General features: G+C 42.9%; 2 protein-coding genes across 2 annotated transcripts; one reads left to right on the top strand and one right to left on the bottom strand.

Annotated features, from left to right (window-relative positions):
- Window positions 1–45079: 45079 nt before the first annotated feature.
- Window positions 45080–54273, top strand: DYNLRB2 (dynein light chain roadblock-type 2). Its single transcript, XM_068528142.1, has 4 exons — window positions 45080–45190; window positions 47457–47532; window positions 53034–53201; window positions 54032–54273. The coding sequence occupies exons 1-4, from the start codon at window positions 45188–45190 to the stop codon at window positions 54073–54075; spliced, it is 291 nt and encodes a 96-aa protein (XP_068384243.1). The 5' UTR covers window positions 45080–45187; the 3' UTR covers window positions 54076–54273.
- Window positions 54274–97170: 42897 nt separating this feature from the next.
- CDYL2 (chromodomain Y like 2) lies at window positions 97171–277746 on the bottom strand. The gene is made up of 7 exons (XM_068528808.1): window positions 277489–277746; window positions 154042–154630; window positions 120557–120774; window positions 111869–112041; window positions 105586–105796; window positions 103630–103773; window positions 97171–101039 (listed from the first exon to the last, which is right to left on the bottom strand). Exons 1-7 carry the CDS (start codon window positions 277510–277512, stop codon window positions 100881–100883), a joined length of 1518 nt encoding a protein of 505 aa, XP_068384909.1. The 5' UTR covers window positions 277513–277746; the 3' UTR covers window positions 97171–100880.
- Window positions 277747–288358: the final 10612 nt, after the last annotated feature.

Below are 288358 nucleotides of genomic sequence, written 5' to 3'. Positions count from 1 at the left end.
TAAAAGAACACAACGTTTTAGAAAACAAACTTATGGTTACCAGGGGGGAAAGCGGGGGGGGTGGGGAGGAATAAACTGGGAGATTGGGATTGACATATACACACTACTATATATACAATAGATAACTAATAAGTACCTACTGTATAGCACACAGAACTCTTCTCAATACCCTGTAATGACCTATATAGCAAAAGAATCTAAAAAAGAGTGGATATATGTATACGTATATGTATAACTGAACAGCAGAAACTAACTTTGCTGTACAGCAGAAACTAACTCGACGCTGCAAATCAACTGTACTCCAATAAAAATTTTTTTTAAAAGAACACAGTGTTTTCAAACAGAGGCTAACAAACTTTTTTCTGCAAAACGAATAGTCAGATAGTACATATTTTCAGCTTTGAGGTCAGATAGTCCCTGGAGTAACTATTCAACTCTGCCTTTGTACTGTGAAATGGTCATGGACAATACAGAAACAAATGGGCGTGGCTGTGTTCCAATAAAACTTTATTTACAAAAATAGGCAGAGGGCCAGATTTGTCAAGTGGGCCAGAGTTTGCTGACTCCTGCTTTAGAAGAAGAACCTTTAAGCAGCTAACAGTAGTCAACCTTGGTTTTGGTTTCTCTAATTCAAGCTACCTATCAAGCCCACGAATTGGAAAACAGCCCCAGGACAAGGGTGCAAACGTACATCAGCAATGATGGTCTGAGTTGAGGGGTCTAAGAAGAAAGTTCGAAAGCAAAAACTTGCAAGAAGAAGGTGTTCCCTCCCATTAAAAGTTAATATTTTAAATGATTTTCCCTTAAATAAATAGGTAACCTTCTGAGCCAGCTAATCCTTAAGAAATTAGAATCTTTACACCAAACTGAACTGAGTGAGCATCTGCGTTCCCACAGCCGTGTCCCCTCACCCTGAACCTCTTTAAAGATCCATTGATTGCTGCCAAGCCTCCATTGGTGGGATTAATTAATTTATGAACTTGTCATTACAACTCATCGATTAAAACGTCCCTTCTTAAAGATTTAATTACGCCCAAAGATAAAATATCTGCTAATTATTGTCCTTTATCTAATTGAAGTTTTGTATTACAAATAAAGTTCAAAGGTTTAAGACAGTTGCCCTTTCAAACAGTTGGGCAAAGATGAGAATTTAATTAGAGGCGAGACACCATTTTCTCTGATTTATTCCAATGGGAGAAAGACATCAGGCTGGACAAGATGTCTGGTCAGGGTGGAAAGACCTGGAAAATCCATCAACCTCCTTGGCCACATAATGGTTTTTAGCAAACAGCTCCAGTCACGTGAGTTGTCGAAACAGTTTGGGTCGCCAGCACCAAAAGAGTTATCCATTGTGTCACGAACAGGAATTCTGCCAACCAAAATTCTACTGTTGTATTTAATTTTTCTTAAAAATACTGATGCGTGGGCTTCCCTGGTGGCGCAGTGGTTGGGAATCCGCCTGCCAATGCAGGGGACACGGGTTCGAGCCCTGGTCTGGGAAGATCCCACATGCCGCGGAGCAACTGGGCCCGTGAGCCACAACTACTGAGCCTGCGCGTCTGGAGCCTGTGCTCCGCAACAAGAGAGGCCGCGACAGTGAGAGGCCTGCGCGCCGCGATGAAGAGTGGCCCCCGCTCGCGGCAACTAGAGAAAGCCCTCGCACAGAAACGAAGACCCAACACAGCCAAAAATAAATAAATAAATAAATAAATTTAAAAAAAAAAAAAAATACTGATGCGTGAAGAAGTCTCCACAGAAGAATTATTTTTTTCTCCTCAGATATTCTGAATAGGAAATCAAAGTTGTTCACTCATCAAACCACTGAGAGGCGGAGAAGCCTGTTGAAAGGTACAAGCAAGCCTGAAGCTTTAGGGTTCTGTCTGGGGTAGTGCGGAGGTGGGGGGGAAGAGAATGAAGAGAAGTGGGTAGATACGGAGCATATTCAGGAGAGAGACAGAGCTGGATGGGATGAAGGGACGTGAATTGCTACCCCATGAAATCTCTCCCGAAAAAAAAGAAGAGAAGACTGGGATAGGGGATACGACACGTGCATCATCTTCAAATTGACACAGGTCTGTCAGGTGGCAGAGACCAGGCACATTCTGTGTTACTATAATGTGCAGACATTATTGTATTGCAGCTAACTTTTATTGAGCTCTTACTATGCATTCCACATGCCTCATCTCACTTAATATTCCTAACAACCATCTGAGGCACCTCCTATTTTTATCATACCTGTTTTACACATGAGGAAACTGAAGGTCAAAGAGGTTTGCCCAAGGCCACAGAGCTGGTGGGTAGAGGAGCCAGCACACCGCATTCAGTCTGTCTGGCTCCAGATCCCTATGTTCTAAAGCAGATTCTGGATCATTTCATGGAAAAAAATATTTTCTGATGGGTATTTAATAAGCTCATTGCTGGCTTTCTGACATAGCGGATTCCCAGTCGCTGTCAAATAGAGGCTGGACTACCCAAGAGGTGAGGTGGCTATAAATGGCACCAAAAAAAACAAAAAAAGAGGTTGAAGTCTTCCAAAACTGCAACCAAGTTCTCTTCCCACCCTGAGAGTCCATGATTCTAGAAGCATTCCTCCTCTCTTCCCAGCAAACTTTAGGGGTTCGCTATTAGAGGTGAAGCTCAGGAAATATAACCCCCCAGAAGAAAATAGTAGAAAGACCATCATGTCAATTGTTAGGCAATGAGGTTGAATACACTCATACTGAGAAATGCTATTCAGCCATCAACAGTAACGTTTTAGATACAGGAAAATGTGTCTTCAATATTAAGGAGGAAAACTACAATACAAGGTAGAATACTCTCTCTCTATATATGTATATATATATGTATATATGTATGTGGTATATATTTATATACTCACACATGTATATGAGAGGAGATTAAGAAAGAGGGAAGAAAGAAAGGAGGAGGAAGAGGAAGAATCCATCAAGTTTATGATAGTGATTTCTCTCTACATACATAATAGAATATCTGGGAGGTTTTTTGCTTGTCTTTATTTTCTTTATTTTTACTATTTAAATTTTCTAATTTTCTGAAATCACCATGAATTTATTTACTAAAAAGAAAAAAGACACAGGTTTCAAGCTAGGCGATCTCTTACTCCAAGAACACAGAGCAAGCTGGATCTGGAGCCTGTTTCACATAGTTTAGTCACTTAGCCAACACGTCTTGCCCCACTTTCGGTTTGTCTCACTCTTTGTACTTCACCCACCAGGCTAGAGACACATTTGCCTCACTGGTGACCGGTGCCCAGGACCCTCACAGGCTGCTGACCTGACAGTTGTGCCTGCTCCTGCCCCTCGCCTTGTTCTGCCAGAGTCAGCCCCGTGCTGCCCATGTGATGCCTTCAACTGCCACCTCACTGAGGACGGTTACTCAGACACACTACTCTGGGGCCTTCTGTCCCAGAAGCTTCCCCATCCAAGGGTGGGGGGCACTGGTCCAGTCCCCACCGTCCAAAGATGGTAGGAGTCTGGGCTCACACGCCCCCTCCTCCTCAGGTCCAGTCCTTCTGCACATCAGATGTTTTTCCTCAGATCTTCAAGAGCCCTGCCATCTCGGAGCCCACGCCCCGAGCAGCCTGAGAATACCTTCAGCCTTTCTGCTCTACCCAACCCAAACTTTTTGCAGTTACCATCCTTACAGCCAGCCCAAAGCCCCGCCTCCTCTTTGTTTCGGTCGTTGACTTGGTTTTGTTTGCTTCTTTTTGCCTGTTTGCTTTGGTTATGTGTCTGAACTCTGAACACAATCCCACCCCACCTGAAAGAGGTAGGAAGGATTTCCTTGTTTACCTCCCACGGGATGTTTGAGAGGAAAAACGTAACTCAGCCATGGATGGAGCGAGGCCAACGAGTGCACGACACTGAGTATTAGGACAGCATCGTGGGGACAAGCAGGGAGGAGGCCCCCTCTCCAGGCGGCACAGAGCCTCCATGCAGGCTGACTCTGTGCTTGCTCAAGGTGCCTGGGCTGAGGGTCAGGGTGGGGACGTGGTTCGTGCTCTCCCCCAACTGTACAGTGACTCCCTGGGCTGCTCTGCTGGGGCACCAAACCTCAGAGGCTCCCATAATGTTCTGACCAGAGAGAACCCCTGGACCCAGTTCTGAAAGACTGTGGAGCATAAGAGGAGGCCAGTCTGCTGGCACCTGCTCACAAAGCTCTCCTTCCCTCATCCCAACATGGCGCTGCCTTGGCTGCATCTCCACGCCAGCCAGGCAGAAGCCTCGAGAGCGGGGACAGGACCCCTCCCTCACCACCAGTCAACAGCTAAAGACAACCTGGGAGAACGGTGGCTGTAAGGTCCTTCACCCTACCCTGCAGGATGTCCTTCTAGAACCTTTTTGACCTCAAACAAAGATCAGTGCCCACACGATCTTCTCCCTCATCAGCCCACGACTTCTGGAAGCACGGCAGATGTGCCCAGCTGATTGACCTCTCAAAACTGCCACGTGTGTTGATTCTATTTTTTTAACCTACTGAGAAAACAACTTGATATTTGTTATGAGTTTAAGAAACAACCTTATTAATGACATCAAGCTATTGAGCAGCATTCACTGACTGTCGATTTACATTATGTAACGGAATGTGAAGCTCGATTTCCTTGTGTCACGTGTATAACGATTAAATTATCAGCAGATGGAAAGTCGTTCTGCACTATAACAAGGTCCTATAAGGTGCTAATTAACTTGGCACCTTTCTAAGAAAAGAACTTCTGTCACATTTTGATAAGGAACGTTGCTGCCTGAGGATACTGGTTGGTCCTCAGTAGCACATTTAGGACTTATTTTGGAGATTTTTTTCCTCTTTCCTTGTCAGTTTCTGAGAGGAATGATGATATCATCAAGGTACTGATTCTCCCATTTGGGTCCAAAATCCATACTGCAGCAAACGCCATCAATTCCAAACCAGAAGGAATCACCTTCTATCAATGATGCAGTGATTACTGACGTTGGTGAGAGCGTCAAAAATTGTAGCCCAGCATGTGTGTCTACAAGTCTCCAGAAACTTCTGGCTCCCTGTAATCTTTGCTGGGTGGGAGCTCAGGAATACTGGATGGTCACTCCATAAACTTCCCTTCTTTCCTTTTCGTGATTTTAGAATTTGCCAGATCCTTCTGATCTGCAGACAGGGGTGAAGGCCAAGGTCACAAAGTGATCAGGCTTTGCAAGGCATTGTTTTCTCAATCTGCATGGCTCCGTAGTGAACCTCAACTTCTATACATTTGTCCCCCTACTCCAATCAAAATGATTGGCATAACATTTTAAAGTATTTTTTAGTTTTTTAGTGTGATAATTGCGTTGCAGTTTTATAAGCTGCCTTTATCATTTCAAAATATACACATTGATATATTCATAGATGAAATGACAAGATATCCTGGATTTGTCCCAAAATAATCCAAAGGTGAGGAGGAAGTAGAAGATACAGATGAAACAAAATTTTCCATAAATTGGTAATTGTTAAAAGCTGGGCGCCGGGTACATGAGACTGCACTATACTATTCTCTCTTATTATCTCTGTTCTGTATGTTTGAAATCTTTCATAGTGAAAGTTACAATAAATTCCTCAATATTAAAAAAAAAGAGAATCAGGAACTGTGATGCTTTGGATTAAGATTAAGGGAATAAATTTAGGTTGATTTCTTTTATACTTAGGTTTGTTCCAAGGTATCTTCCAAGGTATCTCAGGAAAGAACATTACGCATGTAAGACTCAACACTGGGCAATCTTATTTGAACAGAATAATCTAAGAGTTTATCTCAACACATGATTGACCAAAGAGGTTCTGAAATATTCACACATGATACCTACTGATTGTGGATGTCATGTATGCAGAAAAACTGGCAATAAGACAGCCAGGAAAGGTTGGAGTGCTGAATAGAAGTGGACGGTGAGTGCAGGCTGGTGTGGGAAAAAAAGTGTCACTACAGAGGGAAGCACAGTTTCAAACAAGGCTAACAATAGATGGACTCAGGGGAATAATTTGGCTTTGGATCATCTCGCATTTCAGTTTGCAAAGACAAGGGAGGGAGAGAGAGGAATATCACAACTTTCCAATGAGGTAAGTGGATATTAATGTTCTAGTTTTGTAGATGGAGAAACTTGGTTCAGAAAGGCGAAATCCTTTCCCGGATCCATGAAGTTAGCAAGAAATAGAGCAGGTATCCAAATTCAAGTTGGGTTTGCTCCACAGACCACACTCTTTCTACATCCCAACTCCCAGAGCTGCCAATTACAAAGATAAGAGGGAGAAATAAAGAGTCTTTCCAGGCATTTCCAAATACAGGCACAGAAATCACTGTTCATAAAATCCGCTTAAAGTAAGTACAACTCTTACATATCATAAATAAAAGTGAAGCTAGGTGTGAATTGCTGTGTTTAAAACTGTTCTTACGTTCAAATATGATTGAAGGATTTCAGCAGGAAAAAACAGTTGGCTACCTTATGCACTAAGGTTTCACAGGCGGAAGAATCCCTCTGCTGGACGATGGAGGTTATAAAATTCAGCAGTCAGTGAAATAAACTCCTTCGATGTTCATTGCTGGTTTAACCTAAAGAAGGAGTAAGAACTGGAAGACCAGCAAACACTGCATGGTCTCTTGGATCAAGAGTGTTTCTTTTTGTAGATGACAAGGCTGCGATATTCTGCCTCCCAAGCGAAACAGGTATGTGAGAAGAGATGTTTCTAGAAGCCATTGATTGAGCAACAGAAGTGTAACACATCTTCCTCTAGAAAACCAAGGAGTCCAGTATTGAATAAAGCATATGGGAAACAGGCCAACCAAGAGAATATATGAAGATATATACCGCTGACCCTTGAACAATGTGGGGTTAGGGGCGCCGACCCTCTGTGCTTTTGAAAATACGCGTATAACTTACACATGGCCCTCCATGTACACGGTTCCTCCGTACACGCAGTTCTGCATCTGCAGATTAAACCAGTCAGGATCATGTGGTGTGGTGGCACGAATCTACTGAAAACTATCTGTGTATAAGTGCACCCACACAGTTCAAACTCATGTTGTTCAAGGATCAACTGTACTATATCCTCCTTTTCAAGAGAAGCACATTGAAGGTTCTGATAAATCTTTCACTTTAGAGACCTATTGAATTTACAGTATTTCACCTAATAACACGAAATATCCAAACATGTTTCATTACAGATCCATTTTTTCTTAATACTTATCAGCATCCCATGAAACTACAATTCCTAGAGACATCTTTCATAAGGGGGAGAGGTATATTGGTGCAACTCCTGGAGAGTTATATACAGAATCTATTCTACAGCCAAAAGATCAGGTATTAAAGCCCCATAGCCTCAGACGCTACATCCAAGGAGGCCTCTAACCCAAAGTTAAGTTGTAATTCAAGTTAATTTCATAGAGAGACATTAAGTAGTGTCTAGGCCAGGAGATAAACTTAGGCATGTATTCAGAAGAGGCCTTGATTCTGCTGTAGCATCCAGAAGCAACTATTTGGAGGAGTAAAATTTGAAGCGGGCATTAAAGGATGGGTAAATCTAGACAGTAGAGAAGAGGAAACAGGACTCGTTTCAAGCAAGGAGAATGATGTGCTCAAAACGCTTTTGGCTTTAATATCACTGTGCAAGCCACGTAGAGGATTCATTTTCATCAACAGCTGTATTAAATTTAGTATGTGGTTTTTGTAAATTGGCAGAGCTCAGGTGAAAAATAATTCCTTTACTCATAGCAATTATACAAAAATACCTTATTTTTCAGCCATTCTAAATAAACAAGAGCATCAAATGAATGTGACTGATTTCCCCTAATGTTTCTGGGTGTGTCCTAATATATTAAATGGAATTTCTTATTAACGGTAATATTTGTCACTTCTTCTGTATCTACCACAATTATAACTTCATCCCAGAAGCCTGTTAAGTGAGTCTTATGAGCTAGTATTTTCCCAACTCATTATTGCTTTGTGGATTTTACTCAGAAGGCCATGCTCTTGTGGGTACTGTTTCCAAATTAATTTTGGCCACTCTGTAGCAGTATTTTTTCCAAGTGAAGAGCCTGGACCAAGGACAATGCCCACTGTATTATTTTGTAGAGATACTTTCCTTAGAAATTTTCTCCCCAAGCCTTTGTTTATATGATCTACCTGCCTGGAAAATCTTATCCACCTCAGCCACCATCCTCATTTCACCTGACAAATTCCTATTCATCCATTACGACTCAGCTAAGGCATTATATACTCCAGAAGACCTTTGTACTTGCAGACAATAGAAATCTACCTTGAATTAACTTAGGGGAAAAAAAGTTGGGGGAGCAACTCATTGGATCATATAACAAGAAGTACAGGACTAATGTCCAGCTTCAGGCATGGTTGGATCTAGGAGCTTGAATGCTATTATTAGGGCTTTGTCTTTCCCTCCTTCTCTTGGATCTGCTTTCCTCTGTTCTTTGGTTTCATTCTTAGGCAGATGCTCCAGCAGTTCAAGACAGCGGCATCACTGTAATAGGAGAGCAGCAGTCTAAAATTTAAAGGTGTATTTTCTGATTTCCATAAAAATCTTTGCAGCCAAATTTCAATTACTTTCGATTGATTAGGGAAGTGTCTCTGCAGCTGTTTTAATGTACGTTCCATTCACAGTCAAACCTTCTCCAAATGATTGGAAAGATGACCAGTGGCTACCCCAAATTTATACCCCTTCAGATTAGCAACCCTAACAAAATGAGTCTCTGCCAATGGCTGTGTCATAAAGTTCCTAGGGAGACATTTATTTGTCTGGGTCACATGCCAGGGGTTGCTGAGTCAGTCCCACTCAGAACACGTAGGATTTATTCTTCCCTAGAAAGAGGTCTGTTGCCTGCAGAGAGGGAGAAGGGGTGCTGGAGAGAAAAAAACAACAGTTGTCTTTGACTCCTGTCCTGAGCCTTCCAGCCTGGGCAGAGAGCCTCCTTCCCCAGCTCTCACAGAATCCTGGGCAAACCTCTATAGGCGCAATTAACGCAAAACATTACAGTCACCTGTGTACATCCAGCACCAAACGACTGCACCGCACACAATCATAGAACAAACGCATGAATAAAGGAAAAAAACAGCTCCTGAGGCTCCAAGCGGAGGTATCAGTAACTTCAGTAAATCAGGGTGATTGCCCTGCTGTAAAAGGCATGTGAATTTGAGAAAGAGATGGAGAGAGGGTGCTGTGTGCTCAATGTCTGAGAGTGAGAATGAAGGAGAATCTTGCTGGCGCAAATATTCTCTTCATGGCCACCTACATGCAAATAACTCCACAGCATGGCAGCCATGTGCCTTACCTTTTCCAAATCACGTTTTAAATATGCTTTCCTATTGTCCCTGAAACTGCACTTAGACATATCAGACCATGTGTACAAATGCGAAGTTTAGAAAATACCATCCCCATGGCTCTAATCCCCTCACCTTTGCCAAGAGAGAAGGTGCTCTTACCTCACTCTCCACACACCTTCCTTGGTGACCTCTTGTCACTTCCTTTTATGGACACACAAATCATCAGAGGTAGGGGAGAAGACCTTAAATTTCCTTCGCTATAACTGTTCCATTTTACAGGTAATGAATCTGACTCAGAGAGTTCAGTTTGGCGATAGTTACACAGTTGCTTTCCTTTCAAAGGCTCTTCTTGAGCATCCCTGTAAGTCACCATAGCTACTATTATAGTGACTTAACCATCACCATATCAAAGATTATCCACAAAAAAGGGGAGCTGTGCAGAAATGTGACAAAGGAGCACACATTTAACTGATACATCCTGAGTCTAAGAAAGCCCTTGATGCCATGTGTTCTGGGTTTTGTTTATCTGTTCATTTTAAATGTATATGGCATAATAATAATATTTAACTAGAAGGTAAATGTCATAAAAAGGCAGGACTTTTTGCCTATTTTTTTTCACTGATATGCCCCGAGCCTAGAACAGTACTTGCCACACAGTAGGTGCTCAACATACTGTTGAATAAGTACTTATTGAGCACTGCTTTAAGTACCTTACGTGAATTAATGTATTTAAAGACAAATACCATATGTTATCACTTTTACGTGGAATCTAAAATATGACACAAATGAACTTTTATGAAACAGAAACAGACTCACAGACATAAGGAAGAGACTTGTGTATGCCAAGGAGCAGGGGTTGGAGGAGTGATGGAGTGGGAGTTTGGGGTTAGCAGTTGCAAACTATTATTTATAGAATGGATAAACAACAAGGTCCTACTGTATAACACAGGGAATTATATTCAATATCCTATGATAAACCGTAATGGAAAAGAATATTTTTTTAAAAAGTTGATGACTTCAACAACCATTTTATTTGCTCACAGTTTTGTTGGCCAGGAATTCAGAAAGAGCTCAGCCAGGTAGTTTGTCTCTGATCCATGTGGCTTTAGGAGTGGCAATTGGGGCTGGTGGGATCTACATCCAAGATGGCTTCTTTATCCCATGTCTGGTGCCTTAGAAGGAGTGACTAGAAAGCTGAGCACAGCTGGAGCCCTCTCTCTCCACAGGGTTCGCCTGTCCACCTGAAGGTTAAGCATTCCGGAACGAGTATTTTAAGAGACAAGAAATGGAACTACCTTAGCCTGCGCCTGGAAACTAGCACTGGAAACTGTCCCTTCCACCATATTCTTTCAGTCCATTGGTTTAAGCAGCCGCAGAGCCCGTTCTCTCAAGAGAACCCTACTTCTCACTGGGAAGTGTGTTAAAGAATCTGTGGCCATTTTTCATCCACTGATACGGAAGTCCAACCTAGTTTGGAGATAGTGCCCACTAACTTCACACAATTTTATTGACACGTAATGTTCAGACTCATAGCGCTGGAAGAACGCTCTTCAACAATGAAGTCCTGAGATCGTCCACACATTAGAAGACTGTTGTGCTGTTGTGACAAGACTTCACTGTGACAGAACCTAAATAAGCGTTTCCTAATCTTAACACAAATCTTTGCAACCAAATTTTAATTATTTTGGTTGGGAGGAGGGGGTCTCTCCAGTCATTTTAATATGCATTTTATGTTTCCAGATGCTCTATCCTAGTTTTAGGAGGAAGTGTTTCTCATTATCATGAAATTTACATGCTCATACATTCCACTGAAAGACTTATTCTTTCTAGGTGATAATAAACAATCTGGTAGTTTGGAGGAAGAATGTCACAGAAATAATTATGAAAAGATACTACGGAAATCTCCAGGAGAAGACAGGCAGGGTGGTTAAGTAGAAAGAATAAAAAATTCAGCTCTACTCCTAATTCATCCCGCATCTTCAGAAGATTGCTCAACCTCTGGGAACCTAAGTTTAACTGTATGTAAAATAAAAGACTTTTGTGGATAAGAGTCCTCAACTGTGGTTCAAAACGCCTTATCTTGCTTCAAGCCCTAATTCTATTAATAACTGGTTCTGTAAGCAAAACAAAAGGTACTTCATCTCTTTAGATTTGATGATAATGCTGATGACTGAACCTGCCAAAGAGAGCTCACCAAATAGTCTGTGTGGTCCTATATTTCCCAAACGCTCCTGCAGTTAGGAGAGGGCCACGTGATTAGTTCTGACAGTAGTAGAATATGAGAAGCAACAGTATCACCTTTAAGCCAAGGCAGATGAGAACCCAGCCCCACCTAAATTCAAAGCCCAAATATTTAATTTCTTCCCAATATGGCTTCCTTCATTTTTTATCTATACAATAAGGCCCTATCAAGGTCTAAAATATTTTGTTGACTATAATAGCTCTTGTGAACAAACTCTGGGATTCTGAAATTGGTGTTCAATGCTCCAGAGGTTACACTGACAATAGGAATACAAGTAATTGAATTTATATTGATTAAAAAGAAATCACACCTAATTTTTTCCTGTTGCATCCATGTTCATTGAGTTTGGGATTTTTCTTTGCTGTTTTTTTGATTGTTTGATTGATTGCCATTAAGTAGACTCAGGTCCTATAGATTCCAAGTCAATGAGTTTGGGGTGAAGGAATCAGATGCAAATGATTCAGATTTGTTACATCTTTGATCAAAGTTCACTGTTCTTTACAGACACAATTCCTACAGATTCAAACCTAAAATTCATCTGAATAATGTGGGAGCACCCCAAGTCTTGGTCCCTACTAAAATACGCAGGTTTTGTTTACCAGTACTGGTTTGTTAACGGTCAACTTGTTCAAATTTTAGACGGTTTAGTAAGCGTATGGGTCACCCTCCTGAAAAATTCTAAGTTTTGCCTACTCTACCTTAAAAGGAGAGAGCTCCAGTGGGGTTTGGAACTCATAAACATCAGGACATAAATGAGAATAGGAAGGAAGAAAGTGGAATTAATTAAAGTTCTACACATGGAATATTCAGAATGTCCTAAAGGCAGGTGTTTACCTGCAATAAAAACAACCACAGGAAAAAACAACAGCAATAACAACAGCAAGAACTCTTCCTCTAATTATTAAAATCTAGAATTTGAAAAACGCATGAAGAGAACATCATCAGAGGGCCTGTAAGCAACATTCTATAAGGGATTGAATGGTAATCACAGAAACTTAATCAATCTCATTCTGGATCTGGTAGGAAACAAAATGACACAGACCTTTGATACCATCATTTCTTTGAGCATTTTGCAACATTGTTTTTATTAGAACACAAGGGCCAAGGTTGTTCAATCCTTCTGCTATTTTGGATTGAAGACATAGAGGGAATATTCATGCTATTTTTTCTTCTCTAACACACATCATATTTGCCAAATTATGTAAAAGAAAATGTACACTGATATGTAGTGTATGTATTTTGAAATCATTTTAGTAGATAGAGTAATACATGTACATTTTGATTAAAAAAAAAAAAAAAGGACTCTTCCTCTAAAAAAACTGAATAAACAAAGAGGGCAGCTAGGGTGAGTGTGGATGTGGACAGCACTCCACGTGTTAGGAGTTCCAAAGCAGACAGTCCAGATTCTTGCCTGTTGTACCAAAAGAGAAACCTGACAGTCAGGCAGCCCCTCCACACCCAGAGTTCCCTATTACTTCATTCTCACATATGGATAAATGGGAACCACCATGCCTGCTGCTTGCCAGAAAAAGATCAAGATAAACAACGAGAAATGTGGTAACAGAGGAAACTGAGATAGTATCCCAAAAAAACAAAAAAACTAAACGTTATCTTCAAAAACCTTGGGAAAGTATTTATAACCATTAAACAAGAATAGGATGGTACATAAAAGGAATAACTGAAGAACATAAAAAGACAAAGTAGAGGAAACTCCTCAGAACACAGAAGAAAGTGATAAGTAGGAAAAATCTGGTAGGGAAGCATCTACTTATATCTATGCTTATGAATAAAGAGGCAAATAAGTCTCTAGAAGAAACATACCAGATAGTGAGCTGTTTGCTCCTGGGGAGAGGGACTGAATGAACTAAGGGTAATTCATATCTTATGTTATACGTTTCTGAACTATTTTATAAGCATTTACTAATTTTTAATTAAAAATATAATCCTTGATTTAATTTCACTCTTATCAAACAATTTTTAAGAGACCATTGCCACACAGACTTCCCAACAGAGTATATAGTACGGTGACCCTCTGAGGAGATACTCCTACTTCTGTTTATCAGCTGTCTTTTTGAGGATTTCATTAGACTGAATTAATGCTTTAGAGCAGACTTTCTCAACATGAGGTTTTCCCCATGCATTTACTAAATCAGAATTTCTACAGATGAGGCCCTGAGACTGCATTACAACAAGGCTCTCAGGTGATTCTGTGCACACCCAAGTTATGAGAACCGCCATTTTAGAGTCCAGTTTTGTCTGGGACAACAGATGATATTGAGCCGCCCAGGCACGGTCCTCCTCAGGAAGCCATCAGCCTCCCTCACTGACATTTCCTGGGGCCGCCACACAGCTCTTGAGATTTCCAGATGAAATTAATGGTTGCTTGACGGTGTCTCCAAATAGAGATTCATGGACCTTGAATTCTAGAAGAACTGAGGGATTGAGCAATGTTCAAACACACACATACTTTGGATTTTCCAGATAAAAAAATACAGTAAAAACTTAATTACAACATTTTGGGACAGTTCTGGCCTGAGGTAGCCCATGGTCTTAAGCTTGTGGCTGGATGGCTAAACCCCAGACCTCCCTTTCCAAGATCAGCAACATCACCTGACATTCTAATAGAAACAAAACAGGCTCCCAAAGCCAACCTAGCTAGGATCCACGCTCTTCAGATGCTGAGCTTTTGTTTACTCTTGAATAAATTCAATAAAGTGCAGTAACCATTATAATAAATGTAGATGTCACTAATTACAACACTAGATTTTAAGTGCAACGCTAGTGTCTCAAGTGGCCTTTAAAACTGAGTAAAATCACAGCCAATTCAAATTTAATTAAAACTATCAGTTTAATTTAGTTTGCTTTTACAATAAAAACTACACTAACCCATTAACTGCATTCCAAATCTCCCATTACGCAGAGCAACCAGCAGCTTGTGGGCCTCTGCGGCAGTGAATGGTGCAATGCATTCATTTACCTTGTTATCCAGTAAAATTTCAGTTGTTCTAGATCTAATAAACGAGCAGTTTTTGTCTTTGAAAATGAGGCTCTTGGACTTGTTCAGGTAATTCGCCATGTACTTAGAATAGGCTTTTGTCCAGCTTGTTGTGCTTTTGAAAATCCATCCCCTAGGAACCGTTATAGATCATGGTCTTCGTTCTTCAGCTGAACTCACAGTTGCCAAGGAGGAGTCTTTGGAAACTGAATGAAAGGACACTGGGAATCTGGGCATGATCTAACCCTAGTTCTGCTTCTATTGAGCTGAGTGGCCTTGGATAAACCTCATCTCTTCTCAAAGCCTCGGTTTACTCTTGTGTAGCCCTGCGGAGGTTGGAGCAGATCAGTGCTTCCAAAAATTCTACTTTCATGATCTTAGTCATATTTAGGTATTACCTGTCAGCACCTACAGTTCATATACACTGAGGACAATAGGTTTCTAAGGCACCAACTGTCTCAGCCTAGACAGTAATATTTATGAACTCATGTAGTTTAATGTACCAGTTATATATTTTTTTCTAATAGAATTAAAGCAAATATTCAACAACTAAAGTTACACTAAATGTTTAGCCAACATCACCATGCACACCCACCCTGGGTTATGCATCCCATTCGGAGAATATTAACCTCCCTGACCTCTGAGACCCCTTCCTGCTCCAGGGATTTGCAAGTCTATGAAAAAGAATGCTGTAATTTGACTCAGGTGAGCAAATGTACACACACTAAAAGAAACTGCCTACAGGGCTTGTCTGCTTCAGAGCAGAGAGGGTAGTGTCTGTTGAGAGAGAAGTGCTGATCAGAAACGAAATTCAGACGGTTATACATTTTATTTTAGAGGGAAAGAAAGGCATCCAGTAGATTAGAGAGAGATAAACCTTGTAGGAAGGAAGAACTAAGGCATGAAGAGAAAATACACAGACCTGTGAAAGGGTGGGCAACCTTTTACCCACACTACACACGACAGAGAAACCTGGACACAGAAGGAACCTGACCACAGCTGTTTGGGCCTGGATGGAGATTTTACTAGGTACACTCCACACTGGGTCATCCTGGCTCAAGGATGCTTCTTGGGGTGATAAAATTATGAGCAAACTCTATGCAAATGAGGTAAGGGATAACTAGAGAAGAGTACGTACATGAGCTTTTGATAGTTGGGCCCATCTCATGGAGAGATCAGGAAAGGAATTAGGAGGCCATTATGCTGCTAAGGATGAGGTCATTACGGGAAGAACTTGAGATTTTTATTAAAGGATTGACTTAAGACTGAGTTTTATAGACGAATTCAGAGAATTAGGCCATAGCTTCTCCTGGTAACACTGATTAAGTCAGTGTGATGATAATCGGGTAGCTAGAGATCCATTTTGAGTCACCTGCATCCATTATCAGTCACAGGGAGGGAACCGCTCATGGCCATGGCGGCCAGTATGAGTGGGTACAGAGCAGAGCAGCTGGTTGCTGAGATGCTCTTCCTGTCTTAACAACATCCTGGAGGTGACAGAGCCAGGACGGAGAGTCAACAGTAACCTGTATAACGTGACAGACTGAATATATAAATGGCCAATGGCCAGACCATCTATGACAATAGAACTCTGAGCCACAACTTCTGCAGCAGCCAGCCTGGGAAGCCAAAGCACAGACCCGGTAGCAATCAATCCAGAACAAGCAGGACTTGGTCAGTAATGCCAGCTTCTCTCATTTTTGCCTTCTCTTCCAACTCAGGACCAACTGGAGAAAGCCAAATATGCTCCCAAGACAAGCAGCTTCTAGCTGGCCTGCCTTCAGCTTCCCAGGGCCAACAGCCTCCAGTCAGAACACACTGAAGCCTTCCCTCTTCTCACTGGGAAATTTGCCCTCTCCCCTGCCTGCCCCTCCATCTCTGCCAAACACCAGTGATGGTGGCTGACTCTCCTGCGATAACAAAGCCCTTCATAAAAGGCTTCTGGGGCATCCCTGGTGGCGCAGTGGTTGAGAATCTGCCTGCCAATGCAGGGGACACGGGTTCGAGCCCTGGTCTGGGAAGATCCCACATGCCGCGGAGCAGCTGGGCCCGTGAGCCACAATTACTGAGCCTGCGCGTCTGGAGCCTGTGCTCCGCAACAAGAGAGGCCGCGATAGTGAGAGGCCCGCGCACCGCGATGAAGAGTGGCCCCCGCTTGCCACAACTAGAGAAAGCCCTCGCACAGAAACGAAGACCCAACACAGCCATAAATAAATAAATAAATAAATAAATAAATAAATAAATAAATAAATAAATAAATAAAAATTAAAACAAACAAAAAAACAAGTTCCATTTAAAAAAAAAAAAAAAGGCTTCTGTTTGTTCTCATTGAGGTAGCCATTGTTTATTTCCACTCCCATCTGAAATTGCCTAAGATTTTGACTGGGGCTCACATCCACCCCAAAGTCTGCCAGCTTAACTAGGAGACAGATTATGTGCCTTTGAGCTGTGCCGATTGATCCACATGTGAGTCTCACGTTGCCCTTTCGCTCGTGACATAGAACACATCAGACACTTGTGCCCATGCACACACTACTGGAATGGGCTTGAATCATTTATGTATTCGACTGAACTATTTATGTCCTCATTTCAAGTGCGCTAAAGGCTTCCACCGGAGTCTACTCTGGTGTGCATTAAGCCTGTGTGGGGCAATTGCTTCAACCTATATGAGACCCAAGGCAGAAACCAAGTGGAGACAGGCGCTCACCAAAAAAGATTTAATGAGGACATTGCTGCTGTTGTCTGATGCTACCCAGAAACTGAATGACTGCGCTTATGCTGGACTCAATATATAAACCATTTTCTGATAAGTTTTGAGGCTAAGCCCAAAGGCCAGCAAACTATAAGTGGAGATTTGGCCCACTGGCTGTTTTGCAAATACAGTTTTATTGACACACAGCCACACCCATTCATTTCCTTATTATCTATGTCTGCTTTTACCCTACAATGGCAGAGAGAGTAGCTGTGACAAAGATGATATGGCCCACACCCAGATCCATCCTTTTCTGTCCTGTTCTGTACCTGGGAGCCCCGGCAGAATGTGTTTCCCAGGCTTCCTCACCTGCTAGCAACCAGTTGGGTTTGACCAATGGGAAATACCTGCAGGGAACCAGAGAGTGAGAGGAGAGAGGCCAGAGCCTCTTCTCTGCTTCCCCACGTCTATGATGGTATCTGTGTCTCTCCAGGATCACAGATCCTGCCAGATGGCACTTCCTCCGTACTGCCAGCCCTCACTGGGTTCCCCTAACGCTATGAACACCTGAGGGGTTGACGCAGCTTCTTCTTATCGCTAGTCTCTAGGGACCTCATTCACAATCCCTTGTCCATTTTTGTAACCCTGCCCATATTTCAGTCCTTTTGACTCATCTGGGAGCAGCCCTGCTTATATCTTGTTCAATAAAGGCCCTCCATTTGAACCATTTGAAACTCCATTCGAACCATCTGTTTCTTACCGGGACCTGGACCAATACAGCACTTGTCTCTCTTTCAATAACCCACTTAGTTAATCAACTGGCCTAACCCACTCACTCAGGACATAAGGTCGAAACATATTCATCCAATGCATGCATGAACACATGGCACTGTATCAGAGGACAGGCATTTCAAAGCTGGCGTTTACATTCATAAAAACGTCTTTTAATCAGCCTTGCCCAGTCCCATTCTCATAGCATAGTTTAAGGATAAGAAACTCTTTCCATGAGCAGTCAGAGTTTATGTAAGGCTGTCCATCCACATGAGCAGATGAACATCATTGTAAGCCTCCTCGTGAGACTGCAATGTTCCCAAACATTATTGCTACACGGTCAACACTAATGAGTCAGGAGCTCACTGCTCACCAATAAGCAGGACTGGCCTTTTTGTTCTCTTCTGAGTCAATGTCTTTATTGTTTCACTCCTTTGGTAGAGACTGTTTTAATAAGTCCCATTTCTGAGCAAATTCTCTCAGCTCATCTTCAAAATTCTGAAATTCCACTTGGTTTCCCACTGGGCTGTGTTTGTTTATAAGGTCACAAAAGGTTTCTTTAAGCTAAATCAAGCTGGGTAGCATTTCTGTGCCTGCAGTTTTCTATAAGCAATATCTGTAGCAAGACAGAGGGGGCTTTAAATCATTTGTAAGAGATTGAGCTCCTTGTCCAGGCCGACCCTAAGGACATTTCTTGCCTGTTTTATTTTAATTTTTTTTATATTGAATGACATAATGGATGTGAAAGTTCTTTGTGAACCAGAAAGACCTTTCTAATGTAGGGGATTAGAACAATGATCTCAGAGTTTGGGAACATCCTGTCTCCTTGGGTTTATTTTATTCCTCATTTTTCAGGGGTCATCAGATTCTAAAGGAGACCAGAACGTTTTTCCAAGATCTCCTTTTACATTTTGGGTAGAATAGAAGCTAATTTATAATACATTCATTCACTCATTTATTTACAAAATACTTATTGGATACCGTCTATGTGTCAAGCATAAGGCTGGGGTGCTTAGTTAGTGTAAATAACACAATTCCTGTCCTCTAGCAGTTTAACATTTATTTGGTTCTCACTCTGTGCCAGGCACAGCACTAAATACTTCATACACGTTATCTCAATTAGTCTTTACAACTATACTAAGTGAATTACATTATCTTCATTGTACAGATAAGATGTAATAACAAAAACAGTGGTGTCAATGATCAACATTTATTGAGTGCTTACTATGTGTCAGGTAGTGACCTAAATGCTTTACAAGCATCTCAGTTTATCCTCAAAAACATCCGTAAGAGCATTATACTGACCCTATTTCTGAACTAACAACTAACATCTATTGACCATTTAATATTGGTAATATGACCCTAAGCACTTTATATGCATTATCTCATTTAATTTTTTCAAGAACATCCTGAAGGAGACACTACTATTATCCAAGTGCTTAAGGAATACTCCCTAGTTCATATGGCTGGAATTAGTAGAAATGACATTCTAACTCAGGTCTTTATAAAGCCCATGACCTTAATGATGACACTAGACTACCTCTTGAGAAGACATTTTATTTCCAGAATAACTGACTCTCCAAGAAAAAACAACCAAAAGGATGTCAAAGTCCACATCGCAGCCAACATTGAAGAAGGATGGTTGGGAAATAAATCTGAAAGCATATACCTTCTCTATTCACCTTAGTCTTTTTTGTTATTTGGTGTCTTCCGCTTTTCAAACTTTCAAATACAGACTGCAATTTATCTTAAGTTACCATAGGATTTGCAATGTTAGTAAACATGGTCTCTAACAGATCACTGGAAAAGAAACACAAAGGTTTAAAACCTTGAATTCTCCTTAACTCACTGCTAGTACCAATGCTCTCTAGGTAAATCTTTATTTTGTAATATTTCAAATTCACTCAAGACTACCTCCTGAATATTCCTAGAGAGAGGGGTAAGAAATATGGAATTTTTGTCTATTATAATGATATCCTGAAAACTACTCTTCAAGACGCACGTGTGTGCATACACTCACACACACGAGCTTTCTTTGTAACATCTAGCAAAATCCCTTGCACTAGGCAAGAACTCGTTCTACACAGAATTGGAATGGAATGGAATCAGATGGGATGGGATGGGACAGGATAGAATGGACCAGAATAACATAGAATAAAAAGTCCCAAGTTCAAAAGGAATGGGACCACATAGACTAAAATGTCTAGTAATTAAATATAACAGCATAGAATGGAGTGGAGGAGAATGGAAGAGAGGAGAACGGAATAGAACAGATGCCTGACATCCGACAACTGACTGTTTCAGTATTATCCTTTCTTTATTCTTGTGGCCTTCAGGAGGAAGGGCTTGTGTGAATGGCTGGTTCCTGAGAGCCATAGCAGCTCATGCTGGGCTTTGTAGATCAAAATAGGGCCACTCAACAGAGGAGAGTCTGCTCCACCCTGGAGACCCTCAGTTCAGAGCATCCAACATGAGGAATCTTCTTTTACTTCCAGGTAGGAGAGGAGCTGGGAAATCCTAAACTGCACATGGTCCCCTTTTAAGCTCTGCCTTCCTTGGAGCTGGAGAGCTCCATGCTCAGGGCCATTGCTGATGCTGGACGTGAAATATATCCAGGACAAAGTGCTTTTGAAGTAAAATCACAGACAGAATTCTGGCTTTGGGTAGTCTGCCTACAGCCTTCAGAAACACTATGTTGAAGGACTTGGATATTGCTAAGAGATTATGCAAATTTATCTGACTCTTAGTTGTCTAATATCTTCAGAGAAGGCACAGGAACTTCCAGAGAGCGCTACTCTAACAGCTCCCCTGGGTCAGCCTTGGAACCAGGACTCTTATCCTCCTGAGAGCAACTCGACCCTGTATCATCATCACAACACCCCTGGGGACTGTATCCTTAAACAGTAGGCTGTGAGCCTGGAAATCAAGAAGGAAGACTGAGCTCAAGAAAGCTGATCTATTTAAAGGTGCTGGTGGGAATGGGGAAGTCTCTGGTGAATTAAGAAAGTCAAAGAGTCTCCATGACAGGACCATAGTCATCTCACCAGCCTCCCTCATACATATATGTGCATACGGGTTCTGTTTCTCTGGAGAAGCCTGACTAATACACCATTGCTTTGCCCTTTCCCCCGTTAATTAATTATATAATGTATGAATGTTTCCCGTATTAATTTGTGTCTATGGATAGATATGGATATAGATATATAGATGGGGGGTATTATAAGGAATTGGCTCATGCAGTTATGAAGGACAAGTCCCAAGACCTGCAGTCAGCAAGCTGGAGACCCAAGAGAGCTGATGGTGTAGGCTCCAGTCCAAAGGTCAGTAGGCTCAAGACCCAGGAAAAATGTTTTAGTTCGAGTTCAGAGGCAGGAAAAAAAATTGATGTCTCATCCTGAAGGCAGTCAGGCAGGAGGAAATGCTCCCCTCCTCAGGAGACGGTCAACCTTTTGTTCTATTCAGGCCTTCAACAGATTGGATGAGGCCCACCCACATGAGGGAGGGCAATCTGCTTTACACGGTCTACCTATTTAAATGTTAAACTCAGGCAAAAACACCCTCACAGAAACATCCAAAATAATGTTTGACCAAATATCTAAGCACCCCGTGGCCCAGTCAAGTTGACACATAAAACAAACTGTCACAAGTGGGCTCATTCATGCAGAAGAATGCCATGTAGCCATTTTTTGATGCAATAGATGTAAATATTCTGACATAGGAGAGTGTCCACGGTATGGTATTAAATTTTAAAACAGCAAATTGCAGAACAGCATGTACACTATGGTCCCACATGCATAAAAGAGAAAGAAAGTAAGCTATACAAAGGTGCATATACATAGGCATTTTTTTTAAAAGTTTGTACAAACACAGAAAAAGTTTTGGAAAGATGCACAGCAGATACAATGGTTTCCTCCCTGGCCCCTTCCCATCCCTCCCCAGGAAGTAGCGGGAGTATGTCAGTTTGACAGAGAAATTTGCTCTGTTTTGTTTTTTATAATGATCACTGAAATATGCTAATTGCCTACTAAATGCTCAGAACCATGCTAGTGTGTTACACGCACACAATGTCAATTAATACTCATAACAACCCTGTAAATATGCTCCCTCTAGTTTACTGGAGCTGGAACTAAGGCCTAGGGAGGGTAAATGACTATCCTGAGTTCACAAGACTTGAATGCTGCTGGGTCACAATTCAACCACAGGTCTGACTGAGCCAAGACTGACTTCTGCCCATGATGTACTTGCTCCACAAAGAGATGACTTTCACATTATATATCTAGATAGATAGATAGATAGATAAAGATAGAGATATATAGATACAGATATGGATGCATAAAAAATTAAAAATTTACACATATATTAAAATACATATATAGAGAGAGAATATTTTTAATGCATCTATATAACTCCTACATTTTTTAAAAGAATAGACTCTATTACTTACTCCAAAACAAAAGAAATGGATAAGAACAGGGAGAGGAGAAAAGAGAAACAAATTCGGTGGGAAAAAAATTTTTTTTACAAAAATGTTTTATTTTGTGTTTCCCCAAAAGCAGGGCCTGAGACAAGGATTTGGATGCATGTGCCTACGTGGGAGGTGATCCAGGGAAATAGGAAAAGCCAACATAAGGAAGTACATTGGGGTCACTGCTGCAAGACAACATGTTTGATTCTGCCAGGATCTCTGAGAAGCAGATAAAATGCCTCTCAGAACTGCCCACCTGCAGGAGGAGAAGCTGGGTCATTTTCCACTGGCTTCTGACCCCTTTATAGGAGGGTTATCCTCTGGGGTGTTAACTCCCCCCAGGAAGAGAGAGCAGGAGGTGGGATTCTGCCATTTGAGGTGTGTTTTAGCCTGAAATAGAGGTAGACCAGGGGGTGTGACACAGGACACCAAAGGAATCTGTTACAAGCACAACATGAAAATTATCTGAAAGGGGGTTCATTAGATCATTTTTGTTTTTCAAGCAGTCTTTTTCTTAACAAATTTATTTATTTATTTATTTTTGGCTGCATTGCTTCTTCGTTGGCTGCGTGCGGGCTTTCTCTAGTTGTGGTGAGTGGGCATTCTCTAGTTGTGGTGAGCGGGGGCTACTCTTCATTGTGGTGCACAGGCTTCTCATTGCAGTGGCTTCTCTTGTTGTGGAGCACGGGCTCTAGGTGCACGGGCTTCAGTAGTTGTAGCTCACGGGCTCTAGAGCACAGGCTCAGTAGTTGCGGCGCCCGGGCTTAGTTACTCTGCGGCATGTGGGATCTTCCCAGACCAGGGCTCGAACCCATGTCCCCTGCATTGGCAGGCGGATTCTTAACTGCTGCGCCACCAGGGAAGCCCCAAACAGTCTTTTTCTAAGAAAAAATATGGAAAGTAGCAGAGACTATTCATTTCAGCCAATCCTAACCAGTAATCGGCTGGCATAGAATTTTGAATGGTCATGGCTAGGAAAGACGGGGCAACCAGCTAGCAGACAAAAGCGCAGGGGAAAGGCAATCCACAAAAGAGTGTGGCTTCCTTGTGAGAGGCCTTTCAGACACTTGTGATGAACCTCACAGGCTCCACTGCTCTGAAGTGATGCTCAGAGAAAGGAATAAACGGCACGGAGAGTTTCACATCAAATTGCATCTGAACTTTCAACTACGTTCCTCCTAACAGCTGCTTTGGGTAAGGATCCTGGCAAGTGCTTTTAGATTTTTATTCATGTGCAGACAGGAGAGGAGGTGAGGAAACAATTCTGAGATGAAGAACTCCAAATTATGAGAAGAATGCCAACTGTCAATAATCAAAATAATTCTTCTCTGCATAATCAACACCAAGTCGGCACAGCTGCTGACGAAGAAACAATAAACACCAAGTAAAAATATAAATTTCTCTTTTTTTTTCATGCTACCTTACAAGGAAAATCTGTACTGGAGCAAGGCTTTGTGAAATAGTTCCTGAAGCATGCAATCAACATTTTCTTGAAATTACAGCTGGCATCTTGCATCTAGCAAACTTCTTTCTTTCCATGTTGTTATTTATCTATACCTTGTAGAGACGGTTTAACACTCAATTGCTAGGACCATCTGCTTGACAATTGACTGTGTACTGCCTGATGGCACACCTCACATTGGAATGTTGAGATTATATATGTATAGGTATATCTATGTTGTATGTGATGAGGATCACGTGACACTTGGGCAGTGCTACAGAGCCGTTAGGCAGGACTCAGTCTTGCTATGCGTTTCATTGTATGGCATCAATTGTTTTGTGGAAGGGGACAATCTCAGCTTTCTTGAATTAAACATCAGGGAATCCAGAGTCATTAGGGTGTAAAGTGTTGGCTCTGGAGACAGACAGCTTGGGTTTGAATTAGACTCCACCATTTACTATCATGTGACCTTGAGAATGTCAGTTGACCTCTTGAGGCCACAATGTTCTCATCTGCCAAATGGGAATAAGAATACTCTAGATGTTTGTGGCAGGAGTGAAGTATAATAATTCATGTAACATGCTCTGTACAAAGCATGGCCCATACTAAGGGCATGGTCAATGTTTGCTGTTAGAACTGCTCTGGAGTTGAGGAATATTTCAGCCCTCTATCCTGAACTTCCTTCCAGAAAACGGCAATGGCCTACACTTCCTTTGCCCTAGAAGGATTTCTAATTTCCCCCTAGTTTTTGTATAATTTGGGCATTCATTTGGTCATTAATGGTCCAAATAGCTGTTAGAGCCTGGGTCCTTTGGGGCTTATGGGCAGAGACACAAGAGGTCAGGAGTGCCCCAGGGAAATGCACCGGCTGGGTGATTTATGCCCTCTTTTCTGAACACGTTCCCTCCATCTCCCTGACATTTGATGTAGGTGACTAAAGTGTTGTGTGGAGCAGGGCTGAAACTTGGAGTTGATGGAGAAATATTCCCTGGGAAAGTGGGGCTCTTGAACTCTATCAGCCTCTCCCCCATCACCCCAAAAGAGGTCGGAGCAATCCTTATAAATTGTAAAGCTGATCTCAGTGCTCCCCTTCTCAAAAATGTGTTCATGGCATCCCACTGCCCTCAGATAAAGTGTGATGTCCTAAATATGGACCAGCGTCCACGATATGCACGACTCTGTGAGGGGCACACAGTCCTCCAAGAGGCGGAGTCAGGCAAGAGCGGAGAAAGGTGTGAGCCGCAAAATGAACTGAAAATCTCCTTCCTGGTAGAAGAATTCTGCACAATCCTGAGAGGGGCAGGCCACCCAGAAAGTTAAAAAAAAAAAAAAAAAAAGCCACATCAGGTCAAAATCATGACCCCTCTGTCTCTGCGTGTGTCCCACTGGCATCAATAGGGAACTGGGAAGACTACTTGCTCTTCCTATCAATAATATCTTGTATGTCAAGGACAGAGCATTCCCCAAACACCCCTTGGGGGATATTTAAAATCATGGGCTCTGACACTGGACAGTTCTGGTACGGATCCCAGCTCTGTGACTTACTGGTTCTATGACTTTAGGCAAGTTTATTTCTCTCCCTGAGCCTCCGTTTCCTCACCTGTATAATAGAGATACAAATAGTATCTGCCTACCTCATAGGGTTTGGGAGAATTTAAGAAGCTAATGCAGATAAAGTAGTACTTACCTCAGAGCATCAATAAAGATTAATATTATTTACTAGTGATCATTCATAAATTTATTAGCACATGCATAAAATGATAAAATCATATTACCTAGCCAGAACTCAGATCAAGGCCTCAAGCATATCAAAAAGGAATGAGAGGAGAGAGGTGGATGAGGGATAACCAAGTTCACGGATTGATGCTTAAATACTTTATTCTTAGGCAAGCACCTCAGCCTCTCAATCACAGCCTATTTGTTCTCATAGTACATGTTATTCTAACAGGCTTAATTATCTGGCTTCCAGTTCCAGAACAAATTAGAGGCAGCTAAATTGATGGGAGCAGAGAACTGTTACAAACAGACCTACCGTCATCCCTAAGACATGTTAAGATGCTGTATTCCCGCCCACCAGCCCTCTATTTCTCATGGGTTTACACCTCCATTCCCTTCAAAATTCCTCATAAAATATGATTTCAATTCTCTTTGTCACCTTAGCTCTCTCCTTTAAACCTACTCCATTTTTTAATATCCTCTTAAATCAAAATTATACGCAATGTTGCATGTGTGGCTTGGCCAAAAATTATTGGAGCCCAGGTTTTATGAAGAGGTCACAAACTCAACCACTTCCAGAGACACTGAGGTACAGTAAATGAGCAAAGAAATCAAGTAAAGACAATAAGAAATGGTGTCACTTATGGTGAGTAAAATGAAGAGGAAATACCCAAAGGCATCCTTGCATCTGATAAAAGAATATCCAATAGTCTGACCCAGATGATTTGTGTAAGCCAGTTGGGACATGGCATTTGGGCCCAATAAGACTGAAGGAAAGAATGAATATTTCAAGTCTGGGGAGAAGTGTCTTCATCCCTCCTTTTGGACACAAACAAGGAAGTGTGACCCGCCATTTTGCTCCTGGATGGCATTTTACAACTGTGAGAGGAGCGCCAGCCCAAGAAAGTTGGAACTGGAAGACAGAAAGAACCCACATCCTGGATGACATCATGAACTGCTAAATCAACCAATCCTAGGCACACCCTAACTCTTAAGTAAAAGAATAAATGTTCTCATTGTTTAAGGTAGTTTGTGTTGGGGATTTTCAACTTGCCCTCAACAGCATCCTAGAAAATACAGAAATCAAGTTTTAACATTTAAGCATTGTGATAACCAAATAAGACTTAGCTGGTAGTGGTACAGAACCTTCGAACACTTGGAATGTGAGATGTGCTCTAAGTGTAAAACACAGTATTAAAGACTTAGTATTAAAAATATATAAAATATCTCATTAATATACTTTTTATATCGATTGCACCTTGAAAAAATGTTTTGGAGGGTATGTTGGGTTAAATGAAATATATTCATAAAGTTAATTTCATCTGTTTCTTACCTTTTTTTTAAATGTGGCTACTAGAAAATTTGACATTACATATGCATTCATGTTGTGTTTCTACTGAACAGCACTGGTCTAGTTATTGTGCCTAAATATATTAGGTCACATGAAACTACTTACTCATATTTCACTTACTGTCAACAAACATCTCTGCACTTTTCTTACCCCTTCTTGGGCTAAGTCATTTTTCTCCATTCTGTTTTCTGTACAGTTATTTTCTCAGCCTAACTGAAGAATTTACATCGATCCTAATTATAGCTTATCCTAAGTCCACTGCAATAGCCCAGTGGTTCACCAGAGGGCTTGCTGGAAATTTGCGGGGGCAGTTTGGGTTGTCACATGATGGGGAGGGGCACTACAGTTATTTAGCGGACAGGGGCTTGTACGTCTCATAGAGGATAAGAGAACTGTCTCACTTCTCCCATGCCATTCCTACAGATGAAAAAATATGCTTATACAAATCTGGACAGAATCAAATTCCGTTTCAGTTATAAATACAGTGGGGTTTTTTGCATGGGTTTCATGTAAGTTAATTTTCCAGGAAAGTAACTACTGTGTAAATCAAGGGAGAGATAGGCTTTGTTTTGTTCAGAACTTTATAATTTACTCACCATTTTAGAAAATCACGTCTTTTATAACAATGCCACTACTGGTATCTGAGTCACCAGCATAGTTCAACTGCACTTGAGCTGCTACAGTAAGGCAATTCTATGCACGTGTGCTAATATACTTATTTCACCCTGATTTCAAAATGTCCAATAGAAAAAAAAAGTATCAACACTATTCAGTTGAAGAGTGTCTTACATCTGTTAAATCCAAACGAATTCATTATATCAGAGGCAAGCATCTGAGTCCAGTCAGTTCTGACACAACACAATATATGCATTCCTAAAAAGTCACCTCACTACACAAATTTGCATGATAAAAACCACAGGGCTTGGGGGCTTCCCTGGTGGCGCAGTGGTTGAGAATCTGCCTGCCAATGCAGGGAACACGGGTTCGAGCCCTGGTCTGGGAAGATCCCACATGCCGCGGAGCAACTAGGCCCGTGAGCCACAACTACTGAGCCTGCGCGTCTGGAGCCTGTGCTCCGCAACAAGAGGCCGCGACAGTGAGAGGCCCACGAACCGCGATGAAGAGTGGCCCCCACTCGCCGCAACTAGAGAAAGCCCTCGCACAGAAACGAAGACCCAACACAGCCAAAAATAAATAAATAAAGTGTAAAATTTAAAAAAACAAAAAAAAACAAAAAAAACCCCACAGGGCCTACGGGGAAAGTGGAATGAGGACCACAACGGTCAGATACTTCAATAGCAACACATTAAAAAAAAGAACCTAATAAATATGGCAGCAGTTTTACACGTGTTAAACAGTCAAGGGATACATAAGTACTACCATAGAAGTGGCATGTCACCTTGGAAGAGACCTGAGGTTTGCTCGTATGAGTATGGGCAGTGGAAGAGCTGCAGCTTGTGTTACTGTGGAGGAGGGAGGGTTGTCTGGAGGGGAAGGTGAACTGTTAACATCAGATGTGGGTCGATGTGGCTTCCAACTCGAGGTGAACTGAGGTGCTGCTTGATGTCTGGGTCGTGTGCATACTCGAGTTTTGTGCTATGGGATGAACTCACTAGGGTGCGGTTTTCTGTGTTCCCCCTGCGTTTCTCATGGATGAAACCGCGCATAAGCAAACAGAAGTGTTCAAATCGCCCCCTCATATCGCAGTCACACTGGAACAAATTCACGTTTTCAAAACAAGTATGATGGCAGAGCTGATTGTAGTACATTTTGTCTCCTAGTATGGTTTTATTCTAAAATTACTTCCCTTTTATCTCTCTTGATATTACATTCATGGCATTACAGTGATGTTTGGGAATTACATATGTAGGTAGCTTCTGTCATCTATGACATTCCTTTCACAGTAACAAAAGTGGCATTACAAAATATTTTCTATAAAGAAGGCATTGGGCCTGAGAGGATTGAGAACTGAGAACCTTGGTTCTAACCTACTGGGAGGTTGTTAAAGATCTGTTGGTCTATGCATTTGTTATTCCTCTTTAGTGGGTGTCATCCATAGATCTGTAAGTGTGTCTCCCACTGTGTCATTCAAATTATTGAAATATTTTTTTCCAGGAAACATTCTTTCCCAGGACAGAACTAAAGAAAGAGTTCAGGTCATGCCACTAAAAATCACCAACACTTCCATCAACCAGCACTCTGGACATTCATTCAGTGCCCAAACCATTTAACTTTTCATATCTGTCCATGTTGTTCAGAGGCTACCAAAAGAAACCCTGCCCAGGGCTACCCTGGTGTTGAGCCAGCCCACACTGTCTGCCACATTCACAGAATCCTGCAGTCTAAAATCTCACCCACATCTATTCTGGTTTTTCTTTTTATAAATGGAGACCTTTGCAAAAGAAAAGGAAAGTGATTCTTGGGCTGGAGCGATAGTTCGCAAATTCAATCACCGGAGTAGCCTCTTAAAATACATATTCCCAAGTCCTACTCGAGATCTGGAGGTAGGTCCTGGATATTGGTATTAAGAATGATTTTTACAGGAGTTTCTCTTGTGGAGCAGACATCTTTAGAAGCAAGCATCTCAGTCATCATCTATTTCTTCAGGTAAATAAATAGGGAATGCCAATAAGTGCAAGGACTATGCTAGAGGCTGGGTTTCAGAGCCAGGGTTTTCTAACTCGTAAGAGATACACAGTATAATACAAACTAATGACTGTCTCAGAAGAAGCAAGTGTTATGAGAAAGCAGTTTCTCAAACTTTTTCCATCATCTCCACTCTAAAGTCAAGATTATTTTTTTCGTTTGTTTTTTTGGCTGCGACTTGCAGCATGCGGGAACTTAGCTCCCCAACCAGGGATGGAACCCGAGCCCCCTACAGTGGAGGCGTGGAGTCCTAACCACTGGGCCGCCAGGGAAGTCCCAAGTCAAGTATTTTTAGATAGCTTTTTCCTAATCTCCTCCCACCATGAAATTTTATATACATTTTTTATGTATTGTATGCATATCTGTTTCATACATTAAAAGAATAAAGAATGAATTTTTGCCCCCTTGGGGACGATATCAGACCCACTGAGAAGGCATGTGATCGAGGTATTTAAAAAGGATGGTGGGAGAGCAGAGAAAGGGCTGACTCACTGCCTGGAGCCATCAGGGAGGGCAGAGGAGGAAGTGACATTTGAACCAGGTTTTGTAGGATGAGTAAGAATTGCAGTCTGGGAAAAGGGAGGGAAGTGGTTCTAGAAGGAACAGCTCCCAGGCATGGTTGCTAAATGTTTGCATAGCACTGTGTGCTCTGAGGTCTACACATCTACAGAAAGACTGGGGAATTTTAAAATACAAATTTTAGTACAACTTTAGATACAAACTGACTCTTAAGAGGTATCAAATCCTGGAACCCTTTTGGGGGTGAGGGGTACATAGGGAGCACAATTAAAGGTAGGTATTTGGTTCCTTTAATTTCAGCCTACGTCTCAGGTGGAAAGACTCCTGAGTAATAAATAATAGAGCACACTTTGGGCATATTTCATTCACCATACGCCCAGACACATTTCGAATACCATTCAAAGCGAGTCGTGAAAGCTCTGATTAATATACAACACAGAGCTCTCTCTATACACTCTCAAGGGTAAAAATACTGCTGAAAAGCCACTTCTTTTAAAAGCTGAGCATCTAACACCACCTTGTGAATGATAATAAATGGCAGGCTAAGCCAGAAGGTAGACCGGCCCTCTGTCTAGGGTCTGCAAGTATTATATACACAGAAATACATACCCGTTCTTTGTCCAAGAGGACAGGATCGTCTTCCGGTGAGATAAGATTTCCTATGAGACTCCTGGTATTTCCCAATTCCAGCTTCATCAGAAATAGCAACCCCAACTCTCATGGGTTGTTTTCCCTTTCTTTTTGTTTTCCTTCATATTTCCCGTTCAGGCTGCACTAGGAAATGTATATCTATTTGCTATTAAAATTATGTGGCAGTTATTTTCCCTAAGGTCAGAAGTTTAGGATTTTTCAACATCCCCAAGTCTCTCCCTGGCTTCACGGAGTTTGTCATCCCCTGAGAGAGACAGGCATTGAGCACAAAACTACAGGACTAATTTCAAATGTGATCGTGACAAGGAAGAATTAAATAGTACTAGACAAATGCAACAAACATAACTTAGAACCCACAATTGCATCTGCAAATCAGGATGCTTCATGCTGTGCAGGACACCAGAGCAGAGACAAATTTATTGATATATTATGGGTAAGGAAAGAGAAGAGAAAGCCAATCCTCATGAAAGAAATATGACTATGTTTGCCCTCTCTAATTATTATAATTAGAACTCCATCCATTTGAATGAATACTGTCCAGCATTAGATTTATTTCTTAATGGTCACCATGGGCCCAAAAAGAATTATGCAAGGATATTACAGCATTGTTTGCAGAAGAAAAAGTAATGATCCAAGTGCCCATAGAAAGGGGATTAGTTACATGCATAGAGTCCTTCTGTGCAGTATTCAAAAGACTGCACTAGGGCTATACATACTAATATGAAACTACATCCAAAACACATTGTTGGGTTTATAAATAAAATGTAGCATTCTACATTTACATGTAGAGTGTGCTTCCATTTGTGTGACATTTAAGGAGAGGAATACAGGTTCAAGTAAACTTGCATGGATGCAGGATACCTCTGGAAGAACACAGAAAACATGATGACAGTGGTTGCCTCTGTCATCAGTGGAAGGGGGAACTGGGTATATGAAGTCAGGAGTGGTAATGAGACATATTTTTCGTTACATTTACTTTTACTATTATTGGAAACTTGCCACATCCGGTTAGAGAAAAATTATCTCAAACATCATATATGGAGAAAAGAAGTGTTAACCAACAATGGGAACCATTCATTTTGTAATCTGCCTCCCATCCCAAGTCTGTTCACTTGACAGGATTCTCTAATGTTTAGAAATAAGGTAAGTGGAATTAGATGGGTGGGGAGCAAGGTTCAAATACTATTGGGAGGAAGACGGGAAGTAAAGAAAGGGGTGCAAAGGCTCACGTGAGCAGCAGACAAAGCTTCATGGGCTGTTGATCACAAAGGTTGGAGGACGCACCTCTGGCGGGAAACTTGATTTTAGGTGTTACATAGACACTTTGTTGGATAAAATTGATTCACATAATGAAAAAATCATTCCCTTTTCAAATCTTTTCTTATTCCTCAGATATAAATAAAAGAGGAAGTCTCAGTTTGGTACAAGTATGTCTTTATGACCTCTGGATACTCCCCGGGAGTTAAAATTTGATAACAGTGTTTTGACTTAACTATTTCTTTTCACTCTTATCCTTAGAAAAAGTAACACTGGCTTCCCACTCGTGGTCGTGACACAAAGCTTCCTTCTACAATAAATGTTATTTGATTTCAGTTTTTAAAAACAAACCATTTTCAGTGAAAATATTAAGTAACACGAGAGGTACAGGGAGATGTCAAAAACTGTGCATGTGATACATGAATGACTGTCATTTGGGAAGCGTGACTTGAAAGAAAAATTATCCTCAGCCTAGAGCAGGGAAGTCGTACAGTTGTGTGGTCGTGACTATTGTTGATTTTTAATTTCCATCCCATCGAACAAGCACTGAATAAAAATGAGGGAGGTTTTTCAGGAAGCTGCAGTTTCGTTCTCTTTGCCGATGGTATTTAACAAGACTATCTTTAGTTTCCTAGAGCCGATTCTTTGGACGACTAAGAACACTTAGAGCCAAGAGTGCAGGCACAAACTCTGAAGGCCTAATTAAAAGTATGATTCTCGCCCCAGTGCGTGACACTAGCCCTTTTGTTGGCCTCCCATGAGAGAAGAAGCACCTCCACTGAAATCACATTTTCCAACTTTCCCTGTGCAGTGCCACCACTTTTTCATTAGCTAATCCCAATTAGAACACATTTTTACTAAAGCCGTAAATCTCTGCCACTCTCCATAAGCATAAATTATATAGTAAATAACCATATTCTGTGTCTGTCCAGAAAAATAAAAACCTTTTTTCTTTCCTCCAGTCCACGGGACTCAGAGCTGCTAAGTCAACGCTGAGACCTTCTGATTCGGCTTTTTGACCCCCACTTCTCTTCTATCACTAGCCTTAAAAGCAACACTTCTTCTAGGAAGAAAATGACCACCACTGACCTCTAAAATTAACCACAGTCAAATTATATTTTTTCTTCCTCCTTGTGAGCAATTTAAGGGAGTGGGAAAAGCTGGATCACTGTGTTAAAATCCACCTCTGCCATTTACTGGCTGAATGACCTGGGACACGCACGCTGGCTCAACTGAGGAGACAGACCTCGTAGGATTTCGTTCCAAAATAAATTAAGAAACTTAATACACAAGGTTTAGCACAGTGCCTGGCACAGAGTACCTGCTCATTCATATTAGTTGTACATATTGTGTAAATAAAAGCGGTGATTTTTGTTGTTCCTTTTGTCATCACAGCGATTGCATAACCCAACATTTCATAGGTTAAACTAATTTAAAGAAACATACCTTATCCCGTGATTGATTTTCAAGCTCATTTATTACTCATTTCTCTATGGTTTAGTTTAATTAAATTGAGCAGCATATCAAATATTGATTTTAATAAAATCTTGATTAAGATTCGAGCGATTATCAAACACAATTTTTCATACCATTCCTGCATTTCAATGGAACCAACCTGAAAACTAATTTACTTTTAAAATAAAGAAGTGATTTCTTTTATATATATATATATCCACCTCAGGCCATTTTCAGAAATAAAGGGAAAATGGCCTCCCAGTCTTTTTATTAGCAAAGATAAGCAGCAATGTCTGACCAGGGCTGTAAAAAACTGAATCCAGGTAGTCATCTCATCTCCAATTTGTAGTGAAAGGGGAAAAACAAAATAGAATCGATTCCTCTGATAAATGTTAATTTAGCACCTACTGTGTACAAGGCACTGTCCTACACTGTCCAACACAAGTAGAGGTCAGAAGAGCTAATCCTGCAACCGGTTTTAACGTGTGTGGAAGAATTCAGCCACATGCGAAAGCCCATAGTTTTATGAAATAATAACCAGAGAAGTACATGTATTCCAACCCTTGAAATTACTCAGTTGTGGAATTTATGTGTATAGACTCACTCTTAAGAGACTATGATGTAAATGTGATGGTATAAATTATCAGTAGGATCATATTAGCAATTAACCATGGATATAAGACATTCAATAAGTTAAGTTTTGGTTTGCTACTTACGGGCTTAAACATTTTCTGGCCAATAGCTATTGCAGCAGCGCCACCTAGAGGATTCTGAAAAGCACCACAGGGTCACTTCCCCCAACTCAGCCGTTCTTCCTATTTAGGCAGAAAGATAAGTAACTACTGAATTCCAGCTCTTATGTCATTTAAAGCAATTCTATCCACACCATTGGGCACCTTCTTAAATCTTGAGGTTTCTGTAGAATAACTAAATAAAATTTAGTATGCTCAAAATCACAACACATTTGGGCAGAGTGGGATCCCAATTTTCCCCCTGTAGGGGGAAGGGGAATTGGGTGTGTCCTGGGACATTATGACATGAGTCACAGCTGTCCCCTCCCCCAGACACACACCCCTTTTTACTCTGTCTTGATCCCAGACAGGTAAGCACCTAAGCAGACTGGCTATTTGGTAACACGTCAAAGTCTTATTCCAACGTTTAGAAGAGCTGAGAAGAAATTAAGTTCTATTGTTAAAATTGTTTGCACCAGTAGATCCACTTACTAATTCCCTTCCACCGTCCAAAGCTAAATCGGTGTTCTGGGGTGGGGTTGAAAGGGAAATGACAGAACAGTTCCCATTTTTTATAGTCCTCATTCTCTCCTCCATTATTTTTTGGTAATTTTTCTCAACCAGGAAACTGCTTTGGAGGTATATTAAAAGGATTAACATTTAGATAATAAGTCAGCTCTCCATAAGAACTAGCACTCTCTTTATGTTATTTGGTTTCAGAATTTCAGCAGACTCTTCTGACTCAACTGACTGTGACCTCAGAGGGGAATGGCAAAAATGCACTGTCCGTATAGCAGGTGGAGCTCTCACCTTCACTGCCACTGGAGGGCGCTGTCTGCCTCAGTGAGGGGACAGATTCACAACTTGCCAGGCAAGGCAAAACGTACTCCTAGAGATCTGAGTTAACCTGCACCATCTTGCCTGCATATATGAAGTCAGTGTTCCTACATAAACACACTAGTAGACAGTGGGGAGCCAGTGGCTCATTCATGGCGATTCTCTAAATTTCAAGTTAAGCACTTCGACCCAGTTTTTCAAAGTAATACTAGGTTTTGCCCAGAGACCTCTTTTCCCCATTCTGTATGCTAAAGCCACAGCTAAAGTCATACCAAACTATAATAATCTTAGTTCTTTGAAACATCTTCGTTTCCTTGCCCACTCTTTTCCCTCTACTCTACCTCCACATCTGTTCACCTAACAAGTGTCTGATTTTCCTTTATGACTCAGCTTAGATACCCCTAATTCCAGGAACCCTTCCAGGACCCCCCGACACCAGGTCAACATGACCTCTTATGCGCCCCAGTTGCAACCTGTTCTTCTCCCACAAAGAACCCTGATGTACAGTTGTGTAATTACTTGTTTATGAAGTACATCCCCGCTAGGCAGTAGGTGCTGTGAAAGCAGGGGATATTCCTATTTTATTTACTGCATTCCTATGCATTCCCTGCAATTACCATGGTTCTGGTTCAACTACTCCAGCGATATTTTTGAAGGAACAATTGCCCCATGTAAGTATGATTTATCTCAAGAAGGACTCTGAAGCTTCATACATTGTCTCCATCGTTTTGCCTTCCAAACATGTGCCTCAGTCCCCACCATTGTGCTTCCTCGCTTACCTTGTCCTCTTAATCCCTACAGTGGTCAGAAGAAAGGCCCGAGATTCCACAAGGTAAGCTGCTTCTTGCTAGTCAAGGCTTACGGCAATTCCACTTGGCAAGCTCATCACCATCTCCAGACTGATTCTAGGATCCGCAGACTACCCATCTCAATTCCTGAGTCAGCTGCAAGAGAAGTGGTCAACCAAAATATTTACAGGAGGGCTCTTTCTGAGATGTCTGGTGGGCTCTTAGGAAGCAGCAGTCAACTGGGAGGGAGATGAGAACCCTCCCTCTTTCCAAGCAGATAACAAAGTCTTCTCTCTTGTATGCAGTTGGCATAACAGCATAAAAGGAAGACAAGGAAGACAACTTTGTTTCTGGCTGGACCACTTATTGTGTCCATGGAAGGACTATGATATTTTGGAACTAGGTAACCTGAAGAGTATAAAACAGGCACTCAAATACAGACTCAGAGCCATCCTGGGAAGTTCCAGACCGCTATGAAATGAGATTTACCACTCTGGACCCTTATCTGTCAATAGGCTTCTTTGCCTCAGAGACTATCTCTGCAAGCTTGCCAAGCTCAAGGAGTCGTTGTGAGGGCAACTGAGAAAGGGAATATCAAAGTGCTTGGAAAACTATGCCCAGCTAATGAAAAATGAGAGGCGAGAAATTATTAAGTGTTAATAGAAGGGCCACAGACTTCTCCATCACCCAATACCCATTATCCTTCGTTTTTAAAGGTCTGGAGAGAATATTTCACTGCTTACATCCTCGCACAGGTTTAATTAAAAAATAAAACTTACAGCAAAATTAGCCTAACATATCCTATATGACAATCAGTCGATTCAGAGAGTAAGAACAAGGTAGATATCATTTAGGGTGCAACAAAGGGGAAACACCATATATAGTTGTGCTGTTTTGTTTCCATATTTATAATTGTCTGGGTGGAAATATACATGCAGAGCATGATGAGGAAACATTTTTCAGTCAATTACCTTAGACAAAGCTTATAGTCTTTATTTATTCATTAAAAAAACGTTTTTTTAATTACTGGACACTGTTAAAACACAGGATAAGAATTTCCCAAAATGGACAAAAGTTATGGATAAATACAAGGAAAACCACACAAAATCAAACCACAATGGATGAGTGATCCAGTTTCTCCACACCCTCACCAGCATTTGGTGTTGTCACTATTTTTTATTTCAGTCATTCCAATAGGTGTGTAATGCTATCTCATTGTGGCTTTAATTTGCACTTCCCTAATGGCTGATGATGTTGAATATCTTCTTATGTGCTTAGTTGCTATCTGTATATCCTTTTTAGTGGAATGTCTCTTGCCCTTTTTCTAACTGGATCATTTGGGGTTTTTCACTGCTCAGTTTTGAGAGTTGTTTAATTATTTTAGATATTAGTCCTTCATCAGACACATGCTGGGCAAATATTTGCTCCCAGTCTGTAGCTTGTCTTTCATTCTCTTAACAGTGTCTTCAAAGAGCCAAGTTTTTCACTTTGATGAAGTCTAATGTATCAATTTTTCCTTTTATGGATTCTTTGTCTATCCCTAGAGTACAAAGATATTCTATTATTATTTTTCCTTAAAGTCTGTTAGTTTTACATTACATTTAAGTCTGTGATCCATCTTGAGTGCATCTGTATATAAGGTGTGAGACTTAAGTCAAGGATTTTTTTGTTTTGGTTTGGTTTGGTTTGTTTCCTTTGTTTACAGATGTTCAATTTCTCCAGCACTGTTTATTAAAAAATCTATCCTTCCTCCACTGAATGCTTCTGCACCTTTGTCAAAAATCAGTTGGATATATTTGTGTGGGATTATTTCAAGGTTCTCTATTCTGTTGCATTGATCTGTGTTTATCCCTCCACCAATACCACACAGTCTTGATTACTGTAGCTACCTAATGTATTTGAAATTGAGTATAGTGATTCCTCCAACTTTATTCTTTTTCAAAATTGTTTTAGCTATTTTATTTGCTTTTCAATACAAATATTAGAATAATCTTCTGTATATCTACAAAAAAAATCTTGCTGGGATTTTGGCAGGAACTGTGTTAATCCTATACATCGATTTGGAGAGAACTGACAACTCCCCATTTATTTTGACCTTCATTTTCTTCAATTGGCAGTTTATAGTTTTCAGCATACAGGTCCTGTGCAAGTTTTGCTAGATTTACACCTGAAAATTTCATTTCTAGAAGTTGTTTTCATAAATTCCTTGGCATTTTCTACACATTCAACCATGTTATCTCCAAATAGGGACAGTTTTATTTCTTCATTTCCAATCTGTTTGCCTTTTATTTCCTTTTGTTGCTTTACTGCCTGGCTAACAGGCCCAGCACTGTGTTAAAGAAGAGTAGTGAGAGAGGACATCCTTTCCTTATTCCCAATTTTAGGAGAAAAGCATTTGTCTTTCAACATTAAGAACATTATCTGTAGCCTTTTTGTAGATGATCTTTATAATGTTATAGAAGTTCCCCTTTATTCCTAGTTTGTGGAGTGGTTTTTCTAAAAATAATGAATGGGTACTGAATTCTGTCAAATTCTTTTTTTGCATCAACTGATTAATCATGTGATTATTTTTTTCTTCTTTAGCCTGTTAATAAAGTGGACTACAATGATGGATTTTTGAACCAACTTTGCATCCCTGGAATAAACTCCAGTTGGTAATGGTATATAATTCTTTTTAATTTCTAATTATATTAGCTAATATCTTGTTAAGGGTTTTGCATATACATTCATGAAAGATATTGGTCCATAGTTTTCTTTCCTTCCTTTTTTTTTTTTTTTTTTTTTTTGTACTGCCTTTATTTGGCTTTGGTATCAGGGTAATGCTAACTTCATAAAATGAACTGGGAAGATTTCCCCCTTCTATTTCCTGAAAGAGACTGTGTATAAACCATATTAATTAGTCTTCAAACATTTGGCAGATTTATTTGGTGAATCTCCAGCGGAGATTTCTTTTTGGGAATTTCCAAATTATAACTTCAATGTCTTAAATAGGTACAGGGGTATTCAAATTATCTATTTCAAACTGGGTGAGATTTTTTGGTGGGTGATTTTAAGGAATTTGTCCATTTCATCTAAGTTGTCAACTGTATGTATGCAAAGTTGTTAATACTGTTCCCTAACTTTTTTATCTCTGCAAAGTATGTAGCTTCATTCTTGATACTGCTAATCTGTGTTTTCTCCCATTTTTATCTTTGTCCATCTTGCTAGATGTTTGTCAATTTTATTCATCTTTTCAAAGAACCAACTCTGATTTTTCTCTATTGTTTTCCTAAAATTTTTTTTTTTATTTCTGCTCTTATTTTTATGATTTACACTCTTCTGCCTCCTTTGGGTTTATTTTGCTCTTCTTTTTCTAGGTTCTTGATATGAGAGCTCACATTATTAAGATGTTTTGTCTTTTCTAATGTAATAATTTAGTGCTATAAATTTCCCCCTCATCACCGCTTTAGTTGTGTCCCACAATTCTGATATGTTGTATTTTCATTTTCATTCAGTTCACTGTATTTATTTACTTAAGATCCCCTCTGTGACTCGTGCATTATTTAGAAAAGTGTTGTTTATTTCCCAAGTGTTTGGAGATTTTACTATTATCTTTCTGTTACTGATTTCTAGACTGACTCCACTGCCACAGGAGAACATACTCTGCTTGATTTTAGTTCTTTTAAATTTGTTGAGGTTTGTCTTATGGCCCAGGATGTGCTCTGCGTTGGTATATGCTCTGTGGGCACATGAAAAGAATATATATTCTGCTGATGTTGGTTAGAGTGTTCTATAAACGCCAACTAGATTCTGTTGGTTGGTGATGTCAAGTTCTTTATCCCTGGTGAGCTTTCTGTGATTCTTCTATCAATTGTTGAGAAAGGGGTGTTGAAGTCTTCTACTATCATTGAAGATATGTCTACTTATCCTTTTAATTCTGTTACTTTCCGCTTTACATAGTTTGCAGGTCTGTTGTTTGATGCATACCTTTTTAGATTTGCTATAACTTCTTTGTGGATTGACCATTTTATCGTTATATAATTTTCCTTTCTATATCTGGTAATTTTCTTTGCTGTGAAGTCTACTTAATCTGATATAAATATAACCACTCTTGCTTTATTTGGATTAATGTTTACATGATATATCTTTTTCCATCCTTTTATTTCCTACATACCTATGTTATACTTGAAGTCAGTTACACATAGCATATAGTTAGGTCATGATTTTAATCCACTCTGATGATCTCTGCCTTTTATTGGTTTATTTCAACTGTTTATATTTAATGGAATTATTCATATGCTATCATGGGGTGGCAGTCTAGGGTCTCCACATGAACTTCACTGAAACTGCAGGGGCAGTTATCCAGATGGATGAAAAGTACCAACTACCTACTCAGCCTTCTCTGACAATACCCTAGTGGTGATTGGGGGGATTACAGCAAGGTGAGAGTGGAAGTCTACACTCTCCACTTGGCCTTTACTAGTGTTTGGCTGGAATAGAGTGGTTATTTTCTAAGTGTTTCTATCTTGTTGGCTGGCCCTTTCCTGGTCCTTTGGCTCCAGAGTAGGCTTGTCTCGGTGCTTTTTAAAATTTCTGTGCCTATTGGCATTTCTGGGTGACCAGCTTCTTCAGTTCCTAGTCTAGAACAGATGAGGCAAAAAAGAAACCCAGGTAACTTACAATTATGTCATTCCTTCGGTCACAAGGTCCCTAGGCAATCTGACTGATTTACTCCATCTGTCAAAGTCTTCTTGTGTTTGTATATAGAATTTCCAGGATTTTCAGTTATATTCCATGGGAAGAAAAGGGAAATGTACATCTATTCCATCTTGCCAAAAGTAGAAATCACTGGTCATTTTTTGAAGAATTCTGATAATCTCTCCATTAACTGGTGTGTAATCGTTGATATATCAGAATTTAAGTCTACAATGATATCATTTGTTTTCTGACTGTTCCATTTTTGTTTTCCATTCCACTGTTTGCCCTTTTCTCTTTTAGATTATTTGAACAATTTTTAGTAATTCATCTATTATGCTATTTTACTATATCTGTTTGTATACTTTTTTTATTGGTTGCTCGAGGGATTATACACCTCACTTCAGAGTCTACTTAGAATCAATACTTGAACACTTCAAGTAGAATGTAAGAACACATCCCTTTAGCCTCCCCACTTTATGTTGTGGTTATTTTACACATTACATTTACGTACTTTGAACAATGTTTTGTTTTCAACCATTAAACATATTTTGAAGACTCAAGAGAGGAAAAACAGTCTATTACAGAGATCAGAAAGTTTTTTCAGTAAAGGTTCAGATAGTAAATATTTTAGGCTTTTCAGGCCATACAACGTGGGGGTAATGATTGGGAATGGCCATGTGGAAGCTTCTGGAAGTGTCCTATTTACTGGCCTGGTTGGGGGTTACACGGGAGTTCACTTTGTGGTAACTCACTGACTGTACGTTTTCTTTTATGCACCTGGCCTTTGTTAGTAACTCACCAACTAACTTTTGTTTTGTGTACCTGTTTTGTGTGTTATACCTACCAATGAAAGTAATTCTGAAACTAAGTAGATCAGAGAGCTTGACAAATATATACATGAATATATCAGAGAACTTGGGACTGAATTATCAGGAAAAAGAAGGACTGAATTATCAGGAATAAAGAGCATGGCTTCCTTATTGCTCCCTTCAGTCCTTTCTTCTTTGAACAAAATTAATAGACCAGGAAATAAAACAGTGTTCCCTCAACCCCAGGACACTGAGAATATCTACTGAGTGCAATGCACAGAGATGGGAACTGCTTGCTGGAGCTAGAAGTTTAAAAATGGGAATTGTGGAAAAATGAGATGAGAGGTAGATGGATTACATTAGATGAACATTCTAACTGACGAACTGGAGAAGGGGAATAAGAAAACATAGGGAAAGATGTTCTTCAGTGAGAAAGTCAATAATATAAATTCAGGATTTTTTCGTAGGGAGTGCATGAAGGAAAAGGAGGTTGAAGAGAAGGTAGTCAAGAAAGAAGAGAAGAAAGAAACGGGAAGGAAGTAAGGAGGAAAAGACTAGAAAAAGAGAAAGATGAGAAGGAGGGAGAGAAGGAAGAAAAAGAATGGAGAGAATAAGGAAGGACATACAATAGAAAGAAATGACACAAGAAAGAAATGTGGTTAAATGATCCATATTGGGCACCGGACACAAAGCAAGCATTTTGACACCTCAAATCAACTCTGTAATGTAGATACTGTCTTTCCTATTTTATAAACGAGGAAAGAGAAGCCCTGAGAACTTATTTTAGTCACACAAACACACCTAGAAACATCAGCCCTAGCTGCATGTAACTCCAAATTCTGTGCTCTAGGAAACCATTTAATTCCAACGAAGATTCCCTCATGGGAAGTAAATGCTTACGTTACACTTGAGTCCTGGAAAGAATTACTCTAGAGGATGCCGTTGTCCTAATAAGAAGTAGAAAATGGTTGATCTTCTGAAACCCTAAATCTGCAGTTCTGTAATTCTATGGTACTGGGTCAGTTGTGTGTAATACTGACATCACTGACATGTTCTGATTCTGCCTCAGTATTAAGAGACATTTTCAAAGAATCTAGTGTTACACTTTTTTAAGCAAAACCAGTGGAGCACTAGAAGTTCTGTTTAAGTTGACAAATGATGCCTTATCTTATGAGAAAATGGGCACAAAATATATTCCATGGCTCAGTATTAGTATTTGCCAACTAGCAGGAATGCCACTTTCTATATGGGGTGGTAGAGAAAACCCCAAGAGAAAACTCTAGCTCGTGAAGTTACCTGGATTTCTTCAGATTAAGCAGAGAACAGAAACAAATTATCAAAGAGATAGACCCCAGAAGAAAATCATCTCACTTTGACAAAATTATATGTGAAGAATAGTAGACTTTATCTTCACATGTACCACAAGTTTGGGGATCACTTCAGAGTACTTGCAAAAAGTATTCTTCATTAATTCTTTCTCTTTATTTCAAAGTTACTTAGCACTTACTGTGGGTCAAATGAAGTGGTGAGGGGATGGATGGGAGAAGAGAAAAAGGGAAAGAGGGGTTCCCATGTACTGAGGATGGGGTAGGGAACATGACAGACGCTGCCAAGATACTTTATACAGCACAGCTCCGGATATTCATTATAGCCCCCAAAAAAGTATAAAAGCTAAACCAAGCTACCTCCAAGGAATAATTAGAAGTGAAAATTGATAAAGAGAAAATGGCTCATATTCTCCTCATTGATTTCCTGTGCACAGTGAGTCAAACTTGACTGTTGGTTGGAAGTCAGCTTGGGTACTTCTTATTACTTTTTCTGCAGTTGGATACTCCTGTCAGTGCCTTTCATGCTGGAGTCTTTCTTTGCTCTAATCACAGCTGTCAGCTATTGAATGAGTTTGACACCCTGACTCCAGAAACGAGGGGATTCACACCCCATGCATATGCAGTCAGTTCCTTCATTAGAGCTGACTGACATCACAGATAACACGGTGCACTGCCACTAATTTTTAGAAGCAAAACAAATGGCTGCACAATCAAGTAGGAATCTCCTGGATCTGATACACCCAGAGAGCCCAAGAATCTGTATTTATACAATTCAGCCAGTATTGCTGTAAATGCCTACACTTTTAGCACTGACAAGCGGTATAAGCAATCACTGCAGAGCTAGATCTCACACACACACACACACACACACACACACACCAGACTCCTCCCCCAGAATCTTAGTTGCCCATTCCTAATCATCTCGGTTGGAGTTCCAAACGTTGAGTGACAACGGGCATGAGTTAGCTATTGTGACTTGGCTTTTAGAGAAGCATAAGTTTCTGAAAGAAAAAAGAGGGGGGGAAATGACAGTGACCAGAATCACCTCCTCCACCAAAAAAAAAAAAAAAATTGCAGCAGAACTAGAGTTTCTGACAGTGTTTCTGCACATAACATCATAAAATGATAAGACTCCAAGTTGAAATGGATCATCTAGTCCCAAACCACCAGGTTCGAAATTCTTCTAGAGCATTCCTGACAAGGACCTATTCAGATTCTAGCTGACGTTCCTAGCAATAAGCATGCCTTGTTTGGTGTGAGGCCGCTTACTGGAAATAGAAGCGCAAACTGAATCAGTATTATAGGGAATCGCTATAGCATCGCCCCTACGGAGATGCATGCCCCCCTCACCACTTGCATTTAGTACTTAGAGTTTAGTCATCAAAGCCCTCTTCAAACCCCAGGACTTCAGGACGACCCCAACCACAAAATTTTCCTACTGTCCCGCACACGCAGTTGGTTTCTTTTTCCCAGGCTACAAAGATATATCCAATGCCCTTCAAAAGATCAAGGGACGTCTAACCATCCCTAAATGATCTTTAACTTGTCTCCTCCATCAGTTCCTTAAACACCCAGTGGACCGCTCTTCTGTGGCGATTTGTAGAACCTCCAGCACTACCACCTGCAATTTTTCAGCAACTCAGAAGGGTGGGCAAATAACTTTATAAAAAATAAATAAATAAAGCTCCTAATGGATTAAACAAAATCGCTGGGAAGCAGCAAGCCTCCAACTGAGTGAAGAGCAGCTTGGGGGTGCTACAACACATGGGAACCTAAGACGTAAGATGGCGCTTCACCTACGGTTTGGGAGGTGGGGACATGTAAACTGCTGGATATATATATGATTGTACTACTCCCTACTGCGATATAGTTCTTCTTTAATTAAAAAAACAACTGCCCCTGGTGGGCGGGGGGAACAAACCTATCAGCCCTGCACAAGGCAGCGCCACAGGAAATACTCCGAGGGTCACTGGGCAGCTGAGGCTATACCCAATATCACCCCGGAGTCACACGGACCCACCCCGCTTTATCTGCTCCACAGCACGTATCACACTAGGACAGTATTGCTTCGTTTGTCGCATTTCGTCTGTCTCCCCCGCTAGAATGTACCACAGGCCCAGAGGGCGGGACGTGGTAGGTGGTCAATAAATCGTTCTTGAACGGGGAAGTGGCGGTTACACGAACGCGTACCTCAAGGAATGAATGAGTGAAAGGACGAACGAATGACCCGGAGCCTGGCCTAAGCCCCTCAGCTCTCCTCACGCCCAGCGGCCCGCGAGCCGGGCGCGCCCCAGGTGAGCGCTCGGAGCCACGGTCCCCAGCCTCCGCCTACGGCGGCCGGGAGGCGTCAAGCCACTTCGGGGCGGAAGAGCCCGCCCGGCGGGGCCCGACCCGCGCGCACGCAGGCGCGGCCACCCACGCTTCCGGGAGGTCACTTCCTCCCCTGTCTCGTAGCAACGGCTGGCAGCGTTGCTGACATCCCGGGCAGCGGTGGCACCGGACTGAGCTCAGAGTCTCGCCGCCCGCGCAATGGTAAATCCGGGGTCTCTGTCCGCGACCCGCCGCTCCAAGGGCGGCGACCGGCAGGGGACCTTCGCTGTCCGGCTCCCGGGGCCGACCCAGGCCCGGCCGGGCCCGGAGCCGGGGCGAAGGCTGGGGGCTCCAGAAGCTTCTTGGAGGAGCGACACGGAGACCCTGGAGGGACCAGAGGGCGACCGTGGAGGGAGGGAAGATGTCTAGATGGGGGAAGCTATCTTGGGGCAAACATATCTTGGGGGGGGGGGTGACTTCTGAGGGGTGATACTTGTGGAGGGAGGATATCGAGAAAGAGAAGAGAGATACGGAGGGGATGAAAGATCCTGAGGGGAATGAGAAATCTCCTCGACAGCGAGGAAAGTTTGAAAAGGGGAGCGGCGCGAGGGAGAGGAGAAAAATCACCCTGAGAGGGAAGAAAGAGAGCGGACAAGGAGCACAAGGAAATGGAGAGAGGGGAGAAGGAGGAGTTATTGAGAGAGAAGAAAGGAAAATAAAGAGGCAGCAGGAATGGGAGGGGGAGGAGAAGAAAAGGAAAATGGAGACAGGAAAGTTTGAAAAAGAACAAAGTGAAAGCAAAGAGTTTCTTTTTAAGAAAGGAATGAAAAGAGAATTGGCGATGGGAATTAAGAGACTGTTAAGGGGGGCTCAAAAATCACCAAAGGAGAAAACACCTGGGAAAAGAGAGGGAAAGGCCGGGAAGATCAGAGAGAGGCGTTTGGGAGAGAAGTAAAACAGAAAAAGATAAAACGAGGGCAGCGGTTGTAAGGAGCTGTGGACGTTGTCTTATAGATGGCAAAAAAATGTAGTAAGTCATTGATCCCTGTACAGCTATTATGCTTTAAGTTCAGTGTTTCCCAACGTGAGATGCAAACATTAGTTGCTACTTAAGATGGCTCAGAAAACCAAAAACCACAGAGTGAATCACATCAGAGAAAGTTATTCCTCTTTCTTTTTTTTTTTTTTTTTCCCCCCCAGCCTTTAGACTATATCCAGGAGAGAGTTTTTGGCACTGTTAGGTCGTTAATACCACTATCCTTAGGTAGTTTTGATTTTTCACCTGAAGGGCAGACCTCAGGCTCAGAGCTCTCATTGGGGTAAAATTTAATAATATGTTCTCTCTTTGTTTGGTTTGTTTTTACGGTTATTTCTGCCTATGACAAATGATACCAGATTTACATTTGTGGTAGTGATATATAATTTCCTTTTAAAATGCATTTATTTAAGCTTTTAGCAGTGAAATAATTTTAAGAATGTGCTGGGTAAATAATATAGATGGTATTCATAATGTCAAAAATTATAAATCTAGTACATGAATGCCTGAAATTTAGAAAACACCTGCTATAGTGGTGGAAAGAGGAAATAAGTGCTCCCACCCACATTAGGGGCAAAAGAAAACTGTCTTTTGACTAAAGCAACATAACGTTCACCTTTACAATGCTGGAAAGAAAAATATATCATAAATCCTCATCAAGAGACTCTGCAGAATACTGTTTGAATTCAGAATATCCAGTGATTACTCAGTTATGGAAAATATGCAGGCTGGAAAAAATTATTATTGATTTTAGCATTTGTAGAAGGAAAGAAACTGGTACAATATATATAGTCTATGCATGTGATTCAGAAAGCTGAGTTTATAACCCAGTAGTGGGATTCCAACATAATCATTCATGGTTGAACGTTCAGCTTGCACTGAGATCCAGGCTGTGGTTACCAACAGAATCCTGGAATCCTGGAATACACTGTTTTTACAGAATATTTTGAATTTAACCATCTGAACTCCCAATTAGGTGGCATTTAGGACTGAGAATATGATTTCTCATCAAGTGATGCTTTTAGACAAAAGGAGGCAGTGATATAGCTCTATAAATATTTTTTAAATCTATAATGTAGAAAAGGGATTTTTCACTTGAATACAGAAAGATCAATGAATGAAAGATGACCAGGAGCAGATTTCTGTTCAACAACATAGGATTCTTTTCCAGTAAATAGAGGCAGATAAAAATGGAGTGAGCTCTTGTGAGGCAAGAAGCTTTCTGTCTCAACAAGAGTTCAAGCCAAGATATTTGTCAGGGTTGTACGTAGAGGGTCTTACATAGGCTTGCATATGGGACCTGACAATTTCAAAGCTCTCTTCCAAAAATCTGAGCTTCTAAATCTTAGTTTAAGGAGATTGGAGAATAGGGGTCTTTCAAAACATTACTCTAGTTAGGACTGGGGTCACCACAAAGACTCTTTGGTTAATTTTCTTCCTGATCTCTTCCAGGCAGAGGTGGAGGAAACCCTAAAGAGGATCCAGAGCCATAAAGGGGTTATAGGAACGATGGTTGTAAATGCAGAAGGTAAACACCTCACAGGCTGCCTTCTTGACAGGCAGAAGCCGACCAAGAGCCTGTTCGTTGTGTGAAGCCTTAGGCAAACATCTTGGAATTTTAAATCAAAAGTATATCTTGTATATTTTAGCTAGAGCATTTACTCATCAAACATCTATTGAGTATCTATTAATTATATGCCAAGAACTCTGCTAAGAGGTAGGGAGATAAATATTAATAAGACATGCATAAAAACACCTATATATTCCTAAGAAATGCTGCACATTGTCTAATTTTTAAAGCTTTGGTAACTCTCTTCTAACATTTCAGGAGTATCAATAAAACTATTATATTGAAGATAGAAAGAATACCGTTGTTGGCAGTTTGCTTTCGTTTTAACATTGTAAAGCCTACAGAGTTTCAATCTTCATTTTTAAAAGAAATTGTTCCTTCACCGTAGTTAATGAAATCTTTGAGAATTAATTTTAATGTAATTTATAGTATAGTCTTTGTGGTTATAGTTTAAGAAGGGCCAATACGTTTCCACCTATGAAATCTGTAGACTTATACCAGAGACTTGCCTATTAACAACCCCCAAAGCCTTTTCTCTGGCACACTGTTCCACGCTCAGCTATGGTGGCAGCCTCTTAAAGGCTTCTGCTGGCTTCATTGCTGATTCAGGCATTTGCAAGGGCAAGAGGTGCCACAAACCCCAGAGCACTAGTTGAAATAAGAGTAGCTACTTCACATAGTCCATGGTACAACCATGGATTTGGTACATTGCCAGCTCAGTGCCTGGCAACAGACTCTCATAGCTAATCGTTATTCTGGAGCAAATCCATCAATAAATATTTAGTGAGCAACTACCCACTGAAAGTCTGTTTAAACTCTAAACTTCAATCCCTTATCATTAAAAATGCAAAATAACCTACTTTACTGGTGACTGTGACAATTAAGTGTCAAGTGCCTGGCACAATACCTAACACTTAACAGAATTGTAATTAAATAGTTCTGTGAATGTGGGAATTTTTAATTTATTTGTACAGATAAAACATTTGATGTGTTTTATAAAATAATAAAATAAAATTTTAATAAACTCAGTGTCAAATGAATATAATAAATTCACCCAGCTTGAGTGATCAGGAGGGAGAGGATTTAACATCAGCCTACAGGACAGTCAAGAGCTATGCCTCATATTTCCAGGAAGCGGTCCAGCCCAAGTCCATGGTTCTGGTTGAACTGATTTTAGTTTCAGGCATTTGCATAAACTCTGCCACACCCCCCTAAGATGGGTTATTTGTGTGACTTCACAGAGATGCTTTATTTGTTTTCTTTGGCTGCCATAACAAAGCACCACACACTTAGTGGCTTAAAAAAGATTAGACGTGTATTTTCTCTCAGTTCTGGAAGGCCAGAAATTGAAATCAAAGTGTCAGTGGGTCCAGGCTCTCTTCAGAGGCTCCACAGGAGGATCCTTCCTTGCCTCTGCCCAGCTTCTGGTGATTTCCAGGGATCCTTGCTGTTGACTGGTCTGTAGGTGCATCACTCCAGTCTCTGCCTCCATCATCGTGTACGTTCTCCTCTCTGTGCTCTGTTTTCTCTTCTTATAAGGACCCGTCGTTGGATTAGGTCCCACACTGATCCAGTATGACCTCATTTTAACTAATTACATCTTCAAAGACTCTATTTCCAAATAATGTCACATTCTGAGGTTTAGGGTGGGCTTGAATTTTGGAGGGGACACTATTCAACCCAGTCCAGATGCATTCACCTGTGACACCCTGGACAATGTATCTAATGTGTTACTTTGGAAGACTTAGTCTAAAGCACATAATCCTGGCAATATGCATCAAATGTCTAAAAAATATCCATACCTTATGATCGGTAATTCCACTCCTAGAAATTTGTTCAAGAAGTGATGAAGGAAAGATTTAGGTGCAAAGGATATTACGGAGGCATCATACATAATAGCAATAAATAAACAGACAAGTACATAAATCCCAACAGTAGGGAAATTTTTAAATTTATTATGTAATATTTACTCAGTGAACCTATTTAAATAAATAGAGTAACCTATTACTCTATTTAAAATGTTGAAGAATATTTAGAGTCATGAAAAACTACTCACAATATTAGATGAAAAAAAGCAGGAAACGAAGCAGTAGCCAGCATCTTCTAATCCTAAATACGGCCAGGCAGACATACACACTGAAATATGGAAGAAAAGGCAGGGATATGTTACGGTGATTATCTCTGAGTGGTAGAATTAAAAATGACTTTTATTTTCCTGAGGTCTCTCAATTAACACTTTTCTCATCCAAAGGCAACAAAATACTAGTTTTAATACCCATTAACTTCTAATTAACCTCTACTAGGATAAGGTTGTGTTAGGATTCAGGGCACTTTTCTGAAAGCCAAATTAACCTTTTTCCCAAAAATATAAATGAGGGGCTTATTTTTATGGTCAGATTATTAACAACCAGAGTATATGACAAGGATGTTTACTAATAGCATATGGTATGAGTTGTGCGACCAGAATGAAATGAAATACTCCATCTCAACAGGCTACTCAATTTTAGACGAAAGTGCCATTTATCACAGTGCAGCTTTGCAGCTTTCAGACGTCCCATGAAATTTAACACCGAAAATATTTAACTAAGCTGGTGTTTATGTGTTCTTGTTCTGTACCAATGGTTTTGGTCCACTAATTCTAGGCAAATCATTTTAACAAATTTTTAGGTTTTAATTGTGGCTAGGTAGGCCTTCTACCACGTTTATCCATTTAGATCTCATCCTCTGCCATGTTAAATAGTGTCCTTTGGTTTCACTATTATTGAAACATAGACTTCTTATTCATGACAGTAAAGTGGACTTACCAATTTAGCCCAATGCTGAGGAGTATAGGTTTTTGTTAGATTCTTTGTTAACATTGGTTTCCCATTTACAAAACAATTCATTGTTTACAATATTGCAGTGCCGATCACAGAACTAGATACTGGTGAACATGTATATTTGTTTCCCAGACAGTCATATCTGTCATATATTCTTATGTATATAAGCCTGATTTCTGCAGACTCTTAATTTTAAATATTCTTGACATTTCTAACAATCCATCATTTGAGTTTCATTAGGTTTTATCAGCCATCCAGCCAATTCCTTTTATTTTTGAAATACAATCTATCAACCAAATGTACAGTTGAAGAATGCCAGCTTACTGGGACCATGAAGAGTCATATTTTAAAGTAGTGTCATAAGTTCAGGAATATAGAATATATACTCTTTGTTCTAGAAGTTACATTTTAAGAATTTATCCTACACATATATACAAATGTAAAATGGCATGCACACAGACATATTCTGTAGCCTTGTTTATAAAAATCAAAAATTGGGAACAGCCCAAATGCCTGTCAGGAAGATATATTAGTTACATGTATTACAAAGCATCCATTCAACAGTCACATTACACAGACATTAACATGAATGACCTAGCCTTACGTGGACTGAATGGAACAACTTCCCGAGTGTATTAAAAGAAAAAAGTTAAGGTACAGAATAGAAAATGATACAGTTAAAGAATACAAACACAAACATACTGGAATAGACTTAGAATATCTCTGCAAGGACACCAAAGAAACTGAGAACAGTGGTTACCTCTCAGAAGGGGAAGTGGGTGAATTTTATACCATGTGCTAAAGTTACTTCCTAATAAATTATTTTTTAATTACCTCACATAGTCTCAAGTAAGAACTCAATAAATATTTGTTGATTGATTTTTTTTTCCCAAGGGTCTACAGTGGATATGAAAAACTCCAAGAGTTTCCACGGTGTGCACTTATTATTCAGAAAGGCTAGCTCTTTTATTTATTGACTTGGATCATGAATAGACTGACTAAGTAGGCCTGAGTATCTGATTCATAATCCTGTCATCTACAGTTTAAATAATTTATTCTGGTTGTATTTCTTTTTTGACACTGAGCAATGCAGACTTTGTAGGTAGTCGCTCTTCATGATGCAAAATAAAACTGGTCAAAAAGTGCCCTTGAAAGGTTGAGTGCTTGCTATACTTCAGTTTCCTGCTTGTTAAAGACACATGCCTTGTGATGGTTCATCAGTTGTGAAAGACAGAACTGACTTCTGGAGAAAAAGTGGCCAAGAAACAATAATACAGAAATTAACACGTTTTCTATAAAACCTTACTTAAATAGGTTTTCCTGTAAATACTGTTGTTGCCTTCTTTGGCAAGACTTACTCTGGAGAGAATGGTTTTCTTAAAAAGAAATTAGTCTGTTCCAAAGTCAGAGTTGAGGCTCTCAAAGAGTTTCATGAAAAACAGGTAAAATCCCAAGTTAGAAGCGCTCATCTTGTTTACCAGTTTCTGGAGCTACATTCTCTGAGGGAAAAACCAAGAGAGCCACGTCGGCCTTTTTTATTGATTGGCCTTAATTCAGGTTCCTGAGGAACTTGACAGTGATCCCAAATTCACCTTCATAGGTCTCCCTAAATGCAAGGCACATTTGCAAATCAAATCCCTGGAATTCCCTGGTTGATCTGGTAGTTTTCAAAATAATATGAAGGCCGGTTCTGATTAGACATAGTGTATGTAAAATACCTAGCACAGCACCTGTTCCATAATAAGCGCTGAGTGACCTGAATGGAGCTGGATTGATATGAACTGAATTGAATTTTACTTGCATGTTCGTCTGGCTAGATTTTTCCAGTTAAATTAATAGCTTCTGTTTTAAACCCATATAATGAAACAATAGAGCACACAAGTAGCCAAATTTAATCATGCTTAAACCAAGAGTGAGTGCAAACCAGGGAATGCCCAGCCGAACTGCAGAGTCTTGGTTGCTGTATTTTCTAGCATAAAAATTAAGGTTTGCAAAATACCGTATGAGGAAGTTTCGAAGAAATTTTGAAAATCCCTTTGATATACCCTCTAGCATGTGCAGTGACATCCCCTTTCTATTTCTGGCCTCAGGGGAGAAACTAGCACCATGTCACAGACCAAGCATTTCACAGTGGACTCACCGCAGACAGGACGCTTAGGGGAATGCATTTCGTATAGTAATATGTTAACTTAGTACTGAAATAATCAATTAACAACTTCCAGAAGACTTGTGTACAAAAATGTTCATCACCATTAGCTACAAAAACAAAAACACACTACCTAACAATCCAACAGTAGGGAGTTGATTATATTATGATATATCAAAAAAAATAGTAAAGTCTACAGCCATTAAAAATAACGTTGATGGCATCATCAACAAGGACAGCTTGTATGCTATAATTTAAATGAAGAAAAAAGCAACAGTCAAATATGTAATTATAGTTTGATGCAACTAAATTTTAAAATCCACGTAATGGCAAAACGATTGGAAGGAAATAAAATTGTTACCTTTGAGTGATATGAGCCATCACTTTTTCTTCCTTTTTACAATGACAGTATTTTTCCAGTATTTCTACGATGCACATATTACGTTTAAAATCAAAACAAAAAATGTTTAACCCCAAATTAAATCTCGTACCAGGCATTCCCATCCGAACGACCTTGGACAACTCGACAACAGTTCAATATGCAGGTCTCCTTCATCAGCTGACCGTGAAAGCCAAGAGCACAGTTCGTGACATTGATCCTCAGAACGACCTAACTTTTCTTAGGATCAGATCAAAGAAACATGAAATCATGGTAGCTCCAGGTAATTTGGCATTTCTTTTCATTATTTAAGGCATCTTTCTACTTCACTGGATAAAAGCTTTGTCTCAAAGAATGGGGAGTGTGGATTTCAACATGCAATATGACACATAATGCTCTTCAATTACAAAATGAAGAAGTCTGAATGTGAAAATTCCGTGAAATTAGTAAAGACATTGAAATTTGCCCATTTGTTTTTGTTGTTAGTAATCAAAACATTTAGGAGGTGTAGGTTTCCTGTTATGTGAACTTAGCACACAGACTTTCTGAAGAGTGGGAGAAATGTCTCCTGTCCAGGGGATAACGAAGAGGGCAGATCAAAGGTCTGTAGGGTCTTAGACCTTCCCTGGAGTAGAGCACATTCACTGGGGCTATCAAAAGACAGCAGCCACAGAAATACTTCTTTCCTTGAAGGAGGTACATTCACAGTTTTAGTGGATGTCAGTGTAAAACAGGACTCATGTTCCTAAATCTAGTCTAGAACAAACTTCGCTGTAGTACAACTGTAAAATCAGAGTTACCCCCAAACTAAATGAAGCTTTCCCTACACCTGTGTTCTCACCCAAGCTGCACATTAGAATCACTTGGAGAGCTTAAAAAAAAATTACTGATACCTGGGACTCTATCCCAGACCAATAAATACAGAATCTCTGGGGCTTGGCCCCAGGTAATGGTATTTTCTGAAAGCTCAACAGGTGATTCTGATGTGCTGGGAGCCCACTGGTCTACACAAGGTCCAAGTGATGTGTTGAAGAGAAAAGCAGATTAGCTGAAGTATTCATTTATTAAATTTAATTTTTAGGGTGGATTAACTTTGTCCATATCTCTCCACAGATAAGGAATATCTTCTGATTGTCATTCAAAATCCAAGTGAATAGACCTGCAATGGACAAGTTCTGTGCTGGGACGCCAGGCTGAAAACATTTCACTCTTTAAAGATTCCTAAAATTATAATCCAATCTAAATGATCTTTTGGACATTCCTTTCTATTTTTACATTTAAACTCCTCTACGTGTCTCATTTAGTCCGTTTTTAATGTATTGTAAATTTGTGATTTAGCTATATAATAAATAAATTCTGGTATGTATGCCTCATTCTTTTTACGATACACAAAACCAAAGAATTCTAGTGAGAAGACAGCCTTCCTTGAGACAGTTCTTTTCGTCTAGAAGTAATGGCCACCAAGAATTAGAATAGAAGTGTGATTCTGCCCATTTCGCTGACATGCCAGGGAGTTTCAGTGGAGCAGAGTGGGGCTAGGAGGGAAGCAGGGCGTCCCAGCCCTCAAGGAGCTACAGGTGCTTTCCCAGCTTAAACGAGGGCCGTAAGAAGTCAAGAGCGCAGTTCTCAGTTGGGTCAGCACTGCCCCCTGCGAAACTCCTCAGGCCTGTCCTTCCATCACACCAGCCTGAGGGGACCAGGAGCGGGTCCTGAGCAAGGATGCACACGTCAAAAGCTGCCTAGAGAACTCCGGAGGGTTTATCTTACTAGATATTTCAAACATTCTCAACATAATGAAAATGATAGAACAAATATAACAGATTTCCACGACCCATATAGAATAGATGTTAATCTTTTGCCATGTTTGCCATATATCCTCTTTTTATTTTCTAATTAAGCATTTTATTTTGAGATAACTGAGGATTCACGTGAAACTGTAAGAAATAACATAGATCCTGTGTACCCTCTACCCAGTTTCCCCCGTGGCAACATCTTTCGAAACTATAGTACAATATCACAACCAGGAAATGGACACTGATTCAGCCTAGATACAGAGCATTTCCATCACCACCCGAGGTCCTCGTGGTACCCTTTTGTAGCAACCCCCCAACCCCTGGCACCCACTAATCTGTCCTCCACTTCTGTAATTTTGTCATATCAAAATGGTTGTTATATAAACGGAATCATACAGTACGTAGCCTTTTGAGATTGACTTTTTTTACTCAGCATAATGCTGTTGAGATTCATCCAAAAAATAAACATTATGGATACAGCTGCAGCCCCTCTCCTCCTTTGTGCCTTGGTCCTCTCCTTTTCCGGAGGATCCTTGTCAGGATGCACAAGTCACCCTGCATGGGGGTCCACAGACGCTTCCTCCTAAGTTCCCACAACTGCACAACAAGCCAAGAGTGAGGAATGGTGCAGGACAAGTTTAGTTCTGCCACTGCCATGGCACCAGGTTGCATCCTGGGAGGCTACAATAGCCCAACCCAAGCAGACGGTGGTCTGGGCAGAAAAGAAGGGCCAAGGCAAATCCCTCAGGTGAAAGGGGTTTACTCTCCACGTGGTGATGGTAGAGGAGACGGGCCAAGGCTGAAAGGGACCATGGTGGCCGAAGCCAAACAGTCAATCCTATCCACGCAACAGATGTCTGCACCCCATTGCAGATCTCAGTGCCCCTGGAAAGTGGGACCCACACGAATATACTCTGAAAATGCTCTCCAGGTATTTGCAGTGCGGCTCCAGGCTGAGATCCACTGCGGTTACTCAACAGTGGGTCTTACTGGGGTGGTGAGGAGAGTAGCCCAAGACACACATAAATACAAGTTTCATCCGGGAACAGCCCTGGGGTTCCCCCACATCATCAAGCCAGCTGAGCCCTAGATTTACAAGGAGGATGCTGTCTCTGTCTCCGGAGAGAACAGAACAAATGAGGAAATGAGCTTAAATTACAGCAGAAGTGAGTTCTTCTAAAACAGTGGGATGAATAAACATCAAAGAGATTGCAGGATGGAGAGCCTATACTATAGCACGTGTTAGACTTTTGAGCATTTTCCCCACACTTTTTGTTTTAAAAAACTTCAAAGTGGCAGAAGAGGAGAGAATGAACAACACCCACATAAGCTTCACCCACATTCACCAACTCAATATTTTACAACATTTGCTTCATGTCTCTCCCTCCCTCCCGTATATATATATATATATATATATATATATATATATATATATATATATATATATATATATATATATAAAACACCCATAACCCCAATTTCCTACTTAAGAAATTTATTATTGATACAATAATAGCATCTAATATAGTCATGTTCGAATTTCCTCAGTGGTCCCAATAATGTCCTTTATAGCTATTTTTTTTAATCCAGGAGTCTATCAAGGGTAACATATTGCGTTTGGTTGTCACGTCTCGAGCTGTTCAGCTGTTGTTAGAACCCCTGTGTTCTATCCTCCCCCTCTAGGTGGTATCGAATTTGTGTTTGTTCTCCCTGGAGTCCCCAGGGTCATCTGCTCCGCAGCCTCCTTGAGCCCCTCCTGATTGGACCCAGGTGCAGCCTGTAATTATAGAGGAAATTCAGCCCAAGAGCAGGACTTGGTCACAGGTGAGTGCTTCCCCTTCCTTATGTCATGACTCAGAGACCAGACGTACCACCATGGACCCAACCTCATCCTTCAGCCAGTGAGGTCTGGGTACCAGAATACCCACTCGCCCAGGCACAGCTTCTATGTGTGCTGACAATTTCCAAAATAAACAACATCTTGTTAGAAGCCAAGCAGCAAGGAAATGCACTATTGAGGGAGAGGATCACTGATATCACCTATCTGACTCCTTGGTTTTACAGGTGAGGATTTCACCTGAGCCTGGCGTCCAGTGTTTTTCAGGAATCAAGTATGTCAGTTTGTACTGAACTGGTCAAGCCTCTGGAATTGGTGCTCATGATCTTATCAAGGGGCTCATGCTCTTGTGAGGCACCCCCCCCATACCCTCCAGAAAAAAACTGTTTTGAGGAGGTAGAGATTAGCTCATTGTTTTAAATTGTACCAGAGGTAACATTTGATTCCAATCCCTAAATCTGTCATCTCCCCATTGTTCCCCAGCCTACCCAGAGCTCATCAGCAGACGCATGGCTGAGTGGTAAAGCCACTTCCTTCCTCCTGGCCCAGCCAGAAATTTCAAGCCCCATTTGAGATGTAGCAGTGGGAAACCTCTGGCAGGTGCAGATGCCACTGCTTTAAGTGCCAGGGCTCTGTGTGGGCTCTTTTGTGCAAGGAGACCCTTCCATCCCACTTGGCAGGGAACTCTGCTGTGGTCCTGCCTGCACTTTTGCATCCAGAGGAAACAGTAACCCCTTGCTAGAGGCCGAGACTGTGGTATAGAACTTGCCAAAGCCAATGACAATGGAGGAGGATATAATCTTGGGGAATCTGAATCACCCCTCTCTGCCTTCCAGCACAGAGGCATTCACATTCCCCTTGGATTCCTAACAGCACAGTAAATTAACTCTTATTTAAAAAAACTAAAAAATGCCTGGATCTATAGACTAAAGATCCACACTCATACAAAACCATTGATAAAGTTTTCATTTCCTATGAGAAGTACAAGCCTGGACTCACTGGTGCCTCCCTTTAGTCCAAATTGCTATAAATTTTACCTGAACAATAGGAGAGCTATTTGCAGACTCTCTGGGGGAACATATCCCAACCATCAATATTAATGAGAATGAACCTGGAAAGACCAGCTTAATAAAATAACTGAAATGCATTTACACATCATTAGCATTATGAGCTCCCAAATCTTCATCACTGAACAGCAGGACCATCTGAGAAGGGGATGAGCGGCAGCCTGCCCAAAGCTCCAGCAGGTGCCTGCCTCTCAAAGCCACTTTCACTGGTTACATTCTGGCTTTTGAGCTAGATCACCTCTTCCAAAGCAAAACTCACCATAGACTAAGATTTGAATTCTCCTCCCCCCCACCCTCTCTTGGTCTTTGAAAAATTACAATTATCCCCAATACGTCTTTGACATGGGGGAAATACCCTCACTCTTCTGAATTTAGAAAATACGTAATATATGCCCTTGAATAGGAAAAGATAGCCAGAGATAGTCACTCAGTCAAGCAATATTTAGTCTTACGTTCCCCATTGGAAGAAAAAGTAGATCATGTTTGGGGCCATAACAGAGCTTTCAGAGTGGTGAAAACATCTCCAATGAGGAGTCTTGACAAAAAATAAAGTGGTATTTCAAATCCTAGGAAATCCTAGGTCTAGACTCCCCCCCCCCTTAATATGAAACCATCTCTAGTAACGGAAGCTCAGGCATCCCCAGGGAAGTTCGGGATATTTTTAGGATCTGGAAGATTTCAGGTCAGTAACACTTTCCTGTATATTTCTTAGGCAAGATGTGAAGCAGAGGGTTGGGTGGGCCATACGCTCAGCCACACCTTGAACACAGAGAAAAAAAGACTCAACCTTCTTACTTCCTCCTGGGTTCTGACTCTGGGAAACCTCCTCTCCTTCTTCCCTTCACCATACATGACCTCAGGACTCCCTCTCTTGATGCCCTCAACCTTGAACATTCCTGCTGCGTCCAGAAATGGTTTTCAAATTCTCTTTCTTTGGTCAACTTTACACCATGAGATGTAAAGACGGTGCCGTTGAAAGATCACGAGATCTACAGTCTGACTCTACTTATTTGTTAGCAGGATCCCCAACTTCTCTGACCCTCAGTTTACTCACCTACAAACGTGAAGAACGCCCGCCCACAGTGGCCTTGCCCCCTGAGCTATACGGTACAGCATAGGTGCCAATTATTATGATTAACTATAGCAATAGCGGCCAAATAAACCAAGTTTACCAGAATATAAGTCACTGTAACACATCTCACTGTGGCCTCTTCTACTCTTTAACCATACGTAAAAATGGATTTAAAGAGTTATAATCCTGCTGGCTTCACACTTTTGTCTAATTCCTTTAGTTATCATTTAATAAGCATTGCCACGGGGCAGCGGGGAGGGATAAATTGGGAGACTGGGATTGACATATACACACTAATATATATAAAATAAATAACTAACAAGGACCTACTGTATAGCACAGGGAACCCTTCTCAGTACTCTGTAATGACCTATATGGAAAAAGAACCTAAAAAAGAGTGGGTATATGTATATGTATAACTGATTCACTTTGCTGTACAGCAGAAATTAATGCAACATTGTAAATCAACTATGCTCTAGAATTTTTTTTTAAATAGAGTGAAGGGACAGAGGCCCATTTTAAAAAAAAAAAAAGCACTGCCACGTTCCTATCTAGGGTTTATATTGATTTTTCTTAATATCTGCATGCAACTCTATCAAGCTTGTCGGTGGTGACCTGACCAGACGAGGCCAATGAGAGATGCTTCCTTGGTATTTAGATTTGAAAGAGAGTCAGAGAGGAAGTTTCCACGTGGCTGGACCTGTGCACAAAGGCAGGGGCGCTGGGGAGGCCATATTTTTCCCAGAGGGGTAGCAGAGAGAGCCTCTTGGAAGGAAGAAATGTAGCAGTTGTGCATCATAACGAGAGTGAGAGTACAGTACAGTGTTCATGCCATGGGTTCCCGGCAACCTTCGAGGTCCTCAACTGTATTTTTACCCTTGGGTTTATGAAACTCCTCTAATGTCTTCAACACAGTGTTCCTCTTTGTGTACACTACCAGAGTGAGTTTTATCTGTTGCCTGAAACCAAAAAGTCCTTAGCTAACATTTTGGGGCTATATTTGGGTCGCCCCCGGCTGCTTTAATCAGACATGGTCAAGGAGCCCAGTAACCCCCCGAAAGTGCGTATTAATCAGAGGCCCTGAACAGATGTTTTGTGGTCTCTCACTCCCCTGCTTCAAAACGTGCCCCATGGCTTTAGCAATACAGGGGGAGAGGCCACTGCTGGACACGCCAGGAGGCAGAGCTCTGGGTGGGAGTGTGGCACTGACATGCCCCTCTAACTGGGCAGCAGGCACTCTAGTTCATTCCCACCTGGAAAGTGGCCTCTGCCTCTGTCACTGGCTGGAAAGAGAACAGGCCACCCGGACTCTAGGCAGATACATTTCCAAAGCACCTCTCTGGGTGGCCTGGAGTATCTGAAGTGGCCGAGAGTCATAAGAGAGACAAAAGGAATAAAGAAGTAAGGTACAGATTCACCTGACAACCTACCATCCCCTTGCTCCCAGAAGGCAGCGTGGTGCTGAAGGAAGGATGCTGTTTTGTAGCCAGACTGTCTGGTAGCCAGCCCTGCCATCAATAATTAATAATTAATAATAATAGTAATAATAAAACTACTATTTATGTTATTCCTTTTAGAAGAAGAGAAAGAAAAAGAAGAAGAGGAAGAAAAGAAACGAAAAGAACATCAGCAGCTGCTGACCTTTGTTGATTACTTACCATGTGACAGGCACTTTGGATTTTCACCACAGCCGCAATTTACAGACAGGAACACCACATCTTAGAGGAGTTTCACAGCTTGCCTAAGTTCAAGCAAGTGTTAAGTGTCAGAGGAGGCACCGAAACCCCAATTCTTGACTGGGGCACACATGTTGCCTACGTTGCTGACTCAGCAGATACATGACAAGGAAATTAACATCTCTGAACCTTAGAATCCTTACCATAACTTCTACGTGGCGGGTTGTTGGGAGACAAGAAGAAATTATATAAAGCCCCTGACACTTAGCAGATGTTCAACAAAGGGGAGTTGCTATTATCATCATCACATCATCAGTACTACCTAGAGAACCAGTAAGTGCTGGGAGATGACCATCACAGCAATTATGTTATTGTTATAAATATGATCAGTGTCACAGTGCTGACATTTAACAATATTCCATGGGGTTCATCAGATCAATTACTCCTAATTCTTTCACCAAACCCCTCAAATCCCCAACAATCAGCCATCCATCTGGTCTATAGGATGTCAGACTACCATCCCATTCATGCAATGTCATCATATCAGGAATTGCTCATAGGACCAATCTCCCCATCAAGAATGCAACTACTGTTTTGTATGTTCCTCAAGCCTATGTTTTATCCCCCTCCCATTGTGTCTAAACAGAAACCTGCTTTGTACTATGCTTAATCCCCCTCCCATTCCGTCCACATTTCTAACCTGTTTGAACCATTCCTTCCTTCCCCCTCCCCACCCTGCCTACACATATAACCAGCTTATCTATTTAGTCTGGATTGATGGATCAATTCAATCCATCAGACTGATTTTCTGGTCTGTACCAACTGGCTGCATTGACTCAACAATCCAGTCAAGAGAAGTTATGCATTTGGCAGTCTGTTAGGCTTAAGGACACAAACTACCTTATTCTTACCCCTACCCAAGTGCCTGGCAGAAAATCTGGCACAGGGTAGGTACTCAGTCTGTGGGGTAGTCAACATCTCTATTCCCACCCAGGCCCTATTTTAGAAACACTGTTCCCTGGATCATGCGACTCGTTGCAAAGGGGTCCATCAAGTTAATGAGCGCCTTTGAAGTGGACATAGTTAGTAGCTGCATCCTCCAAGAACACTCAAGATGGGATTCTGACCAATTAGAAGCTTTAAGACTTCTCCATTCAGATTGCAGGATGAATTAAAGCAGCTCACTGACTGTCATGGGCCTCCTTCTGCATCTGTTCCTGCACAACTTTCTGCTTCCTGAACAGCTCCAGGGAAATACCTGCCCCCGCCGACCCCCGTCAATGCCAGGAAAGCAGAAGGCCCAGCTTCCGAGAATAGGTCCCAGGATTCACAGCTGCACCCTTTGTGGAGCATGGATGGGAGGCCTGTGTCAGCAGGTCCCACCCTTTGGGGACTGGGCTGGCGCTAGCCTCATCAGATTACAATGCCCCAAATGGTGCTGTCAGCCAGATCCTTTATCCAACATGAACTTTAAGTTGTTCACAAACTCTGAGCCTTTCGGTTGGGTATTTGATCCTATCTCAGGGACGCAGGGGGGAAAGTGAATGTCTAGTGTCTCCAGGAAAGGAAAAAAAAAAAAAAAAAATGCACAACACCATCAGTAATGTCAGGAGGAGCGGAAAGAGGATGTTATCTGAACATGTTTACCTGCTCTTGCCAAGCCCAGCGATTTCTGGGAGATGCAAGCAGAGATGAACAGCCATTTATGAAATTTCAAATTAATAAAAATACTGGCTCCATCTGAGAATTGAAAGAAGGTGTGCTTCTTAATCAGGGAACCATTAACCAGGTCGTGCTCCGTTCTGCAAGCACGTAACCAGTAATGACTCTGCCCAGGAGCAGACACAGGTGACATCATCCCTGCCCCCAAGGAGCTCCTAGCATAGAACGGAGATAGGTGTGCAAAGAATACATTTTCAACACAGTGAGATAATAGCGACCAAAGAAGTATGCGTGAGGGCCGGTGCCAATGTCATGCAGATAAAGGACTGATAAAGGCTTGGTGTTTAAGAAAAGCGGCATTCAAGCAAACACACCTGAGCTGGATATTAAAGGCGGAAGAGGGGTTTACAAAGTTAAGGGGAAGGAAAGAGCAATCTGGGCGTAACGAAGTGTAAAGTGAGGCATAATCTAGGCCAGTGGTCTTTAAACCTTGCTTTAGGAATAGACCTTTGTTCACGCACAGCGGCAAGTAAAGCTGTTTGCTCTCCACGAGGCAGGGTGGGCCCTTCTTCCGTTCTGTCCTCCCCTGCTCCTTGCCCCAACACCTACACACAACGATCATTCAGGGGCCCCACCCCAGACCTGCTGAATCAGCACCTGCATTTAGGAAGATTCCCAGGGACCCTCGTTCCCACTCAAGTTGGAGAAATGCTCCTCCAGGACGAGGAAATCTATGTTTCCCCCAACAAGTGCCCCCCGGAGAGGGGTTAGGACTAGGAGTTTAGGAACACTGTCGGTCTACCCTTTTTCTCTTCCTGAAATCTTCCTCCACAGCCAAGCCCAGGCCACCCAAAGCCACAGTTCAGAGTAAGAGCTAGGGAGAGAAGTAAAAGGACGTCATACGGCAGTCAACTTATGCCCCAATCCCGACTAAAAATAAAACGACGAAGGAGACAACCTGGAAAATCCAGCCAAAGCTGATTCTCCAGCCAGGTTTCACATCCCAAGCATTGGGGGATCCCTGGGGGCACCTCAGCCGCCAATGAGTCAGGCCAGCCAGTTTCCACATGGCATCTCCATGACCTTCACCTTCGCTGGCTCCAACCCTCCTTGGCGCTCCTACCAGAGCTCTGGGCTCCGAACATCACGGATAACCTCTAGGTACCACCCCCTGACCTGCCACCACTGTCTCCTCCTGTGTCAGACACAACTGCCACTCGTGAGGAAGGAAATGCCTCACCCCCCTTTCTGCTTGGGCTCCTTGTGAAGCCCACCTTTCAGTTTTTACATACAGGGACTTTTCCTGAGTCCAGACCCCAATCTATAATCAGATGATTCTTCCACTCAGAGAAGTGAGACTACAAAGCCCCCGTGCAAACAGGTTTCTGATGGCGCCAGCCTACAGTTGGCCGGACATGCCTGGATCCCAGGGTGGGCTCCAGCAGGCTCCTGCACTATTTTTTCACCACCACATACAGTCATGGAGCCCAGGCCGTGTCCAGGTTCTTTATGATGTTACCCCATTGACCTCAAAATAACCTCACCTGGTAGACTTTATTCATCCCCATTTTCCTGACAAGGAAAATGAGGTTCCCATGAGGGCGGTATCCTGCCCAGAGTCACACTGCTCGACCCAAAGCCCCTTGAAGTCTGAAACCAAGTCTTATTTATCATTGCCCCCCAAACTCGTGCATTGTTCAGAGTCTGCATTTAGTCTACACTCCATGTAGAAAGCCTGGATACAGAATAAATGAATTGTGCGTGGGGTATAATCCACATCACCGGTTTGGCGGCGGGCAAATAGGGGCACACACTTTAAAGAAATAAGGGCAACTTGACCACTGGAGCCTCCACCTCCCAGGTCCATAGGACATCTGAGGTCTCTCTCAGACCTATTCCTTCCCAGAACTTCCCAGAATATTGATTCCCGATTTGGGGTTGCCATTACTATTTCTCCTGCCATCAGCACTGAAAAACAGGCTGTTCTGCTCTCCAGATTAGGATACTCAGCTCCAACACAGCCATAAACACTACGCTTATGTGTTTGAAAACACACACATGTGGAAAGGTTTTGAAAAATACACACCAGAACATTAATAACAGTGATTTCTGAGTGAGTGGGAGTATGCCTGATTTTATTTTCTCCTTTTTACCCTTCCTTATTTTTATTTTTCACCTTTCTACAATTTAAACTTTTACTGAAGTGTGATATGCAAACAAAAAGCACACACAACATAAGTATGTAGCTCGATGAATCTTCACAAACTAAACACACCCGTGTAACCAGCATCCAAATCAAGAAACAAAGCACGTCTGCCTCCCAAGAGGTACCCTTTGAGCTTCCCTCTGGTCTCTGATGCCCACCCCAAGGGTCACTAAGAGCCTGGCTTTTGTCACCAGAGATTATTACTTTTTTCTCTTTGTGTACTTTGGATAAGTGGAATTTTTTGTGTCTAGCTTCTTTCAACTGTCAGTACACTGGGGACAGTCATCCATATTGTGAGTGGGGGGTAGGCTTCGCTCATTCTCATCTCCATTTCTTGCTTTCTTAAGCACAGAAAATGTGACTTATGCATCTTTTCCTTGGGGGCAGGAGGGAGTCTACATAGAAGGAAGTATGGAGTCTCTCCTTGCAGAAAGCAGGTCCACGAAAACAGGGCTGATTTCATTCAGAGAGATGGCAGAAAGAAATGAGAAAGATTGATGCTACCAGCCACTGGTTCCCAGACGCCCACAGGTCCCCCATCCTGGTGCAGCGGAAAGAACATACACCTTGAAAGCTTAGGTTCAAATCCTGATTTGGCCACTCACCTCTCCAGGGAATGATGTTTGATAGTAAGCCTCAGTAAAATGGGGATCTCAGTAAAATTGTGTCCTGGAGCAGACATGCTGGCTCTCACCCACATCCCCTGAGTTCACTTTACCATTTCTGTGTGCTCTTCTGCCGGCCTCCGGGGGGGTGGTTTGCGTCCACCTGCCCTTGGGTGGAGCCACTTTGTGAGCACACGGAGAGAAGCATCAGAGCCTGGCGTTTGCAAACCCTGAGCCTTGGGGCCCTCAGCCAGTGGGTGCTGGGGGCAGGGTGTGGAATCCAGCTCCTCTGCACCCAGGAGAGGCACAGCGTAGCGTCCAGAGGCCCTGGCAGGAGCAGACTGCAGCTCCCCTCCACAGGTCTTGGTCTGAAGTTGCACCTTTGCTGGGCTCCTTCCTCTCCCCTGCCCTGTTCCCCATGTCCCTTGCTGGTTTCCCCAGGGAGCTCTTCCTGAACTAGTCACATGCACAGGAATCCTCGGGCAGGGCCAATTCTAAGAAACCCACCCTAAGACAAAGGTCGTGGATAATTGTGGTAAAATCTACCCAGCACCCGGCAGGTACTTGAACCTGTTAAATCTCTTTCCCATGTCCAAGGCAGGACAGCCCTCCTGTGTGGCCACACGCCTCGAATCATAAAATCCCCAGGGTTAGAAGGAACCGTAAACGTCCTGGCCTCCTGGAGTCCTGAATTACCTTGAATCACTCCCATCTCTCCCTGAAGAGTATTACAGTAGCTTCTGAATGAAATAACCAGGGACAGCAGAGCCAGCCCGGCCATCACTCCTGCTTTATTGCGCTACAATCAGCACGGCCATCTCGTGTGGAGAGGAAGCTGTGCAGGGCGGATATTAAAGCCACGGGCCGCGCTCAGCTTCCCCAGATCAGAGGCCAGATTCCCCGCCAGCTGCTCCGAGCCACGTCTGCACCCCTCGACCCCTGGCTGGCGGGGAGGAGAGCTCTCTCCTGGGGCGATGGGGGCCCCCCTGCATGTTAGCACCCACCCTTCCTGAGAAGAGGGTCTTCCTGCAACATAAGCTAAAAGAGCAAAAAGATATTAAAGAGATGGAGGTGGGGGGGGGGGAACATAGCATGCGTGCAATTATCCTCTCTTTTGAAAAGAAAGTTCATTGTTTTTGAATAATCCGTGGCATTGATCTGTATTGTAAGAGCAGGCTTTGACCTCTTCCCCTCAACAGAAAGGGATCATGGGGGCCTCATACCGACAAGGAGCACTTGCTTAATATTAATAGTTGCCATTTATGTGCCAGGCACTACTTTCAATGTTTAACAGTCTTTGAAGGAGGTCTGTCCATCTTTGATTTACAGGTGAGGAAATGAAGACTCCGAGAAGGTAAATGGCTGATCCCGACCCACGTGGCTGGTGGTGATGAGCTGAGACCCACGCCCAGCCCCGTCTGCCTCTGAGCTGGATTCTCAAGCAGAGCTACTGCCGGGGATTTGGGTTCAAACTATGGTTTAGTTTCCTAGAGCTGCCGTAACAAAGTATCGTAAACTGGGTGGCGAAGACAACGGAAAGTATTCTCTCCCAGCTCTGGAGGCTAAAATCCTTCCTGGCCTCTTCCCAGCTTCCGCCGGTGGCCGGCAATCTTTGGAAGTCTTCAGTTTGCAGCTGCATCACTCCAATCTCTGCCTCTGTCATCACGTGGCCTTCCTCCCTGTGTGTCTCTGTCCCTGTTTGTCTCCTCATTTTCTTAAAAGGGCACCAGTCATACGAGAGGAGAGGCCCACCCTACGCCAGTATGACCTCGTCCTAACTAATTACATCTGCAGTGACCCTATTAACCAGTAAGGTCACATTCTTAGGTACTGTGGGAAGTTAGTACTTCAGTGTATCTTTTGGGGGGACACAATGCAATCTATAACGGAGGACAAGCACCCAGAAACTCAGTTTCGAAACAAGGTTCAGAGAGAATGAGGAGAGACCTGGCCTCCTCCCCGACAGAGGGATCCCCAAATGGACACTTAATGCCTTTGGTCTTGAGTCTCTATCTCCATCTTTGTCCACCTGCTACGAAGGGGATGGGCCCAGAGGAAGAAGCCAGCTCACCACTGCACTGTAGTAGGAATAAGAAAGAACCTGGGGGGAGGGAGGGTCAATCTTTTAAATGTGGCACCCTCCAAACTGCAGTGTTCTGGGGAAAAACCTCGACACACCTGTTCTGGTTAAGACTTTACTCTTATAAAACACATCTCATTAAACTGAGACAGGGTTCTTAGTTGCAAGCATGGCAACAAACTTGAGATGACTTTAGCTGAAAGGGAATCTATTTTAAAGAGAGGGTCTAGCTCACACAGTAGCTGGGAAGAAGGCAGGACCTGGCTGTAACAACAGCCATAAACAAGAGAATCTGAGAGCCAGAACCACAGTCAGACTCCGAACCAGCACAGTGAGGACGCTGGTGCCACTGACCACGGCCCCGCTGCCATGGGCCCATTGCCATAGCTGCCCACAGGCCTTGGATATTACTGCTGAGGCCACCACAACTACCAGCAAAGATTCTCCACTGATTTTGATTCTCCCTGATTTTGGGGGCCACTAGCTCCAGATTTAAAATCATTGGTTGCCACAATGAGGTATCACCTCACACCAGTCAGAATGGCCATCATCAAAAAATCTACAAACAATAAATGCTGGAGAGGGCGTGGAGAAAAGGGAAACCCTTTGCACTGTTGGTGGGAATGTAAATTGATACAGCCACTATGGAGAACAGTATGGAGGTTCCTTAAAAAACTAAAAATAGAACAACCATATGACCCAGCAATCCCACTACTGGGTATATACCCTAAGAAAACCATAATTCAGAAAGATACATGTACTGCAACGTTCATTGCCGCACTATTTACAATAGCCAGGACAGCAAACGAAATGTCCGTTCACAGATGAATGGATAAAGAAGATGTGGCACATATATACAATGGAATATTACTCAGCCATAAAAAGGAATGAAACAGAGTTATCTGTAATGAAGTGGATGGACCTAGAGTCTGTCATACAGAGTGAAGTAAGTCAGAAAGAGAAAAGCAAATACTATATGCTAACGCACATATATGGAATCTAAAAAAACGGTACTGATGAACCTAGTGGCAGGGCAGGAATAAAGACACAGACATAGAGAACAGACTTGAGGACACAGGCGGGGAAGGGGAAGCTGGGACAAAGTGAGAGAGTAGCACTGACATAGATACACTACCAAAAGTAAAATAGCTAGCTAGTGGGAAGCAGCTGCATCGCACAGGGAGATCAGCTCGGTGCTTTGTGACCACCTAGAGGGGTGGGATAGGGAGGGTGGGAGGGAGATGCAACAGGGAGGGGATATGGGGATATATGTATGCATATAGCTGATTCACTTTGCTGTACAGCAGAAACTAACACAACATTGTAAAGCAATTATACTCCAATAAAGATGGTAAAAATTAATAAATAAAATAAAATCATTGGTTGAGCCTCACACATCAGGGATCTAGCTGCAAGGGAGTCTGGGAGATCATGTATTTAGCTTTTTTTAGCTTTAATAGAGAGAGGTGGCCTCCTACACTAAGCCATACACTAAGAAATTTCTCAAATGTGGGAAGGAGGTTCGAATGTTGGGCAAATAGTGAAAAATAGCTCTCAGGGAAGATTAAACCTGCTTATCCAAGAGCAAAGGTAAGATGGGGATGTCAGAAAGTAAATTAGGGATTGCCATGGGTTACAGATGTGGGGAGTAAGAAGAGGGCAGGGTTTCTTTTCTGAAGTGAAGAAAATGCTCTGAAATTAGTGATGATAGTCGTACAACCAAACTGTATGCTTTAAGACGGTGACTTTTATGTTATGTGAACTATATCTTGATGAAAAAAAGAAGTCTCAGAGAGGGATCCAGGCTCCTCATATTTGCAGGAGAAAGAGGACTCCGGGTCACAGCAGTGTAATAGGCTGGACATTGGGGCACGTATATATGGGGCAGAGGAGCATCCCCTCAACTTTCCCATGATGAGAACACAACTTGATAGATGTGCGTTGGTCTGGGGGAATGGAGCAGAGTGAGCCAAATGGGTCAGTGGTCCCAAACATCCCATTTTCTCTTGGAAAATATTCCACTTCACTGCTAATTGGGTCACAATGAAGATACACGTTCCTGCTATTTCTGCTCAGCAAGTCCACTGGTGATGGCCTTCTAGTTGAGATGAAAACTTTTAAAAAATAAACTCATTGGGGGGAAGGTGATAGAGAACTAGGATAGGGATTATATCATACATGCCCTAGACCCTGCGCCAGGCACCGCCTACTGAATCCCGTCCCCAGTTCTGTGAAGGGAAATTATTATCTCCCTTTTGCAGATGAGAAAAATGAGCCACAGGGAAACCAGATGACTGGTCTCTAGGTTGTCTGACTTCAGAGCCCTGCTACCTTCACCACCACAGCTTCCTTGAGTGTATTTAGACAGGATGTAATGTTCCATGAGAATAACTGAGGTTGGGGGGTGGGGAAAGCAAGAGGAGAAGGAGCAGAGCAGTAGCTACAGGAGGTAATAAATGACTTTTAAGAACAGGGATGTTTAACTTTCAATTTTTAACTTTTTGGGATGTGCCTCTCCAAAGCCTTAGCCAAGTCTGTGGTAGAAGCACAGGTCTTAACTAAATGAGGACTAAATGAGGACCTTTATTGGCAAGGGCTGGTTGATTGGTTGATTAAAGAAAATGTTTCTCATTTGGATAAGATTTAGAGATGGAACTTTCTAACAGAAGCCAGAAGTCTGATCTAAAATGGAACTTGAGGTTGTAAAACCACCTTGGAATTCACAGGCATTGCAACTGATCATAACTCAATCTTAGGGGGCAGGGAGACCCCCTTTGTTGTGAAGATCCCACATTTCTTACCCCCAACATTAGACTTGGAGCCCTTTCTGGGCAGGATCAAGATCTGGTTCACTTTAGAACAAATAATCCTAAAATGTATATGGAACCATAAAAGACCCAGAATTGCCAAAGCAATCCTGAGGAAAAAAAAAACAAAGCAGGAGGCATAACTCTCCCAGACTTCAGACAATACTACAAAGCTACAGTAATCAAAACAGCATGGTATCGGCACAAAAACAGACATATGGATCAATGGAACAGAACAGAGAGCCCAGAAATAAACCCACACACCTACAGTCAATTAATCTTCCGCAAAGGAGGCAAAAATATAAAATGAGAAAAAGACAGTGTCTTCAGCAAATGGTGTTGGGAAAGCTGGACAGCTGCATGTAAATCAGTGAAGTTAGAGCACGCCCTCACACCATACACAAAAATAAACTCAAAATGGCTTAAAGACTTAAATATAAGACATGACACCATAAAACTCCTAGGAGAGAATATAGGCAAAACATTCTCTGACATCAATTGTACCAATGTTTTCTTAGGTCAATACCCCTAGGTAATAGAAATAAAATCAAAAATAAACAAACGGGACCTAATCGAGGTAACAAGCTTTTCTACAGCAAAGGAAACCATAAACAAAACGGAATGACAACCTATGGACTGCGAGAAAATATTTGCAAATGATGCAACCAACAAGGGCTTAATTTCCAAAATATACAAATGGCTCATACAACAAAAAACCAAACAACCCAATCAAAAAATGGGTAGAAGACCTAAATAGATATTTCTCCAAAGAAGACATACAGATGGCCAACAGGCACTTGAAACGGTGCTCAACATCACTAATTATTAGAGAACTGCAAATCAAAACTACAACGAGGTACCACCTCACACCAGTCAGAATGGCCATCACTTACAAATCTACAAATAACAAATACTGGAGAGGGTGTGGAGAAAAGGGAACCCTCCTACATTGTTGGTGGGAATATAAATTGATGCAGCCACTATGGAAAACAATATGAAGGTTCCACAAAAAAACTAAAAATAGAGTTGCCATATATGATCCAGCAATCCCACTCCTGGGCATATATCCAGACAAAACTATAAATCAAAAAGATACATGTACCCCTATGTTCATAGCAGCGCTATTTACAATAGCCAAGACATGGAAGCAATCTAAATGTCCATCAACAGAGGAATGGATAAAGAAGATGTGGTACATATATACAATAGAGTATTACTCAGGCATAAAAAAAGAATGAAATAATGCCATTTGCAGCAACATGGATGGACCTAGAGATTATCATACTAAGTGAAGTTAAGGCAGAAAGAGAAAGATAAATACCATATAATATCAGTTATATGTGGAATCTAAAATATGACACAGATGAACTTATCTACAAAACAGAAACAGACTCACAGACATAGAGAACAGACTTGTGGTTGCCAAGGGGGAGGCGGAATGGGGGAGGAATGGATTGGGAGTTTGGGATTAGCAGATGCAAACTATTCTATAGAGAATGGATAAACAATAAGGTCCTACTGTATAGCACAGGGAACTATATTCAATATCCTGTGATAACCTGTAATGGAAAAGAATATGAAACAGAATTTATATATATGTATGCATGTGTATATATATATATGGATAACTGAATCACTTTGCTGAACAGCAGAAATTAACACAACATTGTAAATCAACTACACTTCAATAAAATAATTTTTTTAAAAAGAGACCTGGTTCACCTTTGTGGTACCATTGACTAGCACATGGCAGGGACTCAGTAAATGTTTGTTCAATGAATAAATTCAGGAATAAGTCCTCAAATCACTAGATCACTAAATAAGTCAGAAATTGTATTTGCCTAAATAAGTCAGAAATTGTATTTGCCTACAAGTAAGAACCTAATTGCAGTATTAAAATGGATAAGAAGTCTGAAGGTGAGCAGTTGAAGTCTATGTCACAATGTCACAAATGTGCTTCTACCGTTCTGTCCTTTCATCTTTATCACTCACCTTCATGGTGTCAAGATGGCTGCTGTACCTCCAGACATCATACCCACATCTAGAGGAAGAAGAGGGAAGAGACCAGTGGTTTTCTCTGAGCCAGGTTCTAGTTGAGAAGGGAAGCCTCTCCCAGGAACTTCTGCCTAGATTTCAGTCATCAGAACTGTGTACAAGAGGTGCTGGGAATTTAAGTAGAGCAGAAGAGAGTTAAATAAATAGATGATTAAAGCAAGACACAGTAACTGTGGGAGGGAGGGTTTCCCTCGTCATTCTTTGCAACCAAACTGGGGATCTATTTGGAATTCAAGCATTGCTCATATCATTCTGAGAGTGATGACTGCTGTGAGAGAGCATGGTAGAGGGAGGCCTGCCAATGAGAAAACCGAGGCTTGGGGAGATTAAGCTGTCTGAAGTTACACAGCTGGAGCTCAAAACCAACCTGAGGGGACTTCAAAGCTCAGTGTCCTTCTGTTTCCTCCCTGGGCCAGGCCGGTGGGATTCTCCGGGCCCAGGGAGAGGGTGGCCTGGAAGGGAGGCATGAGCGGCCCCTCATCCTCTTGTCCTCCAGGACTGGTCCTGGGAGATGTGTGTGGGAGCTTTCTCAGAGGCCAGGCCAAGCCAGGCCTCACTGGCAAAGCACACTGTCTGCCGGCAAAGTCTTGCATCAAACAATTTAAAGGGCTCTCAGCTCTGCAGCCCTGTTCCTACCTCGCAGCCAGGGATGGAGGGATGACGCTGGGGCCATGGGGGCTCTGACACACCACCGGGAGCTGACACCACTGAATGCTGCAGCACGTTAGATGGGGAAGCAGGGGTGAGGGTGGGGAGCAGCCCCGTGCTCTCAGGGAGCAGGGGTCTGGACTGGGCTGGACCCTGATTTGTGGGGGACCCACACGGCCTTCCCCTCACCCTGGGACATCCCTGCCATGGTGGCTCGGGTCATACACCAGGCCCCTCTACCAGCCTTGCCCAAAGTTCATGAAACCGCATTAGGAGAAACCATGAGGTGCTCAGAGGGTAGGGGATGGTCCCTCCTGTGACTCATTTACCAGGATCCAGACTCAGCAGGAGAGGGGGGCAGACGGAGAACCCAAAAGCGTCCCAGAGCAGCGCTGTCCAACCTTGCCTTGGCCATGACCAGACACATCACAGCCTGGTAGATCCAAATACAAAACGGAACAAATCTGCACAAAGCAATCCTTACCTTTACTACCTGCAATACCCTGTCTGTGCTGTACTTTATTCTATCCTGTTTTCTTTTCCTTTTTAGTTTTTTGCAAATGCTGGTTGTGACCCACAAAAATGACGTCACGAACCCATGAGGGAGAAGCCTGCAATTAGCATTTCAGTGACTTACTACGTGGGCACTGTGCAATTGAACTGGGTTTGAACTGGCTGGCCTCAGAATCCAGCCAAGTGACTTAGCGTCTGACATCCGGCCACTTTTCTTAATCGCTAATACCAGGATCCCAGTTCCTGGCCTCCGTTCCGGACCAGGGCATGGCCTCCTGACTGGTCTCCCTAAAATGCACCCTGGAACCCCCTCCTTGCACACTCCGTGCACAGCCTGTGGTGTATTTGTAAGCATGAGCATGCCAGCCCTTGCTCAATGCCTTCACGCTTTCCCTTTGATCTCTGGATGAAGACGAAGCTTCTGCCTTGGCTGACAAGCCGGTGACGTCTGAGTGGTTTGACCTACCTGTCCCACCCCTCCCCACCTAGAGCACAGCCCGCACCTCAAGCCCCCTTCCCCTGCCCCCTCCTCCTCCACCCCTTCTCACAGCTCCAGACACACCCATTCTCCTGAGTGTCCTGTCAGCCTCCTCACCGTGCTCCCTCTCACCACAGGGACTTTGCACGTCCTTTTTCCCCATCTCTTTACCTGCTTCATTCCTACCATGTGTCCTTCAGTTCTCAGTTCAAAGTCACTTCCTCTGAGAAGCCTTCCCTGACTTCCTGAGTGAAGTCAAACCCCCCAGGTAACCCCTCTGGACTGCACTCCTCACCTCCATAGCACCTGTCACGGCTGCAGTTCTACATTATTTAGACAGTTACTGGGTTAATCCATTAGACTCCCAGACCAGGACTTCTCAGTCCCCCTGGGCATTAGAATCAACTAGAGACATTTCTAAAACTGCAGAAGACTGACTCCCTGCAACTGGACCATCACCCCATCCCCCACCCCCCGCCCCCGCTTCCAATTCAGTTACTGGGGGGGGGGGGGGCGTGGCTTCCCAGCAGGGAGGAGAACCACTAGGCTGGTCTCTCAGCCTCACGATGGCAGGAATGAGGTCAGCTTTCCACCCCGCCATGTGCCCTAGTGCCTAGCTCTGCTTTAGAGTGTGTGGAAGGGGAGATGGGGAAAGAGGAGGGAAGAGGGGAAAGACGGAAGAAGGGGGAGGTGAAGGAGGGAAGGAGGTAAGAGAAGGGAGGACAAGCAGCCTCCTTAAGGAGGATGCAACTTGCAACACAAAGAAGCTACGGCTTTGCTTGTCTCAGTTCCAGCCCCTGGAAGATGCTAAGGGCCTGGAGAAACCGAGCAGCCTGGCAGCGTGAGAACCTTTGCTCTCCTCGGGGTCCCAGCTTACTGGGGTGCGTCTGCTGACCCTGCAGCCTCCCCCAAGGCAGAGAAGGTGCCCTCACAGCCGGGGTGGGGTAGGGAATAGTTCTGAACAGCTGTAGGAGAGGACAGGATTTCACCTCCATTCCCCCTCCGACCTCACACAATGGGGCGCAGCTGCACTGACTCTTGTCCAAGCTTCTTCCTGTCTGTGTGACAGCACCCCAAGCCCGTGGGGCTGTAAGGGCAGGAGGACCGCCGGTTAGGGACAGAGCCCGTCCCTCAGCTACGGGGTCCTGGGAATAGAGCACTCAACAAAATGACAGCCCTTGGCCGCCCACAGCTTGCACCATAGCAGGGAAGAAATATGTCAAATACGTAAATTATAATAACCAATGAACTAAAGCATCACGGCTATGCAAAATGCTGCCGGCGGGGGCGGCGGGGAGGGTGGCGATGGGGAGGAATAAGGAGCAATGGCTTTGGAGCCACTCAGACCTGGGTCTGGGATACACCTTCCACCTGTGGAATCTTGGACAGGTGGCCCCACTTCTCAGCCTCAGTTTTCCTAACTGTAAAATGGAGATAATAAGATGCCCTCATCAGGCTGTTTGTGGGGCAGAAATGGGATAATCTGTCTAAAGTGCTTAGCACTCTGTCTGTCCTGGAGTGAGCACCCGTCAGAGATGGGTGTTATCTCTGTTCCCAAGCGCAGATGTCCAAATTAAGGCTCAGAGGACAGGAGAAGTCGGGCACTGGGGAGACGTGGTCAGCTCTGTGTTTGAGGAACATTATTCTCCATCTGTGAAAGTTCATCACCTTCTGCTGTTCCTGACACTTTTTTCCCAGGTAGTCTTATCCTGTCCCATGGTTAGAATTCTATCTATAAGCTGATGACTCCCACATTATATCACCAACCCCTGGCCTCTGCCCTCAAGGCCAGACTCATCCATCCAACTGCCTACTTAGTCCACTCGACTGTCTAGTGGGCATCTCAAAATAAACACGGCCAAGGAAACCTCTTGATCGGCACCCTCACACTCAAGTCTGCTCTCTTCCCATCTCAGAAAGGGGCCTCGATTCCTCCCTTCCCCTCGCAGCCCACAGCCCACCCAACAGCAAGTCCTATTGTTCCTGCCTCTAAGACAAATCCCCAGTCCACTCACTTCTCTTCACTACCACCGGCACCATCCAGGGCTCCATCATGGCTCACTCCTGGGGTCAGCAGGATAATGGCCCCCAAAGATGTCCACGTCCTAGTCCCTGGGATCTGTGGATGTGTGGCCTGACACAGCAAAAGGGACTTTGCAGATGTGATTAAGTTAAGGATCTTGGGATGGTGAGATGATCTGGGGTCATTCAGGTGGGTCCGATGTAATCAGGAGGGTCAGAGGCAGAGAAGATGTGACGGGAACAGAGGTCAGAGAGAGAGAGAGAGAGAGAGAGATTGCAAAATGTCATGGTGCCAGCTTTCAAGGTGCAGAAGGAGCCACAAGCCAACAAAGGCAGGTGCCTCTAGAAGCTAGAAAAGAAAGGCAAGGACCAGATTCTCCCGTAAAGGCTCCAGAGGAGCCAGCCCTGCCCACACCTTGATTTAACCCAGGGAGACTCATTTCAGACTTCTGACCTACAGCAGTAGGACAATAAACTTTTGCTGTTTCAGGCCACTAAGTTTGGGTTAAGTTTGTTACAGCAGCAAGAAGAACCTAATCCACCTCTGCACTGCCCTCACCTAACTGGTCGCTCTCTTCCTTCTGTTCCCTGCAGCCCATTCTTGCCACGGCAGACAACATGGGCTTTTAAAAAACATACATCAGATCACAACATCTGGTACATGATACCCTCTGATGGCTTCCACTGTATTATATATATATATATATATATATATATATATATATATATATATATATATAATTTTTTTTTTTTTAAATTTTTGGCTGCGTTGGGTCTTCATTGCTGCGCGGCGAGCAGGGGCTACTCTTCGTTGCGGTGCACGGGCTTCTCACTGTGGCGGCTTCTCTTGTTGCGGAGCACGGGCTCTAGGCGCGTGGGCTTCAGTAGTTGTGGTGCACGGGCTCAGTAGTTGTGGCTCGCGGGCTTAGTTGCTCCGCGGCATGTGGGATCTTCCCGGACCAGGGATCACACCCATGTCCCGTGCATTGGCAGGCGGATTCTTCACCACGGCGCCACCAGGGAAGTCTGCTTCCATTGTATTTAGAATAGAATTTCACCTCTTTATCGTGGCCGAAGAAGTCCTTCGATTCCTGGCCCCTGCCAGTCTCTCTGACCCCCTCCTCCCTCCCAGGACCCCACAGCCCCCCACGTTTTCTCCAGGCTCTAGTCGTGCAGGACACCTTTCTGCTCCACGAGTAACTCTAGCTTGTTGCCACCTCAAGGCATTTGCTCTGCTGTTTCTCTTCCCAGAACACTTCCGTCACTTGTCATCAAGGGTCTGGCCTGAGGTCTCCTCTGATGACACCCTCCTGTTGAAGAAGCCCTTCTTGTCTTAACAAACGTTGGCCATGTTCCCCCATTTTACTTCCTTCCTGGCATTTATCAGTAGCTAAAACGATCTTGTTCATTTATTTATTTTTTTGCCTACAACTGTGCGTTTGCAGGGGAGGAGGGGTTTTTTGTCTCCCCTCTACATCCCCCAAATTATCAGCTCCATGGGAGCTATTTGTTTGTCTAATTGTTTCTTGCTGCTCTGGCACTATAATGATTACTGGGGTTAGCAGTACTCAAAACTTGTCTGTTTTAATGTCTGAGTGAATGATTGACTGAACGAGTGAATGAATGAGTGGATGAATGAACAGTGCAGCAGCTGGTACAGAGTCAGTGCTCAGTAAAGGTTGTTTATTTAATATTATCCTCATCATGACGATCACCATGAGAAAGCTTGTTGTTAAGAACAGAGCCCTGCACATGTGTGGTATCCTCATTACTTCATTAGCTCCCCTCTAGGGGGATAACCAGCTGGGATGGCTTTGGGGCTCAGCACGCCCCCAAGAGTCAAACTGGAAGACACAGGGGCCCGTGATGGGTGCAGGAAGTCTGGGCTGGCAGAGACCCAGTCTGGTGGCCAGATGGGAGGGCAGAAACTTCCTTGGGGGAGATATTTGTGTTATTACAAGTGCTAAACTCAGAGAGGCAACAAATGCCCGCTCTCAGTGCACAGACACACACACACACACACACACACACACACACACCACCTCGGCCCCAACGGGGCCCTGCCAGGCAGATCTAGCAAATGAGGAACCTCTGGGGAATGGATTTGCAGGCGTCTCCCTGGGCACCGTCTGGAGCGGCCCTCACATCATTAATACCCCCTGCAGCTGAGCACATGCCTTTTATTGGGATGAGTATAAATAAACAGCAACAGGAGCCTTGAAAGAAATGACCCCCAAAGGAAACCTGATCCTCAGGCAATCAGAACACTTCTGTTCAGCTAATTGCCGGCTGAAACAGTGATCTGGGTACCAGTGCTCAAAAGGCGCCAGCGCTGGCCACCCCAGGCTGATGGCCGTCTCCCATACGGCCTGGCGCTGGGAGATGGCACTCCAGCAGGTGTCCCGGAGGGTGTGGACCCCCCCAGGGACAGTCAGCAAAGCCTGGAGACATGTTTTGTTATTCCAACTGGCATTTAGTGGGTAGAGGCCAAGGATGCTGCTGAACATCCTGCAAGGCACAGAACGGCCTCCACCCCAGAGACCTGTCAGCTCAGAAGGTCAAGAGCGCGGAGGCTAAGAAACTCTCGTACAGGGCGGGGAGAAGCCTACAAGGGCAGAAGTTTCTAATGAGTTCCAAACACCCACTGCAGGCCAAACACTTTGTCAAACACAGACCGCAGTCACTGAATCCTCAAAACATTATTGTGAGGTTTAATCGCCATCCTCATTTTACAGTTAGGGAAACTGAAACTTAAAGTGGTTTTTAAAAGGGGGCAGCTTGCCCAAGATCACCATGCCAGTCAACACAGAGCCGGATCTCAAAGCTGAACTGATGCCACAAAGCCTGACCTTTCCCCTCCAAGCGGGACCATCACTCACTGTTATAAAGCCCCACCCTATGCTGGTCACTCTGACATAAGCGTCTTCTGGACGCTATGGGAAATGGGAAATGGTGGGAAAAGTGGGGCCTTTGGCTTCCTGTGGACCTGAATTCAATGCCCTGCTCTGCCATTTTTATCTGCCACACAACAGGTTATGGGCATGCTAGTGAAACTCTCTAGGCCTCAGCCTCCTCATCTGTAAAATGGGCTGATAATGTGACCCATCAGAGGGTTTCCATGATATTTCACTTTGAACAGTGCCCAGAGCATCGAGGACCTCAACAAACAGTAGCTATAAGTGTGATTGCTACTAATGAGTTTGAAATTCAGAGCCACAGAGGTGCTGACTTTCATTAGGGAAGTGGGGCCATGTGGGGTGAGTAGGAGGAACTGAAGGTGGAGGGTGAGAAGGGGAGGGGGGTTGGGGGGTAGCGGGGAGTCGTTCCTACGGCTGCCAGAACTCTTGCCTCTAACTCCCCTCTGCACTCTTTCCTTTGGGGAAAGCCTTGTATTTTGTTTACGGGTGAAGGTAACAAAAGGTAATGATTCTCTGTCTCATCAAATACCCAAATCTATAAAGTTCCAAACAGGACAAACCAGGTCTAGAGAAGCAGGCTGATGTGAGGATGGGGGAACTTCCCTACAGCTTGCTAGGCCACCTGGCTTCGAACCTCTCCCACCTTGGCCTTCTCTCCAATGGAAGGGAAGAGAACTAACACTTCACAACCTGTTCTGTGCAAGTGCTTTTGACACAGCTCTTCCAATTTTTCCAGAAGTGCCTATGAAGTCCTGGCATTCCCATTTCACAGTTGGGGAAACTGAGGCCCAGGGAGGTTTATTAATTTTCCCAAATTGCACAGCTGGGAAATGGAGATCTGAGCCCTGACTCCAATGCTGGTGTCTTTAAACACTTCACCTCAAGCCCAGGGCGCTTATGCAAGATGGCGGCAAGACTGATGAGTCCACTAGGAGCTTCTCTCTGGCTCCTATCCCACTGGTATATGTTGGCCACAGTGAGCATATTCCCCAAGCCCCAGACCAGCCCCCTGGTCTGAAGAGATTAGTGTACTCAGAGGGCACAGGGGACTGAGAATCAAGACCTTCTAGAACAGCACCAAGAGAACTTTTTGCAACGATACAAATGTTCTATATCTTTGTATCCAATATGGTCGCCACCAGCCACAGGTGATGGTACATCTGAAATGTGACTAGCATAACTGAGGAACTCAATTTTCCATTTTATTTTATTTTAAATAATTGAATGTTAAAATTTAAATAGTCACAAATGGCCAGTGGCTTCCATATTGGACAGTGCAGAGAAAATGCAGGACTCTCAGTCTCTGAGCTTTGTGCCAACCATGTGCTTCTGAGAGCTCCCTTCCACAGGTGTTTCAGGTTTAAGATCCACTAGCCCTCAACTGCTCTGGGCACCTGGATGAGAAAGCCTCTTGGATGAGCTGACCTCATAAAGAATTGTCTCATTCATGTTTCCAGTCTACAGACACGTGCTGAGACCCTACTATTTGTCAAGCCCGAACTGGGTATGGGTACCATCCCAACCCAGGAGGAGCTCTAGGGCTACTAGGAGTAGTTAAAGAATAACAATAATCATGACATAATGATAATGATGATGATGAGGGTAGTGATGACGACGATGGTGATGATGACAATGGTGATGATTGTGATGGCGATGATTGTGATGGTGATGATGGTGATGGTGAATGAAGGTGATGATGATGGTGATAATGGTGATGGTGATGATGATGGTGAATGATGGTGATGGTGATGATGGTGATAATGGTGATGGTGATGATGGTGATGATGATGGTGAATGATGGTGATGGTGATGGTGATGATGGTGATAATGGTGATGGTGATGATGATGGTGAATGATGGTGATGGTGATGATGGTGATAATGGTGATGGTGATGATGGTGATAATGGTGATGGTGATGATGGAGATGATGATGGTGAATGATGGTGATGGTGATGGTGATGGTGAATGATGATGCTGTTGATGACAAAGGCAATATATATGTGGTAAGAACATGGACTTGGAGTCACTCTCTGGATTCAAATCCACATTCCACCATTTACTAGCTATGAGACCATGGGCAAGTCATTTGGCCTCTTTAACCCTCAGATCTCTCTTTTGAAAAATAAGGTTAATAAAAGCATGTCTCCCTAAGGTGGTTGAGAGCATTAAATAAAATATATAATGTGCATAGCATAGCCTGACACATAGGGAGGACCAATTAAATGTTAGCTATTATTATTATTATTATGTATTATTATTATTATACACTACCACTGATTCAGGGCACACTATTTCCCAAATTGTTTTACACAATCTCAATTAGTCTTCACACTGACTCTATACTCTCCTTCCCATTTGACAGATAAGAAAACTGAGGCTCAGATAAATTTAAAGGATTTGCCCAGGTTCTTAGAGCAAGTGGCAGTGCTGTGATTTGAGCCCCGGTCTACATGTCTTCAAAACTTTTTAAGCTGCTTAATTGCCCAGGATGCTACAAATCAGAAACGTTAGGGGCTCTCAACATGGCACTTGCAGAAAGAGAGAAAGAGCTGTGTGGCGTGGATAAGTCCCTTCACTTCTCAGATCCTCAGGTGCCTTGGCCGTGAAACACTGTACAGATGTTACAGAGTCACATGGGTGAGTAAATAAGACAGCCCGTGTAAAAAGCGTTTCATGGAGCTTTCGCACACGGAACACTCATTATCAGCTCACTTCATCAACTAGCAGTAAATCACTGAGCGTAAGCCTGGCACACAGGCTATGAATGCTGCCCCCTGACCTTTTCTCCGTGTCCCCCAGCCCCTTTAACGACACAGCACTAACCTCCAAACTGTTTTATCTCAGTGGGACAAAGGCAAGTGTTATTTCCCCACATGGCTTTCGACTGCCTGGCAAGGCACAGCGCGGAGGGAAGCAGCTCCAGGAAGCAGTTCTCTGCAGGGCCGCGCCTCTGCCGCAGACCCTCCCCGGGGCTGGGGGCGACCCGCCACCCCTGATTATCACCCTGGGGAATCGAAGTGCAGAGGCTCTGTGAGAAACCCTGAAATTACTAACAATCAGCTGGGGTCAGAACCGCCGGGGAAGGGAGAGGGTATTTATAAACCGGGCGTCAGTGACTGAGCCCTCGGGAACCCGAGAGGGGAGCAAGCTCCCCACCCCGCAGGGAAACCAAAGAGGAAAAACACCAACACGCTCCGCGCCTGGGCCCCAGTCAAAAGCCACAGAGGGTGCATCCAAGTCCCCTTCTAAATTTAGTACATTCAGCCAAACCAGTTCTCCGGCTCACCCAGCATCTCTCCCCTTGGCTGGACCAGGACGTTCTTCCAAGAGCCAACCACACAGATGGGAGCCCAGATCCCAACCCACTTGGTCTCCGTTTTTGTTCCCATCGCACTGACAGCCAGGACCCGTGGGGCCTTTCTCACACCTGAGACAGCGAGTTCAGATGTTCTTGCTGGCTGCTGACGCCAACCAGCTGCAGATCCTCCGACAAGCATCTCAAGCTTCCTATGTCTCAGATGTTCATCTACAGCATGAGTGAACCTAACCCAGTGGCATATGGTGGGCACCCAACCCGTGTGGCTGGACCGAGATGGAAACTGGAACCTGAAAGTCCCTGTTCTGAGTCTCTCTTCCCTTCTCTTTGACAAAGTTCAATACATTTACTTAAATATTACCTGTGTGTTCCAGGCTCTGTTTTTAGGCCAGGGATAAAAACAGGGGTCATGGTAATTGTAATCAAAATGTATTTCTCTATCCTTGACCCTCATCTACCATTGAGTGGCATCTAGCCCATCTTTAAAGGCCTCCTGTTATTCTAGTACCACTACCTCCACTGATAATTGTAATAATAATAATAGTAACAACAATAACCATAGCAACTAGCAGCTACTGAGGACTTACTGGGTACAGACATTGGGTAATTTTATATAATTTAATTCAATTATTTATAGCACATATATCTATCTATCTCAGAAACAAGGTTCATTTGACCCAACAATTAAAATTATAAAACAGCAATACCGGGGACCTCCTCGGCGGTCCAGTGGTTAGGACTCCATGCTTTCACTACCAAGGGCCCGGGTTCGATCCCTGGTCGGGGGACTAAGATCCCACAGCCACGAGACGTGGCGAAAAAAAATAAAAATAAATTTTAAAACCAGCAATATCAATAACAATGCATGCTCTTCTTATTCTCTCATGTAATCCTCACGTTGGCCCTATGACACGCGACCTCACCTCCCTGATTGAGTCCACAGGGGTGTCGTACATAAACTCAAGAACACGCCCCTCTTGGGTACCCCATGGAATCTGTCTGCTATGTATCCCCCCTGGCCAGCTCGGGCTCCACCTCTCTATGGGAGGGTCACTGTTGTCCCCAAAGTGCCATCACCCTGCACTATGCCCTCTAGCATGACGTCATTCTGTGCTCCAACAGCCACCCCCAACTGGGAAAGTACCTGTCTCCATTTGTGCTACATCCTGTTTCCCTGGTTACGAAACCCCGCAGCTGTGGGCGCTCAATGCCTCACCACGTTTTGATGGGTAGCAGGCCTCTGATTCTGTGCTCAGGCTTTATGGTAGCTGCCTTGCCCTCGGGAGTTCAGCAGGGAAGTGCATCCCTCACACAGCCCTGGTTCTTGGTCTGGAGTCAATCTTCCCTCAGAACGTTTCTTCCCAGAGGCCTTGGGCAAATAACCCCATGAGGCCACTCCACCATCCTCTAGACTGACCCGGATATCACCGCCTCCCAGGTGAACAAAAGCGTTTGTGCTGCCCAGCTGGGACTTCCACTCAGAAGATGGAGCTGCTGAACGGCCATGTCTTTCGGTTACCGTCTTAGTCCTAGGCTGGTTTCACAGTGACTCATCCGTGGTCTCCCTCTGCTCTTGTAAGAAACCCTGTGCACTGTTGAGACAACTGGTTAGCAGTACGAGTGCTTCTCTGCTCACGGTAAGTGCTCTGTGATGCAGGCTAAATCCCCTTCCTGCGTCCATGCACTCATCTCACCAGGAAGGTAAAGGATTCTTGTGAGGTCAAACTCATGACTTCACCTCTTCAATTCCACATCCCAACCCCATGGGCTAACTGTAAGGAAGAAGAGGTTCTGAGTTGTCGACCAGAAATTCCAAAGCAAGATGTGCTTGAACTCTGTGCGTGTTTGGAATGAAGAAGCATCCCCCGATGTGGAATGACCATTGTCAACTGTAAGAACAGCCTGGCCCACAAGGCACTGTCAAGATGGCAGCTGGCTTATGAAATGTTCTTGAAAGAAACAGCCCCGGCCACTTGGCTCCCAGCCTGCGCGTCAGCAGCCCCAGCTGCTGCTTGCTACTCACCACGAAATTGCACGTGTTTGAAAAGTTGATGACATCTGGAGTTTCGGTCTTAATCAGCCTGCTTTTGGCACTACCTTTCCTGGCATGGAGCTCATTCTGGGCATTTTTCAAACTTGTATTTAGAGAGTTCCATAGAAAAACCCCTAAACTGAATCCTGCTAAAGCCACAGCTTGAAATTCCTTGACTTGCACATTTGTCTCATGGTTTGATGTGTATCAACACCGAGAAAGATTGACCAGAGACCGTAAAGGTACAGCACCAAGCTATAAGTAGATAGATTTCCCTCCATCTCCAGCCTTCAGGCCCAGCTCTGCCATGTCCCAGATGTGAAGCTGGCAAATCACTTCTCTGGGTTTCTCTAACTTTGCCTAAAAAAATGGGGGAAATGATGTATGTAAAGCACTCAAAAATTAATTACATATTTTTAAAACAGAAGAACACTTTTAAAAAGCGTAACTATAGTGTCATTACCCCACCAAAAAAATTACCAATAACTCCTCAGTATTATTCACACACACACACAGAGTTTTTTTGTTCAAATCACGATCTGACATAACCTTCACATGGCATTTGGTATGTATGTCTCTCCTAAATTCCCTCCTTCCATTGATATTTTCTCCTTTAAAATTCATCTGGTAAAGGAACCAAATGCTGAAATACTTTGTTCTGTACTTTTCCACATTCTGGATTTGATTAACTGCATTGATGGAGTTTTAACTTATTTCTCTCCCATATATTACCTGGACATTGCAAGTTCAATTTAGAGGCAGGTGGTATTGTGTCTTGCCATGAGGAGGAAAATAATGTCCAGTTGTCTCCCTTTTGGTGAAATTAACAGGAACGGTGATCATTACCTACATTTAATAACTCATGAGGGGTTGCGACTCAATCACTTTTTTTTTTTAATTTTATGTTTGGCTGCATTGGGTCTTCGTTGCTGCGCGCAGGCTTTCTCTAGTTGCAGGGAGCGGAGGCTACTCTTCGTTGTGGTGCGCAGGCTTCTCATTGCGGTGGCTTCTCTTGTTGCACAGCATGGGCCCTAGAACATGTGGGCTTCAGTAGTTGTGGCATGTGGGCTCAGTAGTTGTGGCTCACGGGATCTAGAACGCAGACTCAGTAGTTGTGGCGTATGGGCTTAGTTGCTCTGGGGCATGTGGGATCTTCCCGGACCAGGGCTCGAACCCGTGTCCCCTGCATTGGCAGGTGGATTCTTAACCACTGTGTCACCAGGGAAGTCCCTCAATCACTTTTAAGAGCACAAAAGGGGCCTAAGACCAAGAAGAATGAGGGCCATCGGTACAGAGTAAAGGTCACAGAGCTTAAAACAAGACCACCCCACGTTCCAAACCCAGCAGTTTCCATTTACTAGCTTGGACTAGTTATGGACTTGGAAAAGTTACTTAACCTCTTTGAGACTCAATTTCATTATCTGTAAAAAGAAGATCATAATATTACCCAACCAACTGGCTTGCTGTAAGGATTAAACAATGCATATAAAAGGCAATGTATGAGAGCTGGAGAAACCATACTCCCCTACTTCAGACTACACTACAAAGCTACAGTAATCAAAACAGTGCGGTACTGGCACAAAAACAGACACATGGATCAATGGAACAGGATAGAGAGCACAGAAATAAACCCATGCACTTATGATCAATTAATCTATAACACAGGAGGCAAGAATATACAATGGAGAATAGACAGTCTCTTCAATAAGTGGTGCAGGGAAAACTGGACAGCTACATGTAAAAGAATGAAATCGGAACATTCTCTAATACCATATGCCAAAATAAACTCAAAATGGATTAAAAATCTAAATGTAAGACCACATACCATAAAGCTTCTGGAGAAGAACATAGGCGAACATTCTTTGGCATAAATCACAGTGATATTTTTTTGCATCTATCTCCTAAAGTAAATAAAAGCAAAAATAAACAAATGGGATCTAATTAAACTTAAAAGCTTTTGCACAGCAAAGGAAGCCATCAACAAAACAAAAAGACAACCTACTGGATGGGAGAAACTATTTGCAAAAGATGTGACTGATAAGAGATTAATATCCAACATACATATAAACAGCTCATACAACTCAACATCAAAAAAACAACAAACAACCCAATTAAAAACGGGCAGAAGAACTAAATAGACATTTTTCCAAAGAGGAAATGCAGATGGCTCTTGTTGGTGGTGGCATGGATGGATATTATTGAAGATGTGGGGAAGCCTAATCGCTCTCGGTTTCTTAATTGGGAACACTAAAGGTAGAAAGTGGGATATCAGGATGGATTGATTAATGGGAGTACAACTATCCAAGTTGAGCTCCCTGGTAAAACATGAGTAGAAAACACCGCAGGACTGCCTACCTACCTTCTACCCCCAAGTGAATCTATTCCTTCTCCTCCCCTCATTTGACACAGAGAAGCCAGTGAATGGCAGCCCTCTTCCCAAGGGGGAACACCCAACCCCAGGGGAGAGATGCTTATTTTTGTCTCCAGGACTTAGTCTCTCATTGAAAAACAAGGTCCAGTAGATGTTGGGTTCTCACTGATCAGGGGAGCACCCTCCTCGCCCATACAGATATCTGAACAAGGGGTGGAAGGAGGTGGGAGCTGTCACCCCAGCACCTTGGAGATGCCGATGGGATTTCCTACAGGACAAGCAGAAGTGGGAATATGGGAAGGGAGAGAGGGCTTACCCCTGCAGTAATGAAAATTTGAAAGTGCCTTCTGCGGCTAAAATCCCCCCAAAATGATAATACCAGATGCTGACAAGTATATGGAGCCACTGGAACTCTCGCTCACTACTGGTGGGAATGCAAAATGGTACAGCCACTTTGGAAGACAGCCTGAGAGTTTCTTACAAAGCTAAACATAGTCTTAGCATACTATTCAGCAATTGCACTCCTACGTTTACTCAAATAAGTTGAAAACTTATATTCATACAAAAACCTGCACGTGAATATTTATAGCAGCTTTACTCATAACTGCCAAAACTTGGAAGCAACCAAGATGTCCTCCAATAGGTGAACGGATACACACACTATGGGACATCCAGACAGCAGACATATAATTCAGCAATAAAAAGAAATCAGATGTCAAGTCACAAAGAAAACATGGAGGAAACTTAAGTGAAATAAGCCCATTTGAAAAAGCTACATACTGTATGAGTGCAACTACATGACAGGAAAAGGCCAAACGATTGCTGTGTAACAACATACCACAAACTTAGCAGCTTAGAACAACACAAATTTATCATCTCACAGTTTCCATGGGTCGGGAGTTGGGGCACAGTGTAGCTGAGTTCCTTGCTCAAGGTCTCGAGGCTGAAATCAAGGTGTCCCTTGGGGCTTGGCTCTCAGCTGAGGCTCGGGTCCCCTTCCAATCTCACTCAGGGTTTTGGCAGAATTCACTGCCTTGTGTTTGTAGACTGAGGTCCCTGTATTCTTGCTACAAGCCACGGACTGGTGGCTGATCTCAGCTCCTAGAAGCCTCCTGCCATTCCCTACCATGTGATTCTCTCCCTTTGGTCTCTCAAGTCTGAATCTCTGAATACTCCATCTCTGACCTCTAGTCTCATAAAGGTTCAACTGATTAGGGCAGGCCCACCTGCACTCAATAACAGGGGATTATATGGAGGTTGGCAATCTTGAAGAAATCTCAGCCTTCTGCCTACCATAGCCCCAAATCATTAAGCAGCTTTCTTAAACTAAACAGACTTGGTCTCCATCTGCAAAAAACACCAAGAAAGACCAAAGATAAGAAAATTATGTTATTTTTACACCCCCAGGATCAAAGCAGAAACACCTCTGTTTAGAAAAGAGAAAGAGCTGCAAAAAAATTGTTTTCTTTTTTAAAAAAATAAAACAGCCATTTTCCCCTTCCTCCTGTAAGTCAGGAAATATCCACCAGGAAGAGTTAAGTTTCTTTCACTCAAATTTAATTGAGTACCCAATGTTTGTAGGCACTATAGAAAGTAAAGGTAAATTTTCCTGCCCTCAAGGAGCAAACTGAACTGAGAATCCCATTCACTCATGTGTTCATTATTTTATTTCTTTATTTTCATTCAACAGACATCATGTGGGCTCTCTCTCCGTGCAAGGCACAAAAGCGCTGGAGATTTAAAACTGGTTTTTGCCTGCAAGCAAACTCACAGGGTAAAAGCAACATCTTGAGTTGCAATATCATTTAATATTATTTTCAACTGCTTTAACGACAGTATCCGTTCTGACAGTTTGAATACAGTATACAGAAATCAGATTGTGGGTAGCATGGTGCAGCTGAAAGAAAAGAAGCCTTGGAATCTAAACCCAAATGATCAAGTTGACATCACCAGTAAGGGAACAAATGGGCATGATGGGATGCACTCTGAAAGACATAACATCGCTTCTGTGATCGTCCTGCCCAAAATGCAGAGCCTGAATTTAATAATGGGGAAAGATGAGACAAACCCGAATCGAGGGGCATCCTACAAAATATAACTAGCCTGTTATATTCTCTTCCAGCTGTCAAGGTCTAGAAAATCTTAGTTCCAGATTAAAGGAGAGTAAATAAATGTGATGCGTGATCTCGGATTGGATTCTGGACCAGAAAAAGGACACTCATGGGACAATAGGTAAAGTCTAAATAATTAGATCATAATATTGTTATTAATGTTAATTTCCTGATTTTTATAATTGTGCCATGTTTATGCAAGATGTTATCATTTGGGGGATCTGGGTGAAGGGTATGTGCAATTTGGGGGGTATAATTTTTGCACCTTTTTTATAAGTCAAGTTATTTCAGAATGAAAAGACAAACAGAAAGACACATTGGAATTCCTACTCACTGCTTACTACTGTGTGTCCTTGAGCAAGTCACTTCACCTCTCTGAGCCCCAGTTTTCTCTCCTATTAGATCAAGGCATGCAAAGAGACCGGACATAAAAATACTTTATAAGTAAGGAACTAATCTGAAATGAGTGTACATTATTCAGTTGTATGTCTGCATACGTTATTTCTCAATTCTTAAAACAAACAAACAAAACCTGGAAGAGGTATCTGAAGCCAAGAGGAACCGAGTCATCACATTACATCACACCATGATGGCGGAAGAATTTGAACCCAGCTCTATTTGATTCCACACGTCAGCCTCTTCCTACTCCCCCTAGGGCTGTTGCTATGATGATAATAGTACAAGCAACGCAAGACACCAGGAGGAGCAGAAGGGGGAGAAGAAGACTCCGCAATCAAACAGGAAATGTGGCCCAGAGGAGATAGAATCTTAAAGACACAACCGCAAGACTTCTAAAAAAAATTGTCAACCACAGCTCTGTTCTGCCAGAAATTGGCCCACAACGTCTGAATTTTCTCCTCTTTGTCAGTCACTGCTCGTTACCATCCAAATGTCTGTGAGAGCAGCCCGTAAGCCCCTCTTTGGAAGTGAAAGTGTAAGGAAGTGTGGCAGCACAGGTGGCATCTTGGGACACCGAGTGTGGCATGAAGCTAGAACCGATCGGGTCCTCTGTCACCTCGAGACAGCTCATTTGCCATCTGTCCTGGCAAAGCCCAGGGCTCTGTGTTTGACCACAGCTGGAAAATCACAAGGACAAGCTTTCCCCACCCTCGCCCACAGGGCACATCCCCGAGTGCTCTATTAGCGTGTTTGAGTGTGTTCCGTACATGATGGCTACACCTGCGGACCCCAACCGTCCTACAGCCACAAATCATTTTTAAGGCCCCTAATCCAGGAGGTTATTAAGTTACAGCCCACAAGTCACCATCTGGCTGGGGGGTTTCCCATGTGGGTGGGGTCTCCTGGCACTTCTCGAATTTCCACAGCTTGGATGTCAGTCCCTGATGACAGACTTGCAGAGACTCTCCCTGCCTCCCAGTTCACGTCCTCCCCTCCTCCCCTACACTCCAGCCACGTTTCCACTGCTTTAAGGGGAAAGGGGAGGAGGTGGGTATCGGGCAATCAGCATGTATAGGACACCTACTACATGCCAGCCCCCCGCTACGGGAACTATCTGCATTTGGTTCACATGAGCGTCGCAATAACCTGTAATAGGAGTTATTGTGCCCATTGTACAGATTAGGAAATCAAGAGTGTGCCATTCATTAAAGTCAAATCAGAGATTTAAATGCAAGGTTGTCTGACCTTATAAAAATCGTATACGTCATGCTCTTTCCATTAACATCCTTGCCTTTGATCTCTCCAGTTGCTTCTCGGCAAAATCTCCCCACATTTCTTAGAAACTGACAGTCCCGGAGGAGGAATTCTCATTGATCTATGCACACACTGGTGCTTACTGCCTGCCCGGTGCCCTGGACAGTCTATCAGGTGCACAGGTTTCCCCTCCCACCCTCCGTCCTGAACCCCCACAGTGGCTCTTGCCCTTGTTGCCCATTCTGTCGCTGGGCGCTGGTGCTCAGCCAGCCACTCCAGATTGGTGCCCTGATCAGGCTTGTTGGCTCCTGGACGCTGACTTCTCGACTTGGCTCAGTGCCCAAAGGGCTCTCGCCCTCACCCCAGCTTAGGAAGTCTCCCGGCCCATCCCTGGTCCAACGCCACCGCCATCTGCATTTCCAGGAAGGGGTTTGGAGGATGGAGAAGTACAGACCTCACTGGAAACCTCAGAAGCCAAGAGTTTTTGATGCGGCTGCATTAGGCAATCCCCAAGGAAAAGGGCACGAGGCCTCACACACGCTCGCAGTTAATCCTCAGGACAATCTTGAGAGAGGCAGTGTGAGCCCCACATGCAGAAGGACACAGAGGCCAGAGAGGAAAAGGGTGTGCCAGGGTGTCACAGCCCAGGGACTTCTCTGGGGAAAAGGCTCCATTTGGCCATCAGCAGAGACAGGGTCTCGGCTGGGAGAGCACAGGTACATTACCTGCGCTGAGTCCCCGACTTTCGCCCCTGGCCTTCACCAGCATAAGTACTGATACGGCTACTCTTGATTCCATAACAATGCTGTGCCAACAACGGTCCTAAAGATATGTGTGTGTGTGTGTGTGTGTGTGTGTTTGTATATGTATGTAGGTAGGTAGGTGTCCATCTATGTACCTAATCTCATATTTTAAATAAATCTAATATATACATCTAATCTCATGCATATATGTAAAGGTCATTTCATCACTAAAGAGTGACTATGCACATAGTGAAGACATGGAAACAACCTAAATGTCCGCCAACAGAGGAATGGATAAAGAAGATGTGGCACATGTATACAATGGAATATTACTCAGCCATAAAAACGAATGAAATAATGCCATTTGCAGCAACATGGATGCAACTAGAGATTATCATACTAAGTGAAGTAAGTCAGACAGAGAAAGACAAATACCATATGATGTCACTTGTATGTGGAATCTAAAATATGACACAAATGAACCTATCTATGAAACAGAAACAGAATCACGGACATAGAGAAGAGACTGGTGGTTGCCAAGGGGGAAGGGGTTGGGGGAGGGATAGAGTGGGAGGTTGGGTGAGCAGATGTGAGCATTTATTCAATATATAGAATGGATAAACAATAAGGTCCTACTGTATAGCACAGAGAACTATATTGAATATTCTAGGATAAACCATATGGAAAAGAATATTTTAAAAAAAGAATGTATATACTTGTATAACTAAATCACTTTGCTGTACAGCAGAAATTAACACAACATTGTAAATCAACTATACTTCAATTTAAAAAAAAGAGTGATGATGTGCCAACAGCTGTTCTAAACATTTTGTATATAGATAAAATCTCATTTACATATGTACATGATCTCATTTACATATCTTTCCTATATGTGTATAAATCTTACCTATATAAAACCTCACATACATATACACATATGTAAATAACATTAAACCATTAAATAGTAACTATCTGTCAACTGTTCCAAAAATTACGTATAATGATACTTATATATAATCTCATTTGTGTAAATCTTGCATATATATGAAAATCTCATTTAATCATTAAAAAGGCTGTATGCCAACTCTTTTAAATATTATATATAATCTAATTTTATATATTACTGTCTTTTACATATTTAAGTAAGTCTCATATATATAAAATCTCATATATACATCAGTCATGTGTGTGTGTGTGTGCGCACACACGCGCGTGTAAATCTCATTTAATCATTTAAAAACTCCTTAGGAGGCAGGCACAGTTGTAATCCCCAAAGGCTGAGGGAGCTCAAACACCCCGTGCATGTGATACCAGGACTCAGCTGAGCTCCTGGCACCTCCACTCAGACCTGCTCCCCCAAGCCCTGGAGCGGTCCCTGCCTCAATTCGGGGGCAATTCCAGCTTTCCAGCTGCTCAGGCCCCAAATCCCAGGATCACCCTTGACTCAGTTCTCTCTCTCTCAGTCTGTCTTCAAAATACACTCAGCACTTCACTCCTTCTCACTACCTCAACTGCCCCACCCCTGAGTCAAGCCTTCGTCGAAGGCAGATGGACAATTACAAGAGTCTCCTCTGGGTCCCCTTGCCCTCAGCCCCCTTTTGCCCATCGTCACAGAGCGAATCTGTTAAAGCACAAGTCAGTCCCAGCCACGCCTTCGCACACCCTCCCACCTCCCTTTCATCTGAAGTCAAAGGAGAATGAGGCTTTAGCGATTTATATGTGCCCCCTAAAACTTAGGGGACACAGTAGATTGGCATCTGACTCATGCCTGAGAAATTCAGCGAATAAGAGGCCAACTAGTTGACTAGTTAGTACACCAGTGAGGCAGTAGCTCTTGTTTGGAAGTTAGCTTGCACGCCCTGATCTGTGTGGACAGAGGTTGCATGAATGCTCCCCTGAGCCACATGGGGTCCAGGAGTGGCAAAGGGCTGGCATGGGGATCACCTTACCCTAAAGGGACAAACAGACCTCAACTGACGAAGCTGGCAGTGGACCACCGGACTCCTAGGGACTGAAGAGGGAGGGATGGGCTGATGATATAGAGTTTACTTGGCAGTTATAAGAGACTGGCCACCATCAACTGAAGAGGTCACCAAGAAACCCATACGGGTGCCCTGGGAGTCTATGAGGCCCAGAGAAGGAAAGCCCCCATGTGACAACAGCACCATTTGGTCCTTATAAAATCTTTCCAGCTCTCCCTAATCCAACCAGAAAAAGAAATGAGAGTCAGCAAAAATGAGTGAAGTCTTAAATGAAGTTGGAAGCATTGATGCTTAAATGGAACATGGCCATCTTTGACTACTGAATTGATACTGTGTTTGTGACTTTATATTATTTATCGGAAAGGTCCTACAGCCTACCTGTGCTGTCATCTAGGGTGAGGTCAGGACTATTCCGTTAAGTCGACTTAAAGGGACAGTGAGAGACAAAATAAAGTTGCTTTTGGGATTATACTCCATTACTGCTTATTCAATATATTGGTGACTCATTTAATTGTTGATGTGTCTAACCAGATGGGAGCCTCAGCCCACTTCCTCTCACGATTGGGCAAGGGCTTCTTTCAGTATCATATCACATCAGTGTTAGCCTGTGAAGAGACAGTTAAAGGAAGAAGGGTTTGTCTTATAGATGCTACACTCTGAAACATCTGAAAGGCCTCGTCCAGTCTCCTAGAAGGACCAGAGGCAGTCAGGAGCAAAGGACTTCCCAGGTTTGGCCCTGACTACTCGGGATGGAGTCAGGACCTCAGAGAAAGGGCAAACAGGCACACAAGACGACAGTGATGACACCAAGGACAAGAGAAAGGAAAAGGAAAGGGGACCGGCACAGGGAGGATCCTGGGCTCCAGCCAAGGCTGGCGGGCCCACACCGACAGAAAGGAAAAGGAAAGGGGACCGGCACAGGGAAGATCCTGGGCCCCAGGCAAGGCAGGCGGGCCCACACCGACAGAAAGGGGACCCGAGGGAAGATTAACAATTAACGCTGCGCAGTCTTCTAGACTCTGCAGGTGTTCACGATTGTGGAAGGTGTCCTCTCCGGTACTGCGCTGTGGACACTTTGAGAATCACGGCAGGATTACATGCCTTTCTCACATTCTTGGACCCCAAGCTTCTGTACGACGGGGACTGTCTGAGTCATCTGTGCCTTTCGGCATCTGTGCAGCCCGAGGCAGAGCAGGGGGCTCAATACTGCTGCCGGATGGACGGACAGGTAGATGTGACCTTGTGCAAATCCCTTTCCCAGAATGCCCTGCTGCCACGAGCCCCCGAAAGACTCCTTCTTCCTCTTTCCTGCAGCCTCCACGTCGTCTCTGGAGTCAGGCGTCCTCAGCAGTGTGCCTTTCCTAAGAGCCACATTGTGATGACCGAGGCAGCGAGAAAGGACTCTGCATAATTCCTTAGTGACAAATACGGTCGTTAGCCACGTGCGGCCACTGGGATTGTACAAAACCAAGCTCTGTGGAGGTTGATCTCGAGTGAGGAGCGGTCCCTATGCAAAGAAACATTCCAGGTATACCAGGGAAGGGGTGAATGCTCCTTCAACCTTCTGACAAACAATACCTGTGCCCTCCCAATCAACCACCAGCCTGAATAACTCGAAGCCTCAAGGCCGATGTGGGTGAGGGAGTCTCTGCTCCCCAGGAACCCAGACACAACTTAGAAGCCTCAGATGTCGCAACCCCCTGGAGGCCCCAGAAACCTCTCTGTTCAGAAACCACAGAACCTGTTTGTGAACCTTATGTGCAGGCTGCCAAAGGGAGAACACAAGCAAACGCAGACGAAGTTTTAACCTTTTTATTCAAAGCAGCTTCTCACAATGTATAAATACTGCATATTAGCACACATGAAAAATACAACTTCTAAGGCACCCAGAAATGTGTTCATACACGTTACAGGACCATTCACAAAGAGAGTGTACAATTTGCTCTAGACAGTCAGCATTTGATAAATCCGAAGATTAGTATCCCTCCGTACTGCACCCAGTCTCAGGGAGTATTTACAGCATGGTGAGAAAGGGGCAGCTGTACCTGCTTTATAAGTCTATGAATTACTCATACTTACAGATATTCAGAACTAAAGACTCTCCCATGATAACCTGGTGAAAGAAAATGAGTAGCCTAATTTGCAAAGGTCTCCTTGGATTTTGGTGTGTCTGCTAGATCCATGATCAAATCCGAACACTCCCAGGGTAGGCTGGATACGTTTTTGGTAGCCTGTTTCATGATCGGAGGTTTGGTAATAAGCCTTACCACTAGAATCCCACTTCTTCAGTATCAATCATTTCTCAACCGGTTAAGGGATGAATGATTTCATCATGGATGAAGATGGGGCATCACCTAGTGTGAGAAGTGAAGAAAATTCTTCTCGGGCTAAACAGGAAGTGGAATGGGTTGATGGAGAACCAAAAGGAGGTGGAAATTTAGCAACTGCAGGATCTCACTGCTCAGTGTAGACACAGCTGAAGAACTCACGCAGGAGGTTTCTATTCAGATGGAGCAGTCCACACTGCTCAGATAACCTGAAGAATGCCAGCCCTCCACTCTTTGTGGTACCGATATGGATAAAGGCTGGGACTACACAGCAGAAACACCAACCTGAGACAGTGCATTTCAATCCGAGAAGCTCATCTTTCAGAGCCTTCTCAAGGTGACGACAAATCCTTCTGTAGGGCCAGCCAGGGGGAGCATGAGGTCGGTGGATGGGAGCAGTTTCTCTGTGCCATAAAGCATGTACATCTCTGCCTAGATGTGCCCACAATCTATGAAACTCGTACTTTGCTGGAATAATGGAATTCTTTGGTCCTTGGTTTTATGAAAGGCAATACTTTCACAATCCTGTCAGCATGGACATCAGCAAATGACTTCAAGCTGGGACGAACGGCACAGGGACACATTAAATCCTAGATGGAAAACTCCACACCCTCCAAACTTCCCAGAGTCGCCTTAATGAGCACCAACGTGAGGCCAGGTGTTGGGCCAATGAGGCATGGTCAACCCACAGAGATGTCAGAGCCGAAGCTTAAAACTAGACGTCAGTTTCTCTGATTGACACACACGCTGCAAATATTTGAAGCAAATCTCCATCCTAATGGGAGATAAGTTGACTTTATGAACACTTATTTGAGATGAACCAAATAACTTGACTTTAGCTATTCTATGGCCCTGGTCTCAAGATCACCTTTAAAGCCTTGGTAAGGAGAACCAGTAGGTAAGCAGGGCCAACTGGAAAGAATCATAATTAAAAAAAAAAAAAAATTTAAGTTCCAAATGTTAGTTGGTTTTATCAGATCCCAGACACAGTGGATGCACTGCCAGGGAGCTCCATGACTTACACGCCATTCAAACAGCCCCGGGTAGACTGGCTCAGCTGATGTGTATGTTGTGCATCTAGTCCGCCTGTGCCCTGTTAAACTCAAGTTCAGTATGGCTTAACGCACCTAGTTCACTGATAAGACACTCAGAACACGTGGGAATGCGGATTATGTAACTGAAAGCGACTTCAGATTGTCTACACAGTAAGACTCACATGTAAACTTTGTTAACATCTCTCAAGGAGTGCTGACCACAGCCAGACTGGATGTTTCCAGGTCACCTGCAAGGAACCTGGAGTCAACCACCAAGGTCAGGAGCAGAAAATGCCATTGGTTCAAAACAAATGATGAACCAGCAGCCCTCCATGTGACCACATCTACACCACGTGAATAGTACGAAGGTGGCTCCAGAACACCTGTCCGTGGTCCCTTCGTATGGCCAGAGACAATCACCAAGGTGTCTATCTGGCCCCTGCCGCCATCAACTCAACCAAACTCTCCAGATTAGCCATGGCGTACAGACTGCAGAGTCCATCCACATGGCTTACGCTACTTGGAAGAAACAACCCGTATTACCTTTTTTTTTTTTTTTTTGCAACAAGCTTAAGGCTCTGTTCACAAACTCCATCAACTGGCACACAGTGAGAATTTATGGGGAGATCTTCAACTACATATGTAGTTGCAAAGGTTGGAAAATTTACTGATCCTAATGGTAAGGCTTATTCACAAATTCAATACATTTTCAAATTATACTTCAAACTCAATTACTTTGAGAAAAAGAAAATTAACCGGCTCTCTAACAATTTAACAGCACTAGATTCTAATGGAAAACAAAAAACAAAAAACCATTGGCACCAAACCAGAATGCTATTTTTTTGAAAGAACAAGTGATATTAATGGAAAAGATTGCCTAAAACGCATATCCTAACTTACCACAGAAATATAAAAGTTTATATTCTGAAAATATATATTGTATTAAAGTCTGTAAGCATTTCAACCAAAATTTGCAGAAATAACTAAGCAACACTTATCTACAACAAAAATATACATGCAAGACAACCCCCAAATGGTTTCCGTTAAATATCTACAAAGGCAAAGTGTAGATTTTTAAAGATTATACAAAACCATTTACAGAGAATAAAATAAAATACTTAAGAAATCTCATTTAGAGTCTTAAATACTGTGTATATTAGTGAGGATGTCTAAATTAATATATACAACAGATCTAAGTATCTGAATACAGAAACACAGAAGAGAAGCAATTCTGCATTTTAAATATTCACTTAGGAAGATCTGAAGATGTTTCTATTTGTTTCTCTTTGTTAAAAAAATTTCCACAGAAACTAGATTGGAAAATAACATGAACGTGACTAAATTTCAAATTAAAAAAAGTTTACAAAATGTTTTAAACCAACAATTAATAATGGGAAATGCAATTCAGCATCCAGTCAAGGCTATTTTTTAAATGTGGATATCTGGAGATACAGTTGCATTGATCAAAGTCTACTGTGATTACCACTTTTCCATCCTCATACTAAACTTCATATGGGAAAAACATATTTTCATGCTTCAGAGAGAACATTTCCTAGTTTACCTTATACCAAACCAGAATAACATTTAAAATCAATTCTCTACTACTTTCTCAGAGTTATCCAATTTCATTCCAAGAGGGTCACTTTTGATGGTTTTCCCCCACAGACATTATTTCAAAGCAGGAAGGGACATATGGGTATATCTACCTTAGGCTGAGGCTTCCAAATGGTGAGGAGTTCTGACCATCTTAGCAAAGTTCTCCAAAAAGTCCTCCTGGAACAAGGCTGTTAACGTAAATGTTCCGCTGCAAGATGCTGGATGCTAATCACCAGGGGTTGGAGGAGAGGAGAGTTCTAACGCATGGCTAACAGGATGGCAAAGAGTGGATTGTCCAGAAGGCTCCTTGACTAAAGAAGTACCCTCATCTTCCCACCACAGCTCTTCTTCCAACCCCAAAGGTAATTCTGGGATGGGGCTACCAAGACCAAGCATGATTCCTCCAAGAACCTGCCCAGGCTCTGGGATGTGACCGCCTGGGTGGGGAGGGGGCAAAGCAGAGTAGAGAGAGGGGAGAAAGGATCCTACGGGTGGAGAGAAGGTCCTGGGGTAGAAGACAAAAAGTGGACCCTGTCTCAAGAAAGCTATGAGGTTAAACCCTGACACAACAACAGGTCTGGCAAATTCCAACCCAGGTTGATCAGCTGGAAGTTTCCTGGATCTCATCTATATATTATCAAAACAACTAACCAGAAAGTGAAAAATTCAGTGGTTTGGTCTACCCTATAGTGAACAGATGTAACTGAGTTTTGCCCAATTTGTGGAACATCCTTCTAGAACTGACTGTATGGAAACAACCGAAACACAGACTGTCTTGTAAAACACCTCCTGTTATACGCGGAACCTACAGGTTAACACCAGGCATTCCACCTTAGTGATGGTTTCACATTCCTACCTCATCATCAGAGATCCTTGAGGTGTTTAGAAGTTTAGATTTGATGATCCAAAGCTATGTTTTAGTTCAAAGCTAAAACACTTCTGGTTTTTTCAGCAGGGAACAAAGATGGGCATTGAGCAAAAGGAATTTCCAAGCATCTTCTTCCATTCCAACGAGAATCCTAACACTGCTTCTAGAGACGTTGAACGTGGCTGTCCCTAGAAGGTAAAAAGAAAACGAGGTGCTCTTTCTTCAGATGACTTAGTGATGGCTGAGAAGTTATCTGTCAAGGGTGAGGTTGTCTAGGGCCTTTGGCAGCGCACACACTGGCTTTCTCAAAGGAAAAGACAAACCCAAATTGAGATGTGACAACAGGTATTTGGACAAGAGCAGGTGTCTCCCTGTAGAAACTCCCCATCGTCTAGGTCTGCAGTTCCTACAGGAACCCCCATGGAGCAAGGGGAGGGTACACAGGACTTTAGCCCCATCTTCCTCTGGCTGGATTCAGCCAGGGTGGCGGTCCCCCGGCCGAAGCGAGAAGAAAGTGAGACATGTCCTCTTCCCTGACCCTCGGGAAGTCATGGGGAAACTCAGAAGGAGAGAGGCTTTCAACAGGGGGAACCAAGACCCTCTGAAGGGTGGAGAATCCAGGTAAACTCAGGTTCACTGTTTAAAGGCCTATGTCTCTAGTTCTGCTACAGACACTCCACCTGTTCTCCGAAACACAAAGCTCAGGGCCATGAGTCCTCTCCATCTGCCCAGTCCGGTGCATCCAGCTGCCTTCAGAGGAGGGAAGAGGACCAGAAAGGAGAGAGAACTGTAACAATGACCCTCCCCCCCTTCAGCCGGCCTCCCCTCCCCCAGCTGTGCCTAACTCTCACTGCGCCACTCCACTTTCTCCGAGGAAGGGTCAAGAGGGGCTGGTGACTAACAGAGGCAGTAGGAGACGGGTGCGCAGAGGTCCTTGAGGACACCTGGCGGGGGGATTGTGATGGACATGGAAAAATCCCGCCCCTCTGGGAACCTAACTTTCTCTGGTGCTCGACCCTCATACAGAACCTGGTCCTGTCGCTTCTCTGCTTGAACTCTGATGTTTACCTTCTCCTCTCCAACCAAAACCAAAACCCAAAACCAAAACCCAAAACCAAAACCCCTCCTTCGCCACAGCTGATCCAGGGACTTTGGGCTGATGGTCTGAATACAAATGCTGGAGCCCCCCTGCGGCCCACGCGCCCTGGGACAGGAGGCCTCATCCCTGGTTACTGCTCCCTGATGGGAGCAAACAACCTGAAAAAGGATGGAGTGCCTGGGCTTCTGGAGGCGAAAAGATTCAGACCCTCTACTGACAGCTCAGAGTGGGGACTCTTCCCCACCTCCCTGGAAGGCCCAAACCAGACATCACCACCCACATGGAGGAAAGGGACTCTGAAATCCAAGTGGAGTCCTTTGCCCCAGTGAAAAAAGTCTCCCTCAACAATATGGAGCCCCCAGGACCATTCAGGCTGGAAGCCCCTTTATCTCCTTAAAGGGAGCAGAGTGAAGAGAAAACTCTTCCATGATTTCTCCTAAGAGCAAGTATTCAATTGTCATAGAACTGTTTTACACGCAGGAAATCTGGGGCAGAGCTATTCCTTTTATTCACAGAAATCCCATTTTCATCTCTCTGAATTTTATTTCTACATGGTTCATTGCTAGAATGCACCAAACGGCATGAACCTTGTATGGGATTTGGTCCAGGGCAGTATGAAAATAATATCTGTGTGAACAACAGATACCATAATATATAAACAAAAATAAATAAATTAAATAAGTTGGGTTAAAAAAAAAAAACATTTTCCTAGTAGTTATGTGTTTGCAAAACTAGCTTTACATATAATACACATAAATTATCAGAATTTCCACTTACACTGTTTTAAAAATATATATTTAACAAAATGCTTCTGAATGTACAATATCTGGGTTTGTAAATTACTCAATTGGGTTTTAAGACCAAGCCCTAAAAGTCATGCAGATTTGCATCAGAGAGGAGACTGAGGCTGGATCTACACAATTGTTCTGCTCATGGGTCTAGAAATTCCCTAAGATTGGTCGTCCCCTGTCACTGGATCTGTACTTAACCAGACAGAGCCATGGCAGCCAAGTCTCCAAATCAGAGGCACTGTGTAGACACAGCCTGAGTCAGAAGGATGGAGAAATGGGTCTTCCCCTTCCTGGACCAGGATGGTGCATTTCAGCAAGTGGGGACAGGACAAGGGCACCTGGCAGAGGACTGGGAAGATATAGCCCTCGATAGCTCTCCAGCCAGTTGGGGTGGGGACATGGGGGAGGCCAAGTATGCTGCGTTTCCCATCGTTACACAAAACCAAACCAATAAGGAGCAACCAAAGGACACGAGGAAATGGACACGACCCTAGGTATAGAGAGACACCCTGACGGACTCCTTGGCCGGGAATACACTGTGCTCTGATTTCTGAAACACAGGGCAGAGCTGGAAGTCAGCTGCCCTTGAGCACTGGGCCCTCACACTTCGTAAATTTTGTCCTGCAGGTAGCTGAACAGGGAATCCAGGCCTTTGGAGGAACCCCAGAGCTGTTTGAGCATGAGGCATTCTTTCTCGTTCACATCTTCAAGCACCGACTTCAGGAAGCTCCGGACGAGGCATTTCGACTCCTCCAGCACCTGGAGGGAAACACACAAGCCTCATTAGCCAGGCGCCAGGAACTCTGCTCCAGAGGGATGTACTTAACCTCCTCATGTCCAAAGCCAGAGGAGGTTGCCTCCTCTGGTCCGGGGCTTCCCAGGCCTCTGCCCTTGGCAACGGCCAGGAATGGATTGCAGGCATGCTGAGATGTCGAGCCCTCAGACCTTGGGATGGCTGAGTGGGACCCGCATTAACCCCAACTGCAGGAGTGACACTGACATATACTCAGGGTCACTTTCTATGGATTCATGAAAAAGTTTGGGAAATACTGCTTTCACCTCCCCATGCTACCTAACTCAAGAATGGCTGGGATCACAGAGTAAGATAATGAAATGAACTAATGGTTGTCAAAGTATCCATGGGACCTACCCTGACAGCAATGCCCCTTGTTCAGGCTTAGTAGTAAGAGTAGTAGTAATAAAAGTAGCAATCATTGTAATAGTAATAACAATTGCAGTAATTGTAGTAATGAGCAATAATAGTGATAACAATAGTAATGCTATAGTATTACAGCGATAACAGTAATGTTAGTGGTAGTAATAATGGTAACAACACCACAGTATTATAGCAACAATAACAGTAATGCCGGTGGTAGTAATAATACTATAGTATTATAGTAGTGATAATGACTGATATTAGTAATATAGTAGCAATCACGGTAATAATAGTAGTAATAATCATAATCATGAGTAAGAACAATGGTAGCAAGCATAGTGATAAGAATAGCAATGCCACTACAACCACTGTTAGCCGATCGGCTCTACGATAGGCACTTCGCCTGCTTTCTTTTATTTCTTCCTCAAGTTAACTGCACAACTAGGTAGTTGTCTCCGCATTACAGATGAAAGATGTGAGCTCAGGAAAGTGAAGGCGCCCCGAACCGCCTGATGGGCGTGCCCTGCCAACGCCTGGCTGATTCTGCGGGCTCCACGCTGCCTCAGTCTGGCAAAGGCATAGCCGGAAGCCGGACGTCCGAGCATCCTTCCGCTGGCCTCCGCCATCCTCTGTGGACCTGGAGGCTTTGGTCCTCAGTCTCACAAAGCACTTTCCAACAGAAAAAAGCAAGACAAGAGCTCCCTTGCTCAAGCAGGCTGGAAAGGGGCAGTGATCTTATCCCTCAGCTTGGGCTGGAGGCGAATGGGTGGTGAGAAAGGGCTGACAGACCAAGGGTGCCTCTTTCCTTCCAAGAATTTCTCCCAAGAACACCATCTCCTGGGGCCGTGGGGTAGATTCCCATCTCAGGTGAATCAACCCAAAGCCCCTGAATTCATACCTGTGGGTAGGAGAGGTTTCCTTGCAGTATTTCTTCAAAAGCCGGTTTCATCTGAGCACCTCCACTGCCCAGAGACCAAACTCCTCAGTGGAGCCTTGGGGCCTTTCTCCTCCCTGCCTTTTCAGTCTAATCATCCCTCAACTAGCCCCTGCACCTGCTCACACCACCAGGAGCCGCTGCCTAAACTCCACGCAGGGTTTTGGACTTGTGTGGCCTCACTCACACCGTTTGCTCCGCTGAGAACTTCCACCCACCTCTCTGTGCAGCTGCCCCTATGTCACCAATCATCCCCGTTTTCCCAGGCTCACGGGGTTTCCTGGGACTCGAGATTTTTGGTGCTAAAACCAGGAGAGTCTCAGGCAAAGTGGGACGAGTTGGTCACCAGAATCATCAGGAAGATTAAAAGAGAATTCGCATAAAGGGAGGAGCAAAGTGCTTGGCCCAACAAGGCTGTACCATCCCCACCCTGCCACTGTCACTGGGACCAACAGGCTTCCGGGGGGCAGAGCTGACACACAGTATGTGCCCAGTAAAGGCTGATGAGGCATATCAAGAGGGGAGTGGCAGCTGGGTGCAGGCTCGGGGTAGACAGGGAGAAGGGAAGGGGTGGTCACGGGTCAGCCCCACAATCCAGCCCAGCACCCCTGTGATGCGGAAGCACAGAAAGCGTCCGGGCCTGCGGCTCCCAAAGCACCTTCCTCATTTCCCACTCGGCCCCTTCTCCACCTTCAACAGGATATTTCCATACAGCGCTCAGAGCGACTTTTTTGAGATAAAATCGACACAATTAAAACCCGGCGTCTCCGCGGAGGTGTCATTTATTTATGTTTTTCAAGGTGTCTTCAGAGTCGAACCGTTTACGTGTGCCGAGCGCTGGACAGGCAGGAGAAATGAGGTACCAGGACAGCGGAAACCGCTTTTTCTCGTCTCTCAGCTGCCTTCACACCCTCTGTCCTTATTCGCCTTTGCTTCTCATTTCTTTGAAAACCATAGATGACTTGTGTTTTCGTGCATGTTTAGGACTTTGTTTTAAGGCAACCCTTCTACCCCAGGGTATACATCTCTTCTGTGAGGTTTTCACACTGGAGCTGATGGAGAATATCTAACAGTGCTGACCACCTCCCTCTGGATTTAAGCTCTCAGCACCGAGATGCGGCGTCTGTTAAATCACACGGGGCCTTTCACGTACTCCCTGCGTGACCTTTGGCAAGTCAATCACTCCCTTCCGGCCTCGTTGCCCTCACCTGTAAAATGGGTCTACTGCAAGGACAGGACACAGAGACTCGGGAACTCACCACCGCGCTGCAGGAGGCCATCTCCTTGACCCGCAGCATGACCTCCTGGCTGAACGTGGTTGGCCAGAAGACCTGTGACACCAGGCCTCTGCTGCACGCCTCCTGGGCGGTGAGCTTCCGCCCGCAGAAGAGCATCTCGTTGGCCTGAGAAAGCAAAGGCAGGAGAAGGCTGAGAGCCAGCACGCCTCCAAGGCTGCTCGCGAGCCCGCCTGCTGTGCGCGACTGTCCCGGCTCCCAGAGGCAGCGTCCTTAACTGGGGGCCAAAGATGCCTTGGGGGCTGCTCGCACACGCCTGTGTCTATGTGCGTCTTTCTGCACAGAGGGCCCACAGCTTTCATTGAATTCCCCTAAGGAGCCATGTCCCTGCAGGGGCTCCGCCTGCAATACCCATCACCCCCCCCCCATCTGGTGGCAGGGCTGCAGGAGGAGACGTGTGTTGGGCTGGGAACAGTTCACAGCTGATACCCCGTCCTCGACGGCTGATTCGGGGAAGAGCAGATGAGCCCCCCGAGATATTAAAGCTGTCTGTGAGGTCTCCAAGCCGGAGAGGATGGGGAAGACTCTTCCTCCCTCTCTGGCGCTTAAGTCACTGAGCCCAGGGCCACCCGCTGCTGTGGAGAGGGAGGGGCTGCCGAGACAGCAGGAATGGAGAACAAGAGCCCTGCTGGTGCTGGGATTGCTGGGCGTGACACCCCCAAAGGAGGCTCTACTGCTGGACCTGCCAGTTACGGCCACTGTTAAATTCCTTTCTTCCCCTCTTTAAGCCAGTTAAAGTTTCCATCACCGGCAGCCAGAAAGGTCCCGAGTAAGACCATAATCCCAATGCAGAGAGGCGCACCCCTCCCAGTGACCCGGGGCTGTGCACAGGCAGTGCCCAGGTACGAAGGGCAGAAACACCTCCTGCGTCCTGCCGTGGCCTCTGCGCCCCACCCCCCAGATAACCTCCCCTGACTTTGAAGTGTGCAGCTGTCGTACACAGTCTGGGAGGAGCAACGTGGGAAAGGTCCCGGGCACAGACAGAGCCCAGCGCAGTCACCCACTGACACCAACCAATGACTCTCCCGCTGATAATTAGGGCAAGATGGTCATGGTCCCTCCCTCCTTCAGCACAGGTCCCCACCTCCTTCACACAGCAGACAACCCAATCCCTTCCCTGACTGCCGTCCACCTGCCTCCCCTGTCCCTCCCTTCCCGGCCCTGCATGCTCAGCCGCTCTCAGATGGATGTTGAAATGTCAAGCTCTCCCAGCCTCTGGATCTGTGCACGTGCCTCCCCTTTGTTCTGGTTGTCACTGGAGGGTCATGATGACCCAAAGGACAATCTCTCACGCCCGAGGAGCAAAATTTGTCAGGTCGGTAATAAGCCTGTGGATGCATTCGGTTGGACGTCTGAAGACAAATACATGTCATTGAACGTATTCAGAAACATCATCTCAGGAAGGAGAAATGCGAGAAAGGAACCCAGTAGAAGGAGCCAACCAGGACGCAGTCGGGAAGAACACGTCTCAATCGGCAACATTCTTGGAGTTTCAGAAATGATTGAAATAAAAGAAAGCGATAAGGCTGCACAAGGTTAACATTTTTGTGACCACGAAGGAACTGGGCAGAGCACAGGGGCCGAGATCAAAAGGGAAAGTGCCTGCTTCCGGAGCTCCCTGGCTGCCCCGTCTTCCTACCATTGCTGAGATGGTAAGCCGCAGAAAGCAGCCCCAGCTCCAGAGTCCAAATGGCCTTGCAATCCACCATGTTGGGCCTGCGGCGTAGACACCGGCTGGCAGCAACTCTGGGAAGGCAGAGGAAGCTGAGACGACCCCCAGATTCCGCAGGCCAGGAGCACCCCTGGGACTCTACCCATATGAAGGGCTGTATCCTAAACCCAGGACAGAGGAGGGGTGCTGTGGGACCCCAAACCCACGGGTCACAGGGAAGGAGCCGCCGCAGAGAGGAGGAGGCTTACCAGTGCGACACCCAGGATCTGGGGGAAGGTATAGGAGGAACAGCCGGCAGGCGTCAGGCGGATGGTGGCGTAGGGGGTCTGAAACCAGGCTTTCTCGCTGGCCCACACGATGTCGCAGAGGGGCAGGATGGAGGCACCCAGGCCCAGCGCGGGCCCATTGATCGCCACCACGATGGGCTTCTTAAACTGGATAAAGGCCTTCACAAAGTCCCTGGGGAAGAGAGAAGACCCTCTTTAGCAGGTGAGCAGCCCTGCCGAGACCCACGGACACCCTTGATTCTGTCGAGGCGGAAATAAGCTTCCCCAGGTGCTGGGAAGCACCCACAGGTCATGAGGGAAGTGGGTGCTCAGCAGGGGTCTCATTCTCCCGGACACCGAGCCCCAGAGCTGCGGGCACAGGCGTGGCACACTTAGTGGGTGGTGCCAGGTTTTCAGAGGGAAACTCATGGGGTGATCACGGTTTGCCCAGAGGGCCCCAGGTCATGCCCGTTGTCCCAGCACTGCACCAGGCTACCCTGTCCTTCCACCCCCCTAGATATTGACAAAGCGTAAATATCCTTAAGGAAGACCGCTTGAATGTTAAGGTTCTGAACAAAACCAAAAGGAGGGTGTTACAAGGAGGGGTATGTGAACTCAAGGAGAGAAGGAACATTCTAAGGGCACTGGCGAGGGTGGAATTGGTGGCTTTGAGAAGATGAACCTCTTGTTATTCGAGGTGCTCCAAGTTTGGTCCAATGGTCACCCTGGGTGATGCTGTAGAGCGAATTCAAGCTTCAGACGGTAGGCACAGGCGGGGATTGATGACATTTAAGAGTTCTTTCAGTCCTAGGATCGTCTGATTCTGAGTTACCTAAAGGCGTGCCAGACTCACCCGGGGTGGTTCCAGAATGCTGACAAGGGTCTCTATATTTGGGTGGCTTTGACCAAAATTGGGGAAGGATGCTGAGCTCCCTGGAGGTGTGAGGCATCTGGCACCATGACTACGAATTAGGCGATATGCTATCTCCCTGCGCTTCTGCGTTGAGCAAGGTTACAGTGTGCATCTTTAATATTAAACAGAGACACCTACAATAACGTCTACTTCCTTGCCTTAGAACACTTTTCACCTTTCCCTTAGTTGCTGTATTAAGGTCTATAACATTTTAATATTCGTGTGGACACGGAGGAAAGATCCAGGATGTCTAGCAAAGCTTGCATCCCTCATCATTCTCAGGTGGAAGACTGGAAACTCACAAGAACTCACAAGAATAAAATCCAGACTCCTGACCATGACCCTGGTCTGCCTCTGCTTACCTCTCCAGACTTATCTCCTGTCTCTCTCACCCCCTGCTCATCGTGCAGGAGCTGCATGGGCCTGCTGAGAGTTCTTGGAAAACACCACTATCACAATTTGCAATTATCCTAATTATGTGCTTGCTTACTTGAATTCTCCTCCCCCTTTAGTTCCTTAAGGAAACTCACAGGTCTGGCTTGGGCACTGCTTGGTCTCCATGCATACTGGAATTAACACTCAGTAAACAATCTCCCAGAATGACAGCAAAGACTGCAGATGTGTGGCGGTGATGCACTAGCTATTCACCAGACCTGGTTTCCCTTCCCTCTTCTTCCTGAGGCTGCAGCTGGGAACACGGTCCCCAGCCTCCCTTGCAGTTGGCTGTGGCCCAGTAACCAAGTGCTGGCCGATGGGATGTAAGTGGAAACCAAATACACACTTCAAGGCCTGATGCAAGGAAACCTCCCACCACACAGCCCCCCAAGCCGTCTCATCTTGACAAGCTTGCCAATCTTGGAAGACCTTTTTTGAGCCGCAAGATGGAAGGAGTTTGAGTTCCTGAGTCACCACTTGGAGGATAGGCATGGGCTGATCAGTAACTTCTGTTCTAGGTTCACATATATGTGAAGTAAATTTCTATCACAGCTGAGCTGTTATATACATTTGGGGTTCATTTGTTACAGCAGCTAATACTTAACTAATACAAATGTCGAGCTGATTTATCCCTTCTCAGTTGATACTATTCCCCCCGAATTCTTATCAAAAGATGTGGGTATCACGGTGATATGCTGGGATCAGACTGAACTGTGAGAAGACTGCTTAATACTCTACTGGGGTAGGGGGTATCTTAGGACCTACATGTTGTCATGAAAGTACGCACCCAGGCTTGAGATGTCAGATTTCCTGACTTCCGTGTGACTCCGTGAGTAGATTCTCTGTGAGGTATCTCAGTCACTGCTGCCCCACTGTGGCTGATCCCAGAAGGATACTGCTACCCAGAGGGAGACCTGGCACCATGGCCTTCTGAGTCCTGGTTTTCCAGTGGCCCATTTCCTGTCTTGACTTTCTAACTTCATGGCCTCAGTCACTGGTTTTAACAAGTGCTTTTTACCAAATGCAATTTGGAGTCTGTAGGAGATGTGGGGCTTCCTTGTAGGGTCCCTGGAACCACAGGGTTTGGGTGATTTTTAACAGATGTTCCACTCCTAAATCCCCTCATACGATTCCAGGATCTTGGATCTCAGAGTTGGGGAGGACTTTAAGAGGCATGGAGCCAAGTCTTCCACTTGGTGCAGAATCCCCTCCACAGCCTCCCGAGGATGCATCATGGCCTCTGTTGAACATTCTCAATAAAGAGGGTCCATCCCTATCAAGGCGCCTCCCTGCCGAGGCCCTTATGTGGGCCCCTCCGATACTCCTATTCACTCTGCTTCACCATCCACACGACGGTTCTTCCAGAATTCACCTGGGCCCTCGTGACTTTCCAGAAGCTTCCCCTTCCAGACCCAGAGATTTTCACCCTATTGTTTCCAACCTGAGCTCTGTGCAGGGGCACCAAGGACCCCCGAGGAGGGCTAAGGGGCCCAGGAGTGCTCAGCTCCGACCCTCCACCCCCAAGCTCCCCTGTTTCAGTCCAGCAGCCTCGTGAATTCATTTCCTTGATATAAAAATGTGATGCGCAGACCGCTCTCTGCATCCTTTTCCTCTCACCTCAAGCAGTAGATCTCTATCGCGAGGGCCCGCTGGACGTGGGAGCCAGACAACACACAGGATATTGCATTACAGACACTGACGCTCAGATAGCTGACGCTGGTCTGGGTGGCGGGGCTGCGCTGGGGAGATGGCTGGCCGTCATCCCCCCGCGTCAGAGTCCCTCAGGCTGACACCAGCCCTCGCTGCTCCCTCTACTCAACCTGAGTCCCGGCTAGAGCTGCCAGCTGGAGCTGCTGGGCTGATGTGGCAGAAGGAGCGGGAACTTTGGGGTCTGAAAGACTTGGGGTCAAGTCTCAACACCGCCCCTAACTAGTGGGGAGACCTCCAACAAGTTACCCAGTCTCTGAAGCCTCATTTTACTTCTTGGAAAATGGGAAAGCCAGTGGTGTGTCCACAAGAATTAAATGTGATGGCCCACCAGGGGCACCAGCACAGTGCCTGGCACACAGGCCACTGTTATCACGGTCGGCGCATCGGCTAGGGGGGGTGGACACAGCTTTCATTCCATTCTCAGTGGTCTGTAATCTGCTCACCTGGCCTGAAGGAGACTCAGCAAAATTCTGCACACGGGGATGTCTGGATTTCACCTGGAGCACTTGGCAACTGTGACCCCGTTATCCAGTCCCTTTAACCGGGGCCGTACACTGCAGCCCTCCCACTGCTAAAGTTCAGAGCCACGTCAGCCGGGATGGGGCCTGTGAGTACCAGGTACACACGGTGACAACCATCCTGGGCCGCCCCCAGAAGCCCACTCCATAGCCAGACCCAGGCTTAGCTAGGACTTGCGGCTGGAAGTAACAGGAGTAACAATGAAAATAATTCTTCACACTTATTCCAAGTACCCATTCTGGGCCAGGCACGGGCCAAGTACTGCACACAGGTTATCTGACTCCTCTTTGTCCCAGCAGCCCGCCAGCAGGCCACCACAGCCCCTGTGAGGAGTTCAGGTGAGGGCAGCCTCTCCCCCAGGGCTGGGCGGACAGCTTTGCTTGGATCCTGGATAGAGGTGTCTTCGGAATGAGTCACCTGAGCTCTTCACACATCTGTCAGTCCATTCAGCGCACATCTGCAGAGGGAACGCAGCTGCCCGGGCCACGTGCGCGCATGTCTTCTCTACGGAACTTTGAGGATGGGAAGGGAGCACCGCTGGGGGTACTGTGGCTGCGTGGCCCAGCCGCGAGCGAGCGTGCGTGTGCCCGGAGAATCGCAAGGGATGCCCGCAGGTGATAAGGTCCTGTGGCCAAAGTATGTCTCAGCCATGCCAGATTGTGAACGAAGTTCTTTCACAAGAGACTGCTCAGACAGTAAATACGTTAACGTGCCTGGAAAATCCGCAGGAGTGGGGACAGAACTCACTTATTGACAGAGCCCCTCGCTCACGATGCTGCTCTGGAAAGCTGCAGAACAGCCTCTGGGAAAGGTTTCTCTGCACTGCGTTCCTGAAACTTCTGGCGCGCTCAGTCAAGGTGCAGAAGCCTCTTGGTTAGTACGGGGCGGGGGTTCTCAACCCTGTCTTCATATTAGAACCACCAAGGGAACTTTAAAACCCCACCACCTCACACACATTAACTCAGAAGCTCCTGGAGGGACCGCCGAGCAGCTGGGTTTTGGAAAAGCTCACTGGGCTGAGAACTGGTGGCCCAGGGGACACCCCCACTCCATCTCCCTGGGTCCCTGCCAGCCCACGAACTAGGAAGCTCCGCTTCCTCTGCCGTCTTTCCCTTTGCTCTCCCTAAGAGAAACTCTCCTTCCTGATGAGATGGCAACTGTCCGAGCTCCACTGACTGCGTTTCTCCAGAGATGAGGTCATGCGTTCAGCATCTCCTCCAGTTTGGGACTCCAGCTAATGCCACCAGTGAAATTCATAAACCAGGTGAAGGCCACAGCCACGACTTTCCTCAGGCCACAGAGGTAGGCGCCCCATCTCTGACAGTCCCATAAATGAGGAGGGACGCTTATGGGGACCCTGCTGGTCCCCTCACTATGTGACAAGGTGCCTGTGAAAGGACACAGCCGAGTGGAGCAAAGAACAAACCGCCGTGTACACGGCTGGGCTATCTGCACCTGGGCAGCCTGAGAGCAGCCTGAAACCACGACACCTTTTCTAATAACTGCCTTCGGGTAGTCCACGTCTCTTCCGGCAAGAATTCTGCCACAGGAAGTGCACAGGGGTTTTAGAGCAGAGATTCTAGGGGATGCTTCCCCATAAAGAGGGACTCGGAACCCCACATGTGCAGGCGTCCCTGTGTCACCTCTTGGAGGCTCTGCATCCCCCGGAAGCCTTCCTTCCCCTGTGGGAATCGGCTTCCGGGAGACGCTGCCAGAGCCCAGTGAGACTGGAGGCCCCAGAAAATCCCGAACACGTGGCCCGAGGCTCCACGACTCCACGCAGAGTAAGTGCTCCTTTTCAAGGGACCAGGAGGTATCACTGAACCGTGGCTTGTCTGAGGACCACATAAGATGCAGCAGTGGGCGTATGTGCCCTTCCCAGGATGGAGGACCCGTGACAGCCTTGCTGGAAATCACGCTCACTTGCTTTTGACAAATGCATAAAGAATGGGGAAGTAACTACCCTTCAGTGTCCCAGAGGAGATACTGATCTTTGGGATTGGATGTCACCCCGAGGATCCCACTTTTTGCCCCAAAGGCAATAAGACAGTGGGGGAAACATTCCCCACCCCATTGGATCTGCATATACACAGCTCCCCACATCCATCCTTCTCCCCAGGGCTGAGCCAGGTCAGCTCCAGGAGGCAGGGACCCCCAGAAAAGCAAAGATTTCACCATCAGGCAGAGGGTGGGAGTAGTCTGTATAAGACTTGGGCATTACCAGACACTGGGCTTAATATAAAGAAATACAATCTCTTTTTGATCAAAAGAATAAAGTGGGATATAACCTAGAGTGTAAAAGCATCCCTAATTTTGGCAGGAAAACACTGGATGCCCAATTAAAATCTGAATTTCAGATAAACATCAAAAAATTTTTTTAGTGTATGTATATCCCACGTACTGCATGGGATGGGATATACCTACGCTTTAGAAAATGTTTCATTACTTGAAATTCAAATTTAACTGAGCAGTCTGTATTTTTTTTTTTATTAATTTTTTTGGCTGTACTGCGCAGCATGTGGGATCTTAGTTCCCCAACTAGGGATGGAAACCTTGCCTCCAGCCATGGAAGCGTGGAGTCTTAACCACTGGACCGCCAGGGAAGTCCCTGAGCAGCCTGTATTTTTCAGTGGTAAACGTGGCAGCCCTAGGCAGGTCCCCAAGTGCTCTAACATGAGCAGGGCTCACCTGATGGCCTCTGCAATCCGGGTGCTCTCCTTCCTCCGGTCACTGGACAAGCGGCCAATTAGGTAGGAGTAATCCAGGCCACTGCAGAACACGCTGCCCACGGCGCTGAGGAGCAGCAGTTTGCTGTCGTCCGTGGCCGCGTTGCAGAGCGCGCGCCGCACCTCCTTCATGATCTGTGGGCGGAGAGGGATTTGCGGGGGTGAGCGTCCATTTGTAAGCCAGGGGCCTTCCGACCTATGCCGACCCCTGGGCACAGAGGCCAGTCTACTCGGCCTGCACAGGGAGCCTCCCCCGAACACACGCCACGTCCAGACCAAGCAATGAAACGCCAAACCAGACACCCTGCACCATCCCGGAAGCAGCACAGAGCGCTAAGGAGGTGCCAGGAGGGGTCACTGGCTGCAGACTCGGAAGCCTGGCGTGGAGCCATCTAATCCCTGGTAAATCTCTGCAGATCTTCCTCCAGCATTCGCTTGTTTAGCCCTTTCTGAGGTGTGGGAAAATATTCCTGTGCACAGAGCCCAGGTGAGGTATGTTAGCCATCACTAGAAGGCCCGGTTTAATTACACTCTTCCTTACCCTTAACTCCACTAAGATGCTCACGTGGCTCACAGGTGGCACATAGGAAGTGGGCTTTGGCAACAGACCCATAACGTTTTCCAGGTGCTGAGGAAAATAACCATTAAACACATATTCTGTATCCAGCTAAACCATCATTCAAAGGCAAGGGTGAAGAGCAGGCATTTTCAGTTAAAAGAATGTTTGCCACCCTTAGGCCCTCACTGAAAGAACTAAAAAAGGATGCACTTCAAGAAGAAGAAAACCACATTCAGAAAGAAAAACTGACATGTAAGGACCAGCAACCGGCACAGAAAGTGGAGAATGTGTTAGTAAATCAACATAAGAATTGACTGTAAAAATCATCATACTGATAGTGGCTAATTGAAGGCTGGGGTTTTGCACAAGGCAGAACTATAGTCTTAGGCAATAACATTGGGTAAGATGACGAGAGTTAGGGCGTGCCGAGGTTCTGTGTCTGGGAGCGGTGCAGAGGGTCATGATCACATTTAGACTCCGCTACGTGTACACAGCCTGAGGAAAACTTCTTAAAAGTACGTGAATTGCAATGAATGGCTGCAGGGGAGGGGCAAAATAAAGAAAGCTCAATCACTCAATCCAACAGAAGTTAGGGAAGCAGGAAGAATAAGTGCAAAAAGTGCATGGTAAGAAAAAACAAGGCATTTACTTGCCTGAGTGGAGCTGACAGTCCAACAGGAGAGACAGTAAAGGAACAGGCTTTTAAAGGATTGTTATTAATTATTCAAAAGGCAGAATCACAGTGTACAGTGGGGAAATTTTATGAGAGCATTGTTTTTTAAATTGTACTTTAAATGACACACCCTCCCGCCGCCCCACTTAATTAAGCACTTAAGAGGGGCCAGGGACTGCATCTGTTAACTTCCACGTAATATTTTACTCCAAACAAAATTCCTGTAAGGTAGGGAATGGTATCCCAATCTTGCAGATGAAGCAAGGAAGACTCAGAGAAGCGAAGTAAGTGGTTCAAGGTCACCAGTAAGAGGCAGAACCAGGATGCAAATCTCACCCCTACATCCCTTCTCTGTCCACGACTGCACACTGCAGGATGACTTAAATAAGTGGATGAATCTTTGTGGAAAAAAAACCAGGCCTAGACGTCAATCTGAATCAAGACTCTTGGGTCTGAGCTCTGTGAGAAGGACGGGAGAAGTACTTTCCACTCTTAACAGGGGATAAGCCACAGATACTCACTTTGAACATCAGAAAAGCTAACAGGCCACTATCATGTGAGTCCTTTAATCCATCTGCCTCCAGAAATAGACACACTCTCACCTAGATATGAACTCTATTTCTCCGAGAGGCAAAGAAAACCCTGCTCTGAAGACATGAGCTGAACTTCTGCGTGTGACTCCCCATGCGAGGGCACACGTACGTGTCAATTAGTAAAAACAAAATCAAACACGGCTGCTGCCTCCTTTACGAATTAAATGGAAAGTAGCTTTGTGTTTTGTTCATACAACAAAAGTACAAATTACATTTTTAATTTTAAAAATGTATATATCTAGTTAGTATGCCTTTCCTTTGCCTTTCTCATGTTGGTAATCCAATTTGGACTGATGGCTAAGGTGCCACCTTCTTGAAGGACCACGCCCCGTCCCACCCCCAATTTTATAATGTAACTGGTGTGTTTAGAGTAAAAGGTTCTAAAATTATTACACACTCCTTTGCCTTCTTAAACAGAACACACGGCACGCGTGTAACTACCTCTCCATGTCAAGTGCTAGCCTGTAAAGGAGCAGTCCCCTCAGAGGCTCCCAGGGCACATTTCTGTTACAAAATGTGCCAGACCGTGGTGCATCTGGAAGTCCCAGACCCGTTCTGGAGATTCACTGCCCTGCTCTGCACTTGCCAGCCACCACCTGCTCCTGCGTGAGTGTCTGCTAGAGAAAGCATGCTCTTCCCTGCCACTTCTACCTTTTGATCTGCCACGGGTTGGAAGCAGATGACCAAATCCATTAAAAGTGGGTATAAAAAGGCAGCAGGCCAGGGTCCCTCTCTCTCCTTCATCTTTACTTGCTGAACTCAGTCACCCAGGGCCCGTCTCAACTGCGACCACCCTCACGAAGGCCTTCCCAAATACCCCAGACAAAACGCCACCCCCTCCTTCTCCTGACACCCCAAGTACTTTAAATCCCCGCTATGACACTTCTACAAACTCCCTGGTAGAACGTGTGCCTCCTTACTTTATCCTGCCTCCTTCCTGATTTAAACCCCTGTGACCGGCAGCCTCTAAGGCAGCTGGTATTCACACCTGTGTGCAATCCCCTCCCCTCGAGTACAGACAGGACCTAGTAAGCCACTTCTAACCGAGAGAATATGGTAAAGTGACGGGATGCCCCTTTCAAGAGGAGACTAAGATACAAGATGACTACAGCTTGTCTTGGCTGTCCTCTTTTTTTATTTTTTTTCTGGCTGCACTGCGAGGCTTGCGGGATCTTAGTTCCCCAACCAAGGGTTGAACCCGAGCCCCGGCAGTGAAAGCACCAAGCCCTAACCACTGGACCACCTGGGAATTCCCTCGGCCGTCCTCTTTTGCTAAACCTCTTTCTTGGAGCTCCCGGTCCAGGGGATGCAGGCTGCCATGCTGTGAGTAGCCCTATGGAGAGGCTATGCCATAGTCCATGGGGAGTAGCCAGTGACAAGGAACTGATATCTCTGGCCAGTGAGGACCTGGGACCTGCCAGCAGCCACCTGGAGGAGTGTGAAAGTGGAGCCTCCCCCATCGAGCCTTCAGGTGAGACTGCAGCCCCAGCCAACACCTCAACTGCAGCCTTGTGGGAGACTCTGAGGCAGAAGTACCCAGCTAAGCCAAGCCAGCACTCTTGACCCTCACAGACTGTGCTTGTTGTTTTAAGATGCTAAGTTTAGGGCAATGTGTTATTATTGTGGTAATATAACTAACACCATCCCTTAAGAGTTTAAATAAGGACTTCCCTGGTGGCTCAGTGGTTAAGAATCCACCTGCCAACTGAGGTGACACGGGTTCGATCCTTGGTCCGGGAAGATCCCACATGCCACGGAGCAACTAAGCCCGTGTGCCACAGCTACTGAGCCTGTGCTCTAGAGCCTGTGAGCTACAACTACTGAGCCCCTGTGCCACAACTACTGAGTCCATGTGCCACAACTACTGAACCTGCATGCCGCAACTACTGAGCCCACATGCTGCAACTACTGAAGCCCGTGCACCTAGAGCCCATGCTCCGCAACAAGAGAAACCACCACGATGAGAAGCCCACGCACAATGAAGAGTAGACCCTGCTCGCCACAGCTACAGAAAGCCTGTGCACAGCAGCAAAGACCCAACACAGCCAAAAAAAAAAAAAAGAGCTTCAATAAAATAGTATTCTACTCATCTGTTTAGCACTATAACACCAGGAAATTGTGCATGTAACAGAATTTAATAAATGTTTGTTGGACTGAGTGAATGGCACAGTGTTTACCTCCTCAAGAAGTTTAGAGTCTAATGAAGGCAATCAGACATTTCACAAATTACCACACAGCTACACATACACTGACAACTGGGATGTGTTCCAGAAGCGAGAGTGCAGAGGCCATGAGAGACAGACATGACCTGGTCCAGGAGGGGAGGGAAGACTTGCCTGTGGAAGCGATGGCTGAGCTGAGATCTTTAGGAACAGCAAGGCCCAGCTAAGCCAGGAGGGAAGGAAGGCCGCTTTAGTCAGAAAGACAGGCATGTACAAAGGCCCTGGGGCAGGTGTGAGCATGAAGGAAAGCCAGGGTGACCAGAGTGCAGGGGGAGAGAAGAGTGGAAGTCCCAAATCCGTGCTTGAGATTCACTGCCCATGCTCTGCACTTGCTAGCCATGTGATGTGAGATGAGGCTGGAGGGTCAGAAGCACCAGCCTCGCCAGCAACATTAGTTAAGGGTTTTGATTCTTATCAAGAACGATCAGGAGCCATTGATGGCTTTGAAGTGTGTGTGTGTGTGTGTGTGTGTGTGTGTGTGTGTAACAGGGGTGACTTGATCATATTTGCATTTCCAAAAGATCACTCTGCCTTCTGAAGAACGGATGACAGGGCAGGAAACGTTGACAGTGGGCAGACTTGTTAGTAGGTTATTACAATAGTGCAGACAAAATAGCTAGTAGTGTGGACTCTCACGGTTGTGATGGAAACAGAAGGAAACATATGAGAGCTATTTAAGAATTCACTGGCTTGCAGACGGTGTGGATATAGCAGATATGATCAAGAGGGTGTGAGGTGTGCCCCCGTGGAGGGCGGTGATCTGTCTGCCGAGGCTGGGAGCCACCAAGAAAACCAGGAACAGAGTGAGGGCCTGAGGTCCTCTCCTAATGGGAAAGTGAATGAGCTTTTAATCACCAAGGCTCTGGACTATCTATTTTGCTGGCTCTTTCCTTAAGGGGCATTTTCATTATTTTCCTGGCTCTTTGCTGTATTCCAGACAGGAGAAATATTACAACACAGCTGCTAGCCTCAGAATCTAGCTAATACACCCAGTAATGTATGAATTTCTGCCCATGAGGCCGATCCAGCCAATGTCACATATACAACTAGAAAAAGAATTCAGTTATGACCGTGAAGGAGGCCTCCTTCCGGTCCCTCCATGAACGAGCAGGGCTGGGCCTGCCGGTGGCTGTTAAATCACCCCCGTTTCATCTTAACAATGATAGGAACACGCGCTGACTACCTCCTAGGTTCCAGGGACTCTGAGAGCCTCTTTTGCAGATATTTTCTCTAATCCCACAGGGAAGATACTGTATAATTTCTGTAAATGAGAATGCTCAGAGAAGGAAAGTAATCCCAAGGTAAGAGAAGAGGTAAATTAGTGGAAGGAGGATTCAAACCCTGTCCGCTAGGCTCCTCCGCTACCTCTGTACCCCTCCCTAACACCACCTCCTCATTTCAGCAGGACCTTCATTTCGGGGCTACTTTACCCCGTTAGCCAATTTATCCATAGAGTCAATCCACTTTGGTTGCTGAGAGAGCTGAAAACACCCGATCAATGACTGTTTCTCCGTCTTCCTCCTGTTCTGTTACTGACAGACACCAATTAGGAGTAAACCCCCTAATTAACCAAGCCCACGGCTCGGGAGGTGAGAACCCGGGCACCTTAAATCACTTGAATGTCACACGTTTCTGTGATGAGAAGGCAACAGTTAGTACACAGAGCTACTCCAAAGAGACAGAATGAACTGGGAGACTTCCCATTTATTCGGTTTATCAGAGGAAAATACTGTGCCTTCTCAAGCACGCTTTTTTTTTTTTTTAAATAAATTTATTTATTTATTTTTGGCTGCGTTGGGTCTTCGTTGCTGTGCGTGGGCTTTTCTCTAGTTGCAGCGAGCAGGGGCTACTCTTCGTTGCAGTGCGCGGGCTTGTCATTGCAGTGGCTTCTCTTGTTGTGAAGCACGGACCCTAGGCGTGCAAGCTTCAGTAGTTGTGGCACGCGGGCTCACTGGCTGTGGCTCGCAGGCTCTAGAGCACAGGCTCAGTAGTTGTGGCACATAGGCTTAGTTGCTGCGCAGCATGTGGGATCTTCCTGGACCAGGGCTCGAACCCATGTCCCCTGCATTGGCAGGCAGATTCTTAACCACTGTGGCACCATGGAAGTCCCAAGCACCCTTTTTTTAAAAGTAGTGAAGTAGAAAAAATATCTAAGAAGAATCGGTCTCGTGTGAATGTTTCATGATGAGCTTAAAATAACAAGGCTTCCAGGTGTATAAACATGTGAAGGGCGGTCTTTGGGGTAAACCGCAGACCCCAGACTCTGAGTCCTACGCAGAGGTCTACACAGCAGAGAACCCTGAGGTGGTTCTGCTGAAGGTGGAGGGGGGAGAGACCCCCAAAACACCATGCTTAGAAGAGGGGCAATGAGCAACCAGCAGCCCCCCTAACTCCACCAGCTTTAGCCGCTCTCTTCCCTCACAGGTTGACAAGCATTCCTGACTGTCACCCCACAATCCCGAAAAAGAGCCACAGTCTATGTAAATCATAATGACAAGACACGTGATTGCAGGTTCAAGGACACAGCACCTCCCACTCCACCCACTTCAGGGGCCACCCTGAGTGCACTGGACATGCTGGGCAGTGCCAGGCCACCTTAGCCGTCTCCATCTGGCTGGGCGGCCGCTCCTTGACTGTGTCCCACCTAAAAGAAAACACACCCCTGTGGTTCACCCTCCAGGTCTGCACTGCTACGGTGGACACTGGAGTGCGGGATGTCAAGGGACAGGACAAGGGGGTTTGCGCTGAACTGTCTTCAATGGGCCAGGCACTGGGCTGAGGGCCAGGACAAAAGGACGGGTGAAAGTGGTAAGGGCCCTGCCCTCCTGAAGCTCTGTGACCCCAGGCCTGTTCAGTTCTCTAGGCCTACATTGTCTCCTCTGTAAGAGGTGGATCATAATAATCCTGCATCAGAAGGGTACTGGTGGGATGAAATGGGATAAATAGCAAATATAAAGCCTGAAGAGCCACTACTAGCCACACCATAGTCATTTTTGTCATTGATCATTCTACGCCCTGCCCAGGTCGGTCCAGTTGGAGAAGACTGCTTAGATGCATGTTTTCCCACATTTGCACCATTAACAATCTCTTCATTGCTCCCTACTAAGTATCCCATATTCTGAATGGTGTTGTCTACCTAACTGCATTAAGTATTCCCTGTTTCCCTGTTCTATTCATCTAAGACATAAGTAGGATTAGCATTTTAAAAAGTAATAGAGGAAAAAGGTAAATTGGACTTCACCAAAATTTTAAAAATTGTATATCAAAGACTGCTATCTAGAAAGGAAAAAGACAAGCCATAGAATGGAAGTATCATAGCTCTGATAAGGGTCTAGTATCCAGAACTTACAGAGAACACTCAAAACTCAACAATAAAAAGAAAAAAAAATCCCATTTTTAAAACTAGGCAAAGGATTTGAATAGACATCTCTCCAAAGAAGGTAGACAAATGGCCAACAGGCACCTGAGAAGATGCCCAACATCATCAGTCACTAGGAAAATGCAAATCAGAACCACAATGAGACAGCACCTCACTCCCACTAAAACGGCTATAATAGAAAAGACAGATAATAATAAGTGCTGACAAAGATGTGGAGAAATTGGGACCTTCACATACCACTGGTGGGGATGTAAAATGGTCCAGCCGCTGGGGAAAATAGTTTGGCAGTTCCTCAAAAAGTCAAATATGGAGTTACTACATGACCCAGCAATTCCATAATTAGGAATATATCCAAGAAAACTGAAAACATATGTTCACACAAAAACATATATACAAACGTCCATAACGTTATTTTTCATGATAGCCCAAAGTGGAGACAATCCAAATGTCCCTCAACTGGAGAACTAATAGACAAAATGTGGCCTATCCACACATGGAAGAGGAATGAAGCACTGATCATGCCACCACATGGAGAAACCCCCGAAACACTGTGCTGAGTGAAAGAAGCCAGTCATGGAAGACCATGTACTGTAGGATTCCACGAATACGAAATGTCCAGAATAGGCAAATCCATAGAGACAGAAAGGAGATTAGTGGTTGCCGGGGACTTGGGCGGGGGGAGAACGGGGTGACTGTTAATGGGCACAGGGTTTCCTTCGGGGGTGATGGAAATGTCCTGGAATGAGTGCCGATGGCTGCACAACCTGGTGAATATACTAAACACCACCGAACAGTACATTTTAAAAGGGTAAAATTTATGGTATGTGAATTACATCTCCATTAAAAAAAACTATAAGCGAGCTGAGTGAATATAATGCCATCTAAAGCAAAGAAATTTGACATGCTGATTATAATGCAGTTTCACTGGAAAAGCCCAAGATACGATGCTTGGTTTCTGGGGCTAATACTGACTAATTCTGTGACCACAATCAGTTTATTGAATCTCTCCGTTTACCGGGGTCTTCATCTTCAAAATGGGATAATATGGTTACTGGTCATAAAGATCAGACGGATAACGTATGTAAGGTGATTAGCAAATTGGGTCCCGCGGTCAAGTCTGCACGAGTGTCGGCTGTCTCCATCAGCTCCTGAGGGCACAGAGAGACAGCCAGCGCCCTACCGTGACTGCCTCAGAGTGACACCCCCCCCATCCTGCCCCCTCACCTCAGGGGTCAGCGCGTTGTTGTCCGAGGTCTGGCTGGACAGCAGGATGTGCGTGAAGCCCTCTTCCTTCCGCACGACAATGTCCCGAAAGCGACAGTTGCTTTCGTTCTGGCGGACGCTGTACCTGAGCCTCTTGTCAAAGACGTAGTCCTTCTCCGCTTCCAGCTTCCTCTTCACCGGGCTGTGCAGGTTTAGTCCCCCGTTGGTCAGAGCAGAGCCTTCCAAAATCAGAGGAGCAAAGTGAGAAACTGACTGGGGAACAGTCACACAGGAGTGTCATCAGAGAACGCTCAGATTTTCACGGAAAGGGTCCGATGTGGCCGGGACCCGTGCGCAGCTCTGTCCTGGGTGGTGAAGGGCCTGGGGCTTAACGGCTACATCTCCAAACTTGGAAGAGCACAGACAGGGCTCTCTGTGAATGACCCCATGCAATCCTTGATTCCCTCTCCCACACATCCACCCGTGAGCACCCAGCTTCTGCTTGGGTGCCTTCAGCAACGGGGAACCCGACAATGGCCACGAAACAAAACAAACAAACAAAACCAAAAGACTGCAGCTTTACTCATAATAACCAAAAATCAGAAGCAACCAATATGCCCTTTACTAGGTGAATGGATAAACAAACTCTGGTTCATTCACACAATAGAATATTTGGCATAAAAAGAAATTCATTATCAAGCCATAAAAATACATGAATGAATCTGAAATGCGTATTACTAAGAAGCCACTCTGAAAAGGCTACACATTACATGATTCCAATTATGTGACATTCTAGAAAAGGCAAAAGTACAGAAACAGTAAAAAGATCAGTGGTTGCCAGGGGTTCAGGTGGAATAAGAGGAGGGTGGAATTGGTGAAGCGTAGGGGATTTTTTGAGGGCAGTGAAACTACTCTATATGATACTATGATGGTGAATATGAGACATAAAGCATTTGTCGAAACCTGAAGAACTACAGCATAGACAGTGAACCTTAAAGTATGCAAAATTTTTTTTTAAAAATTAAGAGATGGGGGGAATCCAAGGATGGAATGCAGAATGTGATAAAAGAATCTAACTGTATGACAATTGTATGAAACCACCTCCCTGAAGAGGGATGGCAGGGGGGGGGGGAAGCGCTAACCTAAGTAACTTTAGGAATGAGTGGAGTCTGTAAAATTAAAGGCAAAATAACCTGCACAGAAGCAGTGTACTCCAGCTGATAAAGTTGATCTCATGGAGGTAAGTACGAGTTAACAATTCTGACATTATACATGAATGCTGGAGTTGAACAATTACATAAATGGATGGCAGATGGGAAGAAGAAGGTTTCTCAGTGTTGGAGTGGCAGTTTACAGAGAAGCAAGGGGAGGGGGCTAGAACGAGCAACGTGGTAATGGATGAGCATTGAAGACCTCAGTATGAACCCAATACAGATACAGATGGTTACATTCAGAAATATTTACAGATAAGCGTGTACAAACAGGTTAGTATATACATGTGTATTTCCTTGCTCTGTCAGCTGAGAGGGCCCAGAGTCTGACATCCCAATAGCAGTGAGCACACCTGGGGCCCAGAGCTTGGTTTCATTCTCAATAAAAGGAACCAGGGCTCTCTGGAGAAATGGCTGAATCCAGGACTGGGGCAAGAAACATGCAAGATAAGCTTGCAGAGGCTGAAAGGAAGGAAGTACTAAAAAAATAATAATAAATAAATAAATAAATAAATAAATAACAACAACAACCATCACAACGATGGGGGTATGTCAAAAGGACACAGGAGCCAACTGAAAGAGCTCCCCATGGCCAAAGGCGGCAGAATTTGAGCAACGACATAAAGTCGTATGTATTGCATTATAATTGAAAGTACAAAATAAATATCCATTAGCCCATACCGATATAATTCAATGAGATTGAATGAATGGGAGACAAGAGCCAAATCTCCCATGGAGAAGAATTCCAAACAGTTTATGTAGATGCTCTGCTCTCAAGGGGGTAGAACATAACTTCTTTAAGGGCGGGCTGCACAAAGTGACTTCCTTCCAAACGGTGTGCAAAGTTGGGGGGCTCAGGGGAGAGAGTAACAGTGAAGAAACCTGACTGCGGCAGATGGAGAAGTCAAAGCCTTGTTGGCCACGTGATCAAGACCAACACCAACAGGGATAAGTCATGGCATGGTGTGCACCCCTGATACGATGTGAGGAGAAGGGCGCTGGACCTCTGGGGTCTTCCTCTCAGAAACCTACAACCCCAGTCTAATCATGCAAAAAAGGTCAGACAAATCCCAATGGAGAAGAGTTCTACAAATACCTAATCAGTATACTTCAAAACTGTGAAGGTCATTAAAAACCAGGAAAGTCTGAGAAACTGTCACAGTGCAGAGGATCCTAAGGAGACATGACGACTAAATGTGATGTGGGATCAGGATCTTGGAACAGACGTTAGGATAAGGTATGGACTTTAGTTGATAACGATGCATCAATAGCAGGTCATCAGCTGCAACAGATGTACCATACTAGTGAAGATGATCATAATACTAGGAGAGACTGAGTATGGGGTATACATGAACTCTATTATCTTTCCAAATTTTCTGGAAATCCAAAAAAGTGAAGTTTATTTTAAAGAGTACATTTTAAAATTAAGTTAACTTTAAAAAACAAAACAAAAAAACCCCAAGAAAACCACTTCCCAGGCAATTCTGACATATAGGCAGGTTTGAGACCCTGGACCAGTGGTTCTTACACTTTTTTTTTTTTTAAAGATCATGAACATCTTTGAAACACACCTATCTATCTATCTATCTATCTATCTATTTTGGCTGTGCCAAGTCTTAGTTGCAGCATGTGGGATCTTTTAGTTGCAGCATGCGGACTTCTTAGTTGCGTCATGCAAACTCTTAGTTGCAGCATGCATGCGGGACCTAGTTCCCTGACCAGGGATCAACCCCAGGCCCCCTGCATTGGGAGTGCAGAGTCTTACGCACTGGACCACCAGGGAAGTCCCCAGTTGTTCTTACACTTGAGCAGGGATCCGGGTCACCTGGAGAACCGTTAAACCAGCCTGCTGGGCCCACCCCAAGCTGCTGCCCCTGCTCCAGTGACCAGGCTTTGAGAACCAGGGTCTGGATAACGTCAAGGTGAACTCAGATTCTCAGTTAGCATGGGGGGCTCTTGGAATCTCAAGAACCAAGTCAAAGGCAGGGACCAGGAAGTGCTTCCCTGGACCCTTTCCCCGCATACCCCGTCCCCACCCAGACGAGCGCCCAGTCCCAAAGGGGCACAGAAGCAGCAGTGCCTGTGTCACCTGACAGCCTCCAAGAAGCCTCCTCATTTTGTACTTTTCCATCACCCACAGCAACTGGCCTTCGTCAAACACCGTGATGTGGGTAAATGATTCAATGAACTCCGGAAAGTAAACGCGAGCATTTAATTAAAAGCCTTGTGTAAAGGGAGCTGTTTCTTCAGGGTCAACCTCCAAACCTCCAGCTCCGCAGAAGCTTCCTAATTAGAGCTGGCAGATCCGTGCTGGGGACCTGCTGGCAGAGGTCAGCGCATCACGGGAGCTGCTCTCAGCGGCCACCAGCTCTTGCCCGTGAGAAGTCAGAAGCTCGGGGCTTGGGAAGATCAGTGCTTCCCGGGGCTGGGAGAGGTCCGACTAAACTCCTGCCCCACAACCAAGTCAAGGTGCTGCTTTACAATGATATTAAGGAGGAGGACCTGAGGGTTACCTTTTCTGAGCAGCTCTGTACGCTGCCTCTAAATTCCTCAACAGTCCTACAAAACTGTCATTCTTAGTCCACTTTGCAGATAAGGAGAAGTGAGTCACTTGCTGGGAGCCGTGAAGGTTTTAAGTGGCAGAGCCAGGATTAGAGGCAGCTGCCTCTCCTTTTCTTCAGTAATTCAAAATCTAATTAGGGGCTTCCCTGGTGGCGCAGTGGTTAAGAATCCACCTGCCAATGCAGGGGACACGGGTTCGAGCCCTGGTCCAGGAAGATCCCACATGCCGCGGAGCAACTAAGCCCGTGCGCCACAACTACTGAGCCTGCGCTCTAGAGCCCGTGAGCCACAACTACTGAGCCCACGAGCCACAACTACTGAGCCCGCGTGCCACAACTACTGAGCCCGTGCACCTAGAGCCCGTGCTCCGCAACAGGAGAAGCCACCGCAATGAGAAGCCTGTGCACCGCAACGAGGAGCAACCCCTGCACACCGCAACTAGAGAAAGCCCAGCAACGAAGACCCAATGCAGCCAAAAATAAAAATAAATAAATTTTAAAAAATCTAATTAGTTATCACCTCCTATGGGCCAGCTATAAAACTAGATGTTGGAGATGAAACAAAAATCAGAGAAATAAGGTCCATGCCGTCCCAGAGCTTGCTTCAGGCGTGGGAGATGGAAAGTAAACAAGTAGACTAATAGTTAAAATAATGACAGATGGGAAAAGATAGGGTGACATGATAAAAAATACTGGATGGGGGGGGTTCTCTGTGAAGGAGCCCATGGTCTTTCTGTTAAAGCTTAAGGGGAAGCAGCCCCTAAGGGACCATCTGACCAAACAATCCATAAAACTATGTGAGGAAAACAGACCTGTTTATTCTCTATTAGGACACATGGCTCACATCTCCAACGGTGACTTGGAAGATGCACCATCTCTGGGCCAGGGAAGGAAGGAAGCCTCCGTGAGGGCCCGGATTCACTCACGTACAGCTGCGTTAAGTTACCTTTCTGGACCTAACTCTGACCTCACACGGAGGTGCTCTCAAGCCCGCTCCCCTTCTGGGGCACCATGCCTCTGGAGAGATGGGGGCAGGCTGGCGGGGAAGGCGCCATGGGAAATAGAACATGCCGGAAGCATAGAAGTTTGGGGCTTTGCAGCCAGACAGCACGGGAATCCCAGCCCTGTGTTTGCTCATCAGGAGAAGCTAGAAGCCACACGAGCCCTTGAGTGTCGTCTCCTTTGTCATAAGATGGGGTTAGTGGTACCTGCTTTTCAGGGTTGTTCGGAGCTAATTTAACTAAGGAACCGATATGGGATTAGCAAGTGCCTGGCTCATTCCAGGCGCTGCAGAAATGTTAGCTAAAGGATGCCAAGTCATTCCAAAAATGAGGAATTAGCTGGTGAGTCCTTGTAGCGCCGCCGCTCGCACTCCCAGCCCCACACGCTCCCTCCAAGCCCGGGGAACAGACCCAGGAGAGATGGGCGAACACCCTGGTGAGCCCGAAGGCCAGAGTGAAAACCCAGTGGTGGACGACGTTCAAAGCCCCACACCCCGTCCTCTCAGGGCTGCGAGGCTGGAGGTCACTATCCCTCCTCTGTGCTCCCACTTCCCGCACGTGGATGATTGCGAAGTGCAGGGACACATGCTGTGCTTCTGGGCAAAGGACCTGCCCCCCCACTCCCCGAATCAGGCTAGTTTCCTTCCTTCCACTCCCTTCCAGCCTTCTCACATTCCTTCCTTCAGAGTACAAAGGAGTATTTCCCATTAGGAAGGCTCCATAAAATCATGCTCTGACGCAGCCCCTCTGCTCCAGACGTGCAGAGGTGACAGAGACAACACTGGGCTCACAAACAACCATCTCCGTGTGTGTGAGGCAGAGCATCAGCACAAAGCTCGACGTAGGGGTGGGGCCAGGGGTGCTGGGCGGGAAGGGGACCCAGGGGGCAGCAGAAACCAAGCCTCCCACTAGAGATGGGCGGAGGGATCCAGGGGATGGAAGCCAGGCGATGGCGTGATGCCCTCCCACGAAGGCAGAACAACAGTGACAAAACCACGTGCTGTCCACGGCCAAGGCTTTATTGGGAGCTCTGCGCCAGGTGGAGGGAGAGACAGGAAGCAAAGAAAGACAAAAACCAACTTCCCTCTTGAAATGAGCCTGTACACCAAAATTCTGAAATAGGAAGATATCTAATGCTCAGAATTCTAGCCAATAAAATCAATACTGGTGACATGAATGAATCCAAATCAGATAAATTGAATATTATGAGACAATCTGACAAGGACTTTAGAATAGGAATGTTTAGAATGCTAAAAGTGATAGATGTGAGAAAAAGAGTCATTTAAAATAAACACGAAATTCTCAGACAAAAGCAGACAGAAAGGAAAAGAGCACAGGGGTAAGGTAAAGAACTAATTAAAAAGCAAATGACAAACAGGAAAAAATTTGCATATCACAGATAAAAGATCCTCAAATTGTAAAGAAATTTTAAACAGTGAGGACACACAGACCAAAATTCCTCCAGGAAAAAAACGGACAGAAGACATGGACAGATAATCCACAAATACTACATAAAAATAGCCCTTAAACGTAAAAAAAGATTTCATCTTCACTCAAAAGAATAATGCAAACTAAAACTCGTAATAAAAGAAATGAAAGTTAAAACTACACTGAGATACCATTTCTTACCCATTCACTTGGCAAAAGTTCAGAATCTTGACACTATACTCTTCTAGAGAGGATGTGGGGAGTTGGGCATTCTCTTAATTGTGGGTGGAATGCAAAATGGTACAACTACTATGGAAGGGAATTTGGCAACATGTGAGAAAACTGTTCATGCATGTACTCTCAACATAGCAATCCCACTTCTGGAAACATAACATAAAAATATACCAAAAATATATATATATTTATTACTATTATTACTATTATTATTATTATATATATTATTCCTTACAGCATTATTCACAATTGCAAAATATCGGAACTACCTAAACTTCCAAGCATAGATTAGGGATGTAAACTATGGTGTATCCACACAATGGAATACTATGCAGCTGTAAAAAGAATGAAAACTATTTCTATGAATTAACGAGTGATTTCCAAAACATATCTTCAAGTAAAGAGAGGCAAGGTATAAAAGTATTTTACCTTTAGTATAAGAAAGAAGGGAAAATAGATAAATCTGTTTATTTTTGCAAAAAGAAACAGAGGAAGAATAAGTCAGAAAACAATGAAACTGGATACCCACAGTGGTTGACAGAATAGAGCAGAAGGGATGGGGAAGGAGTATAGTTCTCTTCTACACTTCTCTGAGTATAGCTGACCCTTGAACAACGCAGGGGTTAGGGGCACCAACCTCATGCAGTAGAAAATCTGCATATAACTTTACAGTTGGTCCTCTGTGTCCACAGTTCTGCATCCATGGATTGCAACCAACCATGGATCATGTAGTACTTATTTATTCAAGGGGGAGGACGATCAATACAAATAACTTTTGGACTCAATATAATGACTGATATACCCTCAAACAAATCCTGAATTCTTCTTAGTGGGTTTGCTTTTCGTAAGGGTAAGGGTGGAGCAATTCTAAAATTATTTTATGAGAATTATAGGGTGAGCAAATGAGTAATTCTGTGATGTTATGGAGAAACACGGTTCTCTCTGTGGAAGAAGGGACACACAAATATGGAATGTGGGAAGGCAAGGAAGAACTCAGTGGGATTAGAATGAAATTGGAGGTATCGGTATGAACTCACGGCTTTTAAAATTATATCTATTTCCTAGCTCCACTAGCTGAAAGGGCTTAGAAAAAATGAAGATCTTATAGCAATGAGCACACTTAGACTCCAGATGTTGGCTTCTAAATACCATCCCCACTAAAATAATCCAGGACTTCCCAGAGAAATGGCTGCTTCCAGGGCTGGGACAGGCAAGGTACAAAGTGGGCTGGAAAGTCTTATTGTACCTGGAAGTAAGGAAGTGACCAAAAAAATAACCAGCCATGTCAAAAGGACATATGAGGCAGCTTGGAGGGGTTCCCATTGGCCAAATCTAGGACAATTTGAACATAAAAGTAAATAAGAGGAAGAAATGGATTATAAACCATTGCATAAAATAATAATCTTCAAGTTTGAACTTATAATAGATAGACAGAGATGATGATAGATAGATAGATGAGAGGGAGGGAGGGAGGGAGGAAGGAAGGAAGGGAAGAAGGAAAGAAGGAAAGAGATAGATAGGTAAGACAGAGGAAATAATATCATATCAAGTATTTCAGTGGAGATGAATAACTTGAATCTAGTCTTAAGGAAACATCAGACAGACTCAAAATGAAGAACACTCTGTAAAATAACTGGATGGTATTCTTCAAAAATGCCAGTGTTACTGAAGACAATGGAAGACCAAGGAACTGCTCCAGATTAAAGGGAACTAAAGAGACATGACAACTAAAGTCATCATGGGATTCTGGCCTGGATTCTATATTGGAGGAAAAAATATTCTAAAGAACATTACTGGGATAATAGGAAAAAATGGAATAAGAACCAAAGATTAGATAAAAGGATTCTATCAATGTTAAATTTCTTGAATTTCATAACTGTACTGTGTTGACTTGAGAATATCCTTTTTCTTAGAAATACCTATACTAAATATCACTGGGGAGGGAGGGAGGGATAAATTAGGAGTTTAGCACAGGGAACTATATTCAATATCTTGTAATAACCTATAATGGAAAAGAATCTGAAAAACAATATATATATGTATATATATACGTGTGTGTGTGTGTGTGTATACACACACATATATATAAGAAAAACTGAAGCACTTTGCTGTACGCCTGAAACTAACACAACATTGTAAATCAACTATACTTCAATAAAAACAAACAAACATAAAACAAACCACAAAAAATATTACTGGGTAAAGAGGCATGATGTATGCAATCTACACTCAAATGGTTCAGAAAAAGAATAATAATTTGTATATAATCTGTATAATCATTTGTATATAAGTTCTAAGTGTGTACATATGTGTGAGTCTATATATCTACATATACATGTACAGAAACACACAAACACGTACAGAGAAAGAGAGAGCAGACGTGGCAAAATGTTAAAAATTGGTAAATCCAAAAAGGATTACAATGTTTGCTGTAAGTTTGAAATTATTTTCAACTTATTATTTACAAGCAGGGACAGAGGCCTGAAAAAAATGAACTATCATCAAAATGCTGAGAGAAAATAACTATCAACCAAGAATTTTATACCCAGCTAAAACCACATTTAAAGGACCAAGAAATGGGTATTTTCAGATACCTCAAAACTAAAAGAGTTTATCTACCACAGACTCTAAAAGAATTATAAAGAGAAACTTCAGCAAATCCAAAAGTTAATTCATAGGAAGACAAGAGATAAAAGAAATACAGTTGATTATTTTTAATTTAGTAAATGTAATTCCTGGCTGCAAAAATAATAAAAATAGTTTTTGGTGTTTAACAACACTGAGTGGACAAAACAAAAACAAGAGGCTCATTGAGAAGTTAAAACCAAGTAGGGTCCTTCTTGTTATAGCAATAGGAGGATATCACATCTATTAGAAAAAATTCATAGTTGAGTACGTATGCTAAAATTTAAGAATACAAATACAATCTATGGTTAGCTTCCAAGTCAGCTCAGGGAGACGGAACATATAAAATGTACCAATTCACTTTAAAAGTATGAAAAGGGTAGGGGCTGGGGACGGGAGAGCGAGCAGAGAAACAGAATGATAATATTAAAATGCAAAATAGAATAGAAAAAAATCCAAATATGTTAATAATCACATTAATTTGTGAGCAGGTCAGTCTCCTATATTAAAAGATAGAGATGATCAGATTGGAGAAAAGAATAAAAAATCCAGGTGTGTGGAAGATTCCCTAAGGAGAGACTCTTGGAAGACTGAAAAAGGCATCTCAACTCAGCTAGCGGGAGAAGGAAACCTGCCCAATCAACTGAGAAATGGTGGAAATACTCAAAAAGTGTCAAGAAATGGTGCACAGTTGTCACTGTGAGGCAGGAAGAGGTGTGTCAGAAAATGCACTGCAGTTTGTAAGATACACAAAGAAAAACAGAAGCTGTCCCGGGATGAGGGGTGAGCTTTCTGGGAGGACAGAGGGTAAAGGTCTTTGGGAGGCCACAGAGGACTGGACAGACGAGGGACAGACCACAGGACACCACTGCACGCAGCATTAGCCACTCCAGGCAGGGCTCAGCGTCCGTGCCTACGTTCTCCAGCAGGAACATGTCAAACCCCAGCACCGAAGAGCACCAAGCTTCCTCTGGACATCGAGGAAGGAAGGAGAAGTTCAGACAGGACATCAAAGGGTGCTATCCCCAGGGGTGGGTGCGTCATCTGGGCTGCTTTCACACTTAGTCTTATTTAGGATCTTGGGCAGCTCTTTGATTGTCGTGGGCAACTGGGCTCGGAGCCATCTACACCTGCCCGGAACAATCCGCGATGGCTACTTCCAAGGTCGGTACAGCATTATCCTCAAAGTCCTTTCTCTCGATTCCTCACCGTAATGCAACAATCTTATTTTGCTGAGTGCTTATTATGTGATTCACATAGCTAAGCTATGCTTGCGTCGTCCAATCCTAAGAAGAACCCTATAAGACATCGTTTCAGCCACATTTTAGAGGTGAGAAAAGCAAAACCGAAGGTCATGCCACTAGGAAGGGTCAGAATAGGGTTCAAACTCTAAGAATCTTGACTTCAAAAGTGATGCTTGACTCAAGCAACAAGACTCAGAAACCTAACACTGGTCTCGGGCCCTCCCGCTGGCGCTGGCTCTGAGGGATATTCTGCTTTTCTTCCCAAGAGCTCACCGAACAAAGCAGGAAGGAAAATCTGGGTGCTACACCTGGCTCCAGTGTCACACGGAACTGTTACCAAGCCGAGCTCGTTTTACTGCATCATCATCATCATCTCTGTACCTGCCTGATGTCTCCACCTAACGGCGGGCTCTTCGGGGACAAATCTGAGAGTCACTCACTCTGTGTCTGCAGGACTGAGCACAGTGCCTGGAAGGCAGCACTACTCAACGCAGCATCCATCAAGCGAATGAATGAGCAGAAAACAAACAAAGGAAACTACCTGCAGCAGCCTCCTCACACCACATGGCGACCTCGTATTTAACACTCCTGATTCTGAAACACGTTCCATGTTCATTTCTCAGCCTCTTGGTCACACTTCCAAATCTTGGTATTAGTCGCACACATAGGAACGTTTGTTTCCTGAAATCAGGTTGCTCTCACACCTAGATGACTAACTCGTACTTACATCACACCTGGCCCTTCTGCTTCACAACAGGCAGGCAAGACCTCACCTCTCAAAGATGCCCAGGCAGAGAACACGGTGTGAGCGCTATGAAGTTTCCTTCCCTTGCGAAGAATATAGTAACACTTTTTTGGGGTGTGAGCCATCAGGACACAGAAGGAAGACATCTCAAGACCAGAGTCACTCTCTCCCGGAATGCACTTCCTCCCTTGCCCACCTGGTAATGGTCTCCTCGTCCTTCTCAACGCAGCTCTGCTGTGACCTGCTTAGGAATTCTTCCAGAGAAGCTCATCCCTCTTCTAGTGGCTGCTGGTACATCCTTTTTTTTTTTTTTTTTTTACAGCCTTTACTGCCCCTCCCTCCATCCATTCAGCATGCAGTTCATGAGTGTCTAGGACAAACCTGGCTCCTGGGATACACTGATGGGCAGAGCGATGGATCCTGCGCTTAAGAACTTACAGTCTGATTCAGCGCTCTCCTAGAGAACCCCCTACAATGCTGGAAATGTTTGATATCTGCACTGGTCAACAGAGTAACCAACAACCACATATGGCTATTGAAACTTAAAAACTTGTATCTAATTTTAATGCACTGAATTCTAACTTTAACCACATGTGGCTGGTAGCTGCCATACTGGACAGTGCAGGTAATCACGCTGCAGGATAATTACCTTGCATACCTTGCAAATCCTGACATACCTTTTCTGGCACATCTGGCTCCCTCTTCACCTGCACACAGATTCTTAAAGGTAAGAGCCATGTTAGCCATTCCTGTATCTTTAGACTCAGTGCAACCCAGCACACAGAAGTGGCTCAATCACTGCTGCATAAATGAATGGGTGGACAAAGGAGCAAGTGCTAAACACATAACAGAGGACCTAGAGAAGTTTATATCTCCTAACCAAAACTGGGAGAGTGAGAGCGAGAGGCTGGAGAGCAGGATAAGGAAACTGTGATGGATCTGCTGCTGTCCCCACAAAAAGGTGCGAATGTTAGGCACCTCCCTTCTGGTCCTTTTCCCCCAGCATCCCAGTCACGATCACCATCTCGGGAAGCAGACACGATTCACAGAGATAAGGGAGGGCTGGGAGTCCCCAGAGGGCACTTCACACTGGAGCACCTTTGCAAGCTGGGGAGACGGTTGGGCAGAGGGGAGGCTTAAAAGAAACAAGAGAGAAGACTCATCAGTTCCGCAGTTGACGGAAACCGTCCTTTGTTGACTGCGGGGTTAGGGTTTTCCAGCTGCAGTTCTTAGAAGAGAAAGTGATAGTTTTTGCGCTTGAGAACCATTTCCTGGTCTGTGGTTGACTCACCGGAGATCCCTAAAGCGTGGACCAGTCTGAGGGTGCACTGGGAGGGGAAGTATGAGAGTGCAGCGTTACCACGCCGGGGCCTTCTTGTCTCTGCCCGTCAGAAGGCACGAGATGCCGCCAACAGACGCCGCAGGTGGGGACGGCAGCGCCTTTCCGCAGAAGCGGGGCTGGGGGTCAGATCTCTAGAGGTGGGTGGGTGGCCCGGGGGCAGTGCTGAAGTTAAAAACACCCTCCAATCACGAGTTCAAAGAGCCCAACATACACTCAGTACCTGCACCAGTCACTTCACAGCTGGTCAATGTCCCAGCCCCTAACTGTCACCATGGACAGAATCCCTGATCTCAGAGCTGAATTCAACAGCAAGGCTTGAATTTACAGGTACATTAAAAAAAAAATCTTCTTTAAGGCATTATGCTAAGTGAAATAAGTCAGAGAAAGACAAATACTGTATATCACTCATATGTGGGATCTGAAAAAATACAACAAACTAGTGAATATTACCAAAAAAGCAGACTCAGACCTAAAGAACAAACTAGTGGTTACCAGGGGTGGGGAAGCGGCAGTATAGGTGTTGGAAAGTGGGAGGCACAAACTATTGGGTGTAATCAGGCTCAGAGATGTACTGTACAACATGGGGGATACAGCCAATATTTTGTAATAACTATAAATGGACTGTAATCTTTAAAATTGTATTAAAAAATAAATTAGCCAAATTAAAAGAAAATCTTCCTTAGCCATGTCAGTCACCATCTGGCATGTTATAATCATGCCCTATAAAATCTATACACTAGGAATTTCAAGAAAGCTTAGGCTCCCGAATCACTTCAAACTGTCAGGAGTGATGATGGTCATACATCTGACGATGTCTATTGTCACTTGTCTAAACGTTTTAAACAGCAGAGCCTGAATTCAAAATGTAAAATAACCTGATTAAAAAGAAACTTTTCTACAGGTGAAATCACAGCTCCTGGGTTAAACCCCACCCAAGGCCACGCCGATGCTCAAAGCAGTATTAGACCAGAATGCTGGCACCCGGCAAAAGACTCCCTAGGGTCTCCAAAGCAGAAAGCGACCCCACCGAAAAGTCACTTTCTCATCTGTTTTTGTCACTCCTCTGCTCACAAACTCTACCTTCTGGCCTCACCCTATTTTCGAAGCTCATCTCCCACTCCTACCCCTTAAACACCCTCATTTCCAGGATGATGTGAAGTTTCCTGCTTCTGGGCCATCTTCAGCTGCCCCTTGGTCCAGAATGCTGCTTCCGTCCATCTTCACACCTGGAATCCTCGGGGCCACCTGAAATGCTTCTCTTCCAGGCAGCTGACCTTTCTTCCCCAAGAATAGCCACCCCCGGGGGCCCCGATGGTGGTCTGTCTGGGCTCTTCCCGAGCGCTCAGCACACTCGGCTTTGCAGCTGGCCATCTGGGAGCATCTGATCCTTTAATTAGCTTAATAAGTTCTTTGGAAGGTGAGGCTTGTCATCTCTAATCCCCAGTTCCCAGCACACAGTGGGTACAAAGTAAATGCCTCTTTTTCCCTACTGAATTGTAGGAAAAAATAATGATCTCAGAAGGCTAATGATCTCGGAAGAGCCAACTCTGACTACCGTTGAGGACACAAGTGACAGGGTCAGGCATCCCACCACCCAGAAGTGGGGCCTCTTGAGTTTGCCTTGCTGGTTGACATGAACAGAATGACAATGAATATCCTAGTGTTGATGAGAAGGCAACAGGGCACATGGCGGTAGGGAGGAAAGCATGCCTTTGAGTAAAGGGAGAGGCCCCATCAGCAGCAAGCCTGCCACCTAAGAAAGGAGAGAAGAGAAATTAACATCCACCAGCACTGCCTGTGTGCAGGGACTCACCATTTAATCCTTTGTGGTGGGTACTGTTATCCCCCTAGGACAGAGGTGAAAACCAAGGCTCCAAAGCTGGAAACACTTGCCTAGAGTCACTGGCTCAACAAGAGGCTGTCTGTACTTGAACTCACAGACCCTCTGTCTCCAAAGCCCACCCTCACTCTTTCCAGTCTCTTCCTCACCACGATGCCTCCAAAACCCACAACAACCTTACAGGAGAAATCCCAAAGCCCTTTATGTAAGTAGTCCTTCTGTTAAGAAGTCCGCCGCATTTTCTCTTCCACAGCGAAGGACTACACAAAATACAGAACATGTGACCCGAATGAAACACACTCTGCTGAAAAGGACATGCAGTGCCCTTGACGGAGGACAGGCAGGGTCTGAGCCCAGGTGCTTAATTAGGAGCCGGTGAGACTGCGTGACTATTAAGGGTGGAGAAAGAAGCGCAGCCAGCAGGGCCACAGGCAGGTGGAGAGAACAACTGTCAGACAAAACTCTGGAAAGGGAATCCTTCAGGTGCTCTCAGGAGCCCTGACAAAACGTTGGCTCTCCGTGCCACATTACCAGGAGCAGGTGTGCAATGTGAGAACGTGAGCCAGTCCACCTGGGGTGGGAGGTGCAATGGGTGGACTTGACAGACGTGCGACGATTCACGGGGGCTCAGGACCCCCGCGTCTCCAAGCAGGAGAGGCTTCTTGCTTCTCTCTCTGGTCCATCCATTCATTCAGCCCCTCATTCGGTAGGTGTTTCTGAAGCAGCTCCTATGTGCCCGGCAGTGTTAGGTGTCGGAGCTACAAGTGGAAGCAAAACTAGAGACCATCCCTGCCCTCATGAGCTGACAATCCAGAGAGGGAGGCAGCGACTATGCGAGAAATCAGGCTGCGACCATTACAAACCGAGGTACCTGCTGTCAGTGAGGAAACACGGTTCTAGGTGTGGAGAAAACGGGAAGCTGACCTACCCTGGGAGTCAGGGGAGTTTCCGTGGGGGGCACTGCTGCTTAGTGAGCCATGAAGGATGAGCAGAGGTTAAGTGCCCACCGGAGGGCGGGCAGGGAGGGGCATACACGTGCACAACACGGGGAGATGGCGTGGAGAAGGATGCAAACGAGGCCAGACCAGAGAGGCTTTGCAGGGCTGGGGAGTGTGAGCTGCACAAGGGACTCTCTCAGCTCCTTCCAGAAAAAGTCCCAAACACCCTCCTACTGCAGGCTCTATCCACCCAGTTCTTAAGCCAACACTGCAGCTTCAGCCTCCCCTGAAGGGTGGTCCAGAATTGGCTGGGCTGCCGTGTTCTTTGCGATGTGGTATCATGCACCCACACGCTGATCCTTGGCTTTATGCTTCGGTGGGCGCTGTCATCTTCTCCCACAGGCCCTGCCTTTTTTTTTTTTTTTTTAATTATTAGCACCTTTAATTATTATTTATTTATTTATTTATTTTGGCTGTGTTGGGTCTTCATTTCTGTGTGAGGGCTTCGTCTAGTTGTGGCAAGCGGGGGCCACTCTTCATCGCGGTGCGCGGGCCTCTCGCTATCGCGGCCTCTCTTGTTGCGGAGCACAGGCTCCAGACGCGCAGGCTCAGTAGTTGTGGCTCACGGGCCCAGTTGCTCCGCGGCATGTGGGATCTTCCCAGACCAGGGCTCGAACCCGTGTCCCCTGCATTGGCAGGCAGATTCTCAACCACTGCGCCACCAGGGAAGCCCAGGCCCTGCCTTTTTCCTTGCTCATTCTGGCTCATGCTATCAGACTCAGCTTGCATGTCACCTCCTTCAGGAAGCCCTCTCCTAACTACCTTCCCAAGCTGGCTTAGGCACTCCTGCTTGTAACTCCCTCAATATCTTCTGTGTCTCTCCACCATGCTATGTGGGATTGCAACTATGTCTTAACAGTTCCTGGGATACAGTGAGTACAGCTGCGTTAAAAAATATAACAAGAGATTAACATATACAATATATAAAATGCTCTGAAAAACAAATAGGAAAACACAAAGACCCAGCTAGAGAAACGAGCATCGGATTCAAATAATATAGCTAATATTTATCAAATGTCTACCATATGCCAGGTAATAGTCTAAGGGCTTTCTATGAATGAATTCACTTATTCTTTACCAAACCCCATGAGGTATGATTATATCTACATTTTTATGAATGAAGAATACGGCCCAGAGAAGCCAAGCAATTTGCCTGAAGCCACATGGCCAAATGCCTTGGTCCACCCACCATACTGAGTGTCACCTCCTGCTCTACTTGGCATGACGATACTCGGGCCCCTCCCAGGGAAGGAAACACAGGTAGGGGGAACGTGAGAAGATGCTCACCCTCATTTGTAAACTAAAATCAAAACAACAGAGCTTGGAGAAGCATGATGAAGACTGGTAGCAGCCAGAGCTGGCAAGAGTGTGTGCCTTGGGAGGCATCTTGAACGCCCAACAGAGAGAGGACAGCTAAGTCCCCGCACACCATGAAACCCCAGGCAGCCAGAAAGGGGAGGCACATCCACATGCCTGACACAGATGGAGTTTTAAATTTAAAACAAGATGTTCTCACCACCTCCAGTCTTTACCCAGATGCCACCTTCTCAGTGAGGCCTCGGCGTCTCACATGTGTGTGCTCGTGCGCCTGGGTGTATATACACCCACCGCACCCACAGACGTGGGATTATTCTTGTTCATCATTTCTTCAACAGATATTTCAGCAAACAGAACATTTTTACACATATAATATATAATGTGTAATAAATAAATAAATAAATATATATATATATATATATATATATAATTTGCATAAGCTTAGAGAGTGGTCCAGAAAGATCTATAGGGAAATATTAACATCAGTCACCTCTAAATAGAATTTGGGAAAAAAGAAGGGGGGAACTTGAATTTTTTAAAAGCTTATACTTTCCATAGTGTTTTACTGTTTTAAACTGAAATAAGTTACTTTTTAACTTTAAAAAGGCAGGAAAGAAGGAAGGAAGGAAGGAAGGAAGGGGGCAGGGAGGGAGGGAGGGAAGGACGGAAGGAAGGAAAGGAGGAAGGGAGGGAAAGAAGTCGGGGGGAGAAAAGGGAAGGGGCATTTTGGGGACCTGCAGTTAGATAGGCCACCATCCCAACCCATTTCTCTCTCATGAAACCACCCTGAAATAGCAGTGAAGGAATAAATTTTTAGAAAGATATAAATACTCACAAGAAAAAGAGCAAGAAGGGACAACAGTGGACAATGCACTTCACCACGTGGACAGGAAATGGGAAGAGGGAGGGCCAAGGTGACCGAGCTGAAGTTTCCTCCAAGTGCCCAGGGAGGGGACGGGATGAGGCGGGGGTCGCTCCCCCAGAGCCTCTACAGCTCAGGACTTAGAGATGCCGAGGACCAGGGAGCGTGGCCGTGCCCAGCCATGGACTCCAGGGGTGGGGAGGCCCCAGAACCAAGTCAGAACTGCAGGAAGGCCCGGGGGCACCGGAGAGGGTGCTGGGCTGGGCAGCCGGAAGCTGACAGGTGGCAGCAGTGGAGGGCAGTCACAATTCCCTTCTCCACCTTCACCACTGACATACAGGCCACGAGGAGATTTTGCTATTTCTGTCTTTTCTGACAGTTCATCCATAATTTAGGATCAGAAAGTCATCAGGAAACCCTAAGTCAAAATGTAGGATCAGTCCTTCCATTGATGACCTGCGCAGCAGCTGGTCCTGTAAGTACAACTAGGGTCAGGTCCTCAGGCATCCAGGCATTGCCCACCCTGGCCCCACCAGCCTTCTAGAAGTCACCCTGAGTCTTTCCCTAAACACACCAGCCCCTTGGCCAAGCCCACCTCCTCCCCAGCCTGCAGGCACACCTTCCCCTCGCCTCCATCCTCCTTTGTCAAGACTGGCAGCACAACCCCCAAGTTCAGAGATGGAAGCAGACAAGCCACAAAGAGTCGCTGAGCATGTGGAGAAAAGACCCAACCTCAGTGATAAGTAAAGAAATGTAAATCAGAGAGAGACCGAAGTTCCCCCCTTTTTACCCCCACAAACAATGCTGGCAAGACAATGGCAAAACTACAAATCAGACCTCGCTGGTTATTGTTAAATATTTGTACAGTCTTCTTTTTTTTGCCAGGGAGAGGGGTAAAATCACCAGTACGATCCTGCCTCTGGGAATTTATTCTAAGAAAATAATTGAGAAATAAAACAAGATAAAACCAAAGTAGTTTAGACCCAACCTAAATGTCCAAAGACAAGAGACTAAGTAAAATACTGTATGTTCTCTTGAAAAAATATAATGGCATGACTAAAATTATAAACACGAAGACCTGCCCAATATGGAAATAGGCATATGCTATACTGAGCATATAGTATATGCTATACTCATATTCTACTGAGTAGAAAAATGAAAATGCAAATGTTGTCATACAAAGTGTTTTCCACACACACAGACACAAACACACACACACACACATGCACGCACACACATTAGCAGAACAGGCTTTTTCCCACTGTGTGATTAGGGTCTGGTAAGAAAGTCAGATATCACACATTAAGGCAGTGTAAGAAAGTTTTAAAAAGCCCTGGATCTCAAAAAAAAAAAAAAAAAAAAAAAGCTGGGTCAGAATTCTGACTCTACCACATTACCCTCTGGAGTTCCTAACTTCTGAAAGGCTCACTTTCCTCACCTGTAAACTAGGGATGAAAAGATGACCTACTTCATAGAGCTGTCAGGATTGCCTGAGCTACTGCATGTAAAATCCTGAGCCCCGCACCTGACGCACAGCAAGGATGTAATAAATACCTGTTATTGATGCCATTGCCGCTACTGTCATTATTAGCGAGGCTCAAGCGTTCGGAGGGCTTGAGCCAGCTTGTCTAAGATAAATGCTGATGTGGGATGCGTCACATGGAGCCGCCTTGTGGAATTCAGAAAGTGCTTCCTGTCTTGTGGGACCTGCTGCTCACCTCCCATCTCTGAGATCAACAAGCAAACTTAAGCCAACTTCAGTGCCCGCCAGCCATTTACCAGTCCACACCAAGCAGATGATTCCATTTACATGCACTGTCTAATCCAGAGGACAAAATTCGTGTTTCCTTGTTACCAACTGGTTTCTGCCCATACAAGAATAGAAACCCACGTGCCTCAACTTTCTGCCCTCCAAATTCTCCTACGTGCCAGTGGTCTGCTGAATAATGCACCCCCAAAGATGTCCTCATCCTAATCCCCAGAACCTGGGAATATGTGACCTGACGTGGCAAAAGGAACTTTGTAAATGTGATTGAGGCTCTTGAGATGAGGAGATGACCCTAGATTACACTAAGTGGGCCCAGTATCATCACAAGGGTCCTTATAAGAGAGAGGCAGGAGGGGCGGAGTCAGAGAAGGGGATGTGACAATGGAAGCAGAGGTCAGAGAGACAGATGCAGGGCCACAAACCAAGGAATGCGGGCGACCTCTAGAAACTGAAAAAGACAAGAAACCCAATCCTCCCCTAGAGCCTCTAGAAGAAGCACAGCCCTGCCAACCCATTTTAGACTTCTGATGTCCAAAACTAAGAGTATAAATGTGTGTTGCTTTAAGCCACCCGGTGCATTACAGCAGCTGCAGGAAACTCGTATGTGCTGTTGGTCCACTAAGAGCGCTTGGATTTCGTAGGTGGGATCTGGTGTTCAGGAGTCGCACTGTGGCTCTAATCCAGCTCCACCTCCTGCTGCACTTGGACAAATCTGAGAGGTGTGGGAAATGGGGGCATCTCTGCGGACAGCACTCAGGAGGGTCCCTAACACGTGGCAAGCACTAGCCATTTTTTTTATTCTACTTGTTGTTTCTTTTCCTTTTTGTCTGAAACAGCTTTGTTGAGATATAATTTACATACTCTAAAATTCACCCATTCAAAGTATATAATTTAGTGATTAGCAAGTATATTTGCAGAGTTGTGCAACCATCCATCATTCCCCGTTCCTTTCATTCTCCCAGCCTCTGGCAACCACTAATCTACTTTCTGTCTCTATAGATTTGCCTACTCTGGACCTTTCAAATAAATTGTCATACAATAAGTGGTCTTCTGTGACTGGCTTCTTTCACTTAGCGTTGTGTTCTCAAGGGTCATCCAGGTTGTAGCCTGTGTCAGTACTTCATTCCTTTTTATGACTGAGTAACATTCCATTGTATGGATATAACAAATTTTGTTTACCCTTTTATCAGCTGATGGACGCTGTTGACTTTTATTTTTTGCTATTTCTTCTACCACTGAAATAAACTTTGATAATTAAGGGAGTTCCCTTGAAGTGTTGTGAGTGTACGTGTGTGTGTGTGTGCCTTTTAATCTAAAGCCTAGAGGTAAAAAAAAAAAAATGATATAAATGAACTTATTTACAAAACAGAAACAGACTCACAGATTTCAAAAACAAACTTATGGTTACCAAAGGGGAAAAGTGGAGGGGAGGAATAAATTAGGAGTTTGGGATTAACAGACACACACTACTATGTATAAAATAGACCTACCAACAAACAAGGACCTACTGTATAGCACAGGGAACTCTGCTCAATATTCTGTGATAACCTACATGGGAAAAGAATCTGAAAAAGAATGAATATATGTATACGTATAACTGAATCACTTTGCTGTACACCTGAAACCACCACAACACTGTAAATCAACTATACTCCAACAAAATGTTAAAAAATAGAAAATAAAGCCTAGAGGAAAATCCTCAGGACTGGCAATTCCATCTCCCTAGAACGCCAAGCCAGCATCTTTGGAACCACTGAAGATATCTCATAGGAAGACTCAGGGATGCTGGCCCGAATGCTGCCCTAGGACCCTGGGGAGAGCTTTGCTGGTTTGAACCTAAATCCCTGAAGTGTCTTTTTATAAAACGGGTCACAGACCTCTGAGAGCTTCAGCATCGCCAGACCAGGCACCACCTAGCTCCTCCCTTTGGCACTCCGTGTCCCCACCCCTCTGAGCCTCAGTTTCCCCATCTCTAAGCAAGGCTAATCATAGCTAACCTTGTTGTGATGCTACGTTGTCAAGTTGCTAGGTCAGAGAGCCAGTGAGGGGATTAAATGATATGCACTAGTTAAACACAAACAGTGAGGCTTCCGCTACAGTAGAAGCCCAGCACCACATTATCAGCACCATTTATGGAGACTGGCTCTTTGTAGGGCCAGTGCAGGTGGAGCCGGAGCCCTGGTCCTGGGGTTCCACCCCGGTAGGGAGGACTAGCTTTTCACCAACATCTGCAAACTGAATTTTACCATTGTTTTGAGACCCTCTGCAGACAATGTACCCCTCTCACAGCTTGTGACTGGGGAGGGGTGGGACTTCTACTCCCCACTCCCCGTCTTTTGTTCACCACTGACGAATGGGACTTGGAAACAGTTCCTAAGACTTTTTTTGAGGTAGTTGAGAGAGGAAAACAATATCGGAGCTGGCAGGGAAAGTAATCTGTCGATTTCCGCGCGTCTTGACAGTAGTCAAGATTCTGTCAGCCTCCTCTGGATGCCAAAATCAAATCCGGAAATGGGGAACCCACAGGGAGAGTCGAATTCCCCCTTGGATTTGCCTTGCGTCAGGCTGACAGTCAGATTTTCCATCACAGTCAGGCACTTTCCACTCAGATACAGTGGCCACGTTGGACAGGTCTGCACATTACCCGTAAAAGGGTTTTAAGTTCATTCATTCACACAAGTTGCTCACTTGCCATGCTTTGAAAGACAAAACCTAAGAACCCCTTAGGCTTTGGTGGTTGTTATGTGTCTGGAGAATGACCCACTTCTGAAAAAACAAAAAGGTTGGTTAAAGTCTGCTGCCTGGGAGTGGGTGTTTGAAGTTTGTTAAAAGAACAGCTGTGCCCAAGGAAACGGATACCTGCCTTCACAAGAGGCCCCACGTGGACATCCTTTTCAGACTTTCTGTGATTCACTAGATGGCTTGGGGCCACTGCCCGTGCCACTGGGGACAAGCTGGGCACCTCCAGAAGCACTGGTGATTCTAAAGGTCATGAAGTGGGGTCAAGTTCAGGGCATGGAACAAGACGTTTCTGAAACAATCACAATTTTGAGGAAGTATCAGGGAACTATAACAAGCCCAGGAGGGTTATTTAAGACTTTTACCACTATACTCTTAAGTGAACCTAGCCTATAATTTTCCTTGTTCCGCCCTTCCTTGTCTGGTTTGGAAATCCAGGTTATACTGGTCTTTTCACAAGAGTTGGAGTGTTTTCTCTTTTTCTGTTCTCTGCAACCATTCAGATATGAGAGGGAAAGTTTCCGTTCTAGATTATTAGGTAGGCTTGCCTGTAAAATCATCTGAGCCTTGTGTGCCTTCTTCCCGCTTTATATGAGAGGTGTGTAAAGACTGATTTAATAATTTGAGAGTTATTGCCCGAGGGAGACCTTCAAGATGGCGGAGGAGTAAGACGTGGAGATCACCTTCCTCCCCACAAATACATCAGAAATACATCTACATGTGGAACAACTCCTACAGAACACCTACTGAACGCTGGCAGAAGACCTCAGACCTCCCAAAAGGCAAGAAACTCCCCACGTACCTGGCCGTGTGGCTGACAGGGTCTTGGTGCTCCAGCCGGGTGTCAGGCCTGTGCCTCTGAGGTGGGAGAGCCAAGTTCAGGACAATGGTCCACCAGAGACCTCCCAGCTCCACGTAATATCAAATGGCGAAAGCTCTCCCAGAGAACTCCATCTCAACGCTAAGACCCAGCTTCACTCAACGACCAGCAAGCTACAGTGCAGGACACCCTATGCCAAACAACTAGCAAGACAGGAACACAACCCCACCCATTAGCAGAGAGGCGGCCTAAAATCATAATAAGGTCACAGACACCACAAAACACACCACCGGACGCCGTCCTGCCCACCGGAAAAACGAGATCCAGCCTCATCCACCAGAACACAGGCACTAGTCCCCTCCACCAGGAAGCCTATGCAACCCACTGAACCAACCTTAGCCACTGGGGGCAGACACCAAAAACAACAAGAACTATGAACCCGCAGCCTGAGAAAAGGAGACCCCAAACACAGTAAGTTAAGCAAAATGAGAAGGCAGAGAAACACACAGCAGATGAAGGAGCAAAGTAAAAACCCACCAAACCAAACAAATGAAGAGGAAATAGGCAGTCTACCTGACAAAGCATTCAGAGTAATGATAGTAAAGATGATCCAAAATCTTGGAAATAGAATGGAGAAAATACAAGAAACGTTTAACAAGGACCTAGAAGAACTAAAGAGAAAACAAACAATGATGAACAGCACAATAAATGAAATTAAAAATTCTCTGGAAGGAATCAATAGCAGAATAACTGAGGCAGAAGAACGGATAAGTGACCTGGAAGATAAAATAGTGGAAATAACTACTGCAGAGAAGAATAAAGAAAACAGAATGAAAAGAAATGAGGACAGTCTTAGAGACCTCTGGGACAACATTAAACTCATGAACATTTGAATTATAGGTGTCCCAGAAGAAGAAGAAGAGAAAAAGAAAGTGACTGAAAAAATATTTGAAGAGATTATAGTTGAAAATTTCCTTAATATGGGAAAGGAAATGGTCAATCAAGTCCAGGAAGCTCAGAGAGTCCCATACAAGATAAATCTGAGGAGAAACACGCCAAGACACATATTAAGCAAACTATCAAAAATTAAATACATGGAAAAAATATTAAAAGCAGCAAGGGAAAAACAACAACATACAAGGGAATCCCCATAAGGTTAACAGCTGATCTTTCAGCAGAAACTCTGAAAGCCAGAAGGGTGTGGCAGGACATATTTAAAGTGATGAAAGGGAAAAACCTACAACCAAGATTACTCTACCCAGCAAGGATCTCATTCAGATTTGACAGAGAAATTAAAACCTTTAAAGACAAGCAAAAGCTAAGAGAATTCAGCACCACCAAATCAGCTTTACACCAAATGCTAAAGGAACTTCTTTAGGCAGGAAACACAAGAGAAGGAAAAGACCTACAATAAGAAACCCAAAACAATTAAGAAAATGGGAATAGGAACATACATATTGATAATTACCTTAAATATAAATGGATTAAATGCTCCCGCCAAAAGACACAGACTGGCTGAATGGATACAAAAACAGAACCCGTATATATGCTGTCTACAAGAGACCCACTTCAGACCTAGGGACACATACAGACTGAAAGTGAGGGGATGGAAAAAGATATTCCATGCAAATGGAAATCAAAAGAAAGCTGGAGTAGCAATACTCATATCAGACAAAATAGACTTTAAAATAAAGACTATTATAAGAGACAAAGAAGGACACTACATAATGATCAAGGGATCAATCCAAGAAGAAGATATAACAATTGTAAATATTTATGCACCCAACATAGGAGCACCTCAATACATAAGGCAAAGGCTAACAGCCATAAAAGGGGAAATCGACAGTAACACAATCATAGTAAGGGAATTTAACACCCCACTTTCACCAATGAACAGATCATCTGGAATGAAAATAAATAAGGAAACACAAGCTTTAAATGATATATTAAACAAGATGGACTTAACTGATATTTATGGGACATTCCATCCAAAAACAACAGAATACACTTTCTTTTCAGTGCTCATGGAACATTCTCCAGGATAGATCATATCTTGGGTCATAAATCAAGCCTTGGTAAATTTAAGAAAATTGAAATCGTATCAAGTATCTTTTCCGACCACAATGCTATGAGACTAGGTATCAATTACAGGAAAAAATCTGTAAAAAATACAAACACATGGAAGCTAAACAATATACTACTTAGTAACTAAGAGATCACTGAAGAAATCAAAGAGGAAATCAAAAAATACCTAGAAACAAATGAGAATGAAAACACGATGACCCAAAACCTATGGGATGCAGCAAAAGCAGTTCTAAGAGGGAAGTTTATAGCAGTACAATCCTACCTCTAGAAACAAGAAACAACTCAAATATACAACCTAACCTTACACCTAAAGCAATTAGAGAAAGAAAAACAAAAAAACTCCAAAGTTAGCAGAAGGAAAGAAATCATAAATATCAGATCAGAAATAAGTGAAAAAGAAATGAAGGAAACGATAGCAAAGATCAATAAAACTGGTTCTTTGAGAAGATAAACAAAATTGATAAACCATTAGCCAGACTCATCCAGAAAAAAAGGGAGAAGACTCAAATCAACAGAATTAGAAATGAAAAAGGAGAAGTAACAACTGACCCTGCAGAAATACAAAGGATCATGAGAGCTTACTACAAGCAACTATATGCCAATAAAATGGATAACCTGGAAGAAATGGACAAATTCTTAGAAAAGCACAACCTTCTGAGACTGAACCAGGAAGAAATAGAAAATATAAACAGACCAATTACAAGCACTGACATTGAGACTGTGATTAAAAATCTTCCAACAAACAAAAGCCCAGGACCAGATGGCTTCACAGGCGAATTCTACCAAACATTTAGAGAAGAGCTAACACCTATCCTTCTCAAACTCTTCCAAAATATAGCAGAGGGAGGAATACTCCCAAACTCATTCTATGAGACCACCATCACCCTGATACCAAAACCAGACAAAGATGTCACAAAGAAAGAAAACTGCAGGCAAATATCACTGATGAACATAGATGCAAATATCCTCAATAAAATACTAACAAACAAAATTCAACAGCACATTAAAAGGGTCATCCACCATGATCAAGTGGGGTTTATCCCAGGAATGCAAGGATTCTTCAGTACACGCAAATCAATCAATGTGATACACCATATTAACAAACTGAAGGAGAAAATCCATATGATCATCTCAACAGATGCAGAAAAAGCTTTTGACAAAATTCAATACCCATTTATAATAAAAACCCTCCAGAAAGTAGGCAGAGAGGGATCCTACCTCAACATAATAAAGGTCATATATGACAAACCCACAGCCAACATCTTTCTCAATGGTGAAAAACTCAAACCATTTCCACTAAGATCAGGAACAAGACAAGGTTGCCCACTCTCACCACTATTATTCAACATAGTTTTGGAAGTGTTAGCCACAGCAATCAGAGAAGAAAAAGAAATAAAAGGAATCCAAATTGGAAAAGAAGAAGTAAAGCTGGTACTGTTTGCAGATGACATGATACTATACATAGAGAATCCTAAAGATATTACCAGAAAACTACTAGAGCTAATCAATGAATTTGGTAAAGTAGCAGGATACAAAATTAATGCACAGAAATCTCTTGCATTCCTACACACTAATGATGAAAAATCTGAAGGAGAAATTAAGGAAACACTCCCATTTACCACTGCAACAAAAAGAATAAAATACCTAGGAATAAACCTACCTAAGGAGACAAAAGACCTGTATGCAGAAAACTATAAGACACTGATGAAAGAAATTAAAGATGATACAAACAGATGGAGATAGATACCATGTTCTTGGATTGGAAGAATCAACATTGTGAAAATGACTATACTACCCAAAGCAATCTACAGATTCAATGCACTCCCTATCAAACTACCAATGGCATTTTTCACAGAACTAGAACAAAAAATTGCACAGTTTGTATGGAAACACCAAAGACCCCAAATAGCCAAAGCGATCTTGAGAAACAAAAACAGAGCTGGAGGAATCAGGCTCCCTGACTTCAGACTTTACTACAAAGCTACAGTAATCAAGACAGTATGGTACTGGCACAAAAACAGAAATATAGATCCATGGAACAGGATAGAAAGCCCAGAGATAAACCCACGCACATATGGTCACCTTATTTTTGATAAAGGAGGCAAGAATATACATGGAGAAAAGACAGCCTCTTCAATAAATGGTGCTGGGAAAACTGGACAGCTACATGTAAAAGAATGAAATTAGAATACTCCCTAACACCATATACAAAAATAAACTCAAAATGGATGAAAGACCTAAATGTAAGGCCAGACACTATAAAACTCTTAAAGGAAAACATAGGGAGAACACTCTATGACATAAATCACAGCAAGATCCTTTTTGACCCACCTCCTAGAGAAATGGAAATAAAAACAAAAATAAACAAATGGGACATAATGAAACTTAAAAGTTTTTGCACAGCAAAGGAAACCATAAACAAGACAAAAAGACAACCCTCAGAATGGGAGAAAATATTTGCAAATGAAGCAACTGACAAAAGATTAATCTCCAAAATATACAAGCAGCTCATGCAGCTCAATATCAAAAAAACAAACAACCCAATCCAAAAATCGGCAGAAGACCTAAACAGACAACAGACATTTCTCCAAAGAACATATACAGATTGCCAACAAACACATGAAAGGATGCTCAACATCACTAATCATTAGAGAAATGCAAATCAAAACTACAATGAGGTATCACCTCACACCAGTCAGAACGGCCATCATCAAAAAATTTACAAACAATAAATGCTGGAGAGGGTGTGGAGAAAAGGGAACCCTCTTGCACTGTTGGTGGGAATGTAAATTGATACAGCCACTATGGAGAACAGTATGGAGGTTCCTTAAAAAACTAAAAACAGAACTACCATATGACCCAGCAATCCCACTACTGGGATATACCCTGAGAAAACCATAATTCAAAAAGAGTCATGTACCACAATGTTCATTGCAGCACTATTTACAATAGCCAGAACACTGAAGCAACCCAAGTGTCCATCGACAGATGAATGGATAAAGAAGATGTGGCACATATATACAATGGAATATTACTCAGCCATAAAAAGAAATGAAATTGAGTTATTTGTAGTGAGGTGGATGGACCTAGAGACTGTCATACAGACTGAAGTAAGTCAGAAGGAGAAAAATAAATACCATATGCTAACACATACATACTGAATCTAAAAAAAAAAAAAAAAAAGGTTCTGAAGGACCTAGGGGCAGGACAGGAATAAAGATGCAGATGTAGAGAATGGACTTGAGGACATGGGGAGGGGGAAGGGTAAGCTGGGACACAGAGAGAGAGTGGCATAGACATATATACACTACCAAATGTAAAACCGATAGCTAGTGGGAAGCAGCCGCATAGCACAGGGAGATCAGCTCGGTGCTTTGTGATCACCTAGAGGGGTGGGATAGGGAGGGTGGGAGGGAGATGCAAGAGGGAGGAGATATGGGGATATATGTATATGTATAGCTGATTCACTTTGTTGTAAAGCAGAAACACACCATTGTAAAGCAATTATACTCCTCCAACACAGATGTTAAAAAAAAAAAGTTATTGTCCTATTCAGGTTTTCTAGTTGTCAGCGAGTCCATTTTGTTAAGTTGTATTTTTTTTATGAAATTGACCATTTACTCCTGGCTTTCAAATTGAATGGCACAGAGTTAATCTCAATTTCTCAGGCTTAGAATGATTATATCTTTCCATCAATAAGCAATGAGGGTGAGTCCAAGTGGCTTCTGCCCCACCAGCACTCTGGGGGTCCCCCAACCAGGGCATATTTTTTTAAATTTTATTTTACGTTGGAGTATAGCTGATGAACAATGTTGTGATAGTTTCAGGTGCACAGCAAAGAGACTCAGCCATACATATGCATGTATCCATTCTCCTCCACACTCCCCTCCCATCCAGGCTGCCACATAACACTGAGCAGAGTTCAGTCAGGGCATATTTTTATCAGGGATCAGGAACTGCCTTGTACTGCCTGGGAGCCAGCTGAGCAGTGATCTAGGGACCATCTCTGGAGTCGAACTGCCTGGATTTCTCTCCTAGTCCCAACCTGGACACTTGTAACTTCAGTCTCCTCCTCCGAAAAATGGGTAGTCTCCTAACAGCTGCCGGTTAAGACTAAGAAGATCACAAAAGGACTTTGTAAACTCCAAGGCCTAACAGGGAAGTTCCCATGCAATAAGACTTTCCACTTAACAACTTCATTTCACAAACTTTCACCTTACGAATCCTCAGGAATGCAAACTCAAGGACCAGAGCAAAAGGGCTTCAACTCTCCCCAGTACCACCAACTGGTGTTCCCAACCACTGTCTGTCATTTTTGTCCCAACCACCTTGGTGCTTATTCGTCTAGAGCAGAGAGCAGTTGTGAAAGCAGGGTCCCTGGACCAGCGGCAGCATCTGGGAACTTGCTAGCAATGCAGATTTTCAGGCTCTCCTCCAAACCTACTAAATCAGAAACTCTGGGGGTTGGCACAGTTATCTGTGTTTTAACATACCCGCCAGTGGATTCCGATGCCGGCTCCATGTCTGAGAGCCCGAGGTTCTCGAAAGTCATAGGGCATTTCCCATGTTCACGCTTAGTTCTGAAGTGCTTTTAAAACATGGTTACTCCATTATGATCGATAAAAGGAAAACGATCATCGTGTTGATAGAGTGAGTAGGAAGAGATAAACAAACATGAGAGAAGTGAAAGCTGAGATAATTTTAAAAGATCAATGGAGAGACCGATGGCAAGCGTTGCACGTTTGTGTGGGATGACTCACTCAGTGATAGGAACAATTCTGAAAACACTGAAGCAGGCGGTGTCTGAGATGCAGCGCCTGGGCCACAGACAACACTCATCAGGAAACAAGGACGATGATTCTCAAAATTCAAAGAAATGTGAACACGGGGTCACTGGGTCAGCATCAAAGTGGAAACTCGTCGGCTCCAGGGAAATTTGGAAAACGCTGGGCGTCTGTGTGTTGTGCTGGGGCTCAGAGTTGGCTCCTAGTCAGGGGTGTGTCCACAGGTTAAAGGTTCATCTGAATCTGTCAAATATTGATGCTTTGGCCTATTCTGATGATACAGAACTAATCAGTTCTAGACCAGACCACAGGAGGAGTTCACTAACCCAACGGTTTTTCTATATGGATGAAACAGGTCTGTTTTAGGGGAAAAAAGAAAAAAGAGAGAGAGAGAGGGATGCCTGGTAGAGAGTGCATTAGCAAGAAGGAGAAATTATATCAGGTTTTAAACGTTTAAAGGACTAAATCACATTCCCACTTACAAGCTTAAAACTGAAGGAGTAACTCGATCTACCAACAAAGGATGGGATCTATGAACCACCCATCACTTACAACGAAACGCTTATGCAGGAACTACTGTATATACCATGGCAGTTAAAATTCAGCATTTAAAAGACACAATCCACACCCTGCCCCCTGAGATTCATTTGATTGGGGTAGAGCCCACTTTTAACAAGCTCCCGAAGGGATACTGAGGCAGATGGTACCCGGACCACAGAGCCGTTTGTCATTATGGGAGAAGAATCAGAAGCAAAAGCGGCACTGAGTCGCAGCACGCGCTTCACAAACATTGCTGGGGAAAATGCTGTCTGAGACCAAAGCACCACCCGCTGGAGCCCCAATTTAGCACCTGTTCCCACAGCTCAGATCGGGGAAGTCAGCAGTAAATGAGTAACGTGTTACATAAGTTGCTTTTCTGTATGCAGAACCTTAATTCACCAAAGAGAAGTTGAAATCATATAAAAAGCAACAGCCCACCCCCAAAACAAATGCTGGGAAAGCGTAGCCAGGATCTCCCCATCCCCTTCCGCAAGGCAAAGATGAGGCCCCCTCCGTGCTGAAAACCCTGCTACCTCACCCTTGTGCCACTGGGATCTGGATCCTTGGTGGCAGTGGTCAGAGAAGGTGGGGCTGCGGCGGGCGGGGCGGGGAGGAAAACATTCAGGGTCTGCATGGGCATGGACATTGGCTGCATCAAGGCTTCCCTCGGGCTGAAAACATAAGTGGAGTCACGTTGTGCTTGACTACGCCTCTGACCCCTGGCTGGCAAGTTCTGGAACGACACAAGCCCCTCTGTCTTGGGTCTCCTCCAAGAACCCCAAACCTCTCTCTCCTCTCTCTCTCTCTCTCTCTCTCTGGCAAGGGTTGTCAGTCTTTTCCTCTTCCCAGTTACTCCAAGACCTGGATAGTATGCTATTTCTAACTAGAGTGTTAAAAGCTGACCAGGGCTGGGGCATTTATCACCCCAGTGACCACAGAAGATGTCATGCAGATATGGAAAGGCATACCATCTACGTAACATATGTGTTACTCCTTCCAGTGAGTTAGCCTCAGGAGTCTTCTCAACAATGACCCAGAGACACCCACTCTCAACCTAGTGGAGAGCAGACTGTAAGTTTCAGAGGGTGCAGTCCTTACCTATCTTTTTATTACTTTACTCCAAGCACCTAGCATGGTGATTAACTCTCAGGAAGAACAGAAGAAGTATTGAATTGATTTAAATTGACACCTGATGTGAAACGTAATTATCACCCCATTTTGCCACAGAGCAGGTCCCCAAATGTATGAGAGCCACCTAGGGCGCTTGTTAAAAACCCATCTTCTGGGCTCCACCCCAGACTTAGTAAATCAGATTCTACAGGATTTGCATTTTAACAAAGTGCCAGGGAATCTTACACACATGAATTTGAGAACCACTGCCTTAGGCTTATGAGAACCTCAAGGACACCAATATTGTGGGATGCGATTAAACACAAGGGCCCCTTGGGAACACCCAAAACCAAACAAAAGAGAGGCAGGTGGCTTCCTTCCCTCTGTCCAGGCATGGGCCCGAGTGGAGTAGAGAACATTCAACATGGGGAAAAAATGAGGCCAAGAAGAGATCAGAGACAAGAAAGATCTAGGGAAGCACTCGAGGTTAACAAGGCCACCACTGAGGCCAGCAGGCTCATTCTCATCTGTTTCCCCGGGTCATGGGGAACCATGCCCCATCACCAGATCACGAACCGGGCGGTATCGATGAGGCCCAAGGACAGACTGCACACAGCTAGCAGCCCTGCCCCGCTCTGGAAAAGGGCATGGAAGGAGAAGTATGCCTTCATCGGAACTTCTCTACAGGTCTGACTTCCGTCTCGGCCCTGCAGTGTGGCAGCTAGAGTCAGCACACCTCCCCGCCCACGTTCCCATCCCCCCACTCTCAGGGCAGCCACATCTTGAGCAGGGTAGAGGGCTGCTACCGGCCGGGGTGCCAGCAATCACACCCAAGGAGGCTCACAAGCCCCCCTTCCAGAGACAGGGAATCCCTCCGCTGCTGTCACAGGAACATCAAACACCGATGTTTGTGCCAGGCCTCATTTACACAAGCCCACTCCTCCCCGAGAGATGGATTTTTAAAACAAACAGCTTTTCCATATGTTAGCAGGCAGAGTCATGTCAGCATCAGGGATCCCCAGACGGAAACATGAGTCAATCTGGGGCAGAGACTGCTAAATAAATCCTGTCTGGGTGAAATTCCTCTCTCTGGAGAAAGAGGAACCTCAAAGCAGATCACTCAGATTCCCCGGCAAGAATGCCTAAAGACGCCACGTTCTCCCCAGCCGGGCGCGCCCTGAGCACTCTGAACTCTGAAATCATCATCCCTCTAACGTGCATCTGCCTCTGTCACCCCATCCTTCCAGAAACTCTCCCAACCAGTCCCAGCTGCGTCCCGGCACCCCTACTCCCACACGCACTCTGGTTCCATCCAGGGCATCGGGTGGCCCTACTCTGTTGGGCGTGGGCCGTCCACACTCGAGCAGGATTTCCTGACATCCCAAGGCTTAGAGTTCTGGCAGCTAAAGAGAAAAATGCACCACGTGGACACACGGGTACCTGAGAAATGAAGGAACACAGGTAACAGGTGCAGACGGCTCACCTGGAAGACTCAGCCACTGAGCACTCTATTGAGGAGATGTCAGATTTGGGAGCTTGAATTACCTGGGTCATCGCCTCCTCTTTCCCTAATTTTGCTTGTGGGGACTTGGTCAGAGGGAGGGATTCCCTAATCTTTGCTGTGTTGCTTGCGGGAGGTGGCAAGAAGGTACAAAGCAAAAGAACTGGCCTAGGATGGGGTCGGGGCAGCATTTAGGACCTAATACAGACATGGGGCCAGATCATGCACGTTAGCGCAGATGAGGGGCAGGAGGCTCCAGCTTAAGGACCAGCTGGGAGAATTCCAAGTCCAAACTGGGCGTGAGAAGGAGGAGCAGAGCCTGACCCAGACCTCGCCTCTCTGGGCTACAGTGCTGAGGGCGCGAGATTGGAAGCAAGGGCTCTGGGAGGTGCGTGCGGCCTCCGAAAGGCACTGGTCCTGTGGGGACACGAGTCTCGGGTCTGATGGGTGAGACTCTGAGCCGCCCTCGGAGCAGCGGCTCCAGAGCGGTTACCATGGCTTTGGGCGCCTTTAAGCGCAGCCAGGGATTTCCGACGCAGGACAGGCCTTGTCTGGAGCGTCAGTGGCTTGGCCTCCCCACGCGCATAGGTGTCCGTAACCAGTGCAGGCACGTGAGCGAGCCCACAGTGCCCTAGGTGAAAGAGACAAAGGGACAATTACTGCCTGCCTGAGGGTCAGGGCCGGGGTGGGGGTAGTGTGTTTCCCTAGGCTGCCCGCAAAGCCCCAGCCGAGAGGAAGACCAGCCACGTACCGAGTCCATTCTCCGCCAGCGCCGCGGGGCTCACGTGGCAGTCGCCCAGGTCCTGCTCACCCACGTCATTCAAATCCAAGCCGGGCTGGTGGGACCCGTTTCCAAAATGCCTCTCTTCCTTCTCGGAGCCGGCGTCCCCGTTTTCCATCCCATTCTGCGCCTTTTTCAGGGGCATTATTTGCAGGCCACTGGGGGTAGTCCTGTAAGACACCGTCTTGGTGGCCCTGTCCCCGCCTGCAGGGGGCTTGGCCGGATACCCTTTTTTCGGCTTGGACAGGGAAGGGTTGATCCGCTTCCGTTTATGGGAAGTCCCTTTGCTCTTGGCGGATTCCGAGGGCCTGTGGGACAGCTTCTCGACCGAGGGGCCTCGGCCGTCACGCAGAAGCTTGGAGGCGCCAGGCTGCTTCCCCGACTTGAGCCTCTTGTCCTTGGCCAGGTGCAGCCCGTTGAACTCATCAATGAACTCCTCACAATGCAGCAGGTGGTGCTCGGGCTCCCACGTGTCCTCCGTGCTCCCGTAGCCTTTCCACCGGATCAGATACTCCCATTTTCCCTTCTTGTTCTTCCTCTTGTCTACAATCCTTTCAACCTGGGATGCAGGAGGAGGATCAGCAAAGAGAGAGAGAAAGAAAGAAAGACAGAAGGAAATAAAAATTAGTCCCAGGCCACAGGAACAACGCAGAGCCCTCGGGATAGATGGATCCGCCCTGGCCGTGGGGCGAGCTGCTGCGGAGGCAGGAAGCTGACCCTCCCAGGAGCCTTCAGGAAGGCTGGTTTATTTTAGGACATCGCTGAAGGGAACCGGCGGTGAACAACAACCATCGCTGTTTCCCATGACGACTGCATGATGCCACACCCGCCTGGCTGCATCTACCTGTCTATCCAAGGCTTACTCTTACTTGAAATCGCATTGCAAGCGTTCACTGAAGATCTTTATTCTTTTCATTGCACCAAAGTAGAATCAGACTTTTAAAGACCAATTTGGTGTGCGTTTGTTTTTCACCGTTACTTATAATAATAAGTAACATTGAGCGTTTACATTATAGGCACTCTGCTAATGTATCCTTACTTACAATGATACTAATGATTAGTAACATTGGCTGGGCATGTGTGAGGCAGACGCTACTAAATGCTGGGCATGGATGCTCCCGTTTCATTTTCTCCAGAGAACAACCCGATGCAGTAGGTGTTCTTCCTATCCCCACTTTACAGAGAGGGAAGTGGGGCTGACAGATTGTCTCCCAACCAAGCTCCAAGCTGGTAAGAGCAGAGAGCTGGGATCTGAACCACTCTCACCCCAAGTTTTTTTTCTTAATCATTAGGCCATACCAACTCTCTCTCAACTATAAAAATCTTCCATATTGACCAAAAATGACTAGAATCAATGAAGCCCAATATCCCCCATTCAGCTCCCCCAGCTGCAACATAGGGGGTACAGCTGCGAGGTAAGGTGATGGGTGACATTTTTTGAGCGCCTATTGTGTACCTTGCATAACCCCACGGGGTGTACATTATTAATGCTCCCATTTGATAGATGAGGGATTAAGTATGAAGCAACCTGCCTACAATGCAGGGCTAAGAGGTGGTAGAGGTAGATCTGAACATATATCTGGTTTTCGAGCCATGTAACTCCTGTCTATGTACCTTCAAAAGTATGTAAATCTCTCTTGTCTTCAACAAGACATGGAAAAACACACTTAGAAAATGCCAGTCCGAAGGCTAATAACTGGTGAATCGGGGTGAAGGGTGTGTGAGGCTTCACTTATTATTCTCTCAACTTTGCTATACATTTGAAATTTTTAATTAAAAAAAAATTGACAGAAAATTTCCAGTGCTCTACCCAAAAAAGAGCTAAATTTCAATGAAAAAGTAAACAATTATATTCAAAAGTTTACTATATTTTAATGTCAAGATAATATACTTTTCTAGGATGGAATTCGACCCAGTGAAATGAAGCAATAAGTGAGGAATATGCCCTCGAAACTCATGGGGAAAAAAACCAATATGAGAGGGGAGAAGCGGTTACAGTTATAGTTGATAATTGTTAAAGATGGGTAATAGGTAAATGTGGGTTCATTATACAACTGTTTATGCCTGCATGTTGGAATTTTTATGTGTCTAAACTTTTCCATAATAAAAAATAAAAATTTTTGAAAAGTGAGATTATCTCCCAATGATCTATATACAACAGAAGCTATGCAAAATAATTAAACGACTTTCATTGCTTTGCACTTAATAAATATCTAAACAGCTAGGCCATATTGCCTCTTTATAATACTGCTTCTTCATAGACAATTTAAATTGTTTCCTTAATTGATCCATCTGAAATCAAATTGGCCTATTTCTATGAAAATTTCTTTCCTTATAAAATGCTCTGTAAACATCTGTTTTAGATTTATTACATAATTTCTAGATGTATCACACAAACTCTATAATAGCTTGAAAAAGTAAAATCACGCCAAACGAACGCAACTTCCAATCTCTGAATCAAGGAATGGGACTAGCTGGGTGTTCATTTGTGATAATGCTGCAGAAAGTCAAGAGTGTCTCTGGAGGAGCCTGCAGCTTTGCACACTTGTAGGACTTTGAAGGGGGAAACCCTCTGCAAGTTAACGGAGGGAGGAAAGTGAACAAGCAACATGGCACTGCTGGAAATAGCAGCATTCCGGAGAAGGCCAACCCAGGAGTGTCAGGAGGAAGCCCAGAAATGTCTAAGGGCTATGAGCTAAGGGATGTGTGTTGGCGTGGAGGTCTCCAGCTTCAGATAGCATGTGCTCGGCTCCCAGAATGGAGAAACTTCTTCCCCAGAATAAAGCAGAAAACCATGTTAGACAAACAGCCAACACAGTGATAGGTGGGTAGGTGGATGGATGGGTAGATGGATGGATGGATGGATGGAAAAATGGATGGTTGAATGGATGAATGAACAGATGGCTGGAGAGTGGAAAACCAGCTGCTACCCCAGTGTGGCCCCAAGGAGCCATGTAGACACTCCACCCTTGCTGGATGGATGAAGAGATGGGTAAATAGTGGGATGGGTAGGTGGGTGGACAGACAGATGGATAAACGGATGGGAGGATAGTGAGATGGGTAGGTGATGGAAAGATCTATAAATGGACAGATTACTAGATGGATGGGTGACAGGTGAAAGGGTGGGTAGAGAGGTGAGTTCAGGAGTGGATGGGTGGATGGATAGATGGCACACACTCATCAACATGAACTTAGTATAGTATTTAAGAACACATGCTATGGAGCGAGACTATCTGGTTTAAATCCCCTGCTTAGGAGTCGTGTGTCCTTGAGCAAGTTACTAAACCTCAGATGACTCACCTAACAAGGGGGAAGTAACAGCACCTACCTCATAGGATGACAGTGGAGAATATACAAATAAGGAGATTAGCATTCCAGAGTAAAGGTCACTTAATCTTGCATACCCTCCCGTGAATACAAACCTGGGTGGTATCTAAAGATAATGTGTCTCCACCCTGCAGAACACGACCCCCTGAGGACACTCAACTCCTCCCCAGGAAGAAGACAGAGTCGAGTCCACCTACTTAGATAAGTCCTTCCAAGTGTGGGAGATGGCTGTGCAGAGGAGGGCTGCTCGAGAAGCTTGGGCAGTCAGCAAGGGTGGAGTGTCTACATGGCTACTTGGGGCCACACTGGGGGAAGAGCTGGTTTTCTTCCCTCCTAGTTACTGGAGGATTGAGTCACAAGTGGCTTTATGAGGGACAGAAAGGCCACTGCTTCAACCTCTGGTCCCATCCAGAAAGCCACTGGGTGGCTTGACAGTCATTTCTACTTAAATTAACCCAATACCAACAATGAACAGTATTAACAGGATTATTAATGGCCTGACATGCAGGGGAAAAACTATTGGCTCTTCCACTTTCTATTCACATTGACCCTGGGCAAGTTGCCCAGCCTCTCTGGGACTCAGTGTCCCCATCTGTCAAACAGAAATAGTAATAATAATAATAATAGCAGCTTCCTGCAAGGTTGTTGGGAGAACTAAAAGGAATAAGGAAGGTGTGATTGAGAAAGTAAAGTGTCTTGAACACCACAAAGCACTACGAGGAGATGAGGGGAATTGCTCTGAGAAATATAAAACTTCAGGTGACAAAAGTGATTTTATATACATGATTTTTTCTACCGTTTAAACCTTTTGTAAAAAACAGGTATTTTTCAGGTTCAGAAAAACAACTGCTTTTTCTGAAAGACGACAATGCCCACAAGGAGCTCAGAGGAGAGCTGGCTCCCAAACACCCCATCAGACTTTGAACGTGCCATCTCCTGGGACCTAATCTCCTTCTTTACATCCCTGTACAGGTTTTCTGACCTCAAATAGAACCAGAACTCTAATCTGTTCTGTTGATAACAAAAGCCTACATTATTTAGGACTTGAATGTTAAATGACTGCAACATTCTCTGTCTGGAAATCCTGCCTTTCCCTTAAGCTCCCCCAACCTCCGCCACTGTCTTCAACTCCTCACACCTGTTGAAAACAGAGACCTGGGCCCCCAGGTGCTAGCAGCTCTGCTCTTGATGTCCCGCGCCCATGCTACCTGCACAGGCCTCGTGCACTACCTGAGGCTCAGGCCCTCCAAATGGAAACAATGCTCAATTCCCTTCCCCTGTAGTTACCTAGGAATGCGTGAATGATATTAAAAAAGCATGTGCTCACACACCTGCCACCTTCTCTATTCAAAGGTAAGCGATCTGAGGCCCTGAATGATTCCTTTGAGTTCAACCAAATTATTAATTAACATGTTCTCTCTGTGATCCCCGCTAACACAAGATGCTGCTCTACTGCAGGTGGGGGCAAGGAAATTCTGAGGCAATTATTACCAGTGCCACAATGACAAGTGGATGGCTGTCTCATTAGGAATAAGGATGACGACAATCACCTTTAGTGGTACATGCTAAGTTCCAGGAACTGTGTTAAGAACTTCTAAGCTTTCCACTGGGCAGTATTCTCACCACTGACAGGTGAGGAAGTTGAGGCTCAGAGAAGTTAGGTGAGTTTCCTTCCATCACACAGTCAGTAGGTGGTTAGCCAAGACTGGAACCCTAGTTCGTCTGACTCCTCGGCCCAAGTTCTTGGCCACCTGGCTACACCTCACCAGTGGGAAGCCACCAGAACCGGGCAAGCAAGGTGCCAACCATGTGCACCACAAGCACTGAAGAAGGAAACGGCTTCATGAAGTCCTTCATCCAACACTGTAATGTGTGTCCGTACACAAGGCACCACAGGCCATGGTGAACCCACAGACCGCCAGCATGGCACCCACAGGCTGGTGGGGACACAGCGCTTCAATGAGGGAACACGAAGTCACAGGTGATAACAATTATGAAAAGTGCTCTGACGGTGAAGAGAAAGGGGCTGTGACAAAGAATGGCTACTTCAAATTGGATGAACAGGGAGGTTCCTCTGAGAAGGGATGGGGCCTTCGGAGATGGAGAAAATGTGGACCAGTGAGAGGTCTCTCCAGGCAGCCGAACAGCCTCCTCAGCTGTTCACTGGCAGGTGAGCCAATACCACCCCCACCACCTAACATTCACTCAGCATTTACCAAATGCCAGCCACTGTCCTATGTGATCCCTACACAGTAATGTAATATTATACATATTAACTCATTTAATCTTCAAAATACCTGAACGACACAGGTAACTTTATTCTCTATTTTATAAAGGACAAAACTGAGGCGCCCAGGGATTAAGGACCTCGGCCAAGACCCCACCTCTGACAAGCAGCAGAGAGCTAAGACTTGGTCTGATGCATCTTGGCTCCAGACCCCATGCTTTCAGTGATGACACCATATCCACTCCCCACTCTTGCTCAGTGAGCGCAACCTGACTGAGGCTGATGACATATGTGCAACTTCTGATGCTCCCCCCCAACTCCTGCCAGGTCACAGAAAACCTACAGCATCTTTACATGGCTTAAAAGTGGCCTCTCAAAGAAAACTCTAATTCAAAAAGATACATGCACCCCAATATTCATAGCTGCACTATTTACAATAGCCAAAACATGGAAACAAATGTCCATCAACAGGTGAATGGATAAAGAAGATGTGGTATATATATATATGCTGGTACATAATACATACAATGGAATATTACTTAGCCATAAAAAATGAAATAATGTCATTTGCAGCAACACGGATGGACTTCACCTATCATACTAAGTGAAGTAAGTCACACAGAGAAAGACAAATATCATATGGTATCACCTATATGTGGAATCTAAAAACAATAATACAAACAAACTTATTTAGAAAATGGAAACAGACTCAGACATAAAAAGCAAACTTATGGTTACCAAAGGGGAAAGGGGAGGGAGGGATAAATTAGGAGTCTGGCATTAGCAGATACACACCACTATTTATAAAATAGACAAACAACAAGGTCCTACTATATAGCACAAGGAACTACATTCAATACCTTGTAATAACCTATAATGGAAAAGAATCTGAAAAAGAATAGATATATATATATATGTATGTATAACTGAATCACTTTGTTGTACACCTGAAACTAACACAACATTGTAAATCAACTATACTTCAATTTAAAAAAAAAAAGTAGCCTCCTGAGCTTGACTCTCCTGGGGTCCCCCAGCATGCCATGAGGGCCTCCCTCCCCTCCTGCTCCAATTCTCCATTGGTTCAAAGGGAAACAGACTAATCATCAGTCATATTCCCTATCCCAGCTTCCCATCAAACCAAAAGAGTATATAAAATGACAATAGCTCGGGAATCCAAGATCACCAACGAAGATTTTCCAGACTCTGGAAGGAAGGCCCCTCGCACCAGATGGCATTGGATGAGAAACTTTGGGTTACTAGCACACGTCTTAACCTCTGAATGTGAAGAACAAGGCCAAAAAGGAATAAAGGAAGATGATGTCCACAACTGCCGTCTGCCCACACATACACCAGAGCAGCCATCCTTGGACAGTCCCCAGATCCTGGACCTCAAACCCCACACCCACAAGGACCTCTCTTTCTGCATCCTTTCAACATCCTGGGACAGCTTCCTTGGAGGTAGAGAGGCACAGGCTCCCATGTTTACAACTTGGGGTATGAAGTCCTCGGGAAGAGTAAAGACGGGACAAGTTCTGGGGACAACCAGGTATGGACTGTTTCAGGGCTAGAAGGTGGTGGTTGCTTCAGAGTATCTAGTCAGAGAAGAAGGCAGTAAGAAGAGGTGGCATGTCCCGCTCAGTCCAGTCAAACTACAATATACTAAGGAAAGAGCTGGCAGACCAAGAAATTCGGCTCATAGCCGTGCAGTTCAAGCCAGCATCTGGGTGAGGGTCTGAATGGGGAACACAGCAGCATCCAAGTGAGGAGGGGACCAAGAGGAACTCCCACACCCACTCTGTTGGAAAACACTAAATCAGAGAGACCTCTCTTTGATCAACAGCACACAGACAAAAACTGGTAACGTATTTACAAAAACGTCTAAAGCAGAGCAGAAGCAAGAACTACAATCCTGCAGCCTGTGGAACAGAAACCACATTCACAGAAAGATAGACAAGATGAAAAGGCAGAGGGCTATGCACCAGATGAAGGAACAAGATAAAACCCCAGAAAAACAACTAAATGAAGTGGAGATAGGCAACCTTCCAGAAAAAGAATTCAGAATAGTAATAGTGAAGATGATACAGGACCTCGGAAAAAGAATGGAGGCAAAGCTCGAGAAGATGCAAGAAATGTTTAACAAAGACCTAGAAGAATTAAAGAACAAACAAACAGAGGTGAACAATACAATAACTGAAATGAAAAATACACTAGAAGGAATCAAGAGCAGAATAACTGGGGCTTCCCTGGTGGCGCAGTGGTTGAGAATCTCCCTGCCAATGCAGGGGACGTGGGTTCGAGACCTGGTCTGGGAGGATTCCACATGCCGCGGAGCAACTAGGCCCGTGAACCACAACTACTGAGCCTGTGCGTCTGGAGCTTATGCTCCGCAACAAGAGAGGCCGCGAGAGTGAGAGGCCCGTGCACCGTGATGAAGAGTGGCCCCCGCTTGCCGCAACTAGAGAAAGCCCTCGCACAGAAATGCAGACCCAAGACAGCTAAAAATAAATAAATAAATAAATAAATAAATAAATAAATAAATAAATAAATAAATAAATAGCAGAATAACTGAGGCAGAAGAACAGATAAGTGACCTGGAAGACAGAATAGTGGAATTCACTGCCACAGAAGAGAATAAAGAAAAACGAATGAAAGGAAATGAAGACAGCCTAAGAGACCTCTGGGACAACATTAAATGCAACAACATTCGCATTATAGGGGTCCCAGAAGGAGAAAAGAGAGAGAAAGGACCCGAGAAAATATTTGAAGAGATTATAGTCGAAAACTTCCCTAATATGGGAGAGGAAATAGCCACCCAAGTCCAGGAAGCGCAGAGAGTCCCAAGCAGGATAAACCCAAGGAGAAACATGCCGAGACACATAGTAATCAAACTGACAAAAATTAAAGACAAAGAAAAACCATTGAAAGCAACAAGGGAAAAACGACAAATAACATACAAGGGAACTTCCATAAGGTTAACAGCTGATTTCTCAACAGAAACTCTACAAGCCAGAAGGGAGCGGCATGATATATTTAAAGTGATGAAAGGGAAGAACCTACAACCAAGATTACTCTACCTGGCAAGGATCTCATTCAGATTCAATGGAGAAATCAAAAGCTTTATAGACAAACAAAAGCTAAAAGAATTCAGCACCACAAAACCAGCTCTACAACAAGTGCTAAAGGAACTTCTCTAAGTGGGAAACACAAGAGAAGAAAAGGACCTACAAAAACAAACCCATAACAATTAAGAAAATGGTAACAGTAACATACATTTTGATAATTACCTTAAACGTGAATGGATTAAATGCTCCAAGCGAAAGACACAGGCTTGATGAATAGATACAAAAACAAGACCCATATATATGCTGTCTACAAGAGACCCACTTTAGACCTAGGGACACATACAGACTGAAAGTGAGGGGATGGAAAAAGATATTCCATGCCAATGGAAATCAAAGGAAACCTGGAGTAGCAATACTCCTATCAGATAAAATAGTCTTTAAAATAAAGAATGTTACAACAGACAAGGAAGGACACTACATAATGATCAAGGGATCAATCCAATAAAAACATATAACAATTATAAATATACATGCACCCAACATAGGAGCACCTCAATACATAAGGCAACTGCTAACAGCTATAAAAGAGGAAATCAACAGTAACACAATAATAGTGGGGGACTTTAACACCTCACTTACACCAATGGACAGATCATCCAAACAGAAAATTAATAAGGAAACACAAGCTTTAAATGACACAATAGACCAGATAGATTTAATTGATATTTACAGGACATTCTGTCCAAAAACAGCAGATTACACTTTCTTCTCAAGTGCACACAGAACATTCTCCAGGATAGATCACATCTTGGGTCACAAATCAAGCCTCAGTAAATTTTTAAAAATTGGAATCATATCAAGCATCTTTTCTGACCACAAGGCTATGAGATTAGAAATCAATTACAGGGAAAAAAAAACCTAAAAAACACAAACACATGGCGGCTAAACAATACGTTACTAAATAACCAAGAGATCACTGAAGAAATCAAAGAGGAAATCAAAAAATACCTAGAGACAAATGACAACAAAAACACGATGATCCAAAGCCTATGGGATGCAGCAAAAGCAGTTCTAAGAGGGAAGTTTATAGCAGTACAAGCCTACCTCAAGAAACAAGAAAAATCTCAAATAAACGATCTAACCTTACACCTAAAGGAACTAGAGAAACAAGAAGAAACAAAACCCAAAGTTAGTAGAAGGAAAGAAATCATAAAGATCAGAGCAGAAATAAATGAAATAGAAAGAAAGAAAACAACAGCAAAGATCAACAAAACTAAAAGCTGGTTCTTTGAGTAGATAAACAAAATTGATAAACCATTAGCCAGACTCATCAAGAAAAAGAGGGAGAGGACTCAAATCAATAAAATTAGAAATGGAAAAAAAAAACAACTTCTAAAACACATCAGAACAAGATCATAACTAAAAATTCTCAGTAATATCCTACTAAGAAAAGTACTACTATACATTTCTGGATAGCATTTGTGTCATGTTTTCAAAGACTACAGAAAATATGGCCTCTGTTTTTAAAAGACAGAGAGAGGAAAAAAAGATAAATGATGAAATGAAATAAATAGGTTGAGTAGGGAACTGAATTGAAAGAAGACCCATTTACATAAGAAAGGATGTAAGGAAACCAAAGGGGGAAAAAGAAAAAAAAAAAAAAAACCCACACGCAAAGAAATAAAATTCCCATTGGAACCAGGAAAGGACAGAGCCAACATGCAGAAAATGAAATCAGTGATGTATACGACATACTTGAAGAGCTCTCCAAGAATGCAGAAGAAAAGGACACAGAGGTTTTTAAAGAAAACATTAAGGAAAATGAGTGTAGGCATCCAGGAGGGTTAACAGACACCCAAGCAATGTAAGTCTGACAAAGGGAAAAAAATCAAAATGGGACAAGAACATTAGTAAGGCATAACAGAAGAGATCTCTGTATCTTGAGTCTGTAGGTCAAAAAAAGATCTCTGGGGCTTCCCTGGTGGTGCAGTGGTTGAGAATCTGCCTGCCAATGCAGGGGACACGGGTTCGAGCCCTGGTCTGGGAAGATCCCACATGCCGCGGAGCAACTGGGCCCATGAGCCACAATTACTGAGCCTGCGCGTCTGGAGCCTGTGCTCCGCAACAAGAGAAGCCGCGATAGTGAGAGGCCCACGTGCCGCGATGAAGAGTGGCCCCCACTTGCCACAACTAGAGAAAGCCCTCATGCAGAAACTAAGACCCAACACAGCCATAAATGAACCACAGATAAATAAATAAATAAATAAAATTTTAAAAAAAGATCTCTGATGGGGGAAGCAAAGGTTGAGAATAAATCAACTTTATTTCTATTCTTGCAAAACTTAATTTCAAAAACTTAAACTCCCCATCTCACACCCCAACCTTCCTCCATCCAAAATGGTACAGAAGTTGAAAACATAAATATTGTAAACTTAAGAATTCTAAAACCAGTCAAGTGGATCTTCAGCTGAAAAGGAAGGAGGACGACATTTTGTTTGTTAAAGGACAAAACATAAACTAACCCATTAAAAAAATGAGCCTGGAGGATCTCATAATGCCAGAAAATAAGAAATGTTCAATCAATCAATCAATCAATCAATCAATCAATCAATCAACCCCAAATGATGGCAGGGGAATGCCAAAGGAGCCAACTGAAAGAGCTCCCAGTGACCAAAGCTGGAATAATTTGAATCAGAAAATAGTGATAGTACTACATGTATAACCTAAAGAATAAAATAAATACCCATGAGTTCACCTGATATAAATAAATGAATTAATGATCAGAAGTTGGCCTGCAGGCCAAATCTGGCCCAGTGTCTGTTTTTAAGAATAAAGATTCATTGGAACACACCACGCCCATTCATTTATGTATCATCTACGGTGCTTCACGTTATCAGAGTTAGTTGTGTAACAGAGACTGTATGGTCCACAAAAACTAAAATATTTGCTATATGGTCCATTGCAGAAAAAGCTTGCTGACTCTGGAATAAATAAACAAATGGGAGAAGGGACAAATATTCCTTATAGCTGAATTCCAAATGATAAATGTAAAAAGGATAAGGGAAATAGAAAAATCACCATTAGAGCACCACAGTAATAACTGCTACAGACAAGAGCCGCAGACGGATGCTAAAACTAGTTGGTAAAACTTTAAAGAGAAATAGGATATTTGCATAGCCTGAAAATATCTCCCCCGACATATTTATGAACTATCATGGTAGTTTTAACAGATGCCCACCAATTGATCCTCTTCCCTTTAGGAGGTGCAGCTTAATTCCTCTCCCCTTAAGTGACTGGACTTAATGACCCCTTTCTAACAAACAGTATGCAAAGGAAAAAAAGAGTACCTGTACGGTGCAGAACCCTGGCCCACACCAGTGATCAAGGTTACATCACCTGCATAAATCGTGTTGCTGCCACGTATACTCTGATCTGATTCACTGAGAAGTGCACTTCCCCTTTGTGGTATAATCCCCCAAATCCATAACCTATTGATTACACATCAGACAAACCCAAACTGAAGGACAGTCTACAAAATACTTGACCAGTACACTGGAAAAGTATCAAGGTCACAAACTACAAGGAGACCAAGATATGGCCTTAGATTGGAGGTGACTGAGGAAAAGCAGTAACTAAATGCAATGTGGTATCCTGGACTGGATCCTGAAACAGAAAAGGATGTTCATGGAAACACTGGTGAAATCCTAATAAAGTCTGTAGGTGAGTTTACAGTGTAGCACCAATGTTAATTTCTTAGTTTTTATAAATGTACATGGTGTAAGATGTAAATACTGGTTAAGGGGTATATGGAAACTTTGTACTATATAACTCTTCTGAAAATCCATAATTATTTCAAGTTTTTAACGTACAATTTCAGGTTACGTGAAAACTTTAAAAAAAGCATATGAATAATGGGAACAACAATCATAAAACCTAACAATTCCAAGTACTCATTATATACTTATTCGCTTAGTAATACAAAATAAAAGAAAGAACAAAACTGTATCAGGCAGGATGAAATTTTATAAAGAATATCAAAGTAAAATTTGAGGAGCAAAAATGCATTAAATAGGAAAGGAAGTTTTTTTAATTAAAAAATACTCACTAAATACATAATAGTTATGAACTTTTCTGTATCAAATAACAGACCCAAAAATAACTTTTAAAAATTCAACAGAAAATTGGTAGAAACAATTTGAACTGGAGACTTAAACTCAATACTTTCAGACTGAGACAGATCAAGCAGATGAAAAACATGGATATAAAGAATCTGACATATAAATATGATGGTTGCTCAAGTAAATATTACATATATTTGTATGAACACAAACTTTTAACTGCATAATCTGTAAAGAAAATAAACTCTACAAAATTTCAAGAAAATCATCCATGGAACACTTATAAAAATTGATTAAATACGAAAATGTAAGAGGAAAAAAATCCCTAGTGAATGCCAAAATAGAAGATATTTTACAGACTGTGATCTCTAAATACATACAGTACTATAATACCAGATAACACAATTTTAAAATAAATCCCAACCACTTGTAAGTGAACAAAGGACCCTAAGTAACCATCAAATAAAGAGCTAAGAAAAAACTACAATAACATTTTTTTTTAATCAAAAAATGCGTACACATATAGTCGAACAGTTGGGAGGCAGAAATAAAGATGGAAGGAAGAAGTTAAAACATCTACCCTCAGTAAGCAGTAAAAGAAAACAAACACTCTTGGGCAGAAAGAGGAAAGAATAAATATCAAAGCAGAAATTAACAAACTAGAAAATGTAAAAAAGCTGAACTCATTGACATTCAAAAACTGATTTTTGAAATAAAGAGCAAAAATGGCAGAGTAGGCAGCTCCAAGGGTTTGTTTCTCCACAGAAACACTGAAAAATCAAGCAAAAACGTCAGAATCAACTGTTTTAGAATTCTGGAAAACAAGGTTTGTAGCAACCAAACGGAAGGCTGAATCAAGAAAAACACAGCTCAAAAACAGTAGGAAAGCTTTTTGTCATTTTTACTTAGTCTTGCCCTACCCACTCCCCAGCTCAGCAGCAGTCTTGAATAAAGCAGCCCACACCCCCAGTATGGAACCACGGTCCTTGGTTCTGGAGGAAGAAAAGCAATCCTTATCCTCAAAGAACTGTGTTTGTTGTAACTTGTCTAGGGGCTACCTGAGGAATGACATAAGCACTTGTTTTTGTATTGCTCAAAACTTACTTAGGTTGGAAAATAGCTATGCAGAGTCATTCTTTCAAAACAATGTATGCAAATGCACAATCTGCTGCCAAATGGGACAAAAGAGTACAGGTGAGAAAAACAATAGATGCACCAAAAGCCTGGGAAGAAAAGATGAAGAGTTTCCTCGGGAAATTCGGGGATTCAAAAAAGCTACATACATGCCCAAAGCAGGATGCATGCCCAGAAAAGATGGTCCTAAAACTTTCCCCTCTGGCTGATCTCTAAACTTAGTGCATGCAGGAAGTGAAGACTAAGGCAGACTTGTAAATGCCCTGGCTAAGCATTGCAGGAATGTCCCAACACAGAGCCAATCTGAAAAGCCTAATGTTCATAGCAGCATTATTTTCAATTGCCAAGGTATGGAAGCAACCTAAGTGCCCATCAGCACATAAATGGATAAAGAAGACGTGGTATATATATATACAATGGATTATTACTCAGCCATAAAAAAGAATGAAATATTGCCATTTGCAGGAGGATGGATGGACCTAGAGATTATTGTACTAAGTAAGTCAGACAGAGAAAGGCAAATATATGATATCACTTATATGTGGAATCTAAAAAAATGATACAAATGAACTTATTTACAAAACAGAAATAGACATAGAAAAACTTATGGTTACCAAAAGGGAAAGGGAGGGAGGGATAAATTAGGAGTTTTGGATTAACATATACACACTACCATATATAAAACAGATAAACAACAAGGACCTACTGTATAGCACAGGGAACTATATTCAGTATCTTGTAATAGCCTATAATGGAAAAGAATCTGAAAAAGAATATATATATACATATATTGAATAAATAATTGAATCACTGTGCTGTACACCTGAATCATTGTAAATCATTCAATTTTTTAAACCTGGTGAAAAAATTCTACATCTGGCAAAACTACCCTTTAAAAATGAAGGAGAAATTATGATATCCCCAGGTAAACAGAAACTCAGGTAGTAATATTATTAGGAAACTTGCTTTACAGGAAATGCTAAAGGGAGTCCTTTAGGCTGAAATGAAAGGATACAACATAATAACTTGAAGCAACATGAAGATTAAAGAACTCCAGAAATGATAACCACATAGGTAATATAAAAGCCAGCACTACTGTATTTCTGATGTGCAACTACTTCTGTACGTTTCCTGTATGACATAAAAGACAAATGCATAAAGCAATAATTATAAGTGTATATTGATGAGTATAGAATATATAAAGATGTAATCTGTGATAATAACATCATAAATGGGGGAAAGGGAAGCAGGGTTTATATACAAGCAGAGTTTTGTACGATATTGAAGCTGCACTAATATCAATCCAGTAGACTGCTATACACTTAGGATGTTAATGGTAAATCTCATAGAACCACTAAGAAAATATCTGAAAAATATACAGTAAAGGAAATCAGAAGGGAATCAAAACAGCACATTACAAGAACTGATTTTTGAGGCAAGGCAATAAAACAGATAAATTTCTGGTAAATCCCATTGAAGGAAAAATAGAGAAAATACAAATAAAATGAATCATAAATGAAATGAGAATATAACAGATGTAAAATAAATGCATATAATACCATGTCTTCTAACATGCTGAAGAGTTTGAAAACAGGTGAAATGCTTATTATGAAATAATATATGCATTAGCAAAAATGACTCAGAAGATGAAAGTATAAACAGACCAATAACCAGGAAAGAAGCAGATATAGTTATTAAAGTTAAACATCTGAACAGAATAACAACCCTAGGAAAAAATGGATAGTTATTAAATAATTTTTTAAGAAAAGGTTCTACCCTAAAATAGGTTTACCCAGGAATCTTACCAATGTTTAAGAAATAGGTAGTTCCCACAGTACAGAAATGATTTTAGTGCAGAGAGAAAAAATGGAATGCTTTCAAATCCACTGAACAAATCTATTTTGTTCATGAAAACTTATAAAAGACAGCATAACAATAAAATATATATAACAATTTCACTGATCAATATGATATAAGCATTTTATATAGAACTAAAAAACAGGAGTAATATATTTAAAGGATAAAATATCTCAAAGTGACAGAACGGTTAAATTTAAAAGTCTAGGAGGAAGTTCCATATTAATTGGTCAAAGAAGAAAAAAATGAGATGATCTTAACAGATGCTGAAAAGTTAATTACCCAAATTTTAAATTCATTCCAGACCACCTCTCCCCACAAAACAGGGACTAAAATATATATGACAAAGAAAAGCAATATCAAACTGGAAGACTGCACCAATTCTAAGAGTAAAATTTAATAAGCACTTACACTGATGTCAAGATCAAAACAAAATATGTACAATTATTTCGCTATTGAACTATTTTGGGTGACAGAGCAACATATGAAAATACAAAACAAGAAAAGGAGACATGAATATAGAAACAGAAGACAAATTATCACTATATTAGATAATATGATTATATATCTTGTATGTCTAGAAAATGTGACATAATTAATATAAAACAATTTGACTTGACCAGAACTTACAAAGTTTAGCAAATGCTTAATAAAATAAATATAAATAATTCACTATCAACATTGCTCCATAATGAAACTACACATTCTCTTCGAATATGCATCAAGTATTCACAAAAACAATGACATCTTACACTTCAGTTAAATCTCAATACATTAGAAAACATAACAAAAATCACACAATCCATAATTTCAAAATTTATTCTAATAAAATTCTGAATCAACAAGAAAATGACAGAGAAGAAAACTCTATGTACTAGGCTTCCAGTTTCTGCTTAGTTTGTAGAGCTGGAAAACAACTGCTCCCTGCTTTAAAGAGTAAGAACAAGAATAACAAAAGTCCAGACAAACTCATGTTCATGACTTGCCTAGAACTCACCACAGAACAGATATTGAGGGGAAAACAACTAGCCCAAAATCTCAGATGCCTGCAGAGAGAGACTGAATTTGATACTTACCTTGAGCAGATGCCACTGGACACCAGCTCTAATGGAGAAGATGAACGGCGCAAGATCAAAGAGAAAAACTCAGTGGAAAGAAGGAAACGATAAGAAATAATCAAGCAAAAATGCTAGAAATCAACAACATAATAAGAAATATGAGAATTTCAAGATATAGACTGATCAGTAGACTCGACATAGCTGAGGAAGAAAATCAGAAAACTTGAAGGGAGGTCAATAGAAACTAAACCAAATTGAAACACAGAGAAAAAAAAGCAGGAAAAAAACAGGGCATCTAAGAGCTGTAGAATGATATCAGATAGTCTGACATACATGTCAGTGGAATCCCAGAGGGAAAAGAAAGGGAGAATAGGCAGAAGAAATATTTGAAAACTGAATAGCCAAAAATTTTCAAAACTGATGACAGTACCAAAACACTAATCCAATAGCTCAGAAAACACTGAGCAGGATAAATACTCCTCCCGCAAAAGAAAACAATATAATACAGTGCAATATACTAACTCATATCATACTGAAACTGCAGAAAACAAAATACAAACAGAAAATCTTGCAGTCAGTCAGAGAAAAAAAGATGCATTTCATATCTAGGAACAAAAATAAGCATTATATCAGACTCCTTATCAAAAACCATGCATGACAGCAGAGTAAAATAACATCTTAAAGGTGACGAAAGAAAAAAATGGTCAAGCAAGAACTTGTCCAGCAAAAATATCTTTCAAAAAAGAAAAAGGAAAAACTTCTCAGACAAAAACTAAGGGAATTAATCTCCAGCAGACTTATTCTACACAAAATGTTAAAGGAAGTTCTTCAGATAGAAGGAATATGATAACCAGACAGAAACTTGGATCTACACAAAGAAATCCAGAGCCCTGGAAGTGGGATAAATGAAGGTAAAAATAAAACTTTTTTTCCTTACCTTGAATTGCTCTAAAGTTAAATGACTATCTCAAGCAAAAAGAGCAGCAATGCGTTGTGTGTCCATGGCATAAGTACAAGTAACATGTATGACAACAATAGAACAAAGGCAGAAGGGAAATGGGAATATACGGTTGTCAGGTCATTAAACTACAATGATGCAGTGTAAGTTATATAAAAGTAAACTGGGTAAATACATGTAATGCAAACTTTAGGGCAATTAGTTTTAAAATTAAACAAGAGATATAAATAACTGCCAAGATAAAAATAGAATCACGAGAAATGCTGAACTTTTTTGAAATTTTTAGCTCAGAAGGCAGAAAAATGAAAAAATAGATGAAGCAAACAAAAAATAGCAACATTTTAATACAAGTATCAATATATAAATAATTACATTAATGTAAAGGGTATAAACATCAAAGTAAAAGACAATATTGAATTGGATTTTAAAAAGTGATGTTGTTTCTAAGTAATCTACTTTCAATCTAAAGACACAGGTTAAAAGTAAAATGATGGGAACATATACTGTGAAACAATAATAAGGCTTCAGCAGTTATATTAATATCAGAAAAAGTAGAGTTCCAAACAAAGAATACTACTAAAGACAAACAGGAACATTAACATAACAATAAAAGAGTCAATATTCCAAGAACATACAACAATACAAAATATTTATGCACTTAAAAAGAGAGTTACAAATATGCAAAGCAAAAACAGAAAACTGGAAGAATGAGACAAATACACATTATAGTTGGAGAGTTCAGTATTACTCTCAGTAATTAACAGAACAAGAAAAGATGAAATCAGTATGGATACCAAATTCCTTAAAAACACTATGAATCACCTTGACCTAACTGACATTTATAAAAAATCTCACACAAAATACACATTCCTTTCAAGGGCACATGGAACATTTACCATACTCTAGGCCATAAAACAAACTTTAAAAAGCTCAGAAGAATGAAAATCATGCAAACTATGTTCTCTGACCGTAAAAAAATTAAACTACAAATTAACTAAACTATATCTGGAAATCTCAGATATAGTTTAATCATTTAGAAATTAAACCACCCACTTCTAAATTACCCCATGGGTGAAAGAAGTCTCAAGAGACATTATAAAATATTTTAAACTAAATGAAAATTACATGAATACAACATATCAAAATGTGTGGAAGGCAGGTAAAACAGTGTTCAGAGGGAAATTTATAGCATTACACATGCTGTTATAAGAAAAAAAAGAAAGGTCTAAAATAAATAATCTGGGACTTCCCTGGCAGAAGACTCTGGGCTTCCACTGCAGGGGGAGCGGTTTGATCCCTGGTCAGGGAACTAAGATCCCACATGTGGTGTGGCATGGCCAAAAAAATATTAATAATAAAAATAAAATAAAATAAAAAATCTAAGCTTCCACCTTAAGAAACTAGAACAAAGAGCAAATTACACTCAAAGCTAACAGAAGGAAGAAAATAATAATAAAGGTAGGAACAGAAATAAATGAAATTAAAAACACTAACATTAAAGACAATATCAATGAAGTCAAAAGCTGGTTCTTTTAAAGAACTGTAAAATTGATAAACCTCTAGCCAGACACAACAAAAAAGAAAGTGAAAACCCAAATTACCTATAACAGGAATGAAAGAGTGGACATCCACAGAGACCCTCACATATACATTTAGGTCCATAATCCATGTTTGCCAGGGGGTGGGGAGAGAGGGATGAACAGGCGGAGCACAGATGATTTTTAGGGGGGGTCAAACTATTCTGTGTATTACAATGATGGATACATGTCATTACATACGTCTCCAAACCCACAGAACGTACAACCCCAAAAGTGAACCCTAAGGTTAACTATGGACTTTGAGTGACAATGATGTGTCAACGTACGTTCATCAATAAAAAAAAAAAAAAAAAAAGACAGGCACTTCCCTGGTGGCGCAGTGGTTAAGAATCCGCCTGCCAATGCAGGGGACACAGGCTCAAGCCCTGGTCTGGGAAGATCCCACCTGCCACGGAGCAACTAAGCCCGTGCACCACAACTACTGAGCCTGTGCTCTAGAGCCCACGAGCCACAACTACTGAGCCCGCGTGCCACAACTACTGAAGCCCACATGCCTAGAGCCCGTGCTCCACAACAAGAGAAACCACCGCAATGAGAAGCCCGTGCACCGCAACGAACAGTAGCCCCCTTGGGGCTTCCCTGGTGGCGCAGTGGTTGAGAATCTGCCTGCCAATGCAGGGGACATGGGTTCGAGCCCTGGTCTGGGAAGATCCCACATGCCGCGGAGCAACTGGGCCCGTGAGCCACAATTACTGAGCCTGCACGTCTGGAGCCTGTGCTCCGCAACAAGAGAGGCCGAGATAGTGAGAGGCCCAGGCACCGTGATGAAGAGTGGCCCCCGCTCACCGCAACTAGAGAAAGCCCTCGCACAGAAACGAAGACCCAACACAGCCAAAAATAAATAAATAAATAAATAAATTTATTAAAAAAAAAAAATAGCCCGAGGGAAATGCCGTCTCACACACACCCCATGCCTGTCCCATTTTCTCCACCAGTTCCAGGAACCTGGGCAGGGATAGGTGTGAAGGGTCTGCTCTCACTGGCTAAAAAAAAAAAAAGAGTAGCCCCCACTTGCCGCAACTAGAGAAAGCCTGCGCACAGCAACGAAGACCCAATGCAGCCAAAAATTAAATTAAATTTTTAAAAAAGACAAATGACAGATTGACAAAATACTGACATTTATAACAAAGGGTTAATGTCCAGACCATATTTTTTAAAACTGTGAAATCAACAACAACAAAAAATTTAAAACAATAAAAATGGGCAAAGAACCAGAATAAAAAATTCAAAGAAATAAATATAGATATAACATGGAAAAGCACAGTCAATCTCATCACTAATCAGCAAAAGTAGCAATGAAACAATGAAGAAGATTGGCAAATACAAGGTTGATAATATGCATTGGCAAGGGTGTGGGGAAATGTACAGCCACATATGCCTTTGGTCAGAATGTAAACTGGTATACCCTTTAGGGTAATTTAATAGATAATCTGTAAAAATTTTTAATGCACAGATAATAGATATCTTAAAATTTTTAAAATGCACACACACAGTATTTATGTTTAGGGTCACATCACACTAGTTCAGGCCAATGGACCATGAGCAAAAGAATTGTGTGTCCCCTCTGGAGAAAAACCATTTCATTTCTGGCTCTGTCTCCTCCATGCTCGTAACACCAAGGAAGCCATAACCTGTTTTTGGTGCAGCTGCAGGAGAGTTAAGCCTCCATCATCAGCCTGAGCCCCTGAGGGGCTGGGTGGAGCTGAACCCCCCACCAACCCGCCTTCCTCATGTAGCATGAGTGAGAAATAAAACTCTGTTGCATTAAACCACTGGGAATAAAAACTGCACAAATCCTTGACCCAGCAATTTGTCTTCTGGGTTATCTATCCTGACTGTACAACTGTTTCTAAAGGGAAAAAGAAATCAAGGCAGACCGTAGGTAATCATCTATCAAAGGAGAATGATTAAAGAAATTAAAACAGAGCTATATGCTTTGATATAATAGTATGACTCCATTTCTGTTAAAATACACATATGCAAATGGATACAGGGCTAGAATAATTCACTGTTAATTGTCTATAACTGTTGCCTAATTCTGAACAACGCTCGGCTCTCAGGCTGGGAGTGGGATCACAGAAGAGGCACTAAGGGAATCTTTGATTTTTATTCAATAGTCTTCTGCACTGTTTAACTTCTCTCGGTGCAAGCTATTTATATAGTATCCGTGCCACTGTTAAATCAATAAAAATATTTTTAAATTAATGCATTTCCTATACAACCTAAACGACCAGCTAGAAGATATAACGGGAAAAACTGAGCCCATTCCGAAAAGCAACCAAAAAGATTAAATAGCAGAGGTTAACTTTTACAAGAAATATTGAGAAACCGTAAGAGGAAAAACCACAAAATTCTGCTGAGATATTTCAAAGGGCTCAAATGAATGGAGCTGTATGTACAATGTTTCTGGGTGGGAAATATTAATATATTAAAGATGTCAGATTGCAACCAACTGATCGATAAAAATCATGCAGTTACAATCAAAATCCCAATGGGTCCATTTTCAGAACTGTTCAAAATGATTCTCAAGTACCTCTGGAAGAATTAAACAGAAATAGTCAAGAGATTTTGAAAAAGAAGAAAAATGAGGAGGTACTTCCACAATTATATAATAAAGCACGATATAAAGCCACAATCATTGTGAGTACAGTATTTGGGCAGGAAAAAAAAATCAAATGAATAAGAGAGGAAGCCCAGAAACAACCCTCAGTATATTAGGAAATAGAATCTGAAAGGGAAAAAAAGTGGCATCAAAAATTAGTGCCAAAAGGAAGAATTCTTGGATAAGTGGGATAATTAAATAGGAATGGGGTGAGAAGCAGACCCTCACCTCACAATAGAGGAATCAGAGTTTAGTGTTTGTTTAAATCTAATTCCAGATGGTTCTGAGAGTCAGAAAGCTGAAGGACACACACACCACCACCACCACCGCTGCATACAAAACTGAAAACCTAGAATAAAATGGAGGTGGAGAGCCATCTGATTGTTAGTTGAAAGATACCCTATATTTAAAAAGAATAATTTTTCACTCTGAAAAAATTTGTATATAAAAATAGAAACAAAATCAAAAGGCACACAGTAAAATGGAAAAAAATCAAGAGACATTTCAGACAAAAGCTTAAATAATTACCACATGAAAATCTCAGGAACATCATTAAGAAAGGTACATAAATGAGCAAAGGGCATGAAGAAACTCTTCACAGATGGTATATACAAATGGCTACTAAATATGTAAAAACACTTTAATTAATGAGTGAAAAATGTAAACAAAAACAAGAATGAGGTGCTGGTTTTTATCCATCAAATTAAAGGATTTTTTTGAAAATCAATAGTGCTTAATGCTGACAAGGGGATGGACCCCTTGATGTACCATTGTGAAGCACCACAACGTTCAGAAGGGAATTTTACAGTATGTATTAAGAGCCTTAAACACCCATACTCTCTGACCCAGTAATGCCTCCTCATGGACTCCAAAAACTTGGCAAAGCATCATACATGTCTACTGCAGCATACATGGAAGCAGACTAAAACGTAAATCTCTAACAAACAGGTTAAAATGAAACATGCACGCTCTAAAAATTGTATCTACAAATAGGCTTTAATGATGTGGAAAAGTGATGAAATATGAAATGGAAATGATTTTCATAGCTTCAGGGAATCCTAAATTGTTCCAGTTATGGCCCTTAACAAGTAACATCTTTCTGTGTGCGCCCCCTTTGCAGCGGGACTTCACCTCTCTTCTTATCAAATGGTGGAGTGTATTTTCCAACCCTTGAATCTGGAGTAGGCTTATGACTTGCTTCAACCAACACAATGTGGTAGAAGGGACGTCATTCAACTCCAAACTCTAAATAAGCCTTAAGAGACACTGTAGCTTCTAATTTCACCTCCTTGGTCCACTGCCCGGAGACCACCAGGTAAAGAAGCTGGTCTAGCCTACAGAGGATGAGAGGACCAGAGGTGCCCAGACAGCTGCCAGTACCTTGTGCCAGAAAGGTGAGTGAAGCCTCCTTGGACCATCCATCCCAGCTGCATGAGTAAGCCCAAGACACCAACAGAGAACCATCCAGCGCACCCACTGAATCATGAGAATGATAAACTGTTATTTTTCAGCCACTAAGTCTGTAGCTGATACACCATGATATAAAATTATATTAGAAAACTAGCTCAGTCATGTAACGTACGACACATGTAACCTTAGACAAAAAGATAAGAAGGAAATACTAACAGGAATAGAAAACCTTATTTATAGAATTATCTCAAACATGCAGAATACATACACCTGGGAAAAAAGAGAGGAAAGGCTGTTGAATGCTATATCCAGGGAGTAGGATTCGAGTTGAGTATCTTCATTATACTCTTTTACATTTATGAATTTCCTTTTATTCACAGAAAAACACATGTATATAGCATTATGCTTTAAACATTCATTTATTTCCCCAACTAGATTATGAACTCCTTGCTGCTAAGTAAAGACCATGTCTTTCGACTGTGGACCCAAAGGCTTGTCACGTAGCAGGTGAACAATAAATGTTTGGTAAATGAAAACATGGAGCACCTGGGCTTCACAGATTCCGGACTGGGCTGCGGCTGCCAAACTCCTCTCGCTCCCTGGCTTTCCCTAATGTCCAATGGACCAGACCTGGTGCCCAGGGGTCAATGACCACCCATCCAAGTTGCCCTACGGCAGGTCTCCTGGCCGCCCTGTGCTGGCTCAGGCCAAAGGGCCTTCCCGTGGGGTCCTCTAGGGACTGTTCTGGTTGCCCCGTATCATCATATCATTTCTAGATTAACCATATAAAATTACTACTATCATTGCAATGTAACACTCCAAGCAGCCACAGCTATTCTCTCAGAGCTAATACAAAATATGGAACTCGTTTATTCATTCAACACACACTTTATTGAGTGCTTATCACGTGCCAGGCGCTATGGTAGACGCCAGAGGTACAATGGTGAGTAGAATCAAATGTGGTCCTTACTCTCATGGGCATACAGTCTAGTGGGGGAGGCAGATACTGATCAATAACATCACCAATAAACATATAACGACAAACACTACACGTTTGGAAAGAATTCACTGCTTGACCCCGGCTACCAAGAAACAATTAGTTATACTGAATTATCAACTTGGAAGCATGGGACAGCCCCAGAGGAAACCATTCCCCTTCCTACACAAAAGTAATTAGCACAGGTGACAAGAATGCTCTAGGTTACAGAAAATATGGACAAGAATGAAGTTGAGAAGGTCTGTGGTATGGACAGGGACCACCTGGAAGAAGGAAAAGGAGGAAACAAGGGCTGGGGGTGCAGGCTTCCTGGCCTACTGCCCAGACCAGGCAATCAAACATCTTCATCAGAGTGAGGCAGACAGAGGACTGTGTCTCATTCATGGGGAGCAGAGGTGGGTGTAGGAAGGGCTGGCTCTTTGACGGCCTGGCTAAGGCACTGGATGAATCACACCTACAGACTCATTTCCTGCCAGATAAAGTGGAGGTCTGAGCTGCAGCAGTCAGAGACTTTCCGCCTCTGTTCCGGCAAGTCCTACAAATGGATGGAGGTGTCACGTCACAAGAAGTCACCTCGGGGCAGTGTGGCCAGTGAATATCCCCCCTTCCAAGTCCATCCACCCAGAGCCAGCCACTCTGCTTGGGGAGAGGTCAGAGATCTGCCTGATACCGCATTCGGAGCTAAAAGAACATTTCCAGACGATAAAAAATAAATGTGAAAAACCTTGAACAAGATGATCCTTGTTTAAGGAGACTTCTGGAAACTTCCTTCTGGTTCTATGATTTTAAATGCTCTAGTAGAGAAGTAGCCTCAAAGAGGCCAGAACACAAAGCTCCCCCAGGTTGCCTTCACCAAACTCCAGACGCTTTAGTGGTGTCATTCTGATGTCTAAGCCCACACTGAAGTCATAATCCTTTCCTCATTTTTAACAGATTGCATGTTTGTACAAAATGGGTTATTCTGTTTGTAACAGAATGGCCACATCTAGCCCTCCAGAAAGACAGACCCATTAAGTTAGGGGAACGAAACTCATCTGAACCCTGGCACAGGTCAGGGCTGGTACTTCAAGGGGGCTGTAATACAAGGCACAATTGTTTCATGGCCATTCACGGGGAAAACTGCAGTAAGAGACCACTGATGTCTCTTACACCACAAGTGTCTTCTCTTCCAATATGGCATCAGGGTACTGAGGGAGTCTAGATCACTTTACAATTAACCAGAAAGCAAGGCAAATGGTTCCTCTTCCAACAGAAGGGCTCAGAGGGCCAAACTCCTCATTGGTGGGGCAAAGATGGCACCCTTCCCTCCCCTGTGTCCCATGAGAAGGTTGTAGAGGATGTTAGGTCAACGGAAAAACCAGCATGGGATGGAAGGATAGGAGGAAACTCTCATTCACCCAATAGGAAATAGAGAAGTCACAGCCATTATCTCGGTACAACCTTATCACTCCCTTAGGAGGAGCCAACACCATCCCATGTTGAGGATGAGGCTCAGAGATTTCCATCAAGGAGAAAACTCAACCTGTCCCTTGAGAATACAAAGGGCATCACTGTGCCCAAGAGGCCATCAATAAGTACTAGCTGGTAGTCAGACCTCCTTTTAAAAATGAACAAATAAATAAAAGGCACGGTCTTCTTTTTAAACTTATAAATGGAAAACACTAGACGCTCATTTTGTAGTTCAAATTCTTCTCAGCTCCAAAGTATGAAGACAGAGCAGACAGGAATCTGGTAATGATGGAATCTGTATTACAAAGTAAAACTGATGCAATCCTTATTTATTATAAAGCAAAGTGAGGCAATTACCTACCTACATTCCTATTTTTAAATACAAAGATAAAAACTCTCTTCTGGAAACACAGCTCCTGTTTGCAAATTGAACAGAAGCATAAGACACCAGTCCAACAACAGGAAATACAAATAGAAAAAGCACAGTGAGGACTTCCCTGGTGGCACAGTGGTTGAGAATCCACCTGCCAATGCAGGGGACACGTGTTCGAGCCCTGGTCCGGGAAGATCCCACAGGCCGTGGAGCAAATAAGCCCATGCGCCACAGCTACTGCGCCTGCGCTCTAGAGCCCGCGAGCCACAGCTACTGAAGCCTGCACACCTAGAGCCCGTGCTCCGCAACAAGAGAAGCCACCGCAATGAGAAAACCACACACCGCAATGAAGAGTAGCCACCCCTCGGCCCAACTAGAGAAACCCCGCGTGCAGCAACGAAGACCCAATGCAGCCAAAAATAAATAAATAAATTTAAAAAAAAAAAGAAAAAGCACAGTGAGTTCTGCTTATAACTTGTTTTGAAAACACAAATTTGTTCCAGTACGATTGATATGAAGGTACAATTTGAACATAACGCAAACTTCGTGTTCACGTGTGCACAGTTTTCACCCATCAGAAACACTAGGTGAATGCAGAAACCCACACAAAATGTGCACTCACACGCACACACACACACGTCACACATCTATCAGCCGCCTCAGTTCACCATGTGTGTTATGAGCCACAGCAATCCACAACTTTCCTCAATTCAGACAACCCTCCTTCCAAATTCACAACCACTCTTCAGCTGCAGCCCTTCTCAAACCCACTTCCACAGGCCAACTTCCAGTCACATGTATTGTTGTAGGTATGTGTTTCTTAACCATTTAACATGTGCAAAACTGTGCTGCCTTCTTTTTCTGACTGTGTCACTGACAAAGTTTTTGAGCTTTGTGCCTTACTCTCACTTCTCCCATAAACCCTGTGGGTTTTTATTGCATGATTCTGGATAGCATGGTGATTTTTAGGGACACCTAAGTCACTTCAAACAGAACTTGCTGTACATGGAAAAATGTTCTTCCACGGTTGCTTTAATTTTTAAAGGAAATACACAGCATTATAAACTGGTACAGCCCTTCTAGCGGTCATCTGGCAATATATACCAAGTTATGCCCATGTCTTTTGACCAAGTAATGCCATTCTAGGAAACATAAGACATAATTCAACAGGGATTGCAGACATAATTTAACAAGAGAAAGGAAACAAGACGTGTGAAGATGTTCATTGTGAAACTGGTGTGTGTGTGTGTGTGTGTGTGTGTATGTGTGTATGCAAACCCATGGAACATTATAATTACAACGACTATGTAACCAATAGTAAATGACTGTAATATATGGTTTGTTAAGTGGAAAAGGGGAAAAAAAAATGTATGTAAACTGATTAACAGTATGAAAACAAAGTCTGGGAAAACAATATTTGTTTACACAAGCACACACACACAAGCACACAGAGTTGTGTTTTAAATTTTTAAAAAGCTAAGTCACCAAGAAGGATTTTCAATAAGCTAATTTTCAGTTTTGCTAAAAATCAGAAATAGTTCTTCACTGAGTATCTCATACCCAGCACACTATTTATTTCAAGATGTGAAGGAAGTAATTTGAAATTTTAGTTTTGTGAATACATATTTTTGTACCAGTACCAATCTGCATCCTGAACTACAGCTGGTTATCTTCAGTCTGTCACTAAAACTAATTTGCAGCCTGCTGCTTTCTGTAAATATGGAAACAATGGTCCCTTTGCAACATGCAAATACACAGGGCAAAACATACCAACAGAAAGTAAAGGTTTTATTGAAAGACTGATGAATTGCACAATGCTTACACGCTGACTGTGTTAATGGGAGAAGAAGTGGGAGGGTTTGATGGAAGCAGGGCCATTACCAAGAAGACAACTTTCTGGACAAACCAGATGGCCAACAGGAAGTGAGGATTTTTCACGTTTAGCACAGAAAGAACCACCCAATGGGTTCTGTGAAAACTATAAAGCCTGTATCTTGAACCATTCATGTCAGAATCTCTGAATCAGTCCAAATTCTCATGCGGGAAAGCAGACATTGACAATGTGGAGGGGAAGTGGGCGGACACGCCTGTGTGCACACCTGGGCGGGGGCAAAGATGGGACCACTTTGAATGTTTAATAGAAAGTCCTATTTTTATTAACATTTTGTGAGTTGGCTTTCCCATACCAAAAAGCTCTCTCCTCCTCTGAACACCTGGGATGCAGAGTAGAAAGCAGTGGATCTTAACAGCTCTGGGGTTTAATTCAAGCTGCTTGCTGGGTGACCCTCAGCAAATTGCTTGACTTCTCTGAGCCTCCCTTTCCTCTTCAGAAATGAAGGGATAACAGTATCTCTCAAGTGGCTGTTCTGAGGATTGAATGTTTTAGAAAGCAACAGCCCTGACCCTAAGAGGGCTTAACAAATACTCATTAAATCTGAAGCCTAATATTTCAAGAGACATTCCTATTGCCTCTACTCCTCAACTTGACCCCATCCCTGATGTCCCCAGAAAGAACATAATGCCCTGGCTGACCGCATTCAATATGGCACCGAGGGATGGGCACCCCAGCAGGATCCTGAATTATCATTTATCCAACCAGCACTGGAATGGACCAACCAGCTTCACTCACCCCGATCGCCGCAGCCATGTGTGTAGGGCATGATGAGGTTGGGAGGAAAAGGGGAGAGTGAGTGCTAAGAACTGTTCTTTACACTTAAAAAAAAAAAAAAGAAAAAGAAAAAACCCAACCACTGCTCACTGTGATTCAACTGAATGCAATTAAGTTGTGTCTGTTTTAAGATAATGTCCAAAAAGTTCCTCCAAAATAACCACCTGATGACCTGGAGACAGACTGTGCATGAAACCACCGGTGTAAGGGATAGCTGCCTGGTGTCCTTTGTCTGCCCTTGAAATTCTCTCTGATTCATTCATCAGCATCACCACGATGCAGGTTGCTGGTTCCTCTAAATGTCAGTTAGCCCCTCACGTCTCCCCGTACCTCGCCACAGCAGCAAGAAATCGAATACTCGCGGACATGAATGCGGCAAACCATTCCCATCCCGAGCAGCAGCGCAGGGGGAGCCGTACCTCCCCCCCGCCAGCACTGCGTGGGAAAAGGTGGGCTACCAGGAGGAGGAGGAAGGAGGGCTCTTTAAGCCTGAGCAGGGTGCTTGGAATGGAAAATCGTAATGCAACCCCCTCTCCTTGAAAGGTGCATATGGTAAGGCAGCCCTGAGCTGCAGGGCACAGATCTGGAGGAAAGGGAAATGGGCAGCGAAAAGAAAATGCAGTTGCTACCAGACACATCTGTTGCCCTTCGTTTGATTTATGTAGCATGTACAGCTGGCTCTGTCAATTTGCTACCCACTGGGTGTCACAAGCTCAGTGACGTCCAGCCCAAGGGGCACTGGTCTCCTTGGTAGAAAATAGGGACTTTCTGCCAATACCTAACAGAGGGACAACCGGGGGAGGCCACAGGGATATTGGAAGCCGAGGGCGCCGAGGTCCAGTGGGTGTGGCTTCATTAATAAAGGGTTTAGCTACAGACCAGAGCCTCTCTATGGCCCCCAACAGCCCTACTTACTAGTACAAGACTATCTCTTCCAGACAGTGTGTTCCTTGAGGGTGTGGCCTGTTATCTACTAAACTCTGTCTTCTTCTCCTGCAGCTCATAACGCCCTGTGCAATTCATAGCACATGGTAGACACTTAACAAGTGCTAGGTGGATGGGAGATGGGTACAAGGGTGGGCAGAAATGTGGATGAAAACATGGATGGATGGAGAGCTGGATAGAGTCTGAAGAGAAGCCAGGAGGGGCTGTGAGTACACTACACTGGGGGAAAACTCTGAAATCATTCAGGTGACTCAATCGGATTGTCATCTGCTATCTGTAAACATCCAGAAGATTGGCAGCATTTTAAATTAAATCAAATGGCCATTCGGATGCACTGTAGCAGCAGCCATGCCATGGGTCACTCTTCAAGATGTTCCATTTGAACCATACTGAAACTTAACCCAGAGCTCAAAAGATCCCTCTAAACCTCTGATTAGCTTCAGAGAATCAACGGTCATCTGGTGATGACCAGGACCTTTGACACCACCCTGCCTCTATCAGTAGAGTTTGTGGAAGTGACCCTGTGTAACTTCTGTGCCTAGACCATGAAAGTGCCATTCATTTCCACCATGCTCTCTTGGGATGCTCATTCTTGGAACCCACCGGCCATGCTGTGAGGAAACCCAAGAGATCCCCTATGGAAACACCACACTAGGTGTTCCAAGCTGACAACACAGCTCAGGTCCCAGCCAACAGCCAGCATCAACCACCAGACATGCAAGCAAAGATGCTTCCAGATGATTCCAGCCCCCGGCCATCAAGTCACTCTGCCCTCAGGTCTTCCTAGTGCAGGTCCCAGACACTGTGGAAAAGAGACAAGCTGTTCCTAGGTTCCCTGTCTGAATTTCTGATGGCAGAATCCGCAAGCATTTTAAAAATGTTTTACACCATTAATTTATGGGATGGTTTGTTTTACAGCCATGTTAACTGGAACACTGGAACTGAAACATTATCCCCAAACCCAAACCACTTAGCTCAAGTCTTGACACTGAGCCTCCATCCTATTAGCCCTTAGACTGCAGGGGTGGCCCTTTCCTCCTTTAGCCTTAGACACTTTTGGGGGTCTTACTACCAAACATCAATAAAATAAATAAGTCAAGAGACTGCTGCCCGTCTGGTTTGTCACCCACCATGTATATATCTGTTCTGTATCTCCCACATTAGATCAGACTTCCTTGGACCTGCCACAGTTCTGGCTGCTTCAGTAAAGTCATCTCTGACCCCAGCTCTCTCTGCTTCCCCAGCTGCTCTGGTTCGTAAATCCCAGCATACCTCCCATAGGTGCCAACCCGGGAACCCCGAGAAGAAATACTATCTCTGCATTCCACGTTCAATCCAAGTAACTCTGAGGCTCACCTGAGGCTGCCAGGTGAAAGGTAAATTAGTCCAAAAGTAGGTTACCATTGCATTTGATCAAAGCTCCAGCTTCAGAGATGAGGTGAAAGGTGAGCATTTGTAACGCTCCTTCAGTGGACAGGCAGATTCCACAGAGCAGCATCAATATGGTATTTCTATCCATCCCACCGGGCGGGAGGTAGCCAGAGCCTCGGAGCAGCCTCGGAGCCCCTGAAGGCACTCAGGAGCAGAGACGTAACCCTGAGAAGGAAACATCAGCGGACACAGAGTGGTCGGTTAAGCTCACACAAATAAGTGGTTACACCTGACTCACCTGGAGGAGCAATGGAGGTGAGACCAGAGTGAGCTTAACTGAAGCGTGAGGCACAAATACAACTGGGACGTTGGTCAAGCCATGAGCCACTGTGGCTGCAAGGACCAGGCAGCACGGAGAGGAAGAAGTGTTGGACCTGGCCCAGGCCCTGAGGAAGGAAGGAGGGACTCACACACACTGTACTCCTGCATCTCGGCACTGGCCTGAGAATACAGGAATCGTTGTGGGATCCCAAGTCATGACCTCTTCATGATGAACAGTGACCCATGGCTAGGGAAGACCACCACCACCATCAACACCCCAACTAAGCAGCTACCCAAGAGGAGTAGTTATTTTGACAATCAGAGCATCTCATCCTTGCCTCCCATAAGACTCTCCGTTGGCACCGCCCTAGGGCACCACCAGCCTCTCACAGCAGCTGCCAAATGGAAAACCCTGCACCACCCTGGCATCCCTTCCTCCGTTCTCCATCCTCCCTCCAGAGAGGGTTTTCACGATGAAAATCTAATCATGCTGCCCACCCTCTAACCCTGCTTAAGAGTCTTCAATGGTTTCCCACTAATCAAAGGAGAAAGTGTAAAATCCCTAATAACGACTATGGGGCCCTGCCAGTGTGGCATCTCCCTACACCTCCTGCCCCTTCACCCTCCCCCTCCCCCCCACTCTCTACCCTCCAGCCACTTTCTGGAATCACCTACGCCCCTGACTCTCACCTCAGGGCCCAGCCCTGGTGCTCTGGAGGGTGCGTTCATCTCCCATCTCTCTTCCCCTAAGTAACTCCTATCCACCCCTTAGATGCAAGAAGTGGGTTCTGAGCCAGACTTCCTGGGTTCAAATTCCAGCCCTGCCCCTGACTTGCAGTTATGCCCTCGGGCAGAGGTCTAATCAAATGAAGTCCCTCCTGGGGGATGATAATCATTCCTGCTTCATGGGGTTATTATGAGGATTACAGAGTTAAGATATGTAAATTAGGTAAGTCACAGGGCCTAGCACATAAAAAGCACTCAGTAACTGTGGGATCCTTATTCTTATCTCAGCTCAAATATCACTTCCACAGAGAGAAGCCTCATTTGGTTCCCCACACTAAGATTCCTCCATTAAATGCTCTTTCCTTCAGAGCACTTACAGCTTTGTAATTATACACCCTTTAGCGGGACTATCTGACTAGTGTATGTCCCGCCCACTGGTCCAAGAGTGGGGTATGTGTCTGGTTTTGCCCACATGATAGATGGTAAGCTACCCCATAATAGATAAAACAGTGATAACCTGCGGCTGCCATGATACTAAGCACCTCATATGCACAAAGCCATTTAATCCTCACATCCCCCCACTGGGAGAGACCATCATACCTGATTTACAGATGTGGAAACTGAGGCTTTAAGTGCTTGCTTTAAGGGTCAAGGGTTGAACTTGAGCCTACCCGCTCCAGTACCTAAGATCTGTATCACCCGACCATCTTGACCAGAGCTGACTTATTGCTCCCAGGCAAACAGGCTGGGACGGTGGCCAGGCTCGGGAGTACGATTGGCCACAACAGGGAAAGGATGCAGCTGAAAGAGGTGCAGTCTGGCAGTCACAAAGTCCAGTCTGGCAAATGTGACCTGACACCCAAGGCACCAGCAGCAGGTGATGAGTGGATGAGTGGTGGGTTGCAGGATGGAAAATCTAGAACAGTAGGAAGGCAGGCAGGCTCAGGAAAGCCTGCCCAGGTAAGAGGGTCCCAGCAGCCAGGCCTTGGTGGGAGACAGAAGCCCGGTCCCTAAGAAGGGTAATGACCAGAGGCAGGGAAGGCCTGGGATCTAGAGAAACAGGGAAGTATGAAGGTAGCAAGGACTTAGGGCCAGGAAACAATGCAGTGACCCAGGCACAGAACCAGGAAGCCAGGCAAATTGTTCTTGGCAACAAGACCAAAGTTGTCAGAACTAGGGCACGAGCTCTGCACTTGATGACTTAATGCTCCCAGGGAACTGAGCAAGAGCCTTGGGGTTCCTGAGGGACTGCTTTGAAGAGAACAACACTCATCTCTCCCTTCAATAAGTACTGATGGAGCACCTGTTATGTCTCTGGCCCAGGCCAGGCCCTGGAGATAGAGCCTTGAACAAGACAGACACAGCCCTTGCCTCCTGTGAGCTTGAAGTCTAGGCAGTGTTTCTCAAACCAGAGTCTGGGGATCCTCTGGGGGTGTTTGTAAACATGAAGATTCCTGGGCCCTGCCCCAGAAGGAAGTTAGAAGCGGGAACTTGTGTGGCCTTGACTAAGTCATCTAACCTCTCAGAGCCTCAGTTTCCCCATTTGTAACCAGGAAATAAGACTGGCTCATGGGTTGCTGTATTAAATGTACTCGGCACATAGTAGGGATTCAACACAGGCCGGGATCATCATGACCATCATTTACATGTTCTGCATCACCATCTTAGAATACACTCTATGAGACTTCATTTGAACGAGACCACTAGTCACTGGCATGCACTAAATTTTGAGAATCACTGCATTGTTTTTAGCTCTGCAGGCAGTTCCTGCTTTTCCAACAAGGGGATCAGCCAGAAACTCAAAACTGAGACAAACAAGTATCTGCACTCAAGGCCACCTGGAGGAAAACAAGGTCATCTGGGACCCCAGCTCAGAACCCGTGCACGCTGTCGTCCCTCCTAGAAGCCCAGACTCAGCGACAGGAAGCGAGGAGGCCAGCCCCGACTGCTTCACGCTGTGCAGTCATGGGGGGCAGGAAGCACCTTGCGCACAGCTTGCGTCTGTCTGTGCAGAGGTGATGACTCGGCCCAAGGGGAAACCGAGAAGTCACCGAGTCTGCCTTGGCCACTTCTTTCTGGCCCCAGTCCCCTGTGACTTCAGGGGGAGTTTCAAGAGCACCATGGATATTCCCTGTGCTGGGCCATTTCCCAGCAACAATCCCGTCTCCTATGCCTTGACATTAAAGCAATTATAGAGTAAAATGACATGTAGGCAGAAACAAGCAGGTCACGAATGAGGGTGTAAAGATAGGGAACCCAGGTTTCTCCAGGGCTCTGCAACTATGCAGTATTCACACCAGCTGAGGAGATAAACCCACTAGCCTCCTCCAGAGCCTCCCTCCACTTGCCCTTACCGCTCCCCCTCCCTGTGGACGCACCGGATTCCATGCTGGATCCTGGAAACCACACACAGCCACCTGAACTCTAAATGCCAGAGACCCAACAGAGCAAGGAGACAAAAACTAGGGACTAGGTTTGCCCACGCAGACGTGATGCTGATTTCTACCACGTTTACGAACAATCACCATTTAGAGCCCAGTGACCAGGCAGTGCAAAAATCACCCACACACATAAAACCCCCGACGAACCTTGTCATCACTTGCATTTGATCCCAAGAACAGGAAACACTCTGGCAATGAGTGTGCACTCTTCTATCAAAGCAAGGAGTGCGATGCTCTGCTGACAGTCTTTAAACCTCGAGGGACTTTACTGGGGACCCTACCCAAGCCTTCAACCTGGCTTCTGAGAGAGCTGTTGCTGCGGACAAGGCATGTCCCTGGCGTTTCTACCTGGGGCTCAGGATGCATTTTCCTCTTGGACCAATACACGAATGAGGGGAGGCTGGTACGCTGCTCGGCTGAGTACAGTAACTCTGCAGCTTTAGGGAGGGAAGACTTCAGTGGGCCGGCCTGGGAATCCAACTTGTAAAATCAAACGCTGGGAGCCCAACCACTTCAGAAATTGAGCATGTGTGGCTGCTTAAAGGCCCTCTTTAGAGTCACCGGTGGGGTTACTTATCTTAAATAAGAGAACAGACTAAAATAGCCAAAGAGAACCCACATCACATCATTATAGGGAAGTGGCTACAGAGACATGATACTTCATCCTGAAGAGACTTTAAACACACTGAGTGCATTTCCGCTAAGACCCCAGGGAAATGTCACCTCCTCCCAGGCAGTTGGGGGCCTCCTCTGAAGCCCACGCAGTGTCCCCAAGCGTGGCCAAAACAAGGAGGACAGTACATCACCATGAGAACAAGCCCCGCAGGGCAACAGCACCAGGACACCCAATCACTGCTATTCTCTGGCTGCTCCCATGTGCCCTGAGAAACACTTCCCCTGCGGTAACTTACTGACTCCTCACTGTTCCCATCTGACGGGTGAGCAAACTAAGGCTCAGGAAAATTAAGGCGTCTGCCTAAACTTACAGAGCTAACACGTGCTGAAGCCTGGATTTGAACCCATAACTGACTGGGAAGCCTGAGCTCTTTCCCACGACCCTGAGCAAGTCTGAGCAGAGAAACCCCGCTCCCCGGGAAAGTCCTTCCGTCGGGGCTGCTGGGGTAGGTGGTGACGGCTGTCCACGCTGCTCCTTGAGCTGTGAGCTCTTCCTTGTCCACGAGGCTCAAACTCAGCCTGGGCATCTGTGACCACCTCCTTCTAAGCAGATTTATCGTCTAGCATACAACCCACTACATTGCACTGAGTCTAAAACACACACAATTTTCCTTGTTACCATTTCTGCAACCAGGATTAAAATCAAGGGTGCCTTGCAATGGCCCAGCTTGGCCATCCTTCTGCTTCTCCAGGACGGAGCTGAGCAGCGCCCCCAGGGGAGACTCGGCTGTTATGTCCCCCTCCTCACCACCCCCTCCCCTTTATCCCGGTGCCTCTCAGTCCCCAGAGTCCTGCCCGCCCTTCCCTCCACCCACTGAACCCCAGTCCGGGAGCCCCAGCTGCGCACTCGGGGACTGTGCACCAGGCAGGGCGAGCGAGAGATCCTGGCGTTGCCCAGGGCTGGGGTCTGCCGGCTGCGCCAGCACCCCTTATAGAGACCCTCCCTGATGAAAGGGTGGTTAGGGAACTACTTGGGCACCATCTAAAAGAGCCCTGTGAACAAATTAAAAGTTCCCACTGACAGGGAAGCACTGAGTCATCATACATTTGACAGGGGTATTTGTTTTTTTTTTAGCACAGAGGTTCTCAATCTTGGCTGCACACTGGCGTCAGTTTTTAAAAATATCAATTAAAAAATAAATAAATAAGGAAGGAAAGGAATGAATTAATGAAAACCAATGCCCAAACCCCAAATTACTGATGTAACTGGTCTGAAATGGGGCCTGGGCATCAAGATATGCGATTGCTCCCCAGGTGATTCTAATGTTTAGAGGCATGTAAAACAACAGAGCACCTTATCATCAGTGGTGTCTCAGCGTCAAAGAAAGCAAATGCAGTGCCAAATGCTCAGAATTTACCCAGGGAACTCAGCTAAGTCCCCCAAACACTCCAGTTCCTTTTTTTACATTGAGGTAACATTATATAACATTTTATATACGGCTTGCAACGTTATATAAATTTCACGTATACAACGTTATATTCCAATGTCTGTGTACACTACAGCGTGCTCATCAGCAAAAATTTAGTTTCCATCTGTCACCATAGAGTTGACCCCCTCCCTTGCCCTTCCCCTCTGGTAAACACTAATCTGTTCCCTATATCTGTGGGCTAGTTTTTGTTTGGTTTGGTTTGTTCATTAATTTTGTCTGTTTTTTATATTCCACATATGAGTGAAATCATACAGTTTTTGTCTTTGACTTATTTCACTTAGCATAATATCCTCAAAATCCATCCATGTTTTAGCAAATGGCAAGATTTCATCTTTTCTACGGCTGAGTAGTATTCCATTGTATATATATGCATACAACTCATACAACACCAAAAAAAAAAAAAAAAAAAACCAAACAACCCCAACTAAAAACTACATAGAGGATCTGAATAGACATTTTTCCAAAGAAGACATACAGATGGCCAACAGTCACATGCAAAAACGTTGAACATCATTAATTATTAGGGAAATGCAAGTCAAAACCACGATGAGATCTCACTCCAGCTCCTTCTGATGAGTCACTGTACCAGGTCAACAATGGCAAAGCTGGGTATGCTTTGCATACAGCAGAACGGGTGTGTAAGCTTCACGTATATTTTATCTGCAACCCTCAGAACATACCTAAGACTGGTTTTATCAGGCCCATTTTACAAATAAGGAAACTGAGGCTCAAAGAGGTCTGATTACTTGCCCAAAGTTACAGAGGAGGTTATTGGCAGACCTCCAAAACCTATGCCCTTTCCAAAACATCATGCTGCTTCTCCAACATACTGTGTCTCCTCTGTGGCCAGGGCTAGCAGCTAGAATCCAATGACAGGTAAGCCACAGGCTATGTACTCTAAGAGTTTATAAGCCACTACAGGAGGCAGACTGGTACCCTGGCCATTATCATCCAGGTCACCCTCCAACATACAAAGGGCTGAGGAAGTCCACAAGATGAAAAAATACTCTTGACAGGAGGAGTCAGTTTCCATATAGGGGAACACTGGACTTGCCCCTTAGGGTCAGGAGGATTTGCACAAGCAGAGTAGAGAGAGAGGGCAAAGGCACAGAGGGCCCAGGTGCCATGACCCCATCCTGCCGCAGGGCGTGAAGGCCTCTTACCTGCCAGGGTCAGCGGGAGTGCTATATATCTATCCCCTCTGGCCCTGTGTGTCATGGTACCCATTTCAGGGACCTGCTTAGGCTTACCATCTGCCTCCAAGTACATTTACGTGTGTGGCACGGGTCCAGGAATTCCTGGAGAGAGGAAAAGCAGCCCGGAGAGCCATCTCAGGCCGTCTCCTCTTAAGAGCTGTTTCTCCCTGCACAAAGGCTGCATTCCCTGTGCATGGCCCAACAGCAGGGAACTTTGCCCAGAAGGGTTGTATTAATTAATCCCTGGCCTGGTATCAAGTCCAGCTTTGGCCTCACAGCCCTGAGGAACTGAGCTGAACATCCAATTTACAGTTTGCATTCCGTCTGTGGCTAAATCTGAGGCTGGGAGATGGGACCTTAACTTCAACTGCTTCTGCACCCCAGACTCCCCACACTGCAAACCCTCTGAGTGTCAGAATGCACCGTGGCCCCAGTGGGCCTTCCTCGGAAGGGCCACCACACTCCAGATGCTGTGATCCCCCTGGAGGACCACGCAGGACAAGCACCATCCTGCAGCACACTGACTTTATCTCAACAAATCCTCCTTCCTCATAAATCCCACAAATCACTCCCCTCCATTCCTCAGGCCATCTGTTTTTGTAAATAAAGTTTTACTGATAACACAGTCATACCCATTTTTTACACATTGTCTTTCTACAGCTACTCTCCAGTCTTGATGACAGAACTGAGTAGTGGACAGAGATTAAATGGCCCATAAAGCCAAAAATATTTATCCTCTGGCCCTTTACATAAAAAGTTTGCCAACTCCCACCAAAATGAAAAAGAAGAAAAGGAGGAGGAGGAGAAGACTTAGGGAAATTATTTATGTCTTAGCGTTCCTGTCACAAGGCTCTTTTCTTGATTGTTATTTTCTATTATTGTTAGGGTTATTTCTCTCAAAGAACAAATCTGCTTTAGAACCTTGGAGAGGGACTTTCCTGGTGGCACAGTGGTTAAGAATCTGCCTGCCAACGCAGGGGACATGGGTTTGATTCCTGGTCCGGGAAGATCCCACATACCACGGAGCAACTAAGCCCTTGCGCCACAACTACTGAGCCTGCGCTCTAGAGCCCGTAAGCCACAAATACTGAGTTTGCGCATCACAACTACTGAAGCCCGCCTGCCTAGAGCCCTTGCTCCACAGCAACAGAAGTCACCACAATGAGAAGCCCGCACACCGCAATGAAGAGTGGTCCCTGCTCGCCGCAACTAGAGAGAAAGCCCGCTCACAGCAACGAAGGCCCAACGCAGCCGAAAAAATAAATAAAATTTTTTTAAAAAACCTTGGAGATACCCCACTTAACGCTGGACGAAGATCCAGATTCATTAGTATGGCCCATAAAATCCCCTAACACCCTCCCTCTGCCTACCTCAAACACACACACACATACACACACACGAGACATGACACAAAATATTTCAGTGTGACTTGCCTATAGTAGAGGCATTGTTTTACCAAGTTTTTGTTTCACACACATATACATACACACTCATTTATGTATTGAGCCCACGATGCAAACTGTTTTTTTTTTTTTCAGTAGATCACAGTCAAAAAAGTCTGAAAGCCACTACACTAAAACTCCATGAGTTCGATCTCACATCTACCCACTGCTCTGCATCACCAAGTCATGAACTCTCTTGCCCAGACCTGTGTGGCAACCGCCCACCCACCCCTCCTGCTCAGTCCTCACCCCACCGGTGCATTCTGCAGGCGGTGCCCAACTCTGAAAGGCCCTGTCCTGAAACCTTATGGCGGTTTCCCAGTGGTTGAGGAATAAAATCCAGGCTTCTCATCACAGCCCACAGATGAACATGGTCTGCTGCCTGCCTGCCCGCCCCACTCCTGCACCCCACCCCAGCCCTGCTGCCTTCTAGTGGGTCCTTGGCCATGTTCAACTCTTTCCCATGGTACAGCCTCTTTGTGGGTATTATCCCCTTGGATACTGGGGTTGAATTGGGCTTAATTAAGTAAATATTTTAACTTAATATATTGGGGACGCACTGAGCTTGAGTATTTCCAATTCTCATATATCCATCTTTAACGCGTGAATGCACACACACACACACACACACACACACACATATGCCTTGCCTCACCAACTCCTATGCATCCTTTAAATCCTGGTTTAATATCACTTCCTTAGAGTATCTTCCCTGATGCCCTAGACAAAATCAGGGACCCCATACTTTTAGCACTCTTTTCTATCCCTTGAAACACAACACAATTGTCATCAGCGATGTGGGTGATTCACCGTGACTGTCCTCTTATACTCCCGGACAGCAAGCCCCATGTAGCAGGTTCTATGTGTGTCCTGCCCACCACTGTGTCCCCAGCATAACCGCCAGCCCACAGTAGGTACTCAGGAAACATTTGTTGAATGGCTGAGTCAACAAATCACCTTCTACAGTCTGCAGATCTCAACCCACAAATTGCAAATTCTCATTGTCACGTCTACGAACTACACTCAGTCGCTGGGGCCTAAACTGGATGTGAAGTTCCAGCAGTCCACAAGAAATTTTGGCAACGGCACATGTGTTTGACCGACCTGAGAAACCTGAACCCAGGCTGAACTGGAAAATGCTTGGCGTATTTTGCTCCCGAAGGCCTGCCAGCCCCAGCGTGACTGGCATGCTTTTGTGACAAACACGTGCGTGCCCTGCTATTCAAGAGTGAGACCTGAGTTCTAGATGAGTGAACCTTCATTTGTTCAAATTCTCACTTGTCCCGAACATTCTTGGTGTCACTCTACCCACAAGCTTCTAATACGCTGGGACAGGAATCTTTCATCTTCTGACGTGGGATGACAGTTAGTTACTCACTGGCTCTTAAAAGGCCAACTGTGAAATGTTCCTTCGCATATATTCAAGCTTCTTCCATTGTATGTGTGTGAGTCACAAAGAAGCAGTGACATCTAGTTCAAGTTCAAAAATGATTTGCCAATCCAAAAAAAAAAAAAAAAGTCAGGTTCAGATGAATTAAGCTTGGTATAGATACCAACAGGAAAAGGGGTATGTGGGAAGAATTGAAAGATTGGAATTGACACATATACACTATTGATACTATGTATAAAATAGACAACTAATAAGAACATATTGTATAGCACAGGGAACTCTACTTAATGCACTGTGGTGACCTAAATGGGAAGGAAATCCAAAGAAGAGGGGATATACATATACGTATAGCTGATTCACTTTGCTGTAAAGTAGAAACTAACAAAACATTGTAAAGCAACTATACTCCAATAAAAATTTAAAATATATATATATTGGCCATGAGTTGAAACTACTGAAGCTGATTGATGGGTCCTTGGAAGTTCAGGATATTATTCTCTGTATTTTTGAAATTTTCCAAATGCACACTGAAAAATTATTTGATGAGCAGTTAGTGACTCAAATAAATATTCATCCACATGTTTGCTCCCAATAATAAGCATTTGTTTTTAAAACTGGCAATGGAATGAAAGCATTTGTAAAATAAAGAGGCTGATTTTAGCACAACAAACAATAATTATATGCCCTATCTCCAATTTAATTATAACCCTTTACTAAAATAACATCAAATTATGAATGAATTTCTAATTAGTATGGGTAAAAAAAGTGAAATTCCATTTAGAGCAAGTTTTAAATAACTAAAAACATGACCCCAAGTACAGAGCTCGACATCCAGTATGTATTTACTGAATGAAAGACAGGCTGAGACATCGTTCCCAAAGTCCGACTAGTTTTAGATTAAGCACAAAGAAGATTAAGAATGCCTAGGGTTCAGATCTTGGTTCCAATATCATTCTCCAATAAAAGGAACAAGGACTCCTTGGAGAAATGGCTGATACTAGGGTTGCAACAGGGAATATACAAAATAAGCCTGGAGCATCTTGTGGTGCCAGAAAGTAAGGAAGCGATTAAAAAAAAAAAAAAAAAAAGATGGAGATGTGTCAAAGGGACACATGAGGCAACCTGAAAGAGCTTCCAATGGCCAAAGCTGCAACAATTGGAGTAAACAAAATAAGTAAGGTAGTAGTGGATTATAACCCAAATTATAAAATAAATATATGCAAACCCAATCATATAAATTAGCAATTAAGTAATTAGATGAATTAGGGAGAAGAGACAAATCTCCCACACAGAAGAACTCCAAGTAATTTATGTTAACATTCTCCCCTCAAGAAGGTTGCTTAACTCCCCACCCTTGAGTATGGTCTGAGCTTAGTGATTTGCTTCCAAAGAACAGAGGATAAAAAGAAGAAGGGGGTACCTTTACAGGGGAGAAACCAGATATGACCTCAGTCCCATGATCAAGGTCAACATCAGCAGTGATAAGTCATGTTGATAGCATGCACCCTGGATATGATGAGAAAAGAATGGTACTTTCCCTCTGGGGTCTTCCTTGTAGAAACCCATAACCCAAAGTCATCAGGAGAAAAACATCAAACAAACCCAACTTGAAACAAAATACCTGCCCAGTATTCCTCAAACCAGTCAAAGGCATTAGAAATGAGGAGAACCTGAGAAACTGTCACTGATCAGAGGAGGCCAAGAAGACATGACAACTGAATAAAATGTGTTATCCTGGATGGGATCCTGTGTTATACAAATGAGCCAAAGACGGCCTCTGTAGATTGACCCCTAGGTCGTTTACCTTTTCATAGCAGGTTGTGAAGCTCGCTGGTACAAAGCTCCAAAGTTTACACATCCAATTGTTTTAAATATAGCCCAAATGAACAGATTTTCAGCCATTTAGAGCCTGCCTGCTTTGCATATCCTGCAAAATTGCTCCCAACGTCTGCTAGTCATAGGTAAGATAAACTCTGTGACTATGAAGACCTCAGGCCCCAGCTGCCCCTCAGACTCTGCTGGGCTGGGAACAACATCACCAAGACACATAAGCCCCCTCCACCTCCCCTCTCTCCCCTGGGACTTCCTCTGCCCTCCCACCTTCTGAGTAGTGGCTCCTGTACCATAGCGTCTGGACAGTCTCATGCTGTGAGGGGCCTCCCCTACATGCAAACCAGTCAAAGCATCATCCAAATAAAGTCTGTACGTGCTACTGCCACCTCACCGTCATACCTTTTTCCTTGACCAGCCCCCAAATTCCTCAATTTTGAAACCAAAAAAAGTCATTAAGGAAAATTCAACGAAGTCCGAGTGACGTATGGAGTTTAATTCATAGTAATTTACCAACACTGGGTCCTTAGTTGTTGCAAATGTACCGCAGTAACTTATGATGTTATCAGCAATAGAAAAAACTGGGTGAGGAGTATACAGAAACTCTTGTAGTGTCTTTTCAGATTTTACGTGAATCTACAACTATTCTTAAAATGAAGTCTATTTAAATTTTTTAAATGATTAATAATAATAAGAGGTGGGACTTCCATAACAGCTGTGTCAGGAGCTCAGAGGATGCTCTCCCTCAACAAAACCACCACTTAACTGGTGAAAGTTATACAAGCAAAATAAAGATTTAATGTCTCTGGAAATTGTCCTAAGTGCATATAGCAAATGGAGAAACGTTTATAAAAACAATATTTACTAAATCTCAATAATAATAGTGAGAGCCTGTGGCATGTGATCTATGACCTGCCCCCTCCCACCCCTGCCCAGGTCTAAGTTACAGATGCTCTACTCCAGGTGGTGCAGCCAAGAAAAAGGAGGTTCCCTTTCCCCCAGCTCCCAGTCTAGGGCTACAATTCTACTCCGGTGGGGGCCAGGCCCCAAAAGTCTCTCATCCTCCCTTTCCACCCCACCCCTCCACCAGCTCCATGTTGCAGAAGCTCAGGTACAGGTGAGGGACTAGGAATCCCTTCCCCAACACAAATACCATTTATAGGACAAGGGCTCTACGCTAGGCTTGGCAGGGGCCAAGAATGCTGGAGCTTTAATCCCCCCTCCCCAACCCGGATGGCTTGTAGGGTGGAGGTTGCATGCATGGAGGGGAAAGCTAAGAAGGGTCTCCCATCCTTTCCCCAGTGCCCATGCACAGAGTGGAGGTATCACTCTGGGAGATGTGAGCTTCTGTCCCCAACCTCAGCCCTGACACAGTAGTGTAGAGGTTCTGCCCAAAGCGGGGAGAGGCCATCAGAACTGGCAAGCCAGAAGCTATGCCTTAAGGAACTGACGTTATATGGAACAGCACGGAGAAATCGTGCCTAAGGATATTGTTGAAAACAATGAAGACACTGGTGGCAAGCAATTAAGAGAAGACTAGTAGTTCCATGAAACTAGTACCATCACACAAACAGCAGACCAATCACAAGTTTAAAAGAAAGAATAAGGGAAAGGGACACTCAAGAAGGGCCTTCCTGGAATCATACTCATCCCTGGGAATCCAGAAACCTGAGCACATAAGTTAGGCAACATCCATTCAGAATCAATCAGACCTGGATATGAAGCAGACTTAAAAGCACTCCCCCATATGGATGCATCAGCAAAGGGTAGGGGCCTTACTGGTTCAAGAGGTTTAGGCACAACCTCTGACCAAATACTCACTGAGCAATAAACTATGATGACCCTAGGAAGCTAGGTTTAAAATCATACTCATTCATCCCTGGTGGTCTGGAAGACTATGCACATGTGCAAGGCTGCATCCCCTCAAGAGTGGCCAGAGAGGGAACATCCCAGATACCAGTCCCCAGCACAGGGCAAAATCATAAACCCTGAAAGTAGTCTCCAAGCCACACACAAATCCAATGGTAAAGACCGAAAACTTAACTGCTTGAAGGGGCATAAGCACACCATCTGACCAATAAGTGGCTTACGTTGACCCAGAGGGAATCCCTAGGAAGCCAGGCTAAAAGATAAAACAAGACGGAAAAGCTGAGCAGGGACACAGGCTACGCATTGCAGAGAAAAGAGAATTAGTTCAGCCTAGTCGTTAAACACGTAAATAAATGACCAAATATAAACAACAACAGGCCATGGTTGGGGGTGGAGGGAGAGAATCAGTATCTAGATTTGTTACAATATATTATCTTAAATGCCCAGTTTTCAACAAAAAATTATGAGACTTGTGAAGAAATGTGGTGTGTTGAATAACAGGGCAGAAAAGCAAACAACAGAAACTGTCTCTGAAGGGGCCCAGATATTGGACATAGCAGACAAAGACTTTGAAACAACTGCTGTAAAGGTGTTCAAAGAATTAAAGGAAACCACGTTTAAAGAATTAAAAGAAAGTATGATGACTACAGCACATCAAATAGAAAATATCAATTAAGAGATGAAAATTATTTCTTAAAAAGAAACAAATGGAAATCCTGAAGCTGAATAGTACAATAACCAAATTAAGATGTCATTAGCAAGGCTCAACAACAGATTTGAGTCAATAGAAGAAAGAATCAGTGAACTTGAAGATAAATCAGTATAGATTATGCAACCTGAAGAACAGAGAGAAAAAAAAAAAACAGCTAAAGAAAAATGAACAGAGCCTTAGAGAAATATGGGACACCATAAAAAACACACCAACATATGCATAATGGAAGTTGAAGGAGAGGAAGAGAAAATATTTTTTTTTTATTTTATTTATTTATTTATGGCTGTGTTGGGGCTTCGTTGCTGTGCGAGGGCTTTCTCTAGCTGCGGCAAGCGGGGGCCACCCTTCATCGCGGTGCGCGGGCCTCTCACTATCACGGACTCTCTTGTTGCGGAGCACAGGCTCCAGACGCGCAGGCTCAGTAGTTGTGGCTCACGGGCCCAGTTGCTCCGCGGCATGTGGGATCTTCCCAGACCAGGGCTCGAACCCGTGTGCCCTGCATTGGCAGGCAGATTCTCAACCACTGCGCCACCAGGGAAGCCCGAGAAAATATTAAAATAAATAATAGCTGAAAATATCTCAAATTTGATGAGGAACACTAATCTACACATCCAAGAAGCTCAACAAACTCCAAGTAGAATAAATGCAAAGATATCACACCAGGATGCATTATAGTCAAACGCTGAAAGCCAAAGATAAGGAGAAAGTCTTTAAGGAAGTAAGAAAAAAATGACTCATCATATACAAAGGAACTACAAGAAGATTAACAGCAGACTTCTCATCAGAAACAATGGAGACTAGAGGGCAGCGGGGCAACATATTCAAAGTGCCAAAAGAAAAAACTGTCAACCAAGAATCCAATATCTAGAAAAGATAACTTTTAAAAATGAAGGCAGAGTAAAGACAGCCCAAGACAAACAAAAACTGAAAGTATCTGTTGTAAAGCTAAATAACTAAAACAAGAAAACACAGATATATAGCTAATACTCCAATAAAAGAGATTTTAATTTTTAATTATTCAATTAACACAAAATAAGGTAGAAAAAAGGAAGAAAGGAACAAGGTACCGCCAGAACAAATAGAAAACAAATATTAAGATGATAGAAGTAGATCATCTTTGGAGGAGTAGGGGCAAGATGGCGGAAGAGTAAGACACGGAGATCACCTTCCTTCCCACAGATACAGTAGAAATATATCTACACGTGGAACTGCTCCTACAGAACACCCACTGAAGGCTGGCAGAAGACGTCAGACCTCCCAAAAGATTCTGAGCTGTGTGGATGAAAGGCTCTTGGTGCTCCAGCCAGGCATCAGGGCTGTGTCTCTGAGGTGGGAGAGCCAACTTCAGGACACTGGTCCACAAGAGACCTCCCAGCTCCACGTAACACCAAACGGCGAAAATCTCTCAGAGATCTCCATCTCAACATCAAGACCCAGCTTCACTCAATGACCAGGAAGATACAGCGCTGGACACCCTATGCCAAACAACTAGCAAGACAGGAACACAGCCCCATCCATTAGCAGAGAGGCTGCCTAAAATCATAATAAGGCCACAGACACCCCAAAACACACCACCAGACGTGGATGTGCCCACCAGAAAGACAAGATCCAACCTCATGCACCAGAACACAGGCACTAGTCCCCTCCACCAGGAAGCCTACACAACCCACTGAACCAACCTTAGCCACTGGGGGCAGACACCAAAAACAACGGGAACTACGAACCTGCAGCCTGTGAAAAGGAGACCCCAAACACAGTAAGATAAGCAAAATGAGAAGACAAAAAAACACTCAGCAGGTGAAGGAGCAGGGTCAAAACACACCAGACCTAACAAATGAAGAAGAAATAGGCAGTCTACCTGAAAAAGAATTCAGAATAATGATAGTAAAGATGATCCAAAATCTTGGAAATAGAATAGACAAAATGCAAGAAACATTTAACAAGGATGTAGAAGAACTAAAGAGGAACCAAGCAACGATGAAAAACACAATAAATGAACTTAAAAATACTCTAGACGGGATCAATAGCAGAATAACTGAGGCAGAAGAACGGATAAGTGACCTGGAAGATAAAATAGTGGAAATAACTACTGCAGAGCAGAATAAAGAAAAAAGAATGAAAAGAACTGAGGACAGTCTCAGAGACCTCTGGGACAACATTAAACGCACCAACATTCGAATTATAGGGGTCCCAGAAGAAGAAGAGAAAAAGAAAGGGACTGAGAAAATATTTGAAGAGATTATAGTTGAAAACTTCCCTAATATGGGAAAGGAAATAGCTAATCAAGTCCTGGAAGCACAGAGAGTCCCATACAGGATAAATCCAAGAAGAAACACGCCAAGACACATATTAATCAAACTATCAAAAATTAAATACAAAGAAAACATATTAAAAGCAGCAAGGGAAAAACAACAAATAACACACAAGGGAATCCCCATAAGGTTAACAGCTGATCTTTCAGCAGAAACTCTGCAAGCCAGAAGGGAGTGGCAGGACATACTTAAAGTCATGAAGGAGAAAAACCTACAACCAAGGTTACTCTACCCAGCAAGGATCTCATTCAGATTTGATGGAGAAATTAAAACCTTTACAGACAAGCAAAAGCTGAGAGAGTTCAGCACCACCAAACCAGCTTTACAACAAATGCTAAAGGAACTTCTCTAGGCAAGAAACACAAGAGAAGGAAAACACCTACAATAACAAACCCAAAATATTTAAGAAAATGAGAATAGGAACATACATATCAATAATTACCTTAAATGTAAATGGATTAAATGCTCCCACCAAAAGACACAGACTGGCTGAATGGATACAAAAACAAGACCCATATATATGCTGTCTACAAGACACCCACTTCAGACCTAGAGACACATACAGACTGAAAGTGAGGGGATGGAAAAAGATATTCCATGCAAATGGAAATCAAAAGAAAGCTGGAGTAGCAATTCTCATATCAGACAAAATAGACTTTAAAATAAAGACTATTACAAGAGACAAAGAAGGACACTATATAATGATCAAGGGATCGATCCAAGAGGAAGGTATAACAATTGTAAATATTTATGCACCCAACATAGGAGCACCTCAATACATAAGGCAAATACTAACAGCCATAAAAGGGGAAATCGACAGTAACACAATCATAGTAGGGGACTTTAACACCCCACTTTCACCAATGGACAGATCATCCAAAATGACAATAAATAAGGAAACACAAGCTTTAAATGATACATTAAACAAGATGGACTTAATTGATATTTATAGGACATTCCACCCAAAAACAACAGAATACACACTTTTCTCAAGTGCTCATGGAACATTCTCCAGGATAGATCATATCTTGGGTCACAAATCAAGCCTTGGTAAATTTAAGAAAATTGAAATCACATCAAGTATCTTTTCCGACCACAACGCTATGAGACTAGATATCAATTACAGGAAAAGATCTGTAAAAAATACAAACACATGGAGGCTACACAATACACTACTTAATAACGAAGTGATCACTGAAGAAATCAAAGGGGAAATCAAAAAATACCTAGAAACAAATGACAATGGAGACACGACGACCCAAAACCTATGGGATGCAGCAAAAGCAGTTCTAAGAGGGAAGTTTATAGCAATACAAGCCTACATCAAGAAACAGGAAACATCTCAAATAAACAACCTAACCTTGCACCTAAAGCAATTAGAGAAAGAAGAGCAAAAAAACCCCAAAGCTAGCAGAAGGAAAGAAATCATAAAGATCAGATCAGAAATAAATGAAAAAGAAATGAAGGAAACAATAGCAAAAATCAATGAAACTAAAAGCTGGTTCTTCGAGAAGATAAACAAAATTGATAAACCATTAGCCAGACTCATCAAGAGGAAAAGGGAGAAGACTCAAATCAATAGAATTAGAAATGAAAAAGGAGAAGTAACCACTGACACTGCAGAAATACAAACGATCATGAGAGATTACTACAAGCAACTCTATGCCAATAAAATGGACAACTTGGAAGAAATGGACAGATTCTTAGAAATGCACAACCTACCGAGACTGAACCAGGAAGAAATAGAAAATATGAACAGACCAATCACAAGCACTGAAATTGAAACTGTGATTAAAAATCTTCCAACAAACAAAAGCCCAGGACCAGATGGCTTCACAGGCGAATTCTATCAAACATTTAGAGAAGAGCTAACACCTATCCTTCTCAAACTCTTCCAAAATGTTGCAGAGGGAGGAACACTCCCCAACTCATTCTACGAGGCCACCATCACCCTGATACCAAAACCAGACAAAGATGTCACAAAGAAAGAAAACTACAGGCCAATATCACTGATGAACATAGATGCAAAAATCCTCAACAAAATACTAGCAAACAGAATCCAACAGCACATTAAAAGGATTATACACCATAATCAAGTGGGGTTTATTCCAGGAATACAAGGATTCTTCAATATATGCAAATCAATCAACGTGATACACCATATTAACAAATTGAAGGAGAAAAACCATATGATCATCTCAATAGATGCAGAGAAAGCTTTCGACAAAATTCAACACCCATTTATGATAAAAGCCCTGCAGAAAGTAGGCATAGAGGGAACTTTCCTCAACATAATAAAGGCCATATATGACAAACCCACAGCCAACATTGTCCTCAATGGTGAAAAACTGAAACCATTTCCACTAAGATCAGGAACAAGACAAGGTTGCCCACTCTCACCACTATTATTCAACATAGTTTTGGAAGTGTTAGCCACAGCAATCAGAGAAGAAAAAGAAATAAAAGGAATCCAAATCGGAAAAGAAGAAGTAAAGCTGTCACTGTTTGCAGATGACATGATACTGTACATAGAGAATCCTAAAACTGCCACCAGAAAACTACTAGAGCTAATCAATGAATTTGGTAGAGTAGCAGGATACAAAATTAATGCACAGAAATCTCTTGCATTCCTATATACTAATGATGAAAAATCTGAAAGTGAAATTAAGAAAACACTCCCGTTTACCATTGCAACAAAAAGAATAAAATATCTAGGAATAAACCTACCTAAGGAGACAAAAGACCTGTATGCAGAAAATTATAAGACACTGATGAAAGAAATTAAAGATGATACAAATAGATGGAGAGATATACCATGTTCTTGGATTGGAAGAATCAACATTGTGAAAATGACTCTACTACCCAAAGCAATCTACAGATTCAATGCAATCCCTATCAAACTACCACAGGCATTTTTCACAGAACTAGAACAAAAAATTTCACAATTTGTATGGAGACACAAAAGACCCCGAATAGCAAAAGCAATCTTGAGAACGAAAAATGGAGCTGGAGGAACCAGGCTCCCTGACTTCAGACTATATTACAAAGCTACAGTAATCAAGACAGTTTGGTACTGGCACAAAAACAGAAATATAGATCAACGGAACAGGATAGAAAGCCCAGAGATAAACCCACGCACATATGGTCACCTTATCTTTGATAAAGGAGGCAAGCATATACAGTGGAGAAAAGACAGTCTCTTCAATAAGTGGTGCTGGGAAAATTGGACAGGTACATGTAAAAGTATGAAATTAGAACACTCCCTGACACCATACACAAAAATAAACTCAAAATGGATTAAAGACCTAAGTGTAAAGCCAGACACTATCAAACTCTTAGAGGAAAACATAGGCACAACACTCTATGACATAAATCGCAGCAAGATCCTTTTTGACCCAGCTCCTAGAGAAATGGAAATAAAAACACAAATAAACAAATGGCACCTAATGAAACTTAAAAGCTTTTGCACAGCAAAGGAAACCATAAACAAGACCAAAAGACAACCCTCAGAATGGGAGAAAATATTTGCAAATGAAGCAACTGACAAAGGATTAATCTCGAAGATTTACAAGCAGCTCATGCAGCTCAATAACAAAAAAACCAACAACCCAATCCAAAAATGGGCAGAAGACCTAAATAGACATTTCTCCAAAGAATATATACAGATGGCCAACAGACACATGAAAGAATGCTCAACATCCTTAATCATTAGAGAAATGCAAATCAAAACTACAATGAGGTATCACCTCACACCGGTCAGAATGGCCATCATCAAAAAATCTAGAAACAATAAATGCTGGAGAGGGTGTGGAGGAAAGGGAACACTCTTGCACTGTTGGTGGGAATGTAAATTGATACAGCCACTATGGAGAAGAGTACGGAGGTTCCTTAAAAAACTAAAAATAGAACTACCATACGACCCAGCAATCCCACTACTGGGCATATACCCTGAGAAAACCATAATTCAAGAAGAGTCATGTACCAAAATGTTCATTGCAGCTCTATTTACAATAGCCAGGACATGGAAGCAACCAAAGTGCCCATCATCAGATGAATGGATAAAGAAGATGTGGCACATATATACAATGGAATATTACTCAGCCATAAAAAGAAATGGAATGGAGGTATTTGTAATGAGGTGGATGGAGTTAGAGTCTGTCATACAGAGTGAAGTAAGTCAGAAAGAGAAAAACAAATACAGTATGCTAACACATATATATGGAATCTAAGGGAAAAAAAAAAAAAAAAGGTCATGAAGAACCTAGTGGCAAGATGGGAATAAAGGCACAGACCTACTAAAGAATGGACTTGAGGATATGGGGAGGGGGAGGGGTGAGATGTGACAGGGTGAGAGAGTGTCATGGACATATATACACTACCAAATGTAAAATAGATAGCTAGTGGGAAGCAGCTGCAATAACAACATTTAATATAAATGGTCTAAACACCCCAAGTAACAGAGATTATCAAATTGAATAAAAAGGCAAGAACCATCTATATGCTGGCTACATGGAACACACTTTAAATATAGAGACACAAATTGGTTAAATGTAAAAAGATGGGAAAAGACATGTAATGTTAACACTCAAAAGAAAGCTGGAATGGCCATTTTTAATATCAAAGTAGGTTTCACAGCAAGGTGTACCACCAGGGAAAAGAAAAGTCATTTCATAATGATAAAAGGGTCACTTCTTCGAAAGCACATACATTTAACATTTATGCACCTAATAACAGAGCTTCAAAATACAAAAAGCAAAAACTGATAGAAGTGGAAGGAGACAGATCCACAATTATTGTCAAAAGCTTAAAAAGACTTCTCTCAAAACTTAATGGAACAAGTACCCAGAAAATCAGTACATATACAAAATCAGAATACAGAAAAATCTGAGCACTACTATCAATCAACCTGACCTAGCTGACACTCCATTACTACTTGTGACTCCTAGTTGACTAGCACACTTTGCCCTATGACAGCATAATAAACATTCTTTCCAAATGCACACAGAAAACTTGCCAATATAGTTCACAGACTGGGCCATAAAACAAGTCTCAAGTTAATAAGACTGAAGTCATACAAAGAATGGTCTCCAACCAAAGTGGAATTAAATTATAGATTAATAAGAGAAGGATCTCTGGAAAATCTCTAAATATTTTGAAATTAAGCAATACACTTCTCTAAATAATACATAGGTCAAAGAAGAAATCAAAAGGAAATTAGAAAGTATTTTAAACTAAATGAAAATTAAAACAAAACATATCAAATTTGTGGTATGATGGCTAACAACTCCATCAATAAAGAACTAAGGTCTCAAATTAACCTCAGATTCTACCTCTAGAAATTAAAAAGAAGAACAAATTAAGCCCAAAGAAGCAAAATAAAGGAATCATTGAAGATAAGAGGAGAAATTAATGAATGGAAAACAGAAAAATGATAGAGAAAAATCAATGAAACCAAAAGATGGTTCAATGAGAAAAATCAATAAAATTGATAAACCTCTATCCAGAATGATCAGGAAAAAAAGAGAGAAGATACAAATTCATAATATCAGTAACAAGGGAGGTGACATCATTACAGATTCTACAAATCTTAAAAGGATAATCAGGGAATATTATCTTTTTAATTTTTTTCCAAAAAAATGTAACAATGTATATGAAACGAACAAATTTCTGGAGAGACACAAAGACAAGGCTCTTGAATTCAAGAAGAAATATATAACCTGAATAGCTCTGTATCTACTAAATAAACTGATTTTGTAGTTTAAAGTCTTTTTAGAAGAGAAACTCCAGTTTTACCAAACATTTACTACTACTACTTGTAGTAGTAGTAGTAGTAGTAGTAGTAGTGGTAATTCAATACAAACTCTTCCAGAAAATTCAAGAGGAGAGAATACTTCCCAACTTGTTCTATCAGGGCAACTTTATCATGCCACCAAAACTACACAAAGATATTACAAGAAAGAAAAAAAACTACAAACCAATATCCATCATGCACATAAATGCAAAAGTTCAACAAACAATTTTAGTAAATACAATCCAACAATATATAAAAAAAATTATATATCATGACCAAATGGAATTTTATCCTCAGGATGCAAGTTGATTTACCATTCAAATAAATCAATGTAATTCACCATATTTACAAACAAAACAACAAAAACCATACAAACAATTCAATTGATGCAGAAAAAACACTTGACAAAATCTAATATCCACTCTTGAATTTTAAATTTCAGCACATTAGGGACAGAAGGAGATTTCATCAACTTGATGAACTGCATCTACAAAAAAACAAACTAGCAAAAACAAAAAACAAAATAACCTACATCTAGCTAGCATTACACCTAATGGTGAAAGACTGAAATGCTTACCCCCTTACTTCATAAACAAACAAGACAAGGATGTCTTCTCTCACCACGTCTACTCAACATTTATTGGAGGTTCTATCCAGAAAAAGAAATAAATGGCATCCATGTTCGAAACAAGGAAGCAAAACTGGTTTTATTCCCAGAAGACTTGATTATCTAGAAGATCATTGAATTGAGTCTTCAAAAAAAAAAGCCACTAGCACTAACAAGTGAATTTATCAAAGCTGCATGATATAAGATGAATATACAAACATCAATGATACTTCTATATGCTAGCAATGAACAATCAGAAATTAAATCTTTTTAAAAAATACCGTTCACAATAGCATCAAAATATATGAAATACTTAGGAATAAATCTGATAAAAGATCTGATAAAAGACTGTAAGACTTACACTGGCATATTTTAGGATGTACAATGGTATCATGTAAAGAGCTCCTGGCTGGAAGAGTCAGGAGGCCTAAAATCTAGTCTTATTTCTCCTTACTAATCAACCACACCACCAAGGATTTTTATTTCTTCATCTGTAAAGTGACAGGGTCAGAGACGATGACATTTCCAGAGTTGTTTTCAACTTGAACGGTTGGTGTTTCTATAACCCTAGAGACTATGTCACCAAAATGATATAGATTGGGACTTAATAAACATTACCGTAGAAGTGTTAAAAAACAAAAAAAAAGATTGTAAGACTCATACACTGGAAACTACACCGTTGAGAAAAATTTAAGAAGACTCTCTTTTGAGTCTTCTTAATTTAAGAGTCCAGAAATAGACCCACACACATATATATCAACAACTGATTTTTGACAAAGGAGCAAAAGCAACTGAGTAGAGAAATATATAGTCTTTTCAACATATAGTGCTGGAACAACGGGATATCCATATGCAAAAAAGAATTTCAATTCATACCTCACACTACGTGCAGAAATTAACTCAAAATGGATCACAGGCCTAAATGTAAAACCTAAGACTATAAAACTTGTAGAATAAAATAAAGGAGAAAATCTCTGTGACCTAAGGTTAGACAAAGATTTCTTAAATAGAACACCAAAAGCACAGTCCGTAAAAGGAAAAAATTGGACTTTATCAAAGTTAAAACTTCTGTTTTTTGAAAAAAAACATTAAGAGATTGCAAAGACAAGCGATGAACTGAAAGAAAATATTTTGAAACATATATCTGATAAAGGATTTGTATCCAGAGTAAAGAACTCATAAAACTCAATAATAACAAAACAATCCAATTTTTTTTAAATGGGCAAAAGATTTGAGTCGACACATCACCAAAAACAGTATGCAGATAGCAAATAAGCACATAAAAAGATTCTCAACATCATTAGTCATTAAGGAAATTCAAATTATAACTATAATGAAATACTACTATACATCCAAAAAATGTCTAAAATTAATATTGAGCATACCAAATGTTAAATATGGAGAAACTAAAACTCTCATACATTGCTGGTAGGAATATAAAATGGTATAACCACTTTGGAAAAAAGTCTGGCAGTTTCTCAAAAACTTAAACATACATCTTCTATATGATTCCTCTATTCCACTCCTATGCATTTAACCAAAAGAAATAAAAGCATACTTCTTTCAAAGTCTTGTGCATGAATGTTCATAGCAGCTTTATTTGTAATAGCCAAAACCTGGAAGCAATCCCCATGTCCGGCAATAACTGAATGGATGAATAAATTGTAGTGTATCTATGCAATGGGATATTACTTAGAAATAAAGGGAGTGAACTATCAATACACTCAAGAACTTGGATGAATCTCAAAATAATTATATGAAATGAAAGAAGCCAGACAAAAGAGAGTACATACTGTATGATTCCATTTATACAAAACTGTGGAAATGAAATTACTTCAGACTGACCTAAAATTGCTCAGTAGTTGACTGGCGTGGCTTGGCAGTGAAAGAGGTAGGAGAAATTACAAGGAGGAAAGAGGAACTACCTGGAAGTAATGGATATATTCATTAGATTGACTGAGGTGATAGTTTCACAGGTACCTACTATGTCAAAATTTATACAATTTTACACTTTAAATATGTATAATTTGTTATATGTCAATTATATCTCAACAAAGCTATTAAATAAACACCCTTCAAGACATAAGAGAAGATAATTCACATGCAAAATATGAATAGGATGCTATAAAGAAGGAATATTCAAAGAATCGAAAAATAAAGTTCTTGAAAATTAAAAACAGCGCAGAAATAGAGGGGTTAGAAGACAAAGCTGAGGAAATAGGAAATATGAGGTAATAATACAATCAGAAGGAATATAAGAGGGGAAATACAAGAAACTTGGAGAACCAGGAAATTCAACATCTGAATAACAGGAGTTCAAGAAGTGAAAACAGAGAAATTAAAAGAGAAAAAAATCAATAAAATAATTCTGGGAAATTCCCACAATAATTCTAGGAAATTCTGAACTTCCAAATTCAGAGTCCACTAGGTATCCCAGACAAGGATCAAAAAAAGACTAACCCAGGACACATCCCTATGAAAATTCAGAAGTGGACTTCAGAGATAAGATTCTGAAATCTTTCAAAGAGGAAAATAAAGTTTTACATCCAAAGGAGGAATCAGAATGGCTCTAGATTTCTCAAAAGCAACACTGAACACTAGGAACAATAAAGAAAAGCCTTTGAAATCTTAAGGAAAAATGATTTCCAGCCGAGAATTCTATTCTGGGCCAAATAATCAATCAAGTGGAAGAGTAGAATAAAGACATTTTTAGAAAAGTAAAATCTCAAAAAATTAACTTCCCCCCAAATTAATTGTGCTACATCATAACAAAGGTGTAAATCAAGAAAGAGAATACATAAGAGATACAACACAGTTGAGGAAGCAGGGACTCCCCAAACTAGTGGCCAAGTGGCTCCAGGGTGCCAGCTGTGTACTAGACCTTGAGAAAAGTCAGTCCAGATTGGAGCAGGTGTGACTATATTTTGGCCAACAATGATGCAAGGCTCTGTATTCAGAGCCACCTTCACTCGAGAATAAACAGGCACAATGCAAGCCACTAGAGCCATCATGTTCACAGATGAGCTCCATGATGACGGGACAAACGGACTGAACGAGGAGAAGATAAAGTACCATAGTTCACTGATGCTGAGACTGCCTTTTTTACATGTTAACAACTCTGAAATCAATATATATCTTACAACCGAGGGAGTGTCATGGTTTACTTGGCTGTGTATTGTTTTCTGCCTTCGTGGGACATCTCATCATTGACAGCACTTTTATCAATACATCCAGTGAAATATGGTACGTTCCCTACATAAGTGGCTAAACTGAAGTCTGGAGGCTCCTTTAATCAAAATCTTGGCAACAACCTTCTGATCTCCATAGGCTGCAATGCAGAGAAAAACACAAATCTGCCCAATCAAGAAAAAGTCTCCTCTCTAAACATCCAAGCTTGAACGTGCACAGAATTTCTTTGGAAGGATACACACGAAGCGGGTAAAGACCACAGTCATGTCTAGGGGGATGGCTGAGGAAAACTACTTTCCCTATTTACCCTTTAGCTCCTTTTGAATTGTGTACCATGAACATATTTGACCTATCAAAAATGAACAAAATTTTAAAATAATTAAGTAAATGAATGTATAAAAATATTTAGAAGGTAGTCTAAGAATCTGGGCATTAGGGGTGATGAAGATGACTCTGAACCACCAGACAGTAGTGTAAGGACTTCCTTTGGTTCCATTTGTTCTGAAACTACTAAACTCATCTCTCTTAAGGTCCACACACTTCCTTTGGATGGGTGATAGCCCTTCCTAAACAAGAGTCAAGTTGGGACTGCTGAGGAACAGGAAATACACAAACACACACACATACACACGCACACACACACACACGGATTCTGTTGCCTGACTCAAGGTATCACGGTCTATTCAGTCTATGAAGAGATGTAAGCACAGCAGACTCAGAGGCATCTGCAGGAGAGGGTGAAAGTTGTAGCAACAAGCCAATTTACCCCACATCTTTGGATAATGTTCTTCCTACAGCCACCCCGTAGCACTGGGCCGCTTGTGGGAGCGGTGAAGACAGCTTACCAGGAGGAGTACAGAGGTAGGAAGAAACTGCGGAAGTAGGATTCACAGAATCAGTTATCAAAATAAAAGCGCTTAATATTATTCCAGAATCTCTGCTGCATATTTTTTAAGATACCCTGAGAACCTCCAAGGGGCCACAGTTGCAGCCTGCCTGGTTAGAGAGTGGGCAGGGATGGGACAGGTAGAAAGCCAATTTCTCTATCTGCTGGAAGCACTCTGAATAGTTTCATAATGCCATCTTGGCTACGCAGTGGCCTCACCCTATTCGAACGTTCTGAAAATGTTGAAAGTTCTGGACATTCTCCAAGGCTCCCTGGACAGGCTGACTGCAGCTTCCTGGAAGGCATTTGTGACCTCACTTCATATCCAGTAGGACATGGCAGTTTCTAAACTCCCATCCCTCTGGGGACATCGCCGCTATGCCAAGATGGAAAAATGCCTGTCTGAGCAAGAGGAAACAGAGGATCTTGGATGTGCCTCTTCCCCAGTGCTTTGTCAATAAACCCAAGTAAAGCAGTTGGCACCACACAGGAAACTGCCCGGAGGATAAAGTAATGCAGCAGTGAGATCATCAAGGATTTTAAATGTTCTCATAACAGATCACATACACAATGACCCCCTTGGGTCAGAACTATTCAATGGCTCCTAACTGATTTCTGCTTCAGACTCCTTCCTCTCATCTTCACTTGGACACCAGGTTGAGCTTTCTAACATGTAAACCTTACTGCCTTACCTCCCTCTTAAAACTCTGCAATGGCTTCCCAACAGAATTAAGTCCCATCCTGAAGGTAAGACATACAAAGTCTCCCAAAATTATTCTGAATGGGAGACTGGCTTTGCTAACTAATTATTACCAGGAATAAAGGTAACAGATAAACTAGGATATACAAAGTTATGCTCAATGAACTTGATATCAAGCCACCATACTTCATATAGATATGTGGGTGGACATTTTAACACAGTTACCTTCTCACAGACTATATTAGGAAATGCCATACTCAAAGCTCAATATTACAAGAGTGTAACTTTGAGACTTTATTTGGCCAATGTGTACATCTTGCTGAATCTACTGCAGGTGAAAAAAGCTTTCAAGTTAGACCAATGGTAGCCAGGCTACACAGAGGAGAACTTTGGGGACCACCTATGTGTTTGTACCATGGAGCTTTGGAGAGGCATTTTACCTGGGCATGAAGTTGAGATGCTTGGGATGTGGACCATGAAGACAAGAGGATGCTAGAGGTGCCCTGGGGGGTGAAAGCAAGGTTGGAAAGCAGACGCACTGTGGATCTAGAGGAGCTAAGGCAGGACATCTAGGTAGGAAGAAACTGGACAGAAACTCAGAAAAGGCAAGTAGGCTTGGGAAGGGGATAAGAGGAAGACCTTCTCATAGGAAGTCAATCGATTTGGCAATTAGAAGCATGGGGTTTGGACCCACTCATTTGATGAGGTTTATTGCATTAGCACTCACTATGTGAAAAACATTGTGTGGGGCTTTGGGGGTACAGATGTACCCCCTTAAGTTTAAGGATGTTTTCCAGGAAATGGAGGTGTTAACATTTCTTTTTTTTTTTAATAAATTTATTTATTTTTGGCTGTTTTGGGTCTTCGTTTCTGTGCGAGGGCTTTCTCCAGTTGCGGCGAGCGGGGGCCACTCTTCATCGCGGTGAGCGGGCCTCTCACTGTCATGGCCTCTCCCGTTGCGGAGCACAAGCTCCAGATGCGCAGGCTCAGTAGTTGTGGCTCACGGGCTTAGTTGCTCCGCGGCATGTGGGATCTTCCCAGACCAGGACTCGAACCCGTGGAGGTGTTAAATGACTCACTGTCACATGCACATTCGCTAGACAGCTGGTTCTCAATTTTGTAACCCAGCTCTACTGTTTCTTCAATTTAAGGTGCCAGAAGTGATGAAGGATCTCCCATCACAAGGCGTTCCAACTACTGACAATCAATGGACCTCCCAGGCTACGGTGATACTACTGATGTCCCTCCATTCAAAGGCTTCCTACCGATCCCCGAGTGCCAAGCTTCATCCCGTATCCTTCGCCCACTCGGCGAAGGTGCACTGTCCTCAAGTCACCACAAAATGAGCACTGACCACCCAGCTCAACCCTCTTTCTTGGCACTGGTTGGTTCTTCCAGCCATGCACATGGCTCACCTGCTCTCCACCGTCAAGGGCAAAAACTCTTCAGAGCATGAAATGATCGCAGAAAAAGAGGCCCCAAGGAAGTAAACAGACTAAGATGTACCTCAAAACCGAGGACATACTAGAAGCTGCCAGCCAAGAATATAAATGGTGCCCAAGCTACTGAACTTGCCAATAAGCCACAAACAAAATTTATATCAATTGCACTCTTCTGTATCATAATGGGTCTGTACATAGATCAAAAAAATATTTGAGATGAAAGGGTGCGGCGTTCTAAACAAAGCACAGTCCGATCACATCCTTACAGACTCTGGCAAGTTTCCCCCAGTCTGCGCATCAGTTTTTTCATCTGTAAAATGGGGTCGCTATTGACCACCTTGTGATCAGAAATAAACGAGCGCACTCCTGTCAGCACTTAGCTCTGTGTCTGCCAAGCGGAGGCACTCACCGGATGGCAGTGATGGCCATTACCACCATGCCTGATGTTACATGGCTCCAGTGGCCCAGCTGCGGGCAGTGAGGGGATTCTCAGAGGTGGCACAGACCCCCAGAGGATTGCCCCAGATTCCAACTTGAGCTCTGGGGGTTTGGTCTAGAAGAGCACCCTGGAAATTTTGCTCATAGACATTTTTCTCAGGGACTTCCTAGAAATAATCACTGGACTCCCTACAGAGTGCTCTGTAAGCCATGGCGTTGCCTCCAGACCACACCCTCCATGTGCGCAGTGTCTCCAAAAGAATTCTAAGCCAGTCAGGGAGCTTTGATCAGCTCTGACTTTCAGACAAGACGTTTGTCCTTTACCAGCCTTGGACTCTGCCTGTCCATAACAGTGGCTAGAGAGAGCGCGTTAAAGGAGGGACTTTGGAATCACTCAAGGCCGGGTCTGCACTTGCTAGGTCAGGGGCCTCGAGCAGGTCAATGACGACTCCCAGCCTTGGTCAGCTCCGGCCTCTTGGCTAAGAGTCGCCTGGCCAGCTTGCCCTCCGTCACCAGCCCTTTACGGCATAGGCCAGTGACCTTGAGGCTGTGGAACACCCAGCTGTCACAGCTGGCCACAGGCCAGGGCAGCGCATGCAAACCTCTGTCTTGTGGGCCGTTTGGCAGCTCCTAAATCTAATTGCAAACGGTGACACATCCCCACCATCAATACATTTATAATTCACATTGTTTCGGAGGCCTTTAATGAATATGTCTCATTTGTCTGTTCTCATTTCTAATGGCGAAACACGACACCTAACTGTCACACACAGAATACTAATACGAATAACCCTTTACATGACTTTAGTGTGCTAAACTGTCCAACCCACAGCATTCAGCAAACTAAGCACTTATTTTTAATTAACTAATTTTGAATGTACTAAGTGCTCACTATGTGCCACAATAGCAGTGGACAACAGAAGTCCAAAGCTGAATCCCTGTCTTGTGATGTGAGGAGGAGCCGGGAAGACACAGCTAGCAAACGCAAACTTGTCTACATGGTAGGAAGAGGCAGGGCAGCAGTGTGGTCGAGCAGTGAGACTCTGGGTTCAGACTTCATGGGTTCAAAAAGTTAACTCTGGGCCCTAAAAACGAATGAAGTGCTCCCACAGGCTATAACTGGACCCACAGAACATTGTGCCAAGCGAAAGGAGCTGGTCACAAAAGGCCAGAGATTGTATGCCTCCATCTGTCGGAAATGTCCAGAACAGGAAAATCTATAGACACAGAAAACAGAGTTGTAGCAGCCAGGGGCTGTGGGGGGAGGAGGGAGAGACTGACTGCCAATGGGTATGGGTTGTTTTTTGAGGGGATAAAAATGTTCGAAACTCGACTATCGTGATGGTTGCACAGTGTGATAAATGCAACTAAAACCACTGACTTGTGTACTTTAAATGAGTGAGCTGTAAGACAGGTGAATTATATCTCGATAAAGCTGTTTTTAAAATAGAGTAATTTGGGGCAAATTATTGACTTCTCCAAACCTCATTTCTTCATCTGTAAAGTGGAGATGATGATAATAGTGTCAAATTTTAAATTACTGTGAAAATTCAGAGGGATGACTTTGTAAACAGCACTCACTGCTTTGACACTTATTGTTATCAGCTACAGATCAGAGGATCATTCACAACAGGCAGAGGTGGAAGCAACCCACGTGTCCATCAACAGATGAACGGATGAACAAAATGAGGTATATGCACATACAACAGAATATTATTCAGCCTTAAAAAGGAAGGAAATCCTGTCATATGTTACAACCTTGAGGACACTATGCTAAGGGAAATAAGCCAGTCACAAAACGACAAACACTATACGATTCCATTTATAGGAGATGCTTAAAGGAGTCAGAGTCATAGAGACAAAAAGTAGAAGGTGGTTACCAACAGCTGGGGGTGGGGAAAATGGGAAGTAAGCATTTAAGGAGACGATTCACACAATTCAGTTTTGCTAGATGAAAAGAGTTCTGGAGATGGATGGTGGTGAAGTTCATACAACCATGTGAGAGTACTTAATGCTACAGAACTGTACACTTAAAAATGGCTAAAAGAGTAGGGGACTTCCCTGGTAGTGCAGTGGTTAAGAATCCGCCTGCCAACGCAGGGGACACGGGTTTGAGCCCTGGTCCAGGAAGATCCCACGTGCCGTGGAGCAACTAAGCCCGTGCGCGACAACTACTGAGCCTGCGCTCTAGAGCCCACAAGCCACAACTACTGAGCCCGTGTGCCACAACTACTGAAGCCCGCGTGCCTAGAGCCCGTGCTCTGCAACAAGAGAAGCCACCGCAATGAGAAGCCCACGCACCACAACGAAGTATAGCCCCCGCTCGCCGCAACTACAGGAAACCCACACGCAGCAACAAAGACCCAATGCAGCCAAAAATTTTAAAAAGAAAAAAAAATGGCTAAGATTGTAAATTTTATGTTATGTGTATTTTACCACAATTTAAAAAAGATTAAAAGACTGGGGGGATATAAGAGCTGGAGAAATGAACACTGTGGGGAGGAGGGAGAAATTTGGAGAAGGCTTCACAGGACAAAAGGCTCGGGAGCTGAGCTTTCCCTGGTGGTGCAGTGGTTAAGAATTCGCCTGCCAATGCAGGGGACATGGGTTCGAGCCCTGGTCTGGGAAGATCCCACGTGCCGTGGAGCAACTAAGCCCGTGCGCCACAACTACTGAGCCTGCGCTCTAGAGCCCGTGCGCGACAACTACTGAGTCCACGTGCCACAACTACTGAAGCCCACGCGCCTAGAGCCCATGCTCCACAAAGAGAAGCCACGGCAATGAGAAGCCCACGCACCGCAAGGAAGAGTAGCCTCCGCTCGCCGCAACTAGAGAAAGCCCGCACACGGCAACGAAGACCCAACGCAGCCAAAAATTAATTAATTAATTAAAAAAAAAAAAAAAGACTTGGGAGCTAAAGCCTCATCAGAGCAGACTGATGGAGTGTCTCGGTGCCCACAGCCCCAGGACAGAACCAGCACACCAGTCAGATGCTGGCGCTGCCTTCCGGGAGTGCTCTGACTGCCTCCTGCTCTGCCATCCACTCTACCACCCAGCACCGGCCCACGGAGCACGAAGTGCCAGCTCAGAGCTCAGGGGTGTGGGAGCGGGAGTGAGTCACGGGCTCTGCTTTCAGACAGACAGACTCATTCCCTGCCAGTCAAGGAAGCTCCGCAGAAACAGAAGCCCCACACCTGGGACCTCCCGTTCACACACAGGCCCTACAGTCCAATGACCCAGAAGTGCTGATCTGTAATATCCCAACAGAGCAGCCCAAGTCTGCTGGGGGTGAAGCTGAGTCATGCTGATGTACAGGAACAAAAGACTCAGGAACCATCTCACGGTTCTCCTTTGTATGTTGTTTTCTCCCATGTGGTTGTGAGGGGAGGGTGGGTGGCAAGCAGAAATTACAGAGGACAGGAGAACTGCTTCTAGGTCTCTCACTCAGAAAAAAAGAGACTAACTAAATTAGGCAGGGTTGACATCTACACAAGTTTGTCCCTTTAGTGTCCCTCCTCGAACTTGGTGCAGCCCGTGGGATAAGCAAGTCCAGTAAGATGCAGCAAAAACCAGCGTGCCTGAAATTTGCCACTTGTGTTCCCCACTGCAACCCCCATCCTCCCAAGGCCCAAGATCCTACAGATATATTCCCACTCTTTATCTTTTAAGTCTAAAGTGGTAGAGGTTGGGGGAAGGAAAAAGGGAATACAGAGACAGCCAAATGTAAGCATGGGCATAAGTTATCTGGGAAGCACTTGGAAGTCCTAATCCAGAGGTACAACTATGACGCCCACCCTTTTGAGCTCTGTAATGCATAACTTTGCACCATTAAAAAGTGCAGCCCTGATTTCTAAAATCATTGTTTTAAATATTGTTTTAAACTTCTAGCCAATGCAATAAGGCAGGAAACAAAAATATAGAGGTCATCTATAGGAAAGAATCTAAAAAGTATTATTTGCATAAGTTATCGTACATCTAAATAGCTCAAGAGAGATGAATTGAAAGAATTTAGAGTAAAAAAATTCAGAAAGATGTCTGGTTACAAAATAAAGATCTAATCAACATTCAGCAATAACTGGTTAGGAAATATAGTAGGAAAAAAAAACCTATTTATGGAGGCAACAAAAATGTAAAATGCTTAGAAATAAACTTAACAAAAATGTGCAGGATTAAATGAAGAAATCCACAAAACAACTGTGATACATAAAAAAAACGATTTTACCAAATGAAGACACTTCTGTATTTGTGGATGGCAAGTTTCATTACTATAAACATGTTAATTTTCTCAAGATTAACTTTAAATTTAAAGCAATTTCAATCAAAATCCCATCTGGATTTTTTAAACCTGACAAATTTATTTTAAGTAAGTAAGAAGCAGGAATAGCCTAGAAATTTTTGAAACAAGAAGAAAATGAACTGAGGCCTTGCACTACCATTTATTAAAACATAAAGCTATAACAAAGTAGTAACTGGTGTAAGCAGAGACAAAAAAAAAAAGAAATTTCATGAAAAGCTCAGAAACAGACCTATGTATACATTATATGTATACATATATATTAGAATTTTGTATATAATAAAAATGGCATTTTAGATTCTAGATTCAATAAAGAAAGTGGGTTTGGATAACTGGTTAATTATTTAAAGAAAAATTATGAGATGCCTACCTCCTATCAACCAACATGAATACAGTTTAATTCAAGAATTAAATGTACAAATAAATACACTCACACACATATGTAATTTAGGGATAGAGAAGGTCTAAGCTTACAGAAAATTTTAAAAGCTTTTGTTACATAAATAGTTAAAATGTCTGTATATCAAAGAGTGTCATAATCTAAATTGGAAAAAACATTGTGAGGGAAAGACTCATAACATAAATGTTAGATAAACATTTATTATCTTTATTATTTGTTTAAATGAATCTTATGACTCAGTAAGAAACAGATGAGCACATCAATGGAAAAGGTCAGGAAAAAGAATTGTGGGAGGAAAAAAAAAAAGTGAAATGACCAGGAAACAAACAAAAGATATTTAAACTCACCAGTAATAAAACTTTGAAAAATAAAACAATGAATTGGCATTTTTCACAACACTGGCAAAAGTTAAAATAACTGACCAGCCCTGGCAGATGTTCAGGTAAATGGGCACTCACATGTACTGCTGGGCAGCTGCAGATGCTGGGCTAATTTACAACATTCCTGGAGGGCCATTTGGCAACGCCCGTGAAAAACCTTTGTGAAATGGTCACAGCTTTTGATCAGTAATTCCACTTTTAGAAAATAGCCTAAGGAAATAACCAGAAGTATGTGCAAAGTTGCGACATCATCGTCACATGTTATGGCACCATGTGTACTTACTTATTAGACACAGTTCTCTGCTTTAAATGGATTGCGTAACTTAATTCTTAAAAAGGTAATATCTAGATCCTGATATGATCTCCATTTTTACAGATGAGGAAACTGATGCACAGAGAGATCAAGAAAATCATTCAACATCACACAACTAGTATGTGGTAGAGCCTGGATTCAAACCCAGGCAAGTGTGACTACCTAGGCCCAGACTCTTCAACACTAAGATGCCATCGGGAAGCATCGATACCAAGAGCGAATCTTGAATACTACCTAACATCCAACAAAAGGGATTGATTTAAGTACATTCTGGCATATGCACATAACAGAATTAATGGATAGATGGATGGGTAGATGAGTGGAAAGATGATGGATGGGTGTGTCGGTAGATGGGTGGGTGAATGAGTGGCTCAAATCACAAAGCACTGATTTAGGATTTCCACTCACAAGTACTGAACATTATCTTCACGGCAGGCAAATTTTCAGGTTCCATTTCAGCCCTCACCAAAACAGGCATGGAACAATTAAACACCAAAATCCAAGGCTTCTGCTCCCAGGAGTAAATGGTGAACAAAGATAGCATGAGGCAGTCCCGAAACCAGGTGTTCTCTTCCCCAGGTTCATAAAAACGTCTTCATTTCATAAAACAGAGAGAGGTCAAAAGAATTCACAAAGAATGAAAGTCTTTAATTAAAGTCTGGGTCTCAAAGAACCACAGACAAAAGGCCTGACAGCTGTCTGCGCTGATACAGTAGTTCTGATAGGAGGTAGCACGCCAACGTAGACTACCGTACCTGGGATAGAGAGGATTACCAAGGATGGTGTACAAGTGAGGACAAGAGAAGAGGATTCACAACAAGCCGGGAGAGATGTTCCCTACATCCCTGTAGGGTCTCACCTACATTTGGTGAGGAGGGATCGGCATTAAGCCCCAAAACCATGACATTTGAGCCTTATGTTCCATTATTTGTTATTATATTAATCCAGGTAAGATTATTTCCTATAATAAACATATTAATTGGAAATTTAAAAAAAAAATTTTTTTAACATTTAACCTCTTCATATACAATTACGGATGAAGACAACAGACGACAGAAGGCAACATCCTGGTGAAGAGAATAAACCAAAAGAAAGATAAGGTCCCTCCTGAAAACAGGAGTGGCATCTACTAAGTGCGCAAGGCCTCACAGCAAGTGGCTGGGGTGGCGGTGGGATTGTACTATTGCTACTGGCGCTGCTGAACCCCCTAAATGAAAAGGGAACATCCGATGTGAGTGTGTCATATAGATATTTCACACCCATTTACTCATTTATTCACTCACTTAATACTTGCAAACCCCTGGGAGTTAGGTATCTTAGTGCCATTTTAAAAATAAAGAAACTGAGGCACAGAGAAATTAAAGCAACTCAACAAAGCCACACACTGATTCAAACTGAATCAGTGTGATGCTAAGTCCAGAGATGCAAAAAAGGTGGTGTCCTGAGAAACTCACTCCAGGGAGGGGCTAGCACGCGTGGGCAGATGTCACCCTGCTCTCCGTGCCTTCTCTTTCCTGCCTTGATTTCCCCAAGACCCCATTCTGTGAGCCACTCTATGAACCACAGCAGAGCTCCAGAAAGTTGTCAGAACTCTTCTTCGCCGTCAACGTGTTGAATCCCTTAACACCCGCTTCACACAGACACCGGGAAGAACATCCTTCCTGAAACAAACCCTATTCCATAGTCCCGACCTCAGAAGGCTTTTTATTTAATCCTCCCAACAACCTTCCAAGAAAATGTCATTGTCCCCAACTCACAGGTGAAGAGACAAAGGCTCTGGGGAAGTTAAGCAGCATGCCCAGGTGACAGGTGTTGCACCAGCTCACCAAGACCTACTGTGAAAGTCCACGTGGGGGTCTCGACCAAACTAAGGTCTGATACCATGTGTCAACACAGCCAAGGGACTTCTAGTTAACTGAGCTCTGGCAGGCTCTCTTCTTGGCTGACAGGGTAGCAAAGCAGTAATTTTATCCTTGTGACAACAGGCAGCACATTCACGCATAATCAGAAAGGTGACGATCTCGGACCATCACCCTCCTGCTATGAGTTATACAAGCCCAGCACCGAGCTATAAAGTAGTACTGAGCCACCTGCCTCCTCTTCTCTCAGGACAGCTCGGCACACAGGCACCCAGGGGCCCTCTGGGTACCACAGGGCCAGTGACAGAGATGGAACAATAAAAGCACCATTGCTAGAGGTCCTCCAGATGATGAAGTGCGTGCACGACGCTTGTTTCCTTCACCTGCACAAGCAGCCCCAAAAGCCAGGTATTGCAAGCATCCTGCCCATTAAAACAACCAAGGTAAGAAGTTCAAACAAGCTGCCAGAGGGTGCCCTGGCTAGAATATGGGGGGGGGGGGAGTGCGGGGCGGGGGGGTGGGATTTTTAACTGAGACTGTCTGATTCCAAATCCCCTGACCTGTGCCCAACACCAGGCAACCTCTTTTGTGTGAACTGAACATCTGGAAAGCCAGATGTCCACTCCCTAGGACATTAGTGACCCCGAAACGAGGAGCCCAAATGAAACCCTGTCACAGACACTCAAAAACCCCAAGGCAAAAGGCAGTCAGAATGGAATCAAGAGCACCTGGGGTACGTAATCCCGGCCCGACCACTTACCAGCTGGGTGACCCTGAGAAAGTCATATAACCTCTCTGGGCTTTAAGTTTCTCATCCGTAGGAGGAGGAGAATAACAGCGCCCACCTCTTAGAGCTGGTATGAAGATTAAACGAGCTAATACCTATAAAACACTTCAAATGATGTCTGCTACTATAAGGTCTCAATAAAACGATACACGTTAGCGATTATTATTATTACTATTTTTACAAAGAGATGACAGAGTACAGGTTTCCAGCTTGTAAGAGGAGGTGATTTTGCTCCTGGATTTGGCTTTGAGGAGCGAAACAACACAATTGCAACATCACTCTATGATGCCTGTGGGGCATTTGAAATCAACCCTACACAGGACGGAGGTTCTTAAACCAAACACTAGGGTGTGGTTATGCACTTGGAAAGGTTTCGATCCTGATGGTCCATTCTTGTTGCTCCTCCTGCCTCAGAGGACGGGGGAAGGCAGGGAGGACCAATGACACCACTGTTTACCCAGACAGGCAGCAAGTACATCACCGCCACCTGACTGAACAGCCCTGTGGTTGTTAGGACACCCCTTCCTCCTGCCAATCAGCACACCAGCTGCCGACCTGCCCAGTGGGCATCATCTGCACCCAATTCCTCTGAATTTGAAGAGTGAACTGTAAAGGGAATGAAACTCACAAGACCAGACCTGTTCCCTAGCCCTACGTTCCACCCTTGGCTCTGAGGACGAGGTACCTCCCACCAGGTACCATATCAGGGTGCTGGGCTGTATCTGGGTGAAAACAGGGGCAGTTATCCCCCAACCGCATGAAGATCTGCAAGTGATGGGAGGCTGAATTCCACTCTGTCTACCTGGGCAGAAGCACGGGCTGAGTGTGTAATAAAAGGACACAAAACGAGCCTACCCCACTGACCAGGGGAGAGCTGACTTTATAATCCCGAGCGCTAGGGATTCAGGAGTGCATTGTGCAACAGGACGAAAAGGGCTTTTTAAACGTGCTTGAAATGTTCCATTGGGCACTGACTCCAGTCATGACCTCCAGTTTTCTTCTTACAACCAGGTTTCTTTCTTTCTTTTTTATTTATTTATTTATTTATTTATTTATTTATTTTTATTTATTTATTTTTTGGCTGGGTTGGGTCTTCGTTGCTGCACGTGGGCTTCCTCTAGTTGTGGCGAGCAGGGGCTACTCCTCGTTGTGGTGCGTGGGCTTCTTATTGCGGTGGCTTCTCTTGTTACGGAGCACAGGCTCTAGGTGTGTGGACTTCAGTAGTTGTGGCACGTGGGCTCAGTAGTTGTGGCTCATGGGCTCTAGAGCGCAGGCTCAGTAGTTGTGGCACATGGGCTTAGCTGCTCCGTGGCATGTGGGATCTTCCTGGACCAGGGCTCGAACCCGTGTCCCCCGCATTGGCAGGCGGATTCTTAACCACTGTGCCACCAGGGAAGCCCACAACCAGGTTTCTTGAAGTGCGGATTCTAAGCAATTTTCTTTGTGTCCTCTCAAGTGTTCTGGAATCTTCTGACTGTTCTGAATCGGTGTTGAAGACAGAAAAAAGTAACCCCAAGAACGTAGGGCACAGGAAGTCGAGGGTCCTAGACAGACTGAGAATGATTCCTGGCTCCGACAGCCCACACAGAATCTTCACTCGGCCACCAGACAGGCCAGGAAAGAGCTACACCACGTGGGGCAGCAAGGCCCCTCCCCAGGGTGTGAGGGAGACCAGCGAGGTTGCAGGAGTGTCTCTGGCCAGACGGCGCAGCGCAGAGACCACTCTCTGGGAGACTGCATCCCCCACAGCCCTACTGTTGTTGGCTTAGGGTCATTCAAAAACTGAGCTGACTTTTAAAACCGGGTAGACTTCACTTAAAATCCCAGCTTCTCTCCAAAAAAAAAAAAAAGTAAGAGAAAGGAAGAACTGGCAGCCCTGGGTCCACATTCCAATACTGGCTGGATTTTAACGATTGACCCTCCTGGGTTTGCCACACTCCCCACTCTGGGCTATAGTGTCCCCAGAGCTGAGCGTCAGGTGCCGTTTATCATCATGCGTGCTGTTGGGTTTCTTATGGCATAGAAATAGCTCTCTGTCCTCAAAAGCATCAAAACAGAAAAATAAAACAAAAGGTGGATGAAAAGCCCACATATTTCAAGAAGACTGGGAAAACGTCCACCACACGTCATCTTCCTCATTTGCATGACCAGCCTGGACCCCTCGGTGAAGAACACAGCATCTGGTGTCAAGAGTTGGCGGGGTTCAAATCCTGGCTTGGCAACTTCTAAGCTGTGGGACTGCAGGTATGGGCTTACCTTCTCTAAGCCCGGGGTTCTTCGTTATTAAAATACCGCGGCTTCGTGGGGTTTGGGAAAGGATTTAGGAAGATATTGCATGCAAAGCGCTAGGCACAGGGACCCAGTTAGTGTTGGATAAGTGCTGGCGGTGACTGTCATCAGTGCTGTCTCAAGAAGCAGTCGTGGTGGCAGTGGCGGTGGTAGCTGGTGGGAACGGGGTAGTTTGCCTTCTGGAGCCACTTCCTGCATTTGTTTCCCTCCCAACTTCTGAGGCCAGAGACCCACACATGGCCACACCCAAAAGCTGTCCACACAGACTGTTCCGGGACCACCGAGCACACGCCCCAGCTTCTTTGCCTTACAGACTCGTACACCCCGCCAAGTCTCATCTCTGTTACAGACCTGTTTATCTGGCTTCGGCTGTTCCCTCTGAATGCAACACCCTTCCCACCTCTGCCTACCTGGCGGGCCCTTACTCACGTTTGAAGCCTGTGATCAGACATCAGCACCAAGAAGGCTTTCCTGGATTCTCAGGCAAGATTCCTGAATCCAAACATTCTACGTTTGCTCGTCTTCCCCACTAGACCATGAGGCCTTTGGAAGCAGGGCACAGTCAGCCCTGTGACCCCAGCCCCCAGCACACAGGTTCAACCATGCAGCCGGTTCACGCCAGCAGGTGTTCTGGGAAGACAGCAGAACATAAAGGAAAGCGTGCAGGTTTGGGGGCCAGAGGCACAGCTTTTGTATCCTGGGTCTGCCGTTTAAAACTCAGGTGGGTAATCCTGAGCTAGTCCACTTAATCCGTGGAGCTTGGTTTGCACAAATGGAAAACAGGGCTAACAAGATGTACCATGAAGGATCCTTGTGAAGAAGAGAGGAACATTAGTGAAACAACTCAATTCATTATTACCAGCACCCCCAACTACCATCAGACCCAGCACCTCAACCACCACCACCAACCCCATCCCCCACATAACTTATGACCCCTGACCTTAACTGTCCCCCATCTCCCACTCTCCTAAACTTCACTGCACTGAGAGCTCTAAGGGGCCCAACGTGGCCATGGGTTCCAAAATACTCCACTCTGATATAAAGAAACCCATCAAAGAGGGGAACGTCTTAGAAGGGAGCTAATCATATGTTCTCTCTGGACATGTCTAAATACTACCATGAAGAATATAAGAATAGGGCTTCCCTGGTGGCACAGTGGTTAAGAATCCGCCAGCCAATGCAGGGGTCATGGGTTTGATCACTGGTCCCGGAAGATCCCACATGCCGCGGAGCAACTAAGCCCGCGAGCCACAACTACTGAGCCCATGTGCCACAACTACGAAGCCCACGTGCCTAGAGCCCATGCTCCACAACAAAGAGAAGCCACCACAATGAGAAGCCCGTGCACAGCAACAAAGACCCAATGCAGCCAAAAATAAATAAATAAATTTATTTAAAAAAAAAAAAAGCTAGGGAAAAAACAAACAAACAAAATGATCCTAATCAAAGGAGAAAGGGATTAATTTTTAAAAATAATTACGAGAAATAAATAGTAAAATCTTCCTTAAAAAACTAAATATAGAACTACCATATTATCCAGCAATCCCACTCCTGGGCATATATCCAGAGAAAACCACAATTCCAAAAGATACATGCACCCCAATATTCACTGCAGCACTATTTACAGTAGCCAAGACATGGAAGCAACCTAAATGTCCAACAACAGATGAATGGATAAAGAAGACGTGGTAAATGTATACGATGGAATATTACTCAGACATAAAAAAGAATGAAATAATGCCATTTGCAGGAACATGGATGGACCTAGAGATTATCATACTAAGTGAAATTAAGTCAGACAGACAAAGACAAATAACAAATGATATCACTCATATGTAGAATCTAATTTAAAAAAAGATACAAATGATCTCAGAATCAAAGACACTCAGATCTCGGAATCAAAGTTATGGTTACCAAAGGGGAAACGTGGGGGGAAGTGATAAACTAGGAACTGGGATTAACACATATACAAGACTATATATAAAGTAGAGAACTAATAAAGACCTACTGTATAGCAGAGGGAACTCTACTCAATATTCTGTAATAACCTATATGGGAAAAGAATCTGAAAAAGAATGGAGATATATATATATATATATATATATCTGAACCTAACACAACATTGTAAATCAACTATACTCCAATAAAAATAAAAAAGTAAAAAGAGAAGACTGGGTGAAAAAAAATATCTAACAATCAGTTCTTTTAAAAGGACTGATTAAAAAAGACAAACCTCTAACAAACCAAATCAGAGAGTGAGAGAACACAAAACGTAACACACCATCTATGAGAAAGAAGCTATAAACACCAAGTGATCTTCAACTATTATATTTCCCCTACAACCAACAAACTGGAAAATACAGAAGAATTCAATGATTGTATTAAGACAATCCCCCCCAAAATAACCAATTATCAAAAGACCTCATTAAACTAATAACCAGGAAAGAAAATAGTAAAAGTTACCAAAGGACAACTGGAGAGGGGGAAGGATGTGCCATGCCCAAATGATTTTATTAATTTGTTCAAACTTTCAAACAGTAATATAAAAGTTAGTCAACAGATTTTAGATTATAGAAAAATATGGAATCTCCCAGTCCATTTGGGGGCTGGCATAATTCTGGTTCCAAAACCAACACAGATAATGCAGGAAAAACAAAAGCAAAAAACTTTAGACTTCTATTCCAGCCAAGACAGAGCAACTTTTAAGAAACCAATGTCCCTGCCAAGAACAACTAAGAAAGCTGCTAGGATTCATCACCTGTTCTGAGACACTCAAGGCAGCCAGGATCTAATGCACCAAAATTCCAGAGGGAAAAAAATTCATGGAGGTGTGCCTAGCATTCTGTATTCTGGTCTTCCTGTTGGGTTATTTACCAGCTCTTAAATGGTGTGGGGTTAGATACTGAAAGGCTTGGCAGAAACACAAAGAGAAAGCAAAGAAGCACAGGAAAGCTAAGGAGAGGTTTCCAAAGTCTTAGAGGGCTGGGAAGACAAAAATTGTGATCAGCACCTATCAGGCACTCCAGGGTCCAATCAAGACTGGAGGGTCCAGGGACTTCCCTGGTGGCTCACTGGATAAGAATCTGCCTGCCAATGCAGGGGCACGGGTTCGATCCCTGATCCAGGAAGATCCCACATGCCACGGAGCAACTAAGCCCGTGCGCCACAACTACTGAGCCTGTGCTCTAGAGCCCGCGTGCCACAACTACTGAGCCCACGTGCCACAACTACTGAAGCCCACAGGCCTAGAGCCCGTGCTCCTCAACAAGAGAAGCCACCGTGAGGAGAAGCCCGCACACTGCAATGAAGAGTAGGTCCCACTTGCCGCAACTAGAGAAAGCCCACACGCAGCAATGAAGACACAATGCAGCCAAAAATAAATAAAATTAAATCTTAAAAAAAAAAAAAAAAGACTGGAGGGTCCAAAAGCCGAAATTAGTATGATAATCTCTAGGTCCATCCATGTTCCTGCAAATGGCATAGAAGGGAGGCAGTGTGCCTATACTCTGCACCTACTCTCCCTTTAAAATAGTTGATGTTTCTTAACTAAAGAAGGGTTAGAGACTAAACTCCTGAGCAGAAAGAAGCTGAACAGCTCAAGTGAACTTTCAGGAGGGTCATGGTGCTGGGAAAATAATTTTTGGAGTTCAGGATCCACCAAGGCAAAAACAAAATGGAAGGCTTCCAGCTAGGGAGAGGAGGATGACCAGAAGTTACCAAGTCGAACAAAGACTGACAATCAGCCTCAGCTTCTGATCAGATGAGGTGATCTGCCTCTCCTCTGCCTGATGGAGGACAGGATAAATCCTTAGGAGACAGGCTGAGTGAATCCTCTTTGCAAGAAGGGAACATCATCCACGACACGCATAAATGTCCAGCATTCAATCAAAAATTACCAGGCACACCAAGACGCAGGGCCAAGAGTCAAAATAAATATTAGACCCACAGGCAATATACATACTGGAGCTATCAAACAGCGCCTTGAAAATAACTGAGAAATAGATAACCGCCTGGAGAATTTAACCCGAGCAGAATTTATCTAAAAGTAAAAACAGAATAACTGAAATTAAGAATTCAATACATGAGTTTAACAGCATATAAAACACAGAATCAGTAAAGTGAAAGGTAGGTTAGAAGAAAATATCCAAATAGAATCAGGGAACAAAAACAGGTAAAAATACAAAAAGAAAAAGAAAAAAAAAGAACACAGTAGGCATGGGGAACATGGTAGCAAAGTCTAAATATGTGTGATAGGAGCCCCAGAAGAGCAAGAGAGAAAGATGGCAGAGAAGCATTATGTGAAGAGATGATGACCAAGAGTCTCCTAAAAATAAAGAAAATACCAAGTCACAAAGACCCCAAGCAGAAAAAAAAAAAAGAAAACGATACCTAGAAACCCCATAGTAAAACTTCTGAAAACCAAACACAAATTCTCAGAAGTAGCCAGAGAAGGAAACAAAGTCACATTACCTTAAAAAAAAAAAAAAAAAAAAAAAGACAACAATAAAACTAACATCTGAGTTGTCAATAAAAATAATAGAATTTCTGAGAGAAAATAAATGCCACTTAGAATGCCTTATCCTATGGAAATACCCTTCTAAAGTGAAGTAAAAAAAGGGACACTTTGAGATGCACAACAGCTGAAAGAATTTGCCACCAACGAGTGATGTGCTAGTAAATATTCAACAAAACTAGCTGTAGCTTTCTATTTCTGTGATATAAATACTCCCACCATGACTGACTTTAAGCCACCAAGGTGACATCACTGAATGTAGAGTTGGAAAAAGATGCACACAATCATTTCTCAGGGTCATGCCACTGTTACAGATAAACTAAAAAGAATTATTTAGGAAGAAGAAAAATTCTTCCACCATGAAGTTTGGAAATGCAATAAAGAATGGAAATCAGCAGAAAGAATAAATATGTGAGTAAATATAAATGAATATTCAATTCAATGAATAATAATGGCATGTGGTCTTTAAAATACTGTAGAATGAAAATGCATGGCAACATTAACAAAGAAGTGGGACAAATGGAGTCAAAGTTTCCTGAAGTTTTGGGATGTAGTAAAACTCTCATTTACATCAGTCTTTAATAACGTAAAAGAGACAGAACCAGGGGCTTCCCTGGTGGCGCAGTGGTTGAGAGTCTGCCTGCCAATGCAGGGGACACGGGTTCAAGCCCTGGTCTGGGAAGATCCCACATGCTGCGGAGCAACTGGGCCTGTGAGCCACAATTACTGAGCCTGCGCGTCTGGAGCCTGTGCTCCGCAACAAGAGAGGCCGAGATAGTGAGAGGCCCGCGCACCGCGATGAAGAGTGGCCCCCACTTGCCGCAGCTAGAGAAAGCCCTCGCACAGAAACGAAGACACAACACAGCCAAAAATAAATAAATAAATAAATAAATAAATAAAATTAAAAGTACCTGCTGTATAAAAAATAAATAAAATTAAAAAAAAAAAAAAGAGACAGAACCATACATATATGGTCAATCAGTATTTTATAAAGCGAACACTGAGGTAGGGAAAAAAATAACCTTTTCAAGAAACAGTGGATTCCCAACTTTAAAAATAAAAAGAATCTTGATGCCCCCCAACCTCATACCATATACAAAAAATCAATTCCAGATGATTCCACCTATCTAAATGCAATAGGTCAAACAATGAATATTCTATAAATAGCAAAGGAGAACATCTTCATGACCTTCAGGTAGAAAGTCTTCTTAAACTAGGACACAAAAAGCATAAAGAAGCTTTTATGTATAAAGGAAGAGACTGATAAAGTAGACTTCCTTAAAATTAAGAACTTCTGCTTACCAAAAGACACAATTAAGAAACTATAAAGGTAATCCATAGATTGTGAGAAGATACATAGAATACATATTTCTGACAAAGAATTTGTTTCTAAGATATACAATCCACTTTGTCAAAAGGCCGGGTAACTAACCAGGTTTCTGGGAAGAAACGAGGTAGGAGGCACTGGGAGGCGTGGATTATAACGGGATAATGATGACAGAAGCATGCCTTATGCACCATCTTATTTGATCTTCACAGTAATCCTTCGAGGCAAGTGCAATTTTTATCCCTATTTTACAGGCTCAGCACAACCCTAGTCTCCAACATGCTCCTAAGAGCCACCACCATGCATGGAGAAGGGTACTGAGATGCTTGGTTAGACACAAACTGTAATCAGTGTTTGCCAATCTGTGAAGCACCAGCAAGGACATGGATGTATCAGAGGTCCCCTGCAGGAGCGGCTGCAACCAATACGTGGGCAGAGCCCAATGTGAAACAGACGATACGGCTTTCTGAGGGATGCGTGGACAAGAGTCTGGGACTCAGAACAAATGGAGCTTAAGCCGGGAGCAAAGGCCACCCCAATATCAGAGGTTAGGAGACGCTGCCGTTAGAGAATTTTTTGCACAGGAATTTTATGTAGTTTGGAAAATATGCCAGAATCTCAGAGCTGTCACATCCATCATGATCCATAAAGTGTAGCCTCTCGTGGCCAGGAATAATATTGTAGAAATGGGCAGTCCAGTGTCAGCTCACATGGCTCCAGGGCTTGTCTGAGGTGTGACCCTGGGCAAGTCACTTAGCCCTTCTACTAATACTCGCTTCCCTTATCTGTACACCAGAGATGATAACAGCCCCCCATCAGGGAGGATGCGGCAGGGGAATCCACGTGGAGAACTGGCATAGACTGAGTGCAATAAATTACTATGGTGAGATTGTAAAGTTCATTTGGGAGTGTGATGGAGTTTGTCCCTCTTTCCTCCCAAGTATTCATCAACTGGGGAATCAGCAGGCCCCCAGAAGACCCTCTTGCGGCAAGGAAGAGCAAGGTATCAGATGGGAAGGTAGACACTGCCTCATGGGTGAGAAGCCCATGTGACTTCCCAAGAGAAGTATTCTCAGAACTTCACTCCTGAACTTGGGCAGTGGCCCAGCAATACCACCTGCACTTCCGGTGAGTGGAGGGGGGTTGGTAAGGGGCTCGGGCTTCTGCCCTTGCTTCCCCTCTCAGAGTCTTGGTTCCCTCACCGCACTCTATTTAATGCATGGAGGTATTTTAAGATGGCAAAATACGTAAAATGCCTGACATTTCCTGGTTGCTCAGCAAGCATCAGTACACTTCTGCGTGTCAGCAGGGATGCTTGGAGACTGCTTGCATTTGGAGAGTGGAGGGAACTGTGAATTCTTACCCACTTAATCTACCAAGGAGTCTGGGCATCTCAGATCTACGGGAGGACGAACAGGAAGGGCTTCCTGGCCGCCTCAACCCTGAGTCCTCACACAGGAAAAGGAGAAATCACTGGGGGACCAGAGACCACACTCAACACTTCACTGTCTGTCTACAGAGACCTGGCATCTGTGGGGAATGACTTTTAATAGCTACAACCAATAAAAGGCATAGCTGCCCCTGATGGACAAAAGGGCCAATAAAGAATCCGGCCACATCTATCAAAAGTCCAGAAAATACTCTTACCTTTGACCTGCTAATCCTGCTTCTACAAACCTATCCTATAATTTGAGATAGAGGGAGATGCAAAATATTCATCACAGAGTTATAAAGAAATTACAAACACATAAACGAAACCCTCGGCCATTTAGAAAAAGCTCTCTTAAATAATTATTGGTAAGTGGATAAAGAGATTAAAATATAAATTAGTTCAAAAATAGCAATAATGATAATACGACATAGACCACTCTAGAAGAGATATGGCCAAAACTATAACCATAAGAAAATTATTAAAAGTTTTATTATTAAACAAGAAAGTATAAGATTAAATGCACCAACAATCCAATTCAAGAAGTTAGGAAAAAAATAAAATAAAACCTAAGTAAAACAGAATCACAGCATTAATAAGGAGAAAAGCAGAAAAAAACTAAACAGCAGTAGAATTCAAGAGCTGGTTCTCTAAAAAACACTACTATAAACAAAAACTACCACCAGCAGACAGACCTCTATGCGGTCTAATTAAAGAAAATAATGAGAAAACAAAAATAGACACCATAAAGAATGAAAAAGGGTAAAAATATGGCAGCAATTCAAAAATGACAGGAAATTGTTTAAGAATTAATCAATTTTAAAATTCTCAATGAAATAGAGGGTTTTCTGGAAATTTTTAAGTGAACACAATTGACTTAATAAGAATTCAGAACATCAAATTAAGCAAACGCTGTAGATGAATTTGAAAAGGCTGCTGAAGAATACTCTCAGAAGCTTTATAAAATGTTCCTGATGCAGTTAAAAAAAAAAAAAAAAAAGGAACATGTCCTCACTCATTTTATGACATTTAGTGACCTTGACAGAAAAATGTGATTCACACACAAACACAGAAACTAAAACTAAAACTACAGCCAGTATCACTTAGGAATGTAATATTTTTTGAAATCCACAAACATAATAAAATAAAATATACCTCTATCAGCAAGGATTTGTCCCCCCAAAAATATGAATGCACTAATATAATCATATTAATTAGTGAAAAAAAATCACATGATCTCAGTCATTTTTAAAAGGTATCTGATATTCATTTCCAGTTTTTAAAGTGCAGCAAACTAGGACCAGAAGACAATTCCTAGTCTTAGTTTAAGACTAACCAGCCAACATCAAACTTAAGGTGAAGTAATACAGGCATTCCCATTAAAATCATGGGTAAGGCTCCTATCACAACTGTATTTAACACTGGTAAACAAAGCAAGTAAAAGAAATAAGAGCTTCCATTATCAGGAAGGAGAGAAATTGACCATTATTTGCTTAAAACTGAACTCAAAAACGTAAGAGAATTAAGCAGGAGACCATAATAACTCTTAACATGGCGGGTTATAAAATAAGTATTCGGTAACCAATAATTTACCCTGTAAAATTAATAAACAAAAAATATAATAAAGATGTATTCTCAATAACAAAAACAAAACTGAACAGAACATAGCTAAGAAAAAAAGGACCAAGAAATATGTAAAATTCACAGGAAGAAAAAAACAATTACTGAAAGATACAAGTGAGATCTGCACCACTTAGAGAGATAAGCCAACTGGCCTATTAGTAAATAAGAGAGTTCTTCCCAAGCTCAATAATAAATTAAATACCATTCTAATCCCAGCTACTAAGATTTTATTTGACTTGAAAACTGACTCCATAAATTCATATGTAAGATAACTGGGCTAGTATAGTCAATAAAATTTTGAAACATAAGAATAAAAGCATTATACAATTATGTGTAAATATATAATGTTTATATATTTAATCTTATATAATTAAATAACATAATATATAAAAGTAATGTTATATATAATTAAATATAATATTATTATATAATTACTACAATAACTATTAAAAATTGTTAAGTAAAGCAAAGAAAGTTTAGTCCTAAATAATGTGACTTTCTGGCAAGCCCTTCAAAATGAACTGGCCTCAAATGTGTACTCTCAGGTTAACTGAATGATTTTAACCCATATACCAACTGAATACTATCACATTTTAAAATAACAAGGATGGCCAAAACAATAAATCATAATCATTATAAATAGAGGAGTACTTCTGTCATGATGGTTATGAGCACAGCAATCAAATTATTCTTTTTGATATTGGATAGTGTTTGCTGCTTGTGTGGATAAGAAGAGGGAGTTACAACCTACCCTCCTCTAGAAGGTGGCAAAACAGACCACACTCTTGAGTGTGAAATGGTACTTGGAAGCAAATGCGTAACTATAAAGACACAGTTGCAGGGGAGTAACTGCACTGAGAAAAAAATAAACACACAAACTTAGAATAACAGCAAATTCAGGAACTGCACAAACCACTTCAAGTCTAACCGCACAACTGCAAAAGTTTCCCTAAGACCAGGAAACTATCGGGGGAATTCGAAGATTCCCTGAAACATGTGGAAAAATCTTGAACTATTTTTTTTTTCTTTGAGGTCCTGTCATAAATTCTAGGAGAAATGACTCAGATGATTTGGAAATTACTAGAGTTACTAGAATTACTAGAAATTACTGTCTTCAGGTAAGTTAACTGTAGCAGCACGAAGACTGTTTAGAGATTACTGCTCTAACCTGAAGGCATATTTCATTTTAAGGAAAAGGTGAAAATCTAGAATTATAAATGCGGTGTCACTGTTCACTTTATGAAGATGGCTTGCTACAGGGCTCCTTTAAAAATAGCAGGCTGCCTTCGTGCAATTACGTTATTACCCAACTTGGGAATGCGTTCATCTATTGTACAGACAAGGCACACCTAATCGAAAACTTAATAGGATTTGTCCCTAAGAAAGCATCCTGCTTTCTTAGAGGAAGTGCATTGCCTCTGGTATGTTAAAAACCGTGTTAAAATAGTTGTGCTCCTTGCAGCGTCTTCTCACCTAGGCTCTATTACTGGAGGGAGGATAAAAATCTTACGAGCTACATAGATCACTAACTACAACTCTGGGTATTTCATCTATTATAGATTCAGGAAGAATGACAGGTGAGCAAGAAGACACAGGAGTGACCAATTATCTAGAGCCATATTCTTAAAATTATAGGGCTGGATTCAATCCAATGACAAGTTCTCTCTCAAAAGGTTAAAAGACTCATTGAGAACATGTGCTTCTGTGGACTTAATGCACAAGTGTGACAAAGCGAATTAACTTGGCAGGTGAAAGTAATGGGATCCAAATGGACCATGCCATGTAGACTTTTTTTCTTTTGTATTAAAGGTTATACTCCATTTATACTTATTGTAAAATACTGCCTATATTCCCCGTGTTGAGCAATAAATCCTTGTAGCCTATTTCATACCTAATAGATTTTTAAATTGAGATGGCTCAGTCCAAAAAAGGAAAGAAGGTACATCGATATCAGCATCACAACGGAGCTTGTTAGAAATGAAAACCCTCGGGCCCCACTCCAAACCTACAGAATCAGAAATTCAGACCGTGGTTGCTGGTAATCTGCTTTAACAAGCCCTCCAGGGGATTCCTGTGCAAACTCCAGGTTGAACCGCTGGCGGTTAAGTAGCCATCTGAGCTCCAGTCCTTTGCCAAGGAGCTATGTGACTTTGGAAAAGTTACTTGAACACTGTGAACTTCTGTTTTCTCATCTGCAAATTGGGGTTCATCACAGTATACATCTATGGCAAAGGGCCGTAAGATTAAAACACACAAAGAGCTTAATAAGAAGCCTAATGTTCATGGTGGTGGTTTTGACGGTTATGGGTTTTAATTGCTGTCATCTTTACCAGAGCCCTCAAAACCCTCCCCCACACAGATCTGAATCACCTGTGGAACGTCTATAACCGGCCTATACATAGACTACACCTCTTGCCAATGCTGACTCCGGGTCTGGGGTGAGGCTGGGGGCACCGTAGTTTATAAAACCCCACAGGTGATTGAGATGTGTGCCTCCTTTTTAGAACCCGAACTTCAGGAAAGCAGATTTAAAACAGTTTGAGATTCAAAGGTTACGTCTGTGGTCCAGGGATGTTAAGAAGAAAGGAGGCTCAAAGGAACTTCAAAAGAGCCCCCAGAGTGAAATTCTGACTATGCAAGGGCAGAGGGTCCCAACAAAGAGAAAGAATTTAGTACCTAGGGAAGAATGTGACCACAGGGAGAGCCTGGGCTCCACAGAGACATGAGGCAAAGGCAGGAGGAGAAGAAAGTGACTAGGTCACAAACGGTGGGTGACGCTAAGACCCAGAACTCACAGCTGCAGAGCTGCTGGCCACCATCAAGTCATTCAGACCAAAACCCGACTCGGGAAGCATGCTCCACCGTTTAGAAGAGATGTTAACAGTCGTATTACACGAAACTACATTTGATCCTCATCATTCACAGATCCCATATTTGCGAATTCTCCTACTCACTAAAATTCATTTCTAACTCCCCAAATCCATACCCAGGGGATTTCGTGGTCATTCAAGGACACACACAGAGCAGGGGCAATTGAATCATCCAACTAGCACGTACCCAGCTGAGACTGAACAAGAGCACGTTCTTCCTTCCTGTTTCAGCTCCCATACTGCAAACAAGTGTGCCTTTTCCCGTCTATTTAGTGCCATGCTTTATCATTTTTGTCTTTTGGCATTTTATCATTTTTGTCTTTTGGCATTTTATCATTTTTGGCTTTTTGTTGGTGATTTCGCTGTTTAAAATAGCCCCAAACACGGTGCTGGAGGGCTGCCTAGTGGCCCTAAGCTGAGAAGGCTACTGGTGCAGAAAACACGTGTGTTACATTAGCTTCCTTCAGGCGTGAGTTTATAGTGCCACTGGCGTGCCTTCAACGTTAATGAATCAATATTATGTATTAAATAAGGTGTCTCTGAACAGAAACACACATAAAACGAGGTTATGTACTGTGACAAGAGGCTCACAATTCTAAACTCTACATTTCCCCAAGGAAATGGTTCAGTACAGCCGTCCCTCAGTATCCTGGAGGGTGGGGTGTGGGAGGGGTGGGAGTGGGTTCCAGGACCTCCCTCGGATACCAAAATCTGTGATGCTCAAGTCCCTTATGTAAAATGGCACGGTATTTGCATACAACCTAGGCATCTCCTCCTGTATACTTTAGGTCATCTCTAGGCTACCTCTAATACCTAATACCTAATACAATGTAAGTGCAGTGCAAAGAGTTGTAAATACAATGTAAATGCTATGTAAAGAGTTGCTGGTACGAGGCAAACTCAAGTTTTGCTTTTGGAAACTTGCTGGAATTCCGCCCCCCCTCCCCGCCCCTCAATATTTTCCATCTGCAGTTGGTTGAATCTGTGGATACAGAACCCATGGATATGGAGAAGCCAAGTGTACTGGCAAATCCCATGTTCACAGGGACTTTATAAAGAACATAACTGTCGTGACTAACAAGCACGGCAAATCATGAGAATCAACTGTAGCTACTCAAGAAGTATTGGCTTGGCCAAAAACTTTGTGCAGTTAATGAATATGTCGTTCAATAAAGTTCTTGGTGAAAATGAAAAATGTGTCTTTTATTTTTACTTAAAACCGAACGAACTTTTTGGCCAAACCAATAATTTCTTTCCATCATTCCAACAAAGAAAGGGTAAAACAAAGAGAAGAGAGAAGGGAACTTTAAAAGTTTCACATCTCTGAACTCAGATTAGCTACAATCTGGAGTTCCAAAATAATGCAAGTCCATTCATTCAACAAATATTCGCAGAGGCATAATGCTGGATGCCCCTCCTAGGGATACAGTGGTGAAGATGAACAAAAATCCCTACCCTCAGGGAGCTTACATCCTACTGGGAGATCATAAATAAGTTGATTTTCTTTAAAGGAAATATATAGTATGTCAAAGAGTGTTAAGAACTAGGGGAAAAGACAAAATAGGGAAGGAGGTATAAAATTAGACAGGGGTGTTGAATATGAAATAGGGTACCCAGGAAAAGCAGTGGGGAAATCAGAGATGTTAAAATGAGAGCTAATATTGAAAAGAACAAGACAAGATAATCTTTAAATATGGAATGATTTAACATGTTTAAAAAAAAATGGGAAAGATAAGCATTTAATAAAGTGGCTAGGTATAAGATGAATAAATAAAAATCACTTACTTTCCTATATTCCAGCAATAACTGTTCTAAAGTATGATTTTAAACATTATTTACATGGTGGCCTCAAAAGCTATATAATACTTAAGAAGGCCTTAAGAAATATACATGACCTATATAAAGACAACTGCAATACTGTTTTGAGAGATTTAAAAAGAGATTTGGAACAATGGAGCTTAGGGTTTTATTCCAGAGAGGAAGATTGAAGAAATTAAAGTATCAAAATCTCCCCAAATTAAATTTAAGACTGATGCAATTCCAATCCCTATCCCAATGTAAGAAAAGAAAATCTTTTACTATGAGTAATTAAAACAGACCAGCATCATCAATACTAAAATATTTATAATGAATAAAAGGGTATCTTGCTGGGACAAGAAAAGACAGATCTCTGGAAAAGAATATAGAGATTAAAAACGTGGGGACTTCCCTGGCAGTCCAGTGGTTAAGACTCTGCACTTCCAACGCAGGGGGCACGGGTTCGATCCCCGGTCGGGGAACTAAGATCCCACATGCTGCTAGTGTACTTTTATGCACTGTGGTGAGGTACCAGCATAAATGGTCTTTTTTTTTTTTAGGTAAATTTGGTATATAACATTATATTAGTTTCAGGTGTACAACATTATAATTCAGTATTTGTACACTCAGCACAGTAAGTCTAATTACTACCCATCACAATTGAACCCCTTCACCTTTTTCACCCACCCCCCAACTCCCTTCCCCTTGGATAACTATATAGTAATGTGTTCACTGTATCTGTGAGTTTGGTTTTGTTTTATAGTTTGTTTTGTTTTTTAGATTCCACGTGTAAGTGAAATTATATGGTATGTCTTTCTCCGTCTGACTTATTTCAGTTAGCATAATACGCTCTAGGTCCATCCATGTTGTCGCAAATGGCAAGATTTCATTCTTTTTTATGGATGAATAATATTCCATTGTATACACACACACACACACACACACACACACACACACATATATATATATATATACCACATCTTCTTTATCAATTCATCCGTCAAGGGACACGTTATTTCCATATCTTGGCTACTGTAAATAATGCTGCAATCAACAGAGGTGCATATATTTGTCTGAATTAGTGCTTTCGTTTTCTTCAGATAAACACCCAGAAGCAGGATAGCTAGATCACATGGTAGTTCTATTTTTAATTGTTCTGAGGAACCTCCATATTGCTTTCCATAGTGGCTGCACTAATTTACATTCCCACCAACAGCGTATGAGGGTTCCCTTTTCTGCACAACCTTTCCAACACTTGTTATTTGTCTTTTTGATAACAGGCATTCTGACAGGTGAGAGATGATACCTCACTGTGGTTTTGATTTGCATTTCCCTGATCTTTAGTGGTGTTGAGCACCTTTTTATGTGCCTGTTGGCCATCTGTATATCTTCTTCGGAAAAATGTCTATTCAGAGTCCCTGCCCATTTTTCAATCAAACTGTTTTTTTGTTGTTGTTATGGAATTGTATGAGTTCTTTTTATATTTTGGATATTAGCCCCCTATCGGACATATGATTTGCAAACATCTTTTCCCAATCATAGCTTGCCTTTTAATTTTGTTGATGGTTTTTTGTTCACTGTGCAGAAGCTTTTTAGTTTGATGTAGTCCCATTTGTTTATTTTTGCTTTCTTTGCCATTGCCTTTGGAGTCAGATCCAAAAAATTATTGCCAAGGCAATGTCAAGGCAGTTACCACCTATGTTTTCTTCTAAGAGTTTTATGGTTTCTGGTCTTACATTCAAGCCTTTAATCTGTTGTTAGTTAACTTCTGTGTACAGTGTGAGATGTGGTCCAGTTTCATTCTTTTGCACGTGGCAGCATAAATGCTCTTTGATATGTACTGTAGGAGTCATCTGCATCAGTGGGGAAAGAAATTAAGTAAATAAATTGGGTTGTGTCATCTTGTTAGTAACATGGAACAGGATGAATTTAGATCCTCATACAATGTGCCCAAATTAATTCCATACTGATTATATACCGAGAAAAACTAAATTAATATTCCATAAATGATTTCTTAAAGTTCTCCTGGTTTTTATCTCACTGTAGAGGGTGAACAAAAGGGCAGTGTCAGTCTGGTAACACAGAATTGTCCTCAAACTGTTGTTACTGTTCTTTCCTTTTGGAAATAGAAAAATTAAAATAAAACAAAAACAAAGCATGTTGTCTACCTTTATGGTCGGGTAGTACGTTTTCATTTAAATGTACAATGAAGCAGAGATAATTTTGTCATAGTCAGAAGACTGTTTTGATCCCCCCGAGCAAAATAAAATAGTGGGATCAACATCATATTAGACCTCAATTCTCTAAACTAACTTTTGGTGTTAGTTGAGGCAATTGCCTGGTGAGGCAATGAGAGGCCAGCCCTGGATTCAGATGGAAAAGCCCCGGGCAGATGCCAGATGCTTTCAGGTAGCAAGTACGTGTGGGGCTTGGCACAGCAGGGGGAGTGGAGAGCACTGTTAAGAAAATAAAGGCCCTACCAGGAACAGGGGTGGTCTTAGCACCCACCTTGTTGTTTCAGGGATGACCTGGGGACCAACTTAACTCTGAGGACTTCTCCCAACAAAACAAGCAAGTGGAAAGGAGGTCCAGGGGCAAGGCCCATCCCCAGCCACTTCCATCCTAAGGGAGCACCTGGCCTGGGAGAAGCTGGCCTTGTGCTGAGTGAGGGGGAAGGGGTGTGGAATGGGCAGTGGGTACCACCTCTACATTGTACAGTCAGCCCTTCATATCCGCGGGTTCTGCGTCTGCAGATTCCGCCAACCGCAGGACAGACCATACTACGCCATGTTATATGAGACTTGAGCATCTATGGATTTTGGTATCCGTGGGGGTCCTGGAACCAGTCTCCCACAGTTACTGAGGGAAGACTGTGCATCTTCTTATAGAGCCTAATACACAGGCCTCTTTGCCTTTTTACAGGTCTAGTGTCAAGGGCCCTCAGTGCAAAAGCTCCCTGCAAGGTGGGCCAGGTGAGGTCTGTATAAGCTTGCCCATATCCGACTCCACAACATTCATCCAATCCAAGCTAGCCCATATTCCACTCTGCATTCATCTGACATTCATCTAATCCCTGGTGGCAGGTTTCTAAGTTTAAAAATGATGGAAGAAATGACAAAAGACACAAAAAATAGATTTAACTACATAAAAATTATAAAAGAATTATTAAAAAGCAAACATTAAATATTTTCAACAAATCTGACAAATATCTGAAATCTCTAACATAAAAAGCAAAGAACCTTTAAGCAAAGTACTTCCACCCCAATTAAAAAACAATAGGCATGCTGGGGAGAACAGTCTGACATTTCCTCAAAAAGTTAAACATACAGTTACCATATGACCCACTAATTCTACTCCCAGGTATATACCCAAGGTAAATGAAAACCTACATCTACACGGGTGTTCACAGAGGCATTATTCATGATAGGCAAAAAGTGAAAAACACCCAAATGTCTATCAGTGGAGGAATGGATAAACAAAATGTGCTCTATCCATACAATGGGCTATTAATCGGCAATAAAAAAGAATGAAGTTCTGACACAGGCTACAACATGGATGAACCTTGAAAATATTATGTTAAGTGAAAAATGTCAGACACAAAAACCCACATATTGTATGGTTCCATTTACATGCAATGTCCAGAACAGGCAACTCCAAAGCAGTTGCCTAGGGCTGGGGGCGTGTAGAGGGGAGGGTAGAACAGAGTGACAGGATACATGTTTTTTTCAAAGGGGTGATGAAAAATGTTCTAAAATTCATTGTGGTGATGACTGGCACAACCCTGTAAATATGCTAAAAACCCACTGAACTGAATAATTTAAAGGAGTGAATTGTACAGTATGTGAATCCTATCTCAATACAAGTGTTATTGGCAAAAGACAAGGAGAGGAAATTCACAAAGGAGGACATTCAAGTGGCCAACAAAACAAAGAGGGAGATGAACAACGAGGATTTACTGTAAAGTACAGGGAACTATATTCAGTATCTTGTGATAACCTATAATAGAAAAGAATCTGAAAAAATGTATATACATATAACTGAATCACTTTGCTGTACATCTGAAACTAACACAATATTGTAAGTCAATTATATTTCAATTTAAAAAAGAAAAAAATAGAGGGGAAAGTTTAACCTCTACTACCAAAGAAGAATAAATTTAAAGTGAACATCCATTTCACCTATAAAGTTACTGACTGCTTTTTAATGATAATACTCAGACTTGACCAATGTTTAGTGAAAACAGTATTCTCCAGTTGGTAATGAGACTTAAAATTGGTATAACCTTTCTAGAAAAAAAAAGAATAGTAATAAATATCAAAAGCTTTTAAAAAATAATCCGATCTCGACACAGCCCAGTGAAGTAGGTACTATTCTTATTTAATGCCTTTACGAAGGGAAAAACTGGGGTTTCAGAAGGTACAGAAGTTTTCCAAGACAACACAACTAGTAACTCCGTATACACCGTATATCTGACTACAGATTCTGAGCTCTACAACGTTCAGGAGGCAAAACTGCTCTCTCGAAAAAAGAAGTATAAAAAGCAACAGCACAAAAGAAGAGAGTAACGTTTAAAACCTGAACCAGGAATAAAGAAGTACCAGCCATGCAATCTTCACAGGTGTAAGTCAAGACAAAATATTCAGTAAGTGCTTACTATATACCAGGCACTGTTTTTTACACATACGAACACATTTAATCCTCCCAACCACCCTAAGAAGCAGGTACTATTACTCCCATTTTGCAGATGAGTAAACCAAGGCACAGAGCAGTCTAGAAAACCTTCCAATGGTCACAAAGCTACTTAGTGGCAGAGCTGGGTTGTGACTCTGTGTGGCCCCAGGACCTGCACATTCCCCCCGACACCACGCTGCCTCTCATACTCTCCCAAAAGAAAGACAGACAGAAGACAATCAGCCTTCAACATGGTGGAACTTTACTCAACTATATAACAAATGCATAAATGGATTTTTTTTCCTTTCATTTCCCAATTACAACAAGGAATACCCCAAGTATTTTGCATAGCACTTTTCAAAGAACTCTCTGAGCATATCTTCCTTTGGAGAGACTAACTATACTTAGCTGTGTTTCTCAGGGGAGGAGAGCTTCATCTGCTACTTTTCACAGGCGCTTAATGCAACAGGGAAAACACCCGCACCATTTATTCTGGGGTGGGGCTTTCATTGCACGGAGATTCCACTATTCAACAGCATTTACAGAAAACAGAACTGTCGAAAGGAAGGACCATCAGGGGTCATAAGATATGATGAACACCGAATGCAAAATAATTTGGTTTCTAATCATTTCATTCTTGCTCAAGGCATCCCCAAAGACTTTTCATGGTAGATGAGGCCTGAGCCATGAAAGTGGCCTAGGCTACCCTCATGCACCCTGTAAAAGCTCGTGTCTACATAGTCACAGGATGCTAGAGAATGAGATGCTGGTTGTTGTCAAAAAATTCATTCCACCAATATTTATCGAGCGCCTACTATGTGCCAGGCACCGGAGGGTCTTGAGCTCTCACTATAATATAGGAAAAGGAGCTGCAGTTGAAGCTGTCACCAAATGGCACTGAGTTCGTATAGAGCGTCCCTGGTCTGCCCTCTTCTCCTACTCCACCTTCTCATACCATGCACATCAGTGAGAATGGCTCCCTTTTCTAGAGCACCTTCCCTGTACCCATGCTTTGTGAGTGCCGAGCACCTAACATGAATTAACTCATTTAGTCTTCCTATCAGTCCTGCAACACCATGGCTACTCTGCCCATTTCATATAAGAGAAAACCAGGATTTATAGAGGTAGAGCCCATTCTCCCTACTACCACACTGGTAATGAGTGAAGGACCTGGGCTTAGAACCTAGTCTGGATAGTTTCCTAGTTTATGTCCTTTTTACTAAGTCAAATAACCACGCTGCGGCCCACGAAGGAAGTCAAAGAGCATATAAGAGACTCTGGCAACACCCTAAACCTCATTCCCCTCCATCCCGCCTCCCCATTCATTAGCCATCAGAACTAGCTCCCAAATATCTCTTGAACTTGGCCCACTCATCACTGTCCCCAGTGTCAAGGCCTCAAGCATCTCTCGCCTATGATAACTGACGTCCATGCTTCCAGCTTCCTGCTTGAGAGGCAACATAACAGCACGAAATCAGGCTGCCTGGGATCAAACCCTGCCTCCTCCATCTATTAGCTTCGTAACTTAGTTTTTCAGCCTCTTGGTGCCTTAGTTTTAATGTCTGTTTAAAAAAAAAAAAAGGTGCTTGAGAATTTTTTTAAATGATGCAGATAAAGCACTCATAGAAGCAAATGGAATATAAGCATTCATAAATGTTAGCTGTTGTTATCAATATGATTCTATTACTTACAAAGCCTGTACTATCAAAAGCATAGTCCTGACCACCAGTCCCCTACTTTAAAACCTTCAATGGCTCCCTATTGCTCCAAACTTCTTAGCATAGAATATGATGGACCTCATCAAGCAAGTACCAAACACCCATTACACCATCATCTCCCATAATTCCAGCCCACGTGCTTCAGTCATGTCCATAGCCAGTGGCTCCATATTTCAGGAGTAAATGGAAGAAATGGAAGTGTCTTGGTTTTTAAGATCATGCATGTTCAGGGATATGGTTGCATTCTAATCAGTTGTAATTTATTAGGTCATTATGTGATTGAGCTAATGGGTCAAAAAGTTGTAATACTAGAGAAACATTAGCCCAAGCATAAGCTGAGGGAAGTGATGGGGGAGGCCAACATTTACTGAGCACTTATACGTGCAAGTAACTATACTAAAGCTTAGCAAGCATCATCTCTCAACTAATTCTCATGCTCTAAAAGATATGTATCATTTTCACTGAGTCTTGGCATGCTATAAAAGAAGAGCCACTCTATGGACAGCCAAGTTGGTTAGAGAAGGGACTCTGCACATGCTGATATCAGGCTGTCACCATAAACATAAGAAGGAATCCTTCAGCAGAGATTGGAAGCTCTGGTCATGTCAACACTTCTGGCTGCAGCTCCTTCTGCAAATAAGGCAAAACAAAATCGTGGGAAGTATCAACTTCTAGTTCCCTTCATCTCAGCTTGAAAGATCTGAACAGGAACTAATACTTTTACAGGCAGAGTCTTAGCTCAACTCCTAACAGTGGACAAATAAACACAGATAAAGACACTGAAAAAAAATCAGACATATCTGCACAGATGAAATTCAGGATACTAAAGTGGGGAATCAGATTACTCACTTCCCAGTATAACAGTAATGAAAAACTTCAAAAGACTTTATGCATTATACAATATACATTCTCAATGATATTGAGACCATCACATCCATGAAAAGGAAAGGAGAGTTTAAAATAAAATAACCGCAAAGGTATTAAATTAAAAAAGCATTTCTGTATTGTTTATATGATAAAGTACCAGGTTTTATAAAACCAATGTAACTATTTTGCAAAACAAATGCAGTCAGCAACAGTCACTGCAGAAAACTGAATGAGATACTCAGAAGACTAGCTTATAAAGTTCTCTGAGAATTAAGGAGGAAGAACAAATGAGCAAAACGATAGAAATATTGAGGGTAATATCCCAAAAAACTACAATATATTAACCAATGTTACATAATTAAGGAAGAAAGTAATAACCAATAACATGATTTTGAAGGACTTCACTACATATCAAAAGACATGGGACCAACCTGTATTAATGAAAACTGCATACTAGATATATACTTCCAAAATGCATTAATTTAAAAGATAAAGAACAAATCTTACAAGAACCGGAAAGGAAAGTTATTAAGTTTTTAATCATGTTAGCATCAGACTTCTCCTCCACACCATGATTTTCAAAAAAAAACAAACAAACGTGCAACCAAATCTTCACAACCAGCCAAGCTAAATACTGTTCATGTGGAAGGACAAAAAAACCTCACATTTTACACGTTCAGATCTGCAAGAGCCCACAAAGTACATCACCCATACATTATGTTCTTCCTGAGCAAAACCAAACAAAAAGAATTATACCACTGACCAAAACGTGTATCAAAATGATAAATTTTAAAATGAGGCAGATGTGCCATCAAATAATTCATAAGCACAAAGAAAAATAAAATGTAGATTTGCTGTCTAATTCTTAACAATGTACTATATAAAGGCTAAGTGTTTATCTTTCCTTAAATAAGACACAGTATTTAAAAACCTATAAAAACAAATATAAAATCCTTGGTTATTCCAACAAAAACTGGAGAAAAGTTTTACACACTAGACACCACTAAAAATTCTGTTTCCCTTTTGACAAAGAAAAAGAGAGGAACAAGAGAATTAAAAAGGTATTGACTAATTATCCAGACAAGAACTGGGAGAAAATGGAAAATCAGGGAATTGATCTAGAATTGGGGCCATGGGAGGGCATTTCCTGAGCCAGAAGAGTCAACTAAGAGGATCACAAAGGTTGGACCTACTGAGAATTCGTACTGGAACCCTGAAGTTCTGCCCTCTAGAAGCACGGTAAACAGTAAGTAAACTAGCTTATAAAGACCACTTGCAAGGGACTTCCCTGGGGGTGCAGTGGTTAACAATCCACCTACCAATGCAGGGGACAAGGGTTCGAGCCCTGGTCCAGGAAGATCCCTCATGCCACGGAGCAACTAAGCCTGTGTGCCACAACTACGGAGCCCGTGCCCCGCAACAAGAGAAGCCACCACAATGAGAAGCCTGCGCACCGCAACGAAGAGCAGCCCCTGCTCTCCGCAACTAGAGAAAGCCCGTGTGCAGCAACGAAGACCCAACACAGCCAAAACTTAATTAATTAATTAATTAATTTTTAAGAAAAAGACCACTGCCAAGATTTCACTTATCTGGCTGGTCAAGAAAATCTCCATCCCTGTAAGTGGTTCAAGATGAGCCTACCTTTCCCCAGTGTCTGACAAAAGCAGATGAATATCAAATCTAGAGAAAGTACAATCATTCGAGGCCTCAGTTTAGTTCCACAAAGATTTTTTCCCCAAATACAATTCCAAGAACAAAAGCAAAGATAAACAGATACAAGAGGAGAGAAGACAATGTTAATGAGAACTGGCAGAGATACCAGATAGTACAAACAGGGGCTCCAGATGTTGAAATGTCAAAGACTTTAAAATAACTATGTTTAGTATGTTCAAGGAGCTAAAAGACAATATAGAAATTTTCAACAAAGAAATGGAAACTGAAAAATAACACAGGAGATTTCTAGAACAACAACAAAAAAAAGCCTCAGGGGAAGACAAACTAGACACAGATGATTAAATAATTAGTGAATTAGAAGATGAATTGGAATATAACAAGAATGGAACCGAAAAAGTGATTAAGAGACAAAGAGGCTACAGTGAAAGACTTAAACGTGCGTTCAGAAGGAACACCAGAAGGAAGAGAAAGGGCAGGGTGAGAGAGAAAAGGGCTAAGCATTCCCCTAAATTGATGAAAAACATCAATTCCATAAATTCAAGTAGCCCAGAAAACATGCCAGCCACAAAAAAAATAGAATGGCATCTTTAATCCATGGAAGGAAATCACTGCAGCCTGAGAATTCTTTACTCAATGAATACCTATCCTTCAAGAATGAATGTGGAGAGAGCAAAAGCAAGAAGAACTACAATCCTGCAGCCTGTGGAACAAAAACCACATTCACAGAAAGATAGACAAAATGAAAAGGCAGAGGACTATGTACCAGATGAAGGAACAAGATAAAACCCCAGAAAAACAACTAAATGAAGTGGAGATAGGCAGCCTTCCAGAAAAAGAATTCAGAATAATGACAGCGAAGATGATCCAGGACCTCGGAAAAAGAATGGAGGCAAAGATCGAGAAGCAAGAAATGTTTAACAAAGACCTAGAAGAATTAAAGAACAAACAATCAGAGATGAACAATACAATAACTGAAATGAAAAATACACTAGAAGGAATCAATAGCAGAATAACTGAGGCAGAAGAACGGATAAGTGATCTGGAAGACAGAATGGTGGAATTCACTGCCATGGAACAGAATAAAGAAAAAAGAATGAAAAGAAATGAAGACAGCCTAAGAGACCTCTGTCTCTTTATCTCATTAAACGCACCAACATTCGCATTATAGGGATCCCAGAAGGAGAAGAGAGAGAGAAAGGACCCGAGAAAATATATAAAGGGATTATAGTCGAAAACTTCCCTAACATGGGAGAAGAAATAGCCACCCAAGTCCAGGAACCACAGAGAGTCCCAGGCAGGATAAACCCAAGGAGAAACACGCTGAGACAGACAGTAATCAAATTGACAAAAATTAAAGACAAAGAAAAATTATTAAAAGCAGCAAGGGAAAAATGGCAAACAACATAAAAGGGAACTCTCCTAAGGTTAACAGCTGATTTCTCAGCAGAAGCTCTACAAGCCAGAAGGGAGTGGCATGATACATTTAAAGTGATGAAAGGGAGAACCTACAACCAAGATTACTCTGCCTGGCAAGGATCTCATTCAGATTTAACAGAGAAATCAAAAGCTTTACAGACAAGCAAAAGCTAAGAGAATTCAGCATCACCAAACCAGCTCTACAACAAATGCTAAAGGAACTTCTCTAAGTGGGAAACACAAGAGAAGAAAAGGACCTACAAAAACAAACAAAAAACAATTAAGAAAATGGTAATAGGAACATACATATCCGTAATTACCTTAAATGTGAATGGATTAAATGCTCCAACCAAAGACACAGGCTCACTGAATGGATACAGAAACAAGACCCATATATATGCTGTCTACAAGAGACCCACTTCAGACCTAGGGACACATACAGACTAAAGTGAGGGGATGGAAAAAGATATTCCATGCAAATGGAAATCAAAAGAAAGCTGGAGTAGCAATACTTGTTTCAGATAAAATAGACTTTAAAATAATGTTACAAGAGACAAGGAAGGACACTACATAATGATCAAGGGATCAATCCAAGAAGAAGATATAACAATTATAAATATATATGCACCCAACATAGGAGCACCTCAATACATAAGGCAACTGCTAACAGCTATAAAAGAGGAAATCAACAGTAACACAATAATCGTGAGGGACTTAACCACCTCCCTTACACCAATGGACAGATCATCCAGACAGAAAACTAACAAGGAAACACAAGCTTTAAATGACACAATAGACCAGACAGATTTTTAAATGACACAATAGACCAGACAGATACTTATAGGACATTCCATCTAAAAACAGCAGATTACACTTTTTCTCAAGTGCACATGGAACATTCTCCAGGATAAATCACATCTTGGGTCACAGATCAAGCCTCAGTAAATTTAAGAAAACTGAAATCACATCAAGCATCTTTTCCAACCACAATGCTATAGATTAGAAATAAATTACAGGGGGAAAAAAAGAATGAATGTGAACACCATGCACAAAAATAAATTCAAAACGAATTAAAGACCCAAATGCAAGACCTGGAGCCATAAAACTCCTAGAAGAAAACATAAGCAGTATGTTCTTTGAGATTGCACTTAGTTATTTTTTTTTCTTTTTTTTTTGGATATGTCTCCTCAGGTCCTCAGGCAAGGGAAACAAAAGCGAAAATAAACAAATGGGACTACATCAAACTAAAAAGATTTTGCACAGTGAAGGAAACCATCAACAAAATGAAAAGGCCACCTACTGAATGGGAGAAGATATTTGCAAATGATACATCTGATAAGCGGTTAATATCCAAAATATACAAAAAACTCATACAACGCAACATCAAAAAAACAAACAACCCAATTAAAAAATGGGCAGAGGACCTGAATAGGCATTTTTCCAAAGAAGACATTACAGATGGCTAAAAAGCACATGAAAAGATGCTCAACATCACTAATCATCAGGGAAATGCAAATCAAAACCACAGTGAACATCACCTCACACCTGGCAGAATGGCTATTATCAAAAAGACAATAAATAACATGTTGGTAAGGATGTGGAGAAAAGGAAACCCTCGTGCACCCTTGGTGGGAATGTAAGTTGGTGCAGCCACTATGGAAAACAGTATGGAGACTCCTCAAAAAATTAAAAATAAAACTACCGTACAATCCAGCAATTCCAGTCCTGGGTATTTATCCAAAGAAAACAAAAACACTAATTAGAAAAGATACATGCACCCCCACGTTCACTGCAACAATAATTACAATAGCCAAGATATGGAAGCAACCCAAGTACCCATCAACAGATGAATGGATAAAGAAGATGGAATATTACCCAGTCATAAAAAAGAATGAAATTTTGTCATTTGCAACAACACAGATGGACCTAGAGGGTAACATGCTAAGTGAAATAAGTTAGACAAAGAAAGACAAATACTGTATGATTTCACTTATATGTGGAATCTAAAAAACAAAACAAATGAACAAACATAACAAAACAGAAACAGAGTCATAGATACAGAGAACAAACAGGTGGTTGCCAGAGGGGAGAAGGGTGAGAAGAGGAGAGAAATAGGTGAGGGAGATTAAAAGGTACAAATTTCCAGTTGCAAAAAAAAAAAAAAATGAATCACGGGTATGAAATGTACAGTGTGCAGAATATAGTCAATAATTATGTAATACCTTTGTGACAGACTATAACCAGACTTATCATGGTGATCATTTTGAAATGTACTGAAATATCCACGCACTATGTTGTGTAACAGGAACGAAAACAGTGTTGCAGGGTAATTACACTTCAAACACAACCAAACAAACCTGTAGAAAAAGAAATCAGATTTGTGGTTACCAGAGGCAGAGGGAGGGGAAGGACTGTCAAAAGGTACAAACTTCCAGTTAAAAGATAAATAAGTACTAGGGATATAATGTACATGATAAAGATAATTAATGCTGCTGTATGTTATATATTAAAGTTGTTAAGAAAGTAAATCCTAAGAGTTCTCATCACAAAGAAAAAAATTTTTTTCTATTTCTTTAATTTTGTATCTATATGAGATGATGGATGTTCACTAAACTTATTGTGGTAATCAGTTCATGATGTACGTAGGTCAAGTCACTATGCTGGACACCTTAAACTTATACAGTGCAGTATGCCAATTATACCTCAATAAAACTGCAAGAAAAAAAAGAATGTGTGTGAAATAAAGATTTTTTAGCCAAAGAAAAATGAAGAGAATTTGCTTCTCACTAAAGGAAATAATAAAGAGTGTTCTTCAGAAAATGATCTCAGATGAAGGTTGGAAATTGAAGGAGGAATAAAGAGCCCCAAAAACGGGAAATAAGGGAAAGTCAAAATAATAATAACAATGTCCTATGGGGTTAAAAAACATACATAAATAAAACACTAAAAAACAATAGCACCTAAGACAAAAGAGCATAAATTGGAGCAAAAAGACTTCTAAGGCCTCTGCATCATCTGGGAAGAGTGTAAAAAGCCAGTTGATGTTAGAATTTAAGTCAAGTGTGTATGTTTTAATCTCTAGAGTAACCACTAAAAGAAAAGGAAAAAAAATAGAGGAAAAATGGGATAAAAAAATTTTCTTAATCAATAAAAATACAAGAAAGAAGATAAAGAGTAATGCAGAATAGGTAAGACAAAGAGAAAGCACAGTAAATGGTAGTTTTAAACCCAAATATATGCATAATTACATTAGATATAAATGGTCTAAATACTCCAATTAAAACATAAGGGTTATCAGATTGGATTTTTTTAAAAAACCTAACTATATGCCATATGCAAAGACACATATAAAACATAATGGATACAGAAAAGTTGAAAGTATAATGATGGAAAAAGAAATGCCATGCAAACATTATTGAAAGAATATAATGTGTCTCTACTAAGAGCAGACAAGTATTCTTTAAAGCAAAACACTTTACCACAGTTGAAAAACGATTCTTTTATAATGGTAAAAGGATCAATTTCCCAGGAATATATAAAAATTATAAATCTGTATGCACCTAATATCATAAACTCAAAATATATAATATAAAAATTTATAAAACTATATCAAAATATAAAATACAAACATGACAAAATTACAAGGAGAAACAGACATATCTACAGTCAAAACAGATTTTTATAACTCCTCTCAATAACTGATAGAACAAGCAGACCAAACATTGAGCAAGGCCAAATATTTTAAAATACAAATAATAACACTGACATAAATGACATACATAGAATGTGCTATCCAAAAACTGCAGAGTACAACTGTTTTAACACACATGAAACACAGAGTAGCCACATACTAGGTGATAAGGCAAGTATCAACACATTTTAAAGTGTCAATATCAGAATGTGTTCTCTAACAAAACAATTAATCCAAAACTCTATAGAACAAAGATAACTAGAAAAATCTTCAAGTTTGGAAATTAACAAATATACTTCTAAAGCAAAACAGAAATTAGAAAATGTTTTAAACTCAATAATAATGAAAATATTACATATTAAAACCTGAGGGATATGGCTAAAGCAATACTTAAATTAAAATGTACAACTTTAATCAATATTCTTGGGGGAAAAGGCAGGGTGAACATTAATGAACTAAAAACAACTATGTCAAGAATTTTTTAACAAAAAGGAAAACAAACACAGAAAAGGTAGAAGGATGAAAATAATAAAGATAAAAAGCAGAAATAAATGAAATAGAAAACAAACAACAGAAAAACCTACAAAGCTAAGAGTTAGCCAAAACACTTTTAAAAAATTAAACCACTAACAATTATTACTAGGGAAAAAGGAGCAAGAGGATAAATATAAGCATTCTCAGTAATGAAAAAAGGAAAATCACCATACAGCTTAAATAGGTAAAAGAATATTAAGAACAAACTTCATGTACATGGGGGTCTCTTGGTGCTGACAGTGTTCTATGATATGAAGACCTGGTGATAATGAGACAGGTACTTACTCTATAATTCATTAAGGTGAATACTTATAATTTGGGCAATAAATAAGTAAACATATAAGAGAATGGATAAACTATATAAGGAAAATAGAAACAGAAAGCAAAAGTGGCCAAGACAAAGCAAAATTAATTCAATTGATATTAACTGCATGTTCACTATGAATCTCACTACACTAGGGGTCAGGACTACACAACAGTGAGACAAATATACTTCCTTCTCTCGTGAGCCTTAGAGGAGTCAGACATTAACCAATTAGTCATGCAAATAAGTTCCAAACCATAACAAGTCCTATGAAAAAAATAAAAACAAGATATTAGAATATAAAACAGGGAAACCTAATCTGTATTAGATGTCAAGGAAGACTTCTTATAGGAAGAGACATTGAAAAAAAGAGTCAGAAAATGAATGAATTAATAAGTGTAGCAGGAGGACAGCATTCCAGGAAAAGACAGAAGAGTATTTTGAATAGTTCATTATGATGAAACATGGTACATTCAAAGTCAGTAGGAAGGCCAGAATGACCAAAGCACATAAAATAAAGGTAAGAGTAGTAAGATAGGCAGGGGCCACAACAGGAATGATAAGGAGCATAGCAGCTGGCTGAGTTTATCAGAATATGTTTTTAAAATCATCAGCAAGAAGGACTTATTCCAAAATATGGAGCATTAAGAAATTTGTTGTAAAATTATATCAAATGATCAAAAGAGAAGGATTTCAATAGAAAAAAATATTTTTATAAAACAGGGAACTATAACATGTTCAAGGAATCAGATTTTCTATGCATAGTCCCTCTCTGAAAGAGCTACCTGAGGATATACTCCAGCATCACGGAACACAGTTCAAGGAAAAGAAAACTGTGTGGAATATATAAAAGTATAATAAGTGAGGGCACAGATAAATTTATATTTAAATATAAATAATTGTTGATAGTTTAATTATTAAAATAAAGAAATGTTAAAATTCAGTGCCTAAGATGGTAGGTACAGTACAAAAACAATAGTAACAAAAAAATCTGTATATAAGATTCAAACAATTAAATTAAAAAACAGGAGAGGTGGGCAGGAGAGAGGAAATAAAGAGCAGCTAAGTTGCTTACCTTCTTCAAGAGGGAATCTCTAACAACTGTTAAACTCTAGACATTAGCATAAAGAATAGTATCAAATTTGTTTAAAAATTAAGGACAACCATTTCAAAAATAAGAAGCATATATAAAAATACCAGAACACTAAAAGAAAAAAAAGTCACAAAATAATCAATCCCAAGAAAAGCAAGTAAAGGAAAACAACAAAGCATGATAAACAGAAAATATAACATACGATTTCATAAATAATTTCAAACATATCAGTATTCATAATAAATATTATCTATATACATTAACATGGAAACCTATTCAATACATCTACAAGAAGACCTTGAGACTTCAAACTAGCTCTCATCTTATGAAAAACCAGTAAGGATCTAAGGAATTTACTTGATATAATTAATGAGCTTTATTTAATAGGTATATATCTTAACTGTCTATATATACTTATTCACATAATATAGACACCACATTTTGTGCTCTCTAGAGACTATGCATTTTCAAGTATCAATAAAATATTGATCAGACATTAAGTCACAAAAAATTCAGTAACTCTGCAAAAAGCAGTTAAATATACATCTTGATCTCTGACCACAATGCAGAGAAACTTGAAGTTAGAAACAACAAAAAGAGAATAAAAAAATAATATTAACTTAAATATTTTAAAATCAGAACAGAGACACATACCCTGATTTTCTTGTTCTACAAAATGCTGAGTAAGAAACTTTTGTGAATTCTTAGTGAAAATCCTAAAATGGATTTTTATAAGGTCAGCTTATAGGTCTTTATGAAAGTATGGAAGGACTTATCAATAACAACATGGAACCATCACAACAAGCAAGTCCTTCACACCAATCTCTTTTCTTCCTTTAATAGGATTTGAAAATTGTACATAAGAAAAATTACACAGATGTACAGTATCTTAAAAGCAACAAAGCATTTGACAAAATTTTCCATATCATTTAGAAAAAGACCATAAAATGTCAATAACACAAGGGTAATGTAAAAAAAAAAATAGTGAACTAATTAAGGATCTCCAAAAATTGTCTCCTCCATAACAGCAATAAGAAAACTGGCAAATATTGTCAGTACCAGCTTTTTTTAAACTCTGGAAATTAACCAAAGGCTTCCAGCAATCGGTGGGGGGTGGGGGGGATTTATTCAAGAAAAATATCTGAATCTCAGTAAGAACAGCAAGCTTTGTGATGTTTTAACTTGCCCCATTTCATGCTTGGTACTCACTTGTCCAACACACTTCTCTATGTTACCTATGCTAAAGCCCAGAAATAAAAAGTCCACACAAGCTGGAGAGAACACTCAATCAGGTTTTCAAAATAATTTCAATAGGCTAAAGTGGCAAGGTGCAAATTTAACAGAAATCACTGTACCCATTTAGGTCAGAAAATCAAAAGAAAAGTATGTGCTAGAACAGGCTCTAGATACAATACTGGGAACTGTTTGTGGGAAAAGAAATCTAGGAGGTTTTAATTGACCTTAAGATTCATATGACCCAACCAAATAACAAAATGGCTTTTGTAAAATGCCCACACTGTTCTATCAAGAAAATATAATGATTATAAACATATGTGCATTTAACAATATAGCCCCAATATATGAAGCAAAAATTGACAGAATGGAAGGGAGAAATACACAGTTCTACTATAATTGGAGACTTGAATACTCCACATTCAATAATGAATAGAACAACCAGACAGATCAATAAGAGAACAGATGATGTGAAGAATACTATAAACCAATTCCACCTAACATACATATAGAGGATACTCAACAACAGCAGAATATACATTGTTCTCAAGTGCACATGGTATGTTCTCCAGGACAGACCACATGTTAGGCCAGAAAACAAGTTTGACTAAATTTTAAAAGACTGAAATCACACAGAGTATCTTTTCTTACCACAATAGAATAAAATTAGAAATCAGTAATAGAATGAAAATGGGAAAACTCACAATTATGTGAAAATTAAACAGCACTCACTTAAACAACCATTGGGTCAAAGAAAAAAAATCACAAGGAAAATTAGAAAATATTTAAGACAAAAGAAGACAAAAGGAAAACATATCAAAACTTAACAGATACAGTGAAAGCAGTGTTCAAAGAGAAATTTATGGCTATAAACACATTCTAAAAGAATAAAGATTACAAATCAATAACCTAACTGTATAACTTAAAGAACTAAAAAGGGAAAAGCAAACTAAGCCCATGCTAGCAGAAGGAAGGAAATAAAAAAAATTAGCGTTGAGATAAACAAAATAGAGACCAGAAAAACAACAGAGAAAATCAATGAAACTAAAAGTTGGTTCTTTGAAAAGATCAACAAAATTGAGAAACCTTTAAATACACTGACAAAGGAAAAAAGAGAGAAGACCCAAACTGGTAAAGTAAGAAATGAAAGAGACAACATTACTACAGACCTTAAAGAAATAAAAAGAATTATAAGAGAATGTTCTGAACAAATAGCATTGTTCATGTAGGTTATCCAGTTTGTTGGATACCTACATGACAAACTGGATAACCTTCATGAAATGGAAAAATTCCTAGCAACACACAAAGAAAGAAATAAAAAGAATTATAAGAGAATGTTCTGAACAAATAGCATTGTTCATGTAGGTTATCCAGTTTGTTGGATACCTACATGACAAACTGGATAACCTTCATGAAATGGAAAAATTCCTAGCAACACACAAACTACCCAAAACTAACTCAAGAAATAATAGAAAATCTGAATAGACCTATAACAAGTAAGGACATTGAATCAATAAACAAAAACTTCCCAACAAAGAAAAGGCCAGGACCAGATGGCTTCACTGGTGAATTCTATCAAACATTTAAAGAGGAATTAATACCAATACTTCTCAAATTCTTCCCCCTCCCAAAAGAAACTGAAGAGGAGGGAATAAATACCTCAATTCATTCTATGATGTAAACATTACCCTGACACCAAAGCCAGACAAAGATTACAAGAAAAGAACTAATATCTAATATCTCTTAGCTGCTAATATCTCTTATGAATATAGATGCAAAAATCCTCAACCAAATACTAGCAAACCAAATCCAGAAGCATATAAAAAGGATCATACATCGTGACCAAGTGGGATTTATCCAAGGAATGTACGGGTGGTTCAACATATAAAAATCAATAAATGTAATACATTAATAGAATGAAGAAAAAAACACATGATCATCTCAGCTGACACAGAAAAGTCATGCGATAAAATCCAACACCCTTTCACAATAAAAATGTCAGAAAATCAGGAACAGGAAACTTTCTCAACATGGTAAAGAGCATTTATGAAAAATACACAGCCAACATCATATTCAGTAGTGAAATATTGAAACTTATTCTCCTAAGATAAGAAACAAGACAACAACACCCACTTTCTCCACTTCTTTTCAACATAGTACTAGAAGTTCTACCCTAAGTATCAGACCAAAACCACAGGCTACAAAAGGAAAAATAGATACTTCATTAAAATTACAACTTTTGTGCATCAAAAGACACTGACAAGAGACTGAAAAGACAATCCATAGAAAGCAAGAAAATATTTTCAAATTATATATCTGATAGGGGTTTAATATCCAGAATATATAAAGAACTCCTATAACTCAACAACAAAAAGACAAACAATCCAATTCAAAAATGAGCAAAAGACTTGAATAGACATTTCTCCAAAGAAGATATACAAATGCCAATAAGCACATGAAAAGATGTTCAACACCATTAGTCACTTAAGGAAATGCAAATCAAAACCACAGTGAGATAACATTTCTTAACTACAAAGATGTCTACATTTTCTTTTTCAAAGTAAAGCAACAAGTACAAGTAAAGATGCAGAGAAATTGTAACCCTCAATATACTGCTGGTGAGAATGCAAGATAGTGTAGATGTAGTGAACAACAGTTCGGCAGTTTCTCAAAAAGTTAAACAAAGAATTACAATATAACCCAGCAATTCCACTCTTGGGTATATAACCAAAAGGACTGAAAAAAAGAACTCAAACAGATACTTGTAAGCCAAGCTCATAGCAGCATTATTCATAATAGCCAAAAGATGGAAACAACCCAAGTGTCCATCAACAGATGAAGGGATAAAAAAATGTGATATAACTGAAATACTACAGGATATTATTCAGCCACAAAAATGAATGAAATTCTGACTACACACCACAACGTGAATAAACCTGGAAAATACTACAGTAAGAAAAAAAATCCAGACAGAAAAGGCCGTGTACTACATGATTCCATTCATATGAAATATCCAAAATAGGCAAATCCATAAAGACAGCAGATTAGTGGTTGCCAGGCTAGGGAAATGGGGAATGACTACTTAATAGGTATAGGGTTTCCTCTTGGGGTGACAAAAAAAATGTTCTGGGGACTTCCCTGGCGGTCCAGTGGCTAAGACTCTGCGCTTCCACTACAAGGGGCATGGGTTTGATCCCCGGTTGGGGAACTAAGATCCCACATGCCACGTGGTGCAGCCAAAAAAAGAAAATAATAATAATAACAACAACAACATAGCAGGATCACAGGACTCTTGATACAGTGCTCCATTCATGAAGGGCAGCTTCCTTTTAAAAAAAAAATGTTCTGGAGCAAGGCAGTGGTGATGGTTGCACAATAGTGTGAAAATACTAAATGGTACTGAACTGTATATTTAAAACTGTTAAAATGGCAAATTTTATGTAATCTAGGTGATTCTTAAACAACACAGGTTTAAACTGCACATGTCTACTTATACATGGATTTTTTTCAATAGTAAATACTACAGTACTACACAATCTGAGGTTGGTTCAATCCACAGATGTTCTACTGTTTTTCTCTTTTCTCCTTTATTAATGTTTTTGTTTTTATTTACACTTATTCCTTCTTTATCGTTTCCCTTTATTCATTTTGTTATTCTTTTTCTAACTTTTTGAAATGAATACCGACTTTATTCTTTTCTGTTTTTAATGTATGTGTTTAAGGTTAAAAATGTTCCTCTAAGCACCCACTGTACAGAAGTTCTATGAATACTGTTTTCATTCATGTTATTTTTTAAATATTCTGCAATTCAGGTTCTGGTTTTCCTTAAGACTAAATTAATAACAAGTCCACTGTCCAAATTAAAAGAAGTGAACTTTGCTGATGAAACCAACAATTATTCTAGGTAATACATTTAAAGTAGAGTGCTAAAAAGACTAGATATATCCAGGAGAGAACAACCAGGAAGGTAAAGGATTGGAAAACACATCCAATAAGAGCAGGAAAAAAAATACAGTGATGTTTACTCTGGAGGAGAAAACAGCCCTAATTTCTAGTAGCCCAGACTTTTCTGGAATACTTGGAAGACTTCCACAAGCACCTTTTATGCTCTAGGTGCTGGAGGTACATCACTGAACCAGATGTGACCCTGCCTCCAAGAAGACAGTCCTTAAACAAGTACAAAAATAAATGACTGATTACAAGGACCAACGCTGTGGAGGAGAAGCACAGGATGCTCAGAGAATACATAACAGGGAGGTCTACTGTGGTCTGGGGGTCAGGGAAGGCATCCTTGAATCAACTTTAGAGCTGACAGGGGATAGAAAAGGAGACCAGGCTGGGCCAGGGGCCTCCCAGGCACAAGAAACAGCATGAGTAAAGGTCTTGAGGCAAAAAACGTTTGGATGCCTGAAAAGAGGCAGCAAGAGTGGTGCACAGAGAAGAAAAGGGAGAGCCGTCTTAGCTGAGCCTGGAAAGGTAGGCAGGTTCAGATCATGTTAAGTATTTGGAATTTTTGCCCTAGAGCAATAGGAAGCCATTGAAGACTTCAGGAAGAAAGTGACATGTTCAGAATTACCTTTTCAAACAATCACTTTAGATACAGTATGAGAATAGAGAGTGGCCAAGAGGAAATGTTGGGAGTCCAGTTAAGAGGCTATTGTTTCTTCCAGAAGGGAGAGAGAGATGGCTTGGACTAGAATGGCAGTAGGGGAAATGGAGCTACCTAGGAAATGAAACTGATAGCTCTTGGTGACTGAATTCACAGCTCTTATCAACAGGTAGAAATTGCACAAGAAGGCAGACCTTAGCTCACTGTAACAAGGCATTTTCCAACAGCTATGCCAAAATGGAAGAGGCTGCCCTTCAAGACAGAGCACCCTATTTCCTTTGAAAGTTTTCTAGGAGAAACGGGGTGATCATATGTGAAGGATGTATGTGCTGGTTGAGGAATCAGACTAGGTGATATCTAAGACAACCCAACCTCTAAGACTCTTTCCTTTTTTTTTTTTCTGGCCATGCCGCACAGCATGTGGGATCTTAGTTCCCCAACCAGGGATCGAACCCATGCCCCCTCCGGTGGAAGCACGGAGTCCTAACCACTGGACTGCCAGGGAAGTCCCTAAGACTCTTTTCTAAAATCAACAGAAATGTCAGGCCATCTGGACAACTCAATGTAAAACACCTAGGAAAGAAATAAATCATGTGTGTTTGTGTATGTATATGTATTGTCTCATATCTCGGTTTTCCTATCTATTCAAACTGAGTTTCTTCTAGAAAAGTACATGGATAAATGATTGTCGGTACTTTATAGCTTGTCATGCAGATGGTGAAAAAAATTGTACTACTTCTCTCTTTCTGGTTCTTTGTATTCAAGTATTGATATAAAGCTTCAACTTATTTGTACATATCATCGTAATTTAATATAGAAACATGTAGAAAACAAACCTATGGTTACCAAAGGGGAAAGAGGGGGGAGGGATAAATTAGGAGTTTGGGATTAACATATACACAATCTGGAGGAGTGTACACACTCTGGAGGACTATATAAAAAATAGATAACCAACAAGGAACTACTGTATAGCACAGAGAACTATAATCAATATTTTGTAATAACCTATAAGGGAAAAGAATCTGAAAAGAATATATATATATATGAATATATATATATATATATGAATCACTGTGCTGTAGGCCTGAAACGAACACAACATTGTAAATCAATTATACTTCAATAAAAAAATAAAAAAAGAATCGTGAATGTTCTGTTAATATATTCTTTTCAGCCAAGTGTACAGACCTGTCTACTAGAATCTGGGATTATTTACCTCACCCATGCGAAGCCTAGCTGTTTTGAGGACAAATCCATACAACCAAGGCACCATTGTCCAACAGGCACCACAGTATATGGCAGTAAAGAAAGAGTTTCAAGGACAAAATCCAAGGACAAAATCCATACAACCAAGGCACCATTGTCCAACAGGCACCACAGTATATGGCAGTAAAGAAAGAGTTTCAAACACACCATCCTGCCAATTCCAATCATGACGGGATGCAAACACCATGCCAACCAAAACAAAACCAAAACAAAACAAAACAAAAAGCATGTGGAAAAATGCACAGAGACTCATAAATATGCTGAAAGAATGAAACGACACCGACCAAGAAATGTTACCAACTGCCCTCAAAACCAGTCTTCTCCTCAATGCAAAAGCCTGAGTAAGGCCGACCAGCACCAAGGCCACTGAAATTGGCTCCTCCATCATAATTACCAGGTGGCAGAGCCATCACTATTTCTGAAGCAGCATGACTTAAAGCAGTGTTGAAAAACATCTACTCAGACAGACTCCAATGGAAGATTTCCCGTCCCAATTAACTCACTTCACAGGAACTCCTTCAAAGGCCAACGCACAGGCTGGCCTGTGTCATCCCTGTCCTGAACAATACAACATACATAATTATGTTTCATGCTGTAAGTATGAGGAAGCAGAAAGATCTTCCTGTTCCTTTTCTTGTTTTTGGTGTAATACCCACTGACCTATATACCACCTGGGATTCTGTGTAAAGCACAGGTGCAAAAGAGTGCTAGAGCAGAAACACCACCTAGTAACAAAAGGAGGGAAGTTAAAAGGAAAACTACGGACATCTTATAATTTATCAAGAGAGGAGTACCTCAGATGACCTCGTGTAAATCTTGGTTTTACCATCTGGTGGCTGTGAGCCTCAGTTTCTGAATCGTAAAATGGGGATACTACTAGTACGAATCCCATAGGAAGAACTAAATGAGGTAATGCACATGACGATTTACACAGTGTCTGGCACACAGGATATACTCATTAAACATTATTTTTACTGTTTTTACTACTATTAATAAGACTATTTTATACGAGAATCATAGGAAGTTACACTTCAAAAACCTCTTTATACATCAACCAGCATCAGAGATCAGATTTCTTCAAAAGATATACCAATTCATTAAGTCAAAAGCAAATGGGATTTGCACCAGCTTCCCAAAAAGTCAATACCATAGACATAGCCACACAAGAGCTGGAGAGTAGGGGGGACAATAAAACATAGAAGTGCCTCAAGATTTCAAAGACTTTGCAATCACTGCCATGTTTGATAACCAAGACAAGAAAACAATCTGTGACAATCCTACATGGTACTAAAATATACATCAATTTTGGAGAGAAAATTAGGTCAATAATTTGAAGAAGATCATTATGTTTTTACATCCCAGAGGCAGCCATTGTGTGGTTCCTTTCCCCTTTCTATTAACTGCAAGACCCTTACCAAAGTCTGTTCCACAAACCACCATGTGTACCATATTCTGCAAAGTGAACGTGGTTTTAGGTGGCAATGCAGACAAGTAAACACAGCAATGTAAATATCAGGACACTAAAATGCTACTCATTCACTTTTTAATGCCAAAGGAGTTTGGGATTCCATGAGTTGATCTGACTTCCAACAGTTCATAAATGAGTCTGGATTTCCAGGAAAAGCTTAGATATCAAGTGCTCCCCATAATGTCAAGGCCTGTGATGTCAGTCGGTGAGGCAGGTCCTAACCCCATTCTCCATCAACAGGAGAATTAAACAAGACTCAAGGCTGTGCTGAGCCTCACTGGCCTCCTTTACTAAGTCTTGCGTAAGAAAGCGATAATGACATCAAGATTTCCAAGGCGACTCTCCAGAAGAGTCTAGGAAGATATCATCTCTGTCTCATGGATGACACACTCAGATTTTAGTGAAGACAAACAGCCACTTTTAGCATCTCAAGCACTTGTCTCCTTCAAAAGAGTAAAAGAGTCCCTCAATTCTGATCACTTGTTGGAGATGTTAGTGAAAGACTGAGCAGAGGACTTCAAAACTCTCATCCAACTCCAAGATTCAATAATCCTTTGAATACAAGACTGTATTAGCTTTACTGATAACACAAAGCCGAATGCTGTCAGTGAGTTTTGCTTATGAGAAACCAAAATTATTATTAATTGAACAACAAAGACATAGAAAATAGACTCAAGACTTAGACACCCTTAGGAAAACTGAAAGATTGAAAATGACTTCAAGCTTCCTACAAAACAGACTGTAGAAATATGAGACAATTTCAACTTTCATGTAAATGAAAGACCTGGACAGATTAATTCTTTCATTAGATTGTTTTCTGAGTCTTGCACTGTGCTAGGTGCTAACGATGGAACAAGTCAGAGGGAATCCCTGCCCTCTCAAAACTTACAACGCAGTGGGAGATTCAGAAAATAAGTTAACAAATTACCGCCTATTAACGTGAGTGCTGTGATGAGAGACGAACAGGGTTCTACAGGAGCCCAAAGAAAACCCTTGATGAGTCGGGGAAGTTTTGCCAAGAGCAACATCTCAGCTGAGACCTAAAGGTTGAGCAAGAATTAAGGAAGCAAAATTGTGGCAGGGTTGGTAATGAAGAGCGCCCAATCACTTGGGAGGGTGTGATTAAAGGACAGTACATGGAACATCCAAAAACTGCGAGCAGAGCTCTCTGGATGGAATACATGCTGTAACTGGAGAACTAGCAGAAGATGAGAAGGGGCCAAGTCACAAAGAGCCTATACATCACTTAAAGATACTTCATCTGGAGAGACATTGTAAAATGGGGATTTTAGAAAGACCTTTGGGTTTCCCTGGTGGCACAGTGGTTAAGAATTCGCCTGCCAATGCAGGGGACATGGGTTTGAGCCCTGGTCCGGGAAGATCCCACATGCTGCGGAGCAACTAAGCCCGTGCGCCACAACTACTGAGCCTGCGTCTAGGGCCTGCGAGCCACAACTACTGAGCCCTCGTGCCACAACTGCTGAAGCCTGTGCACCTAGAGCCCGTGCACCCCAAAGAAGAGTAGCCCCCGCTCACTGCAACTAGAGAAAGCCCGCACGCAGCAATGAAGACCCAATACAGCCAAAAAATAAATAAATAAAAAAAATAAATTTATCAAAAAAAAAAACCCTTTAAAATAGAAAGAAAGAAAGACCTCTGTGAGCGCAGTATGGAGAAAAGTTGAACTAGATGCATAGATATCAGCTGAGAGGTAGCAGAGTGACTGAAACAATGGGAGTTGTCCCCTGAATTAAAGTGGTGAGAGTGAATATGAAGAGAAAAGGATAGGCTCAAGAAATATTCAGGATGCGGCTTCAACAGAACATACATGATGACTGGGCAAAACAAAGGAGGCCATATTTCTAGCTATGGAACAGGTGGATGGAGGTACTATTGAGGCTAGGAACAACAAAAGGAAAAGCACGTCTTACATAGGTTGAACATAAGTTCAATTTTGGATATATTGAGTTTAAAGAGCCCAAGAGGGTTAGATGGATATCATCTCTGGAGCTCAGGGAAAAAAACAAAAACAAAAAAACAAGCAAAGTGTCAGGGACTTGGGCATCACCCATATAGTCACTGTAGCACAATGAGAGAACAGAAGAACCCTGGGTCAACACTATTAAAAAGCTCCAAGTTTAAGGAACAGGCAGCACAAGATGAGGACATAAAGGCAACTGAGGAGTGGGAGAGCCAGTCAAGGAAAATGTCTCAAGAATAAGGGGTGGAGACCCAATAGAAATGACGGCCTGTGAAATATCTCCCCGCATGTGGTCCTACGCTGCACGCTGTAGGGAGAGATAAGGAATCACAAGCACGATCCCAACACATGGCCAGTGTGTCAGTACTCAAGACCTGGGCTGCCCCAAGAAGCTGTTAAATGACAAATGATGTCTTTGGGAGGAACCAATAACCTAAAATACAACCTAGGTGACAGACATGTATTCTGGTGGATCCAGAGCAGACAGATTCACCGATCAGTGAACAGCAAGAACTGATGGTACTGGATAATGTGATACTCCACCCAGGTCCCCTTTTCAGGGTCGATGTGCCCATCCCCTCAATTCTACGAATATCCATGCTGCTAAAGACTCACAGATGTGACCCTCAAAGGGAACTGCCCTCCACCACAGGCAGCTGCCCTGCCCAAGAATACATTCCCCCCACCGCCGCCAAGGGGCAGCCTACCAGCAACAGCTGGCTGACTTAGGGATACGAAAGTCCAGTTCCCTGGCCTCAATATGGTACGTTTCTGAAGAGCCATCCCAGCTCCCAAGCCTTCCTGAGGATCTGCTGAGACCTCAGTTGTAACCTCACTGCTGGTCTGCTTCACCACCTGTCCCATCCTGCATTCCTCACTTCCTTACAGGTGTGTCTCCCAAGAGCATCCTTCAGTAAACCCTCCGGATACAATTCTCCAGTTCAGAGTCCAGTTCTAGGCAGACCAACCTAAAACGGATGGTGCGTATCAAACTGGGCCACAACACTGAGGCTTGAGTAGAGAGGCAGAGCTGCCCACGGCAGAGGCGGTTGCATACTGGAGGGCGGTCTTTGGGTGTCTCAGCGTGAGAGGGGCTCTGTCACATGCAGCACTTAACAGAGAATGGCCACTCTCAATCCAGTTGTCACCCACAATGAAGGACAATGACTTGAATGCCTGAATTCACCTTAAGGGACTTTCGTTACCTAACAAACCTATATAAGATCTGGTGGAAGGCAAAATGGAAGCTTGAATTTCAAGGACAATCTGAAGTAATCTTAGAAAAGGGAGAGAGGAAACAATAAAGGACGCTCACTCAAGAGAAAGCCGAGGTGGCCGAGAAGCATAGGTTTTGAATATTTTCAATGACTCATTCAACAAATATTTATTGAAAGATTACTATGTGCCCAACAAAGTGCCACGAGTCGAGAATACAATCATGGAAAATACAGACATGGCCCCTGCCCTCACAGAGCTTAGAATCCAGCAGAAAATTCTGGAGTTCGGGAATGGAACCCTTTTCCCCCATCAAAATGGTTCCAGGAAACCTAACACATAAAATCAGATACATGTGATAACTTCTTAGTGGAGATGTCTTCTGTAAGTATAACATGACACTTTCTTATCGCTGAGTTAACTCGTGAGAGCGATAAAGCCTATTCTGATTAAGAGCAAAGTTTTTAAATGAGGTCTGAGGATGTCACTGTCTTCCTATGACAGCCTCGGCAATTTATTTCCGCATGTGGTTTGCTTGTCCATAAGAAAACAATCTCTGATTTGCTACGAAAAGCAGCTGCAAGTGGTATCAGATTTGGTTCGGTTTCATCATCTCGCCTTGCAATCTCAGGGTGTCCTTCACTCTAACTGATCCTGAAGTCAGATGTTTGTTTCATGGTTGAACCTTTAACATACAACTGCTCACATTCTTCCTCTCAAATTTAAAAGTCAGGGCAGAAGGACCCAGAACTCTCAATAAACCCCCCACCACCACCTTGTATACAATTTAAAGAGACAAAGCTTTAGACATTCAGTTATCGCCACACACTGATTATTACACCAGGTCTAGAATATTCACCACCGCACCACCTGAACCTTGAGAGGTATTTAATGGAGTGAGGTGCATTGTGCTACAAAGCGTGTTTGCTTGTACACTTTCACGTGAGGAGATATGAACAGGCCTAACAATTTTTAAGAACGTTGCAGACCTACAATGTTGCTAATACAGTGCATTTACTGGAAGTTCAAGTTATATGTCCAGAGATGGCAAGAAAAGCTGTATTCTGAGGTCTGCTCGCAAAAAAGAGTTGAGCTGGCTGCCCCTTTTAACATACTAAAAACACTGCCTTGTGTTAAAAATGTGGTATATAAGCATATGTGGGCGTTAGGTTTTTTTCACGATCACATTCTGAACAGCAGTTTAAAAGACGTTTGTGGCTGCAGCCCCACCATCTAGCATAGTTCTAGGCACGTAGTTACCAAACAATAAATATCTGATTGGTGGATTACTGAAAATAACTATTTTTAAATAAAATTCAAATCCAGCATTTATATAAGATCCATGGTTTATGAGCAAGAGCCCTTGAGATACAATTTTTAAACACTAGACTCAAAGACAAGGAAATGAAAATCAAAGAGGAAAATTCCCTGATCACGAATCTGAGAGTAGGGTGGTGGCCCCTCGGCGGCGGAACTCCTGGTGTGGCAGAGTGTGGCCTAGGGCCCCAGTCCCGCATACATGTCCCTCCAGTCTCCACAATGATGCTTCTGTAAGTCACTTAGAAAGCAATGTGGTGATGGATCGACGCTGGGGGGATTCCGGGAGAGACGGGATGACTGGAGTGAACGAAGAATAATTTTTTTTTTTTACTATTTAACATTTTATTGATAAAAATATCTATGATTATAAATTGCATTAGGTTTTCTATTATAACGCACATGGTTAAGAGAAAGCAGGACATAAAATGACAAACTTAAGGCTCTCCCAGGCTTCCCAGGAACCCGATCACAGCTTTATATAGGCCTGGTCAACAGATGGGCATTTCACCAGAGTGATAGGACCTTTGGAGGCATCTGCTTCCACCCAGTGGCGCAGGCTAACTGGGCAATGTCAGAGGGAGACAATTAGCTGGGAGGAGGGACAAGAGGCATGGATCAGGACCCAGAGGAGCTATTCCACAACCCCCATCACTCACTCAACTATCAGAGCAGAGGCTAACTCAAGGCTGGGGCAAATTTCAGACCCACAGGAGGCCTCCCCAGGGGTCCAACGCCACCTCTGCCTGCCATCCCGAGCATGGCTTCCAGGGAACGACTCCAAAACACAAAGACATGGCAGGATTCTTGGAGCTCTGAGCTTGCCCGTCTTCACACCTACATAAAAACAAGATGATGACAGGTACCAAGAAGTACGGTGTTTATGTGAAGAAGTAACAAGACTCAATCAGAAGGACGAATTTCAAAAATAGAAGAGCTCTCATTTCACGGCAGAAGCCATCAAGGTTCAAAAAGACTGAAAGATCTAGCTTCACAGTGTTACCAACTGGTGGTATGTGGACGAGTACACGGACTGTATCAATCAGGGTTCACTCAGAGAAGCTGAACCACTAGGAAATATACATTAAGAGATCTAACAAGGAACTGGCTTATGTGGTTGTGGAACTGGCTAGGGAAGTCTAAAGTCCATAAGGCAGGTCATTAGGAAGGGAAACCTGGAACTCTTCCAGGCTGAAGCTGCTGTCCACAGATGGAATTTCTTCTTCTTCAGGTAAGCCTCCGTTCTTTTCGTAAGGCTTTTCAACTGACGGAATCAGGTCCACCCAGATTATCTAGAATAACCTCCCTTAAAGTCAACTGATTATGGACCTTAATCACATCTACAAAATAACCTCAGAGCAACACCTATTTTAGTGTTTGACTGAATAACTGACACATAAAACACCATCACATTCATTTATCAATAGCACCCCAGTGATCTCTCCTCTCAGAGAATTGCTAGTGCAACAAACCCATTAATGAAGAACTTTATCTCCTGGTACTCAATATATCAAGACCTTTTCCTTGATTAAATTTTATTTTGAAAGGTTCTGGGTGACAATATTAAACATGCTCTACTTTTTTTCTCCAGCTAAAATTACTGAAGACATTGGACCCAACTGTCATAGTTCAGCAGGAGAGAGGTTTGTAGAATTCATGGAAAATCACTTCTTCTAAGAATGTAAGTTCAACAGCCCAAAGTGCATATCACTGTTTTTTGTTATCCAAGTCATCCAAAGTAGCAGAGCATGTGTAGAACTAGGAGAATGGAGATGGCTGATCCATTCTCCCAGTTCACCCCTCGATACCACACTCACTCTCTCCTCACTCTCAAACTCAAGATTCTTTTTTTTTTAATTGAAGACTAGTTGATTTACAATGTTGTATTCGTTTCTGGTGTGCAGCACAGTGATATATTCTTTTTCAGATTATTTTCCATACAGTTTATCATAAGATATTGTAGATAGTTCCCTGTGTTATACAGTAGGACCTTGTTGCTTATCTATTTTATATATAGTAGTGTGTATCTGCTAATCCCAACCTCCTTACTTATTTCTCCCCCACCTCTTCCTTTTGGTAACCATAAGTTTGTTTTCTATGACTGAGTCTGTTTCTGTTTTGTAAATAAGTTCATTAGTACAACTTTTTTAGACTCCACATATAAGCAATATCATATGATATGTCTTCCTCTGTCTGACTTACTTCACTTAGTATGATAACCTCTAGGTCCATCCACGTTGCTGCAAATGGCATTATTTCATTCTTTTTTATGGCTGTCACACTCAAGACTCTTAAAAGTGTTACCCGTGTAAGATGTCTCTACATCCACATTCCTCCCCCCCACACACACACACCCCGTTCACTGTCACATTGCAATCAAGTCCTCCCACCAGCACACTCTATGGAATAGATGCCCCTTAAGGTTACCAATGACTTATTGGTTATTACACCCAAAAGACCCTGTTGACCCTTCTTTCATGAAATGCATTTTCCACTGCCTTCCATAACAGCAAAGCCTCTTGTTTTTCCTTCTACCTCTCTTGCTATTCCTTGTAAATCTGATCTTCTTTCTCTTCTTCCATCCTGTAAATGTCCACTTTCTCCAGTCCTACTCCATTGGACCCTCCTTGTGTTTATACCCTGTCCTTTGGCTTTCATTATAATCTATACACTAATGATTTCCAATCTCTATCTCCATGACAGATAATGCTTTTGAGTCTCAGGCTCACATGACCTACTGCTATGAACATCTATACCTGGATGTCCCACAAACACTCTGAACTCATTGTCCCTTCCACCGTCCCCACTTCCTCCACTCAATGCTTCTTCCTCGGGTCTCTACCTCCATGACTGATTCCACCATCCACCTAATGGACCAAAACAGAAACCACGAAGTTATCCCACAACTCCTGCCTTTCCCTCAATCCCTACATACTGTCAGTCAAGTCTTACTTGAGCAGGGAAGAGGAGAGTACAGCTGAAAATCACATTTTCCAGCCTCCTTTGCAGCTAGGTGTGACCATATAATTATTCAGGCCAATGAGATGAAAGCAGGATTGCATGGAACTTCCAGCAGCTGTTTATAGAGGATGACTCAACTTTTGCCCCTCCCTCCCTCCTGTTTCCTCCAATCTCTTACACAAAAGATGGCTAGAGCTCCATGGCCACCTTAGATCACCTCTTACACAAAAGATGGCTAGAGTTCCATGGCCACCTTAGATCAAGCAGTGACCTTAAGGGTAGAAGCCACAACTGAAGATGAAAGAGACAGAAGGAGCCTGATACCCTGAGAAGTTCATGGAGCGTCACACTAACCCTGGACTGCCTAACTCCAAGTTTATTTCGTGTAAGAAAATAAACCTTGTTTAAGCCACTGTTACTGTACATTTTCTATTATAAGCAGCCAAACAAAATCCTGACTGGTATACCAAATTATGTCGATTCTTCTTAAATCTTTCAATTCCAACCATTTCTCTCCATCTCTACTACCACTCCTTTGGTTCAAGTCACCAATGTCAGTTGTTTCAATTACTGAAAGAGCATATTAACTGGTCACCATACTTGTAGTCTTCCTCCAAACTAATCCACTGTCCATTTCTGAGGGGCAATCTAAGATTATGTATCAATAGTGTTAAAAATGTTAGCATTCTTCAACCTAGAAATTTCACTTCTCAGAATTTATCCTCAGGAAAATAATAAGATAGGAAGACAAATAATTATGCTCATGGAGGTTAATAACAGCAATATTTAAATGATTTATAAGTGGAAAAAAAAACCAGATGTCCAACAACAGGGGATCAGTTATACACAAAATAGTGCATCTATTCAAGTGAAAATTGGCCTGTCATTAAAAATCACGATATAGAGTAATATTTTAAGATAGAAGGAAATGCTCATTTTATATATATATGTATATATATATATAAAAAAGGGTTATAAAACAATATGTATCCTATGTTCCAATTTGATATTTTAATTACATAAATACGTACAGAAAGTAATTTCACTCTTATATTTGTATCTACACCAAGAAAGCTATCATTTTAATTAATTCAGATATCACATTAGTATTTAATAAACATCAAGTGTACGCTAAATGTATAATAATAGTTATCTTAGGTATTATAATTTTTTTCTTTATGCTTGTATTTTTCCAAGATGCAACAATAAACATAAATTGCTTTCAAAAACAGAAAAGATAAATATTCTCAATAAGTCCTGCAAACCTGATCATGCTCATTTCCTAGTTCAAAGTTCTCCACAGTCATCACTTCCTCTGGAAAGCCTTCTCTCATTCCCCCAAGGCTGGTCCTCCCATGGTCCTAGAGAACCCCATCTTGCCCTGTACTAACACTCTTCCCACCGCACTGCAAACTGCCTATTTTCTCAACTATGTCTTGCACTAGACCATAGGTCCAGGGAGCACAATCTCATGTTTCCCTAGTATAGTGCCTGGGATATATTTGGTGTTCTATTTATGTGAAATGAGCAAATGAACGATGGTGTTATGAACCATCAGCCACATCTACACCTCTCTTCACCATCCAAGAGATGCCGAAGGACCCACATCTTTGGAAACTAAATGTGTCTCCAATACTTAAGATCTTTGCTAGTTACCATGCCTGAACCATCCCTTATCAATTGATCAGGCTGCAAGAAGCCGTATAAACTCCTTTCAAGGACAGTTTAAGCCCCTGAAGAAATGATCTTATGTGATGAGGAATGACTTCACATAAAAGTCTGTACTACTTGAAAACATGCTGATATCTACCCACATGGGATAATATAAAATAACTTTCAAAGGCTGGGAGAATCATACACCAATTCAATATTCCTCAGGTACCTACCATGTGCCAAGAAATCAATTCAACTCATCCAATATATTTTCTTTGATGATATTTGCCTCTGAAAATACTGGTACAGAGATTCAAGAAGTTTTATCACTGACCATTTGTTCTGTGACTACACGTTTCACCTCAGGCACGAGTGGTAAGTAGGAGAATATGCCAGTATAACAAGTTGTGTTGATTCTTATGCGATTTTCATAGTTTGTTAATACTTTTAAGCAATCATAGGAAAGAGCTCTCACAAGGAAAGAGAAAGACAAAGATGTTTGAAGACCTTACAACAAAGCTGGAAACGCACTCAAGTGCCTTCCTTTAATATGAGTAGGGGCTGATCGTGGCATCAAGCACTACTACCTTTCCACCACCTTAACTTGCCTAGCAATGCTGCAAATTACAGATGAAGAAGCTACAGAAAGATTTCTCTCTATACAGATGAATGCAGAGGGCTACGCTCTGGGCCAGATTTAATTTCAGTGAAAATGGTCTCTATTAGAAGAGAATGACGTCTGTGATCTACAGAGAGAGGAAAGAAGCACAAGCCCAATTTGAAGGCTGTAAAGGATGGACTGACCTGGTGAGGGCAAACACCAGCCAGGTGGAGATTTAACTGAGCTGCATTTTTATTAGATTTGGTTTTGTTTTTGTTCCTGGTTACGAAGTTCCAAATGTTTTCAGCAGTCGGCCTCAATCCTGTTTTTCCCATAAGCCTGTTATTTTCAGTGCGTGATTTTGCAGGACGCAGGGTGCGTATGTAGCGCTATAGCGGAGACACCAGTGTTCATCACTGCAGCAGCATCGACTTTTAACTAGAGTAAATTTCTCTCAACAAAACTAAAATCCTATTATTATTGTTATTTATTTTATTTGGAATGAAATGAAATCAGTATTTTTTAATATATATACACATTATTATGCACGTATTATATAAACATACATGTGTATATATTATATATGTATGATATAAACACATACGTAGTTATTAGATATGGGTACATGCATGCATATCAATCCCCCCCCCCCAAAAAAAAAAAAACCACATGGCACATTTGATCCTTTTAAGATAGAACTTTGGGAAACATAAATCAACAGAACGTTGACAAACATCAGGAACTGCCACTGCTAAGTCCATCTCGATAAATTTCAACTTGGCCGCTACTGACCTTCTCTATAGACATACAGCATTCTCTTTGAACATTTTTGCCAACAAAGTGGAGACCTCTCTCATAATGTCAGCTAATTACACGAGAGAGAGTATAAAATACCACCCAAAAGCCACATGGTTGAAGCCTAGATGCATTCAATGAACGCATCTTTTAGTGAGTAACCGTCTAGCTCTGTGGAAGGCGACTCAGTCAAACTTCCTTTCAGAGAGAACTGAGAGCCACCCCTACACATGGTATTACCACCACGGAGAGACCACAAGCCAGAGAAGAAAAGAGAAGAGAGAGTAGCGCTCAACACAAGCATAACAAGGTCAGCCAAGGTACTTTATCTGTACTTAAGTCAGTCTTCTGTTCAGTGATTCAGTGAACAAGTATTTGCATGTGCAAGGACACAGAGATGGACAAGACAACTGGGCTCCTTATTCCACTGATTATGTCTTCCTGATATCCAAGCATCTTAGCGAATGTTGACGAGCATCCTGGGGCTACAAACTCTAATGCCTACTGGAGCCAGGTAAGTAAGTTAAGAGTGAAGCAGAAAGGGTACCTGGTAAGAGGGAGCACTGGGACAATTATAAACTAGGCATCACATGCCCCATCTAAAGGCATTCAAATCCAGTTCTCTTATCTACCATCAAGGTGAGGCAAAAACACACAGATAGCCTAGACGTGGCTCACAGATTGCCATTTTATGACTCTTACATTTAGCAAACTGTAGACCAGGGCATCTGGATAAGGAATTTCATTTTGCATCTAGATTATCTGATTTTAAAATGCTCAACCCATATTTAAGATCACCTTCCTATAGGTAATGGCTATAATATACCGGACGATGATGAGAACTCTGCTATAAGAGAAATAATCTATCAAGAACCAAAATTTTGGAAACTGAGCTTGATTCCATATTTCTTCATTATGACTGAAGAGTGCCATTACATAAACAAAGTTTTCATTTGTTGGTGTCTTTAAAATTACCACCTATTCCTTAAAAGACGCTATTCAGGGAAGGTTTACTCTTTACAATTTCATTGTCTGAAGCACCAAAGAGAAGTTGAAGAATCTCTACAATCCAAATCACATCTTCACCATAAAAGGTCAAGGAGAGTGTCAGCAGACACACAGGTGAAATAAATCAATTACAAATGTAATAGTTCTTGCCCACTCAAAATGTGGGTTCTTGGTCAGAGGTTACAAGAAGCCATTTTATATACCCTTGAGTATAACATTTAATTAAAGTAATATCAGAATTGAGAATGGTATCAGTTTTCCTCTTTTTGTTTTCTTTAAAGGTCAATCAATATACTGGATAGTCCAAGATTTATCCTTAAACCAACATCCTATTTTTTACACACACAACAGTTTTACAGTCACAAATATATATGCTAATGTACAGTTAGCACTTCTTAATTGTTTTTAAAGCTAAATTTGGTCAACAAATTAAATTCCTCAGTACGTGTTATGTAATGTAGACACAGGCTATAAAAATGTTGACATTGGTTATACACTCGTAATGCAATTTAGCCCTTTTAGTAATGACTGTGCAAACAATCAGCCACAGGAAAACTATTTTACATCTAGTACAATTACCTAATATCACAGAAGTAATTATTATTATTGTCTTGTTTACTGAACTTCAATAAGAACTCGGTGAGGTGCTAAGATACTTCCAAGGCCGGTGTGAAAACTCCCCTCTTAACAGACTCAACTGGCAACTATAATTACCAATGTTAAGGAGAGCATTTCAGATGATCATTAAACAAGAAATTATCCCCAGAAGGTTTATAAGTTCCAAACTTTAAATGGAGAAATACTGACAGCTCCTAACGTGTCCTCTTAATTCCCTCTTGATGCAGCTTTTCACCAGGCAAGGTCAGCAGCTCTAAGATGACTCAAGATCAATGGGTAGAAAAATCCATACTCCCAGCGAGATGAACTTTGCCCCTGAACAATATCTACTTTTGGCCAATGTCCTAATAGTGCTGGTTATACTTCGGGAAGCTCAATCAAACATCCCATTTTACTGTGCTTCAACTTTCTTGATTTCAGAAATTGCTCCACCATCTTAAAATAGGCAAAAGTGCTTGGATGACCTATTGGGCACAATCTGCCAAAGTTCTTCACCAGGTCTCTACCCAACTTCATCTCCTCTGTCAGCACAGGGATGAGGAAGGCAGTAGGGTAGAGAAGAGGTCAACTTGCATCATTCTTTCAAGGAACCCAGGAACATTTTAGCTGGATGGTTGGGCCCCAGCAAATACCATGGGGTTTCAGTCAATATGTCACCAGTGCTGTGGTCATCTGAATGCTTGACTGGGGCTGGAGGTTCTGCTTCCAAGGTGGCTCACAAACACAAGCTTGCTAAGCTAGTGCTGGTTGTTGGCAGGAGGTCTCAACTCCTCACCACACGGACCTCTCCATAGGACTGGAGTGTCCTCTCATGACACCTGAGCCCACTAGTGGTCCATGACTGCGCCTCACCAAGTTCAGAATCATCCAAAAGACCCTGGTCGCACAGGAAGCTGAGATGCTACCTGGCCTGTCCTCCACTCTTCCTCTCTCACACCCACCAGCAAACCCACCATCTGAAAAAGCTTCAGCTGTCCAGAAAGCCCAGAGGAAAAAGCTCACTGTGGGTGAATCACCCTTGTGGTCTCCTACCCAGAAGGCTAATTCCACCCCTTGGGGTGCTCATCTCAATTTAACCAAAAGCCTTGAGAACCAGGGCTAGTGTTAATAGATTTATGTGCAGGGGAGTCCAGGTCCAGGCTGAACTCTGTCTTGCTTCTTGGAGAATCAGCAGGCCTTCGGGTTGAAGATGGAAGGTCTCTTAGCCTGAACTTTCTCTTGGGGCCAACAGCTCTTTTGGGCATTCTCCCCAGGGAAAGGGGGTTGCTTCTTGTTTTGTCCACTTGTCGGGAATCCAAAAGCAGTAACTTGTGTCCAGAGCTAGTAAAACCTAGCTCCCAGAGGCCATGGCTATTTCTCCACTGTTTCAAAGATGCCAGACTAATGTCTTCCTTGAGCACTTTTGAGACGCTTTCAAAGTATCCGATGCTGGCCACTAACCTGTGTGGACCTGGAGACAGGTATCCACTGAGGGTGACGTAGAGCGTTGGGAGCTGGGCTCACATCCCATGTCCTCTAGCAACGTGCTACCGCCCACCTCCGCCTTCCATGTGCTCTTCCTTCCACCGAAGGCCCTCTACAGCGCCCCCTCTCGCCCCCAGGGAGCACGACACCCGCAAGGACCGCCCCCACGCCCCAGCCCCGAGCCTGTGGCGGGGGCAGCAGGTGGGAGGAGGGGGGAGGTGGCCTGGTGGCCCCGGGGAGCGGTTTGGCGGGTGCCTCCCGAACTCCCCACCCGGCCGCCCCCTCCATGGCCGCCCCCCCAGGACCCCGCCTCGGCCCGGCCGGGCTCCGCTCCGTCGGCCCGCCCCCATTCCCTCCCGCGCCCCCGGCCCAGCCCGGGCCGCGCACCCCCGGCCCCGCACCCCCGGCGGCCGCCGCGCGGCCCCCCGCATTCCCGGCACGTCCGGCGCCGACTTTTACCTGTACTTTCTGCACTCGAGGCGGCTCGTCGGGCGAGAAACACCTCCCCGGGACCGCTACCTCCCCCGCCCCGGCTCCGCCCGGCTTCCTCCTTCCCCTCCAAGGCCGCAAAGTAGATGGAGTAAGAGAGTGTGTGTGCGAGAGAAAGAGAAAGAGGGAGCGGGCGCGGGCGCCGCGGGAGGGCGGGCGGGCGGCGGGCGGGAGGCGCGCCCGGCCCCCGCCGCCCTCCGGCCGCCGCCGCCGCCGCCGCCGCGGGCTCGGCAACTCCGGCTCGCGCCTGGCCCCGGCCCCGGCCCGGTCCCCGCCGCCCGCCGTCCGCCCGCCGCCCGCGGGCTGGGGCCGGCCCGCGCACCCACGTCCCCGTACCTCGTAAAGGTCCCCAGAAGCCATGCCAGGCTGCGGAACTTGGCTCGCCGGGTGTGCGCGTCTGCTCGCTCGCGCCCTCCGTGCGTGTGCGCGAGGGGGGCAGTGTGCGCGTGTGTGTGTGCGCGCGTGTGTGTGTGAGTGTGTGTGTGGTGTGTTGAGTAAACTGTGTTTTTGCAGAATGACAGGCTTGGGGGCTGCCTATGCGCAGAATCAGAGCGGGCGGCGGCGGGGCTGGCGTAACCGGCAGCGGCGGCGGCGGCACGAGCGCGGGCAGCAGCGACGGCCGCGCAGCGCGCCCGGGAGGCACAGACGCGGCCCGAGCGCCGCGGCCCCCACGACCCCGCGACCCGGCGGCGGTGGCTGCGGCGGGCAACGGCTCGCCCCGGCGCCGCCTGCAGGAAGCCGCCCCGCGCCCGCCGCCGGCCCGGACGCTGCTGCCACTGGGCGAGTCCCCGCCCCCCGGGAGCCCGGCCCGGCCCCCCGGGCGGGGGGGGCGGGGGCGGCTGCCCGGCCGCGCCCCGGGGGACCAGTCCCGGAGCCGGGGAGCGCCCGGGACCGCCCCGCAGCCCCGGGCCAGCCCCGGAGGCGGCCGGCGGGGCCCCCCGGGGGTGGCGGGCCAGGTGCCCGCCGGGCGCACCCGGCCCCGGCTGCGAAGGGGCGGCCGGAGGCAGGTAGAGGACTTCGGGGCGCGGTGGGGAAGGGGCCGCCGGCAGGCTCGGCCGGCCCGGGGTCCTCCCCTCTCGCCCCCAACCCCCGCGAGGGAGTGGGCGCCGCCCGAGGAGACGCGGCCCCTCCCCAGCTGCATAGCCCCTCCCTCCAGTCTGGTTAGTGAGATGTGGAGGCCACAGGAGGAGGGACGCAATGGCCCATCCAGAGGCGCCCGAGAGAGCCAGGACTGCACCCCGGTCAACCCTGGAAAGTCTTTAGAGCCGGGCGTGGCCTTCCCTCAACCACCCCCAGCCCCCATTCATTCACTCATCCATTATTCAACAAACATCTTCCAATGTCTACCCAACTGCACCGTGTCCCTGGTAGGCACGACAGGGACCCTGCCCACAAGGGAGTTTGAATCCAAGTGGAGAGATGAACCATGCGCATGTGAGGCGGATTCAATCGCTCAGCCAAAAGGAGCTCCTACTACGTGATAGGCTCCAGAGCTGGAGGGACTCTGAAATCCAAACGAGTTCTTAAGTTATCTCTTCCTACTTCATTGTGGACAAGTGGTCACCTTTCTGTTTAAAGATAAAGTTGACTGAGGACCTGGGAAGGCAAGCTGTTCTGAAATTGGATGAAAGGTCTTCCTCATCCTAGCCCAAAAAATGCCCAGTTGGTCTCTTTCTCCTGCTGTGATGTGGACTTAACTCACATCCTCCCTCCGTCTTTTCCTATTTGTGAGACTTTGGACAAGTTACTTTACCCATCTGAGCCTTGCTTTCCTCATCTCTAAATTGGAGATGGTAATACACACCTAAGGTGATGTGAGAATTGAAGAGAGGATCTCTGTATACATGAAGTGGCCTAACCCAGCAGAATTCCATAAAGTTATTTGTGTCTGAACTTGAACGCTGAACTGCCCTTATAGAGAGGGAGATGGCAAAGGGGAATTATAACAAGAGGAAGGGTTTAATCCAGACATTATCAAATTTTTAAAAGTCACCAAATTTTTCAATTTAAAAAAATTCCACAGAATCTGGACCACAGGGTTTTCATGTCTGGCTCATTCCAGGACACATGAGTTTGCATATGCTGTTCCCTCTGCCTAGAATGTCCTTCCACACTGAATCCATCTGGAAAACTGTTCCTGCAGCGGCTTGTTTATCTTTGTATCACAAGCATGGCAATGTGATCACTATTCCTATTCCTGGCAGAGTGGGTACACAATGAATGTTTGTAGATTATACCAATACAACAGATTTTATACCAATTTGTAGTTAAAATCGCATATTACTATGATGGAGGGGGAAGGGTGAGGGTGTGGAAATAAATAAGAAAGTGTATTTGGTTTAGAAACTGTGGAGATTGTCATAGCAGTTCTCTTCCCTTTGCGTACTGATATTTTCCCCATGGTCATTGTTTTAAATAATAATATTAATAATAAGCAGTTCTCTATCTGTAGGTCACAAAACAAATTATAATGATCCTTAATTTGTACTTGGGAATAAATGCACCACCATAGCATGAGGATGTAATTTGGAAGTAGAAGACAAGAAAGAAACTGGGTTTGGAAATAATACACTCAGCCAAATTTGAATATATAATCAGTAGTTTTACAAAAACACCAAAAACTTCACTTGTGCTGGCCAAGAACTCCCTGGGGATGTGAGCACAGTTTGAAAAAACCTTCGTCTAGGCAACAATTGTTTACGGAGTTCAGAGAAGGAGATATTAACTGCGGATTGGCATGCTCAGGGAGTACTTTATGGAGGAGATAGTGTTGTAATGGACCTCGAAGACTCATAGAAAAGGAGAGACTTTGGAGAAAGAAGTAAGTGTAGATGGTAGGCAGTGCTGCAATGGGATGGGCATTAGAAGACAAGAAGATTGATTCGTGGAAGTCGCAGCACATTGGATAATGAATGTGGCTCTGTTCATGGAGAGTCTTGAATACCAAGCTAAGAAGTTTGCAATTTAGCTAGTCCACAGTGGAAAACTGGTTGAAGACTTTTGAATCCATCAAAAGCATGTGGCAATCAAAAGTTGTGTTAGAAGACAAATTCTAGAAGAAATATGAAAAATGGACTGCAGGGGTTGAGGTTAGAGGTAGGGAGACCAGTTGCAGTGGACCACGGTGGTAGAGGTAGAAATGAAGAAGAAAAACTGGATTTACAAGATGTTCAGAAGGAAGAACCCGCTGGCCACAGACTTTCCTTATGGTTACTCCACCTACTTCCATGAAGTATTTGATCCACATCAACAGGACTTGATGACTAACAGGATGTGTGTGTGTGTGTTTGGAATTGAGGGAGGGGGTGAGCAACTAAGGAAAGAAAGGATACAGAGATGACTAAGGTTTTAAACTGAGTGACTGAACGCCCCATCCATCATAACACCATTTTATTTTGAGCTTGCCCCCAGACCATTGCTGGCTTCTGGAGAAGCTTCCTAAAGGATGAAGAGAAGGTTCTTCACCCTCTGTGGGAAGGTCAGCCCAACCAATGGACAGAGCTGCTCCAGGTTCTTCGGATGACATACAACCCTTGTTGCTCATGGAGAATGGAAGACAACTACTATCTTCCACAAAGTGGGATAGACTCTTCATACTAGTCATAATCAAGGACAGCTGATAGAAACTCAAACTAATTTAAAACTAAGAGAGAATTTATTGACTCACATAGATTAGAAAAAGATGGAATTGCTCTCAGCGTTGGCTGGATTCAAGATCTCAAAGGATATAAAATGGAGTCTCTCACTCTGCCTCTCCCCCCCCATGCTGGACCCTTTCCTGTTGAAGATGGACTTCCTCCAGGCATCTGAGAATATGGCACCTGGCAGCTCACATCATCCCAGCTTAGAGACCTCATAGAGTATTTCGAAATCCCAGGGAAAGGCTCTGCTTGGCCGATGTACATCGTATGTTCTTGTGTTGGCCCAATTACTGTAGCCAATCACTGACAGTGCTCAGCTTAAGTCACATGCCCACCTATGGGGCAGGAAGAGTGGAACGACAGGCAGCTTTACCAGCATTACCTGCTTGGAATTGAGGATGAGCAGAAGCCCAAAGGAACGGGGGAATGGATGCTGGGAAGATGGATATTCACTATATGCTAGAACAAGCCTGGGGCAGAAAGGGAACTTAGAAGCAAGGGCAGTGGCTGCCTAGAACATGGCCTTGCAATAGACCAAGAACAGCCAGTTTAATATCCAAGGATAGATTGTATCCACTGCCCTGACAGAGCCACTGCCACATTAGAAAGTGGCAATCTTCTCCTTCTGATATCACTTGAGACCTGACCTTGACCTCCTGTATAGTGAGGTGGTTGAACATTTCTGCTCTAGATTCAGATCGCCTGGGTTCCAATTCCTGCCCCATCACTGCTACACGTATGCTATGACGCTCTTTATTTGACCTCTCTGGCCTTCCATTTCCAAAAGTATTTGTTATTTATTGCTACACGATAAATTATCCCCAAAACTTAGTGGCTTAAAACAAAAGGTATTTCTCATCTCACAGTTTCTGTAGGTTAGGGATTCAGAAGCAGCTTAGCTGAGCCCACACTCAAGGAGAGATGAATTAGCTTCCACCTTCTAGAGGGAGGACCATCAAAGAATTTGTGGATATATTTTAAAACCACCACACTACATCTGTAAATTGAGGTGATAGATAACCCATAGAGTTTTTGGAGAATTAGATAAGATAATCCATGCAAGGCACCTGCCACTAATAACAGCTGAATAATGGTATCTGTTATAATTAATATTACAACTACTACTACCAGTTTCAAACTTGTATGTGTCCCTAATATCTCTGAATGTTCAAGATTCCTGTAGAAAGGCATTAAATCAAATAAAACCTTCAAACTGAGTATTGTTTTCAAGCCACATAGAACCCCTTGTTACTAACTAAACTTTATTTTTAGCATTAAGTTTAAAACATTTTACTTCAATGGTAATAATAATGATAATAACTATAGTAATTGAAGTCAAGTCATACTTATTCAGTGTCTACAGCGTGTTAGTTATTATTCTCACTGAACAAAACTAATAATGCCCTGCCCTCAAGGAGCTTACAGTACAGTGGAAGAGACAGTGAAGAAAACAAGAAAACAACATACGTATGTAATATTATTTCACGGACTCATAAGAACCACAAAGAAAAATGAAGCCAGGTAAAGAGACAGAAAGGAACTGAGACGGGTGTATGCTTGGAAGAGCATACTGGTTTAGATAAGGTGGTTAGCTAAGACCTCACTAAGGTGATGACATTTGAGCTGAAACCCAAAAGAAAGTGCAAGAGAACACAAATCAAATCAGAGGACAGAGAATGTCAGAGAGAGAAAACAGCAAAGGCAAAGCCCTGGGGCTGAAGAAGCTTGGTATGTTCAAGGTCCAGCCGTTAAGCAAGGTGGCTGAAGCTGAGTGAGCAAGAGCACAGGTAGAGGTCAGCCCGAGAGCTAACCAAGGACCAGATAGATGATAGATAGATAGATAGATAGATAGATAGATAGATAGATAGATAGATAGATAGATAGATAGGACCTTGAGGGCCATGTAAAGAATTGAGATTCCACTCTCAGTGATGTGAGAGGTCACTGGGGAAGCTGTGAACAAGGGGATGATATGGTTGGATCACTTGGCTCCTGGGTAGAGACTGGAATGTAGAGGAACAAGAGGGCTGCTGGACACCATGCCGGAAGTCCAGGTATAAGATCCTCGTGGTGTGGACTAAGAGGGAAAGTGTCAAGACAAAGAGAAGTGGTTGGATGGGAGGTGTAGAGAGGGATAAGTGGGCTATGAGGAATGTAGAAGAATCCTAAATTTTTGGTCTGAGTGTCTGGGAGAATGGAGGTGCCATTTACTGAGATGTGGAAAACTGGGGAGAAATGTACTTGGTAGGTATTTGTATTTGTATTAGGCCTGGGTGTGGGGAAATCAATAGTTCAGTTTTAGAACATGCTAATTGTGAGGCATGTTTAGACATCCAAGTGGACATGAGTGGGGATTCAATAATGTGAATCAGAAACTGAGGCTAGATATGGTGGCATGGCAGTGGTCAGCACACTGCCTGGTAAGTGTGGTAAGGGCTGGGCACAGACCTGGAAGGAAAGGGGGCCTAGGATGGAGCCCTAGAGCAGTTTAGCGTTTAGAGGTCAGGAAGAGGGTGAGGAGCCAGCAAAGGAGCCTGAGAAGCGGTGATTGAAATAGGAGGGAATAAAGAGAGTGTTGTGTCCCAAAGCCAAGTGAGAGACAGAGGACAGATCATTAAGTGTCTGTGGGAGGCTGGGTGAGAAGAGGACGGATCGTAGCATCTGGCAACGTGGAGATCTTTGGTGGCCCTGACAGGATCCGTTTTGGTGGAGCAGGAAAGTTGAAAGTTAGACTGAAGTGAGTTCAAGACACTTAGGCAGAGAGGAAGTACAGATGGTGAGCACAGGTGACTCATTCAAGGCCTTTTGCTATAAACAGCAGAGAAGTGGGTCAGTAGATGGAGGGGGGCATCAGATGCAGGAAGGGTTTTTAATACAGACGATATGACAACATGTCTGTAGAATGATAGGAATGACACAGTAATGAGGAGGAAATGGTTATGCAGTAAAGAGAAGAATTGCAGGAACAGGGTCCTTGAAAAGGCCAATGGAGAAGGGATGCAAAAGGCCAAAGTGGAGGGGCTAGACTTAAGAGCACAGAGTCCATCTGTACTGGGTTGAATAGTGTCCCCCTAAAATTTGTGTCCACCCGGAATCCCAGAACATGACCTTATTTGCAGATGTAATTAGTTAAGATGAGGTCATACACGATTCAGGTTGGCCCTAAACCAATAACTAGTGTCCTTAAAATAGAGACAGAGACCAATAGGGAGAATGCCATGTGACAATGGAAAGAGTGATGAGAGAAATGTGTCTAAAAGTCAAGGAATGCCAAGGACTGCCAGCAATCACCAGAGGCTAGGAAGGAAGAATTCTTCCCCAGAGCCATTGCAGGGAGTGTGGTCCAGCTGACACCTTGATTTCAGAATTCTAGCCCCCAGTACTGCGAGAGAATAGATTTTTGTTGCTTTCAGCCATCAGGTTTGTGGTAAGTTGTTATGGCAGCCACAGGAAACTAATACATCATCCTCTGGAAGAACAAGGCAGGCCAAGTGCGTAGCTGCATATGAAGTTACTGGCAGGTTTGGAGCTCTCTTCTATTACAGTAAGTCCCCTACATACGGACCTTCAAGTTGCGAACTTTCAAAGATGCGAACGTGTTTTCACATGTCCAATCACATAAGGCATGAGTGAAATTGCAGCTTGCCCTCTGTCTCCTATTGCTGACAATCCTTCAGCTCTACCATCTCCCACCTTCTCACCCTCCTCCAGTCAGTAACTCTTCTTGCCTGTTCCCTCGATGCCAGCCCCTGGATGCCAGCTGTTGTACTGTACTACTGTACTTTTCAAGGTACTGTACTGTAAGATTAAAAATGTTGTCTTTATTTTTTGTGTTTGTTTTTTATGTATTATTTGTGCGAAAAGTATTATAAACCTATTACAGCAGAGTACTCATAGCCGATTGTGTTAGTTGGGCACCTAGGCTAACTTTGTTGGACTTACAAACGCACTCTCAGAATGAAACTTGTTCATATGTAAGGGACTTACTGTATTTCTATATTCCCCATGAAATGAGCCACGAAATCATCAGATGAAAGTGAGGGGTATCAGATAGGGAAATGTGATTTGCCTGGAACAATACTTCTTTAATCTGTTGTCCCCCCAATATTATTAATAACACCCCCTTTCACTCCTCAGGCTATCTAGATTTAGACCAAACATGTATCGTTTTTCTAGTGTTAGGTGTTTGAAGACAGATTTTAAAATATGAAAAGTTGACTTGGGGAGAAGAGAGGACTGACTAGGAAAATAGAGAGGTGTTGCTGGGAGGTACGGAAGGCCCACTGGATATCTGTGATCAGAAGTTAATCAGACCAGTCAGCAAGGTTGTCCTTTATCCAATAACTTTCCGTTGTTCAGGGCAAGCTGGGCGTCGCTTTTAAGCAAGGGTGGGATTTGCCATGTGAGTTCAATGGAAGGAGAGAGAGGAAATGGAGTTAAGAGTATACGTAAGGAAGTGATTGTAATGAAAGGATGATGGTGACCGAACCTAAGCTAGATAAGGAGGCATGTGACAACGTGGGGGCCGTGTAGAGATGATACAAACAAAATTGTTGGTCAGTGAATTGGAGCAAAGATTGTTCGAGTGAGGACTGCTGAAAGTGACAAGAGCTCTTGAAATGGTGCAGTCAGTGATGGCAGTGTCCACTCGTGAGCAATTACCTTGAAAGCTGCATGCTTTTCTGTTTCAGTTTTTTTTTTTTTTTTTGGTCACACCACCCAAATCATGAGATCTTATTTCCCGGACCAGGGATCAAACCCGTGCCCCGCTGCAGTGGAAGCACAGAGTCCTAACCACTGGACCGCCAGGGAAGTCCCCACATGCTTTCCACATATGACCATCTTTTGTTTCCACCGCCTCTTTCTTGTCTCCTCTACTCACACGGTAAGGACCTACTGTTGTCCCAGCAGGACAGAGGCGGGATCCATGTTCAGAACCTTGAAGACCTTAAGAACAGAGGGTGAATCCGAGGTAAGAACTGAGGGTTGGAAAAGACCACAGATATTGGGGCTGGAAGAGGGGCTGAGAAGAGAGGGAAGAAGAAGGAAAAGGAAGGACCTTCCAGAAACGCAACCGAGATAGTCTTTGAATGACCTTAATTGAAAGGAAAAGTAAAGAAATGTGTTGAGCTGTTTCCAGACTCAGGTGATTTTCAGTGGAGTGAATATGCCTTTTCTTCTACGCATTGTATGCAGAACTGAACTATTATATGCATATTGTATCATTTTATCATTTCAACAAGAGAAAAACAATTGGCCCTATTTTATAGATGTAAGAAATAAAGGTCATAACCCTGGAGATATGCTCCAGAAAGGGAAGGTAGACCTTCTGTTGCCTGAAGTAGGCCCAGACTCCCTGTGGGCTATGTGCACAGGAAAAAGTTATTTCTTGCAGAGACCACCAGGGAGAAAGAAAACCCAAGTGTTTGGCTTTAAGCCTTAACTAAGAAATTGGTCCTGTGATTTTGAAATCTTGGAGTAGGAAATGGGTGAATATTGGGAAGCAAAAAGTATCAGTATTTTAGTCGTGTGTCTGTGTGTGTGCGTGTGTGTGTTGTAAGAAGTACGAACGTGGAGTTAAATTTATTGGCCCAACACTCCTTTGTCTAAGAAGATCAAAATGCAATTCTTTTTGTACCTAGTATATCAGTGACATGACTGTGAAGCAGATATGTCTATCTGTGTAGCTTCAAGTGACTAAACTCTATCAGAGGATCTCGACTTTTGCTCTCAAGATCCATTGACACTCTTCAGCAAGATTGGGAACGCCAAAGAGCTTGTGTTTACGTGTGCCTACTATTATTCACTGTATTAGATATTAAGTTGAAAAAATTTTAAAACAGGAGTTCACACACATAAAAATAACACACAAGCACACACTCTTGTTAGCCACCAGAGGAATACAGTTGTCTAGAATCATGAAACTTCTAGAAAAGTACTCCATACACTAGTGAGAGAATGAGAGTGAAAAAGGCAAAAATATCTTGATATTATTACAGAAATAGTTTTGACCGTATGAATCCCCGAAATGATTTCAGGGATCCTGAGGGACCTGGACCACTCTTTGAGAATTGCAATTCTACAGAATTGTGTAAAAGGCTATCTCTGTGGTGGGGAAAGTTGCATCTTTGAATATTATATGGAAATGTTTCTTTTCTAAATAGACTTAGACGGCATGGTTCCTACATTATAGGAGGTGAGTGTGTATGTTCTCAATCACAAAGTCCCCCCAAGAGGAGCCCAGGAATAAATGCTCAGAGGCCCTTACACAGGACCTGAGAGCCTCTTTCTTCACCACAAGCTTCCAGAGGAACCCTAAGGGGACAGAAATTTAGTACTGAAGAAGACCTACAGGGTTATTTCTCCCTCTTTTCCTCCTCCTCCTCCTCTTCTTCTCCTTCTTATTTTTTTTTTTAAACAGTTGATGTCCAAATTTCCCCAGTTGTCTCATAAATATTTTTTCACAGTTGGTTTGTATAGATCATGACCCCTGCCTTTTTTTTCTTGCAATTTATTTGTTGGAAGAACTAGATCATTTGTCAGCAGTGTCATTTAGCATGTGCTTCTGTACCTAGTATCTCCTACGTGCTGGTAGCTAGATCTAGATTTGGGTTTGTTTGGGGGGCAAGAATACTTCATAGCTGGTGTTGTACACTCCCACCAGAAGGCACATAGTGTCTGCTTGTCTTTCTTTTTGTAATTTTAGCAGCCACTGATGATCTCTGCCTGGATCCATTTCATTAGGTGTTGCAAAATGGTGGTCATTTATCACTCTTTCCTTATTTATCAGCTGGATACTTCTATGAAATCTTCCCTGATCAACTCTTTGGTTGCCCTAAGGCATATCTGTACAGGAAAGGCTGGCTAAATTCTTCATTTTTTTCCTTTTATTTATGTTTTCCAAATTATGAGTTGGTTCTCCAACATCCTCCAAAAGATCATACGGTATTTGTTTTAGTGTCATGATGAACTCATGAATTTTAACATATTTAATATATCTCACCCCACTGTCATTGTTTCTCTTCTTATTGATCAAATTGTTCCTGTTTTTGCAGTTGGTTCTTGAATCTTTGAATGCATCCTCACTTTCCGGTATGAAAACATACTCAGGTATCATGACCACTTCCTGCACCAGATCTGGAATCTACCATTTCACCAATGATCCCTGGTTCTTTTCACTGAGAAACGTCATCAAGATGCCATAAAGGGAACATCAACTTGTAGCTATGGGTTGGTCACTGTTTCTAAACCTTTTCAATGGACAAAGATAGAAAATTTTTGTAGTTCTTTTGGTCCTTAGGGTATATCCCACAAGGGATGTCCGGTCACATTTCTTTGTCTTATAGTCCCTTGAAATAACTTCTCCATGCTTGGTTAAGCCACCAGCTCGCTACACATTTAGAGTCATTTGTTTTCATTTTGATTTTGATGTTTAGAGATTACATTTTTATTTTTTATTTAATTTTTTAATTGTATAAATATTTACATCATTCCAAAATTAATCTGTAAACAAAGTATATTTAGGGAAGTCGAGCTTCTACCATTTTCCCTCCACTCTGTTCCCT

This window comes from Eschrichtius robustus, chromosome 19, assembly GCF_028021215.1.
Source record: "Eschrichtius robustus isolate mEscRob2 chromosome 19, mEscRob2.pri, whole genome shotgun sequence".
NCBI classification, from domain to species: domain Eukaryota; kingdom Metazoa; phylum Chordata; class Mammalia; order Artiodactyla; family Eschrichtiidae; genus Eschrichtius; species Eschrichtius robustus.
This window is presented reverse-complemented; position numbering and strand designations above follow the sequence as displayed.

Excerpts from the sequence above, each read along its gene's own strand:
- DYNLRB2 (XM_068528142.1), top strand. Across the intron at positions 47,533-53,033 it reads GATGGTTGTAAATGCAGAAG|GCATTCCCATCCGAACGACC; the intron begins GTAAACACCTCA and ends ATCTCGTACCAG. Across the intron at positions 53,202-54,031 it reads TGAAATCATGGTAGCTCCAG|ATAAGGAATATCTTCTGATT; the intron begins GTAATTTGGCAT and ends ATCTCTCCACAG.
- CDYL2 (XM_068528808.1), bottom strand. The coding sequence starts at position 277,512 with ATGGCTTCTGGGGACCTTTACGAG. Across the intron at positions 154,631-277,488 it reads CTTCTGGGGACCTTTACGAG|GTTGAAAGGATTGTAGACAA; the intron begins GTACGGGGACGT and ends CCTGCATCCCAG. Across the intron at positions 112,042-120,556 it reads ACAACGCGCTGACCCCTGAG|ATCATGAAGGAGGTGCGGCG; the intron begins GTGAGGGGGCAG and ends CTCCGCCCACAG.